Source organism: Amyelois transitella, chromosome 23, assembly GCF_032362555.1.
Source record: "Amyelois transitella isolate CPQ chromosome 23, ilAmyTran1.1, whole genome shotgun sequence".
Lineage (NCBI taxonomy): Eukaryota > Metazoa > Arthropoda > Insecta > Lepidoptera > Pyralidae > Amyelois > Amyelois transitella.
The window spans coordinates 4,518,920-4,773,854 of record NC_083526.1 but is presented as its reverse complement, the minus strand read 5'-3'; the positions used below and the strand labels follow the sequence as shown (position 1 = coordinate 4,773,854).

Here is a 254,935-nt window from a genome sequence, read left to right as displayed (position 1 = left end):
TACCTTATATCTTTAACATATGAATCTTTTTTACTTCGATTGTGATCAAGTGATACCTTTTGTACTTTACAATTCTTTTACTGTTTTGTAGTTTAGAGCTCGCGCATTGTAAATAGTTAGTTAAGGTATTTATTAACTAATTTATTATTAGTGTTTATCAAACATAATTTGTCAGTGTAACATACTTTAATTATAGATTTTGTTTTATCAGTGAGAATTATATTGATTCCGAATAGTAATGAACGTATTTATAATGTTATGTAAAAATGTTACTAAGACGATTTATTGTACTAATATAGTTACCAATGACATTGTAGAAAAAAAAATATATGATATATTAACGACAATATAATGCAATTATACACATGCTTTTATTGTTTATGTTTTTTATTAGCGACCAAATTGGGTACATTATTTACTTTTTTTCATAGAAATTAACTCATAACGGAAATTTTATTAAAATATTTTGATCGAAAAATTTATAACATACTTCATGTAGTTTAGTTTTCAATTATTGTCAGTTTTTCCTTTACTATAAAGTAATCAGTCTTACACATTTAATCTTACTTAGTTTTGTAATTTCGGGTCAGTTAAAATCAAAATACCATGAAAAATTCACTAAGTAGTTTATTTTATGAAGCTTAACTTAAATTCACTACACTATATATATATATTTTAAACTTAAGTAATAAGTTAATTTTAAATAATAAAAAGACTAGGAAAATACAAAATAATTTACAGTTGATAGCATAAATCGTAGTTCATTTGTAGCGGTCCACTTAACTTCAATATTTGCGGTTTTAAGAAAATCGTTCTATCAAGGAACAAGGGGCAAGCAGGTGTGAAATGGGAAATGCTTTAATGTTTTCCAGCCCTCAAAGGTAGCTTCTTCAAATATCAAAAAATATCTGATATTTCATCTCTTTCTTTTTATTTGACCTTCCAATAGAGATAATATCTGGATAGCTTAAGAAATAATATTAAAAAAGTTACGATGTGCGATAATTTATAAGGATGTATGTGAGTTTATTACTCTATCACGTTAAAACTTATATTTTTTACATTTGGACCTTTATACATACATACATAAAATTTTCTCGGAAGGGTAGGTAGATACTACATCTTTCCACTTACCACGATTTTTGCATACTTAATTCGCTTCATCTACATTCATAACTCTCTTCATGCAAGCTCGGAGGGAACTTTTGGGGTTTTTAATTCATGAGCATCCTTAATTAGATCAAGTATTGGACATAAACAATTTACGTCATTAGTATTGTAACTTTTCTTAACGAATTTTTATTAAACTTTGCGTTAATATACCTAAGACATTGAAATTGACATAATAAGTTGAAATCCATAGAGATTTTAAAAGGTCTTATAAGAATTTGATGTGATCCATATGGAAACAGCTCGATAGAAATTTATTATATTCTAACCAAACAATAGTCACAAGACTATGATGTACTGGATAGCTTCATAATTACCACTGAGATTCATAAAAAAATACTGTTTGCTAATAACAAATTAGACTTTCTCGATAGACAATCTGCTTGAGAAAAACAGCTAGCATATTACCTACAATTCTTTTTATTTTCTTCCAGAATAAACGTAAAATTAAGAGTATTTAGGAAGGAAATCATTTCACAAATATATTTATTAAAACTTTTTGGTTTGTATATTTTGATATGTTGGCACATAATCAGTATTTTGCATTTCATAAAAGAAAGTGTGCACAATAATTTTTCCTTAAATTTTAATACACTTTTTGAAAAACCAACTCAAGTTCAATGTACTTAGCTTTCTCAAAAATTAAACGTGATAAGTAGCTTATTAACGTGGAAATGGCAATTAAACGATATGCTTCATAGGCCATAATGAACTCATTTGACCAGTATAAATGTCAACTGTAACTCTGAAAGAAGCCATTATACATACATTAGTTCATACGGTAGTGAGTGTGGAAAAAAAACTAAATTTTGATTTAAAAATTTAAAATTGATACCAAATAACAGTGGATATTGAAAGAAAATAAATAAAAAAGACTAAGTGATTGAAATTTTCAGAAACAAAAGCCTTATCATTAAAAAAAATCTTCTAAAAATAGGCTGATAGTGCAGCCATTGATATAAAATTACAAAAAAAACTTATCGCATTTACTTACATGCTTGCAAATTACGGTCAAAGAGCAATGAAAAAATAGACCTCTTTAAATATATTTTTTTAAATCTATAGCAAATAATGCTTCCATATTCACGCGGTATAATTTTGGACAATACGAATAACTACGGGATAGTAAAGACTGAAACTGTGTTTGGGTTTGGTCCTTCTAGCCAGGATAGATATAAAGAAACGTTTAACAGCAGTGAACCGTTGGAGTGGATTTTCACACATGGAAATTTTGAAACTAGATCTTTGTCAAGTGAGTATTAAATCATAAAAACACTAAGTAGTGCCGTGTGGTTCCCGACACCAATACAAAAAAGAATAGGACCACTCCATCTCTTTTCCATGGATGTCGTAAAAGGCGACTTAGGGATAGGCTTACAAACTTGGAATTCTTTTTTAGGCGATGGGCAAGCAGCCTGTCACTATTTGAATCTCAATTCTATCATTAAGCCAAATAGCTGAACGTGGCCAGTTCAGTCCTTTCAAGACTGTTGGCTCTGTCTACCCCGCAAGGGATATAGACGTGAACATATGTATGTATGTTTGTAAAACACTTAGTTTTGTAAGAGCGTCGGTGGTTGATCCAGTAAGGTTAAAATGCGTGATTCGCATAAAGACACTAGTTCAAATCCCACCTTGGCCATGTACATACCTACCTACATACATAAAATCACGCCTTTTTCCCGGAGGGGTAGGCAGAGACTACATCTTTCGCTTCATCCACATTCATAACTCTTTTCTTGCCGTGTACTAATGACAATTTTCGAAATAATCAGCATTAGTTTGAATACTTACTGAAGGGACTTACGGAACCGATACTTACACTGAGCTATTAAATTTTAAACGCTGTTGGTCGAACAATTGAGTAGATAGCATAAAGCACAGGTTCAATCCTACCGTATCCCATTCCTTTAAGTATTATATTTTTAATATCCCGACTCCAATAGAAAAAAGAATGGGACCACTCCATCTCTTTCCCATGGACGTCGTAAAATGCGACTAAGGGATAGGCTTATAAACTTGGGATTCTTAAGGCGACGGGCTAGCAACCTGCCACTTTATATGAATCTCAATTCTATCAGTAAGCCAAACAGCTGAACGTGGACTATCAGTTATCCCGCAAGGGATACAGACGTGATTATATGGATGGATATAAACTTTTGACCGCCGAAATTAAAGTTTCTTAAACTATTACCTGTTTCCTTAAAGGTGAAACTGAATCAAGATCGTTAAAGAAGAAAGCAGTAAAAACCACAACACCGATTCCACAACAGAGAAGCAAAAAGAAAATTAAATCCAAAACGAAGTCTGCCAAAGGTCACAAAAAGAGAAAAGGAAAGGTAAAGAAATGCATCTATAAGATAATCAAAAGTGCTAAAAAGAAGAATAGAGGTGGGAACAAGATGGGAAAGCACAAGAAGTACATTTTACCACTGATTTTGGGATTATTTGCTGCAAAGAGTTTGTTAATACCAATCGCATTGAAGGCATTAGCGTTTCTGTCAGCTAAAGGTGAGATAATTGTTATGTTTATGATTGCATTTTGGGCTTCATAGTCAACGATTTAGCCATATAATTTGGTCGATACTCTAATTTGTCGTCATATTTGTCTGTCTTTTTGATACATAATATTCAAAAATAAATTAATCATATGTGAATAAAGTAGAATAATATATGTATAGTTCCTACTTTACCACCTAAAGTAAGGCCTACAGATGAATCCGATGGTGGTTTTACTTGACTATTAATATCTGAAAAAAAAATCGGACTCAAAAACACTTACCTTGATTTAACCTTAGAATATCCACTTGTATATAATTGAGTTAATAATGACACAATAAAACTTCAAAATAAAACAATTAGTCCGTGTATAAATAGATATTAAAACATTATTTTTTATAGGTTAAAGTTATACCATTCCAGACAATACACAGTCAACTAAATTCCTAATCAATTTTATTCTTATAGGTCTGATGATGGGTTTCTTCTCAACTGTCATGGCGTCAGTACTAAGTCTCAAAGGCATGTTTGATCACTCACATGGTTACGCTAACAGAAAAGATGACACGAAAACACAAGTGGAAATCATTCAAGTCCCAACAAAAACTGAAGATCAACACGTATATTATGATGACCATATCGATCATTTCAAAAGAGGAGATTTTTTACCTGTAAAAGGAGATTTCATGCATGCGAAAGAAGATTTTCTACCTATAAATCGATTTGAGACTGTTATTAAATAAGTACTGTTACATTTAGTTTGCTCACTATTTATTTGTATTTATTCATGTAACCAAAGAAAGAAATTAAAGCATTTGTATGTTGTTTTCTAAATATAATAAGGCGTGTATTATTTATTAGTATTACGAACCCAGTTTTATGAATTTTCAAAGATTCTACTATCAATTATGTGGGTATTATCAATACTTTCAATTTAGTTGGTACCTACACACCACAGCTACCTACTCAGTTTTGAATCGCTATACCTATTAGTTTATATACGAGTATGTTAAAGGATCCAGTCAGGAAAGTTGTACTCGTAAGTGCTAAAGAAGACTCCATTGTGTCATATCCATTGGATCTTTCTTTAAGACGCAAGATTAAAGTGGCAAAAAGATCAAGTAATGGATTCCCAAGATAGATATATGTAAGTGGACATGAGGTACCTATTTTACTATGAAATCTTTAGTTTGGAGAAAAGAAAGTGATTTCTAAAAGTGTCGTAATATAGGTTGATGTCCGTATGTCATCATCTCCCTACTGTTAGCACCGATTACGTAATGACCTATCTGGATAGGAGCTCTTAGGTTTGCCTCAGACCATAACCCTGAATTGGGTTAGCTAAGTTTAACAAGAGACGACTTATATCTGACCTCCGAAATATTGGCAGGATAATCTAACCCATATTGAAAAAAAAATTGTGTAACACATTCAGTTGATTAAATGTTAAAAATTTACTCACGATGTCTAAGTCTAAAGATTAGTAATTCTTAGACATTTTATTTTGAGCCCATGTCTATCTCAAAATTTAGGCTCATATTATGACCTGTACTTGAATATATATTCACGAATTCCAAAGTATAACATTTCATTAATATAATATAAATGAAACAAAACAGAGGTTTTTCTATTTTAATGATTAGCCAGCTATTTAAACACCACATAATCTATTGAGTACACGAATTTGCATGAACAGTGCGCTGTAACAGATAGTCGGAGGCTATGTCTTTTCGGACCACATTATTCCTATTGAATTATACAACGGTCTTCGTAAAACTGTGCACTGAAGGGATTATCAAGGGCTAGAGTACTTTCTGCTATTTTGTCTCTCACTTTATCTGAAACAGTATAGATTCCCCCCACAACCTTTCTCACTCCTCTTTCAATTGCCATCTTGGGATTGTGCCTGTGAAAAAATGCTTTCATTCTTTTCTGTCTGATCATCATTTTTCTTTTTATTGGGTGAGGCCTACTAAAGACCGACCTCTTCTTCCTAGGGAAAACGCGTCTCTTCTTCTTCCCCATTTTTTTTTGTTTCTTTATGTTCTTCTACAAGTACCAGATAAATATAACACTCACCCAAATTACTTGGCACTCATTTTCGGTTCGTCAATGAAAGGTGTGGAAGGATTATTTTTGTTACAAGAAATTACATTGTGGTTTCTTAAATTTTGTGATGTTAGAGTTTTATGTCAGTTTTTTTTTTCTTCTTTGGCTTTTGTTTATTTGACAAAGAATACATTATGCAGGTTTTAATCGAAACAAAAAAGAAATAGTACTTTCCACTATAGCAATCGGAATAATCTATCCATATTCCATATTATTCATGCGAAAGTCAGTTTATCTGTGTATTAGGTTTTCTAATCTTTACTACTGGACCATTTTTTATTTTGTATGAACTTAGTTATTTATCTGAGACTATAAAAGCTATATTGGAAGAAGAAATGGTAATAATTGAATTTTAATTTGCCAGGAACTCCGAGCAGTATGTCAAATGTATTTATAGAAAAAGGGTAAGGTCTTTTTTTATGATTATCGAGGTAATAATTTAAAAAAAAACCACCACGAAAAATTCAGTGTAATGGGTCAATCCTGTGGTTAGATTTTATTATAATTCAAGATTTCTGAAAATGACCTTGATAATTCACACCATGCATATGATCCGAGTGACGATATTTTCATAAGTGAAGAAAATAATTCACAAGCGCTGAGATTATACGGGAGTCAAATTATGTAAAAAGTGTGTTAAGGAATGACGCAACGGGTCTTCATTAAGGGAATTATGAGATGTATATAATTCAAGGCCAGCCACAATAAGTAAAATACTTAAATATCCAATAGTCTTCATTCAGAGTGAGACTCATTTTATAATTATCTTATAACAATTCAATACATTATTAAAACAATACAGTCAAATAACAATAAGCTCATGTTCATACTAACTAGTTACAATAACATAAAAAAGAGTGTGACTTTAATTTATTTATATAATGTATGTCAACGCATTTGGAACCTGAACGTTATGTAATATCGATTACTTACTCTATTCTCAGATACGTAGAATATGCTAAAATTTCTGATAAATCATACTTATATTCTGAAGAGATTTTTTTTATTGTAAATAATAAATATGCTTCTGGAAATACTTGTTTACTTGAAGTGGATTATGATGCGCTTTTCAATGCAATGATCTATCTTTTTATTTAAGTAATGTTGGATAATGTATTACTATAATAATATATAATAAATAATTATAAGTCTTTTCGAGTACTCTTGACCTGACCTTTTGCCAGTCATTCCCAAAAAAAAATTGGCGTAACTTTAATTTTAAGTGATTCATTAAAAAATTTCTTAGAAAAAAATCACTTTAAGAATGAAATCTGGCGACAAGACAAGGGTCCCCCTACAAGTCTAGTAAATCGATGATTCTCTTAATTTTTTTCGTATACTACATGCAGACCAAATAGAAAGTAAGCCGAAGTTCATTGCCACGACCTTGAGATGCATGCTGCATCTCGGAGAAAGTAGACCTTGATGTTTAATCAGAATCACCATAATTTTAGAATCGAGCATTATTTTAGGCGTCTATGGCCAAACAGTTAAGGTGATCGAATAAAATTCACAGGTTTAAGTTCTACCTCGACAGCGTACAATTTTCTTAGATGATAAAAATTAGCCATGAACTTTAATCATTATAAGGTATAGATTCCATGTTAACCGATGCTTGTTACGGTTAGGAAAAACATGAGGAAACCAGCCCATTCAGATTCATAACTAAATTATGCATATAATCCAATATAGGTCATGTTCTCCTGCAAATGTCTTCTGCTGCTGCGCTGCTACGATAAGACTTGCTTCACGTACTTACAATCTTACCTTCCCAATTCAGGATCATGGTCATATATAAGTTGACGTTGTTGAAGAAAATGCTGCAGTGCAGTTTGTTACCGCTTCTTCCGCACTGACGCTTTTGATGCGGCAGTAAACTTAGTTTCAAGTAATTTATTTGACGTCAACCAATGTTGTGAAACCAAAAGATATGACAAGTGATATGAAGTATACAATAATAATTAATAAAATTTTTGAATTTTGAACTTGAATTTGACCCAGTAATTCTTCGGCAAGTTGACGACGCATTTGGGTCTCCGAATATTATCTTATATAGTGTTAGTGATTAAACATATGTAACTAATAAGTGCATGTATATATGTCGCTTTTTTATTTTTACTTTCATTTTCATTGCATTGTAAAATAAAAAAAAAATGTGCATGTCCTTTAACATACATACTTTATCCTCGAGAAAGTGGTGTCATCTGCCAAATATTTTATGTGGCATGTATGAATGAAGAGGCGTGTGCCAAAATAAACTTTTTAAAAATTTCACATTTGATGTGTGATGCACAAAGTCAGTTTAAAAATAAGCATACATACATACATACATAAAATCACGCCTCTTTCCCGGAGGGGTAGGCAGAGACTACCTCTTTCCACTTGCCACGATCTCTGCATACTAAATATCTCTCAGAAATATAATGCCGGAAATATCTCTCAAGAATATCGCATTATGGTCCTTTATGTCCTGCCACCCATAGACTGGTGAATCTACCTACACACATATCACGTCTTCATCCATTCCGTGGTATATAGAGCTAAATAGTCACAAGAGAAGTAGAGAAAAACAACTGTTCATCAACTACGTGTCCTATCGTGATGAACATGGGTATTCATGAATCTGGTACAATTTTTATTATGATCCTATATGGGTTAGATTCCCATGCAAAGGTGGAGAAACTGAGACGGAAGTCGCTTCGCATAAAAACCCAATCAAAGATTATTTGGTAAAAAGGCTCTCGGCTCGGGTATAGTACGTTCGAGTAGAACGTACCATTCCCGAGAATAAATCATAGAAAAAATGTAGTACATATATACCACATCAATATATTCAAATTTTCGTTTCGTTAACGCCAGGAAAAAAGATATATGTTCGCGTTAATTCCCGTTTGCATATATTAATCTAAAACATATTATAAAAAAAGATAGCTGACTATGTTCTTTTTGTTTCTGAATAAAAGTACTGACTTTAATTTAATTACATATTATTTGTATATAATACATACATACATACATAAACTCACGCCTCTTTCCCGGAGGGGTAGGCAGAGACTACCTCTTTCCACTTGCCACGATCCCTGCATACTTCCTATTTGTATATAATATAATGTTTATTAAGAATAACAATTTTAATACAATAAATGAGAGAGAGTTCCCATCTCTGGAAAACCCAATTTCCATAAGCGCTACCAATTGGAGTTATGTCAATTCCATTGTGTATACTATCGATACAAAATAGTTCTTAAGTCTTTATTATTAAAGCATATTTTTCAACGCCTCATCCTTATTTACTACAGTCTTTCGTTGTATGTTGATAGAACACCGGCTGTTCGTATTCTTCTGAATGTATGAATGAACGTTTAGACTTTATAGTGCGTTCGAGGAATGTTGATACTACTACACAACAGTAACAATAAACAGTTCAAGGTTTTTTTTTTAATACACTATAATTTGCCTAAGTATTATAGTTTCGATAACGTAGGTATCCTTTACCAAAATTTTGGAATTATTGATAACGCAAAAAGATATAATTTAATATTTCTTTCTTATTTTATGGATATAATATGATATTTACATTTTAATTTAAGATGAATAGATTTGAATTAGCACACGTTGAAATCGTAACTATTAATTGTTCTTCAATATTTTTTTAAAATTATGCTTTCCTTTAAGTATTATTCGTATATTAATAAAAAAAAAATCTTTAAAAGTTCTGGTTTGTTTTTTTATATAGTAAAACGTTAATATTAACTCAAAAAATTTAAGTTATCACCAAGAGAACAAACACAATCACAAACCAACCGATATTTTTTTGTATGAAGTAAAATTAAAATAAAGCACGAAGACAAAGTTATAAATTAATTAATAAAAAAATAGAGCATAAAAACATCCTTGTAAACAAAAGTATGTGTACCACAAAAATGTGTAAAAACTGTTCTACATCATACAGACACAGACACAGTTTTTTTCAAAGACAAAGTTTACACAAGTATCAAGATCGTTCGTTGCTACGTTCACGGAACTACCTCTGCCTCAGTTTCAAAACTTCTTACGCGCCCAATATATAAGCGTCGTATCCCTGGCGACCCACACTCGAATCCCGGACACGGACCAAGAAGGATCTATCCCAAATTTAAAAATAAAAAATTCCAATTTTGAAAATGAGAGTGCTGTGTGTAGTTTTGATCGTAGCTGTGGTAGCTTGCGGAGCGGCGCCGGGGGCGAGCACTGAAGAAGAGGGGAGGATCGAGCTGTTTTCAGGGGTGGCCATTGAACGGTAAGTTTTTTTTTTAATATAAAGACATCAGCCGTTTTTTTTTTTGGATAAGTTTAAATGCATTGTAAATGAAAAGTTTATTTATTTACTTCCCTATAGGTTTCCTTCGTAGAGCGAGTGTAAAAATTATAATGACATTTAATAAGTTTATTTCTGGAGTTTAAGCGCGGTTCCGAATGATGTTGATTTTCCGTTACGAGGGTTAAAGTGCACCCCAAGACCTCATAAGGAACCTACATGCCAAATTTCAAGTCTCAGTGGTTTGGGTTGGGCTATACAATCTTCTTTTATATAACATATATAGCAACATAATCAGTATTACACAAACATTACTAAATAACTTCCTTGCTGGTCTCGAAGAGAAGGAAAAACATAGCATGTGCCAGCTGTTTCTCTTCCCATGGAGATTGTAAAAGTCAGTCAAGGAAAAGGTTAGAAAACTTGAGATTATTCGTTTAGGCGATGGGCTAGCAACCTGTCACTATTTAACTCAATTCCATCCTCAAGCCATACAGCTGAATGTGGCTTATAAACTTGGGATTCTTCATTTAGGCGATGGGCTAGCAACCTGTCACTGTTTGAACCTCAATTCTATCATTAAGCCAAACAGCTGAACGTTGCCTATCAGTCTTTTCAAGACTGTTAGCTCTGTCTACCCCGCAAGGGATATAGACGTGTTTTGTGTATGTATGTATATGTATTAATTCTTCAAATAAAACTTAACAATGTGGCTTTTCAATCTTTTCAAGACTTTTCATTCGCGATTATATGTATATATTTATATATGTATTACTGAGAACACATCGGTGTATACCTACTTACCGCCTACTTCTATTTTTGGAAACACCGTTTTACAAAGTAATTGACCAAAACATAAACATAGTTTCCAGTTAACAATATTGAAGTACACATATTTTAAAAATCAACAAAAACTTATGTCCCGTAACTTGTGTTATTATGGTTGTCAACGACCAAAATATTGTGTGGAAAACTGTACATTCAGGCAAGTGGATGTGTTACCATGATCCAATATATTTGTAAATACTTTTGTAAACTCATACTGAATAAACGATATTTGTATTTGTATTGTAATATTGGTATGATTCACCTGTAGGTATGTTTGTGGAGTCGCTTCTTGTGAAAACCTGAATTACGACTCCTTCTGATCCCGACTCCTGGCGTAGTTTATCTCTGGATAATCCAGAGAGGTGAGACAATAACCGGGACTAGAGCCAGAATGACAAATGTCTTACTTTATTTACTTACTCGTCTTCAACTGTGTGCTGCGTCAAACGCTAAATACATATAACATAATCGTAGAGATTATATGAAGTTTTGGTTACTTACAATAGGAGGCTGATTCCTTTATCAGAGGAGAGTGACATATATTTTTTTTTATTGGAAAAGTAACACACATTCGTACATACATTTTAATCACTTCTTTATCCGTTGCGAGGTAGACAGAGCCAATAATCTTAAAAAGGCTGAAAGGCCATGTTCAGCTGTATGGCTTAATGGTGGATTTGAGATTTGTTGGAAAAGAGAATGGGTTTTAATTACGGGATCACATTAATAAAGGTGAAGCTAGGAGAAGTATGCAGGGATGAAAAATGAAAGATGTAAAAAATATGGTAAATGAAAAAAAAATAAGTCTCTGCTCTCCGGGAAAATCTTTTCACCTCAGTGCAGTACAAAAAACAGTATTTGTTTCAATTTCACTTAGTCGCTTAACAGTTACTTAGAAAGTTGTTTACTAAAAAGGGTTTTTGTCCTACGTTAATTCTTACAAGTCACAACAACGCATTAGGCACACTTCACACTAGAAATGAGTTTGTTTTGGTCGCCTTTTTCATCGACGAAAAGTCTATTTTCTTAAAAAAGAAAGTTGAAAGGATTGGCGGATTAGATAATATCTTTGTTTTTTTTAAATAATACGTATATAATAAAAAAAAAAATTTCATCATTTTCCGGGTTCCCCTTCCATGGGAATTTCCAGGAATAAAAGTATAATTTAAGTCTACTGAAGTTTGGTATATATGTATTTCAATGCATAATTTTCCCGAAATCGAGATTTAATGTGTGTTTTCTTTGATACATACCTACATATAATCACATCTATATCTCTTGCAGGACTAAGGCAGAGCCAACAGTCTTGAAAAAACTGTTAATTGAGGTTCAAATATTGACAGGTTGCTAGCCCATCGCCTAAAACAAGAATCCCAAATTTATTATCCTATCCCTTAGTCGCTTTTTACGATATACGTGGGAACGAGATGGAGTGGTCCTATTATTATTATTTTTTTTGGTTCCGGGAACCACACGGCACTCAACTTCTTTGATACATGCGACATAAAAGAAGTACCTACTATTTAATCATGCATAATTGTATCTAGCGAAATCTACATTATTGTATGTACGTACGTACGTACATCTGTCTGATATGAATAATTGTGGTTATGATAATTGTAATAAAAGAAGATTAAAAAGATTAATTAAACAAAGAGTATTAAAACTTTCTTGCTCTTTGTGAGCTTATAAAAGAGTTTAAGCTTAAAGAATTTAGTCAAACAGTGATATTAACGCGACAAACATACAGCCGCATTATGCCGTGTGGTTCCCGGCACCAATAAAAAAAATTGGACCACTCCGTCTCGTTCCCATGGATGTCGTAAAAGGCGACTAAGGGACAGCGTTATAAACTTGGGATGCTTCTTTTTGGCAAAGGGCTAGTAACCTGTCAATATTTGAATCTCAATTCCATCATTCTTTGACTATACATATGTTATGGATTGAGGAATTCAGGGACATGATGCAACTCCCGTCTGATATCAGCAGCCTTTGCAAGGGAATCCTTATCGTAAGCGCATCAGTTGGCATTCAAAATAATGGACATTTATACAAAACTAGCTGTCCTGCCGAACGTTGTTTTGCCATATAAATAATTTTTAAGTAATTTCTTGTTAAAAAAATGATAACGGTGGACAACGCTTATCACTAAGGGGTATGAAAAATAGATGTTGGCCGATTCTCGGACCTACTCAATATGCTCACAAAATTTCATGAGTATCAGCCATGTCGTTTCGGAGGAGTGCCCAAAATAAGTATTCCACGCGGACGAAGTTGCGGGCACTGCTAGTATGTTAACATATTTTTCTTCTTTCCTAAATTCAGTTTATTATTTTTGTTCCAGTGATGCTACCGGTGAAGACAAACTAAATGTGAAATTCGAACCCGGTGAATTAAGGGAAGCGGCTAGAACTTTTGAAGAAGGTATGAAAATTTTGTGATGATTTTTTTTAAATTAAAAATGATTATGGACTATTGAAGACGGAATTTTAAATATATATATCACAAAAAATTGTTAATTTTTTGTGATATATATATTTATATATACTATTCTACAAATGACAAGAAAAGCCACACTACAAAAAAAATGTGACGAAATTATAATGTTGGCCATTATTGATCAAAAACAATATATTTTTACCCAAAAAGATGGCCACCTTTATTTATTTACTTAGTAACAATTTTTTATTGAGATTGTGTATTTATTTTTCCCTAATTCTTTTTGATTTATTTGTCATGCTGTGTTTGCTTGTATCAAATTGACAATGGTCTAATTTTAATTTGTGAAAAGTTGAAGAAACAAAAAAAGTACTCATTTAAAAACCGACTAAATTCAAAAAGCAACTCAAATGAACGCACGAATAGGTACTGAAGCGATCGTCGAAGTGCAATGACCAGAAATGAAAGTCGGCGTAAGACATTGACCTCTTACGTGAGAGCGCGTAACCGTTTCTAGGTCAAGGCCGCGTTGAGTGAGAACAGAACTTCCAACAAGTCGAGATTTTATTTTTAAATTCAAAATTAGAATGTTCTTATTTTTTAAGTACAATTCTAGTACTGTACTATGTTAACTATGGATCCAGTATGGATTAGGTTTGCCTGCAAAGGTTGCGGAGGTCAGATGGGAGTCGCTTCGTGTAAAAACCTGTCTCACACAATACAGGATCCATGGTCAAAAGCATACCCCGGACTCCTCTCTAGAAAGGTAAGGATGCAACCAGGACTAAAGCCAGGAGGAAGACTCATCAATCAATCAACCAGTAGTCATTGCGTGGTTGCGTTCTCACTCCTGGTGGTGCATTTATGATTTTATGATCATATATTGTACTTATTTGAATTAGAATTTGAATCTATTCTTAATTCACTTTTCTAGTAATTTTAAAAATAAAAAACTTGTGAAAATTTTTAGAGTTTACTACTCTAACTGCTAAAATCTATATAAAATCCATTATTTTATGTTTTTTACTAAAAAATTGTTTGACAGTCGTGTCATCCCATTTAAGAATCGACCAAATAAATAAAAGTTTATTCAACTACGTAGTCTAAATACCCCAAAACTATAAAAATCTACATGAGTTACAATTCTTAAATCATAAATTAAATCAATTCTAAAATTTTGTTCTCGTTTCAGCACGAGGCAAAATCAAGAAGTACACTCCACTCCTGGCCGGTATAGGCGTCAAAGTGATTGCCGTATTGGGCATCCTCTTCGGCGGTCTGACTCTGTTGGTCACCAAAGCGCTGGTGGTCGCAAAACTAGCCTTCCTGGCGGCTGCAGCTTTGGGCATCCAGAAATTATTAAGCGGTGGAGGTCTGAACAGTATTAGTGGAAAGGTAAGTGGTTTTATTTGTTGACTAAAATCCCCGTTTGTGGGAAATCTCTTAGTGCTATTCCTTTTTACTTCTGAAAGAAGTATACTATCTTTAGGAAATAAAGAGGATTTTTGCTATCATGGTCATGAGGCTTGAGAGGAAGAATGGGAAATTTCTCCTTGAGGAGAACGTAACTTTATAAGATGCTGAGATGTTGACGTTTTCTGAAAGTTCAGTAAAGCAACATAGTCAAGAAACCTTCATATTTAGGTCATTGGATAAGTAACTAAGATCTAGCAGAAGTTAGATTTCCCAGCAAGATGGCGGAGGTCAGATGAAAGTGGGTCATTTGCGTCCTCACCTCAATGAAAAAAGCACAAAATGCACCTTTGACAATCTCGGATCATGTAAGTCAGGTTTTTACACGAAGCGACTCCCATATGAACTATACCGTTCAGCTTCTTCATCAGAATTCACGATGTACATACATACATACATACATAAGATCACGTCTATATCCCTTGCGGGGTAGACAGAGCCAACAGTCTTGAAAAGACTGAATGGCCACGTTCAGCTATTCACGATGTTTAAGACTTTATTATCTTTGTTCGCAGATTGCTGGCTTCCAATCTTCACCGCAGCAGTGGTCATCACCCACCGCCTCAGCTGGTACCTATCCTTACGCTAGATCTTCCAGCATAGCTCAAGACGCGAACGACTTAGCTTACAAAGCACAAATATCCCCTTAAATATGATACTATCACATGCAAGGGCATTATGCAATCTGACAATATAATTATTCTAAGTTATTGACACAATGGTTGTATACTGAAGTTTTAAGTCACTCTTGGTCGAATGTGGTTTATAGTGGGATGAATCAAATCTAAGTGATCCGACCCCTTATTCACGAACATTGATAAGGTATGTCTTAACTTCTCTCTACCTATCTTGGAGGTTAATCGCAGAGTAAGAGGAACAGTAAAGATAAAATATATTATTATGTCTTATCAACGTTCGTGTATCGACCCCCCGATCACATGTTAGAATGATTATTTAAACTGGTTAGCTTTTGTAAATTTTGAAAAGTCAACTATTTATTTATTTTGTACCTGTGTGTAGTTCAGGATATTCCTATATCTCAAGACTATAGATTCAAGGGTAAGATTTATTATGTTCACTGTACCTTTTTCTAAGTAAAAGTTTTATAGGTAAATTAATGAAAAAGAAAAATCAAATTCCAATGATCTTTTAGATTTGTAGTAAGCGTTAAACTAATAAACTTTTGTATAATTTATAATCAAAATATTTTATTTAAATGGAGTTAATATGCTTTAATTAATTACTTTGATAAATTGTTAATTTAAAAGCTGAATAAAATGGTGCATGATTTTATGTAAAGTACGAATATTATTCCTTATTTTTTATTATTTACTATTTATTGCTCAAAAGAGTCAAACATATTTAAAGTTTACAATATCTCCGATAATTTTGTTGATAAATGCAAGATTCATTTTTATGGGCTGTTTAAATAAACTTATATCTACATAGCAAATTTGTGATGATAGAATTTTTATATGTATTAAATTTGAAAACATAAAATTTTGGGTTTAAACTAAGAATTTTAATTATGTATTTTCTAGATATCCAGCTAAAATTCGTAAACTGAAAATGCGGAAGTTATTCCATAGGCTGCTGTCCTGCATATAAAAAGTTTTAATTTTTTTAATGTATATAATAAACCTAATAATTTTGTGTTAAATTTTATGTAACAATAATTTTATGTAAAGAAAAATAAAATTATAAATTTATTTTGTGTAAGGCTTCCACATTAACTCTGAAATTTGTAAGAGATATTAACGTTTTATTTATTCAAATTAATTTCAGATTATTTTTCATATTAATCGACATAATCATAAGGTACTGTACAATTAAAAGTAACGGATATTGACAGGGTTATATAAAAAAAAACTGGTAAACTAGTTATGTTGTACGGGTTTATTTGTGTCATAAACCAGACATAATATACTATTATTTATAAAAATAAATTATTTTATTTAAGCAAATGAGACTGTATTGATAGCCATAAGTTAGACATTAAAATAAACGTGAAGTTATAACTCATATGTTTCGTTATTCGGAATTTCCTCTCCCTATAATGTTTTCTTTGGCTTTATTCACTTCTTAATATATAAAAGAGACCACTGATTGATTTACATTTCAACAGACAGCTCAAACCAAGATTTTTAATGTAGTGCACTATAAATAAATAAGAGGATTTTTCAAAATTCCCGCGAAAATCTTGTTACCAAACATAAAGTCATAATGTCGCAACAGACTTAAAGTTATCATTGAGTTCCAAGTAAAAATGTAGTTTTATTTTCAGTACTACTAGCGCCATCTATTGAGATACATGGCTAATAAAAAAGCATTACTTTAACTACAGAAATAAATGACATTAATCATTATTATTATATAAGGCAAGGCAACTAAATGTACTAAAATTAAAGATGGGTAATAGAATTGAGATTCAAATAGTGACAGATTTAGCAATCTGTCACTATTTGAATCTTAATTCTATGTGCTAGCGCACATCGCCTATAAAAGGATCCCAAGTTTGTAAGCCTATCCCTGAGTCGCCTTTTACGACATCCATAATAAGCATCTGTAAGCCAAATAGCTGAACGTGGACATTCACTCTTTTCAAGACTGTTGGCTCTGTCTACCCCGCAAGGGATATAGACGTGACCATATGTATGTAAAGATGGTTTAAGTTTTCCTGTAAGGTTGCACAGTCAAGCTCTTTTTCTCTGCCGGCTTGGTCAAACGGGAGTTCGTGTAGGTAAAAACAAAAGGCACCTTTCCAGGAGTGAACGCAATAAGAACTAAGCTACTATATTTAACTAAATTATCATTTATTTTTTGTTATTCATATGGCTTTTTCACAGATTATTAGACTTTAGTATTCATTTTTTATTTCATTATGATATATGGCCAAACGTGGCTTTCGAGTCATGTGACTTTTGCCTCTATCTACCCCGAAGGGAATAAGATCATGGTAAGTAGAAATATGTAGTATACTCCTACCCCTGCGAACCCCTTACGAAACGTGACTTTATTGTATGTTTGGACCTTTAAAATTTGATCTTAACTTAGGTATATCTTAAACCAAGAGTAGGAAAAAAATAATTCAATGAAAAAATGAATATTTTCTAAAAAGTACGTAACTTAGGTAATTTTCGAGTCTGACAAATGTCAGTTGCTTTGCAATTTTCATAAGTGTCAATAAAATAAGTAATTCACTTCAGACTATAAATGTTCATTAAAAAAATATGACTATTATGTTGAAGGATTAATATTTAGTGTTCAACTGTTATTTGGACCGTTATAAGAAAAATATGCAATTACAAACAAAATAAAAAAGAAAACAGAAAATATCAAAAATACTTTCTTTTCATATAAAGATGTTTAAAATAACGACAATAGAAAATCTTAATTTATAATAGCTTCAGTTCTTAAAAATCTAACATACGCTGAAAATCATAACGTTCTAATGCATCGTCTGCTTAGGAACTAGCTGGCGAGCGAACAGACAAACAACTTTTATAGTACTTTTCAACGATTAACACGAGTAATAAACATCATGGAATCTCCACTCACACGTTAACAAATGTGCGTTGTTACGCTGTCTGTACACGCCTTTCACTTACTCATACTGCTTTACAATACTTGGCACAGAGAATGCAGTAGAGTGCTGTTGACTTTATTTAATCCTATTTGATTAAATGTACGTCAAACAATTATATGACTCAAAATAGATAATGTAATTTTACTAGATAACTATTATTTTAATAATTTATTTAAAATTTTAAATCTTTTTTAACTTGGCCTTCCTCTTGTAGGCGTTAGGTCGATAGGGCGATAGGAACCATTTGAATCTCAAATTCATCACAAAGCCATACACCTGAACGTGGCCTTTCAGTCTTTTCAAGACGTGACAATATGTATGTATGTATGTAGAATGTGTGTATTTAAAATTTGTGACAAAAATACAAATGTTGTTGTGTGTTTGATGTGTTTGTGTTTCCCTAATTCTTTATCTCTCAATACTGCGTATTCTCAATATAGACGCGACTAATATTGAGCATGAAGCACGTACCAACTTGATTTGCAAATTATATATTGACCAATCACTAAGCTTTTGATATCTTTTCCTCTTTATCTAGGAACAGAAAAAATGCTTTTTGGCTAAAAAATATAAAGAAATATAGAGCAACTGTCATTGTCTCTGAATTTTAATTCCAACATTAACCTATACAGCTAAACGTCACCTTTGACTATTGTGGCTGTCTATCTCGTATTCGATAAAGATGTTTGTATCATTTAGGAACAATATTATAGAATATCGACTCCACAGTTTTCTGTGTCACACTATTGAACACGCCTAACTTTCTACACCACTACTAGTGGAGATTGTTGTGTGGGTACACTTTCACTTGACTACATTTTTATTATATTTTTTAATCAAATCTCTTATGGTTTTGTTTTCTCGTAATATTTCATAAATTAACTCAAAAACTACTGGACATAGGTATTTTTATGAAATTTATTACATCATTATAAAAAAGTTAAAATGAAAAATACTTAGGTATTAGAAGAATGAAAAATACTTTTTACGCAGGTATATTTTGTTACAGTAAAATAATATATTATATTTATTTTATTCCTGAAAAATGACCATAGAGCAAAAGTCGAGAATAAAATAAAAAAAAAAACTTTGTGAATACATTTTATATTATTCTATTATTCTCCAAGGCAATATTTTTCCTTTCCATAAAATAGTTTATGAAAAATGAATACTGTTAATAAATATACGATAAAATGGATGATAACTTTATTAAGTGAAGTATTTTTTCAAATTTTCCTTATTATTGAACACATTTCAAGTAACTTTCCGTTTTTATGCTTTTAAGAAATCGTTATTTTCAGTTTAATTTACAATATACTAGTAATTTTTTTGGAGTACCTGTAATACAAAAGTTCAAAGCAGCTTGTTTAACTTGAAATATCAAATGTCTTTGAAAATGAATTCTAAGAAAGAATTATCCATTATTATCTAGTTATATACTTGTTAAAATAAGTACTGATGAAAAATATGTTTACTTCTTCCTGCTAACAATAATGTTAACCGGGACTAATCCCGGTAACATCATCGCTTCCCTGGACAGAAACCTGACGTGCGTCTTTTGCAATACTTATTTGCTTAAGCAAAGCATTCGTTTTATTAATAAAACGAAGACCTTAAGGTCTTTCCCATAACCAATATTCCACCCTTTTTCTTATCCCTTACATTCTTACATGTTATTAGATAACATCAAAAACTTTATCTACGATTGCTCTGCCTTTGAGAACCTTAGGGTACTTTATAATTAAAACTACATAAATTATTACTGAACACTCAAAGTTAAAAAAATACGCGTAGCTCCACCTATGTTATGTAAAAAAACTGTTATCCTTGTAATTTTAGAATATTCTTTCATATAAATCTCAAAGAACTTCCCTTTCTTATGAGCGAAACTTCTCAAGGAACATACGAGTGTCAAATTCTAGATTCTGATGCCAGTATATCAAACTGGACTTGTCACTCAATCTGTATTACTATACCTACTTCAATCGTTTTATATATTTAGTACAATTCAATAAATCCAAAATGTAACGGTACATTCATATGTAATATTAAGTAATACAACGCGCGGTACTAAATCACATACACCTCCCAATCCACCTGCGGCGATAAAGTTGAAAAAATGTCTTTCACCAACTCAGGAATTTGGGTCCGCAGCCAGCTTTCTCCAACTTTCTACTCAGCGCCGAGTAAACAGCGCCCTCAATGTGTGCTCGGTAACATATAAACTTATGCATCAAATATGATTGTAAAGGAAACTCGTCTTTATTTAGAAGATAATTGAGATGATAACAAAATTAATTGTGTTTTGGGTGTGAGAAGATACAGGAATTTTGTTTGTCTGGAATAAATATAACATGAACATATTGAAGTTAGGATCAGGTATAGCCTTACGTACTCAGGCCTTGGATAACCCATAACTGAAATAGATGAAGGGAATTAAATATGCAGGGATCATGGTAACTTGAAAGCCTCCTTGCCTTACCCCTCTTGATAAAAAGTGTTACTTTACTTATGTTGGTAAGTATATTGACTAGTTAATAACATAACGAAGATCTTACATGTACTTCTAGATTGTGGTCAAAAAGAGATAGGCTCCACGGTTAGACCCTAAGGATAAACTACTACTACTACTACCTACCTACCACTAGGACGAACATCAGGGTAAGATGATTGAAATAGATACGTATTTAACTAGTTATTTCTTCTTCTACCTAGCCTTTATCACGTCTACTCGGGGTCGGCCCTCCTAATATCGCATTGTTAGGATATATTCTGTCCGCCTTGGGTGGTAATTGGGCGACTTTTTAATTCTTATCTATAAGTCCCATCCACTTGAGTTGAGGCTTTCTTCGTCTCCAATACTTTTCTCGTCATGTGACCAGTTGTTCGGCGCATGGTGTGGCCATATTCTTTATCGTTATAAATTTATTTTTATAAATTTGGCTTTATCCTTTTAGGTGATGGGCTTGCGTGCCAACATCTGAATTTCATTATTTAACATCTGAGGGAGGCGTTTCAGTATTTAAGAAACTGTTTACATTACATATCATCACGTCTATATCCCTTACGGGATAGACAGAACCAAAAGTCTTGAAAAGACCGAAAAGCCACGCTCAGCTGTTTGGCTTTTTGAAAGAATTGAGATTCAAATGGTGACAGGTTGCTAGCCCATCCCAAGAAACTGTTTCTTGATATTATTATGTACATTCCTAATATCAGCTTCCTACGCCCAACAGTTCTAATTGCATGTCTCTCTAGTCTCTCAGTCGGTATAACTTTTATATAATTTAGAAAACTAAAATATGGCCATGCTTTCGCCTTTTAAAATGCAAAATATCCAGTAAATTAACATTTCCCCTAGAATTTCGAGAAATTCTCTATTAGTGCATCCCTATACTGCTTATAGAACCTGCGTAACAAAACCCTAAACCCAACTGTTTGGGTAGTGTCTAGATATGACAAGTCAGTTAGACATTACACTTTACTAATAGCTTTATTTATTGGCACGCACGGGGCAAAGCTCCCGTGGGATATTCCAGAAAAAGTAGCGCCTCTGTAACACCTGAAGGACGATTCTATGTATGTATCAAATTTCATCAGAATCGGTTCATTAGTTTTTGTGTCAATTAATAACAAATAAAAATACAAATCTCTTCATAGCATATGTAAGTATAATATTAAATGGATAGGATAACTGATATGAAAATTAGACGTAGAAATCATTACATAATAATTTTTTTCTTGCAATGCCGGATGCCTCTTTTTGCCTCAAAGTGAAAGTACTCACGAAAGTGGAAAGCGTGTGAAAGCGGCACCAGCACACTGCTTTTGGTAAATGTGCCTTATGTACTTATTAATTTGTTGATGTTGTATAATTGACTTTACATTTGGAAATGACAAATGTATATTTTCTTTATATAAGTGATGAGTAAGGAGATAATAATAATAGAAAGGTTTACACATTATTTTTGTTTTATAAACCGAAAAGTATTGCTTAATAAACACGACAAGTTTTATAAGGCAGAATTAAAATAATACTTATATGTTATTCGTATCCAAAACAAAAATTTTGCAAGATGTGATGGCTTTTTTTATAATTATCGTACTTCTTCTTAAAATTTTCTCTCTTGAAGATTTACAAACATTTTTTTAGATCATATACCTATACTCGTATAATTTTCTTTTTTCAAAATTTTTTTTAATTCCAAATTCACAGTAATTCTCAATATTGAGAAACCGGAGCTACTTGTATAGTCTAATAATTTTAAAATACTCAGTTTTATACTTATCTGTAAACACATATAATTATATATTTTTAATATTTCATTTTGAGTTTTGAAAATTAAATGAATAAAATTACATGAATCAATTCTTTTAAATGGAAAACCTGTAAACGACAAGTTACATTTTTTTACACCTTTTTCTTCAAAATATTTATCTTTAATAAAATACAATAGACAAGATTCTGCAAATCGCTACCAAACAACTGAGAATAACAATAATTAATCAACTTTAAACCGTTTAAAACTAAATCACTAACTTTTAAAACTGAAAAAAAAAAATTTGTACCTACTTAGTTAAATAATTGGAATGCCTCATGTAACAACCATTCAAATACTTTCAGCATTCAAAAACTTTCGTTCGTGACATCAGCCTTGATAATATCCTTTGTAAGGTTATATCACCATTCAAGATGGCGGCGAGAAAGTCGGTCGTTGAACCCGGGTGGCACACTTAGTCGTGCGAGTACCGAGTCAGTTCCGATTCATGTTTATCGAATTAAATCTTATACACATTTTTTTTAAATACATACATACATATAGTTACGTCTATATCCCTTGAGGGATAGACAGAGCCAACAGACCTGAAGTGACTGACAGGCCACGTTCAGCCGTTTGACTTTATGATAGAATTAAGATTCAAATAGTGACAGGTTGCTAGCCCATCGCCTGAAAGAGGAATCCCAAGTTCATAAGCCAATCCCTTAGTCGCTTTTTACAACATCCATGGGAACGAGGTGAAGTGGTTCTATTTTTTTTTTGTTTGTTGGTGTGGTGTGTTATACATATATATGTAATACCATACCGTACTATGTATATAGCTTAAAGTGGCTTTTGAGTCTTTTCGAGATAATAAGCTCTGTCTGCCCCTGTAAGGATGTAAGAGGGACCAAATTCAGGAAGCTGATGAGGATTAGGATCCTATTACGTTACATTATCTTTATTACGGGTAAACAGTGGAAATATGTCTTGCGAGTCCATACATATATGTAGTCACGTCTATATTCCTTATGTAGTAGACAGAGCTAATAGTGTCAAAAAGACTCGCAATACACATAACTCGCATATATTTATGTTGTTTTCTTATATATAACCTAAACTGGAATTGAGAACCTCCTTTCTTCGTTTGGAAAATCACTTTCTTCAATGAAATTCCAATGGCGCGCTGCTTTCCGCGTGTATTTATGTATTTAGGCTGGCGACGACTCGGCATTCCGTATTCTATGTTAGTGTGCCGTGTGGTTCCCGGCACCAATACAAAAAAGAATAGCACCACTCTATCTCTTTCCCGTGGATGTCGTAAAAGGCGACTAAGGGATAGGCTTACTATTCGAATCTCAATTCTATCTTAAAGCCAAATAGCTGAACGTGGCCTATCAGTCCGCTCAGGACTGTTGGCTCTGTCTACCCCGCATGGGACATAGACGTGATTATATGTATGTTAGTGGGACTATACATACATACATACAATCACGTCCATATACCTGCGATATAGTGGGGTCTATATGCGCGGTTATTCCGGTAATACTCCTTTCCGCGACATAGTTTTACATACAAACATACGTACATAGATATAAACACGTCTATTTCCCTTATAGGGTAGAGAGTCATAAGATAGGTCACGTTCAGCTGTTTGGCTTAATGATAGAATTGAGATTCAAATAGTGAAAGGTTGCTAGCCCGTCGTCTAAAAGAAGAATCCCAAGTTTGTGAGTCTATATGATATTCAATTATGAATTAGATATATAGTAAGGAGCGCCATGACATAGTCAGACTTTCTCTTGAGCGCTGTGTTGAGGTATCTTGTGCCGAGCTTGAGGAACACATTGTTATTTGTATTTATAGTCCACCCAACAGTAGTATTATGGATTTCCTGAATGTAATGGAGGAAGTTCTAATAGTAGCGACAAAAAGTAATAAGAAAGTAATTGTTTGCGGTGATTTTAACATTGACATATTAGTTAGCTCCACAGTGACAATACAGTTTCTTAACCTATTTAAATGTTTTAACTTAGATAATGCCTTCTTGGAACCAACCCGCTTCACTGCCACATCTGCTAAATGTATTGATAATGTTTTTAGTGAACAAAAACCAAATAATAAAAATGTATTTAGTAAATTACCCTCTGATCATTGCGGTCAATTAGTTACCTTTTCCACTAAACGTAGTACACGTGATGGATTAATTATGTGCAGACCTATCACAGCCCATAAAATCAATAAATTTACAAGTTCTTTAGAAAATAAAATTTGCGCAGTAACTTACACGGGCAGCGATCCTAATGGTCATTATAATAAGTTATTTACTACCATTTCAGACGCGTACTCTAAAACATTTATACAAAAGAAACGGAAATGCAATAATAACTTTAAATTCAATGAATGGGCTACTGTTGGCATCTACAAAAGTAGAAAGACTTTGTACGATTTATATGCCCAAAAACAGTATCGATTTGAAAGCGGCTTCGTAGACCATGTTAGGAATTATTCAAAAATTTTTAAAAAAGTATGTCTACATGCAAAATCTTTGTTCATTAAAAACAAAATAAGTAATGCTCCTAACAAAACAAAGGAAACCTGGAGTGTTATAAACAAGGAAACTGGTAGAAGTAATTTTAAAGAAAATATTAATGAAATTAAATTTAATGATAGGAAAATTACCTCTACAACAGAAATAGTAAATTTATTTGAACATTTTTTTACAAATATACCGTTGGAATTAACTTCTAATATTGACTCATGCCCTAATGAAGCTGAAATTCTACTTAAAAATAATGTCAGCATTTGCAGTTCCAAATTTAAATTCTTAAATATTGACCCTACTGACATTATTAATACCTTTAAAGAACTTAATCTGAAAAAGTCTGAGGATTATTGGGGTATGTCGGCTGTTGTGATATGTCATATTATAAATATTATAGCTGGGGACTTAGCTTATATATTCAATAATTGTGTTGACCAAGGGATATTTCCAAATTTAATGAAGTATAGTAAACTAATTCCATTATTCAAGAAAGGTGAAAAATCAGATCCTGGTAATTATAGACCAATCTCAATTTTACCAATTTTGAGCAAGGTGTTCGAGAGAATCATGCTTAATCAAATGCAGCGTTACTTTAAGTCTAATAAATTATTTCATAGTCAGCAATACGGCTTTACTGAGGGGAAATGTACAACAGATGCAGGTGTGGCTCTTGTCACTCATATTCTCAATGCATGGGAAGACTCACAGGATGCCATCGGAGTGTTTTGCGATCTGACCAAAGCATTTGATTGCGTAGATCATAGAACTCTTCTGCTCAAGCTCGCTCATTACGGGTTCGATACTGCTGCCGTTGAACTAATTAAATCATATCTTAGTGATAGATTACAGACGGTAGATTTAAATAATACAAAATCGAAAGGAGCGACGGTAAAAATTGGGGTACCGCAAGGTTCCATTTTGGGACCTTTTCTCTTTCTGATATATATCAACGACCTGCCTTGCATGATTGAGAAACAGACTGGCATCGTGTTGTTTGCAGATGATACGTCACTAATTTTTAAAATGAACCGCCGTAGCGAAATCTGTGATGATGTGAATAGCACTTTAGCCGCCATCTCTAACTGGTTTACAATCAACAACTTACTGTTAAATGCAAATAAGACCCAATGCATTAAGTTTACACTTCCCAATGTGCGGCAGGCAAATGTGGATATTAGTATAAGTAGTAAAAGATTAGATTTTGTTGATAGTACTACTTTCTTAGGAATAACATTAGATTCAAATTTGAAATGGCATGCTCACATTTTAAAACTTTCTAAAAGGCTTAGTTCTGCAGCATACGCTATTCGTCGTATTAGGCATTTGACGGATGTGGCAACTGCTAAGCTAGTATATTTTAGTTATTTTCATAGTTTAATGTCATATGGTCTACTGCTTTGGGGATCAGCAGCAGACATACAAACTATTTTCATTTTACAAAAAAGGGCAATTCGATATATCTACGGTCTTAAACAAAGAGATTCCCTTAGAGATTTTTTCAAAAACCTAAATATTTTAACTTTGCCCTCCCAATACATATTCGATAACATCATGCATGTTAGGAAAAACTTAGACTCTTTCAAAAAAGTAGGTGAATGTACTAGTAGATCACTGCGGAACAATTACAAGTTGTCGATCCCAGCACATCGGCTGGCTAAGGTAGGGAAATCATTTCTTATTAATTGTATAAGATTTTATAATAAATTACCAAAAAGTGTTCTTGAAATGAATGATAGAAAATTCAAACAGTATATTAAAGTTGAGCTTTGTAGGAAAGCCTATTACAGCACGGATGATTATATTAATGATAAACATGTGTGGCCCGAGCTGGACATAATGGCCTCTTAAATGCTTGTGTATTTTTGACATGATCTGGACATAATTTGTACAGTATGTACATATTTTATTTTATATTTATTTTATTTGACGAAATATTCGTATTGACATAATCAGTTCTACATTCATACATGTTTTTTAATGTAGACAATGTGCATTCGTCCACGATTTAGATTTAAGAGATCTATATTTGTAAATTGACGTCCTATGAAAATGCTGCAGTGTAGTTTGTTCCGCCGCTTCTTCTACACATGCGCTTTGGAAGCGGTAGTAGTTATAATTAGATTTAAGTTATGTGACGTCAATAAGTGATACCTTGTATCCAATTTTGAAAATAAATCTATTCTATTCTATTCTATTCTAAATAGTGGTCCTATTCTTTTCTTTCTATTGGTGTCGGGAACCACACGGCACATAATATTATGACATACAAAAGACATCAACGCGCTTGTTAAGCAGATAACATATATTTTTTAACTCAACGATTTTGGAGGTCAGATGGGAGTCGCTTCGTGTAAATACCTGATTCGTCGAATAAAGGAGCATAGTAAATAGGTGCACTTCGGTGCCTTTTACGACATCCATGAAAAAGAGATGGAGTCACACAGCCAGTAGTTGTGTAAGAAAAACACAAGCTAGCTCCATCCTACTACCTACTTACATTCATATACATTTTTAAGCAAACTCATCGATTTAGGTTTGACAGTTTTTCATGAGATACTCGTAGCCGTGCCAACCCACCTTGGTTAGTTGGTGGGACATGTAAGTACCTACTACTTACAGATGTAAGAAGTTTACAAAAAAATTAATTAATATTTAATATAATATATATATACGGGACAAATTACCCAGATTGAGTTAGCCTCGAAGTAAGTTCGAAACTTGTGTTACGAGATACTAACTCAACGATACTATATTTTATAATAAATACGTATATAGATAAACATCCAAGACCCAGGCCAATCAGAGAAAGTTCGTTTCTCATCATGCCCTGGCCGGGATTCGAACCCGGGACCTCCGGTGACACAGACAAGCGCACTACCGCTGCGCCACAGAGGCCGTCAATTAATCTTTTTCCAGAACTTCCACGATTTGATCAAAGTACGTTCGCCCTGGCCTTCCCCTTCTAACTCATACGTTTAAGGTCTGTAGTGATTGGTTACATAACTTTCGACGCAGGTGTTCCAACACTTTCTATACTTTCATTTTTTGACCGCTTTGAACTTTCCTTAGCTATGCGATTTTCAACTTTAGATTCATTGAATGGAGTTATTATTTGTACACGCGTTTAAGCCATTCACAATATAATCAATGCGTCGAGATTTTCGAAATGATGCAATCATTTTTTTAAATATTCACTTTATAGTGAAAATAGTGCCGTGTGGTTCCCGGCACCAATAAAAAAATAGAATAGGACCACTCCATCTCGTTCCTATGGATGTCGTAAAAGGCCACTATGGGATAGGTTTATAAACCTGGGATTCTTCTTTTAGGCGATGGGCTAGCAACCTGTCACTATTTGAATCTCAATTCTATCATAAAGCCAAATATCTGAACCTGGCCATTTAGTGTTTTCAAGACTGTTGGCTCTGTCTACCCCGCAAGGGATATAGACGTGACCATATCTATGAATTATTTTCAAATTGGAACATTTTCAATAGGAACAAACAACTTTTTCCACAACTTTCCGAGATTAGTGTATACTAAATACTCGTACATACATAGAAAATAGGGAGAACTTTAGAATATGTAGTGATAACGACTGCAATAAAGCACAACCTTAATTTATAAACCGATCGTGATGAAATGTAGCGTGCAGACAGTTTTTATGATCATCTGTTAAGAAAGGATTTTCCAAAATTCCCATGGGAACGGTATTTTCCCATTACGGAGGCGGAACTTTCTATTCATAAGATACTATAATGTTAGTTTATTTTTTCTTATAAACATAAGTTATCATTTACAGAAAGATTATAACTGAAGTTTCTTACCACAATGAAGCTTACTTTGTTTTACTTCTTTTTAATTTGCGACTGCTAGTGACATCTAGCGACGATCAAGAGTCATGTTTTAATAATTACAACGCCATCTATTGGTATTAAGCATAAACAACGAGATAGCGCAACAAAAGGAAAAAGAAAGTATTAGTAATACCTTCTGCCGCTAGAGTGAACTCTTTCTTTTTTTTAACTACTTTTGAACAAATTAATGAAAAGGTGAAAAAGGTGAAAAACGTCTATGCCATTTGCACTTCAATTCCATAGACATTTTACTTGAAATTAATCTTTAGGATATTCCACTATAAAAATAAAATAAATTAAAAATCTTTATTCACTTCACAGCACAAAGCGTAAAAGGCGACTAAGGGATAGATAGGATAATAAACTTGGGATTCTTCTTTTAGGCGATGAACTAGCAACCTGTCACCTATTTGCGTGGCGTTTCATTCTTTGCGAGACTGTTGCCACTGTCTACCCCATTATAAATAAAGACGTGATTATTAACGTTATAAGTTATAAATAAATAAATATCTGTCTTTACCCCGGTTTACATGTACGAGTATTTTATGCTCCAATAAAATAATTTATTTCAAAAACATCAGGTTTTATGTGTGACACGTGGTACTTTATTTATGTAGCCCACTGTACATTGATACATCATCGGGACTGCTATAGTTGTCCCTTTTCACGTCATAATAAAATGCGAAACGACGATAGTATAGCGAACGTCGTCACATTGATGGTCGATTGACCTTATGACCGACTTTAATGTTGTTTTTTTTTTTAATTTAATAAAACCGCTTTTAAGCACATTTAATCTATGTTTATTTTGGACAAAACCGACGCCATTACGGTAAGTAGTTACGGTAACCGCAAATATCAATCGCTTTCTTTTTTGCACGACAGTCCGTTTGACGCAGTGGTAGGTAGATAGTGTGTTCACGTGAACCATAGGTCACGGGTTCGATCCTCGGTCACGATGAAAAATTAATTACTTCTTCCAGACTATAGTCCCGGTTGCATCCCCACCACTCTGGAGAGAAGCCCAGGGTAAGCCCTTGACCGTAGATCCTGGATTGGGCGAGTCAGGTTTTTACACGAAGCGACTCCCGTCTGACCTCCGCAACCTTTGCAGGGGAACCTAACCTGTATTGGGAAGATGAAAAATGAACTATTACTGATAATAATAATCCGAACTTATATTACAAATACAAAAGTAACTCTGTTTGTTTGTAACGCTTCCACGCGTAAACCACTAAATTGATTTTGATGTTGGTCTTGAGGAACTTGAGGAACCACGCAGACTAAGTCGCGGGCAAAAGCTAGTACCTAGGCTACAAACAATTTAAGACTTGGAATACGGTTAATGTACGGTTACACTAGAATCGTCGTGTATTTTAGATTTTGTACTTACAATAATTATAAAGTAAAAAATAAAATGCATTTTACATTTATCTTGCTACGCGTCTCACGATGAGTTATTTCCATAGAGGGGTAGGCAGAGACTACGTCTTTCCACTACATAACTTTTATATAAAAACTAGGTAAAACCAATAACAGCTGCATGCATATCATCATCTTTCACCTAAATTTTTAAACCGCAAGCACGCGTGTGCTCGTGACTTTTTTTTATATTATTACTGTAGCTTTTATGCTGAACTAATGAAATATCATATAATTCGTCTTTTCCTTGGCTAAAGGATACATACAAATAATCACAGCTATGTACTTTGCGGGGTAGACAGAGTCAATAGTCTTGAAAATACTGATGGACCACGATCAGCTGTTTGGCTTACTGATGGAATTGAGATTCATATAAAGTGACAGGTTGCAAGCCCGTCGCCTAAAAGAAGAGTCACAAGTTTATAAGACTATCCCATAACATAACATAACAAACATATATACATCGCCTTTAACGACATTCATGGGAAAGAGATGGAGTTTAGTCTCAAGGTTTTATGGTAAAATAATATATTATCTATAACTCTGGATATAATTTTCTTCCAAAGAAAAATAAAATACATACACATAGTTAGAAAAGACACGAAGCGAAAGCAATTTACATGTCAATAGTTACCCGTATCAAGTCGAAGCCAGTTTATGCGTAATTTACCTTGTAAAATATTATTACCGTGTCAAAGTTTTCCATTAAATAGTAGACGCGAAAATTTTTCTTTTCTGTTACTATAAAATGACGTGGGTAACAGATGTGACATATGCTATGAGCAATACCTATTAAAATTAACCAAATAAAATTTTGTAGTAACATTGGTTTTCAATAGTTTTCATAAAATAAGAGATCGAATATAAATGGACTTAGTTATGTGACGTCGATAGGTGATCTTTTTGAAAATAAATCTTATTCTATTCTTTATAAATTCTATTTTCAATTATTAATTTTTATAAAAAATAAAAATGTTTACTACACATTATTATGTCTAAACTCTCATTCTACGCTTTACTCTTACATAAGTCTTGTTCCCACAAGAATTGAAATACAATTCCCAAAGTCTAAACTACCTACATATATTTGTACCGAGATTGATCAATATCGGATCAATGATTTAACTGTGAGGAGGTTACAAACATACCTAATATCTTATTTATAATATTAATTGATACTGATGATTTTATTCTGTAACATATATGTTTTACTGTCTCTGTTTATACACCGTTACATGGAAAAAGATAGTGCGTTATTAAATACTGCCGCTATAATTTAACTTAATACTTAACTATGACATGTACTTACACATTTTTTACAACTATTTTCCATAAACTAGTAATGTTTATTTATTGTAGTGTTTATTATAATTATTTTATTTTGTATTTTGTGTAGGTATAAACATATTTATTTATTTAGTTTGACACCACATAAAGTTCTCTGTCAGACCCAATGGTTGACTGGTAGATAATGCTTCTAGCATAAAGTCCGCCAATTGTGCTATACATTTGTATTTTGTGCAAAAAAGTTTAAATTAATATTAATTATACAATACTTTAGTTTAAGTTCTGTTCTTATTTTTATCCTTGAGGTACATAAATATATAAATAAATAAAATATATCCTTTAAGAAGTCAACTAGTTTGTATAAACATTTTTGCTCAAGAAGATTACAGAGGCTCTCTTTGAAGGTACTCACCTAATCATTAGGTATGCGGTTGTATTACCAGACTTCTGAACACATATTATGGGTACGTATAGTGACGACAATGCGTTTGTGTGTTGTGTACTCTACTTATAAATAACTAACCTTGTTTTTCACCGCGAACTAGACCTCGCCTTTTTTACAAAATTGTGAATATTTCAAAAATAACGGCGATATACATAAATAATAAAATATATACGGTCGAATTGACATCCTCCTTTTTTTGAAGGGAGGTCGTTCGTAAAACTGATTTTTTGATTTTCCCTTCGAAAACAAAAAAAAGAAAGGCATTTATTACTATAGTTACTATAGCCGCCTCTTGCAATTTCCCTAGAGAAGACACAAAATAGAAGATATAAATAAAAAGAAATGTAAGTTATTAATTGACCATATTTTAGAAAGATGATTTTTTTTTATTAAAAAAACAAACTCGAAAGAATTTATAAACCGAAATAAAGTAAATTAAAAATAGTTAGAACATAAGAATAACTAGAATTGATACCCCCGTGTTAGTTATATCGGAAATTTTGTTTAGTTATGTCATGTATCATTACTGAGTATCACACTGAAATGAAAACTGCGTACCTTTTGGTAATGTTCTTTCGTTATTTTTACTAATACTCTTACTTATTATCTCCATGTATTATGTTCACTACATACATTTACTTTTGCAGTAATAAAAAAGCTTCCAGCTACCATCACAATGTAGTATAAAACAAAATAGATGAATTTTACAAATGACAGATGTAAAGATGCATCATCGCATTGTAAAAACTTCACCCCTTTACTCAGTTAGATGTGACGAATAAAATTACTGGACTTGTGGCCTATAGTGCATTCCATTGCTCTGTCAGTTGGTATGCACTTTCAACGCTCTCTTGAGAGCCAGCGATGTATGTGTATTGAAAAAGTGATCCGGCGATAGTACATACTTGGTAGTAAAACACATTTCATTCTGAAATGGAGCTGTACAGTTAGCAATTTCACACCCACACAACTTTTATTAGGAAAAAACGCTGTAACAATCAAAAATAAATTTTGATTCATATTTTGTGTTTGTGATTTATAACTGATTTTTAAGGATTTTTATTTTTTTTAAATTTCGAGTTCAATATTTTATTTTATGTTTTGAAAACGCTTAACGCTGATATTATTTCTATCTTGTTGTCTGTTCAAACATATTAGCTTAAAAATTACAGACGGGTTTCAATAATTTACAGTTCAATCATGTAAAGCACGTAAGCAAGCATGTAAGTGACAACTTGTCTTAATGAGAATAAATGTCTTTAAACCTAAAGCACTTACGTAGTGAGGGTGTGATCACACACGGTACAGTTGTATTTTTGAATGAATGAGATGAGACTATATAATAAACGAAGAATTCGAAATTTCCTTTCTTCTGTGAATAAATATAAGGTTATTTTTTTTCTTGAAAATACATACATACATATGGTCACGTCTATATCCCTTGCGGGGTAGACAGAGCCAATGGACTTGAAAAGACTGAATGGCCACGTTCAGCTATTTGGCTTAATGATAGAATTGAGATTCAAATAGAGACAGGTTGCTAACCCATCGCTTAAAAGAAGAATCTCAAGTTTAAGCCTATCCTTTAGTCGCCTTTTACGACACCCATGGGAAAGAGATGGAGTAGTCCTACTCTTTTTTGTATTGGTGCCGGGAACCACACGGCACAAAAGTCTTCACTTCTTGAAAAGTCGATTCTTGAAATAAAAAGAAATACAAACAAAATATTAGCGTCGACGTTCAGACTCTTGGCTCCGTCTACCCCGCAAGGGATATTGATGTGATTTTATGTATGTACAAACTGACTGTCACATGTGTAGGAGGACGAGTGGGTGCGACACTCAGTGAATGTGTGCAATGAAAAGGGAAAACCGTTTTTACCAATTTCTTTTTCTCTCACGTTTTTCTTTAATCTCACTCTCTTTCTAATGGCACATACATTGCTGGAAATCTAAGTGATATAGTAGGAAAATATAGTAGAAACTTTAATACATTCGTCATTACGAACTACTTAATTATACATATCGTTCCCATGATTTCAAGAAAAAAGTATGTTCCTTGAACAATTAATGTTGTATTTCTACTTATTTGCATATTGTTTGTAGCTTTCTTTCACATTAATGGTACATTTCTCCGTAGAATAAGAAAATTGGCTTACAATATAAATGAAAGAGCGTACTTTCTGTAACCAAACCATTTCATTCCCAGAGAAAAAAGCCTGATGTTATTCCTGAAAGCTTAATTTATATTTATGTCAAATAATTAATATAATCAACACTTATTATATAATGTGTTAATATTTTGCTTTTGATCATGATTATCTTTCAGAACCAGATCAGACTCAAAACGGTTAAAATCAAAATTCAAACAATAATATACCATAATGTCATTGCAATTGAGAATAGTTTTTTATGCAAGTCTCCACAACCACATTCATTCTGCTAACGATCCTATGAAAATGTGAATACAAACAAACGTAAAAACGGTAATTTCGAAAATATACAACTGTACTATTATAGATCCTATTACGACAGTAATAAAGACTAAGTTGAAGCTGGAATAAGATTGAATGATGACCATAATAAAGTTGTGAAAACAAAAATCGCAGACCAAGACACGCGCTAGCCTGGAGTAATCATCCGACCACAAAGCACAAAATATAAAAGGGTGTCACCACTATGGATTAACATAGTCTTATAGCTGACTGACCACAGTGGACGCATAGCTTCAAAAATGTACATAAATCTAATTCTCGGGTTATTATCATGTGCCCTTGCTCTGCCAAACCCTGACCCTGAATCTGCATCGAACACAATTTCGAAGATGGATTGCACAAACGGAGTATTCAGTCCAACATGTCTAAAAATTGGAGTAGTGTCTTTATTCGAGAAGCTTAATAACAGAGACGAAGTGATTTTCATACCTGGTGTTAGTCTTATTAAAGACAAAAGTGACTTGAAAACTGGAGCAGTAGCTGATGAATTAGCCAAATCTCTGCCATCGGATTCAGTTGAAAGACTTGATAAGTTTCTGCTTTATCAAGTCGGGACATTTCTGGATACTCATGCAGTGAAATTGAGACTTTTAGATGATGGGGCAGCTGAAGAAGCAAGGAGTATGATTGGCGAAGCCCGAGGGAAGAATCCTTTGTCGATGGGAGGCAAGAAGGGTGGTATGGGGGGATTGATTGCTATGGCTATGATGATGAAAGGTGAGTAATTTTATAGAGCTCGAGGTCATTGTGAATTAACACAAAATTATAATACACGTTTAATAAAGTAATTCGGTTTTATTGTATGAATTTCCTACTAATATTATAAATGCGAAAGTTTGTGAGTATGTCAGTATGGATGATTGTTACTCTTTCACGCAAAATCTACTGAACCGATTACGATGAAATTTGGTATGTGGGTAGCTGAAGACCTAGTTATCCCGGACTCCCCGCGGGAATGATTCCACGCGGACGAAGTCACGGGCGGCCTCTTGTTAGGACATAATTTTCTTACCGGCCTTGCTTTAAGTTAAGCAGAGAAAATATTAAATTTTTCGTTTTTCTACATACAAGAGCTTTTTTTATCTTGTGAATGTTGTGAAATTATTTGGCCAGGTTTCTATGAATATTTTCTATTGCACTAAGCCCCGTAGGGCTTCATTTAGGTACTACGAGTATTCACGTCCTCAGATATAGATCTAGAAAGAGTGTCATTGTGCCCGGAAACCGCACAGCCAATATTTATATTATACAAATTATTTGTATATAAATTTCTATGATATCTAAGTATCTAGTACTATTGTAATAAATTCTGTAGTACTATAAACATTCATAGAATTTTTAATTTTTAATCCCACAAACTAGTGTAAACATTTCTCTATAAATAAAATTATAATCTTAATATAATTTTTATAAAAAAGAAAAACATTTGAGGATCTAGCACGGTATGTTATACCCTGATATCCATTACAAATAAAAGATTTGCCTTGTGCCTCATAATACTGTTGACAATATATTAAACATTTACAGTAATATATTAGTTACTTTGCCATCAAAAAACAGATTATTGTTAGTTCTTAAAACAAATATACCTACATGCCAGGTAATCTTAATAGCAATTCTACGAAACCCCGTTTTCCTGAGTGACTGATAACTAAATTTGTAATACCTTTCAAAATTTGCATGAAAATATAAAATCATTACACTTAAAAGTACAAAAAACATACAAAACTGAAACGAAATCATACACGATTACAATTGCTACAAAAAACGAGGTAAAGAATACCCAATGGCATACATCATATGGCTCAGTTTCCCACGTATTTGTTGCAACTTTTTGCGATCAGTCTTCTATGAAAATATAATTGACATAAGACTCTATGGTGAGACATATAAAAGCTGGGATCTTCAATCACGTTATCAATTGTAACTGTATTTGTTCCAGTACACACGTGTACTTAGTGTATAAAAATGTATAAATTATTGGTTTTTGTGTTAACGGCTTCGGCGTTTGCGCTGCCAAGTCCTGAAATTCGCGATTCGAATAAAAATGAACACACTCTGGAAGTCGCCGCGCGGTCGATGGGAAAGGATTGCAGTAATGGGATATTTAGTCCTACCTGTTTGAAAATCGAAGCTATAGCAATTCTGGACAAACTCAGTGCTAAAGACGAATTAAGGCTTCTTCCAGGAGTAAGCTTAGTGAAGGAAAGTTTAGAGAATAAGAGTAAGACTGAGGAATTCGCTTCTGAACTAGTGAGGTCTTTGAATAAGCCAGAAGATAGATTGGATAAGTACTTGTTGTACAAACTAGGCAATTATTTGGAGAGTCATACAGTGAAATTGAGACTTTTGGATGAAAACTCCACTGAAGAAGCTAGGGCTTTGGTCAGTGAAGCTAGAGGAAAAGGAGGTCTTGGGGGCAAAAAGGGGGGTATCGGAGGACTTTTGGCAATGGGAATGTTATTCAAAGGTATGTCTTTGATATAAATCAGTATAATTCACCAATATATAAGCAAAATACTTTCATTTTCGGAATGAAACGGGACACGTTGAAACAAAAGCCATCAGTTTGTGCAAAATTAAAAAAAAAACCGGCCAAGTGCGAGTCGCACTAGCGCACGAAGGTTTTCGTACCATCATCACGTTTGATACATAAATATTTATTTTTCATATTCACATTTCTACCTGTTTATCAAAATCGAACAAAAAATTTATAAAAAAGCATTACATTTTTTTGTATGAGAGCCCCTTTAATAATCATTAACATTATTGTTATTTAATTATTTATTTTGAATACAAAATTTTAATCATCTACCTACCTATTACTAATATCGATGAATACTGAATCCTCGTCATGGTAAACAAAGTGCCTACACAATGAATACATTATTTCCTTTAAATCTCTAATAAAGAAGAACAAGTTACGAGTTTATCGGAAAGTGTGTTTGTTGATGTGTCTTTCGATAATATCTAGGACTTTAAACAAGGACAGAGGACTTAACCTTTATAAAGTACTGTAGCTATAGGATTTACGGTAGAAAACGAAACAGTATGCAAAAGCTAGTTAGTGATAAGATCTTACAAAAATGCCACACTACCAACCAGAGCATAATAACTACAATTTTTGATGACACACATTTCTATAATGCATACTATGTAAAGCATAAAATGACATACTACGCCCTAATATCTCTATTTTCTACGGGAAGGCGTATTTTTCTTCACAGTTTATTAACACGTGCAAATTGACACTTTTTACTTAGGTACCTACTTATACTGAGCCGTGTGGTTCCTGGTACTTAAGAATAGGTCTGCTCTCTGTCTCTAAAAGAACTTGGGATTCTTCTTGTAGGAAATGGGCTAGGCACCCGTCACTATTTGAATCTCAATTCCATCATCATATAAGCAAGGAATGTAGACGTAATTATATGTATGTATGTACGTATATACTCACTAAATATTACACTATCAGTTCTACTAGTAAACCTAACCTAACCTACTTTTTTATATGATGGGCTACCAACCTGTCACTCACTACATTTATTTATTTATTTCAACTTTAATATACAAAATACAAATGTTAAGCACAATTGGCGGACTTAATCATAATCATTTATTCCTTGAATAATTGATTATGATTATGCTTGAGCTAGCTAACCTGTTATTATTTGAATCTCATTTCCTTCAATAAACCATAAAGCCGGATGTGACCTGTCAGTCTTTACAAGATTGTTAGCTCTGTCTACCCCGTAAGGGAAAGAGACGTAGCTATATTTTTTTAACCCTTTATTTCTTTTCGCAGGCACACTCATGTCCCTAGGTCTTGGCGCATTGGCTCTTCTAGCAGGAAAAGCTCTCATGACTGCCTTGATGTCCCTACTCCTCTCCGCGATCATCGGCATCAAATCATTATCCAGCGGCCAGAAGTCGACGACCTACGAAATCGTATCCAAACCCATCTACAGCCACAGCCATTCACACTCAACCGCTCATGAAGACGTGGGGGGCTACGGCCACTCTGGGTACGGACGGAACTTAAATGCTAGAAGGCGGTAAATTTAATTGATATTGCAATGGACATTTTTTGGTCAGGCAGGAACTTATAGCCCATTCTTTAAAATACTAGGTAGGAAGAATATATTCCTAAAATTAAGTGTGAAATTAATTTATTATGACATCTGTAATTTTGTTTTGTTTTTTCTACAGCCTTATATTATAAAAAAGGAAAAAACAAAATAAATAAATCGCTAAATGTCAATGTAATTGAAAAAAATTTTTTTGAAATTTAAGAAGAATTGATTACACATTTAACACTTTGATCTGCTACACGCTACTTTAAAACTCAAAGTAAAAATTAAAGTGTTGTCGTAAAAATAAAAAGTCATTTACCAGAATGCGAATAAAGTTTCATCAAAGATATAAAATAGTAAAATTTCTCAATAATAATCTTTATAAAATTTAAATACTGATAAAACTAGAAAAGGTGTTGAATGTTATGCTAAAACGTAATTTATTTATTATTTACTTTAATAATTTTGGTTGTGTTGTGTTCATTAAGTATGCATTAAGCTGTTATGGTTAGCGCTATTTATTTATTGCTAATTTGTTAAATTAATTGTTAAAATTCGTGTGTTTTTAAGGGTTTGTTAAACATAAATATATATTTTTTCAGAATGAGGCTGCAAAATAGCATGAAGTTTATTTAAATATTACATATACAATATATACAATTGTTTATAACATTTTATTGCTTCCATCAAATGTAAGCATTTAAATAAAAGAACAAGAAAGTTAACCATATAAATCGATTTAATTATTATTATTATTTCTATAATGGTACAGTCAACCGCACGTCAGCGGCTAGTTCGCATCGAATTTGGGTATCTTGATATGCTTTTGACAGTACCTACTATATATTATGCATCTTATCATACCTCTATATTGAATTTCACTTCTTTTTCTTTAAATTTCAATTGGAAATAAATATTTTAAACATGTATATTATTGTATATATCTAATTGTACTGATTAAAATTATAAACAAAACACTACATGTATTGGTAGATATTATTTATTATATAATTTCACTCGCTTTGGAAATCTCAGTTTAATTGAAAAGTAAATGTATTTTTGTTGATTTTATATATGTATATGTATATTTTGTAACATTTTGAGGAATTTGCACTTAATCAATAAGTAAAATTTTCCTCTTAAATAATAGTTTTCAATAAGTCAACTGTCCATTTCTTCCTTTTAATGCTATTTTGTGTATATGGGTTTAACATAATTATATATCTTACTTATTTAAATTTGTTTTAGTATCATCATCACAATTTGTTTAATTGTTTTATTTTTAATCTCTTTTAAGCTGTTTAAAAAACAGATATAAAATATATAAAAAAAAATATATAACAAACGACGAGATTGGCTTGTATTCAATTATTATAATTTATAATTATTACATTTATTACACATATGATGTAGGTATATTTATCAATTTATTTTTAATGACTATTATAAATATGTATATATTTAATATATATATTATCTTTATATTTATTATTGTTTTATATTTATTTATGTTATGTTGTATTTTTTACTCAGCTTTTTTTTATGTGCAATGTCAGTAACTTTAACTTACAATGTATTATTAACAATTAAAATGTGTTCTTTATGTATTAGGACTGTGGTAAAAAAAGAACTTAATTCAATATAAAAAATAAAATTCTGAAAGAATTTTTTATTCAACATCTGATTTACTATTAGGATAGTTACATACACAATACATTAGGATGTATGAATGGAAGAAAATAGGTATTTCATGGAAAATGTCTCCCTGTTTTTTTTATTTGGTTTTTATTTATTATATTATTATAAAACATAACAAGCGTACAATAAATTAATATGGATCTTAAAAAAATAAGTCGATAGCACCGTAACAAACAAAAATATGTTGTTCAACCCCTAAGAAAAAGAGGCTTTATTAAATGCATGTAAATATGTATCATCAATCAATCAATCATCATTTCCAAAAAAAATTTCCTTATAGTTTTGACCACTGTACATATGTATTTATTGATTTATTTATTGTGTCGAAATAACACAAAACCATTTGTTTACTTATTTATTAGAACTGTACTAAAAAAAAGTTTATAAATTATTATTAAAATTACTTTTATTGTTTTTTTTTTTATCATTATTTTTTTTATTATCTTTCGCCTGCTGTGTTTTCTATTGTCTTCATACTTTTGTTCTTTTGGGGATATTGGGAAATCCTCAAAGTGTTTCCAACTCTTGTCCAACTACGTCGTCCCTATCTCAACCTTCCTCCCTCCGGATGGAAATCATCCATGGGCCATAAATCTTAATTGTAAGCGAACGGGATCAAATTCCCGGAAGTACGGCAAATTTTACTTCTAAAAAAGAGAACTGTATGAATTTTAAAAAAAATCACCTTATTCATGCCGTGTGGTTTCTGCCACTTTAGAATAGAACCACTCCATATCTTCCACATGGAGGTTGTAAAAGGCAACTAAGGGATAGGTTTAGAAACTTGGGATTCCTCTTGTAGGCGATGGTCTAGCGACCTGTCACTATTTGAATCTCAATTCTCTTGGCTCTGTCTACCCTGCAAGTGTTATAGATGTTATTATGCCACTTGACTTGAAACAAGAATAATGTCCCAGGAATATTAATGCCCAATTTCAGCTTTAACGCCTAGTTTTAACGGTTGGCCCATCATTCATTATCACCGAGTAAGCTAATTCCATGATATACATACGAGTATAGTATTATCATAGTGATACCCACTAACATGATATACATATAGTATTATCATAGTGGTAACCTGCACCTACGTCTCCGGCCACTCAAAAAGACAACTCCTGCTAATTCTCGTACATCCAATCACTTTCGGGAAATCCCCTCTTGATGCACCCCTACATAAGGAACATTCATACCAAATTTACATACATACAAAATAATTACGTCTATATTCCTTGCGGGGTAGCTAAGCCAACAGTCTTTTCAAGACTGATAGGCCAAGTTCAGCTGTTTGGCTTAATGATAGAATTGACAAAATTTCAAGTATCTATAGATTCAGTGGATAAGGTTGTACGTTGATAAGTCAGTGAAATAGTTTGGCGGTAGTGCGCTTTTCTGTGACACTTGAGGTCCTGAGTTCGAATCCCGGCCAGGGCATGATGAGAAAAGAAATTTTTCTGAACGGTCTTGGTCTTGAATGTTTATCTATATAAGTATTTATTATATAAATATAGTATCGTTGAGATAGTATCTCGTAACACAAGTCCCGAACGTACTTCGAGGCTGACTCAATATGTGTAATTTGACCCGTGTATATATGTATAGTCACGTCTATATTTCTTGCGGGGTATACAGTGCCAATAGTGACTCACTGACGGATTAAATATATATATTATATATATTAAGTTATCTATACTTATGTCTCTAATGGCTGCAAAACGCTGTCGTCTTTCTGTTTATTTTTATAGATGTCATATGAAACTTTTGCTAGAGCTAAGTTGAGGTAAAACTTTGTACGTAGGTACATAAAATAAAAAACACTGGCAACTTAAAAACGAAAGTAAATTGGAAATATAAAAAAGGTAAGTATATAAGCACTTTCATTCCGAGATTGGCCACAACTCGCTGCCTTCAGATTGTCACACTCTTTTTGTTTTGGATTGGCGTTCCGTGACAAATTTTGTGGACTCCGAACCGTTAAACACCACATTGGGCACCCAAATTGGTTTGGGTTCCACGCTTCAGTTCAAATGTGGAATAAGAATCGAATGTCACCACGAAATGTTTACGTTATTTGTGAGCGTATTTGGAATTGTTTTTGTATATTTTGAGTGCCTTAGCTAGCTAGCATTAGATATAAGAACTTTACATACTAAATATTTTATATTTGCATAGGACCAATTTGATGTAGATATTATTTTGCCCAAATAACACTTGAGCATAATACTCGTAAGCATTATTTATTGTGCCCTTTAATACTAAGGGAGTGACATATTACATTAATTTCTGAAAAATATTTATTGCTTTTAAAACAAATTACAAGACTATTATTGGAAAGAAATTTATTTATTTTTATTCCCGATACTTTAGAATAGGTCCACTCCCACTTTTCCATAATTGTCGTAAGAGGCGACTAAGGGAAAGGGTAATAAACTTGGGCTTATACTTGTAACGATGGGCTAGCAACCTGTCATTATTTGAATCTCAATACTACCATTAAGCCACACAGCTGAGCGTCGCCTTTCAGTCTCTGCGCGACTATTGGCACTGTCTACCCCGCAAGAAATATAGACGTGACTATATGTATGAGAATGAAAAAAAAACTAATGTGTGTAAGTTTGCAGGAGAATTTAACCCGTATTAGTTTATAGTAACACATCCAGTTACCTTAATATGCAGATTTTCTCACAATGTTTTCACTCATCATACAAATCTAGAAAACTAGAGGTATATTATACGGAACACTGCCTTACTATCATTAAGTCTGTCTTGTAATTATTTTATAGCAACATTGTTGAGTGAAAGTATTAATCTAGATATATTTTGTTCTGTACCTATCACAGATAGACGAGAGCAGCATGTATTTTGATAGTTTTTGATTAACCCCCACTGCAAAACGTGAGGTGTTACAAGTTTATGACAAAGCAGCTAGTAAACAAACATACAATAACATAAACTGGTAAAACTCTATGGCCATGATTATAGCATAAGCCATAGAATTATGGTTCAAAGTAATTGTGAGGTTAATTTAAACAAATAACTCTAATTTTGTTTGATATTATTTTGTTTGTTTTTTTTTTTATTGGTGCAACAGATCCAAAGGAAAGGCTAGATGAAGGTGTCTTGAAAATCGGGAACATTCTGGTGAAAGTTCTGGTCAGAAGTTCCCTAAACCCTACTTCCTTAACCAAAGAACTTTTAAGAAGAGAGTTATTAATATGGATGAAGTGATAGAAATATACATGGATAATGTCTCTGCCTACTCCTCCGGGAAAGCGGCTGTACTCGTTTTACCTTTGACCCTTTTTACACCCACTCACAGTAACTACCAACAAAATATCATGTTAAATGTACATAAAAGATTTTGATTTGATTTGATCCGTTGAATCAAAACTGATAATGTCCTTTACAAACAATAAAAACCTATCCTCAAAGATCTTCAAGCCAGATTTAAATTCACAACTACGGCAGTTTTTTAATCAACTAAACTACACAGTTAGTCTAATAGTACATATGTTGACACTGGAAGTATTCCGATCGAGATGCCGAGTCTATTATTTCTAAATTTTTCAATCTTAGTGTCGGTTCGAAAGTTTGTCGCCCGCAACAATGCAGCCAAACCAATTGGCTCTTTTAGTCTTTTTGCCTTTTCTAAGTTTATTATCGTGTTCTTTTTAGATCAAGTTTAGTATAAATAAATTGAGATTCCTTTTGCACAGCCAGTACAGTCTTAACTTCGACCGAAATGCATTCGGAGTGAATATTGGACTTTTATATCACCAGTGCAGTGTTTTAGTGACAAAAATGCATAAAAGAAATGTGTGTGTTGCCCTGTTAGTGATACTGTGTTATGTGCATTCGACCAAAGGACTTATTGATAATGGCAGTCAGCCTAATGATATAACTCCAACTGTGGAAACCAAAAATTCGTCAAGCGAACGAACAGGCAGGCTGTTACATAAGGAATGTACTAATATTCTGAGCTCGAAATGCTTGAAAGTTCACGTGCTGTCCTTTTTAGAAGACTTGAGCTCTCGCGATGAGCTCGGCCTTCTGCCAGGACTAAGTATCATTAAAGAGAACCAGACGTCAACTAATCCAAGTCCAGAAGAAATGGCTGCCGAGTTGTCGAGACAATTCCCTGGAAAGCCTGAAGAAAAATTGAATAGATATCTTTTGTATCGTTTGCAGGATTATTTAGATGGTCATTCTTTGAGATACAAGCTGTTGGATCCTCAAACTACGAAGGAAGCTCTCAATATGGCTAAGGGTGAAAGGGAGTCTGTGGGGAGAAAATCAGGAGGCGGTGGGGGAGGTTTCGGAGGAGGAAAAGGAGGCGGCGGTGCCCTCCTTGCTGCTGCTATGATGATGAAAGGTGAGAAACACAGGAATATTTAGTTTTTTTAGTGTGCGTGTAGTGCGGTACGGACTCTTCTGTTAAATTAAATTGTTAAAAAATAATAAAAATATTTATAAAAAATCGTCTTTCTATGTACTTGTTACATAAATAAGAACATTTAAATTACGTTAACAGCACTTGTAATATTATACTTTTTGCTCAATATAAAGCCCATAATAGAGTACATTACATAACATAAAAAGTTCCATACACAAATGATTTTCCTCCTTAAGGAACATGATTATGATCTAGAAAAAAATCACAATAATATAGCTGTGTAATGTTTTGAGCTGCTTCTCTTTCCGCGCTGATTGTGTTAGTTAATCAAGGGATAGGCTTACGTTAAAACCTGCGTATCCTTTTTTGAATGATGAGCTGCTAGCAACCGGTCACTATATCTGAATCTCATCATTGTGTTACCTAGCTAAACGTTGCCTTTTTACCTTATAACTATTAGCTGCGTTAAAACGGTTAAGTATGTAATTTTCACTGTTAGTTTGTTAGGGCTACTTATCTTCGGAAACAACCGATCATGAAAATAGGCCCCTACATAATCTCCGGGTGTATTTTAGAGGCAAAGCTGTAGCAGGCCACTAGTGGATAAATAAATGTGCTCTTATCACAAAGCACTCTACACTCTGTAGTAACTTCGTACCGCGTTCTAAGTCTCCTACCAAAATTCAAATATGTTTCCTTGTGTAATCACTATTATTTTTTCTCAGGCGCACTAGCAGCTGCTGCCCTGGGTGCGTTGGCTTTACTAGCTGGAAAGGCGTTGATGACTGCATTGATGTCACTATTACTGTCTGCACTGGTCGGTCTGAAAGGAGGCGGAGGACATAAGTCGACAACATACGAGATCATCACCAAGCCAGAAGTGTCTCATCATCATTCCCACAGTCATGAGGAACATCATGAACACGAGCATGGACATCACGGCGGTTATAGAAGAGCGTATGATATGGGTTATAATAGCTACATGCCGTATGACACCACTACTAGTTAAAGCTATGAGTTAGAATCTGTCGCACACTAAATGCAACTCAAGCATTCTCATACAAATATAAATATGACTCCTGATAATGCAGCATGTTAGTGCGATCCATAAGGCATGTGCCAGCTATAGAAATCGCAATAATAATAAATAAACTTGAAACTATAGGAAAGATTATAAAAAGCGGCAAATAAGATGAAAACATTATGGTGACTGATAGATAGACTCAATAGATGGCGTTGGTAAAAAGGCAAGTGTCAATGTCAAGGACGTCAAACATGATTAAGTAGTATGTATTGTGAAAAGCTGCTAATGTCACTTGCCTCAACGCCCTCTAGTGAGAAATATGGTTACCATATTTTTTTTAAATGTTACTTTGAAAATTTTCCTGAACATTTACATAATGTGTCACAGATAAAATGATTTTTTAATTTATTTTAGTTCGTAAGTAATTTATTTTGATTTTATTGAAAATAATTGTCATCGTGTGATGGTTTTAGCATTTGTGGTTCAATGTTCCTTTTTATGTTTATTTATACATAATCTTTTAAGATATTTACTTCTCTAAGTTTATTAAATTTCTACCTTAATATTATTCTCTACATACTGTTATGTTAATTTTCATCATAAATTTATTTATTCTTTTTTTCTTCCCACCGCTAATCCTTTTGTTTATGTACTAATAATGTATATATTTTTTTATTTAATTATTTATTAATAGATTTTATTTAAGTTTGTTACACGAACATTCAGTTCACTGGAGAGGAGCCCGAAGTCCGCCTGACTACTATCCTGTATCTAGTGGTTAATTAGGCTTTTACACTAAGCGACTTCCATTTGTCCTCCAATATTATATTTAAATGTATTATATTATAAACTCAAGTCATTTATTTTGAATTTATTTATTTGGTTTATCCCATATATTTTTATTTATTAAAGTATAACATAATATTTATTTATATAAATAAACTTAATTTTGCAAATATTAATAAATGCACGAATTATTTTTTTTAAACTTCATATATTGACGTGATTTATTTTGTTTATTATTACAAGTATTTTTTATAAGTTTATTCATTTATTTATTTTGTATACATATTATTATAGATAAATTTCTGTATAATTAGATAATGTATGTAAGTTTATAAAAATCTTCTTTATTATTTCATATTCATTTCATCTAGCGGTATTTGTAACTGTGATATTCTATATACATTTATTTATTTCTATTGAACCAAATACATGATGTTTACTTAATATATATATATATTTTGTGAAATAAAAAGAACCAAATAATATATCTATTTGCATTTTTTAATTGTCCTCTTCTTTGTCCTAATGCTCATGGCAGAGGGTCGTGATCCCCCTTTAAAATCAATTTCTCTCTGACCACACTCTTTCATTGTGGTCGGTCTATATCAATGAGGATTTATTTTATCTTATTTGGAAAATATACATATATCTTGTACCAAATCTTATTTACCTAGTTACTTTATTTAGGCCATTTACATGTTTTCGCTGTGTTTCGAGTGTAGCGAAATGCTTAAATCTAAACTAACATTATAAAGCTGAAGAGTTTGTTTGTTTGAACGCGCTAATCTCAAGAACTACTGATTCGAATTAAAAAAATATTTTTGCGTTGTTAAAGGCGACTAAGGAAATAGAGGCATATTCATCTAATGCAAGCTCCCATACTGGCCTGGTAGCGAAAAGACGAGCGTGTGCCTGTTTCTTTTTCCGAGCAAACTGTAAAAGTCAACAAGGGAGAGGCTAATATAGACTTAAGGTATAGGTGATGGGCTAGCAACCTGTCAACTATTTGAATCTCAATTCAATCATTAAGCTATACAGCTGCACGTGGCCTTTCCGTCTTTTCTTCCAGTTATTGTTGTTTATTTGTCTTTCAGACTGTTAACTCTATCTACCCCGTTAGAGATAAAGACGTGATTCACATTAAAACCTCTCTCATCTTACTGTGATTTCCCTAGATTCGCAAACTAACCACAATATTTATGTTTAACTGGATGATTACTAGTTTTCATTCTTTAACCGTGACTTTTAACCTTAAAACCCAATAACATTGAGAAAATAAATAGCAATAACCCAGCGTTTGGCTTTCCATTTGATTCCTGTCTTCCTAAACGTCTGTTCACAAAATGGTTGTAGACAAAGTAATTTTACAACTATTATTTGTATTTCTAATTGACGCTACTGTAATTCCTGTTAAGAATAATAATATAGATAATACAACTGTTGACAGTATAATAATTACTGATGACAGTAAATTAGCTGATATTTTCGATGGAGTATATAGTGATTGCCTTCTTCGTATGTCGTACACATGCTTGCAAAGAAAAACATTAGTATATTTAAACGAATTGAATAAATTAAGGGAAATATCTGTTGTAGGCGATTACGTGAAATTCGGTAAGTGTTATAATTTAATATACCATATAATCACGTCTATATCCCTTGTGGGGTAGACAGAGATAACGGTCTTCTAAAGACTGAAAGGTCACGTTCAGCTGTTTGGCGTAATAATAGAATTAAGATCGAATTAGTGACAAGTTGCTAGCCCATCGCCTTATAAATACTAAGTATGTAAGCCTATCCCTTAGTCGCCTTTAAGTTTTTTATTTATTGATATTTCAAAACAAAAGCTTTTACTAACTTTTTCCTCTTTAATAACTTCCTAGAATCCTTAGCAAAGATTATTTCTATAATTAAGAGAACAATGTAAAATGGTTTTTAGGCGACTTTAAACTGTATTTATATTATTATATTTGGCCCAGAATTGATGGAAAGGCATCTGTGATACAAAGATGAAATCAAGCCTCTTTCCCAAAATCGTTTTAGTAGTGTTAAGGTCCATACGTTACTAAGAAGAATAGTTAAAAATGGGTTTATTTTATACATTTATTTTTCTTTTAGTAAAATTTAGAGCGACTACTTCTGAAAATCAAACAGATGAAGATACAACAGATGAAAATGATTCCGAAAAACTTTCTCTCTTCATAGACCGAGCAGTTGACATGTTTTTTGACAATCATATAATTAAATTCAGTGCTTTAGGGAGAAACATGTCAATCCCTAATTCAGGTAAGTAACCTGTTAATTATAAATAATACAGGTATTAAACGCGCGCGTAACGTAGCATATATGAGTTGCTCGGTGATAACGGATCTTTGTAACATGATTTGTAAGAGATCCCACATAGGGATAAGCCCGCCTTTGTACTGTACTACTGTTCTATATTTGTAATGTACTCCATTAGTGAACAATAAATCATTCACTTACTTAAGTACTTATGATACGAAATGTCGGAGATAAAATAAAGGTACGTTGCGTGCGCGTTTAATACCTGTATTATATATAAATAAATGCAACGCGAATATTTAAAATGAAGTAAACTTCGTCTTGGAATTAGTCCCGCTTACATCTTCACCTTTTTGAAGAGAGGCAACTGAACCTTTTTTTACGGTTAAAGAAGAAATTTATACTCATAAAATAAACTACAAAAATTCACTTACAATGAGAACTTAAAATATATTACATTTACATTTAGTGGACGCGTACAAATTGTTGGTAATTGAGCAATAAAATATATGCACACACTTTTTTAGATCCATGGTTGGTTCAGCTTGATCAGTTTCTTATACGGGTACGATGTGGCTACCGTCAGCCCTTCGCAAACTTTGCAGTCGATAGCAATAAAACTAGTGGGAACTAGTCGCCCCTTCACATCTTGACAAAAGTTGACCATTTTTCAGTTGAGGGTTTCGTTGGACGGAAGAAACGTAAGGGTGGGGGTGGCGGGGGCGGGCACGGTGGCTTTGGACACGATGATGGGGGCAAGAAGAAGATGATGATGATGGCAATGATGTGCATGAAAATGAAGCTAATGATGGTAAGTAAGCTTGTATTTTTTTTATTAATGGTAACTGGTTATTCGATTTTGCTCTAAGTGTAAGCATACCAAAAATCGGAATAACTTCAGCTGTTTATTTATAGATTGTAGATGTTTTATTTGAATCTCAATTGTATCATTAAGCTAAACAGCTATACCTATCTGTCTTTTCAAAACGGTTGGTTCTGTCTATCCCGCAAGAAATATAGACGTGATTATATCTAAATTATATTATATTATTGTATTATAACTGACATTCACAATTCGCAGATGGTGCCGGCCATGATGGGAATGATGGGGATGATGTCATTTAAAGGGATGATGTTCAGCATGATGTCTTTCATGATATCAAAAGTGAGTACATACATATATTAATCCCTTAAGAGCTAAATAAGAACTAACCATATTTTTTTAGATAGGTAGATAGATAATTTATTTATTTGATTTGCTATACACAATTTACAATGTACATATGAAATACAAATTAATAAGGGTGTGAATTGCAACAATACTAATAATTTGATAAATGATAACTAATGAAGAACCATGATTGACTTTTTCGCGGGTAAAACCGCGGAAAATAGAGACAGATAATATTGTTTCTGCCTCATGACGCCTTATTTTTAACCGCCTTCAAAGAAAGATGACTCTTAGTTTGGCTTGTATGTATTTATGTTTGTTTGTATGTTTGTGTGTTTATTCACGAATATCTCGCGTTTCGCTAAACCGATTTTGATACGGTTATCTGAAAAGTGTTTGTTACACTTCAAGGAAGGACTTAAACGACTTCAAAAAAGGATGATATCAATTGGAGGCGGTTCTTTTTTTACCAAAGTTATTTCTTATAATGTTATTAACTTATTAACATATTTCAGATGATGCTGCTCATGAAAATTTTAGAGAAGAAAGGCAGTTTTGGAGGAGGTGGTGGGGGTGGTGACGGTGTAAGTATACAGTTCATACATAACGTCTGCTACCGATGCTATTGCGGTGAGGGAAAAAATCGTGAAGAAACCAGCACATCCTTTGAAATTCTTAGATACTGGGTAAAACAATAAAAATTTCTGATTCATCAAAATCTTTGGTATGATTACTAGCATTTTTTAAACTTTATGTCCTTTTTGGTTAGAAAAGGTTTTTGTTACATACTATACATATGTACCTAAATAGGTGTGTTATACGAAATCAACAGAAAGATGATGATTGAATTTATGAATGTATGAATTACGTGTTCTTACGATACTAATTCAAAGAATTCCTTCTAGGGCTGGGCGGCAGGAGGTGGAGGCGGAGCTTGGATGCCAGCAGGTATAATACCAACTACTTATTAAATTCTTGTAATAAAATAAAATTAAAGCGAGTTTTAAACAAAAGTAACCAACCACTCATTCACCAGCTTCATGATCTTAGTGTAACTATATCTACCATCACGTCTGTAGCGAAGATATAAGGCTCATCAAAGGGATGATCTGCCACCGGGCTCAGTGGCATCCCTGGGGAACCACGGCTCCGACGACATTGAGTCGGATCTGTATTTAAACTTTAATCCGTAACCGCTTTTGCAAAATTTAGTATTTACTTAATTATGACGTTAAGATATGGCTTACCGTCTTTTCCGAATTTGAGGACCATAGAGATCAAACTGATTTACAAGATTTATTTACAGACAGACACCGGAACTGGTGAAGCTGAATAAAGCTAGTAATAAGATAAATTTTAATACAGGTGGACAAGATTATGGCGGTGGAGGAGGCTACGACTCTAATGGACAATGGCAAAGTAGATCTATCATTGATAAGAAAGATAACAAAGAAGAAATTGAAAAAGAACCTATAATTTCTTACGTCATACCTTCAGTAAGATATAACAACATAAATGTTAAAGCAAATGATATTAACGGTGGCAAAATAAAGTCCAGGAAAAAACGAGGTATCTTTGATGCTCTGCAAAATATATATTCATACTGGATAAATCAGATTTTAGGAGCAGGTAATAGAAGGAATTCAAACAATCATAGGTACAAAGTGGTGAATGGTGTGAAATATGTTTATTACCCTAATAAAGTTGCTCAAAAATTCAAAATTCATCAAGATAGCCATAGTAATCCACCAAAAATGATGGATCAATTTAAACCCATTATTATAGCTGATGATTTCAATAAAGGTGAAACAATTGAAGGTGGTGTTGAAAGTAGGATGAATATGAAGAAAATTCATAAAATAAAAGATACAGTTAATGAAACTTTTGATGAAAATCCATGGATGTGACTATATTATGTTATGAAGTTTTACGTTTTGGAAAATATCGTTGTACCGGATTTCAGATCTTTTCTGTTCATATAAAGCATACAATCTGATTTTTTTATCGCTTTGTATAGTTTAAGTTACATTATGTTTAAATATTAATTATGAGTCAGTAAATAAATAAAGGAAAATACATGTTAATCTAGAAAAAGTTAAACTGTTTATATTTCACAACCTTTATAAAAAATCCCATCTACATGTTGCGGGGTAGACAGAACCAACAGTCTAAAGATAGAATGGCCACTTTCAGCAGTCAAGCCTTACTGCTGAAAGTGGCCTTTCTGTCTTTAAACTGAATGAAGGAATTGAGATTAAAATAATGTCATTATTTTAAGGTTGCAAGCTCATTGCCTACAAAAATGGTCCTATTCCAAAGTGCCGGAAACCACAAGACACATCTATTATCTTTTATTATTTAAAATTTTGTAGTCATCATCGACGTTCCTTTCGATTATAACAGGAACTGTTGTTATTTATTTATTTATTTAAACTTCATTGCACAAAATACAAATGTATAGCACAATTAGCGGACTTAATGCTAGAAGCATTATCTACCAGTCAACCATTGGGTCTGACAGAGAACTTTATGTGGGGTCAAACTTAATAAATATATATACAAAATATCAAATAAAATAATTATAATTTACATACATAAAAACTACAATAAATAAACAATATACATAAAAAATAGGTGCAGCGATTACCGAAAAGAGTGAAAAGACTTATAAGTAGGTATTCTAGCGGGAGCAATAATTCGGCTCGACCGCCACCAAAGGGAAGATCTTCCGCCAGGCTAGGTGTGATGCCTGGGCGCTCCGACGATGTTGTGTTGATGTTGTTATATCTCGATAACAGAAACATACAAATTTTCCAAATTCTAATTCGATCCAATCCAACACTAGAGACAGTTTTCAGAAACAACTGTTTCATAAATAAACAAATAACACGATGTTTCCAGCTTATAACCATGATTTTGCATTAATATTTTCCTCTTACTCTATATGAAGTAAATGAATAAAATAGTGTGAGAGCTATGAATGTGGATGAAGGTAAAGAAGTATGCAGAGATCGTGGCAAGTGGAAAGTGTTGCCTCTCCCGACCCCTTCGGAAGAGAAGCGTGATTTTTTTTTGTACATACATATTGAACAGTCGACTTTGAACTTGATTACATAGAGTCACGTCTTGGGGGTGGACAGAGCCAACAGTCTTGAAAAGACTGAAAGGCCACATCCTGGAACTCTGTCTACCCCACAAGGGATATAGCAGTAATTATACGTAAATATGTATGTATTTTTAAAGTCTAGCCTCTTATCTTTAATTCTCAACTATTTATAGGGAAAATATTACAAATGGCAACATTTTCATCGACCTATTGTCCGTAATGGCTATATAAGACGTATCATTAACGCCAAAATCATTAAAGAAAAGTTTTTTTTTTTTCATGATATTACATTGTTTTCATATCGACGTTCGTTATGGCTTTAGACACCATGATAATGAAATACTTCGTAATAATAAGGTAAGAATTTAATTTTACATATTATAATACTAGCTTTAGTCCACCGCTCCGCTCTCGAATACACATACAGTCAAGTCTCAATCCCAATCGGGGTAAACAGGGCGAAAACTCCGAAAAGACTGGAAGGCCACGCTCAGCCACGCGGCCCAATGATAAAATCTAGACTCAAATAGTCGGGTGGCTAGCCCGTCGTCGCCTAAAAGTTATTTTATTCGCCTTTCCCTTGATTGGCTTTTACAGTCTGTATGGAAAGAGAAGCAGCTGGCACGGGCACATCCAATTTTATTTTGTTGGTCGCAGCTTAAATGCTTTGCATGCGCAAATTGTCGTTCATCTCAAATGCTTCGGGCACCATCGTTTTTATGACACCGACTGCAGCAATAGAATTAATCTACCACTTCTGCATTTATTATACATTGAAGGCGAAACCTGTAAAGCAATATATAGATTGAAATCGCTGGACTGTGGAACGGGCACTCACTAAGGACAATGCATATGCGAATGGAGACTACGCTGGGGTTTGAAAAGACGTTAAATATGGGAGGCGACAAAATACTTTCACATTTTAACTTTAAACGCAACTGCAAAATATATATTCCGAAAAGGGAAGAATGGATGGAACCATATTGCCTTATAAGGTTCACAGATAGATCCAAGACCAAACATGACAAGAACAAGCAATCATTTAAGAGCATGGGACAGTATCCAACTGTGTTTCAATCAGAAACATATGAGATAACTGTATGACTCGTAACTGTATGTGTTAAAATAAAACAAATGTATCTATGTTCTATCTGAAAGCCAAGTAGCTCTTGCTGCCCTCAACTCCATCAGGATTGCTACTGATTAACAGACAGAGTTAGCATCAGGGTGAGACTTGTCTGGATGCCTGATCATATTGGAGTTGTGGTACATAAGAGTTTTGACAGGCTACGGAAGAATCAAACAGGACATTTGCGGGGCCCTTCGTAGGACTGTCCTATGGAATAGTTACAACTAAATCAACGAAAATATGAGAACAAAATGCTGATGATAATGAACACAATGAGTGGTCTCAGAATCTAAGGCTATCTTAGGTGTGAATGCTGAATCTGAAAGATCTGTAAGTACAATAAAACATAGACAAGGACCTTAATGGGCCCTGACTGGACACTGAAAGCAGTGGGCATCTAAACAAATTAAAACTTGTCAACAGCCCATCTAACAGGGCATGCGCAGAGTATGAGGAGTCTATGCGAACTTGATGTTTAGTTGCGACACGCTGGTTTGTAAGCGAATGAGGCTCTTCGGATCGGCTTATTCCGAGCTGGAGGACTTCAGGCACTACGCACCAGGTAACATTCTGAAATTCATGCGGTCCTTGTTCAGAGGATCTGATGCGGGTGAATAATGAGTGGGGTTAATACAATACAACTCGAAGTTTCGACCTACTTCCGAAAATCGGATCTCTTACCATTGTACATGATGAGATAAGATGTTCTTATAATATTGCAGTGCCTACGCAGTTTATACTACACGTGGGGATAGATTCTACAGTCATCCGGAGAGACAACATAACTTGAAGTTTTTTACTACAACTATGAATCCAGTGGTAGATTATGCAACGGGCATACAAAGACCAACTCCGGCGCATACTCCAGATTTCCGACTAGAAGAACCAATGCTTGAACCATATGGAACAAAATATATGGAATATCGCCGACCTTATAGGATTTCACCACACCATAAGCAAACATATTATTTTCCACGAAATGTAAGTCATATTTTGAACTTTTTGCAGAAGTGGACTTAAAGTGCTTAATGTCATTATTTGCCAATCGATCTTTAATTTAAATGCGCTTAATTAATTGCGGGGACGGGTCTTGGCAAAAGATCGATTAATGATGTACCCGACATGAACAGAACTTTATTATCCAGGTGATTTCAAGAAACAAAAAATTATAGTGATTTTGATCTCTCAGGTTTGCCATCAGGTGATTTCAGGAAAAAAAATGTGGAATCATATCTTGTTTATTTTGATCATCCAGGTGATTTGCAATTAGGTGATTTCAGGGCATAAAAATGTGGAATTTGATCACCCAGGTGACCAAAGTGGAATAATTCAAAATAAGGTACTTTTGTTTTTTTATTTTTTAGTACGATGCTGATCTTTACGGTTGTTATTGTACCACGGTATACTGGCGGGTTCGACTTCTTGCCGGATGTGCGGTAATCACCACCAGGTAAGGTTACACAATACTCTAAACCTCCGCGATACATGATTAGTAATGTATATTGTATACGAACGCAAGCATACCGTTTTTTTCTGACGTTCCGACCGGGTTACACCGATCGTGGTTACATGATGACTGGTGTACCGGTGTCATGGCTCCGTTGGCGCCGTGGAATCTTCATCCACCGACATCGGCATCATATTAACCCTTAACTACCTAGCATAATTATATTTTTGTCACAAACGTAACAGGGGTCTGTCAGACCTACTCTGGTATTTAACTACTCACCTGAGACAAACGCGCACACTTCTAACCTTGACGAGCCGTTATGCGGTACTCAGGGGCGCAGGGAAAAGGGACAGGAATGACCGAGTCGATACAACACTCCGGCGCAAAAATATTCACAATAATAATATCAACAGGATCTGTGAGACGTATGGTAGGTGGTTAAGGGTTAATTCTTCGCCGAGTGCCGTTACAAACAACATTGACACTGTCACTCAATGTTCGATTTTTAACCGACTGCGCACCAAATGATGCTTTTGTTTTCTCAACAACTGGATTCCATGCTCCAGCCCCATCGTAAACATTTAAAGCCGTCCTCCCGACTGAAGGTTGTCTGTTGACTGAAGGAAAATGTTGGAGATGTATAGAAACTAGCGACCCGCCTCGACCAACATTCTATGCATAAACAAAGTCCGTTCACAACTTTTCGAGATTAGCTTACATAACACAGACAGAAAATTAATTAACTTTTAATATGTAGTGAGGAGTGATAGTTATTAGAATTTGATTGATACAGGCATGTTCTCACAACAGCGACGTCCACGGAACTTATACTTAGCAAGTTTAGACACCGACGTGACTTGCACAACATTTTGGGTGTTTGGTACGACAATAACAGAGACGCTTATAATAGTTCGATGTATTTAACACCGGCTCAGATTCATTACCATCCTTTGGTAAGTACATATATACATACATATAATCACGTCTATATCCCTTGCGGGGTAGACAGAACCAAAAGTTTTGAAGATTAGTGAGTATGTTTTTATTTTTTTAAGTTAGGCGGTTATATTGATCTGGTACCGAGGAAAAATACAGACATAATATAAAAATACAGAATAATCCCGTGCAGACTGTAAAAGTCAATGAAGGAAAAGGCTTATAAACTTGGGATTCTTCTTTTAGGTGAAGGACTAGCAACCTGTCATTATTTGAATCTCATTTCTATCATTGAGCTAAACAGCTGAACGTTTCCTATCAGTCTTTCCAATACTGTTGACTCTGTCTACCCCCAAGGGATATATGTAGATGTAACTATATACGTGATTTTTTATTGTAATAAATGTACAGTACATACACACTTTTATCACTGTTTATTATTATGTGTTTTGTGATTACAGTATACTTTTCCACATAAAGTCAATCGTACTCATCCGTTTCCGGTCATGTTTGATTTATCAGTATGGGCATTAACTCATACGATAGACTTCTGGGGAGGTGGCAAGACATGTGACCGAGGTGGTCCACACAAGTAAGTACTCTCCTAAATCCTCACATATGTATATACTACATCTGGGACTACTCTATCTTCAAGACATTCCTCTTTAGTCGTCGAACTTACTCCGAGGCTAACTCAGTCTTTGTAATATGTCCTGGGCATATTTATTTATTAATAATATAGTACCTGGTTGACCGAGTTTTGCTCGGTCTACCAGAGATGGCGCTGATATTGTTTCATAAAACGCGGTTTTTAAAATGTTTATATATCTTGGGAACCAAGAACTTAGCTTTTTCTCGAACCTAGGACCTTGATAAATCGATTCCTTTAGCCGAAAAGCCCCTAATCTGTAACTTACATGAAAATCGTTGGAGCCGTTTCCGAGATCCTGATTATATATATCTATACAAGAATTATTTATTAATAATATATATTTTTTTTACTCCTGTGCTTCGTTTTGCATAGAGTTAACTCTATAAAATGTACGTTGCATTTTTCTTCCACAATAGATTTGGCTAATTTTTTTTTTCATGATCGGCCGCCTGTTTGACGTTAACCCTTAAACTTAACGTTAAACATACATACATACGGTCACGTCTATAGCCCTTGCGGGGTAGACAGAGCCAACAGTCTTGAAAAGGCTGAATGGCCACGTTCAGCTATTTGGCTTAATGATAGAATTGAGATTTAAATAGTGACAGGTTAGTTTAACGTTAAACTTGTTTGGGATCTTTAATTCGTTGCACAGTTGTAAGTTCTTGTTCCCTTAGTCGCCTATTATACCATCCACGTCCTCTCCGGAGAGATGAGAACACAACTGGTTCTACAACTAGCAGGTTGATGATGGTTTACAACAGACTACGTACTTCTTTTTCAGATGGGATATTAGGCCAGCTACTGCCGGATGGCCAAGCTATTATAATATTATGGGTTTTCAATTTATGAGAGCTTATCAAAGAGTACCAAATGCATTCAACAAGTATACAATACGCCTCGATTCGAGAGACTCTGTTATTCCTTGCCCAAAGGTGAAATGCTTAACGTTAAACATAGTATGACTAAAACAAAAATGCACAACGGCATACTTGGTAGGCTGGAGGAAGCATAATGATAGACTGAGATTACATACATACATACATATGGTCACGTCTATATCCTTAGCGGGGTAGACAGAGCCAACACTCTTGAAAGACTGAATGGCCACGTTCAGCTATTTGGCTTAATGATAGAATTGAGATTCGACAAGTGACAGGTTGCTGGCCCATCGCCTAAAAAAGAATCCCTAGTTAAAAGAAAGCCTATCCCTTAGTCGCCTTTTACGACATCCATGGAAAAAAGATGGAGTGGTCCTATTCTTTTTTGTATTGGTGCCGGGAACCACATGGAATGAGATTCATTTAGTAAAAGGTTGCTAGCCCGAAAACTACAAGATATTCTTAAGTACCGGGAACCAGACGGCTTTAAGTTTAAGGAATGTCTTTGTTAATTTTGCCTTTGACTGAAACGACTTAAACATAGGCTTTCAGTGTTTTCAGACCGTTGGCTCTGACAGGGACATAAATATGATTATAATGCATATTCATGTACATGAAGAGAGTTATGAATGTGGATGAAGCGAAGGAAGTATGCAGAGATCGTGGCAAGTGGAAAGAGGTAGTCTCTGCCTACACCTCCGGGAAAGAGGCGTGATTTTATGTATTTATGTATTCATCTATACTAATATTATAAAGCTGAAGAGTTTGTTTGTTTGAAGGCTCTAATCTCAGGAACTACTGGTGCGAATTGAAAAATTTTTTTTATGTTGTATAGACCATTTATCGAGGAAGGCTTTAGGCTATATAACATCACGCTGCAACTATTAGGAGCGAAGAAATAATGGAAAATGTGAAAAGAACGGGGAAAATTATTCATCCTTGAGGGCTTCAATGATGCCCAAAGTAACTATTCCACGCGGACGAAATCGCAGGCATAGCTAGTGTACTTATAAAATTCCTTTTCCAGACCGAATGGGGTTGGTACCACTGCTGGTCAATAGGGACGATTGCGCCCCTTGGAATGGATCACGGAGCGGCCCTGCATCGCACAACATCCGAATCAGGCCACTATCGATATAACGGGCTGGTAGGAATGAATGTTTTGAACATGAAACTTAGGTCGATTCAGATGTTGGGCTACTTCATAGACCTTAACAACTACCTGGTCTTAGACTTCCTATACGATGCATACAACAATAAATTTGAAGCACAATACTTGGATCAGAGGTTCAAAGTTACGTACGGCCGCGCGCCAATATCAAAATGGCATATATACGAACCTTATAGAAATCCAGTAGATAGATCAAGCACTTTCGAATGCTGTTGGCCTGAAAGATATAGGCACAACAAACCGGGAAAATAGACTATACTTCTTCCCCCTGGCAATAATCCCTACCTTGGTGGAGGAGGAAGGAGGTGGTAGGAGCTTGGGTGCACATTTTCTGCTCGGATCAGGTAAGTCAGGTTTTTACACGAAGTTTTTTCCCATTTGATCACCTCTACCTTTGCAAGGGGAATTTACCCATATTGAATCATGGAAAAAGCTGCACAGCATGTTTCTTAATGCGTACATCGGGATCTTTTCCGAAAAGGTGAGGAATATATAATATATCTCATTTTATGCAAATAAAGAATTGAATTTGAATTTGGATGTAATCGCCAGAAGAAAAAAAAAATTATTCTATGATTCCGTTTTAATGAGGATACTATATGTACTCGTATACCAATACCATACTCGTCTTGAGGAATTATGTTCTGGAAGAGACGCTGTGCCGTGTGGTTCCCAGCACCAATAAAAAAAAAGAATATGACCACTCCATTTCTTTCCCATGGATGTCATAAAAAGCGATTAATGGATAATCTTATGAACTTGCGATTCGTCATTTAGGCGATGGGCTAGCAACCTGTCACTATTTGAACCTCACTTCTATCATAAAGCCAAACAGCTGACCGTGGCCTATCAGTCTTTTCAAGACTGTTGGCTCCATTTACCCCGCAAGGTATATAGACGTGATTATATGTATCTTTGTATGTCTGTCTATCTATCTGAATTTCAATAAGCCGTCAAATTCATATAGCTTGATTCTGATTTTTCACTCTTTTCAAGACCGTTTGCTGTGTCTACCCCGTAAGGGTTAAATATAATAATATTAAAACATCCTTGTTGTTATACTTAAACTTAGGCTGTTAGCCATAACATGTACTAAATGTTATCTCACTTTGTACTTGAAAAAAACACAAATGATGATACTGTGTAACAATTATACAAGATGCAATAAAAATAATACAACATAAAACATTTTGTTTTTGTTCAATTCTATCGGTATCGCTTCGTAGTTATATATGTGGCCGTCCAAGCGAAAAGGGCCCACTGAGCACTTTCTAGTTTCCGAGATATTTGAGATTTTGTGAAAAAAGGTGGAAAATTGGCATTATGCGATTTTAATGGATTTTAATGCAACATGCAATGGGCTACATTTTCGTATAATAATCGTCTGTAAATAACGAACACAACGTGAGAAAATTGCAATTATATGTTTAGTGAAAAGGGACCAGTTATCAACACTCTTTAAATTGAATGATTGAAATTGAATTCTATAATGATAATGAGTTAAATAACAACTAATGTCGATGTTTAACCAACCACAAAGACATCTACTGTCAACAGCGATATTTTATAATAGAGAATTTCCCCGGCATTTTTTTAGGCGAGTAGTAGGGACTTTTACTTAGATAGGTACATTTCGTATTTTAATTAGACGGGAAATCCCCAGAAATGTTCTAACCTTGTAACGGTGTCGCGCCAAATGTCCATAAGTCACGAAAAGCTCCTTACAATTGTTATAATTTACAAACCAGAGCTGATGCAGTTAATTATATAAAACAGTACTCCAATGATAATGGTTTAGTTTTACCTGGCCGTCTACCAGGTCACCGATATAATTCTGATCTAGTAATACTTCCTTGCAGTATGACCAAATTGTACGTTTATAAAACATATTGTGATTCACTAATTTCACTAAATAATATTCCTGTTGGTAGGAGTACTTGGTACGACCTTTGGGAAACATTTTGCCCAAATGTTGTTGTGCAGAAACCGAAAACTGACCTTTGCGCAGTTTGTCAAAAAATGTAACAACATTAGGAAAAATGAACGCTTTGAGTTAAAGTTTTAAATCCAAATAAAGTATATGACCAACTTCCAACAGAAATATTCCCGTCAGGTATGACTATAGAAAGGCAATGGTATTTGTATAACAAAATACGTGAATTTGTCGAAGAAGAATCTAAAGATATTTTGTGTCCCAAACCAATAGTCTTAGACGACATATCCACTCCTAGTCAATGTAGTGTAGTAGAAGGAACAACTACTTCTACTTCTAATACATCATCCAATCAAATTGCTAAGAGTGTTAGAAAAACGCCAACTTGTTCATACTGCAAGGAAGTCGGTCATAGGAATCAAGTAAGAAACGGGTCATATTTTTGTCCAAAGCGCAGGTCAGAAAATATTTGAGATTTAATTCTGACTTTTGAAACCTGTAATAGGTTAATTCTTTTTTTTTGTAATGTGTCGTATTAATGACTTTTAATTCATTAATTTTTATTCTTTTGACGTAAATTTAATCTGTTTTTGTATAATGTCCTACGAGTAGTATATTCTTAATAAATGTGTGTTACAATGTACGCGAAATATAACCTAATTTCGGTCAACTCGACCCATTTTCTAAACTTAACATAACTACCAATTAGTTTTAAGTTTTTATTTTTTTATTCGATAGTGTTGCCATAATAAAAACTAGTCGATTTTATACTTAATATATTTCTCTATTATTATAAATAAGAATCTATGTAACTGACATCTTGATCTCTAGCTATTACAATTTAAAATTTTATTGTATTCAACTGGGCCCTTTTACTAAACTTATTATAAAGTTAGTTTTAAGCTTCTATTTTTTTATTCGATAATGTTTCCATAACATTAACTAATTGATTTTATACTAAACATATTGCTCTATAATAATAAATCATAATCTATGTAACTGACAACTAGATCTTTAGATAATACAGCTTAAACTTTCAATGCCTGTTTCCCAACAATTTGATTTTTGTAAGTGTGAACTTTGAAATTTTTTTTTTCCAATAAATGTTATTATGATTAATTTTTTTTTTATTCCATATGATCAACCAACTATTTAACTATCCAAATATGGCCTTAACTCAATACCACCCAAGTGGTACCTTTATGCTTGGACTGCCACATATAACCTTACCATGTGGACATTCCCGAGAATTTAAGTAATCCCCTCCTAGTACACCCCTAGACTTCTAAACCAAGCCGCCAAGGTTGGCTTGTGCGTTGTTACCTACTATTGGTACCTACTGTTGATACCTACTGTTGATACCTACTGTTGATGCCTACTGTTGATACCTACTGTTGATGCCTACTGTTGTGACTTCTGTTAGTACCTACTGTTGATGCCTACTGTTGATACCTACTGTTGATACCTACTGTTGGTACCTACTGTTGATGCCTACTGTTGATACCTACTGTTGATACCTACTGTTGATACCTATTGTTGATGCCTACTGTTAATACCTACTGTTGATGCCGACTGTTGATACCTACTGTTGTTACTTCCTGTTAATACCTACTGTTGATACCAACTGTTTATACTTCTGTTAATACCTACTGTTGATACCTACTTCAGGCTACTTGTCAAGGGTGACTCGCAGACGACACGACTTTGGCTGACGACGGATAGATTTATTTTACATGATATTACATTAGTCACGTCTATATCCTTTGCGGGGTAGAAAGAGCCAGCAGTCTTGAGAAGACTGAAAAGCTACGTTCTGCTGTATGGCTTTATGATGGAATTGAGATTCCGACGATAGTGTGTGTCGGAGGTTTTACATATATGCTTCAAACCTTAAAATCTTTGCTTGCGCGATTAAGACTCTTCGCTGTTATTGGCTGATAGAGTCACGTGATTGGCTGTTGTTGTCTTGTGGCGTAGAGATGTCGCCACAAAATTCAAAATTTTTATTCATTATTATAGGATACTTCATATCGCTTAATAATTGTCAAAACGTATGGTTTAACAACATTGGTTGACGTCAAATAAATTACTTGAAACTAAGTTTACTGCCGCTTCCAAGGCGTCAGTGCAGAAGAAGCGGTAACAAACTGCACTGCAGCATTTTTTTCAACAACGTCAACTTCACACACAGTACTCCCCTCCAAGACCGGAGGTCTGATGACTTGACCTCGCTGTACAATTTGTGCGAGAGCTTGCAAGTGCCAAGTTGTCTTCGAGTGAGTCGGAAGCAGAGATGCTCTTAGTCTGTATCAGGTCGAGACCGTGTGAGAGCTAAGTCGACTTGTTGGCACCGGTAGATGTCGTGCAGAGCTGCCACGCTGGAGAGAAGAGATGCCGCTGATGATCTTATCCTGGATCTCCAGGCGTGGACTAGGGTAGACGATGCTAGTGAATGCGGATGGAGACAGGACCAGGACGACCTTCGACACACTCTTGTATTTGCCGCGGTCATATTAAGAGTAGGGATCAAAGTAGGTTGACTAAGCTGCAAGGCGCGAATACGAGTATAAATAGGAACATTGAATTCTCATACAGGCTAAGACGACATACCTAAAAAAAATATTTAATACAAAAACATACATACAGGCGTGATTTTATGTATATATGTACATATGTACATACATAAAATCACGCCTGTTTCCCGGAGGGGTAGGCAGAGACTACCTCTTTCCATATGCCACGATCTCTGCATACTCCTTTCGCTTCATCCACATTCATAACTCTCTTCTCGAAACCGCCGAGCTTGCAGGTTTCGAGTACTTTTGACCTGATCCTTTACCAGGACGTCCTTAATTTGATCAAGATACGTTCGTCTAGGTCTTCCCACTCCGACCTTTCCCTCCACACTCTCCTTGTATATCTACTTAGTCAACGTGCTTTCATTCATCCTCTCTACATGACCGAAATAATAATAATACAAAAACGGCCACTTATAATTATGTTTTCATTTAATAAATAAAATAATAAATAATTCACATAAATTACCTACTTTTTATATTAACAATTAACAGTTCGTTTTATAACGAAACAACGCTATTTTGTTATAGTATAGACACATGCTACACGACATTTTAATATAAATATCGCGTAAAAAGCACTCTTTAAATTTGATTAGGGCTATACAAAGCCTTTCAACGCATAAGGAGTCTGTCGCATTCCAAAGACGGTTATAACATGCCACGGTGTAGTGGGCTTACCCTAATTCTTTGTCAATCGTTGACGCACATAGAAACTAAACTGATTTTTCTTTTAATAGACTTAAGTTTATGACAATAAGGGTCAATTTACACCGAAAGTGAAGCAGCTGAAACGGCGCATTCGCTCGCGGTTTTCAAGTTATCCAAGCGATTGTATTATAGACATGGCGATAGTGCCTAAAATTATACGAGTTTGACATTAAAACTGCTCTTCGCTTCGCTTACATCTCGGTGTGAATTGACCATTATTAATCTAGATTCGTATTTTCAGTACACATTTTAGCGGGGAAAATAGAGACCATTCATTTTTGGCACACAACACCCCGTCTGATCAACGTGCGCCACACGTTTTTAACGTACCATTATCTAGAATCTTCTCAATTCATTTTCAGGAGGTTTACATGATTTCATATATATTGTTTTTACTGGTAATTTCCTTTTAAAAGATGTATTCTTTCTTAAATAACGAATAGAAATATGTGTGCTATAGTTTGTTCAGCATCCTAGGTACTACGAAACGTCAAAGATCTATGTTGACATTCACCCTCAGATTCAACTAGAAATTCTGATATGATAAATTTTCTCTTGGAAATGAGAAACAAACTGTAAATCAAACATTCTTATGCATGACTAAGATTGTAGAGAATCAAAAAAAGTATAACGAATTTCATTTTCGAAGCAACCCTTAAATGGATCTGACACAAACATCAATGAATGCGCAATGTAGTTTATAAACAACACTCACATTATTGCAAAAAAAGTATAGTAAATTCATGTCTAGATTTTTTTACTCATTTTTCCTAGACAGTAATACACGTCTTTTACACAAATATATTTTTTTAAAACGTAAAAAAAAAATCATCCATTTAAGGGTCCCTTAAATCATTGTTCTCTGGCTATTTATACGATAACCGACTATTTTTTGTTGTAATCTATATTACAATGAGGGTACAGAATCACACAATCCTTTTGTTCTTGTCCATCACGTGCTGCCTGCACGTACTTATAGTAACGAAGTGCCATTTTGCTATCTGCAGGAGGTAAAAGTTCGCTTGAATCTCTGAAAAAAATATAACAAACAAAAAATATAGAAAAAAAAAATATTTAGGTATTACTGTGGTAAATTTCGGACATACATACAAACCATCACACCTGTTTCCCATTGGGGTAGGCAGAGACTACGGATTTCCACTTGCTACGCTCCTTTATGTGTGGAGAAGAAGTGGAAATGGATAATTATTTCTCACCCAAGCCTCTTTCCTTCGAACTTTTTTAATTAAAGATTGCTTGGCCATCACTCAAAAGAAGAATCCCAAGGTTAACCTAATAATTAAGCATAGCCTCTTCATAAGACGCCTTTAACGTCATGACAAAGAGATGGATTGGTCCTTTTCTCTTTAACATTGGTGCCGGGAACCACACGGCGTACGGTACGGGATAAAGACGTAATTATATGTATATATAGTAAATAGGGTAAAGGGTCATGAAGAGAGTTATGAATGTGAATGAAGCGAAGGAAGTATGCAGAGATCGTGGCAAGTGGAAAGAGGTAGTCTCTGCCTACCCCTCCGGGAAAGAGGCGTGATTTTATGTATGTATGTATGGTATGTATGTATAGTAAATAGCTGAACATGGCCTATCAGTCTTTTCAAGATTGTTGGCTTTGTCTACCCCGCAAGGGATATAGACGTGATTGTATGTATGTATGTATGTTATATGTATATACTCACTTGCTTAGCTCGTTGGAGACTAGATTACTGTAGGGTGCGTGGCTAAAAGGGTCTCGGTACAAAGCGCATACTGCCCTATCCTTGCATCCGGGGTCGTTCGCACCGAGAGTAAGCAATATCTTGTCGACTCGCTCTAACAGATTGCCGTAAAACTTTTCCGCTGATTGAGTCTCCTGAAACAGAAGGGAATTAGTGTTGGGAAGCGTTACGATAAGATTAATACTGGAAATTACTATAAATCCCACACTCTGGGCGTCTTTAGAGTGTAACGCCTTGCTAGCGCCAGCGTAGCGGTATGTGCATCATATTTATTTATTTAAGGTAGATATACACAACTCATTCTCATATAAATATATTAATCTGAACAATGTATTCTCTCGTCCACATTCTATTCTAAGTTTGGATAATTGTGAAGTTGACGTTGTTGAAGAAAATGCTGCAGTGCAGTTTGTTACCGCTACTTCTGCACTGACGCCTTGGAAGCGGCAGTAAACTTAGTTTTAAGTAATTTATTTGACGTCAACCAATGTTGTGAAACCAAACGTGTTGACAATTATTAAGCGATATGAAGTATCCTAAAATAATTAATAAAAATTTCGATTTTTTTTTTTTTCAACCGGTCACCATCGATAACATCTTTCAAATTACATATTATACAAAATAAATTTAATACAAATTAAATAACCACGAGCTAACACGGGGAAATATTGTGGAGGTCTGATGGGAATCGCTTCGTGTTAAAACCCGTCTCACTCAGAGTCAAGGACGTACCCCGAGCTCCTCTCTAGAGGGGTGAGGATGTAACCCTGACTAACGCCACGAGGAAGAAGAGAAAAAGAAGTATACGTACAGGGTCTGTTGCAGCCAAGATCTGTTGCTGGTGTTTCACCAGCTCAGCTTCCGTCTTCACCCTATTTGTCTCAGTCAGTTTCGCGGCAGACACCCTCAGGATCTCGTCCCTGACTGGAGACGGCGGTGCCCTGGCCGCTAGAGAGGCTGCGCGTATCTGAAATTTCCATTGGTATAAAACTTGAGTAGAGATAATTTTGAAAGTTTAATTAAGTGAAAGTGTTGTGAAGTAGAAATTTTTGTTTAAAAAAAAACCTGGCGGTTTTAATGTCTGTTCATCGCTATTTCGTAATACATAAAGAGTAATTTGAAGATAATAATACTGATTGTTCAACAATCTATGTATAATTTTGTGTCCTAAATAAATAAAATAAAAATAATAGTAGGTAGGTACACTTCTTGTAAATGTTCATGTAGCGACACCTAATATCTTAGAAGTACCTTTCTACTTAATTATGGTAAAAGTAAGATTATTTGTCCTTAGTCCTTTTCTATTAAATATAAACCGACCTGTTTTAGAAGATGTATAGTATAAATAGAAGCCTGACTGAATGGCGTTGGGTTATGCCAACATTTATAACATGTTCCATATAGTGTCACATATAGTAATCTAAATAACTTATATAATGAAAGTAATAATCGTAATAAGTTCCTAAATTCAATCGATATGTATATAAGGGTCTCAATTTATAACAAATTCTTAAATTTATCAAATTTTTTTTTTATTATTTTATTTACCAATGCTTCCTTTTCTGCGTCAACAGGATCTTTTGGTTGTTTTTTGTGTCTGTAGTAAGGATTTGGCGGTCCCACCGGCCTGTAAATCGACCGAAATAACATATTATTATTTATCCAAAACTCAAAAAACATTGATAACTATTAATGGAAAATCAACACCTCCGTTATCTATACTAAACCAAGTGAATACTGGTAGATCAGCTGACCGTGGCCTCTCAGTCTTTTGGAGATTTGAGGCTCTGTCTACCCCATAAAATTGGGTATATATAACTAATTTGAAAATGTCAGCCATCTTCGCCTTTATATACATCTTTACTAATATTATAAAGCTGAAGAGTTTGTTTGTTTGAACGCGCTAATCTCAAGAACTACTGGTTCGAATTGAAAAATTATTTTTGTGTTGTATAGACCATTTATCTAGGAAGGCTTTAGGCTATATAACATCACGCTGCAACTATTAGGAGTGAAGAAATAATAGAAAACGTGAAAAAAATGAGGTAAATCATTCATCCTTGAGGGCTTCAATGTCCAAAATAACTATACCACGCGGACTAAGTCGCGGGTACAGCTAGTTTATTAATAGCCTCAGTGGTAAGCAACGCATGAGTAAGGTTTCCCTGAAAAGGTTGCAGAAAAAATATAGGACTTATTTTGGGTAAAAACCTGTGTCACCCAATCCCATATCATATTCTAAGACATACTCGGGCTCCTCTCTAGAGGGGTGAAGATGTAACCAGGATTAACGCTAGTATGATGAATATATGTGGATGAAGCGAAGGAAGTATGCAGAGATCGTGGCAAGTGGAAAGAGGTAGTCTCTGCCTAACCCTCCGGGAAAGAGGCGTGATTTATTGTATGTATGTATGTATGATGAATATTTTTTTTCTTTTAAACGTATGGCAATTATGAAAAACGTGTCTGCAATTTGTCTGGGACCCATGAAAATCTCGACAGACGCTTAAAAGTCATCTATGGTTGTCAAAATTCATGTTTACCTTCCTCCGAGGTGTGAGGTCACTCTTTGTCCTGAAGGAGATACCACAGTTGGGACGACATTGTTACCTGCTGCGTACTCTCCGACATTCATTGAAGGTCCTTGAAAAATAAACCATACTGAGACCTCTTAGCAGTGGTGCTTGTTTATATCGACTTTACTTATGAACTTTAAGGCTAATGGGAAGTATATATTACACATATCATAGCTGTGTGGTCCCCGGCACTTAAGAGTAGGACCACTCCATAACCTGATCTTGTAAAAGGCGACAAAGGGATAGCCTAATTAACTTGGTATTCCTATTAATTGTAGGCGATGAGCTAGCAACCTGTCACTATTTTAATGTCAATGTAGCCATACAGCTGTTGGCTGTGTCTACCCCGCAAATTATATGTATGTATACATATCATCACGTTTACGTTATATACGTTATCGTTTCTTAAGTGCCGGTAATCACACAGTGCAAATTTTCCAGCTAGATGAGAGAGTCTTACTGAAAATACATGGTGCCTAAAGGCTTACCTGGAGGCATGCCAAGACCCCAAGAATTTATGTCGTTCATATCATTCACGTGAGGCTTGAAGCTGGCTATAGCGTTGCGATGTATATCAGATGCTATATACCTGAAAATATAATTCGCACAAATTATTTTACAGGCAACGGGCTATCAACCTGTCACTGTTTGAATCTCAATTCTGTCATTAATGCAAACAGCTGAACGTGGCCGATCGGTCTTTTCGAGAGATATACACGTCTATATCCCTTGCGAGGTAGACAGAGCCAACAGTCTTAAAAAGACTCATAGGCCACGTTCAGCTATTTAGCTTAATGATAGAATTGAAATTCAAATAGTGACAGGTTGCCAGCCTGTTGCCTAAAATAAGAATCCCAAGTTTATAAGCCTATCCCTTAGTCGCCTTTTACGACACCAATGGGAAAGAAATGGAGTGGTCCTATTCTTTTTTCTTATGGTGCCGGAAACCACACGGCACTTTTCGCAATCCTCTTATCATGTTCTAATTTTTTTTTACATTTTTATTAGCAGTATGCAGATAACAAGATTAGTGCGAGGTTGTTTTCAATACAACCATTGGTCAACAAAAAATTTTTCTATGATGACATACATACATATAATCACGTCTATATCCCTTTAGTTGTAGACAGAGCCAAAAGTCTTGAAAAGACCACAAAGACAGAAGAGGCCACGTTTTTATGATGATAATGATAAGATGATATGATACATATAGTAAAAGCTATACTTACTCACTGCCAAGACCAGGCCCCGAGAGTTCCCACTCTTGAGGATAGAAGTCGGAGGTGGAGGGAGGACCCGCCGCGTGAGGTTTGACGACCACTGATGACGAAGCAGGGTATGTGTACCCATGGTGTGATGGCTAGACCATAAGGATAACAAATCATTAAAAAAAACCTAATAAATATGTTGTGAGGAAGAACTAGATTTCGCCTAAGTCCAAAATCTTTTAAGTATTATGAGACATATATATTATCACATATTTATCCCTTACGTGGTAGACAGGGTCAATTTTCTTTAAAAGAATAGAATAGAACTAGGTAGAGATAGAATCTGATTGACATCTTAACAAAAGCTCAAAAATACCTTATGATGATGTGTGATCAAGTGATGGTGATGGTGATACTTCGTCGTGTGATAGTTGTTGTGGTACCACGAGCACAGTTTGAAGATATGACTCAAAGCCGGGAACAGGAACAGAAGGAATTTCAGGAACATCTTCTTCGCCGTCGTGACGCCGAAAATTATCGGAAGAACGAAAACTAGTTTTAGGGCGATCAGTTTCACAACGAGTATAATGCCTATCGCGGCCGTGACTAGTTTGCGTTTCAGCATTTTTTCTGAAAAATATAGATTGCAAAAATAAAAAAAAAATAAAAAAAATCTCGCCTACACTGTTCTTTATACATTTTAGCCATACATACAAACAGCCTCCTTTTGAACTGCTTATAATTGTTCTTTTTTGTTTTTTATCTTGTTTTTCTTGTTGGTGCTATAAACTATCTTATAGATTATCAAAAGCGTTTTATATATATATAACCGTATAATATAAGTTAGAGAAAAAAAGCTGTAACTTACTGATTTTGTGAAAAAACAATCTCCCTTCTTCTTTCTGCTCCCTAGGTTCCAAGTCGATGTGGACTAAAGCACCAGTTTTCGTCAGAGCCCTTGGAGATATTTTCAAAATGGCCCCGTCAAATAGAAATTCAGGCAGTCTCATTTTCATGTCGTGAGTCACCAAAAATTTCAAGCCTTTATCGTATAACGAATCCGTCACTTCTTCCAGTGGTGATTCTGTGAAACAAAATGTTGACAAGGTTAGGTATTGGTGTTGTCCGTGTGGTTCCCGGCACTATAGAATAGGACCACTTAATTTCCTTCACATGGATGTCGTAAAAGGTGACTAAATGAACAGACACAATTCATCAAGCGCTGCATTTACCATGATCCTGAAAAAGTTGCAGACATCAGACTTCATATGAAAACCTGACTTTCCAAATCAAGGATCATAAAATTCACGGTGGCTCAAATTCTATAGATATAAAAACAAATAGACTTGGGATCATGATGAAGTTCATCCAGGTTCTCACATTCTGACGTTTCTATTTACACTCTTTGTACCAAAACAATCAAACCCCTTAAATTAGTGATATCGTTATCAATATCACTCCATACAGGAACACGTAATGATGAGAGACAGTCTAATGATTCATTTTCCATACTCAATACAAGTGAAGTTACTCGTAATGTTCGTAAAAAAACGACTAAAGACCTAGAATTTCCCCGGTAAAAGCGCTGTTTTCTTATGTAATTGTGACTTTCAACCACATTTCCTACGTATTGTTCTTCTTTGGTTCCACGTTCCAATTTTATTTGTATTGATCTTCACTGTTAACTTTCAGTACTAACTTGAAAGTATTAAACTTGAAATTAACAAAAGTGTAGATAGTTTTTCATGTGAACACTTTTTTGGTGGCGTTGTGAATTTTGTAATGATGGGTAAAAAATGTTAAAATCCCGTCAGGACACGTGACCTGTTCAAACATTCGTAAGATGGCGCAGGGCGTTTGAACGACATGTGGGTGTTTCCATGTGGGTGTTTTTTTTCTATACATACATACATAAATATGGTCATGTCTATATCCCTTGAAAGGTAGACAGACAGGCTTGAAAAGACTGAATGACACGTTCAGCTATTTGGCTTAATGATAGAATTGAGATTCTAATAGTGACAGGTTGCTAGCCCATCGCCTAAAAAAGAATCCCAAGTTTGTAAGCCTATCCCTTAGTCGCCTTTTACGACATCCATGGGAAAGAGATGGAGTGGACCTATTCTTTTTTGTATTGGTGCCGGGAACCACACGACACATTTTTTTTCTACATTTGTAATAGCGTTAACTATTTTTTTTCCTAACCTAGGTTCACTGAAGCTTCGGCCAATTAAATGCACGAATGCAATTTCATATCATCGATTTATGTCCATTGCATGTCGCCTAGTAATTTACCGTAATCTTTGCATTTTGGTCGCATGCGCTATGAAGCTGCATTTTTAAATCGTGAATAAATTTACGTCCACGCACATCCGCGCAATAATTAATAAGTAAATTGTTTTGTGACCGTTTTGCACGCGTATCCAAATGTAAATTAAGGGAATTTAAAAAAAAAATAGGGAATGGTTTCTAAGCTTAAGATTCTTTATTTAAGATGAGCCCATCCAGTCACCTGTCACTATCTCTATTCTATCTGTCTATTCCATAAGGGATAATACCTTATGGTTTTTAATTGGTAGTTGTATTTTTCTGTCATGTGTTTCTCGGCACTTCGAAATAAGACCAGCCGACTACATCTCATTTCAGTGGATAACGTCAGAATCAACTTGTACCAAAACCCTCAAAATTAAGTAATTTTTCTCTAACAGATTAGTAAGTACATTAAATAAAACTTGTATAGAGTCAGGAAGTAATAGATATTACGATTATAAGAGATTAATGTCTTAATTTCAAATTCTTTATTGCATATCATAAAGTAGGTACCTACATCAGTTGAATTACAGTTACTGCTTATAAATAGGTACAATATGAACCTTGTTGGGCATCGCAATTATAAAATAATATATCTCAGTTCAGCCTACATACGTGGAATATTATTCTAAAGAGAACCTACAAAGTACTAATAAATAACACTTAATTTACGTTGTTGACTGTACAAAACCCTACATTTACTCTCGTAAAAATATCAAACTTTAATTGGTTAACCTAGGTCGTGGAAAGGGGTTATAGTGAATGCACATTTGAGTTCACCAACCAACTACCATTTCATATTGTTAAAAATATGTTTCGTGGTTTTATGCCATTTAGCCCTTGCGGTTTATGTGACAGCCTACCACAGAGCACTGACGATCGTCGCGCCCACTTCGATACGGCCTTTTGCTCTGTGCTATAGAATGTCACGGGTCGTTAACCTAGTCAGCTGTTAAAAGAGTCTTCTGCGGAAAGGATCTTTTTAACTGCGTTGCATACTCTATGATCCATAGTAAATTTAGTGAATACTGGTAGATCAGCTGACCGTGGCCTTTCAGACTTTTGGAGATTTGTTGCTCTACGCCGTAAGGAAAAAGGGCCTAATAAATTGGGTATATATTTTTAATTTGAAAATGTCAGCCATCTTCGCATTTATATACATCTTTACTATTATTATAAAGCTGAAGAGTTTATTTGTTTGAACGCGGTAATCTCAGGAACTACTCGTTCGAATTGAAAAGTTATTTTTGTGTTGAAAAGACCATTTATCGAGGAAGGCTTAAGGCTATATAATATTATGCTGCAACTTTTAGGAGCTAAGAAGCAATGGAAAATGTGAAAAAAACGGGGAAAATTATTCATCCCTGAGGGCTTCAATGATGGCCAAAATAACTAATCCACGCGGACGAAGTCATGGGCAGAGCTAGTATATAATATAAGGCGAAGGTGACATATATATGTGATACATATATATATTTATACTGTTCAGCATGATCAAAATGCTGGTGACACAATCATATACAAAATGACGCAATCCAATTTAACATTTAAGAACACGTAATAAAGTTCATTGTTATGCATGAAACGACGCAAAATAAGACGTTTTCTAATGAAATGATCATAAAATCTCGTTTCGATTTTCGGTCTTTTTGGCTTTCTACAAATGAATTCCAATGTTTGGATTTTGTATGTCTGTTTGTGTGTTAGCACGTCAGTATGTTTAAACGAAAGTTGAATTGAAAGTGAAGTGATAGCAAGTAAGTGTGAATTTCACAAGGTCACTAGATCGATTCCGGTTCGTCTTACTAAGTTACTAACAAGTACTTTAATGATAGGTGATTTTGAACTTTCGCATTGCAATATATTATTTTTCATTCATGTTTTTAATATAGATTTAATAGATCTATATTTGTAAATTGACGTCCGGTGAAAATGCTGCCGTGTAGTTTGTTCCGCCGCTTCTTGTACACATGCGCCTTGGAAGTGGTAGTAGATATCATTAGATTTAAGTTAAGTGATGTTAATAAGTGATAAAACGATTCTATTCTTCATTCACATATTAAATGAACTTATCGTATTTATTTTAAGGAATAAATGATTATGATTATAATGTAAGCTTGTCGATTTAGGTTCAACATGATCTAGCCTCAAGCATGTAGACAATGTGCCCTCGTCCACGATTTCTTTTACACATGCGCTTTGGAAGCGGTAGTAGATATAATTAGACTCTTAAGTCAAGAGTTAAAATTTTGAAAATATCTATTCTATTGTTGGCATACCCTGATGTACTAAATACTTTCTGCATGCATTTGCACTTTAGCACAATGACGTCCATCAACAAAAATAATTAAAAAAGACAAAGACCAGAAAAGCATCAGTTAATTAGCATTTGTCCAAGAAAGTGGTGAAACTTGACTCGTGAGTGATTTAGGTCCCGTCTCCCATTTTCTAAAGTGAGTTATGTGACAAGAATGCAGAATAGGATGTATGCCTTATTGACTATTGTTTGAAATGCAAATTCGTTTCACCGTGACGAGCACGGTAAGTACCTAGCTGAATGGCCTATATTAAAACCTACCTCTATTGTTTACTTAGATTTTTCTATTGAACTTACTGAAAGAAAATTACATGCTTGAAGTAGATGAAGTTATCTTAATCATAAAGAAAATCTCATCTTTCATCATCCAATATTCATCTCTTCTCTCATGGGTCTACTGGAAGAGATTTCTATTGAAATAAGTAGCACCTTTGTTATAAAATGCTTCTGTATATAATTTAGTTTACATAAATAAATAAATAAAGCCTATCAGGTTAGTTACAGTCTTCTTACTCGTGGAGAATCAGAGATAAGTAAATAATAACTCTTGAATCTTAATCGTTATTCCATCACGGTTAATAATTTTATGACGGAACTATAATGTAAATTAATGAGTATTTTCAGTTTCTATCTGATTAAAGCAGTCTGGAGATGTAAAGCAAAGTATTATTTCTTGCTGGAAGACTTCCTAATATATATATAGGTGAATGTGCATTAAGTAATGACACCTTATGCACATTTGCCAAATTCCGTCAAAGTTCAAACTTAACGACGAATCGTTATCAAGAAGATCTTTCAGTTCTTGTGCCTCAAAACAGATATAATTTTAATTCATAATTTTATTTTATTTCATAATTGTAATTTATTGATATATATTAATATTAATTAATATATATTTATTAATTTATATCCAATTGTTGCGTAAACGTAGGTGCTAGATTAAGGTCTGTACACATTTTAATTGAACCTTTAAATTGAATTTCTTTATTAAAACCCTTTCGGCGTTTTATTGTGATTTTGTTAAAAATCTTACCTGGTTCTTCATCATCCTTTATTTCATTTTCTTCATCAAATGCTCGGTCCTCGTTTACTTGATTCCTCTTACTTCCCGTGAGGTAGATTATGTTGGCTTCTTTAGTGTACTTATTGATATCAACAGCATTTTTCTCAAAACAAACATTCCCGAATTTCACATCACCATTGTAATTCAGTTTGTCGTCCAAGAAAGAATAGAAGTTCTTTTGCAAACAGCTCACTGACGGATTCACTGTACACTTGTTTAATATATCATCCCATAAGGAATTCCCAGTCCTAAACGTTCCATTCTCATAAATATTCCCAAAAAACCTTCCAGTAACAGCATTTAATAGTTTGACTCTTTTGGCTATATCATTGTTAACACTAGATGAATTTTGACTACATTCAATAAATTTTATATTTGCTACTAAAAGTAAAATTACAGCTAATTTACTTATATTTTCTATTTTTTTCAGTCTGTTTGTTATTCTTAAAACTTTTATATCGGGACTATCTTTTCTAGCCATTGTCAGAGCATCACTGTTTGGATTCTTCGAATGTTTTCGTTTAAATAACTTTTCAAAGCACACAAAGGGCATTGGGTATGTCACTATTGTTCACCCGGTGTATTAAATCCATTATTTTCGGGTCATAAATATTAATTTTCGAAAGTCACATGTGTATTGTTTGTGTCATCTCTTCTCCGGAAATAGTAATCTTAGAGGTCTTCAGATCAGTAGCTCATCTGAAACGGAAAGAGAAATTTTATAAGATAACTAGACAGGTAGACGGAAATAATTGTAATTTCAAGAGAATGTACACAACTTATAGACCTGGTAGGTTTCACTTCTGATTTATTAGGATCGAGGTTCCTGACCAGATTAAATTTCAAAACAAGCCTAATGTGTATCAAGCTACTTGCAATGTAATCGTAGGCTTCCGTAATAGTAGTTTTCTTTTAAGATTTAGATCCAGGTTTAATATTGTTTTTCCGTGATCCTGATAACAGGTTACCATTAAAAAACATAAGGTAAATGTCCCATCAGGACTTTCCATGGAAACTATATCAGAATATAATAATAAGGGGAAGAGAGATAGACAAGAATAAAGACCACGTCCTAGACTTACATAAGTCCTAAACTTAACTCTTATTGGATCATCGTAAAAGCTACACTAGATGAATGAACCTAGTCACTTTGCCGCGTTTTACGACATCAATGGAAAAAAATGGAGTGGTCTCGTTCAAAAGTACCTACCAGGAACCACACAATAGATAGGATAATACAATTACAAGAGTTTAAAAGTTTCTTGCAGTCCGTATAAAAAATTTTAGGTTATTATCAACGTAACAAGAAGAATGATTACGTTTAAACATTCATCATCTGATTTTTAACTTACCTGCCTCATTGAGCGTAGCGAATAAAGAAAGCAACGGTGCATTCCTAAAGCCTAGCGTGATAGTATTGCGATATTGAGTAGCATTTTCTCTCATGCTATGCTTACTAATTTGGGTGTTAAGATTACGAAGACTTATTATTATTAAGAGTACACATGTGTATCATGTGTATCATGTGTAGTGAAATGTATTTTTTTAGAGACATTAACTTCCTTTGCCTTTCCGAAAAAGCAGTGGAAAGATATGAGAAAATGGTGGAAAGAAACGTAGAAGATAAATTCTGTACAATTCTGGCGTGGTAGTGAAAAACAAATGTATGTAGCTTCTTGTCCTCCTATGCAAATTGGTAAATATAGTCAATGGGAAACTTTTGCAATTCTTTCAATAAAGTGATGGGCTAGCGACTTGTCATTGTATCTGTTACCACTCTCGTCAGCAGAACGTGTCTCTTGAGTTTTGTGCACCGGAGGATTTTAGTGGGTAGACTGGCACACTCTAGATGCCCGGAGTCCCACACTCTTCCCCGGTCGACCGTAAAAATATTTCTCTTAGACAACAAAAAAAATGGTTGATATTGAGCAAACATCATGAACTAATTTAATTAATGAAAGGTCTATTGAGAACAGTCGAGAATCGAGCTTGACCAGTTTATTTCTACAAATATGGAGCCTTGTCGTTGGCAAGTAATACGTTGATATGGCATTAATATGGTGAGGGCTCTTAAGAGTTCTAATCTATTGAAATCATTAATATTTTATAAGTCAAAAAACTTAGCAAAAGCTTACGTTTTTTTAACCTCAAAGAAGTAAATTAAAGCTAATATACAACAAAATGTAATAGGCGGAGGCTACATTATTTCCAGTTGCAACGATCCCTGCATACTTTTTTCGCTTATTCCACATTCATAACTCTCTTCATGCAAGCTCGTCGGTTTCGGGTACTCTTAACCTGATATTTTGCCAACGTGAAGCGGAGAGTTTATTTTTTTAGGAATTAAAACGTTATTTTTATTGATCGGGAATTAAAAACAATATGTAATCTATTTATGATGAATGCATAAATCGTGTAGCAAACTAACGGAATAATGAGAATCATGCGTTACAATTTTAGCGGAAACGTTTGTTACTTTTCTCACATATGTAAGTGTTGCACTGGTTTACTTGGCATTATATGAAGAAAATTATCAATTGGGATGACACTACAAATGGAAATTCAATTATGCAAAAGGTTTTAATAAATAAAAATTATCAAGGGTTTGAGACTTGACTATTGATAAATTTTGTTAAGTTGATGTTGAGGCTCGATATTAATTCTTTCAGTCTTTTCAAGACTGTTGGCTCTGTCTACCCCGTAAGGGATATAAATAAATAAGTAAATCAAAAACCGAATAAATAAATATATAGGTATTGGATAAATAACACAGATTGAGTAAGCTCGAAGTAAGTACAAGACTTGTGTTACGAGAAACTAACTCAACGATACTATATTTTGTAATAAATATTTATTTAGATAAATAAACAAGATTAATTTGTGTGTAGGTATCTTCGATCGTAATCTTCGATGTAACAAGAAAGGGTCTGCTATCATTTTTGGTCTCAAATTTTATTGAAATAATCCTATTTTCGAAATGTCTGCGGCAAATTTTTTGGACAAAAAAAAACCGTTACTTCTGTCCTTAGCAATAACTAGCCTACTAGTACAAGCATGATTCTTTTACTGAATGTAGAATGAATTTCTTCGTTCATCCAGGACAGGAAATTACATCAAAGCAGGTTAAGCTTCCAACCGGTGCGACCGACACACTTATTTACCACACTTTTCTTAAAATTGTCATATTTAGAAGGGCATTTTCTACATCTTTAGTTTTTTACTCATACGTACATACATATAATCACGTCTACAGCCCTTACGGGTAGTCAGAGCTAACAGTCTTGAAAGTCTGATAGGCCACGTTCAGCTGTTTGACTTTATAATAGAATTGAGATTCATATAGTGACAAGTTTCTAACCCGTCGCCTAAAAAAAGAAGCCCAAGCCCATAAGCCTATCCCTTAGTAGCCTTTCACGGCATCCATGGGAAATGAAGTGGTCCTATTCTTTTTTTCTATTGGTGTCAGGAACCTCACGGCACTAATCTCTTCTTTTTTCGTCGTTACCTTTTCCCACTTTCTACGCGGGGTCGGCACAGTATGTTAGTTTTTTCCAATTACTTCTGTCGATAGCCATCTCACTGGTTACTCCTTTCTCCTCATACTATCCTTTACGCCGTCCATCCATCTCTTTTTCGGTCTTCCACTAGGTATTTCTTAAACCTTTCACGGCACTTATCTCATGGGGCCAAAATTTTTACATAATAATAAAATTAATTATCCGTGTAGGAATGAAAACGTTGTATGTATCTCAAACAAATTACACAGTTACCAAATATTTGTATGTATCTAGGTTCATATTATGGCAAAGCCGCTCTGAATACAAGTTCGGGTACCTACCGGTTTCCAAACTTTCACTGATTTTGTCACATTCTCTCACACACCTTTTTAGTTCCCCTTCATCAAAGCACTGATTGCAATTTCATCTTTTGAATTACAATTCAAAATACACTAATACATCATGTACGTAGGTACATGCAATCATCAAAAACAATCATGATGACTGATATGATGATGTAACAACATGAATAAAAATGATATAACAAAAGAAATTGAAAAATAAACCTGCACATTCAGGCTGATAGATGTGTGACCTTGTCCAAATATGGGTAAGATCCCTTTGCAAAAGTTATGGAGATCGCTTCGTATTAAATCCTGACCTGAAATCCTAGACTCCTCTTCAGTTTCAAAATAGATAACAGAGTATCACACAAAATTAAACTTCATGAACAATTTATAATCAAAGATAGGCTACCACTTAAAAAGCGGAATAAACTACACTTTATTGCATCATTTTTATCTGGGACTAACGTCAAAAAAAGTTAAAATAGGATATAACTGTAATAATTGTAATCTGTTAAATAAAAAGATTTGAAATATTTAAAGTTTGTAAGCATTTTCCTTAATCGACTTTTACAATATGCGCTGGTAAAGAAACAACTGTTACACTCTGTCTTCATAGCTACCAGACCAGCGACCAGCATAGGAAGCTTTGAAAGGGTTCAATAACCCTGTATAAAATCAAATTGACCTTGGTTTTACCTTGGTCATGATCATAACCTTACATGTTACGTAATTTAAAGAGCAATTTAACTGTAACACTTTTTGCAATTAACAATGTTAATGTTGTTTATATTTTTGTCAACGTTTATTACATAACCTGACAAGACTAGGTCTCTATTACTTTTACAGGTACATACAGAGCCAGGTGGGATGCAAGAGAACACGCGGCCCATCACCAACCCGCTAGACTGACCTGATCAATTTTTGCAATTAACAATGTTAATGTTGTTTATATTTTTGTCAACGTTTGTTACATAACCTGACAAGACTAGGTCTCTATTACTTTTACAGGTACATACAGAGCCAGGTGGGATGCAAGAGAACACGCGGCCCATCACCAACCCGCTAGACTGACCTGATCAATTTTTGCAATTAACAATGTTAATGTTGTTTATATTTTTGTCAACGTTTGTTACATAACCTGACAAGACTAGGTCTCTATTACTTTTACAGGTACATACAGAGCCAGGTGGGATGCAAGAGAACACGCGGCCCATCACCAACCCGCTAGACTGACCTGATCAATTTTTGCAATTAACAATGTTAATGTTGTTTATATTTTTGTCAACGTTTGTTACGTAACCTGACAAGACTAAGTCTCTATTACTTTTTAAGGCCCATCACCAACTCGCTGGACTGACCTGATCAAAAAAGCTACTGAGTTTACCATGATCCAGTGTACTCGCATCGTCAGTAACGGGCAGAAATGGGAGCACATCACTGAGAGAACAATCCTCGGGAAAGAATACGACCCGCCGAACACCTCTCCGTGTACCTCGTCTGCACAACCACGACCACTCTGACAAGAGTGTTTGATTAAGAAGACTTTTTAAGGAACATACATTATAGTCACGCCACTATCCAGTAGGGATAGGCAGATACTCTTTTCACCTGCTACAACCCTTGCATACGTCTTTTGCTGCATCTACACGCAAGATGAGAAATATAAGTTTAAGATCTAAGTTAAATTTTAGCATCTTTATAATACTAATTAATACGCAAAACCAAAAACGGTGAAGCTATAGATAAGAACTTCCTTCCCCACGAGAAGAATTGTGGTGTAGCCCAGAATTTACAATTAGTACAATATGAAAACCAAATATTTATGGTAATGTGCTTAAATGCCGTGAAGAAATGTTGCAAGTTCTTTAGTCTGCCGCCATTAAAATGAATCTTTTTTTATTTTTAGATCTTAATTTAATAAAGCATTATTAGTTTCAAAAGAATAGTAGTTTCAGTACATTTATTACTATTCTCTGTTTAAGGGGGAGACTAAGCAATTCGCATTGCTTTCAATTTGACCACGAGCTGCCACCGACACCAATTATAATGGAAAGTGCAAGATTTCTTTACATTTTCATTAATGTTTTAGTACCTACTAATATAAAGTGTATCGTAAGAGAAGGCCTGTGGTTCCGACCGCGTAAAACGGAATAAAATCTTGTCAGCTAATGTCTCTTATTTACACAGGAAACATTGAGAATTAAAACACAAGAAAAAAAAATAACATAGATTCTGCTTATTTCGAAAGAAATCTCTGACAGCGGACCCGAGATAGAAGACATGATGGAAAGGGCGACAGGCGTGAACTCACTCCACTCACACAACTACTTAAAGAAATGCATTATATAAAATATTACAAAATACATATGTAAATACTAAATAATAAATTTTCTTAAAATATATACAATAGATACCAAATTAGCAAAGCTGGGAGAAATATTTTTTTTTAAATTGGAACAGTGATTTAGAGTCACGGTAGGCAATGAGTTCTACAATCTAACAGTATGGAAAGAGGAGTTAGAGAAAAAGGCCGTACGATGATTTGGGAGTTTAAGCATGGTTCTACGATGGTTATACGACCTGCATGGAATATCTCTTCTTTCAGAGGTTAATTTGAGATGTGCATTAATATATGTGAGTCAATAAATCAGACTGTATCACCTTTTTTTACACGTTTCTCTTATATGTATTCTGATAGAAGTCAAATTTCAAAGATAGTGAGAAGTGACAAACTTATTGCCTAAAAGACTCCCTAGTTTATATCCTTTGATTGACTTAAACAATCTGTGACAAAAAGAAGGAACTGACACAGATGTTTTAGAATTTTATTACCGCTTTTTCTGCACTGACGCTTTGGAAGCGGCAGTAAACTTAGTTTTAAGTAATCTATTCGACGGCAACCAAAAGGTATGACAATTATTAAGTGATGTTTTAAATGTGCCATAATTTTTTTTATTACCAGATCATCAAAACGCCAGCCTTGCCAAAAATATAGAAATAAAATGTATATTCATCACAATGATTGGGCAACTTTCACATTTAAACCTTATACTTACCTATCGATAACATTCCTACACACTTTGTCATTAACGCCACCTCCATTCACAATATATCTTCGGCAGTAACACTGGCAAATGCGATTAACTTTTGATTTCAAAATGGCAAGTGAAATGATATGGACCAATGAATTTGAGTTTATAAAATTAAGGAAAGCGAAAGGTTGACGTCACCGCGACAGTTCAATTTTTTCGGAAACATCATTTGTAACAAACTTATACATAATTGGATTATTATTAACAGATTTTTTTTAAATGAGGAGTTTTTAAATTCTTTATGTATTATACGTTTTTTTTAGATTGAAATGAGCCTGTAAGTAACTGTTACCGACGACATAATTTTTGAACGTCTTTTTAATTTTCCATAAATCCATAAGAGTATTGGTTAGCACTCAAACTAATGTACATATAAGTACATAGAAAGAGTTAGATTTGAACATGTGAATCTATAAGCGAACATACAAACATATAGTCACGTCTATATCCCTTGTGGGGTAGACAGAGCCAACAGTCTTGAAAAGACTGATAGACCACGTCCAGCTATTTGGCTCAATGATAGAATTGAGATTAAAATAGTGACAGGTTGCTAGCCCATCGCCTAAAAAAAGAATCCCAAGTTTGTAAGCCTATCCCTTAGTTGTCTTTTATGACATCCATAGGAACGAGATGGAGTGGTCCTATTTCTTTTTTGTATTCGTGCCGGGAACCACACGGCACCATCACAATCTATAAGCATAACACAAAAAAACCGAATGAAGTAAATACAAATTCACAGTATATGAATGTCCGCGCCGATAGGAAACAACTCTGTAAATATACTTTCACCTAGAAAGCAGTTATTAACACATTATGCGATCACACACGTGCGCTCAGAAATCATTAGTATTTGTAATGAGCATACCTACGAATAATGAGGACCAGTTTCGCGACTTGAAATTCTTAAAAAAAACTGACATTAATCCGGGAATATCTTGTCGATCAACGTTTGGAAGTAAAATAAAACCTGCTTGCGAAAGTGACAAGTGAAAATTTTTAAATTAATAACATTAGAACTTTTACCGATTTGATAATTTGTGTGGGTAATTCGTTTTACTGTTGAGGAAATACATTGGGTTTACAGAATAATAATGTCGTGGCTTCTTTCGGAACTGTATGTGAATTATCTACTCTTGACAATTTTGTACAAATAAATAAATCACATGGAAACTTACTTAAGGGCTTATTCAAACTATTTTCCATCTCAAAATACGAATAAACTAAGTATATTAAAAAGATTTTTGTTGAAAAATTAATTTAATAATAACGAAAGAGAGAAATGTTACGTTTTTGTTGTTTTTGCCGTGTGGTTCCCGGCACCAATACAAAAAAGAATAGGACCACTCCATTTCGGGTTAGTAGTCGATTGGCACGAAAATTATTCGCACGATCGTGCGAATCGTCCCCTTTCAATAAAAATATTTTTTTAGTAGGCGATTCGCACGGATGTATTTAAATTTCGTGCGAATCGACCCCTTCAAGAATTAGTAGTATGCGATTCGCACACACCTATTTTTTATCGAAAAGTTTCAAGAAAAAGTACAGTCACGTACAAAATGCTTTCTTTTAATACAGTACACAAACGATTTTTAAGGAAATCAAGGTATTATATTTTACTTTGTATCTATCAGAAAGTGATTTTACATAATTCACAGTTAAAATAACTTAAAACCATAATTATAACCAAGATTACAATTAAAATCACAGTTAGTACAATTTATAATTAAATATTTGGTATTGCATTTTTATAGGTAAAATTAAATTTGTCTTAACTACAAAAATTTCGCAATTATAGGATCACTTAAAAGTTTTTTTTTTATTCTGATGCGGTTTACTTAAAATACATGCCATTTTAAACTGCCTTTTTTTAAAACTCTAATATATCAATTTATTAAATATTACCTCTTAACTAGTATTTTGTGCCTGACTGCGATGCCAATAGAGAATTATTTCATTTTAATATTAATATTCTAGTATATTGTACATGACTGTACTTTTCGATAAAAAATAGGTGTGTGCGAATCGCATACTACTAATTCTTGAAGGGGTCGATTCGCACGAAATTTAAATACATCCGTGCGAATCGCCTACTAAAACAATATTTTTATTGAAAGGGGACGATTCGCACGATCGTGCGAATAATTTTCGTGCCAATCGACTACTAACCCTCCATTTCTTTCCAATGGATGTCGTAAAAGGCGAATTAGGGTTAGGCTTACAAACTTGGGATTCTTTTTTAGGCGATGGGCTAGCAACCTGTCACTATATGAATCTCAATTCTATCATTAAGCCAAATAGCTGAACGTGGCCATTCGGTCTTTTCAAGACTGTTGGCTCTGTCTACCCCGCAAGGGATATAGACGTGACCATATGTATGTATGTATGTTTTTTATATATACCTAATTCCAGATACATTTTCATGTATTCGTATAATGATGATTGAATGCAGGAGAAATCCCATAATATACATTTAAATATACCAGTTGATCAGAGAAAGTTTCGATAGGAAATAAATAAAAGTCATGCAATAAGTTGATGTTTGATGAAGTGAGATATAATCTATCTTGACCCACATCGAAATAATAGTGTTCAAGTACTATTGGGTAAAAAACAATTGATTGGTTGAAATTTAAAAAAAAAAAGTGGAATATAAAAAGAACACCATAAATCAAATTGGGTAAGTATTTTTTTCTATATTTTCCACAATTGTAAAAGTCAGTCAAGGGAGAGGCTCATAAGCGATGGTCTAGTACCTAATCTTTTACTTTTTAAATCTCAATTCCATCATTAAGCCATACTGAACGTGGTCTTCCAGTCATTCCTAGAATATTGGTCCTATCTACTCCGTAATTGTTAAAGACGTGATGCGTATGTTTTTAACCATCACTACACGGCAACCTCGATCAACTGCAAGCATTGGTTACTGTACTTACACTCTCAATCTATTTATAGCCACTTCTAAAGTTTTAAGACCTCTTACATTTCACTTTCATTGGCTCGCCAAGATGTTATTTATAATATTAACTTTATAATGGGTGAGAGCAGACAGAGTATGTCTAAGACATGGGAGAATTCTATAGGTTAATATGTTCTATCGATTATTTTTAGTACAAGTCAGCCAATAAGTCACTTGTCGTGGTCCGTTATTTTTCTTTTATATCAATTGATTGAAACATCAATCAATTTGTGTGTATTTTATTTGTCTATTTGTAAGAAAAAAATGTACTAATAGCTATATAATTTATAAAGATTGAGCACACTCGAAAGTTGAATTTATGTATTGTATATACATATGTCGATAAATAAGTTAGTATAAGTAAATGATAAACTTTTCTTATTCTCGAAGCAATTTTTAGATTATCTTAGTACATAAAACCACCTTTAAGCTCCGACACAGTTACGTTATCTGTAATTAAACTAACTATAATGAAATAGTTTAGATTTGTTTCAAGCTATTATATACAGGCATGTATAATGACTATGTAGATTTAAGAGATCTATGTATATTTGTAAATTGACGTCCAGTGAAAATGCTGCACTTTGTTCCGTCGCTTTTTCTACACACGCGCTTTGGAAGCGGTAGTACCTAGTTATAATTTGATTTAAGTGATGTGACGTCAATAAGTGATTGTAACCAATTATGATAATTCTATTCTATTTATTCATTTTATGTAGTATTTTATTTATTATATGTAGTCTGTGTAAGGTTTGGTTTATTAGTTATACATTAATATCTGTTAGGTATGCTGCCCACCGGATTACACGTTTTACCTTTCACTATCCAAAAGGTCGGTTGTAAGAGATTGCTTAGCTATAAGTTCCCCTTTGCTCAACATATTCTTAATGTGTGTTTCTACTACATAAGTATTTTTCATATAAATAACCGGGGAACGAACGAGAGACCTCAGATATAATGGCAAGACCATTATCACTGTGTACATCGAAAACAGCAAGACATTGTTCTACAAAGTTATTTCTCTTAAAAGCTAACATAAAGATGTTAATAAGATTTTGTGTAAAATGTTTAAGCTATGTCAACATTTGAATAGAAGTGAGCTATTCACACAGATTTTCCACGCGACGAGGAAATTGGAAAATGTGGAATGGAATATGTTTAACTTGTTTACAAACTTTCTGAGACGACAGCGACACATAAACCTACAAATTCTTTTAAAATGCTACGTTGGAAAGTTACTTAATATCTTTACAAACAATGAAACTGCAATACGTAAATTTTGTACATATACATATGGTCACGTCTATATCCCTTGTGGGGTAGACAGAGCCAACAGTCTTGAAAAGACTGATCGGCCACGTTCAGCTACTTGACTTAGTGATAGAATTGAGATCCAAATAGTGACAGGTAGCCCATCGCCTAAAAAAGAATCCCAAGTTTATAAGCCTATTCCTTTTTCGTCTTTTACGACCACGGGAAAGAGATAGAGTGGATCTTTTATTTTTCTATCGGGATAAATCATGTATATTGGGAGTATTATTATAAAACCGTCGCAGATAATACCTGTCTCTTTTTTGACGAAGCGTGTTGCTGATAAGTTTCTGTCGGCATTTGACGAAGCATGTTGCTGATAATGATCTTTTTTTAGGATTTGAAAAATTTTATAAATTATCAAGTTAAATATGACCAATACAAGTATCTCAGTGGAAAAATAGTGAAAGATTGATAGTTAAAGAAAAATTCTAGCGAGTCAAAAATAAATGTATAAAGAACAATTCGATATATATTAATATCGAATTGTTATATTTTGCTATAAAATATAACAATTATTAGTTATTACACTCCCGAAACCGCCTAGCTTGCATGAAGAGAGTTATGAAAGTGGACGAAGCGAAGGAAGTATGCAGAGATCGTGGCAAGTGGAAAGATAGTCTCTGCCTACCCCTCCGTGAAAAAGGCGTGATTTTATGTATGTATCTCGTAAATATAAAAAAGTATTGATTGGACATAGCAGTACTGACTGAACGTCACATTCCAGTCTTTTCGCGATCATTGACACTATCCACCCCGTAGATAATATGAATGACAATAATGTTTAGCAATAAGAACTGTCAATGGGAGAGTCATCATAAGAAGAACATATCTTGAAATAAAACATGTTAGCACAAAATAACGAGCCTAGCAAGTAAATCACAAAGGTACTGATTAAAATGCAAATAACAAAAAAGATACAAGTTTCTCCGTAAAACTGAAAGTGCGATGACCTTGTTAACTCGAGACGAAACATTAGTCAGTGGACCAGCCCCGTGCCATGGCACGTAACGCGCGGCGCCGTTTATATAGCGCGAAAAAACTATCGCTGTCCCGTCCCACGTCATAATGAAAAGCGGAACAGCGATAGTTTCTCGCGCGATGAAAACGGCGGCGAGCGTGCTATGCTGAGGAGCTGAGGGGTTAGTAAACGCGGATTTTATCTAAAAACTCACTTTACCCGCGACTTTTCTCAATAAAAAGGCTTGTTCTTCCTCACGGTCAACACTATCTCTGTACCATATTTCATCAAAATCGGTTGAGTAGTTAAGGAGTGAAAGTGTTTAATATTAAATAGGACACTGATATACTGACATATCAACGCTCTATATTAACCGCTGAGTGAGATTTGATATTTGGCATGTAGGTTTCTCGTAATGTGTACTAAGGACGGATTTGCCAAAATTCCCGCGGGAATAGCAGGAGTTTTTCGATTCACGCGTGTGAAGTCGCAAGCGCACTTTAGTGTTTCTACAACAGAAGATCATTCAAAACAAAATTTCTTGCCAAAAACTTATTATACGTCTATGAATATCGCCCATTTTGAATTCATACATTTTCACTTCAGAAAACCTTGTAAGGCCATGACCGCAGACCTGTTTTAAATTAGTCGGTCGCACGATAATATGGCAACCAGTTCCGACACTGTCGTTTCTTTTATAGCTACAGGTTGCCCGTGACTTCGCTTGATTTTTTTATTGACTGCAAAAAAGATTTAGAAGTTCAATAAATCCTGTTTATACGATTACGACGTAATAATATTATTTGTACATACATATATAGGTACATATAATCACGTCTATATCCATTGCGTAGTAGACAGAGCCAACAGTATTGTAAAGACTGATAGACCACGTTCAGCTATTTGGCTTTAAGATAGAATTGAGATTCATATAGTGACAGGTTGCTAGCCCATCGCCTAAAAGAAGAATCCCATGTTTATAAGCCTATCCCTTAGTCGCCTTTTACGGCATTCATGGTAAAGAGATAGTAGATAAGAGTAGTCCTTTTTTTTATTGGTGCCGGGAACCACACGGCACATTACATAACATATGGGCATACAACGGAAAATAATTTAAAGATAACAGAAATCTCTTTATGTTATCTTTAAATTCAAACACATTACGGGAGTGAAGTTCCGTACAAAAGCTAGTATTTAATATGAAAGTAAGGATGACCGTTTGTCTGTCTGTCTGTAGTTTACGGAAGGGCGCAGTATTTAGCACACTTTCACTGTAGGTGCCGGATTTCGTATGACGTCAATAAGGACGCGGTCAAGAAACGCCTAGGTATTGTTTAGTTTTATTTTTTATTTTTTTTAATCTATACTAATATTATAAAGCTGAAGAGTTTGTTTGTTTGAACGCGCTAATCTCAGGAACTACTTGTTCGAATTGAAAAATTCTTGATTCGTTGAATAGACCATTTATCGAGGAAGTCTTTAGGCTATATGACATCACGCTGCAACTATAAGGAGCAAAGAAATAATGGAAAATGTGAAAAAAACCGGGTAAATTATTCATCCTTGAGGGCTTCCATGATGCCCAAAATAACTATTCCACGCGGACGAAGTTGCGGGCACAGCTAGTATGAAGTAAATCTCTGGCTCTACTTCTAGCATTACTTCAAAGATGAAACCATAATTACGCTGAAAGACATGACTCTCCAACTTAATAAATAATCGTCTTTGCGAGAGTAGGTATTCGCACTATCTACCTCGTAAGGTATAAGGACGTGATTGTATATGTATATAACTAAATAATTGTATTGACGGTCTCAACCGCGTAAGTCGAATAAAGTTCCAATGTGATCACATCCGGAAAAACGTCCTTATACAAAACAGCCGTTTCTCGATTTAGTATGAAGCTTAAATTTCAAAAATTTTGTCAGTAAGTACGACGTCTGTTAGTCACTAAACGAATCAATAATAATTAATGAGTTTTTAAAAATATAAGTCAAAAATAACAATAAATAAATTAAAGATATAGGGTCAAATTATAGATTTGTCTCTCATTAAGATTTTAAGCCCATTATTAGCTGGATGGCTTATAAAAAGATTCATTTACAATTTTGTAGAAAAAAGTAAAAGTAAATCGGTGTTCCATTCAGTTATTTCATATTATATTAGTTGCGTGACATTTTATAACGACGCAAACTATATAATTAATATATGTAGAAAGTTAAATACTTGAAATCGATTGTTTATTTTCACTAGAATTGGTTATTTATTACTTTAATAACTTAAACTGTATTTAAGATTTCATTTCACATTTTAATTGTTACCGAAGTATTTAATTACAACTTAATTAAGTAATTGTAAAAAACAAATGCATAAAGTATGGTTGCGTTATGCGTTAATATCACGTACTAGAGGCCGCCCGCGACTTCGTCCGCATGGTAACCGTATCAATTCCGCGGGAACTCCGGGGCAAGTAGCCTATATGTTATCTGGGTCTTCAGCTACCTACGTACCAAATTTCATCGTAATCGGTTTAGTAGTTTTTGCGTGAAAGAGTAATAAACATCCATACTGACATCCTAACATACTCACAAACTTTCGCATTTATAATATTAGTAGGATAAATCGGACGGTTTAAAAACGGGCAAGTACGAGTGGGATTCGCACACGCAGGGTTCCGTACCATTAATTTTTATCGAAATTATTCTTTATCTTGTTAACTTCTTGTTGGATCATGTTAAAACCAATATTCTAGTGTCGTTTTTATTAAATTAAGGATTAATATTTTTTCGCTGCATGATGCGTGAGGATCTGAGTTTGTAACTAGGATTAATTCCAAGAGGAAGTGGAAGTTTCTGATATCAGGGAACGATCGTTAAGGCATTCCTTTTCCGACATTGGCTTCGTATTTAAATGCCGTGATCCCAAGAATCACGAAGATTAAAAAAAAAACGCGGGCAATTGCCATTAGTATAAAAATCGTGCGGTTTCATTTTCACATACTCCACTTATCCATTCTCCATACAGCAGAATTAATTACTATAAGTATCTACCATCCGTACCTACAAATTATGATAAAAAAAGGTTTTGTTTCTTTCTATTTTTATTAATAAGTAATCAATAAACTCCGATACTAATTTGTTAAAACTTAGTAAACAGATAAAGAAGGCGTTCAGGAGTAACATAATATTACTTTTGAAAATAACTACAATAGCGTAAAACCCAGGCAACACTTAATCTAATAAAGCAGTAAATAAAATAACCAGCATCCGAGTCATGCAACACGATCTAAATTTTTGCTTTCACAAATCTGCAAAAACTTCGGTAAGTTCACTTCTAAAATAAACGAAAACCACAGAAAAAAAACTTAAAAAAAAGAAGAAAAACTAACCTATAAACACTGCAATCTTATCCCTCTTGCCAAAATCACTGACACATTTTCAATGTTTACGTTCGATATACAGGTCACCACATATACAGAAACTAACAAACACAACCACGGTAAAAGGTAATGGTTAACGTACTAAGTTATCTCTGGCCAGGTGGGCGAGATAGCGAGAACGTCTCTCTTTCGCACTGTAGTAGTGATGTGAAATTATCGATGTCGACACTTTCAATTTTGATCGACATGTTAGCCGCTGTATTCTACTTAGGTATGGCGCGAATGGTCATAGCTTATCCTACGAATCTAATGTTCGCAGTGGACTACTGTCATATTATTTTTTTATCTATTTAAAAGTAACCATTAAAATTTAAAAAAAACACTGATGATAAGCAAGTTATCAATCAAATAGTCGAAAATAATAAAAATAGTAATTTGATGGCAAATTACAAAAGAGATTTAGTTTATTAAAATAATAATAGTCCTAATAAAAAAATAATAATTTTCCTTTATATTTTGGTTGACTGGAAGAAATCCCATTGGGGATAAGTCCGCCATTGTACATATTCTTCTAAATCCAATAACTGTTTTGTAATTTGTTTTATTTATTTTTATGTGCAATAAAGAGTTTACAAACAAACAAACAATAGTCTATAAGGTCTATCATCGCAATTTAATCATCATAATATATGTTATTAATCATCAAACCAGTTAGTCAATATCGATGAAAATTTTAAATTTATTTGTAGCTGTATCGATAAAACTGACAAGCGCATCACTATTCACTGTCAAACTCAACCACGTTCGCAAGAGCAAGGTGAAGATCTGGGTCTTTGACCGCGAACATAGGCCCGACTGCATCAACGTTAGTTAACTGGAACGTTAAGGTTAGGTTTAAATTTTAAATAGTGTTTACTAATTCAGTTTGCATTCATATAAACGTTTGATTTTAGTAAAATTATACGAGATCAGAAGAAAAGCTAGTGCTGCTTTTCTTGCCGTATAGATTTTAAAATTCACTGCAGGGGGAACCTATCACTGAATAGAATATTGCTTCAATGATAGATGGAAAATTCAGAGATGGTGACAGGTTGCTACATCTTCACCATAAAATAATCCCAAATTTGTTAAGCTTCTATTTGTTTAATTAACCGAGTGAGTGAGGGTTTACCGTCGATCTTGATGAAGTTTAAAACCTTTATTACTGTTTATAGTTTTTTTAAGTACTTGACCGATATTGTTGACCTACGAAGGCATCAAAAACGGTCTAGTTGTTTTTAAGATATTCAGAAAAGTATTCTCAAAGTTAAAGTTCGCGGCGAACGACTAGTTAATTGCACGCGCCGTGTGGTTTCCGGCACTTCAAAAAAGGACCGCTCCATATATTTTCTATGGTAGTAGTAAAAGGCGACTAAGTATCTTTATACCTTTCAGCCATGTTTACTTAAGGTTTATTTTATAAATATCCCATTGTACCTACTTTATTAAATAAAGTAATGAACTAAACAAAAAAATTCAAGTTTATTTTAATTTGTGCTTTTAACTGTTCTAAGTTGCTGTTACTGAGAATCTTAGGTTAATTGTTTTTTGTCTTTATTTGTCTTCTTTCAATAGGCGTCTCCTTTACGAAAACGACAGTCGATTTTTTAGTTCGTGGACCAACAAAATTATTTAGAATTTTGTAACCGCGAGATGTTAATTCGCAGCGAACAACTGGTACCTAAACACCAAGTTAAATTTAAACCTAAGTTTAAATCCAATGTTTGTGTCATCGGGCCATTTCTTTTCGAAAGCGACAAGACACGGGTGCGGCGGCGGTCATCTTAATCGTTGTATGAATACCGATTACGACTTAAATTTGTGTTTTCAAAACAGGATTGAGCAATTTTGAGAATCTCAACAAAATGACGCGCTTGCATGAAGAGTGTTATGAACATGGATAAAGCGAAAGAAGTACGCAGGGGTCGTGGCAAAAGGATAGTATAGTAGTCAGTGGCTTACCGTTTAGGGAAGGAGGTGTGATTTTATATAAGTAACAGGCACAAGCAGGTACTTTACATTTATCAAAAAGAAACAATAAGACATGTTCAGCTTTAACCATGATCCACACGGGTAAGGTTCCCCTGGAAAGGTCAAAGAGGTCTGACGGGAATCCCTTCGAGTAAAAAACTTGACTTAATCACCTTATACAGCCACCGTACCATGATACGCGGGACGCAATTTTTACCGCCCGAAAACTATCGCTGTCCCGTTCTACGTTTTAATAAAAAAGCGATAGTTTTCGCGCGCTCAAAACGGCGTCGCGCGTGCCATGCTACGAAGGTAAGATCGTAGTCAAAGGGTAATATAAAAATTTATAATCAAGTTCAAAATTTAAAACTACATTCAAATTAGATCCGTGTGGTTCCCGGCACCAATAGAAAAAGAACAGGACCACTCCATCTCTTCATCATGGATGTCGTAAAAGGCGACTAAGGGTTAAGCTTATAAACTTGGGATTAGTCTTTTAGGCGATGGGCTAAGGCTGTCACTATTTGAATCTCAATTCTATCTTAAAACTAAATATCTGAACGTGGCCTATCAGTATTTTTAAGACTGTTGGCTCTGTCTGCCCCGCAAGGGCGCGCAAACGGCTCTACTAACATTCCGGTTCACGAGCCGAATCGTGGGAACGGTGCGTTGCGATCTTACAGTGCATTTTTATTGCCTGCCTGCAAAATCTATATAGTATCCGTTATGTGTAGGTTTAGAAAAACTTTATTCTCATAAGAATACCTAACATAAAATAATTCATTTACTGAGAAAACTGGCTACTTACTTACAAAAATATTAATATAAATATTTAAGGCTTTCAGTTATGTTAACATCAATCAATTGATACCTTATACCCAATTTTGAAAACATAGTGCAACCGGGACTAAAAGCCAGGAAAAAGAAGAGCAATGTCTATGTTAACTCTACTTTATTTCTAAAATTACAAGTAACATCCTTCCAATTAATAAAATAAATTCTTATCCACCGAAAAATGCTTCGCATCTCCATAGCAGTTCTGGTTAAACTATTTTGCAATAAAACTACTAGGTATACCGATCAATGCTTAGTTTCAACATGTTTTTTAAAAACATTTTCAACATTTTCTGAAAACATGTGATTAGGAACCCAGTGGAGTAATGGACTGGCATTCATTCTGTAATGTCTTCCTTATAATTTCTTTGGTAAGTGTATATTTCAAGTACTTATATTAAAACTATTGCCCGCAGTAATATTAGAAATTTTTTTTAGTTATTAGGAAGCATTGAAATCAGAATAATATATTTAAAAAAAACTAACGGTTTTATTAGTCATTCCCTCTGTCTGATATCCATGGAAAGATGGAGGGGATCTATTCTAAAGTGCCAGGAGCCATATGGCACACCAGTAACTTGTAATTCAAAAAAGTGTGATTTACTACAGTCAGAAGCAATAAGATTCTTCTTCCTCCTGGCTATAGTCCCGGTTGTATCCTCACCTCTCTGGAGAGGAGCCTGAGATACGCCTTTGACCATGGATCCTGGATTGGGTCAGTCAGGTTTTTACACGAAGCTACTCCCATCTGAACTCCGCAACTTTAGCAGGTAAACCTAACCCGTATTGGATCCATGGTTACACATCCAGTTACCTGAATGTGCAGGTTTCCTCATGATGTTCTTCCTCACCGTAAGAGCATCAATTAGTATTCAGAAATATTAAGATTACAGAGTAATTTATTATTAAACGGGAACGCTTTCCGGATGGGTACCACTCAAGTACCGCTGCTTAATCGATTTTGGTAGAAAGTAGGTATACCTACTTTTTCCCTCAAAAATAGGTGTAGCCTTGTAAGGTCACAAGGATTTGACCTATTAGTATGCACCACACCTTATAAATATAGACTTTGCACGTGACTTCCGACGATAAAAACAATCATGCAGTTTACTCTTTCTAATTCATTCCAATTGTCCTTATAAATGATACAGTGGTTGTGAGAACTCAAATTGTCAAAAAGAAATGCTTTTGCATATTATAGTTTTTAATACTTACATCGGATGGATCAAATATTTAATACATACATACATACATAAAATCACGCCTCTTTCCCGGAGGGGTAGGCAGAGACTACCTCTTTCCACTTGCCACGATCTCTGATATATATCCTTCGCTTCATCCACATTCATAACTCTCTTCATGCAAGCTCGGCGGTTTCGGGTACTTTTGACCTGACCCTTTACCAGGACGTCCTTAATTTGATCAAGATACGTTCGTCTAGGTCTTCCCACATATTCAAATATTTAATGAATAAATATATGTCAATTGATGTCGATACGAGTAATTATTATGGTGACTTAGTGAAATTATTTCATCAAAATTTTAAATTCCACCTACATTCAATCGAAACCATATCGACACACTAGTTTTACATTATTTTTTTTTTACCAAATTGTTTCCCCTTGAAAGTTCTCATAAAATGTTTTCATAAAATTTCTCTTCAATAATAAATTTTTAACAATTCTTACATCCATTCAAATCAACGCCTAGTATAATTTGGAGTACTGTCACTCGCGCATCGAATATTCAGGCGCGATGGTTTTAACCATTTTGTAGATGTAGAGTAAACGTAGAAAGTTTTACTTAAGTAACTAGTTCAAATAAGTTTTCCTGGTGCCAAAAGAAATTCTGTTATTATGTGAAGAACAAAATCATTCTACCCTATCTGAACATCATGTATTTGTTTAAGATCACGTCTACCCAAAATTTACTACACTGTTTCAGTCGTCACCATTTTGTATTCTCTAATATCCTCGCCCATTATCATTCTTTCACTCCATATAAATCTTTTGGTTATATTTATGCTTATTTTCTTGTTAGATAAATTTATTTTTTGAAGAACTATACCCGCAGAATTTGTTAGTGTCATGCTTCACACAATTTGGTAGATGAAGCTTTCAGCTTACGTTGAGAGAGAAGGTCAGATCGATGATATTACTGATATAGTCATTAATGCAGGTTATTTACAGCATATTTTTTATCTTTATCTTCTGTCCTTTTCAGATGTACCAATATGAAATGATTGACGGAGCTTACAGAAAAAAGAGATCTCATAGTGATAATTTCAAAGTATTGTTAGGTTTGTATAAAATGAACCCCTTGCAGAAATCAAATGTATACAAAAAGTTTTCCGACCAAATTCTATTACCAAGTCGAGTCACAGAGCAAAATACTTCCATGAATTTTGATTCAAATGAAAGCGCAAGAGAAAATCGAACACGTATCGGTATGAATCTTAAGTATATTGAAGATGTCATTCATGCAACAAGCCTACCGGATAGAAAAACGGAAGTTCAGTATTACAGCGTTGAAAACAAAGGCCCGGAATTATTTTCTGATGACATCAAGAGTAATTACATATTTAAAGAAGTCCGTGATCACAATTCAGATCGTTCATCATTTAAAAGCATGTTTGATCATATTAGTAGTTACGAAGTCGAAAGTAGCAATACAAAATTAATACCCGTAAATATGTCTGTTCCAAGAGGAAATAATGGCAATAATAAAAATAATTTCGTTAAATTAAAACATGATGTAACTTCAACAAAAGATAATACAGGCTATTATAAAGCGAGAGATAATATTTTTGAAACTGTTGGTATAAATAAGGACACTAATGATATTGAAGAAGATGCTATTGTAATTATGAGGTAGATTAAGGATTGAATAATTAATACCCGTAACAAGAATTGAAACTTACTTTATACAAAATTTATTTACAAGTAAGAAATAAATAAATAAATAATTTAATAAATTAGTCATTGGTCCTTCGTAATTTAAAGCTTTCTTCCTTTATATTTGTGCGGAGTAGGCGATTTCGTGGGCATCCTCGTATGATCGGGCTTGGTACGGACCATGGGCGTCCCAGGCTGGTGCGTGATGGTCCACGTGGTGCTCAACATGGTGTTGTGGATAGTGAATAACTTCGTAGTTCACGACCTTGGGTTTCGTGAATTTGAAGATAACCATGGCACCTGAAAATTCACGTAAAATTTATTAATCTTCTGGCAGCTTATTATAATAAGAAGAGCTGACCTGGGTTTACACCTAAATTCATTAAGGTTTTTGTACTTGTGCATCAATATACTAACTTTACTAATGCCTACTTTTAAAATTTTATTTTTATATTAACTTACCAGACAGGACAAGAGAGATCAGGCCCAGAGTCAAAGCCTTCCATGTTTTCAGAGCTATTAGAGCAAGTGCCAAAGGAACCAGCACTGATGCTTTGAACTTGAGACCAAGTAAGAAGGGCAGCAAAATTTTCTTGACAAATCCGTGTTCTGTAAAGAAGCATTAAACATTAAATTAATTCCATAATCCATATATATGTATTTCATCATCGATGTAAAATGATCACTTACTAGACTTGATTCTCAAAGGCTTGGGCAGCTTAATCTTCTTCTTTCTGCCTTCAAATTCTTCAACTTCTTGTTCACCGTCCAAAGGCATATTCAACTCCGAGGGAAGATCAGCAAGAAGCGATCTTGGTACATATTCTGAGGCAGCAGTCTTCGTGATCTCTTCTGGAACCTTCACTTTCAGGGCGTGAGTTTGCACGAAACTGTCAACTTGGTCAAACATCTTATATAATGGATCCTTAGCCATTCTGGGATCAACTTCTCCATCATCTTCAAAAACTCCAGTTTTGACGATGCTGAGGTCATCCGTAATCTTGATCTCATCTTCATTTGCCACTTGAGAGATCCACTGCAGGGTCCTGGGTTTCACACATTCCACCGAGTACTGACTAAGGCATTCATTATAAATGTTTTTGACTAAACTAGAAGCCGAGTACGTTTGAGCACTACTGAAGGCAGCTAATGAGAGGATTACTAGGAGTTTGGCCATGTTGCACTTTTTTATTATCACCATTTGTTTTTTTATTCGACGGCAGAGGCGACTGACTGCCGTCCGATGAACGGTCACAATGTATGTCAGGGAAGTTCAGGGCTTGGTTTATATACGAGCATTAATACGTGAGGTGGTGTCAAAATGCGTCGAAGTACTATGTTTGCCGATGTGCGATCGTACGCATGTGGCTCTCTTGATTGTACTTGTAAGTGACATTGTATTGGAAATCTATTACTTTGTAAACACATTGATAAGGTTTACTCCAACATGTCGCTCTACTTTGAGATCTTTTATAATTGTAGGTATACTGCTTAACGAGTTACATAGTTTCTTGTACATTTGTATCTCAAATTTGAACTTGGATCAATTTTCATCGGAAATGAGAAGATCTCCCTAAACAGGTGATCCTTTATCAATCAAAGATATAAATTGAAATAGATAAAATAAAAATAATAGGGTAAAATAGGACTTTTCTTGATCATTCAGTTGATGACCTAAGCAGAATAATAAGACAGGTAAACATATTGCTGTTATATCTTCGTCGGACATCGTTATATCTCCTTTATCCTTCTCTACCTTAAGGTTTACGTCTCTCGATAAGGAATCCAAATGCGATGAGCCATACGCTAACAGTTCATCAATATGAAACCTAGTCCTGAGAACTAAAAATACTACCTACCTATAATAACATAACGCGTGGATTCAAACTTAGAACCTGAAGATTACAGGCCACCACTCAACCTTCAAGTTAAAGTAAATCAAGGTTGTGTAAAAGAAAAAGTAACAAAATAAGATCAGGTACATTCCTTACGTAACGAAAACGTTTCTTATGATTTACATGCAGCCCATAGGTTTAAGTGAAAGATGTCCAGCAAAACGGATGCATGGACGCGTGAGTGGATTTCTAATTAGGTCAACGTGTCCCGTATGCAAGTAGGGTGGATATAGTTGATAATTTGCTGGGACAACCAAATGTCTTTCAATAAATCAGCCAATTTACATACGACTCTTGCGTTACAGAGTTTTATTTATTTTGTGACAGATGACTATAACTGTTGGGCTTAACTAATGCTGAAATTTGGCATTTATGTTTCATACGTAGCCGTCCTATTATTTTTTCTATTGGTGCCGGGAAGCACCAATAGAAAAAATAATAGGACCACTCCATCTCGGTCCCATGGATGACGTAAAAGGCGACTAAAGGATAGGCTTATTAACTTGAGATTCTGATTTTAGGCGATGGGCTAGTAACCTGTCACTATTTGAATCTCAATTCTAACATAAAGCCAAATAGCTGAACATAGCCTATCAGTCATTCCAAGACTGTTGCTGGCTCTGTCTACCTCACCAGGGATATAGACGTGATTATATGTATGTATGTACTTAGCATATGCCAAATCGTATTGCCATTTTATACGTAGTATGAAAAAAAAGATTCTTCGAAGTTCTCGCGGTAATATGGAAATTTTGAGTTAATACAAAGAAACATGCTTTGACGAGCGTAAGTGGTAAAATGGTTAAGGTGTCCGGCTAAAATTCGCAAGTAATGCGTGAGGGGGCTAAAATCTGACTTATTCCATGTACCAATGACTCTTTTCTGGATTACATTCATTAGTTGGAGTGCTAACTCATGCTCATATGGTAAGAGAGAACATGTCGTTAGGATACCTGTACATTCAGGCAACTGAATAAAATCATAATCCAAAATTAGTTGAGTTGTGTTGAATTGACTATGGGATTATTTAAGTTTGCTTGCAAGAGAACGCATCTTGGAAACTATCAGGCAGATTCAAGTCAAACGCACTCAAATTTCGGAAGCATCCACTTAAATTTCAAAATCATGGTCACCCTATTGCTAAATAACATGCTGAATTACATTATGGGAGTGTCTCGTAATTGAATGAACAGCTGATTTATTAACCGAGTGCCAAGAGCGAGTTGGTATTTATGTCAACCTATTTTTTACAAATATAGTCTTTAGTTTAAAATCCTGATTCACCTTATCCAGAATCATGGTCTCGATGAAAGCTTCTCCAGTGAAGATGAAACGGAATTAACGTCAGGAGAAAAAAAAAATAGCCTTTTTACGTTATTAATCCAGTAGTTTTTTACCGGGAATACGCTCCTGTTGAGAATAAAAGGATCTCATGTCAGTAGGGTTTCTATCTCTGTATCTAATAATCTGCATCAAAATCGGTCCCGTTAAGTTTATTAGTTACAATTGTTACAAACGACCAAAATGTTTTACTTTATTAAAACACTAAAGTTATGTAAAAAGTATAACAGTAGTGCGAATCGCTGTGGTTTAGAATTCCAACCCCGTATCACTCTACCCTAACTTGAAGTGAAGTGTTGTACACTTGAAGAGTATATGTGCAAAACCAGGAATGTCACAAAAAATTAAAAAGTTAATTTATTACGGCAACATTATCATTTTCCCGCGTAGTTTGTTACCGCATTCACAAAAAGCGTAAGAAGAAGCATAGTCAGATGTATCCCCAAGTTAAGTCTTAACTTGGGGATCTTCAAGGCAAGAGTGAATAGGCACTAAGTATTTGAGCTTGCGCGCACGACCTTAGGTCTCATCTTGCTTACCACCAGGCGAATTGAGGTCAAACGCACTTAAATCTATTTTAAATAAAAAAAAAGTATCTTTGACAGGGAATAAATTCCTGTGGCAATTCCCAAAACTAAAAGTAAGTAGGCACCTAGCTTATTTAATCGAAGGAGATGTCGTGACCCTTGACGAATAATTATTCTGAATCGAGACTAGACATTAGAGGCTGGTGTACCTACTGAGATACAAGCTCTGCTTAGTTCAGACACCAGTCTCTCACAATCTTAAATAAGTTAAACCGTGAAATTTTTACTATAAGTCTGTGTCATGTTTAGATTGTGGAGAAAAATAAAGAAATTTGAATTTGAATTTGACATTATTCTGAATCGAGACGATAGGACGGCTGGAAGGTCTTATCCATCATCACCATCTTCTTGGTGTAAATCCTGATTGCATCTTTACCTTTCTAAAAAAAGAAGACACCGCGATCTTGCATAAACTAAGTCAGATTTTTATACAAGTTATTACTGACCCCCGTAATTATGAGAACCAAAACCAGCTTAGTTAAACATCCAGTGACCTGAATGTAGATTTCCTCACGATATGATTTTTCTTCCATGCTGGTCTGGTTGTGAAGAAAAAACAAAGTGTATACCAGCTGCTGCTTTTCCCGTGCAGATAGTAAAAGTCAATCAAGGGATAGGCTAATTAACTTGGCATTCTTTTAACGGATAGTCTAGTAACCTATCACTATTTTGATCAATTTGCGTTTCTATTAGGCTAGCAACCTGCCACTTTTTGGATGGTCTTAGATCTAAAGGTTGTTTTTCAGTCCTTCCAACACTGTTGGCAACCTCGTTAGGGATGAAGAAATGACTATCCAATTAAACTCTTTATAGTTTTGAAATCATAATCGCTCGACCACATAAACTTTAGATAGTTATTTCTTTATTCTGGCGTAGTAGTAAGGTATGATATAAATAGGTACCTAGCGCACAAAAGAAGGAAAGCGAGTTTCAAACCTCATTTTTGATGAAAGAAAATCCTAAGTATTAAGAAATGTGCCATGATTTCTTATAACAGGACATCCGTCTATCTATATATAAATGTATCGTACAAATATGTAGACTTAATTGATATAACCTCAAAATGCTGAGTTAATATTCAATCAACGAAGGAAGCGAAATCGTCCTAAATTCTTAAGTCCATCACTCAATTTCATTTCTTTAACAATTGTTGCCAACTATGATTATGATTAGATAATGCTTGATGGAAGGTGTGTGATTCCCGATGTACTGCAGAGGTTGCGGAGATCAAACGGGAAACGCTAAAAGTCAATTCAAATTAATATTTTTTTTTTTTCATTATTATGGGGCATATCAACATCACTTAATAATTGTCATATCTTTTGGTTTTTCACAACATTGGTAAAATAAATTACTTTAAAGTAGGTAAGTTTACTGTCGCTTTCAAAGCATCAATGCAGAAGAAGCGGTAACAAACTTAGAAAAGAAATGTGGACGAGAGAATACATTGTTATGATTAATTGATTTAAACGAAAATTAAATAATAAAAAATAACGTCAATTGAGTTAAATCAAGGAAAAAGGCTAACTAAAAGAAAAGAAAATTAACTTGTGATTCTTCTTCTAAAGAAAAAAAATGTCAGATATTTTTTTTATTGTAAAACTATAGGCCGCCCGCGACTTCGTCCGCATGGAAACCGTATCAATCCCGCGGGAACTCTGAGTTCTCTCTCTGGAAAAAGTAGCCTATGTGTTATTCTGGGTCTTCAGCTACCTAGGTACATACCAAAATTCAAAATCGTAATCGGTTCAGTAGTTTTTGCATGAAAGAGTAACAAACATCCAAACTGACATCCTGACATACTCACAAACCTTCGCATTTATAATATTAGTACGATATTTTTTGTTTTATGTCCAACATTACAGTACCTACTTTTAAACTGATTATTTCTCTCCTCTTTTTTCCTTCTGTCTTATGTAGAAAAACAAAAAATAACTTACTTTGCGACTATACTTCCTACAGTAAGCTTTAATTAGCCATTCAGCTGATGATAGGCCTTCAGTCTTATCGAAACTGTTGACTCTGTCTACCCCTTATGGGATAAAGACGTGAAATGATTATAATGTCTCTGTGTGTAGTAAAAAAGTGAAGAAATTAAAATCAAGAAATGTTAATGTTTCATGAAAAATTAATATGTACCTATATTCAATCCAAAAGAGAAAAAAAAACGATAAAATAAACTTCTACTAAACTTCTACAATAGAATAGAATTTACTTATGATAGTTTCGACGAGGCATGTTATTTCACACTGAAGAAGACCCGACGTATAGTATACACTTAATTATAAATAGTTGAACTGAAAGTTGAAATTTGAAAATTGAAGTTTACTAAAAAAATTAAATACATTTACCTACATTAAATGAACGTTATTTTATGCCACTAACATAGGTACCTATTTCCGAACGAAAAATATCAAAATGACGGTGAACGTCAGCGTCAACTGTCAAGTCTGTTATGTCATGTCATTCACTTTCAGTGACGGTGACGTACATTCACTTGCTCGTTGCTCATCAGATTGAGAAATCTCAAGATAATTATTAAATAAAACTCTTCTATCTTTTTACGGTGACTAACGAACACGTAGGAACTATGATATATTCGTAACATACCTGGAGAGAACCTTTATTTCATATCTATTTATCTGGACTTTGACTTGTAAGTGACAATGGCCAACAACCGTATTCCTTCTGGGCCCAACACGCCTGGGAGTCAACAGACACCCACGCAGCAAGGAATAAAGATATTTATCCAAAGGGACTATTCTGAAGGCACTGCAGTTAAGTTTCAAACACGATTTCCCCCGGAGCTAGAAGACAGGGTAAGTGAAAGTGTTTTTGTTTATTATCTAGGTCCTTGACTCGATTCAACGATCTAGATTTAGCCACGAATTTTCTAAACAGTTTTGCTGTTTATCTCTTTATTTTCGTACAATTAACTCTTAGTAAAGTTTATATGAGTGCATGATGTGATGAAAAGTACAAAACCATAAGGGTCCACACCATTTGATGGAATTACTGGATAGCAACTTTCTTTCACTTTATGTTTCATCCACATTCATAACTCTATCCATACAAGCTCATTAGTTTCAGGTATTCCACATTTTAATATATTTTCCCATCTGCACTCCAAGTTGTCCCACAAAACAGGAGTCTTTATATAATTTTGTTTATTTAATTTTACAGATAGACAGACAATCCTTTGAATACACAATGGAGAAATTAAATGAACATTTCGACATGGCAGAAACTGCTGACTGCAGTACGTACTGTGAAGGATGCCTTGCGTGCCTTACAGCGTACTTCATTTATATTTGCACGGAAACACATTATGAAAAGGTGAGTGGATTTAATAGTATAGTTTTTCTTTTTCTTGTTTCATTAACGCAACTTAGATATTAGTATGAAGGAAGTTTTAGCCAATTAGCAAGGAGAAAACTATTATTTGTTTTGTACAATTTAAGTGGCAGCAGGACTTTTATCAGTACTAATTTTGGATGTCATGAAGTGACATACAGCATCATGCTTTAGTCTTGATCATGTCCTCAATGGAGAAGTGCCTAAGAATCAACCACTAACCTCGATTTAATCAGTAAGATTTTTACACAAAGTTGATCCCATGAGACCTCCGTGATAGGATTTTCATCTTAGCATCATATTGTACTGTTATTGATTCAAAACCCTGAATTATTATACAAATTACAGATAAAATGTTTGGAATCAGCTTAAAAAATGATACATAACATTTTAGGAAGCAGTTTCTTATGGAATTTCTATTGTCTCCCTGCAGCCAGCTTTGCTCGCTGCAGATTCCCATGAGAAAAACTAAAATTTTAATTTCATGCGGGTGCAGTTACTGCCAAATGCTTCTTAGAATATGTTTAGTATCATTTTAAATTGTTAACCTTGGTTTTTTTCTACTGTTTCAGCATTTGCGGAAAGTGTCAAAATTCATAGCAACACAAAACGAAAGGGTATACAATCCAAGAGGGATACACATCACAGATCCAATTTTAAGAGGTTTACGGGTCATAGAGATAACGGTTATAGACGTACCAAATTGCCAGAGCCCCACAGGTAACTCAACAAATACAAATTTGAGGCACACTTGACCACCACACGAGAACAGGGAGTTTTTCATGTAACATACGCGTTATTGGTTCTGAATCATGTTATAATATTGTAAAGAGATTTTGAAAATGGAACAAATCGATAAGGTTTTGTTTTGCCGTCAAATAAAAAAATAATAACAATAAAAAAATAGATGTCTAAATCTCTCATGAAAAAAAAAAATAATATACCTACTAAAACAGTGTTTTATTTTATTTTAAATTAAAAATGACGATAATAGAAAAAACTGTCGATTTGTTCCATTAAATTTATAAACCATTGTACTATACCAATTTGTATACAAATATAAATAAAAAATAGCAATTATTAATGAAATAAAACATCACATGTTTAGTTAATTTTAATAATTGTTTTCTTAACTTAAATTTTAATAAATACCTAACAAGTGAATAAGTAAGTTAAAATGCAAACAATACAGTTCCATTTCAAAAGTAAACTGAATACTCTTTAAAAAGTATAACATGTTTTTCGAACCAATAATTTGTAATCCTCGGATTGCAAGCGCTGGTTTTTAACCAGTTCATGTAAGTTGCACTTGCGCGTCTTGTGTAAGTTGCTCTTACACGATTTTTGTAAGTTTTCTGTAATTATACTTAACTTTTTTAGCAAGTGGTTATTTATTTCCGCCATTTTTTACTCTTGTACCTAGTGGTTTAATGCTGAAAATGTATATTCATATGTGGCAAGTGATTCTATTGTAATAATAATCTCATCCTTTTAAAGAAAAATATGGATGATTTTACATAATTGTAATTTACATGTACCTATTATAAACGTTTTAATAAATCGTTTTTTAAAAGTCTGCGAGTTTTAAACTTGTGTAAATTACAATTATTATGCAATACGAAAAGTTATAACTATGTTTGGGTATTTTTTTTTTTGCTTTAGTTTATTGAAAAGTGTAGTAGCGATTAAATGTCTCGCCTGGGGGGATTCAAAACGCTGTAGGTACTGTAATTTTTTCTGGTGATAAAAAATACGTTATTTTAATACTTTCATCATATAAAGACTTTTTTGCTCTTATTCTAATTAAACAGTGTGACACTCATATTTGTTACTAAATAACAATATAATCGCTACAACACTGTATAATTTTCTCCTCAATGTTTACAATTCATTCTTACACAGAAGTTAAAACGCAGAGTGACTTACAAAACCCTCCTTTCGTCTTATTCGTTGCAAAGGAAGTCAAACAAAATGACTAATTCTTTTAAAATTGAAGTGTCAGCTTTCACACTGGTCAGGTTGTGTAGAAAAACATAGTGTTAATTTAAATTATTTTTTTATTTAAAAAAGAATTAACCTTAGTAAAATAAGCCAGCTGCTTCTCTTCAGATTTTCAAAGGGAAGAGCTTATAAACTCTTGACCTGACCTTTCGCCAGGACGTCCCTGATTTAATCAAGCTATGTTAGTCTTCGTCTTCTCACTCCACGGTCCCCTTTTACACTCCTTATATATTTGCTTATCCTCTCCACATGACCAAACTTTTCTTTGCAACTGGAACACTAAATCGATTTACAATAAACGCTTCGTGTTAATAACTTGTGTGTGAAGAATGTGTATGATTTATAACTAGGTACCTACTTAATTAATGCCGTATGAATGACTGAATCACTTTCCATAGCATGTCGAACTCCCTTTGCCAAATTGTTCTTCCAAACTTGTACGGACATTAGTTAGGTTTAGTAATTGGACAGAATTAACCTTGTGATTCATGTAATTAATATTGTATATTATGGCCCGTAGATATTTAAGTTTGCACATTTGTGGGTAGCTGTTCATGGGTTATTCACGTTTGTTAAAACTAGATTAAAGAATATACATAGGACGATGTATAAAAGTTAGCGTTATTCTCTGTCCTATTAAAAATGGCGGCATATTCTCTGTGATTCCAAATATATAAGTTAGTTAGTAGTTTCGATCCAAATTGACAAGTTCAAGACGAGAAACCCCAATTTGAAAGTTATTTGTGAAAACCTGATATCTGTTGTAAAAGATTTCAATCCAAAAACATCTGACTTGCCCCACTCTTCTGTGTGACTTGCACTATGGAAATAGAATTCTTTAAAAAATTTAACATTTATTCTGATTTTTAACCAATATATCGTAAAGTACATCTTATATACATGATACAATCTCGAAATACATTTAACATACAAAGGTGTATAATTTTCTAAGGCCCATTGTAATCATCTTTTGATACAAAATAGAATGACTCGTCTATCAACTCATCACTGAAATCACTTATTTGGCATATAATTAGTTGATATGGCAATGTTATGAACGGATTCCTGGGAGTTCCCAGTGTGGCCTCCGGGCAAAAACTAGTATAACTAATATTACGTTTTATAAAGTGTATAAACCACCGTTAGATTTTTTATACGAATACCATGATTTTTTTCATCATGATTGTCTTATCAATAAATCCATTTAATTTGAAAACATAAACTTCTAAAACACCTTGTATAAATGCCAGTAATAAATTGGAAAATATCATTGATCGTAGGTATATTCAATCAAACCTCACAATTAATCGCAGCTTAGTTTTTTTCAATAGATGGCTGTATTATATAGACGTCAGTGTTGCCATTGCTCAAATTCAAATTTCACTTATCGATAAAAAACGTATCATTTTGAGCAAAATTGCGGCTTCCAATCCTTATAACACCGCGATCTAGTTGCTTTATCTTAAGGTGAGGTTGTTTTTATTACATTGCATAGATAATGATTGTCTTTGAACAAATATATCACTTGCTAGTTGCTAAAGATTAGTTATTGGTCTTTGGGCCGGCATTTACTTGGAAGATAATGTAGGATACGTTTAAACATATTATTTTTGTATGTCCACTTTTTTTTAATTGTCTGTAGTTTCCATGTTGCATTTTGCTGAGATATTTAATTCAGTAATTTTACTTGATATTATGTTTCTCTAATGAAACAACTGGCCAAGTCATGTAAAATTTGCTTATAACCATAGATGAAACTCTGACTTTAATCAAATTTCATTAAATATGACATCTTTATAATGAATTTGTTGAAATTCATGTAAACTACGGACAGTCACATAATTTTCTGTTATTCTTATTTGATTTATGTATCATTTTTTAACATTATTTTAGTTTGAATTGATAAATAGAGATTGGAGTATATAAACAGCAACATCAGTAGGAAGCGTTAAGAGAATTAATTAATCAATAAAATGAGAAATGTTGCTTTTTACACAACCCAATTATAGATCCGTAAATAGGTTTGGCTTATAAAAATTGACTTCATACTATCGCGTTAAAAATTACTTCCTGCCTACGCCTCCGCTAAAGGGGCGAGATTTGATGTAATTATGAAATTTTTTTTTTTTGAATAAAATTGTAATTAAAAAAAATCAAGCGTTTTTCAGCCTGTATTTTGAATTGACATTTTGCGACTTAGCACTTTATTATGTCCTCTATTGTGCCCTTAGTTGGATGATGTAAAAACGCCTTAGCTTGTGCCGCTGACTGTTGCTGTATAGTAAGATAGATAGGTTCTAATTTCAACGAAATAGCTTTAGGTTAAAATTAAGACTTGTTAAATTATATTAGGTAGTTGAGTGCGATGTGTATTTAACATATTTTTAAAATTTCGTTTAAAATAATTGAAAAGCTATCTCGTTGAAATTAATGATTCCTGAGTGTTACAATAAAAATGTACTGAAAAAGATTTTTGATATATGTATGTAAAGTGTAGATAGAATATAGCCCTTGTAAATATTATGCGCGGGGTTCAAAATAAATTGTCTGAATTCGACTTATACTTAAGTAATAAAACATGCGTTTGATTTGATGCCAATTTGAATCTTAGTTTTGGAAATTTACTGCTCAATTTTGCTTGTAAAATAAAAACCAAATAGAATGTCAAATTTACTTAGTAAATTATAAAAGGTACTATAAAATCTTACTTATATCATTCTCACTTATGTCGTAAAAGGCGACGAAGGGACATATTCCTTATAACTCTTGGGTACATATACATATATATTTACCAAATTTTTTTTATTTGTTTTAACCTTATTGCTTTTTAACTCCTAAGGGCCTTAATAAATTTTTCTAATGTAGATTTTAGTAGAAACGTGGGCAAGTTATCTTCTTTCTCGCTTACTCCATGTGTTTTGCTCAATCCGAAAGAAACCCATTTATTTTTCATATACGTGTGTAGTATTTTCATGGTAGGTATTAAATTATATGTAAAGAACCCTGCGCATATTCCAATTTCAGGTTCTATATTAATTGTTATTAGCTATATGTATGTATTCAGTGTAAGAAACTTACATTTAATATATATATATAAATCAAATGCACAGATTTTGAAAATGGATATTAGGTGTAAATTTTTAATTTTTTTAAATTATTCTGTACGTACTAATGTTTAGTAAATAAGACGAAATAGATTTACTTACTGTAAAATTCAATATGACTCGTATTAAATATTTGAAATTTATATGTTTTTAATCATTCCGATTATTTGGTTTTCGGATCCACTTCCCAAAACGCCCAAATTCTAAAATAGCTTTGCTACAGACACCTCCTAAGATGCGTCGCCGATCTTAGTCTATACAGACTGAGACGAGATGCATAGCGACATTTAAACATAGATGATTTTTTGCTGGCAAACGTTGTCAATGTAAGTACAGTCAACCGCATATAAAATTACCCTGCATGGACTTATATAACTCGGTTATAGTAGAATTAGAGCGTCCGTGGTCGAATCAGTAAGGTGACCGGTTAAAATGCGTAATGCGCAGAAAGGCACAGGTTCAAATCAGGGCCATGTGCCGATGAAGATATATAGATACATTAGTTTGAATACTAACCGATGCTCTTTCGGTGAGGGAATCGTGAGGAAATCTGCACATTCTGGTAACTGGATGTGTAACCATAAATATTACAAAACGAGTTAGGTTTACCTACAAAGGTTGCGGAGGTCAAATGGGAGTCGCTTCGTGTAAAAACCTGACTCACCCAATCTAGGATCCATGGTCGAAGGCATACCTCTGACTCCTCTCCAGTGAGGTGAGGATGCAACCGGGACTAAAGCTAGACCCCGTAGTATGGCATGCGCACGCGACGCGGTTTTAATCGTGCGGACAACTATCGCTGTTTCGCTTTTTTACTATGACGTGAAACGGGGCATATAGTTTTTGGCGCGATAAAAACATCTTTGCGCGTGCCTTGCTACGAGGCCTCGACGACAAAACTTGCTTCCGTGTAATTTTGAGGGTTAAAATGGTGCTTACACTTTCATAAGCACCATTTTAACCCTCAAAATCAAACATCAAACACGTGCCGCCTGAGCGCTTCAATTTAACTTCGCCATTGTTTGTCATGAACAACAACTAGGTAACTTTCACATCATTCAATATTGTTATGAATGTTGCCCGTTTTGAATACTAAAGATTAATTTCCTTTCTGAGGCGTAGACTACTTGACAAGTACCACCTGCATAGTGGAAAGTTGTTTTATAGCTCTGTTTTACCCTTCGCCTTCGCAAAATGGGTTATCAATTTACTTTTTTATTAAAAACGTAGAGTTAAAACTACGTCACGTACTTTCATAATTTTTGTCAATCGGCGTCCATATTTTTTTCTAAATCACTGAATTTGAATTACCGTTCTACGGCTCCATTTGTAAGCCGTCGGGTGTTGTCGAGCTCCAAAGTGACCATGTGCCGTGGGGTTCTCGGCACCAATACTCGTACAAAAAGAATAGGACCATTCCATCTCTTTCCCATGGGTGTCGTAAAAGGCGACAAAGGGATAGGCTTACCAACTTGGGATTCTTTCTAAGGCGATGAGCTAGCAACCTGTCACTATTTGAATCTCAATTCTATCATTACCTAAGCTAAATAGCTGAACGTGGCCATTCAGTCTTTTCAAGACTGTTGGCTCTGTCTACCCCTCAAGGGATAGGTATAGACGAGACCATGTGTATGATGTAAGTAACCATGCATGCTGTCGTGTTGTGCGGTAGAAGAAAAGGATAAGAACAGTAAAAGTAAAGCGGCGCGTTCACTTGGAAAAAACCATCAAAATGGCGCTATATTCTTTTGTGCTATGTTCTAAACAACTACACTCCAAGCCTTGGCTCAGTCAACACAATCTGTGATCACTTCATGACTTCATTACGTACCCTCAAAATGTAATTACACTAAGACACTCATGGCAGCAATTACTTAAAATATAAAACCACAATCGAGTTGCCCTTTACGCTTCTCTTAAATTCATCTCGTCGCATAATTCTTGGTGAGTCGTAAACATAACTTTTTACGGCATCTAATTACATAGGGTTATTGCTTGTGTAGGCTGGTGAGCGGAGTGGCGTAAATCAAGGATCTCTCTACCAAGGCTAATTTCTTTAGTCTAACATCATCAGCATTTAATTCTGATTAAGTTTACAAAGAATTTATTTTAAAGAATACCTATGTCGTGTCGTCGTGATACCTTGATATTTTACTTAATTGTTGAAAAGAGATTCGGCGAACCAGTAATTATTTACCATGACAGTTGTGGGTGCAACTGGGTGCATGTAGTTCATTATATATCAACAGGGATTTAAATTCATTCTAAAACATCAACCTAAAGAAAGTACTAACAATCTTGGGTTACTTCCACAATTAAATCCGCATTCACTTTTCACTTAACACTGTATCTCATATTAATGGGTAACCTCCACTAACCATCATAACAATGTCTCTCCTCCCCCACTATTTTTATCCTTTAAGATATTGAACCGTAGAGGGTCCCAATATTTGCTCACAGACCAACTTGATCTGGTCGTACAACTTATATGAAGAATATTACAAAAAGGTAAGTAATAAAGTAAGCTATCCAGTTCATAAAAGGGGTTGCGTGGGACATATTTTCAGCATATTGTTTTAAATGGGTGAACCTTTGGCAATTTCCACCGAATTGGGTCAACCGCAATTTCGAAGCGGTTACTTCTAGACGAGAAAATTTGTTGAATTTCTTTAGAGAGCTTTTAAATTAAACTTTGGTAGTATTTAATATTATAAAGTAGATATCAATTAAACTTGGGTACATAATATACATATTTTATAGCATGAAGAGAGTTATGCATGTGGATGAAGCGATGGAAGTATGCAGAGATCGTGGCAAGTGGAATGTAGTCTCTGCCTACCCCTCCGGGAAAGAGGCGTGATTTTATGTATGTATAGTATGATCCTAGGTAGGCTTTTCGATTTTGTACTCTATCTGGGGAGTCTGTTAAAAAAAGTTTCTCAATGTGTAATAAAATGCTTTTGGTCACATGGTATTTAGTATATACATAGAAATTAAACAAAAAAAGTCACAAACTATTCTACCGAAACTAAATCGACAGGTAGGTAAGTATAACTATCTTCTCTATTCACACTTATTTTTAAGGTATCTTCTGACTTCATTATCATCCGAACCCAACTTTTTAGATCCCAACCCATTTCCAGAGTCCCAGTTTAGAACAAAACAACTTCATACTTTTGGATGTTGTTAGAGGTTACTGAAGGATCAAATCACTTCCTTACGTAGTGCATCAAATTATCCGAAGCGGGTAGGTAATTAGTAATACTTTACCTATGTAATAACTTCGCTGAATCTTTTTACAGCATGTAGACTGTCGTTACATACTTTTCAGAAGGAGATAAGCTACAAAGGAGACAGAGGGAGAGAGAGAGAGAGTACTGTAATTTACAAAAACTGCCTTCATAAAAACAGCACTGTCGAACTTAACAATAAACAATAAAATGTTTTAAAACGGAATAAGTGCCTACAATAAACGTAAAAATGCAATTTTGAGAGGGATCGTATTTCAGCCCTGACGCCCTTTATAAGGTCATCGGGAATGGAGGAGAGAGGTCGTAAAATTCACATTTATCAAGCAATTGATTGCGGAACAACTTCAAACATAAATTTTAAACATTACAATTCGATTAGAACCCGCGAATGACATAAATTTTTCGTTGATAAAACTTTTTTTTTTCTAAATCACGCAACGCCTATCTATTTTCGGACCAAATTTAAAAACTTAATGTTCAACATATTTAAAAAATGAGAAGTTTTCTGTTCAACTGAATGTTAGTAACGAAAATTGATCATTTGATCAATCATCGGTTATCAGAGGTTGAATGAAGGAAGAGATTACAAATACTTCAGTTACGAAGTTAGGTAAGTGCCAATGTTATATCATTTTTCATTCGTACTCAAAGTTAAATGCCAAACAACACTGTTCTTTTCTTTCAGTGAGGTTTGAGCTTATTTCAAAGCTTAAGAATTCCATTAATTGAATATTTACGTAAACATATTTACTGAAATATCTACGCGCGAATCAAACCATTGGGTCTAGTTTAGAGATCTTTATGTGGTCTAGGGCCACTAAAAGATAAGTTTCCTAAATTCCCGACGGAACGAAAATAAGCCGTGCCGTGTGGTTCCGGGCACCATTAGCAAAAATAATAGGACCACCCCATCTCTTTCCCATGGATGTCGTAAAAGGCGAGGGATATGCTTATAAGCTTGGGATTCTACTTTTAGGCGACAGGCTAACAACCTGTCACTATTTTAATCCCAATTCTATCATTAAACCGAACAGCTAAACGTGGCCTATCAGTCTTTTTGAGACTGATGGCTCTGCCTACGCCGCAAGACGTGATTATATCTATGTATGTATGCAAATAAGCGGGAGTTTTAAATTCGCACGGATCGATCCGCGGCGGTACTCTAGTCATGTAATGAACCTTATCAATCTCTTATGCAAAACAAGGGACTACTCAATTAATTCGCTTCCCAAGTCCCTTTGTGCAGCTAACTAGATTTATACGTGTTATTATTCAGCAGTTGACAGTTCTCGGTTAGCTGGATTCTGAATATACTTATACAGGGTTTGTAGGTACATGTACAGTCGACTCCGAAGAAATTTAATCTCCAATGATTTGTTATCGCACCACCCGTACATACATTCAAGTTTGGTCCAAAGGTTCGACTGGCAGAGAATGCCTTGTGGCATTAAGTCCAACTTTCGTAAATTTCACGTGCATAAAGTTTTGATAAATAAATAAATTTGTACAAAGTGCACAGACTGTTTCTCTGCCTTTGTCAGTACATAGTTTAAGCCGTTTGTACTCTACGAAAAATATATCAACACACACTTTTTTCTCGGTGAAGTAGGCAGAAACTATAACATTATACAGTATCCCTTCATATTTATTTTTATAGGGACTTTTAACCTGATCTTTGGCCAGGATGCTCCCGATTTGATCTAGATCAAATCGGGAATCCTGGCCAAAGATCAGGTTAGGTTAGGCAAAAGCGAACGTACCGAGCGAAGGTACGTTCGCTTAGACTTTTTCCTCTAATGTTTCCATTCACGTACAGGTAAGTTATTAGTATATTCCAATCTCTCTAATCAATTTATCACGGATTGAGGAAAAAAAGAAAAAAACATGTGGATGAATCGAAAGAAGTATGCAGGGATCGTGGCTAATGGAAACATGTGGCCTCTGCCTACCGCTCCCGGAAAAAAGGCGTGATTCACACCTTGTTACTCTAATGACCTGAAAAAGCAACGACATGAAAAAGACTATCACACCCTCGCATTGTCACGAGCGTCCAACAAGTACATATCGCACCCCTAACAATTTCCGGTCCTCCGGCCGTTCCGGTCACTCGTTAGATTGTAAAACAGAGCACTGAACGACTGACAAGGTGACTGATTCTGTGCTCTGTGGATGCTGGCAATAATTTCTTTTTCACACGTGAGTACCGATTTATGTGTTGATATTCTCTACGAGTTGACTGGTAATGAAGAAGTAAAGATTTTAGGTCGTAATCTTTATTAAGCTATCTATCATGTATTTTAGGTCGTAATCTTTATTAAGCTATCTATCATGTATAATCACAGTTTCAGACAGTGAAATATTTATTAAATAAAAAAACAAGCTCGGTCAATTCTCTTTCTCATTTTAGGCAGAAATTAAATCATCCCATTCTCACTTACCCCAAATCTTCATCCACATTCATCAATATTCCTATGAAAACTGATTTCACGTCAATCAAGCTTTTCAATACTTGTTTACATAACAAAAATAATTTCTATATCCCATGCGGGGAAGATAGAGCCAACAATCTTGAAAAGACTGAGAGGCATCGTTCAGCTGTTTGGCTGCTGATAGGATTGAGATTCAAATAGTGAACGGGCCGGGAACCACACGGCACCAAAATTAACTGGTCTCATATAAGGGAAGTGTCCTACTTCGGGACTGAGACTGCATGTTAACACAGATGTAGTGAAAATTGATTGGAAGCCCAATCGGACTGGCATACCTAGTACACGAATTAATTGGAAATCGGATTCGATTGCAGCTATCTATAAATAAACTAACATAGCTTTTAACTATGTAACGAAACTACTTGTATTTTTTTATTTAATGTAAATATAAACGGATTATATAAACGGTCATACAGATTCTTGCCCCAAAATTCTGAAAAGATAATAGCAAATGGATAACCTACCCTTATTACTAATTATTTACTTATTTATGTAAACTTTATTATACAAAATACAAATGTATAGCACAATTACTTATTATATTTTTATTATACATACATAATATCGTGCTTATTTAACCCTTCCGATCCAGACAGAGCCAGCCAGAACGTGGTGTATGAGAAATACTTATAGACCACGTTCAGCTGTTCATCATTAATTTCTAATAAAAAGCTAACTTTTGGTGGTCTGATAACAAAGAAAAAGCTATATATTAGCCGCTTCACTTCCCGCAGAGATCCAGAGAGAGAGAGAGAGAGAGAGAGAGTCAATCATGGGAAAGGCTTATAAACTTTGGATTCTTCTTTTAGGCGATGAACTAGCCTGTCACTAACTTGGTCTTCGTATCTTCTTAACACCATTTAGCTCTGTTCCACATAAAGAAGTGATATTTGTATGTGTATGTAGGTATGTCTAGTTAAACCAATACACAGCCACATATATATTTAAGTCTTACCCCTATCGTAGGGCGCTCTAAATAGACATATTACTTTCTAATTATGGGGGCATATGAACTAAACTATAATAAGCATGACCACCGTAAGCAGATCTTTGGTTAACAAAACGACTTTACTTTTACACGTTACATCCATACCTCACTCTGGAGAGCGTCCAAGGTACGCCTTCTGTCCATTATCCAGTATTGGATAAGTCGCGAAGTGACTCCCATCTGAACTACGTAACCTTTATAAGGGAACCTACCGCATATTGAATTAGAATTTATTAGAATAAAAGCTGCACTAGACGAAAGTGCCTGTTCCCTTACTCACCCTTAACGAAAACATAGGAGTGGCCCTATCAGAGCCACACTATACACGTGTAAGAATAGAATCATGCAAACAATATGTACTTGTAAAACTTTCATCGCCAGTTCTTAGAATTGCGTCTTAATTATATATTACTGTATCAAACTGAAAGATGCCTTAAACGAAGAAAATTTTATCGTTAAACACTTAGAACAAATTGACTTTTACAATTCCAAGAATTGTTAAAAAAAATGGTATGAAAACTCCTACGCAAAATGAGACGTTAAAAGTACTTTCTGAATTCAAGTTGAGTTTGCGATATCAAGTTACGCGCTGACAAAGTTTGCTGAACAAAAAAAAAATATAACCTTTTGGACTTTGAACAATTCTCAGAATTTAAAAAAAAACGTCTAGACATTTTTATTTTATTCGTTACTTATTATTTAATTTAGGATAATTTATTAAATTAAACGCAATAGAAAATATAAGACTTCCGTTAGCAAAAAAGGCCATTCTTTTTTAGGCGTCTTTCAAAGACCGCTGAAGCACAAATGCAAGGACCCTAGGACCCAAAGCGGACACGATATGAAAATAAAAAAAAAACTTAAAAATAGGAGCCTGAATTGAGTCAAGTATGTATTCTATCTACATCTCATTTTGGAGTTACTGAGAAAAGGATGATTGCGAATTAGGTACACGACATGACTTGCTGCTGCTTGAATGTGTAGATTTTCTCGCAATGTTTTATCTCTCCATAAGAGCATAAAACTAATGTAGGTATATAACCTATATAAAGAGTCATATGTACACGACCACAATAGGATTTGATCCTGTTTACGCGGTAGATCACATTTTTTTATCGTAAACCTAAACGTTTGACAGCCGCCGCTCGTTTTAACATTATTATTTTGACTTCTAAAAACAAAATACTCGCATTATTCAAATTTAACAGAGAACTTTCTCAATAAACTGAAACAATCGTTCAGCTATCGGCTATAACTTTTTATCTCGGTTTCTACCGCAAGGGAGTCACAATTTAGAGGCGCCTCGTAAAACCGCTGTCACGGTCTATATATGTATGTTATCCACTCAATTGAATACCTTCAAGCACTTCTTGTAGAAGTAAAATTCAATCAAGAGAATTGAATCGAAAAAAATCTGTTTGAGGCTTGTAACTGCTGTATTTATCGCGTAAAGTGGAGCGTCTGTGGTCGAATGGGTAAGGTAGGTTAAAAGGCGTGTTGCGCATAAAGGCACCGGTTCGAATCCCACCACGGCCATGTACCAATGATTATTTTAGAAGTTATGTACATTAGTTTGAATACTAACCGATGTGTTTACATCGTCAGGAAACTTGCACATTCAAGCAACTGGTTGTGCAACCATTTGATTCAATTCGAGTCGGGTTCCCCTGCAAAGTCGCTTTGTGTAAAAACATGACTCATCCAATTCAGGATTCATGGTCAAAAGCTCCTCTCCAGATTGGTGAGGATGCAACCGGAACTATAGCCAGGAGGAAGAAGATCTATCTCGTCACTACATAGTATAAAACAAAGTCGCTATTTTAGTCTGTTTGTCTGTATGCTTAAATCTTTAAAATTACGCAACGGATTTTGATGCGGTTTTTTGTAACAGGTAGAGTGATTCAAGAGGAAGGCTTTTATGTATAATAACATTTATAATATTGCACCCGTGCGAAACCGGGGCGGGTCGCTAGTTAAGTATATAAACATATATATGTATATGTTTATATACTTAACATATACATATTTATGTTTATATACTTAACATATACATATTTATGTTTATATACTTAACTTAACATATGTCATATTTATTTACATACATACATATAATTACGTCTATATCCCTTGCGGGATAGACAGAGCCAACAGTCTTGAAAAAGACTATAAATAGGTCACGTTCAGCGGTTTGGCATAATTATAGAATTGAGATTCAAATAAGGACAGGTCGCTAACCCAAAGCCTAAAAGAAGAATCCCAAGTTTATAAGCCTATCCCTTAGTCGCCTTTTACGACATCCATGGGAAAGAGATGGAGTGGTCCGTTTCTCTTTTCCGGGAAAAGTTGGCTCTGTCTACCCCGCAAAGGATATAGACGTGATTATATATATTGTGTATGCATGACCATGCATCACTCAATAGTAATAATGAACGTAGAATTAATTATCTCCTGCTCGTTGTTAATTACTCTTATCTAGTGTTGGCTCGAGATAACTGACATAGATATAGTACTATAGAGGTTAGGATACTAGGCAAATATGCAAAGTGGATATTGGATGCCATTCGTAGCCTCTATTGTCTATTGCATTTTCAGCAGATTTAAGGCAAGATATTGCCTAAAAACGATATTGATAATATTGACGATATTTGTCTAAAAATGACGGCCTCTGTGGCGCAGCGGTTGTACGCTTGTCTGTGACACCGGAGGTCCCGGGTTCGAATCCTAGCCAGGTCATGATGAGAATAGAACATTTTCTGATTGGCCTGGGTCTTGGATGTTTATCTATATAAGTATTTATTATAAAATATAGTAACGTTGAGTTAGTATCTCGTAACACAAGTCTCGAACTTACTTCGAGGCTAACTCAATCAGTGTAATTTGTCTCATATATATTTATTATTTATTTTTTAAAAACGGCATAAAATTGATTTTATAGAATTTGGTAAAAGGCAGAAAATTAATCTGAATGACCAAATAGAATATGTGCCGTGTGGTTCCCGGCACTAATGGAAAATATAATGGGAGATGGAGGGTAAAGGCGACTAAGGGATAGACTCATAAACATGGGATACTTCTTTTTGTCGATGGGCTAGCAACCTGTCACTATTTGAATCTCGATTCTATCATTAAGCCAAACAGCTGATCTTGCAGTATATCTAAGAATATTGGCTCTATCTTCCCGGCAAGGGACATTAACGTGATTATATGTATGTTTATATGTACCAAACAGAATACAATAAAATGACAAATCAAAATAAATAGTCGCAAAATTAGATAACGGTTTAATAAATACAATATTATAATATTATACATGAGCTTCTTTTTTCAAAATTCCATAGTTTTAAGCTATACATTTTTTGTTACCAAATACAAATCTTCCTTACTATTTGTAGTCCATCCAGCCAGTGTTCCGCAGGCGGCAGCCTGGGCGGGCGGCGGTAGGGGGAAGGGCGCGGGGGGGTATTCGCCCGGTAAACCTCTGCAAGCAAGCCTTCAGTACACCTCCGATTGTCACAGGGAGGTCACGCACGTCGCGCGTACTCCAATCTCCATAATCGCGTGCCGCAAGGAAAACCATTCCTCAATTAAATCGCGAGTGAAAACCTCTTCGGGTTTAGTGTTTTGATATTACACTCCTGTGACGTCATCGCCGCACCTGAATTGGACTGTTTTCGCACCAGCGCGAGTCGATACGGCCACTGAAATACGATACGTTTGAGGGTTAAAGAGAAAAATTTCAACAGTAAGTACCTACGTCTGTGTTTTTGTTTTTTTTTTTTTTTGTTACTTCGACTTCGCTTCCAGTTTCATGGATTCTGTAGTTAGTGGTACTTGGTACCTTTGATTATTATTATTATTTTTTTTTGTTTTTATTTGGAATATTTTATGAGACATTATTCATATGTTTAGGTAGGTACATACGATACATTGTTAGAAATACAATATTCGATGTAGTTTTTTGTCTCTACGAAGTTACTGAAAGTTATCATGGTCCCTCAAGATCCTATTAAGATATTGTCACTTCTCAGAGAGTAAATTGCTAATATGGCTATTCCTATCAGTGATTTTGAATTTAATGGTGTCGGAAAGAACAACCTGTTCTCAATAAAAAGTAAAGAATATTATTAGTGTGGTTACCGGAAAAAAGAATAGGACCACTCCATCTCTTTCCCATCGATGTCGAAAGCTTATAAATTTGGGATTCTTCTTTTAGGCGATGGACTAGCAACCTGTCACTATTTGAATCTCAATTCTAACATTACCCAAACCGGTGAACCCTATCAGTCTTTCAAGACTGTTGGTTCTGTCTGCCCCGCAAAGGATATAGTCGTGATTATGTGTATGTATGTAAAGAATATTTGAAGGGGAAGACCAATACGAACTTACCTTGATCAAATCGGCGACGTCCTGATGACAGGTCAGTTTATGATCTTAAACCGAGTTTGCATGAAAAGATTGATAAATATGGATGTTGCAAAGGAAGTATGCAAGGGCCCTAGTAACTATCCCTGCGGAGAAGAGGAGTATTACTTATGTAAATAAACAAATATATTGTGTCAAAAAACACCGGTTGTCGTTTTTAATACAATTTTCGTAAAAGTGTTAACGTAATAATTATTCCTTGTAATATGAGTTAATTACTATTGTTAAGTTTTTCCTTGTAAATCCAAATGAGTTGCGTGTCAGAAATGACAAAATGTTAAAATATTCTAATTACCTACATCCATGGCGAGTACATATACTATTTTTTTCAGAGCGCATTCATTTAAGAGGTTAAGGTTTTCACATTGGAGTCTTTAATTAAAAAAATCTTATCGTACTTTGTATTGGTCACCAGATCTTTTTATTTCTGTCCAGTTTTTTATATCGCTTTATCAAAGCCCAAGAAATTTATCAGAAAGTTTTCTGGATATACAGATACTGAATATATTATTGGCTAAGTGTACCAAAAAAATTTGGATTTTTTTTATTAGCAGTTAGCTAAATCTATGTAAAGTTTAAAATAATTTATCCTTATTAAAACAAAGAGGCCATGTGACAGTAGCCAATGATGATTCCTATGTACTTGAACTATATCTTGTATTATTCGGTCTGTTATCAACATTGCTATCTGCTCTCAAATTCTCAATAGTTCCCTATCTGTCTAGTTAAGATAACAGTACATTTGTTGTTTTACATCTATGTACCTCATGTTTGTTTTAGATTACCATTCAATTTACTCGCCTAATCAACTTTGTCATCATTGTTAGCGGTTCCAATCGTGATATTCCTGTTTAGTATTTAGTATCAATATTTATTTATCATTTAAATTAGCATCATCCTCCTAACGTTTGCACATTATATTTTCTTTTTGTTGGAAACACTGCGTCCACATATGATGTAAATTCAATAAGTACATTTGTAACAAATAAATGTTCCAATAGTGTGTCGGTCCGATAGTCTCAGTGGAATAGTTTTGTCACTCGGTAATAATTTAGCACAAAATGTTTATAATGGCATTTAATTCCGATTCCACTGCTATTGGTTTTTTCACATTTAAGATTTTTATTTCGTGATCCACAGATTAAATCACTCCCCGGCAGTATGGGCGCTAATAAATTTTTCAACTTCACTCGTTTTTTTTTTGACAAACATTTTTTTTTTTGTTTTATAATCCATTATTTTATAATACCCATAGAAATTGAAAGAACTTGAAACTACAGGATGTATAGTCGTTTTGGATCGCACGCAATTCTTTAAAATTATCAACTAGTTAAATGTCAAAAATGGGGAGACAACAATCACTTGCGACGTTATATTTAATAGTACTTACCACTTCTAAAGGCATACTCCTAATTCTATAGTAGTAACTAAAATTAACTAATTTACTTTCTTTACAAGTTTAGCCTAGTTGTTCCTAAAACTAACCATCGCATCGTTACGCTCCACTACAATATTGACATTCTCTTGACGTCATGACCGAGCCTACATGATGAGGATAAACAGTACAGGGATTACTAGGGTACGCCGTGTTAACTGCGAGACAAACAAAAATAGGGAGCCACGGAAATCTATATAAGGAAATTAGATTTCTGTGATGGGAGTTCAAAACAAATGTTACGGCTCAAAACTGATGATTGAAAAGTCTTTTGGAGTAAAAAAAAATCGCAAACTTTTTCTTAAGATAACTTGGTTACTTAAAAATGGAAGGGTTATATCACTGTCTCCACTGAGACTTCTTCTTTTGCCTCTTAAAGGGATGGGAAAAGACTTTGTATACCAATTTTTAAGATGTACCTAGACGATTACATTTGAGAAAACCACATCCAAATCGGAATAATAGTTTTCGCGTGATGCGAGTACAAAAATACAGACAGACACACTCTTTTGGCTTCTGTTAGTCATTCATATACATAATGTATAGACGTCAATCTTATACAATTCTTGGCGATATTTGTCAAGTACGTACATCAATTAGTTACAATATAATGTATGGATGGATAGATTAATGCATTATTAACAATCAAATATTAGGTTAATCATACAAAAGATACGTTCATAAAATCACGACTTTATTATTTGCCTGGAATTTTGAGCCGACAGTCTCACAACGAAAGGCTACGTGCAGTTGATTATTAATTGATTTGTTAAATATTTTGTTGCAATTAAGTCAAAGTCCAGCTTTAATTATTTATTTAATATCATCATCATCATAGACAATAACATAAAGTAAATAAAAGTGTAAACTGCTTGTATTTTGTTGACTGAATTTCAACAAAATTCGGGTAAACTGTTGATGTTTGTACTTGCATAAAGGATCCTTTTGTACTGAGTATTGCGTGAATAAACATTTACAATTGCCATTTACCTTCATTGACTATTTACCGTGAATTCATGAGGAAAATGACAAATAAATAAAACACTTTGTGTATAGACGTATTTTTCCGTATACGAAGGTGTAAACATATGGTTTCAATGGTCAAGTCTTTTTACTATGTAGACAATTTGCATTCGTCCACGATTAAGATTTAAGAGATCTATATTTGTAAATAGACGTCCGGCGAAAATGCTGCAGTGTAGTTTTTACCGCCGCTTCTTCTACTCATGCGCTTTGAAACCAGTAATATAGTAAGATTTAAGTGATGTGACATCAATAAGTGATACCTTGTATACAATTTTGTAACTTTTATATTTTATTATATTCTGACCTACATACAAACCTAAATAAAATCATGCCTTTGTCCTGGAGACAGAGACATCAACCCTCATAGTGCTTCGAAGCGTGGGGTCCGCTTTCCTACATTTTCTTTTTCACTTTGTACAGTCTTAAATATTCAGACCATTGTTCACAAAACAACACGTATATCAACTCTAACGACGTCAAGCAGGTTTTTTTCGGCCTGCTTCTTCTACCCGGGCCAGGCGGAAGCAGCATGGCCAGACATTTATTACCCAGGAAGCCTGCAGGCTTCCGCAAAACTTGACTTCTCTTAAGTCAAATCCTGAAAAAAAATCCACATACATACATATGGTCACGTCTATATCTACGAAAAGACTGAATGGCCACGTTCAGCTATTTGGCTTAATGATAGAATTGAGATTCAAATAGTGACAGGTTGCTAGCCCATCGCCTAAAAAAGAACCCCAAGTTTGTTAGCCTATCCCTTAGTCGCCTTTTACGACATCCATGGGAAAGAGATGGAGTGGTCCTATTATTTTTTGTATTGGTGCCGGGAGCCACACGGATGATAATCTAATTTGCAATATACATATATTGTATGCTATATATAGAAAATTAGATATGTATGCTATATAATCAAAACAGCCTAGCTATCTTGAGGCTGAACAACCATGACACGGTGATGATTCAGGTAGCATTTTGGGCCCAGTGTTCATGAAGGTAATTCTCGGTGAGCGTTTCACCCAAATGTGGCAATAGTATTAACACCGAGATAAAGGTGTGATGTAACCGTTTGCGGTTCAGGAAAAACCGCACAGTATGACACAATAGGGTAAATTGAAGAATTTTATCATCAGTTTGAAACGTAATTTGTTCATTGGTCATTTTTCTTCCTGTTTCGTTCCCCTCTTAATCTGTTGTGCCACCACAGACATTGTAATATTTAGAGAAATCAATATTTTAAGTGCTACGTTGTGCAATTTTTGTGAAGTCAAAATATTGAACTCATGTCTGGTCACGTGACCTGATCGAAATTTCGTAATACTGTCACCCGGTGTGAGCATACAAAAAATAAATAAATATAAATAGCTACGAGTATATATGGGACAAATTATACAGATTTAGTTATCCTCAAAGTGAGTTTGAAACTTGTGTTTCGAGATACTAACACAACGATACTATATTTTATAATAGATAAATATATAATTAATAAATATTTGTCAATAAAAGCTTATTTAAAAATGTGTGAAATCACGTGAGCCTTGTATAATGAGTCATTCAGTCACCATTTATAATAGATATTTATTCAGATTCTTAAACTTTCCAGCTGACATTGTAATATTTCAGATGTAATATTTATAGATATAGACATCAAAGCGTTGAATCGAGCGGAAAAGTCTTTCAAGATTAAATTTATCGCGACTCGATAAGATGAGAAGTGACAATGTCATTGATTTTATGCTAAATAGATACTAGCAAGGGTTTTCTTATGGTTGCTATACCAGTACTAATAAATATTGAACTTTTAAGGTTACTGCTCAAAAGAAACTAACAAATTTTAAGCTAATATTGTTTTAAAACTTAATTTTAATAATACCAAATTGAAATAGTTCCTTTATTTTAAACTATATGTAAGGAAGATCAGAGGGTTGTAAAACTGTTAATAACAAAGTATTACCACATAAATAACTGTACCTTTACATTCCCTAAAACAAAACAGGAAAAACGAAGACAAAAACAAAGCAATTTCCCTAAATAGAATTTATAACCACAATATATCTCAAATTGAGATCACATAAACAAAATGCATTTGATGCAATAAATGGACTTCAAAGAAACTTCATAATTGATACAGGTGCTAGCTACCTAATTACTGCAAAATATAGAGATAATTTTCTTATAGCAAATTCGACGAACAGTTTGGCGCAGTGGTTGTTTTCTTGTCACATTCGATTCGGTTCGAACCCACAGTCAGGTCCTAGTAAGGTCAGGTTATAATGGATGTTTATGTATATAAAGTTTTGTAGTAAAGTATAGTATCGTTGAGATTGTATCAGTATATTAAGGCTAGCTCAATCTGCGATCTGTGAGGAAGAAAAGAGAAATAGAACTCCTGGTACCTCAGATGTTTGCTTTAAATTTTACGAAGGTTACTTTTCTTTGGTTTATTTGTAAGGAAAATAAAGTTAAACATAAAAGTCCAGGAACGTCTCTCTAACGTCTCTCTCGTGAATAAAACTAGTAATTTCAGTCAAATATTAAATTCCAATCAAGTATTTAGGAAACTATCGAATATTAAAAAAAATTACTTGTGTAAACAACGGGTAAGATTTCCAGAAATTTTCACGGGAACGGAAATTAACGGCATTTCGTTTTACGCGGCCGGAATCGTAGTCATATACTTACACGTTTGAACATAAAGACATCTATTCATGCAAGTTTGTTCGCGTTACCGCTTTTCAATAACGTCACTTAAATAGAATTTCTAGAATTAGAATCTTGTAAGCTGTTGTGTATGACAGTTACTGAAGTAGATATGTTATATGTTGAATTGTTATACAGGATGTTACAAGAAGGGTTGGATCGCTATAATTAAGTGTGGAACTAAACTTAAACTGATTTCAAACTTTCGCTCGGTGACCACGGATCATTTTAACATGATTTGGAACGTCCGAGATAAAATAAAGGTGCATTACGTGCGTGCGCATGTAATACCTGTAGTACGAGTATTTATAAATGGAAAATGCAACGCGAAAGTCTAAAATCAATTAGAGTCCACTCGATTTGTTGTCTTATTTCTTCTAACATTATCTGTTAGAAGAAATAAGAATATAATTGATATACAAGGAGAGTGTGGAGGGAAAGGTCGGAGTGGGAAGACCTAGACGAACGTATCTTGATCAAATTAAGGACGTCCTGGTAAAGGGTCAGGTCAAAAGTACCCGAAACCGCCGAGCTTGCATGAAGAGAGTTATGAATGTGGATGAAGCGAAGGAAGTATGCAGAGATCGTGGCAAGTGGAAAGAGGTAGTCACTGCCTACCCCTCCGGGAAAGAGGCGTGATTTTATGTATGTATGTATGTATTATCTGTTCCTAGGACAAGTGGGCCAAGAGCGGTGGTCACTTGTTCTGTCCTTAATCCATCAGTATGGCTTCCGATCCGGGCCGCACACGCGTAACTATCGATTTCCGGGGACCCATTATTCTCGGCCTATTGTTGTGTAATGCATAGGGTATCATATTGTTCGGGTATTATCTTGTGCAAATATAAAGATCGAAAAGAAAAAACAGTTGGGGGATTATCCCTAAAATATGTTTTGCAGGTTATATTTCCATAAAAAAAGGATATATTAGGTATTCCTAAAGTTTCATTTCATATGTGTACCAAATTCTGTCAAAATCGGTTTAATTGCAAAATACCCATCTTTTATGTTTATTATAATTGTGGACTAGAAGAAGCTCGCGGCGTCGGTTAATTTACGTTCCCTTGGAAATTACGGGAAATTTTCTTTTAGTACCCACACGTACATTACACTTGAGGAACCTACAAACTTCTAAATTTTTCTTCAATTCAATCTTAAATGAAATATTTCTATTATATCACCATTCACTTTTTTAAAAGATAATATGAAAAAAGTAAAGCTTTTTATATGAAAACATGCCGTTATTGGTATTATTAGCACATAGATCGAAAATTCTGTCTCCAATTTTACGACGTCACTTCGGCACCAACTTGAATAGCTTTTGTGCAGAATTCTAAGGGCCGGCTGTACTAGGATTGTGCGGATAAATTGGATTTTTATTAGCTGTCTGTACATGTGACGTATTGCAGATGTGGAACGTATTCTATTTTGAAAATGCATATGTATTGATGGACAAAAACACACTCAAAACCTACGTCATTTAAGTAATTTGATGGCATTTTACCATCAAGAGCCAAATACAGATATCACATCTTTATTCTATGCGAGGTAGACCGAGCTGACAGCTATTTAATTCTGTAGGAACCTCAAAATTGGATGGACTCTTATGATGACTTAATTATGGACTTACACTAACTACCTTAATATTAAGAAAGAGAGTCGCCTTACAAATCGAAAAAAACAGAGCATGCAATAGAAAATACAGAAGAAAAAGCCAACGAAAAGGGCCTTTAGCTGTTTAGTAAGCCATCGTTGTGTTTCAAGTTGCTCAAACAATGTTTCAATTCCTCCGAGCAGTCGACAGGGGAAACTCTTGAGATTAATTGCTCGCAAAATAACGTGTATCACGTACTAAGATTTTACCCTGGCGAAGTTTCCACCGCTCCTTTTGTCACGGTTTCTCATCTGGAATGAGTAATTAATGTTTCTATGTTGATGAAATGATGAAATCTTATTCTATAAGCGTTAGAAAGAATTAATTGACAACTAATAAATCTGTGATTATACTTAGCAACAAATTAATAAGATCAATCTTATTTTTACGAGTTTTTGGTACTCTTAGCAGCTTTGCTTCGGGGCCTGGCGGTCGCATGGTGTATTAATAAGTTTATGTAATTGTGACAGGTTGTAAGCCCGTCGCCTATGAGATGAAGTTCGATATTATAAGCTTTTCCCTTGATTGATTTTCATAACCTGATTGGGAAAAAGAGCAGGTAACTCACACCTATTTTTGTACCTAATTGGAGCAAAAAAATCCATTTTTTAATTTTTTTCTCTCTATTAGTCGGAAGATTTTACGATCCAATAAAACTTCATTTTCCACCACACAATATGTAATCTTGGAGATATTAAAATGTTGCAATAATGTTCTTCCTTGATAGAAGGATAAAAGGTTCTAAAGAATACAATAGATGACGTTCATGTTATTACGTTATATTGTTGCACAGAGCATAAAAATATCGGCGGCCATATCATTCCGTGATCTGTGGTAACTCGCTTTTTTAAATCTTTGATTATAACTCTAGTGTTGACAGGAAAAACACTTAGGAAATAGGTTTCCTAATGTGTAGGCACATGCATGCGATCCCATGTAAACCTTAGTGAAACCATAATACAATATGGGTAAGGTTGCCCTGCAACTTACTGACTTATTAAATCCAGGATCATGATAAGAAAATTTAGGATGCAACCGGGACAAACGGATTACATCTAATCATTGCGTCTTGCTTCTGCCTGACCAATTTACTAACGCTTTGGCCCCATAGACAGTGACATCTTTTATGTGTATGTCCATAGACGTAGAAAAAATGGCGGACGGAGTGTGACTTAAAAAAAAGTGAAGCATCATAATGGCGGTGTTGTACGCACCTGTGAGTGACAGAAAACTTGCCATTTCGTGAGATAATCTATAACGCATGTGTGACGTAATGGCGGCCGACTGTCACACTTTTTGAGATTTTAAGAGTGTGGCCTGTATACAAGGGCCAGCATACAATTGGTGTTTCATTTTGCCCTATAATAAAACTCCATTTGCCTTTTTTCTACTTTTGTCTGCAAAATCTTTACTGATATTCTGAATTATCGAAATTAATACCACTTTTGCAAAAACAATTGTTATAAAATCGATTTCCCAATCATTGCAGTAAAGTTCACTTCTATAAGCAAAATGAAATCTGACAAAATAATTTTAATGGCCGTTTTATGTTCACAACAAAGTAGGCACCACAGAATTTGGAATATTTATCATTCATATTTATGTGTAAGGTACCTACTGAAAAGTAAAGGTCAGTTCACATAGACAAGACGCAACACAACTTTAACAGCGACTCAACTAGCTAACTCTACAATCTCTAAAAGGTAAATATTTAATGGGTTAGAGATGAAATTTTAACTTTGTATAATTGTTTGAGACATTTTAGAATAACCTACTCAGGTAACTGTGATATGTCACAAAAGTGAGAAGGTAGTAATAAAATAAAACTTAGGTAGCAATTAAAAAAAAAAACTATATAATAATTATTTTGATAAAACATGTGAACGATTGTTAAAATAAAACAAATAACTATAAATCAAGATTGGAACATGTTCCAACTGGTTACCAAAGACCAGCTAGGTATGAACATTAACAGGTAAATTATAACATTGACCCTAAAAATACATTTTTGATAATCGAAAGGACATATTGCAACAAAGTTATAACCACTATATGATTTAATACAAGTTTTTGTAGTATGATAAATCAAATTTCATGTCGCGTCTCGTCTCTGTGTGAACTGACCCTTACAGAGACTGTTTTGTTTCCTCCATAAAACAACTTTGTCACTATGATTTTAACCGCGCAGAATAATTTAAACGCAATTAAGATGTATAACATCTTGTTTTTAATAGGAATAATAGTGCTTGCGTACATTCGCTACTTTTTAAATATGGAAAGTGAACTTACTGCAAGAATATAAAAGTCCTCATTGAGGCGAATGTTCGGAAGAAGATAAATGAGGAAAGTGATTTTATTATCTTCTTTTTTTCATGATTATTTCCCTAAATACCCACTTAATTACAAAAAAGGAAAAGCGTCTCTGAAACATTTGCAGGGGAACCTTAACTCATAACTTACGTACTTTTATTTATGATTTTTCTTCACCGCAAATGCATGGGTTCGAATCAAATTAATAATATTACTCAGAGAAATTATTGTAAAAGTAAGCGCGGTAAGATTTGGCACAGGCCACACGCTCTTTTAAACCGGTATCTTATCTGCTCGACAACAGATTCTCCCTCTAGTTATTCGATGTTGTGTTGTTGCTTTATCTGTAGTTCGGTTCATGTGTATGCGACTGTACGACACAGCACCCGGTCACAATCACAAAAAAAAACCTTTTTACATTTCCCTTAGCGACCAACCCCGTTAGGGACAAAAGCGTGAAAATTACATCAAAATGAATTTTATACATTTCCGAATCACATAATTGAATTCTGTATTAGGTAATGACGTTATATTTTCTTCAAGCTCTTCTCGAAATTCCGATTTGTTATACCCAAACGATACGCCGTTCTGAATATCTCATTTATTTTCATAATTCTAATTCTGTCTGCTCTGAATCCCTTTCGGAGAAACGTGCAGGTATTCAGGTATAATTTTAATTGATATAGGACGTGCTCTTCATTTATTTTATTTATTTATACTTTACATGATAAAAGGAACTGTTTGGCGCAAGGCAGACGAAATGTAACAAAGTATAGGTACTGTAACAGCAGTTAGTCTGTGCTATATAAGTTTATAATGTACTTTTATTATTATTTTAGGCTAGGATTATGAATTTATGTATGTATTCTTTGTGAGTGAATAATATCCTTAAATGTAACTTTGGTTATTTGTGTTGTTAGGTCTAATCTTCGTTAATACTAAACTAAACTGATCATGTAAATGCTTTCACCATATAAAACGTAATCTGCAGCTTACAATATCTATGTACCACGGGTGAAACCGTGGCGGGCCGCTAGTATTTCATAAACTACTCTATCTATTTTTCACAAACATTGCGTGCCTGCACAATTTTCACCATTAATGTATTTATTTATTTGGAAGACCAACAACTTTTTACGAAAAATAACGCCACGTATGTGAAACAAATGGTCAATTTCAGGTCCACACCGATACAAAACACTTATATATTAAAAAAGGAACATTAATAACTAGGCTTATTCCCGGGCCTCCGGTTGCGTGGGAATTTCGATGAAAGTCAAAAGCTTATGTTAATTCGGAAGGTCTTTAAAAAAAATTCTCAACATGCTTCTAAATGTTTTTCAGTCATCATTTGACACGAACGAAAATATATCGAAGTATTCACAAAAGGTGTCCAAGTGATAGAATTACTGTATGTGCCTGTTCTTTTAACCGGGTAACCCCTGAACGATTAAAAGACGCTGTGTTATATATTTCATGTGTCTGTTTGTCTCTATGTGTGTGTCCTTCTGGGGCATCGTAAATGTATATCTACCAAAGGGATGAACCGACTTTTCTATTGTTTAAATGTTTAAATAGTTCCACCTTGTACCTTGTAGTAGTGCGTTATAGAAACAATGCAAGTATGGACATAACTATGAAAAAAGGGAGTTAAATGTCCCATAATTTAAAAACAAATGTCGCTATAACATCTCGGCTCATATTGAAATTGGCCCCGCGTTTGACCCACGTAATGTCGCTGCGTAATTAAATTCCCAAGATTGCGCTGCATCCGACTTGGATGCGAGGGAAATTGCATGCACCTCATTCAATATATGTATATTATTATATTAATGAAAAACATTTTATTTTTAATATTATAACTTATGCATATATGTATATTGACAGCCTTTGTAGCGTAGTGCTGGTGTCGCTTGTCTGTGACACATTAGGTCCCGGGTTAGAGTCCCGGCCAGTGCATGATAAAAATTAACTTTTTTCCGATTATCCTGGGTCTATTTATATATATAAGTATTTATTATGAACTATATCCTTGAGTTAATAATACAAGTTTTTAACATACTTCGAAGTGTAATCTGTCCCACATAGATACGTAGATAAACTCCTTATTGCACCAAAAGAAAAAGAAAATAAAAAAAAAGGTTCTCCACACGTTGGTAAATAAAACGCAACGCAACATTACACTTTCTACACTTTGCATGTTAAATTAATCCTCTAACTTGCAACGTACCATAAAATTGATCATTCATTATTCTGTGGTGATTATATTGCATCCGATCCGAGCACAGAAGAACAAAACACTGAACAAGAGGTAATTCATTAATCTGATAGAATTTATAATGACTGTTCATTGCATTTAATATTCTACCTCATAAGAAATAAGACTTAATAATAAATGTATTTGTTTCCTGCAAAGTCTAAGAACAGTCCAATTATAATCACTTTTATATTCTGCGAAGGCACTTTCAATTTATCATTTCATTACGAATTTGTCATAGTTGCTGGGGTGATATGGGACCAGCTACAGATAATATATTTTTATCGTTGTCAGTTTATCATATACGAGTAAATCCTAAAAGATAAATGGTGGTGCGAGTGATTTGTCGCATTAGTAAGCACTTGTGTAAGTAATGCGCAGTATTAACTTATACATATAACTAGCTATTCCCCGGGGCTTCCCTCCCGTGGGAATTCGGGATAGAAGTGCCATATGTTATTACAGGTTGTATTATGTCCGTAAACTTAATTTTAGTAGTAGTATTATACTAATTCGTAAACTAAAAATTTGTAGGATACATGACCTACAAGAATTAGTAGCACGTTTAATATCCATCGCGACCGTGTACTTATAAATATTTTCAGAGATAATTACCTAAATAGTGTGATTGCTAACTAATGCTTATGGTGAGGAGAATTTTGTTTATAGTCAGTGCTTTTGTTTTTTTATACTAATAGACTTATGTACTCCCATGGGAATCTCAAGAAAAAATATTCACTTCTGAAAGTCTATTCTATCTCTGTCCCAAATTCCGTCATAATCGGTATAGTAGTTGTATATACATATAATACATAAAAATATTGTTTCCTTTATTATATTAGTACGAATTTAGTGAGTTTTCAATCATTTCCCCCGTCCAAAAATAAACTTTCAATTTACTTTTTTCTCTTGTCAAAATGGATCTTATGTCCAGACTTTAATCTCCAACATAAACAATGCAGGGTAAAGTAAGGAGGCTCTCACTAAGTCGACTCGAGAACTGTTGTTCCCCTGGGCGTCCCTAATTGCACTAGTTACCTTTCCCTTGTTTTGCTTAAATGGCCAGATAATTCTTTGTTTTGTTACCGTTTTTTCGTTAAAAAACTGTTTTTTAGCAACATGCTCTTCACTTTAATTTAATGGAATTATTCGTAATGCGCTGTGGTGACCGGCACCGGTACAAAAAATAATGGGACCACTCCATCTCTTTCCCATGGATGTCGTAAAAGGCGACTAAGGGATAGGCTTACAAACTCGGGACTATTTTTTAGGCGATGGGCTAGCAACCTGTCTTTATTTGAATCTTAATTCTATCATTAAGCCAAATAGCTGAGCGTGGTCTATCAGTCTTTTCAAGACTGTTGGCTCTGTCTACCCCACAAGGGATATAGACGTGACCATATGTATGTATGTATGTTATTCGTCATACATACAAACGACACACAGCCCTCAAAGCATGGCACGCTCGACGCCGATTCTATCGCGCTATTAATTATATCGCTGTCTCGCTTCGTTTTATAACGTGAAACAGGACAGCGATAGTTTTTCGCGCGAGAAAAGCTGTGGTGAAGTGAAAGAAAGCGCGTGATTCTGCTTAACTAAATTCAGACGTAATTAATTCAGTGACTTATTCAAGTTATAAGAAACATCCTAAATGCTATTTCACTTATCTAAATTAGTTACTGAATCATTAAAGATGTCTGAATTTAGTCAAAGTGTCTACTTGCCTAAGCGCCCTTCTGACGTCTGTGATTCTGATAACAGGGGAATGTTACCTTGTAATGATAGTTTCACAAAATCTTCTTTCACTGGCGTTAATTACGGTTGTGTCCTAAGCTTTCTGGATAGAAGACCCGGATGCACTAGATCACGATTCTAGATTAAAAAAATCAGGATTTTACACGAAGCAACTCCCGTCTTTGCCTCTGCAACCGTTGCAGGGGAACCTAACCCATATTGGAACATGTTCTTGCATTACATTTTTTTTATTATTCCAATCTCCTCTTGTTACATTCGTTATTGTTCTAGATTGTTTATTCCCTTAGTCGCTTCTGTCGTAACTACAAAAAAACGTAATTTGGTAGCTATTAACTATTACGTAACTTGATGTAACGGCATGATAACCTAAACGAAAAATGCTATGTTATAGGCTCTGTACATTGCAGGCCTAAGTTAATTGATGTGATATAAATAGAGGTTCGAGTTTTCAGTCACCTGGTTACGTTGTTCCAAATGTTTTGTCCAAAAATATATACAATGTATATTGACATCCAATAATGAAAAATTGGTGTACTGTATTGGTCCCATATTGAGTGTTATTATTATGAATGATGATGACAATATTGGTAGACATTTTTATTTAAAAACAAGAGAACGCACGCGGCGTCTCTCGTAATTTTTCGTTCCCGGGGGAATTTTGGAAAATCCTGTCTTGATGCTGCATCCCTAAACTACAGAAGGAATCTATATATTATAAAAAAAAATTATTTTATATATAAATATATATATATATATATATACGGGACAAATTACACTGATTGAGTTAGCCTCGAAGTAAGTTCGAAACTTGTGTTACGAGATACTAACTCAACGATACTATATTTTATAATAAATACTTATATACTTATATAGATAAACATCCAAGACCCAGGACAATCAGAAAAAGATCTTTTCTCATCATGCCTTGACCGGGATTCGAACCCGGGACCTCCGGTGTCACAGACAAGCGTACTACCGCTGAGCCACAGAGACCGCCGACGAACCTTCAAATTGAGAGAGGCTTTCATAAAATTCCCGCGGGAATTAGCGTGAATTTTTCACCCACGCGTGTGAAATCGCGGGCGTACTCTATAGTATAATATCAGTGACATAAGTTCATGACCTCAACCCAAGGTATCTACCGCTGACTGAGGTGATGAGAAGATGTCTCCAATTTACTATAAGTGGGATGCGGCCCTTGTTTCCTGTCGGTCAATGGAGAACAGAGCAAGGAAGGCCGCGCCGATGTCAAGCGGAAAAATATCTGTACTTATACTTATATGTATAAATATACAATTGTTAGATTTTATTTTATTATATGTAAAAGAAAAATACAACGTACGCACGGCTAACAGTACTGAGCGAAGAAAGGTGATTTTGTCAACTTTATTCTTACGGATAAGTAGGTAATCAATATTGTCTGTAACACCGGAGGTCTCGGGTTCGAATCCCGGCACGGGCGTGATGAGAAAAGAACTTTCTTTATAAAAGTATTTTATCTTTAAAAGTATTTATTAAAGAATACAGTATCGTTGTGTTAGTATCTCGTACGTAAGACAAGTTTCAAATCACTTCGAGGCTAACTCAATCTGTGTAATTTGTCCCGTATATATTTATTTTATATATTAATGTACTAAATAAGAAAATTAAAACTTAACGAGACTATACATAACACGCGGACACAGGCAGCTCTTCAGCCTAAGTTAATTTATCTCATCCTTAAAAACTTAATTTATTTAGGTTTCCTTATTTGCGAATGTATTAGATCAGCATTGTTGCATAGCCATTTTATTTATATTATTAAATATGTATCATTTCTATAATAAAACTTGAAATTATAAAGAATACGCGGGCGAGAGCTAGTCAAAAATAATAAAAACCTTCGTTTTCTCCAGCGGACAAGTCATTCGTTCCAAAAATACACAGAATTATCATAAAACCTAGCAAATTTAACATAAAGCTATATTTACCGCTCCGTTGGCTCACAGCAATTAACTCAAACTTAACCTCTATTACCCTTAATTACAGGCGTGTCCCTTCTTCTTTCTCTTGGCTATAGTCCAGGTTATATGCTTACCGTGCCGTGTGGTTCCTGGTACCTGTATAAATAAGAACAGAACAACTCCTTCTCTTTCTGATGAATCGTAAAAGGCTACTAAGGGATAGGTTAATAAACTTGGGGTTCTCCTTTTAGGTGATGAACTAGCAACCTGTCACTATTTGAACTTCTATTATTTACCTGAACGTGGTCGTATCAGTCTTTCTCTTTCTGCCGAACTGCTGCTGGCTCTGTCTACCCTGCAAGGGATATAGACGTGGTTATGTTTACATAAATATATACATGCTTACCTCTCTGAAGTGATTAATAAAGTAATTGACCGATGCCTGTGTTTGAAAGATATTGCCAAAACATTGATATTGAGGATCTATAAAAGACCAATATCTATAGAGAAGCCAAAAGTATGATTTTTTAGAATGTCCGTTCGTAGTTAGTATTCAAACTAACTAAATTCAGACATAGTCATCGGCTCCAGTCCGTTTTAATCGGGCATCATATACCTATAATATATGGTAGTCTCTGCATACCCCTCCGGGAAAGAGGCGTGATTTTATGTATGTATGTATGTATCATATACCTCGGACCTCTGATACCCTTAATTACAAGTCTCCCATCAGGTCATAACTTATTTCTTTTTTAATAGCACCTAGAGCGTCGCATGGCGGGGAATCGATTCGACGGAAAATTGAATTTGCGCTCAGACCTTTCAACGCTTCATATATATTTTGATCATGTCAATCTTGATTCAATCTGTGATACCCATTCTGCCATCTTTTCGTATTAACAATGATTTCGCCGTTTTTAAACATAACTTGTTCACTTATTCATCAAAAACGTGATTACATGTAGTCTGTCTCAAATGTATGTATGTATTTATCAAATAGGCCCAGATGTTTCAAACACATGCAAACGATGACCGAATTAATTTTGTAAAGCCTACGATTTACTTGTTTACTATGTCACACATGAACACATATCGACATACATACATATAATCACGTCTATATGCCTTGCGGGGTAGACAGAGCCAACAGTCTTTTCAAGACTAAAACGCGACGTTCAGCTGTTCTTATTTAAATAGTGACAGGTTGTCGATCCATCGCCTAAAATGAGAATCTCAATTATATTAGCCATTCCCTTAGTCGCCATTTACGACATCCGTATGAAAGATATAAAGTAGTCCTATTCTAAAATGCGAGGAACCATATAGACACATAAAACTTATATCGCAAAGCGGTCAAAGTGAGCGGGTCACTTTCCCCAGTAGCGGTCTTCAAGATGGCGTTACATCAACACAATTGCTTTAATGCCCTGTATCGGTTGCAAGGGGCAGGGGACGGCCACATACTCATATTTAATATGTGACACCGGAGGTCCCGGGTTCGAATCTCGGCCAGGGCTTGATGAGAAACGAACTTTCTCTGATTGGCCTGGGTCTTGGATGTTTATCTTTATAAGTATTTACGAGTATTATAAAAAATTGTACCGTTGAGTTAGTATCTTGTAACACAAGTCGCGAACTTACTTCGAGGCTTACTCAATCTGTGTAATTTGTCCCGTATATATTTATTTAACAAGAATGAATGATAGTTCAGACAATGAAATGAATGATATTCTATTAATTCCTTCTCTCTCCATCTCCATTGTAAAAGTCACTCTAGAAAAGAGACCCGCTAATTTTGACCGCTTTATGTTATAAGTTTTATGTGTCCATGTTCCTGGTACTTTAAAAAAGGACCACTCCATATCTTTCGTACGCGTCGTAAAAGGCGATTAAGGGTAAGCCTAATAAACTTGGGATTCTTCTTGTTGGCGATGGGCTAGCAATCTATTACTATTCGAATCTCAATTATATCATTAAGCCATATAGTTGAATGCGGCTATTCAGTCTTTTCAAAACTATTGACTCTGTCTCGCTTCCCTGCAAGGAATATAGACGTGATTATATGTTTGTATGTTCCTTTTAACTTGAAATTATAACCAAAGTCTACATTTTATGTTGATATTGACTAACCTCTGTCCGCGTCTTCTACCGCGTAGAAAGTACGCTGTGTGCTTTTCCGTACTCCAATAAGTCAAAATTTAATTAAGTTTGGTTCAACAGTTCAAATGTGAAGTGGTAACAATCAAACATACCTTTGCATCTATAACAGGTTTATTAGTAAGGATTTATTTGTAAATATAATTGTGTTTTTAGCTAAACAAGTGCATACTATTTATGTTACTCGTAAATAAAGCATTGCTATAATACGTGCTTAAAATCACGTCTTTTTTCATGAAGGGTTAAGCGCAGACTACATGTTTCCACTTGACACGATCCTTGCATATTTCTTTCGCTTCATCCACATTCATACTATATATTTGTTATTTTTCCAAGATGTAAATATTTTATACCTTGTCAGATATGTATATCTTATCCTTCATTTTCAAGTACATTTGTGTATATCTACATTTTTGTCACGTACGATATTACTCGTTCAATAAACTTTCACACAACCCATTGAGTTTCTGTTGTAGTATCTTCTATGGTTTATTTTCTAGAGATATCGTCACTTACTGTAAAGAGGAAGTGTTTGAATGTTTGTATGTAGGAAGAAATCTATGGAATCACTCAAGAGAAAAAATGATGCAACAAAACAAAGAATGATTCTCTTGCCCTAGTATTATCTCTATATTTCTTTTCTGTTTTCGAATTTAAAACTGCCGAATTTTGGATTTACAAACGAAATTAAAAAAAATCTATGACACAACAGGCCGGACATACATACAAATTCTTTTACGTAAATTAGTTTATACGACTTACTGTTTTTTTTTTTATATTTATTTTCTTTTAAGAAAATTTTTTCCTCAAACTTATCATATCAGTGTGCGAGAGATACTGACAATGTGACGATCGATGTTGGTCGTGTATATTTAGTGCCGAACAGTTTTTTGGAAGTTACACACTGCCTTTACACAATAAACAACAAATTTTCGATTTGGGGAAAAATCGGTCAATATCTTGTCAGGCAGGAGATCCAGAATATAATCGAATCTTTGGTTATGTTTCTGCATATTTTAATAGTTTTAGTGTAATTTTTAAACTTCATTTTATATTATCTTTTTATTTATTTTCGATTGGCAAGAAATTGCTCTGATATATAATTGTGTTTGATTCTGTTGTATTATGACTATCTAGTTAATAACTTAATTCTTCTGTCGAATCAAAAACTTTATAGCTTTTTACTTTGGAACTAACACCCTTGATTCAAGTAGTGCTCTCCATAAATTTCAATTATCAATCCAACAATCACTACAGGTAACTAACAAAGACTTTAACTTCTTTTGATCTTAAATTCACATAAATAAATAATAAAAAATCAACGCACATACGTATTATTTTATCTGGTCTCAAAATGTATCACAGTTTATATCAACTTGTTGACTTATCTCCCGAACCGTGTGTCACGCATACTGGACAACGTACGTTGTACAATCGATTGCAGACGTGGAATATTTAACGTGTGTTTTGGAGACGAGCTTCAAGGATTGCAGTTTGTTTTGCTCTGTGTCCATTACTCCATGGTATGCGGTTTATTTTGCTCTGTGTCAGTGTTCTAAGAAATCGTACAAACGTTCGGAATCTTTACTTTCGTCAGTATCACATCACATAAACTCAACTCACTAGCTCCTAAGTTGGAGTATTATATGTTATAGGATATTAAGTCAGGAATACATACAGTCTTGTCTATGTCCCTTGCAGGGTTGACAGAGCCTACAGTTTTGAAAAGACTGAAATTTCAGGGAAAATGGCAAGTGATGAGTTATAGTCTCTGCCTACCCCTTCGGGAAGAGGCGTAATTTTATGTATTTCTTTTTAATTCTTATAACTGAAATGTTTACGAGGTCCAAATGGTTAACTTAAACATCAACTTTGATGTCTAATGACGTAAAATTTGTACTAATGAATGCCAAATGAGGGTATAAGCGGGGCCCATCATATCATCTTTCAGGGGCGCAAATGACTGTCATTTTGTAGAAATTGCTTTTCATGTCGCAGATGGTATGAATGTAATTTCGCTGGCTATCGTGTTATAGAGTGCTCAGTTTATTAAGTTGTACTACTACTGTGTACGTAAGTGATGGATAGAAGGAGTAATGCCGTGTGGTTCCCGGCACCAATATTTAAAAGATAAGGGCCACTCCATCGCTTTCCTGTGAATTTCGTAAAAGGCGACTAAGGGATAAGCTTATAAAATTGGGATTCTTATTTAAGGCGATGGGCTAGCAACCTGTCACTATTTGAATCTCAATTCTATCATAAAGCCAAACAGCTGAACGTGGCCCATCAGTCTTTTCAACACTGTTGGCTTGTCTACCCCGCTAGGGTGAGACGTGACTATATGAATGAGTTTAATGTCTAACTCTTGAATTTTAAAAAGTAAATATTTAATCAGCGAATTACAGCAGTAGTTAATTATTTGTTGAATCTCTTTGATGTGGTTTTCATTTATTACAACAATATTGAACTTGGCATCAAATACCACTTTCAGTAACTGAATAATTTAGCTGCTAATGGTAATAGTATAAATTATTCTATCTCATTAATGAAGTCTGTATTTAAGTTAATTTCAATTATTATAATGATAACAATTTTTAAACTATACTAATAATGAAACTATCTATTTAAATTGAAGTAAAATTCCTAAACTATAAACTAAAAAAGTATCATTTATGATTAGACCGCTTGTTAGTGTTCCCATTACGCAGGAATTATTATAGTGTTGTGCTAAAAAAGAGCTTGAAATTCGGATCTTTAAACAAATTTTAATATTAAAAATCGCCTTTTCTAAGGGTATTTTCTCTGTACAATTGCCTTTCTATACAATCTTATATGAGTTTACAATTCGACGTAAACTAAATCTAAAATACTAAGATAACTAAAGCAGTATCATTATCCTCTTAAAATATTTTTACTTATTTCGCCTAACTTATTTAACGTTAGTTAGCCACCGTTCCGAGTTTATCCAGTTAGTTTGGCTTAGGGGAAATCCACTTACGAAGGTTCTTTACGTAATAGGGCATATTTATTTAAAGGTCTTACTTTGTTATCTAACTTGTGAGTAACTTCTTGTGTCCAACCTTTTCCCGTTTCATTAGAACGTAATAAAAGATGATATGTGGCGGATTATAAGATTTATTTAACATTGTTTTATTTTTGCGTTATGTGTTTTCTAAGTCAATATTTTAGTTAGAAATGTTAGGAATATAAAAATATCTAATATAAAATCGCTTGAATTAATTTCTTGTTCATGAATGATGCAAGCTTACAGGTTGCAATTGATAAGAACTTATTTCTTTCCCAAACTAAGAAATTATTATAATTTTGAAGGCATTCATTAATCGCAACCTTTCTTTCGTCTTCAGGTAAACAGCCGATATAAATCAAGAAATGTGGAACATCCAAACACAAAGTCACTATAAACCCACCGAGACCTGCAACTGAACCTGCCATGACATCCGAGGAATCCATTGATGTGGTCACCAAAAAGAACGGATCCAAAAAGACAGATGACTGCGCCAACTTCGCGCATGAAGTACAGAAAAACGGCAAAAGAGAAATAACAGCTGATGAACAAAAACAACGGAGGTCACACGATCTCATGCGGTTAATGTACGAAATACCCGAAGATATAAAAAATCCAGAATTCAATGAAAACAACAATATGTTAAAAGAAAACCCACCGATCACTATCGTCGAGATCACAGAACAAAATGGTTGTGAAACTGATTTAGAAAGTGCCAGGCCGTGTGATAATGACGCTTATGTTAAAGTTATAGAAGGGTCTAGTCCTGAAAATTTAGGTAATAAGGTTGTACTTGACGTTTTAGCTACTAATGAACTGATAATGCAATGTTCCGATGAATTCAAAGAGTTTATAGACAGAACATCGCCTGATGATGTGAGTGAAGAGGATTTGGTGGAATTGAAGAAACTTTTGGAGAATAAGCCTAAGATTTTGGAGAAATATGTTCGGGATTGTGCTAGTAGGGAAGAGTTACAAAGGCTACATAGTTTAACATCCGGACCATTGTCTCCGAAGCCTCGGCATGAGGCGAGAAGTACATCTATGACGTCAGACCTAATCCAACTTTGGCTAGCATCGTCTCCCATTAAGGTAAGTAATAATTAGTTTAAGGTCGTGTTTATATTTGCCGTTGGCAATAGGAATACGTGGCTCGTAGATTAATGTGCTGATGATTTTGATACAAATTAAAGCTATGATCTAATTTTGCATGCCTTTATCAGGATTCCATGGGAATAAGCTTAAGTAATAACTTTAAAAATATAAAATTAAAATAAGATTTTTTTTAATGATAAATTTTTATGTTTTTATTTGTAATATATACATACTTATATGTTTATAAATATAGCCAATTACACTTTTGTTAAAGATTCTTTATGTAAAGGTCAACGTTAGAATATCCTCGAAATTATTACACCTAGTCAAAAACTCTATCCATATATTTTATTGACCCACATATTTTGGTTAATTACATTTTCCGTGCCGAAAACCTCCTTCACTGCCCATTTAGACCTCCAGGCATTTCAAATCAGTCAGTCGATCAATCAATTTCCTCTTTTATACATCTCCTTCAGATGTTTTCGTCATTGTATTTACAAAGTTAATATTTACCCGTTATCTTATCGTATAGAGTAACGTTATACTGTTTGTTATCTCGTCACTCTTTATCCGAGATCTATCACAGGATTGATGGAATTAATCAAGTAAATATCATACAAAAGCGCGCGCGTTTTCATTTGATATATGTACATGTATAACATATGTAACTCTTACAAGGCAAATCAAATAGTCATTATAATTGAAACCCCGTTTAACTGGTAGGCCTTCAGAGAGACCTCCGCAGAGACCTTCAGAGAGACCTCCAGAGAGCCCTCCGGAGAGACATCCAGAGATACCTCAAGAAAGACCTCCAGAGATATCACCAGAAAGGTCTCCAGAAATACCTCCACAGATACCTCCAGAGAGAACTCTGGAGCGACATCCCGAGATACCTTCAGAGAGACCTCCAGAGAGGCCTCTTTAGAGACCTCCAGTGGGACTACCAGAGGTACCTCCAGAGATACCTCCAGAGACACCTCTAGGGGCTCAAAAGCCCGCGGACTTCGGGTATTTTATATCCAAAGAAATCGTCAAAACCGATCCAGCGGTTCAGCTGCAAAACAGACAAACGATCACATTTTTTTATATTAGTGTATGGATATATAGATAATGTTTATGTTTTCCATATCGCCCCCATTTTTCCCGTCACTCTTCGGCTATACGTCCATGGAACAAATCCTTTGTCAATTTAGTTGATACGGACAAAAACCGCCTACGATGTGCTATAGATCTTTTGTGATAGGTAATATCGATACCAAACGTATCTTGTTACACATATTTTTACACAACTGAATATTGAAATATTGACAGGTTGCTATTTCATCGCCTTAAAAAGAAATCCATGTTTCCTTTCCTTTGATAAACTCCATGTTGTTCCCAAGTTCATAAAATTACCTTTATTCTGAAAAATTGTACTTAACCATTCATTCATTCGTTAATATAATCACGTCTATACCCCTTGCGGCGTAGACAGAGACAGCAGTCTTGAAAACCGTTTAATGGTTTTATGTGAATTTCAGATTAACGCAGGTGGAGTAGCGTGTAAAAGCTAGTGAAAAATCGTTGAATTTTACAAATTCCGTTTTAGTCGAACATTTACAAAATCAGTTTATCGATAGTAAACTCCCGCCGTATCATTCAATTTTCCACTTGATCGTAGATAAGTTAAAAGCTTTATAGAGTACCTGGTGGCTGAAGCATGACAATGTGATGGCCTAGGATGACGTAGAATATACATTATTTACTATACATACATACATATTTTCACGCATAGCCCTTGCAGGGTAGACAGAGCCAACTGTCTTGAATACACTGAGCGGCTACATTCAACTGTATGGATTCAGCTCTTTTTTTGCCAGAACGTAGAACGTCAATTATATGTCCCTATACAAAAAAAAATATAATTTACAAGCACAACGTTATTTTATAGAAATTACAATACGTCCAAGTAACAAAATTTGGTACGAGATAAAGGATTTAAGAATGTTTTAGAACGTGCTCATATTTAATTAGTCCAAAATTACATTAAACTAGTAAAAATGGTTGCAAAATTACAATTTACTCCTGAAAAAGATCATTTATATTTTGTGTTTACATCAATATAATAATAATCATTCATCAAGTTTATATTCTATTGTCACGAATCAGCTGAGTCATACACTTTATATTTTTTATTGAATATTTTTCAAAGTATTTGAATAGATCCGACTGAAGTCAGGTGTTTGACTTTCAGTTCAAGATGTCGGTCTTTGTCCTACGTTCTTATGTAAAAGCTGTCTTAGAAGTTATATCAGCCCTTCTAAAATAAAGCTGTGTTCATGCTGCAAAATATTTTCTTATTATGTAATACTCTTTTATCAGAACTAGTTAACAGATATCGGTAAGTTTTGTGATCTATAAAGATGATGATGTTATGTGCCGTATGGTTCCCGGTACAAATTAAAAAAAAATAATACGATCACTCCATCTCTTTCCCATGGATGTCGTAAAGGGCGACTAAGGGATATGCTTATAAACATAGGATTCTTCATTTAAGCAATGGGCTAGCAACCTGTCACACAATTCTATCATTAAGCCAAACAGCTGAACGTGGCCATTCATTCTGTTTTTCAAGACTGTTGGCTTTGTCTACCTAGAGACTTAGACGTGACTATATGTATGTATGTATGATCTCATAGAAATTTCAACATCAATTCCCCATTCAGTTGGAAATGTAGTTGGTGATTTCTCCAGGATCAAAGCTCGGGGAGAAAACATTTTCTAATGCAGGTAAGGAACTTTATTACGGAACCTCAAATCTCTACAGCCAACGGTTTGGCTACCATGTATTGTGTCAGTCAGTCGGTCGAGTGCAATAAAATAAAGATTATATACATTCAGATATGAAAATACAAAAAAAAACAATGAATAAGCAAGTAAATAGGTACCTACCTTCTTCCTAATGATTTACACCGCTTCAGTGTACCTCAAACAACCGTGTAGTTAATTTATCAAATGAATATCATTCAAGTTTCCTTATTACCGAACTTTGAAACATTTCTTAACAGTTGCACCGCTACTTTATACTTCCACCATTGTTTTCAAAATAATCAAACTTCAACCAACTTTCCTTTTAGCCCTCGGAATAATTGGCTAAGTGAATTTTTTTGAGCTATCATCTTTATTTTTTTTTTATTTCGAGATAATACTCATGAAGAACTGTTATATTTATACCGTTAATAAATAATTAATTTGACACTCATAATTTGAGTCGCCGTGCGCGTTACGTCATATTCTGGGCAGATTTTTGTACCTGCGTTTTCCTACAAACTACATATTAATTAATAGTACTAAAAAAATGACGTCATGCTACAAAAACTCAAAAAGTTTTTACAAACATACTTACATATAGGCACGTCTATATCCTTTGCGGGGTAGACAGAGCCAATAATCTTGAAAAGACTACGCCAAGATAGGCCACGTTCAGATTTACAAAGATTTTTTTTATGAATGAATCTTCTAATCACTGTAAAAACTGTAAAATGAAATGGTCGAAATAAAAAAATACTTGTTCAGAATTCAGGGTCTACGCAGGCAGGTATTCACGTTATTTTACATTTAGTCGTGTTCAAATACAGATTCACTTTCGAATAAAAAATACGTAAGTAAAAAAAAATTAACTTAGCCAATTGCACGGATTCACAAAATCCTTATTTTGTAGGCAGCAGGGTGGAAAATGATGATGGTGGAAAATCTTTATTTTGTTTGGTAAACGGTACAATTGCGATTTCCTGAAAACCATTCCTGAGTTCCATTAATGGATAAGAAGCTATTATGAATTCAGTCGTTACAATCTTGATACGTTTTTTCAGATTGTAGATATCTCCGGGTTGATCTATCTTTAGCTGTATACCTATAATTTCCGTTTATATATATTTATTTGGCGGACCGCGAAATACTACTATAGATAATGCAACCGAAAACCCGCAGAAGAAAGTCTTTACTTTTCACTTGTAATTATGAATTCCCACAGGTAATAGTAATGTGTTTAGTAGGTAATAGTGTGGTCCCTGGCATCAATAGAAAAAAGAATAGAACCACTCCATCTCTTTCCCCGTGGATGTCGTAAAAGGCGACTAAGGGATAGGCTTATAAACTTGGGATTCTTCTTTTAGGCGACAGGTTAGCAACACGTCACTATTTGAATCTCAATTCTATCATTAAGCCAAATAGCTGAACGTGGCCCCACTCAGTCTTTTCAAAACTGTTGGCTCTGTCTACCAAGTAAGGGATATAGACGTGACCATATGTATGTATGTATGTATGTAGGTAATAGTCGGGTCGGGTTGCGTCGTGTCGCATCGCGTCGTAAGGGCGTTTAAAATACTTCGTACAAAGCAGAGTCCCCAATACCGAGTGTCCATTAGTGAGGGATAAAATTGCGATTTACATTTTCGGATGGCTTTTATACCCGATCCAATTTAGACGAGCCGTTCAAGGTGGACCTTTTTGCTTAGTCATACACGACCCTTGTTCCAGCTTATTTGTATGTAAACATTATTATATTTTTAATGCTTTACATTATTTCTGTAAAGCTTGTTTACACTTCGTTACTCTCTTTTCGTAAGTGGACGTTAAATTACGACCCTGAGTTTGAATCCAAATAGCTCCAGATTTCAACAGTCTTCAGACTGACTTTTACAATCATAATGAGATTCAAATAGTGACAGGATATAGTGACAAAATGCTAGCCTTCGCCTAAAAGAATAATACAAACATACATATGGTCACGTCTATATCCCTTGCGGGGTAGACAGAGCCAACAGTCTTGAAAAGACTGAATGGCCACGTTCAGCTATTTGGCTTAAAAGAATAATCCAAAGTTTATTAGCCGTTCTCATGATTGAATTTTACAATCTGTATAGAAAGAATAGCAGCTGGTTCACACTATGTTTTATCATAGCTACCAGATAGCGTGGAAGCTAAGAATACATACATACATAAAATCACGCCTCTTTCCCGGAGGGGTAGGCTGAGACTACCTCTTTCCACTTGCCACGATCTCTGCATACTTCCTTCGCTTCATCCACATTCATCTCTCTTCATGCAAGCTTGACGTTTTCGGGTACTCTTGACCTGACCCTTTGCCAGGACGTCCTTAATTTGATAAGAAAAACCTAACCTAAGGATATATAACCTTTACAGCTCAAAATTGCTTGCCCTTCTACAACTCCCAGTACTCTAACAAAGCCAACTTTTGCAGTACAAGTTGTTCGTATTATTGTGGTTTCAACTGTTAGATTTCCCTTGGGAACCCGACTGAGCCAGGATATTAGTTTGAAACGTAGAATGGAGTCGAAATAGTTGATTGTTCTGTTTTAAACCTTGACTTTATGATTCAACTATTCAGTGCTGTGGTCACTTTGAGTTCTGCTTCGTAGCAATATTGCAATTTTTAGCTAGGGTTGTCAACTGTTGGCCAGAAACCTGGGAAGGCTCCGCGTTTTTCTAAGGATCTTCGACGAATTTTGTAAACTTTCTCATTTCGATATCGCTTTTGGTACGGTTTGATCCGGTGAGCCCACAGAAATCTTAATATAGGACTAATATTGTTCCGATTCTGTGGGTGCGTCAATTACTAAGCACTGAAAAACAGTGAAACCAACCCTCGTAGATAAACTATCGCTGTTTCGCCTTTTATTATGAAGTGAAACGGGACAGCGATAGATTTTCGCGCGATAAAAACGGTGTCGTACGTTTCATACTATGACTTACCTTTTAACGTAACGTCTCAGATTGGAATACATAGAGTGGCTAATTAACTAATTATCTCTGGCTCGTTAACCTAATTTTAACATAACCTAACCTGCTGCATCTCTCTTTTCCCAATAAAACAGATTAGATTTCCCAATTTAACAGATAGATTCAAATCCCAGCGGGATTTTGACGCTTTGGGTTAAGTAATTGGCTTGGAAACCTCTGTTTCCTTATGCGCAGACACAATACAGATTAACATACATACATACATCAGACTAACCACGTACTATTAAGGTGAAGTTTGGTGGTCACCGGTGCTATATGCAGAGTAACCTCTGCTCCCGAATTTACCAGATTAATATGTCGTATAATTTATACTTCACAGGGTTTACTAAGTCAATAGTCTCAAGTTCTGAGACATAGATAGTAATGGGAGGCTAGGGCATAGCCTTAAAGAGTGCTATAAGTTAGTCAGCCTGACCCTCGGATAGTTGAAGTATGTATGTATATATTACTGTTTAACTAGTTTCTGGTAATAAATATAGGTTAGTAGGTGTTTCATAAGAACAATCTGTGTTATTTTTCCCGTATTGTTTCATTTTTAAAAAGTGTTTTCTCTCGTTTGACTTACGAAGATTTAACTCATAAAAGTTCGCATTCCTTTAAGTTTAACCTAGGATCGTTGCGACAGATATGTAAATATATAGTTACTATGATTAGCAAGACCACTTTATATGCAAAAGAAGCCAACTTTCTTGCAATCTTTCGCAAAAATGCGATTTACATCTGCTCACTTACGAGGCAATGCAAAACGGATCTTACTGGTATGAAATACGGTTCAAATTTGTTGACGCGTAGAGAAAAAAAGCTTGCAAAAGATATTTGAAGGTTTTGGCTATCCGCCATTTAGAGTAAAGGGCGTAGGCAAATAATACTAACAGGTTTGCTTTTTGATCTAGTTTTTCTTTCTTTCTTTGTGTACAGTCGGGGTTTACAAATAAATTTGACCTATCCCTATTCGTTTAAACCAAGGCTGCGAGTTAGCCTGGTTTGTTATTATAACATCTTGTGGTTTTCTCAAAATCAATATAAATAGGTACATAATAAAAGAGTTGGAAAATTAAATCTCTACAACCTAACTTATATTATAAAAGGGAAAGTAAGTTTATTTGTATGTTTTTGTATCTTCTCGCGATATTTACCGAACCAATCTTCTTGAAATTTTGCGTTTATATAATAAGAGCCTGGAGAAAGACTTGGGGCACTTTCTTATGTAGGCGTGGAGCTGAATTCGCGCGGGCAAAGTTGCGGGTAAAATCTAGTTATTGATTTATCATATCCAAATCATAATCATTTATTCCTTGATTAAAGGCTCTGTCTAATTATGATCAATTCCTCAATATGTCAATGTCAAATAAGAATAATAATAAATTTGTCAAATTATAATTGAAAAGATGTAAGAAAGAAAGAAAGTATTCCTATACTAGTAGAGCTTTCGTAGCACTTGCTACAATGCTCTATGCAAAGCTACTGCTACAATGCTCTATGCAAAGCTACGATATCAAGAATTGATTTTTAATCTTGGATTCTTGAATGATTTCTGTTAATAAACAGTCTTGAAAATAATGATAAGCCACGATCAGATGTTTGTCTCACTGAAAAAATATTATCATAAAATTTGCCTTTGCCTTTACTTTCGAGATTGTTGCCTCTAGCTACCCCGTTAGGGATAAAAACGTGATTATATGTACGTAAATAGGCTACTTTTTTTCTGAAAATTCCCACTTGTGCACTATCAGAGATACAGCTATGGAAAAATAAAAAAAAATATACAGCGATAAATAAATAAAGTCAGATTTTATTTATTTTCACCCTCCAACTTCTTAGAAACAGAAGAAAGAGTAATATTTTTTCCAATCCCGTCCCTTTGTAGTATCAGTATTTTCCTTGACTCTTTACGCTGAACAAAGCTAGTTATTTTTGTAAATACTCGGCCTCTTTCTACTGGTAATTGCGTCTTTTGAAAATACAAAGATATTTTTTCCTATTTGAAGATGAAATAAGATTTCCCTTTCGTTATCAATAGGTTTGTCAATTGTGTTTGTATTCACGATTTTAGTTCAAAAGAGTTGATTGTAATGAGTTCCCTTTGGAAGAAATTTTGAATTTATTTACTTTTGTATTCATTATAAGATTAGATCTGTCTATATATAAGGTTTCTTCAGTTAGGTTTTATTCACAATTAGCTATAACCCGTAGCATCACCCGCGTAAATTTTGCGCCATCCGTCAAAACCATCTAACAAAAAAAAACAACGAGTTTAGTACCTATAAAATTATACAGGTTTTTCGTAAATCCCATGGTAACTATAGCATTTACTGGGATAAAAGGCACCCTATGTCCTTCTCCTATCAGTCTTTTTAAGACTGTTGGCTCTGTCTACCCCGCAAGGGATACATACATACATACATACATAAAATCACGCCTCTTTCCCGGAGGGGTAGGCAGAGACTACCTCTTTCCACTTGCCACGATCTCTGCATACTTCTTTCGCTTCGTCCACATTCATAACTCTCTTCATACAAGCTCGGCGGTTTCGGGTACTTTTGACCTGACCCTTTACCAGGACATCCTTAATTTGATCAAGATACGTTCGTCTAGGTCTTCCCACTCCGACCTTTCCCTCCACACTCTCCTTGTATATCTGCTTAGTCAACCTGCTTTCATTCATCCTCTCCACATGACCGAACCATCTTAACATACCCTTTTCTATTCCTGTAACTACATCTTCTTTCACATCACAACATTCCCTTATCACGCTGCTCCTTATCCTGTCACTCCATTTCACACCCATCATACTCCTTAACGCTCTCATTTCCACTGCATTTATTCTGCTTTCATGCTTCTTTTGCCATACCCAACTTTCACTCCCATACATTAATGTCGGGACCAACACGCCCCTGTGCACAGCCAGTCGAGCCTTTTTGGATAGTTTCTGACTGCTCATAAAGGCATGCAAAGCTCCATTCACCATGTTCCCCGCGTTCACTCTCCTTTCAATATCACTATCATACTTGCCATCTGATGTAAACTTTGATCCTAGATATACAAACTCTTTCACTTGCTCCACTTTTTCTCCTCCAATCAAAATATTACATGCTGTCATTTCTTTCTCCATTTCAAAAACCAGTGTTTTAGTTTTACTTACGTTCACTTTCATTCCTTTCTCTTTTAAAGCTTCATGCATACAGTTTACCATCTGCTGTAACTCCTCCGCTGATGACGCCAGTATAACCTGATCGTCGGCATAGAGCAGACATTTGACGAGTAACTCAACCCGCAAGGGATATAGACGTGATTATATGTATGTTAGGCCGCAATAAGGACTAACGCCGCATAATAAAATGCAAAGCATATTTCAATTACAAAAAGGGTTTCATAAAATATAAAGCGACATTCATATTTCGATTAAAAATTCAATAACCAACCGCCTTTACACCCCGCGAGCTCGACCCCCGGCGCGAGGCAATATCTTAGCAAATTGCTTACATATTGCTATTTTACAAACAATATTGGCTTTAGATCGAAAAGGCTTCGAGGGTCTGTTAACCGTTAAAGATATATAAAAGGTTTTCGATTTACTTACACAATTTTTGAGAGAGTATTTGTTTAAGACTAGCTTTTTATGTTATTTTTCAATCGCCTGTTTAGTTTCCTTCCACTCAAAGGTTGACTGGAAGAGATTGCACACACACACACACATGGTCACGTCTATATCCCTTGCGGGGTAGACAGAGCCGAGAGTAAAGAGATTGCATTAGCGATAAGTCCGCCTTTGTATCATCTCTATCTGTTTTGTATGTTTTACTCTTATGGTGTAATAAAGAGTTTTATCTATCTATCTACTTTACTCTCTGAACTGGCCTTTGAGTCTTGTGTCTATCGGCTCTATCTACTCCGTAAAGGACAAAGACGTGATATGTGCGTGTGTACACTCACGAGAGAATTTTGAAGTGTCTGTGGGTCTACGACTTAAAAAAGCGTACCCTTATTGTAATTATAAACAGTCGCGTGAATGTGCTAAGTTCCTTATATTATATTGTACTAACCTCAGTTAGCAAACTATTTTATTTATAAAAATCTTTTTTTAAGACTTTGGCTACAACAGGTAGGTATTCTTGATGCAAAAAGCATTCTCAACCTATATACATACATAACTCAGAAAAGACCCATTGGTAGGATTTGAACCTGTGAACCACGCGTTTTAATTCGGGTACACCTCCGTCGTCATACACATTAGAGCGAATTTCAGCAAAATCCGAGCAAAGTTTGTGCGTTGATAGATGTCAGTCACCTTTGCCCTTTGAAGATTGAAGCGATATATCTGGATTTGCCCAAGTAAATATAAAATAAAAATAGATGCTTAATAGAAAAAGCTCGCGGCTCCATCTGCGTGGAAAGAAAAATCCCGCTAATTAATTTTTCTACGCAAAATCCTTTCTTCATGCCCTTAGACCACATATGGTCCTTGTTGTCTAGGGGCATGAATACAAGCTAAATTTCAAATTGTTTGAGCTATGCATTATTTGGCAGTCAATCAGTCAGTCAGGCGGGTAAAATATTGAACTTAGCTGGGTTCTACATCCAGGAATATCCATCACTCCTATTTTCACCAAAAATATTTTTTTCACATGAGATAGTTGTCAAATTACGATAATTTTGACGCTGCCCTATTAGCACTATTAGTACTACTACCTACTTTTTTTTTTAGGTTTATAAGTACTTTAAGTATTATTTTATCTTTATTTATTTGACGAAATATTCGTATTGAAATAATCAGTTGTACACTCATTCAAGTTTTATTAATGTAGACAATGTGCATTCGTCCACGATTTAGATTTAAGAGATCTAGATCTGTATATTGACGTCCGGTGAAAATGCTGCAGTGTAGTTTGTTCCGCCACTTTACTACACATGCGCTTTGGAAGTAGTAGTAGTTATAATTAGATTTAAGTGATGTGACGTCAATAAGTAGTACCTTGTATCCAATTTTGAAAATAAATCTATTCTATTCTATGTTTTGAGTTCATTTAAAACAGTTAACAAAAAGCACCGAGCACAATTCGGTCAACCAGGTACTTACCTTTAAATGTAGCAAAATAAACTTGGCTATGTTCTTACTCAATAGTTGCTATTTTGTGTTGCTACATTTCTGCCGGGTTTCCCTCATTCAACTTGTTCCTTTCATTGTATCTTTTTGTTTCGCTGGAACAAATCCGCCTTGGATACTCGACTTTGTCTGAAAATGTGATGGATGATTCTAGAAATGTTTTTAGCTTTTACTACAGGTTCTCACCGACTGTTGAATGATGTGGTATTCCTTACTTTCTTGCTTACGGATAGAAATATAAAAAACTTTAGTAATATTTTGTTCCTTTATGTTGGGATTCTTCTCGTAGGCGATCAACTAGTCACTACTTGAATCTCAATTTCGTCATAAAGTCATACAGCTGAACGTGACCTTTCAGTCTTTTCAAGAATGTTTGCTCTGTCTACCGCGCAAAGGATATAGACGTGGATATATATATGGACTAAAGGCCGCCCGCGACTTCGTCCGCATGGAAACCCTATCAATCCCGCGGGAACTCTGGGATAAAAAGTAGCCTATGTGTTATTCTGGGTCTTCAGCTACCTACATACCAAATTTCATGGTAATCGGTTCAGTAGTTTTTGCGTGAAAGAGTAACAAACATCCATACATCCATACAAACTTTCGCCTTTATAATAGTAGTAGGATAGTAGGATGAATCGAAGGCCTGATTTTTATTTATTTTTTTTTTGTTTTTCACTGGTCTTTTCTGTCTCTTGTCTTTTCAAGACTGTTGGCTCTGTCTACCCCGGAAGTTTATTAGCCTTTCCCTTTGATTGACTTTTTCTATCCGCATGGGAAAACAGCTGGCATAATAAATAATAAATGTGACGTCAATAAGTGATACTTTGTATCCAATTTTGAAAAAAATACACTATGAAAGAAAAGAGTTAAGTTATTAATTGTTTTCAAATATCTATTTCTATTGGCTTACATTATTACGAATTTCAGATGTTCAGTATAGATAAGGTATCATTTACGTACCCAGTTTAAACTTGTTTATAGCAGAGTTTTGGCGATGGTAACACACTTACAAACATAAATTGTTGAAAGCACTCTATTTGCATCTATTCGCCAGCCAAGTTGTAACTAAGTTAAACTCTCCGATCTATTCCCATATTGAATATATTGCAAATGGAAACCTATTTATACATATTTTCTAATAGAGATGTTACAATAAATGTATACGGTTCAATCTTATTGTAAGTAAACTATGTTATTTTCATCATTGAGTTTGTGTCGAACTATTTAAAAATATATTTAATCATACTATGAGTGAAACAACAAACAGTAACAAGAAACTGTTTCTGTCTATTTATCCGCATCAAACTGCTGGATCAAATTAAATGAAATGTATGATATTGAATTAAACTTTAAGTTAAATGCGAATCGATCCTTACATAAAATAATCAAACACACACAAGAAATTTTAAACGAGTATTCAAAATATTATTAATGCAGTTTTTTTAAATCGTTCTCATTTTACAATTGTGCTATACATTTGTATTGTGCAATGAAGTGTAAATAAATAACCAATGCTGAACGTGACCCTCCAGCCTTTTCGAGATCGTGGGCTCTGTCCAGTCCACTCGTATTAGAACGTTTTAATATGTTTGTATACTGATTATGTCATTCCATCAATAACGAAGTCAATGATTTGTTTCGACAAACCTTTTCCTTGTCGCCAAGAAAAAAGAATATGAGAAAAATCGGGAATCGCTCGATTCGCTATCGTTTCATGTTAGAATGTGGAACTGCAGAATATAAATAGTGGAGAAGTAAACTCATCTTTCTCTCTTTCTCTTCCGGGTTCGAATCCCGGAACAACATGTATAATTGGCCTGGGTCTTAGATGTATAAGTTATTATTATAAAAATAAATATAATAGTATCGTTGAATTAGTATTTCGTAACACAAGCCTTGAAATTACCTCGAGACTATAACTTAATCTGTGTAATTTGTCCCGTATATATTTATTCATTCTTTCATTACGTCCTTTACTTTTAAGTCCAAAACGAAATTCCAAAAGAAAGAAAACAAAACTATCCAATTTTAGAGTTTTTGTATTTAGAATGACAATAAGTAATACTTAAATGTTATGAAATAATTTGACTTTTTTATAATCTGCTTTCTGTGTTGTTATACTTTTTTGAGATTTCGGAATCAACAAGAAACTGTTTCTGTCTATTTATCCGCATTCTAGCTCAAATATTTGGAGTACTAATTCTTAAACTACTGGATCAAATTAAATGAAATGTATGATATTGAATTAAAATTTAAGTTAAATAGTAAATTAAGTAAACCGCTTCTAGAAAAAAATAATATAGCTGAGCTACTATTTAACTAATTTTTTACATTAAAAGTAAACCCTATCTCGCTTTTGCGATGATAAAAATTAATCTATTTTCAGAACCATTTCTGTTAAGCGCTTTCTTTCTGTTCTTTTAATATTTTGTGATAGAACAACGAAAGTCAATCGTATCACGATTCCGAGACAAAAGTTTTTTACTTCTTTATCTCAGATGGAGAGGACTTTGCGAGTGTTCCCCGAGTTTGTGTAAACAAAGATTTTCCTCCTTTGAAAATACGAAAAAGAACTACGTTTTGTTATTACTCCAAATCTGGCGTTTATTGAGTGCGGTACTGAAAATGGTAATAAAATTCAGGGATTCTTTTGAAATATAACACTTGACTAGGTTCTGCTCGTGATCTCTTTAACGCACTGTGCTTCTCTGCTCAAAGAATGAAAAAAAAATTGGTAATTTTTAACATCGAACTTGGCATATTTCAACTGTTTAAATTCAATTTTAAACACTGACCAGCTGTTGTGTGAATAAAGCTTAAGTTTTAATTAAATAGGGGGTAGTTGATAAAGCACATTGTGATATTACAGTGACAATTTATAATTAACTCAAGTACAAAGTTTTATAAGTAGTTTAGTTTAGTTTTAATTTGAGTCCATTTTAATTATTATTTGTTAAACCTACGTAAATGTTTTATATAAATTGTTAAATACAGTACAAAGTAACTTATGATGCTACAAATTTAAAAAGTTATCTTTTAGCAGACCCTTATATAGTCATACATACATACCATCATGCCTGTTTCTCATTGGGTAAGCTAAGAGACTGCTGATTTCCACAACGATCTCTATACACCTCCGGCTTCGTCCACAATCATAACTCTTTTTATACGTAGTACGTCAGCGACGCCGGTTTCAGCTCAGTTGTGTGTGTCTACGCCCTAACATTTCTCGAATTAAGCCCCTCAATACCGGCACGAATATTAAAAATATTCATATTCATATCGCACCCGGCTGAGTCCATAACGACGAAATTAGTCCCTTCGTTCAGATTGAATTCCAAGTTCCAGGAATTTCGTGCCTTCATTACGTGAGCGACATACTAAAGGATTTTTGTGTTGCCCGCTGCATAGAATTTTTATGTAATAAAAGATTTCCGTGACTTTGACCGCCTGGTAACTTTTTTTTGTTATTAAATTAGAAGCCTATGTTCTTCCTTAGGGTCAACTCTATGTATCAAATATCATCAAAATCAGAACAGTGGTTTTAAGCGTGAAAGCGTAACAGACAGATAGTTACTTTCATAATTCTAATATTAATATTAAACACAACATTATGACTGTGTGCTTCCCGGCACTTAAAATAGAACTTCCCATGGATGTCGATAAAGACGAGTAAGGGAATAGCTATACTTGGGATTATTTTTATAGGCGATGGGCTAGCCATCTAGCAACCTGTCACTATTTGAATCTTAATTCTATCATTTAACATGGTCTTTCAGTGTTTTCAAGACTGTTGGCTCTATCTATCCCGCAAGGTATAAAGACGTGACTATATTTATCTGTGTATGTATCTTAGCTTCTTTCTTATCTGTGGCCCTTTATTTTTCACTAGAGACCCAGTGATGAGCGGAGTGTGGAAAACACTTTTTATTTGAAACAGCAATTTTCCTTAAATGCTTAAGTTCCCAACGGGACAACTTGTTACATATTTTACGACCAGTTGTCAAGGTTATTTAGGTCAATTGAATTGTAAGATCATAAGCTTCTTTGTTGGTATGATAGCAAAGAAAAAATATAGTCCTAGGTTGTTCCCTTACCGCGAATAACTTTATAAACGAGCGATTTTCTCCTTTAAGCCAATCGACTGACAAATCTCTTACAAACAATAGAGATTCTAATAGTGAAATGTTGCTAGCCCATCGCGTGAAACGAATTCCAAGTTAATTAATTTGAACTTTATCTATAAAAAGTGTACAATGATGGACTTGATGCCGTATGGTATTCTCTGCCACTCAAAACTTTGGACCAAACTGAGATATATATATATTTACCTTGATTAACTTTTACGATCTGCAAAGCAAGTAAAGCAGCGTGCGCAGACATTTTTTTTATTCGTTGCAGTTTTAAACCCAAAATCACGTGAAATATTTACGAAGCAATAGAATTCAATCGAAGCGTCGAAAGTCACGCCAAAATCCATTTTGACAGGCCCGATTAACATCCAGGTGAAACACTTCAGATGAGAAATATTCAGTTGGCGGGAAACCTTTATATTGCCTTTTAGAATAGACATTTTAACTGGAGTACGACTTTTTTCATGGCTGTGTAGAAAATAAAAAAGAAAGCAATTCGAAATTCTAATGGTTGTTTTTGCGAATCCAATAACAAGGTATTTATTAAAAAAAAAGGTTTTATTTTTAGTTTATGGGAAAGAAGATCAGTGCCTAAATGTCTTTATAGCTTTAAAAATAATATTTATAAGAAGGAAGGAAGGAACATTTAAAAATTTTCCTCCATTTTTCTAAACGGTATGATGGACATCATCAAACTTTGACATGAAGATGAATTATTTTGGAGTAGGTACCTTTATCTTTTCGGACAAGAAATATTTCCATGATTAGTCCAGTACACTTGTTACATAACATACGATTGATTATATCCTTTTTATGAAGTCTGTTACGTACGAATATTGTAGAAAAATTGTAATAAGTAAGAATCCTACCTTCTTTCTCTTTTGTATAACGGAATAGTCTTATAACTGGCCAGTAGTAAACAAAGAAAAAAATTACTCGTAAACGCGCATTTTGTTCTTTGCTTGAATAAGGAAAAATTAAAAATTGTTTTTTGTTAAAATTATTACAGTTAGACCAAATTGTTTTGCAGCATGCATTAAGTTAAACAAAAGTTCCGTTTTAGTTTATCCGCAGTTATTACAAATTTTTATTTATCTTAATGTTGTTCACGGAGTGCTTCATCAGATAAAAAAGCTATAAAAAGTATATTTTGTTCTGGGAATCCAAGCAATATCTTCAATATCCTATCGCACACGTTCGGCCTATATTTCTGCATCAATTTTTCAGACCACTTTACATACGAAGCGCGTAACATGTTCGGTATATATCTTATTTATTTCCACTTCAATATACTTCTACAATACACAAGGTATTGTGCGATTCTTTATACTTTATGTTCACATCGTTGTATGACTGCCTAATGACTAACTACAGCAGAGGCGGCTAAATGTTTATCCTTCTTCGTTGGAAGTGCTGAATGGGATATCCTGAAATACTCCTGAGAACAGAAAGTAAACGAAACTTTTATTGAACGCGGGTGAAAAAGTAAGTTTTGAACATTTAAACTGCTCATGCAGTATGTATTTATTTTTCCCAGATATTAGTTCAAAATACGAATTAATTTTATCAATTTTGGTAACATGACTTCACTACTTAATGTAGTCTTAATAGACTTATTACATTTATCTATTTACTTACTTTATTATAGAAGTTTTAATACCAATTCTAAGAATCACTGATTTCACGACAACAATTGCACATGACTGACAAAAAGCCTTTATTTTCTTACAAACAATACGATTAACAGAACCTCATTGTCTGCAAATTCCGGTAGGCAGATCAAAGGAACTAGAAAAAAGCGGATCCAACCGGATTTTTCTCGAAAAATGGCGGCGGTATTGTGAAAATGGCGCGCTTTTTACCTTTGACTCTTGTGGTGGATTTACACGGCTGAATGTGTTTTGAGAGACTCACTCCGGTGAATTATTTCACGGGAAAAGGTTTTAACTTAAATGCAGTTGATATGTTGCGTTAGATTTTAAAAGTTTTCAAAAATATTTTTGTCTCTTCCTCCTGGTTTTAGTCCGATTGCATTCTCACCTCTCTGGATAGGATCCCGGGATATGACCACTAAAAATATTTAGATCAAACCTACTTATTTCCATCTTATTTCAGAATTAAATTTAAATAAAGATTTTTTCTACTTTTCTTTATTGTAGAAATCTAATTTCTTCAGAAGCACATTTCTACCAATGACAAGTTTTGGCCTTTTTAAAGGGCTAGAATTTTTGAACTTTATAATGGTCGAGTAACCGTTTCGGATCCTTTACTTTGCCCCTTCACGGGACTTTTTTGGATAACAAAAGTCACTAAATCTTACTTTAGTTTAGATTTAGTGACTTTTCCATTACATTCATGCTTCTCCACAAACACTAAGTAATCACTAATCCGTACTTATAAATCATGAATTGTCTATTATACATTTTGAAAAAATATTACAGCAAACAAAATTACATTTGGGTTCCCGCCAAAAAAGCTTTTTAGGAAATATACAAATATACTTAATCTCCGAACACAGATAATAAATTGCAAAATAATATTTGGTTACAGAGGTCGAGATCCCCAAGCGGATCGGCGACGCAGACGCAGCTAGACGAGGCAGATTTGTTTATGGACCTCATCAAAGATGTCGCCAACGAGTTGGACATAGATGTTCTGTGTCATAAGGTGAGTGACCTTTCTTTTAAATTTAATCTTCAAAATCTAACGGGTGCTTCCATGTCGGTTTGGTAGCTAAGGAAAAACATAGTGGTAATAAAAACAGAGTTTAGAGAAGTGTAAAATTTGTTTTATTTTTTAGTAGGTTTTTACCCGTAGCTTCTAGCTTTCGTAGCTAGCTAGTGAGAATTTAGCGCCTTCTTCTAAAAGCGACGAATTTAAATTTAACGCCATCGAACAATAATGCGACGAAATTAACAACACCTACAAAAGGCAACGAATAAAACGCCACCTAGTTACACTAAGCGACGAATTTAGCGCCACCTACAAATTAATACAGGTTTTTCGCAAATCCCAGGGGAACTATAGTTTTTACTGGGATGAAAGATCCTCCTACCGCATGCCAGGAGGCTATCATTAATTAAAGCATAAATGATGGTCTTCATGTTTATAACTTTATAGAATACAAAACGACACACAACCCTCTTAAACGGGTTACGAGTGCGAATAGACTCGGGTTAATTACATCACTATCATCTTCTGATGCTAGTGGACGATATCCAACCACAGCACAGACAAATCAACATTTAGATCACAAATAATAATAAAAAAAATTACAACAAAATGTAAATGATCTCTTTTTAATATCAATAACGCTTTTATACTAAAGCAGGGGAACGTAACCTAACATCATACTTATTTTTTGGTATTTCTTTGGATTAATTTTATCTTAAACTGCCTTGATCTAGACATTTGGTAATAAAATAGCTTTATTTAGATAAATAATTACAGATTTTTTGAGATGAGGGTTGAAGACTAAAACTTTATTTAGTTTTTTCGTTACATTTGTTTTAATACTACTTTTTTCCGTAACTGTTTTCTCTACGAATATAGATAAGAAAATTTAATTTAAAACCAAAATGCTGACTATTGTAACGAATAAAATCAATAACTATGTACTGGACAGATTTTGTTCATATTTGGCACATAAACAGACAAAAACTTAACCGCAGCGACATAGCCTACTATTTTTGAAATTCCTCTGGAAATATATATATTTATGAAGTCTATTTGCATGTGTGTCCAAGCATAATTGCTTCTCTTTATTAGTGATCTCTCGGGATGTATGGGACAATCTCACGGTGAGCCGGCCGCATATTAAGGAGTTACGAATGTACGTGTTATTTGACATGTAGTGTCATATATGGTCACATTCTGATTGTATTTATGTTCAGTTGTGTTTACTGTATGATTTACAAAGAGTTTTTGAGTTTAAAAAGATTTTTATGTTGGAAGAAGAAAAAACGACTAGAAGAATAGCCGTTTTTTTTTCAATTAACCAACTAGATTGTGATCCTACTTTCTTTAAATTTTATACTTAAAAGATAATTAACATCTTCATGAATTTAAACACAGTTCCTTGGCTGTAGTGGAATTGATAGAGTCTAACAAAAGTTAAGGATTAATCAACACAAATAATTTCAATAGTTTAAAACTTAACTGCAATGAAACTTTAACTTAATCTTAAAAAAATTATTCAACCAAGGCAATCAAAATTTAAACATACCGGAGTTATTTTCTTATAAAAAGTTATACCCAAAAATTCATTAAGTTGTGTAGGCGGGAAAATTTTCATTTTCACCTTAGTACGAGACGATATAAAACTTTTTTCTTCCTGTAATGAAACGAACAAAAAGTAATTAAACGTGTTCATTGCTAATTAATGTTCTGGAAACACCTACAGGGAGAAAAAGTCTGGTGAAAGATCTTGAGGGATGATTCTCATTACAGTGAGCAGTGTTCGTGGCGGACGAGGCACGAATTTGAAACGTAACAAACTTACATTTTGTATGAGGAAAATATAACGATTTTAAATCTACAGTAAATTTTAATCTTTCGATATCGATTTCTAGATTTGTGCATTGTCATTCAGTGACAATGCACAAATCTAGAAATTTTTAATTTGAGTATGTAGGTTTCTATGTTGTCTAAAGGTGCAATAAGAGGATATTCCCGAATATTCCCGCGGGAACGGAAATAACCGTGATTTTACCGGAACCGCGAATGCTAATATGACTTATAATTATATTAGCTTATTTCGTATGAGACATGTCTCTTTCACGAAAATAGACGCAAGTGAAGCCATGGACTTGTTACATCTAAACCTCAGTAAAACAATGTAGGTGTGTAACACGCCTTATAACAAAGTCTATGTACACGTCACTCATATTTAAGCTACACGCTTAGTAAATACAAAATGTATGTGAATCATACTAAACATGAAAGGTAAAGTTTCCTTTTGATCTTGAAATAATGATCTCAACCCCACAAAGTGTAGGTTATATCACACAATGGAAATTGTACGAAAAAAATAGGAATTAAACATTAGTCTTTTTTAAATTCCCAAGAATAAAAATCTCATGTTTTCCTGAATTTCCAATTTCATTCTGTATTTATTAGCACTCAGTTTCATAAAGTCAAAGTCATTAAAAAATTTAAATTAATTTTATTTGGTGTTACTGCCATTGCTTAAAAATAAAGAAAATAAAAACTATTTTACACTAATATCCCAGCAGAAATGGCATCAAAAGGTTTTTCAATTTCTTATCAATAAAAAAAATAAAAAAAATTAAATCGTACAAGCTACAAAAATAAAAAGTAATCGTAAAGTTTTCTATTTCCCGCCACACCAACGCGCTCCGCCTTAAATGTATAGCTTTTTTACGATGAGCAATAAAAACGGAATTTAAATTTATAGTACGAATCAACGGAGGAATGGAGTGAGAAAACAGCAATTGGTTTAAAATCAATTAAAAACAATAAAATTGGAAAAACACTTATAGAAATTCACTTTAATAGCGCATATTTTTAATTTTTTTAAAACAAGACAAGTAAAATTTGGAAACAGTATTTTTTACACGAAAACGATAGGTCAGGTCAAGAATACCCTTAACCGTGTATGAAGTAGGAAGGAAGGAAGGATGTAGTCTCTGCCTTACCCTCCAAGGAAGAGGCGTGATTTTATGTCAGTATACATATTTCTGTAAGTTTTACCCATTAATGTAGAATTAGAACCTTAGAATGATAACCATAGACTGAGGATAAGAATGTATGAGAAAACCCATAGACCACATGAGGAACCCACAGGCCATATGGTTTATTTATTTAAACTTAATTGTACAAAATATTAAATAATAAATTTAAAATAAACATACATTAAAAGAACAATAAATCAACAATATACATAAAATAAATAGCTGCAGCGATTACCGAAATCGTGAAGGCTTATAGGAATTAAAAACCCTCGCTACTCAAAAGAAACCAGTATACCTACCTGCGTTTGAAACTAGAACGTCTTGGAAATGTCCTGGTAGACTCGGAAAGTTAATTGAAGGGCATTATTACGTCAGAAAGACAGTTTTATCTTTTTTAAAATTAAAGAAATTCTGGTGAAGGTATTTTACAATACAATGTGACCTTTTGCCCGTAACAGAATACTTAAAAAATCCTGTGTCACATCTATAATAAATCCGAATAAAACCTGTGTGTATCCGTCCTTAACAAGGTAATAAAAGTAATCCCAGTTTCATCCTCGTTTTACTTTATTACCGCTGTTTCGGAGATTCCACTTAAAATCTTCTTTGTGCGTTCATCCGTGATAATTTGAATGTATGAAAATGTCAAGTTTCCACTGAAACATTCGTAAAGGGAGATTTTTACGTGGGATGCCCAAAATGAACATTGTTTTAGAATTCATTTTATAAGTACAATTAATAATTGAATTTTTTCAATCAGAATGTTTTATCTCTTTCTCTCTTTGGCATGCATTATCTTTGGTGAAATTAAGTCAGGATTTATTCGGTCTGCCCCTACATCTTAGACCTAAAATTTTATGTGGCAATCAAATTTTAAATAAGTAAATATTATTGAATGAAGAAATAAAAATTCATAATTTTATCTTAACGAAAACACGGTACCTATAAGCCTTATATATGTAATAAAAAAAAAGCAGCCGAAAATTAAAAAAATACAAACTAAACAAAGAACTCCTGTCTTCTTATTAATTTCAATGATCACGTGACATCCGCGGCCTCTTAATTAAAATCTGGTTTGGGTCCGCCGCCCAGGAACTTATATGGGCGTTTCCACGTGGAAATCCGGTAAAGAGTTAATCAATTTAAAGACAGTTTGCTAAGAATAGATCAGAATAATTATGAACCTTATGTTCTAGGAAACAGAACCTTTATTCTAAGTGTATCCAGATGCATACATACATAGATATAATCACGTTTTATTCCTTGCGTAATAGACAGAGCCAACAATCTCAAAAAGATTGGAAGGCTACGTTCAGCTGTATGGCTTATTGATGGAATTGAGATTCATATAGTGACTGCTTACTAGATCATCGCCTAAAGGAAGAACCCCAATGTAATAATAGCCTTTCCCCACCCACTTAGAATCTAGACAAAGAAGCAACTGGCACATACTATGTAACATACTACATAATATATGCGTACATATATTTGTAAATTGATGTTCGATGAAAATGCTGCAGTGTAGTTTGTTCCGCTACTTCTTCTGCACATGCGCTTTGGAAGCGATAGTAGATATAAGTGATGTGACGTCAATAAGTGATACCTTGTATCCAATTTTGAAAATAAATCTATTCTATTCTATGTTTTTTCTTTGCTGCCTAGGCTAGTATGGATGCTCAAAATAATAACTGTCAAAATATTTACTTAATATTATTGGAGATATAGACTGGTATTATACATGACCTACAATATACTACGACCGAAACAATAATACCTACAACTAAAGTAATAGTTGGCGCTGAAGTTTCACTGCGGTACTGTGTATTTCATTTACTCGTTGTACGTCTAACTTTTAGATGGCAAAGTAAAATAAAGAGGAAACAGACGTTACTTAATACAATGGGTGGTTTAGAAGCATGCAAGATAACAATTACATAATAAAATTAAAAATAAATTCTAAGTAATCTGTTGTGACAGAATTGGACTCGTGCACAGATTTTTTTTTAATTTTTTCATAAGACATAAACCTACATTACCTAGTACATTACATACATATCGTCACGTCTATATCCCTTGCGGGGTAGACAGAGCCAACAGTCTTGAAAAGACTGAATGGCCACGTTTAGCTAGTTCATTATCTTGTCAAAAAATAGAAACAGGGTTCTTTCAAAACTTGGTAAGTGTAATATGGGAAAAATATAATAATCCTCTTTCCCTGTTTTAAAGTTATATTGTATCACTATCACTTCATAGTATAATACAAAGTCGCTTTGCGCGTCTGTTCCTATGTATGATGTCTGTATGTATGTATGCTTGGATCTTTAAAACTACACAACGTATTATGATGCAGTTTTGTTTTAATAAATAGAGTAATGAGTTTATATGTGTAAATAACATATTTTTATCAACGCTCACCCCAAACCGCTGGGATCAGAGGTTAAATATTTTAGATGAATGTTTTTTTTATGTAGAGAAGGAATTCTTGGAAATTCCCACGGGAACCATAATTCAAGAGATTTTTTTTACTAAGCGCGCGGAGCCTTGTTCGTATTCTGTAACTCAATTAAAATTGTAGCAAATTTAATAAATTGAAGACGTGATAAATGTTTACACTGTATTTTATTTTGTTACTTAAGGAACTGGATAACTACACGCGAAGGCAAGTTACCATCTCAGCCATGTTACAAATGACATAATATTATGTACGAAATGATAAGCCCCATTTGGGGCGTTGCCGCCAAATATATGTATGTTTGTAGACGTATTTTCGTGTTGGATCCAAATATTACCTACTTAGAATAATTTACCATTTATCTTTTTCAGTATTTACATAAAAAGGCGAGGTAGGCATAGACGTACTATGTTAATTTGATCGAACGAGGTAACTGACAATTTTATAAACACAATGCCTACCTAACCTTAAAACTTACATACCTATTTTTCGTTTGTATAAGTAATACTTGCTATTGGGTTAGAAAAAGGACCTTAAGTTCTTTTGGTGGGCGGCATGTTGTCTATTAAACTTATTTATTTTTTTATAATACAAAACGTCAAGGTTGCTATCTTGAAAACAACTTATTTTGATGCCCAAAGGAGGTACAGTTATCTTATTGTTTCCTTTATCTATCATATTATAAAAGAGAGGTATGTCGTTACAAAACATATATACATAGGCACTTACTCGTATTTATATAAGAACTCAAATATATATAATTAGAGTAAAAATCCCATAAATTTTCGTTCCCGCGAGAATTTCGGGTTATCCTCCCCTTGGCCACATAGGGATTTTAAATCCAGCGATTTGGGTTGCGCGTTGATATGTCAGTCAGTCTAATCGGAAGTATAAACTTGGGTTAGATGATATATTTTGATCAAATCTAAATTCTCTTCAGATCCTGGTGAATGTCTGCACGCTCACATCTGCCGACAGAGGGAGCCTGTTCCTCGCAAAAGGGATGCCACCCCACAGATACCTGCAGGCTAAACTCTTCGACGTCACCCGACATACAGGTACATACATTACATATGATTACGACTTTATCCATTTATAAGATATAGAGTAGTTCTATTGTAAAGTGCAGGGAATCAATCGGCGTAGTAAATAGCGACTAAAGCAAAGGCTAATAAACTAAGACTTTAATCTCGTAGACGATGGACTAGTAACCTGTTACTTTTTGAATTTCAATTCCATCAGCAAGATTTTACGTTACGAGGTAGGCAGAGCCAACAGTCTTGAAAAGACAGGTGAACTATGTGAATACTACATGAATCTAGTTAATGACATCGAGGGGCATGAAATCAATAGCCGCCACATCAAAAACTTACCATAGAGGTTATAGTATCGAAATTGTATCTACCGACAGTAGACACACAAAATCGAAATTTGCCAAATTAATCATTATCAATTAAGTCTATGTATAGTTGAAACTTACTCATAAACGTTAATTTGATAACTGCATTTTTTACTATCTCTTAACTATAAGGCATTCTGGTGGTATGTATGGTAATAATTTGTTTTGAGGTCAGAGAAGATTACATACATCACGTCTTCCAAATCCCTCAAATGTTTCCCGGAGGATAAAGCAGATCTACATCTTTTCACTTGCCACCATCCTTACATTCTTCTTTCGCTTCATTCCACATCTGTATTTGTTCATGCAGGCCTGTCGGTTTTGGGGGTCACAGTTTATACAAAACATAAGGAACTTTCGATTCCCTTAAAACTTTAGGTACCGAAATTATAAATTCATTCGATTCCAAGCATGAAAATGTATCATGTCGAATTAGATGGAGAAAAAGTTTTAGATAATTTTTTTTTGGAAATTCTCACGGAAGCGAATCCCTAACTAAAACCAGTAAATAAATTTAAATGGAAATCGCGTGTGGCCATCATTAACCATCCGTTTGATGACATATTGTGTCAGCAATTGAATGGATGATTGAATAAAAACATTACGATATAGCCGTCGCCAACAAACATTGAATAAGTCATGAAATCTTGGACAATGATTGAATTATGATAATGAATTATGATTGCGTTTTGGAAGCGCCATTGTGTTTTGATTGTGATAATTTAAGTCACGTTTTTGTTAGACTTTTATTCTGATGGTATGTACAATTATTAAAATACCCCTGCACAAAATCCTGTTCCCGTGTTAATTTCTCGAATTTTTCCCTCAAAACTTCACTATGCTTCCTATGACGCCGACTGCAGTTAACAGCATATTAACTGCAAATTCGCCTCTATCACCGCATCATAAGTTACATGTAGGGTAACTTATTGTGCGGTAGACTGTACCTAGTGTCTTGACGTTAGTGCCACTTTAGTCTTCATGTCTTTCTCTCTCTGTAAAGGTTCCTCCTGGCCTCCCATGTTCACGATCCTAGAATGAATAAGACAGGTACCTACTAATTTACACCAAACGTCTCCCTTCTGACCTCAGCAACCTTGTCAGATTTCTAGTACAAAAACTAAATCTGTTAAAAAATTAAACCCTGTAAATACCTACTTAGTAACAAAAATGACGTCAAAACTTAGTTCCAGAAAGTGGGTACACAAAAGTTCCCGTGGGTGTCGACCTTAAACAGCACCTACCTATTGACGTGTCGGGGCGTGTCGTGTGACTAATTAAGGCTTCTATTCACTTCTGACACAAGTCGCAGCGACCTCATCATTCAGGCAACTAGATGTTTCACCATGGGCCAATAGGGTTAGATTTCCCTGCAAATGTTGCGGAGGTAGAACGAAGGAGGAGTCGCGTCATGTAATAACATGACTTATTCCAGAATTCTAGTCAAAGGCGCAAAGAGATTTTCCCTTGAGGGATGAGGATGTAACGGGGCTAATTAGCTAGGAGCCTTTCGGCCACATTCGATACCAAATTTCGAAAATTCCCGAAGGCGCCAGAAGAAAGAGAAAAAGGGCTCTAAAATAATTATCCGTTTTAAAATTGCTTGGGAATAATATTCTTTAGTTGTACAGTTCCATTCAAAGTAGGTTGCATTGATAAATCGCAACGTGTATAGAGCCTTTAAAGGTAATCGAAACGTCACGCAAAAATATTTAATTGCTCTAATTAAAAGCCAAACCCAGTAAACCTAATGACATAGGCAGGTGTCGATGTTTTAATTTACTTTTAGCATATTTTAATGGTATTACCTTCTTTTTTCTGTTTATCGTCATAGCGTTCTACATACATACATACATAAAATCACGCCTCTTTCCCGGAGGGGTAGGCAGAGACTACCTCTTTCCACTTGCCACGATCTCTGCATACTTCTTTCGCTTCGTCCACATTCATAACTCATATAATAGCGTTCTTATTGCAAAATATATTTTCAACTGACTGTAAACTTATTTTAACAGCCGAAAGTTGTTTATTAAAGACATTATCATTTTTACAAAAGATACTTGACTCCTGTTATACATTAATGTGCCAATCTTAATTTGGAATAATATAAGACAATTTAAGGGTTACCTTTACAGCTTCAAAGAAAACATTGTTCGGGCGTGGACCTCAGCTCAGAAATGGTCTTCCTGTCATGAGTTGTTCCTAGACTATGTCGTACCTACTATCATGCCTTATAAGTCCTCACACCGACACACTGAAAGATCATTATGAAGCGTCTGCTAATGCTGTATTTATAGCGACATACACAGCATCAATTTGTGAACGTTTATAATGTATATGTCTTAAACTCCCTCCCTCTCTACCCTAGAGGTTAACCGAAATGATAAAAAGATAAAATCATTGTCTTGTTCGTGTATAAAGAGACTGGTCTTTACCAAATGATCCACTAGACTTGACTCGCCAAGAAGAAAAATAAAGGTATACTATGCTTGGCCACCGGAGTTCCGAAACAAATAGATGTACCAATATTTGTTTACGCTCCATCGTACTTAGCCGCATCAATAAAACGGCGATGTAATGATCTACGCACTCCCCTGTTATTACTCTGTAAAACGGTATCATAAATCGACGTAGTTTGCAAAGCATAGATTTATGTGGCTTCCTATTTTCGCCGTGTTTGCGTTCCCCCTGTTGCGAGGGCGTGTTTGTAAAGATAGACGTCCATGAGGAAACGCTAAATCTGTTTGCGCAGTTTTCTAGCGAAATAAGGCAAGTTTTATTTATAGGTGCTGCTACTTGGAAGGCAAATAAGGAGATACTTGCATTTACATGGTACTAACTACTTACCTTTCCTTCATATCCTATAAACGTACATATAATCACATATTTATACCTCGCGGGGTAGACAAAGCCAAGGCTCGAAAATAGTAAAAGGATTAGTCTATAACTATCCCGCAGATTTAACCTATCAACGATGAAAGAATTATCATGATAAGTTCAGTATTCCGAAGATAAGCCGTTGCAAACAAACAAACAATCCAAGTCACAAACTTTTCCTCAGATCATTAAAATCAGTTTGCGCAGTTTTGTAGCGAAATAAGGCAACTTTTATTTTTATAATGTGTTTAGGCAAAATAGAAGATATGTGGTTCTATATGGTACTATAGAATCGTAAATGAGAAACTTAGGTTCTAGGCTAAAAGGCATACATTAAACCATTACTCCATGCAATATAACTTAGACCGTAACAGTTACAATATATTACACCTTAAACAGTTCGTTTTGAATCTTTTTCGCACTACTGTTTTTGACACATATTTTCAGTTTTTTATTAGTAGACAGAACTTATAAGCAGAAGAACTTAGTATTTATTTTTATAATATCAATTCAATCAAAAAGCTATACAGCTGAACGTAGCCTTTCAGTTTTTTTTTCAGAACTGAAATACCACGTTTAGCAACGTAGATACGTAATTATTACGTATTTATATATAATATTAATGAGGTCTGACGGGAATTGCTTCGTGTAAAAACCTAACTTATCAACTCTAGGGTCGTAGTCATGAGCCATAACGGACTTTGCTGTAGTAGGAATTTACATAAATAAAGTAGCTTATACTTCAACTCGGATAATTAACATACTTAATAATTAACATAATCATACGAAATACAATACAACCAGATTATCTTACGATTACTACGAAACTTATCATTATTATTCCTATATTAATGTCGATGGAAGAGTATTTGAATAAATTTCACGGTGACGAAGCCCCGGTCTAAGTATGTAACATACGCAAGCCCTTGCGTATTGTTTCAAAAATGAACGTTTCTTTTCTTTTTTTTTCAGAACTGAATGAGGCATTGAAAACGGCTCGTTCACAAGAGATAAAGATCCCTTTTGGTCGCGGAGTGGCTGGGTTGGCTGCACAGACGAAGAATCCTATTAACATCAAAAACGCATATGCCGATGAAAGGTGAGACTTATTAGCAGAAATGTGATGTATTTTTTTGCTACAACAGCAACTTTGCTATTGAATGTAATGTTGTGGAGAAGTGAAAGTCGGTTTAGGGTAAATTCAGTGACGAATGTGTATGTTTTTACTGGTCTTGGTGTGAACTGACCCTGGTTCAAAGGCTGGTTGGTTGTCTTGCTGACACATAAATCGGTATCGATAGTATAAGACTATCCCACCACCGGTTTCACCACATGGTTTTACCAACCTTCCCTCATATGAGCCGAATCATCGAAGGAGTGTGCTGCTCTCTTATAGCGCACTATTATTGGCTCCTTAAAAAATCTTTAGTGACCCTTTGGTTCAGTATTTTTTACTAAACCAAACCAATTTCTGAGAATAGAGGTTCTCAGAAATTGGGAAAAATACAACAGAAATGCCATATAGCTTATTTGAAACTATAGGAACTTATCGTCGTCTTGCAAAGTTTCGCACTAAAGCTGTGAAATGTCAGAAAACTCAGAATTGAAATTCAATATGAAACCATTATCTCGAATGATTGTGATGACTACCATCAGGTGCTACGACACGTTTACCAGTACTCACCACTTCTATAGACTTAAACTTATTATTCTGATCTTCAAATCATATTAAAGCGAGCTTTAATCTTTTTCAGGTTCAATAAAGAGATTGACGCACGAACAGGATACAAAACGGAACTCATACTATGCATGCCGATATGTAACTACGAGGGTGATGTTGTTGGCGTGGCGCAGATCATTAATAAGACTGACGGTAAATACTGAGTACCTACTATTTTCTTGTAATGTGGTAAATAAATTCCAGAATATAGAATTATCCATTAGCAAATATACACCTCTACATTATTGCATGCCCCGTTATCCGTCAATTCTCTCTAGCCAGCTACCGGTAATCGGTTATTTTTGATTGTCCAAATTGTGTCGGTCTTAGTTATTTTTTGAGCTAACCCCTTGCCTTCAACGGTATCCACATCAACAGTTGTAATTGTTTTTCCTACTTCACTTTTCATTAATTCATTTATTCCATTTATATTTAAAGGTTCAAAAGAATTCTCCCCACACGACGTGGAAGTGTTCCGACGGTACCTCACTTTCTGCGGCATCGGTATCCAAAACGCGCAGTTATTCGAATCCTCCGTACTCGAATACAAGAGGAACCAGATCCTACTGGCACTAGCTAGGAGTATATTTGAGGAGCAGAGCAATCTGGAATGCCTGGTCACGAAGATCATGACCGAAGCTAGAGAGCTGTTGAAATGTGATCGGTGTGCAGTCTTCATTTTGGATACGGATCATTGCGAATCGGTAATTTGAAAGAAAAGTTTACGATGAAGTGGTTGACCATATTTGCTCAACATTAACTATTTTTCATTTACTATAATTTTCCAGCTATAGTAAAGTGTCGAAGTATACCATAGAATTAGGAATAAGATCCGATTTCTGATCAGAGCAATTGTAACCCAAAATTTGAGTAGTAAACTAAACTTCATATACGACTAAATTTCAGAGTCACCTGGAACGCATTCTTCAGCGACCGGGAACGAACACGTCAACAATACCAGCATTACCACCACCAGCCCCTACTCGCTTCAACACACTCTTCGAACTTGGGGCTAAGCAATCGAAGACCACGCTCACGCCTCGACACGATATTAAGTCAACTTTAGCATCTATTGCATTGAAGGTAAGGTCTATAATCCAGACTATGTATGTTATCTCTTTTTATAAGTTTCAGTTTTGGACAAAATGGAAATCCTCTTATTCGCAATTATAAGTCTTTGTTAGCTGCAATATATCTTCACTTCTTAGCAGATACCGGCATTCGTTCGGGCATTTTATCATTGCAAAGCTTTTTTCCCTCCGTTTTTGAAATGCATTATCCGGGTTTAAAAAAGGGATAAGTGGACGGAAGTATGTCGGAAGCAACACCTAAATATAACAACTGAGGATGCAATTGGCAACATGCAAAGATGATATAGTTAGAGCAGTAATTTGACAAATTACAAAAATTATTTCAGGTGGCCCAATCCAACAAAGCGTTGAACATATCCGACGTAGACGAGTGGAGAAGAGAGAACAACATGGAGAGCGATGACCCTGTCAACGATGATGCTGTCAACGTTAGGACAATGCTGTGTATGCCAATTGTCAATGCTAATAAAGATGTTATTGGCGTAGCTCAGCTTATTAATAAGGTATTCTATTATTACTAGGTAACTAATTTTTTCTATCCACAGCGTAATATATGTAATTTCTCTGAACTTTTTAGGAGTGGACACGCAACTATAATTATGTACTGATCTCGTTGTACGAGTAGTTCCACCGATTTCCACTAGATGGTATTGTAATGAATTTACCGATAAGCAATGTTTTTATACTTTCGATTCCGATCACATAATTCCAGTAGTTCGAGGGGTTCGATGATTAAATGCTAATTACCAGTCAGAATTGACACCTATCAAAATTTACCTGAGGTTAACACAAATAGAAATTTAAACCTCACACATGGCAATGTTTCTAGATGAAATTGTCTGAACACTACATGTGATGCTTCGGGACTTATAATAATAGAATGAGGTAGGATTTTATTTTCAGGTAATAGCAAATAAGTTTTTAATTAATAGGATCATAATCAATTGTTGCAGGAAAACGGCTCCCAGTTCACAGAGGGCGACGTATCTATATTCGAAGCGTTCGCCATCTTCTGCGGCCTCGGCATCCACAACACGCAGATGTATGAGAACGCTTGCAAGCTGATGGCCAAACAGAAGGCAAGTACTTTTTGTTTATTTTTATAATAACCGCTTAAATTTTTAAAGGGGTTTCACAGTTTGGCTAGCGTAGCGTCGGGCATCGAACGCCTATGACAACTAATTATTTGTTCCTAAATAAAGATATTTAATAATGTATTATAATGTGGTCGTGGTATTTTCATTTCACCGGCGTTTCCTCATAGTTTTGCTTTTGGTGTAAACAGATTCGAAACAAATATAAATAAGAACGATCATAAATGAGGCACTGCTCTACCTGTATTAATGAAACGACTCTGATGAGTTATGAAATAGTTCTTGCCATTTCCTCGCTCAAATTTAACCTATTTTTATTCACATAATTTAGGTGGCATTAGAGTGTCTCTCATACCACGCCACGGCCTCGGCGGAGGACACTGAGAAACTGAGCCGTGACGTCATACCCTCAGCTGAGACCTACAATCTATACAGCTTTCAATTCCATGGTAAGTTTATGATTTGTCTATGTCATTTGAATAATAATTTGATGATCTGCAGGATCCATCCATGAGCTAACAGTGAAGGAAAATATCGTGAGGAACCCTGCAAATTCAGGCAAATCCAGTTGCCTGAATGTGCAACCATGATCGATCCAATATGGGTCCGGTTTACAAAAGGTTGCGGGGGTGTAAAAACCTAACACACCCAATCCAGGATCCATGGTCTAAGGTATACCCCGGGCTCCTATCCAGAGTGGTAAGGATGCAATTGAGATTAAATCAGGAGAAAGAGATCTGCAGATTTCATCAAATTTAAATTTATGCCCTTTGTTGAAGGTCTTTAATCTCGGTCATGTTTTAAATAAGTGGAACTCTTTTTTCCCTTTTCCAATGAATCTTGTAAGAATGCTATAACTATATGCTAATGTATAGATTACTAAAGAGCGAAATCATTAATTGTATAAGTCAATTATAAAAATTGTGTCAAACATGTACCTAGTGATATAAAATTCAAGATATATTTTTCCGTCATACAAATGCTGACTTTCCTAAGTAAAATATGTTATTAAAATCTATTTCTTCCAGATTTGGAACTGTCAGATGAAGATACTTGTCGGGCGACTTTGAGAATGTTCCTTCAATGTAATCTCGTCGAGAAATTCCACATACCCTACGATGTAAGTTATTTCAGTCTCTTATTGATTACTAGCTGTGCCCGCAACTTCGTCCGCGTGGAACAGTTATTTTGGGCATCATTGAAGCCCTCAAGGATGAATAATTTTCCCCGTTTTTTTCACATTTTGCATTATTTCTTTGCTTCTTATAGTTGCAGCGTAATGTTATATAGCATAAAGCCGTCCTCGATAAATGGCCTATACAACGCATAAAAAAATATTCAATTATAACAAAAAAATTACGAAGTTCCATGCAAACTTGCACCCCGTATTTCATCCCCTTGGGACAGAATTTCAGGATAAAAAGTATCCTATATTCTAATCCAGGTTACTAACTATATCTGTGCCGAATTTCGTTCAGATCCGTTCGGTAGATATTGCGTGATGCGCGTACAAACACTAACAAACTATTGACCCTAAAAAGACCCCCTATAATTTTTTTCTTAAATATCTTTAATGTACAGACACAAGTTCAGTTACTGTTTTATTATATGTATGGATTTTTATCCAAAATCTGCTCTTGAAGACGAGACTATTGCATTCAGTTCTCATAACGGGTCAAGTATAAACGGGTCGGTTTCAAGCATACAATTTACTTATAAAAGCTTAGTAAAACATTGTTGGTACAGTGAAGAATGTAAATTTGCTGAATTTGACTTATTCAAAAATCTACAAATTCCAGGTATTATGCAGATGGATACTAAGCGTGAAGAAGAACTATCGTCCAGTGAAATACCACAACTGGCGCCACGCTCTAAACGTAGCTCAGACCATGTTCGCCATGTTGAAAACGGGGAAAATGGAGAAACTAATGTCAGACTTAGAAATCCTTGGTCTGTTAGTTGCTTGTTTATGCCACGATTTGGACCATAGAGGGACGAATAATGCTTTTCAGACGAAAACGGAAAGTCCTCTGGCGATTTTGTATACGACTTCGACGATGGAACACCACCATTTTGACCAGTGCGTTATGATATTGAACAGCGAAAGTAATAATATATTCCAGGTGACTATGTTGATTATTTGTTACAATTTACCTTTTTACTGGACAAACTTTTATAAAATAAGGGTTCACAGTAGATAAAGTTATAAAAAAATCTATTTATTTCTTGCATTTCATTTTGGAGTTAATTTATAATAAGAGGACATAATTATTTTTGAAAGTATTCTAAAATTCCTTTTAAATTAAAAATTTTATAATATTGTTTCTTAGAATACAATGTTCAAACTCATAACATTATCCGTAGTAGTAGGTATTTTAAATTAATTATAAATGTCACCGGAAAATAATAAGAACAGCAAATTTATAAACTTCTCGTAATAGTCTAAACGAGAGTCGTATTTATTATCTTACGTCCACATATTCGCAAATTAACAAATTTACCGAACTCACGCGTAAAATACAAGTAATGAGCAACAACTAAACGACATTTGCGCTCTGACTGGTTGAATAAGTCACGTGTTCCTTCATCTCTCGTTTAGAATCCTACGAAAGTTTATAAATTTCCTAGGAAGTTTATAAATATACGGTTCTTGTTATTTTTCAGTGATATTATATAACTTTAAAAAATATATATATTTATAATATCGAGAATTTCTTTTTTCATTTTCAGGCGCTTTCCCCTTGTGACTACAAAACAGTTATGCGGGTAGTTGAAACAGCCATACTGTCGACTGACTTGGCCATGTACTTCAAGAAGAAGGATAACTTCATCAAACTCGTCGACAATGGCGAATTTGATTGGCAGAGCTCGGAGAAGAAGGAATGTAAGTTTTCCGTAGTTACAGCAGAAATATACCTACAGACAGCAGCTTTCTCTAGTATCTATTAAAATCCTTCTTTACGTGTATACTAATTCTAAGTCACTCTTTCTTCGAATATTTATCAAATTTCCATTTATCCAAAGTTTTCGACCCAGCCCTCTCTTACCAATCGATGAAATATCTTTTGGCGACTTAATGGATTAAATGAAATAAAGAGCACTCTATACTAAAATATGTTATTACATGACACACCAACAAATAGTACATATACACATATTAATACTATGACGACTAAAAATTGTGATACAAAATCAAGTTAAAACTTGTATTGTAATCTTTGGTTGTCATACTATTAATATTCGCACACTGTGGTGTGTAAAATAAATAAATAATAAATAAATGAATGAATTAATAAATAAACTGAATAAATTTTCTTCCAGTGCTATGCGGCATGATGATGACAGCATGCGACGTGTCGGCGATCGCCAAGCCGTGGGAGATCCAGCATAAAGTGGCCAAACTGGTGGCAGACGAGTTCTTCGACCAGGGAGACCTGGAGAAGCTGCAGCTGAACCAACAACCCATTGCGATGATGGATAGGTAAGAAGCTGCTGGGCAATAAGGGGACAGAAATGTCTTGCTATTTATGTCTTAGGCACTTCGGCCGGTGAAAATGAACCGCAGATCTTAAACTACCTGTCGAACGTCATCCGAATGGACTCTTTTTTCTAAAAGTGGTCTAATTAAAAGTTGCTAAACTGCCTACTTATATTTGAGTAGCAAAAACAAAATTTTTGGTAGTACAACCCAGATTGTGACGAAAGTAATTGAGGCCGAGGCCATGCAAAGATGAGAAAGATAGCATTTTTATAATTTTATTATTCTCTAGTATATATACAGTGATTTCCGCACTTAGGCATTAGATCAACTCAGTCTTGTATAGATGTCGTAAGGAGAGACTATCTTACGAGTATAAATTTTACCTTATGCAAAAACCAAGATCCCAGTCCCAGATTAGAATAGGGCGTCCCAGGTCTGATAGGTGATACTGAATACATGAAACCTAGTGGGCTAATCATGGGCTCACTCCTGGCTCTGCGAAACAATTTGCATCAAATTAAGCGGGTTAAACAACAGGAGCATGACGGAATCGTCTCCAACACTTACATTTTCACTTCCAGGGAGAAAAAAGACGAGTTACCACAAATGCAAGTGAACTTCATCGACACGATCTGCCGGCCACTGTACAAGGTTTTATCTGACACCTTCCCCTGGATCCTACCACTGTACACTGGAACCATGGAGAATAGACAGAAATGGCAGGATTTAGCGGAGAAGGTGGAAATGGGACTAACGTGGATCGATCATGACACTATTGATAAGCCCATAGAGGAATTTACAGGTAAGAATTAAATTAAACACAACAATAATATACTCATATTAGTAATAGGTAACCTTTGAGTTACCAATAACTGGAAACCAAGCCCAAGAATTTTGACGGAGGGTGCATTAATAATACCAAAAAATTAGAGATACACTCTTGCGCTTTTGGCTTTCTGACAGACAAACGCAAAACCGAAACTACTGGTATATAGGGAACTGAAATTTAACATATAATTAACAACCTTCTTTAAAAGATCATATAATAACACTTACTGAAACTGATAAAACGCGAAGTTTAACAGTTAATTTAACTTTGATCTAAGCGAACATTTTGTTCATTAGAGTTCTGATACTATTTTCTATTCATATAAACTAAAACTCCTTTTCCACAGCATTGAACGAGGCTATAAAAGACGTTGAATTCACTGTGACTACCCTCAACTGCAATAAACCTCTGTCTGAGAGTAGCAGCATGGTGATCGCCAAACCTATCAAGCATTCCTTCAGCTCCTTGAGAAGGGGAAAGAGCACTAACTTGACATCAAGGTCGACGAGGAATAAGCTTTCTAGGTAAGAATTCAAATAAATGTGTGTTCTTAACGTGTTGAGTTGCAATCTTCTGCTAAGCTTCGAAATCCGGCATTTTTCTCATGCACTTTGTCTAAACTTTGATATCCTCAATTTTGCATCCATTTCTGAGAGAAAGAGGCAACACTCCTTAATTACACCTTTTAATTATCGGTAACAGACACATAACGCATCTCTTATCATCATCAAGGTAGAGATCTGGTCATGCAGGATATACTATGTAAAAACCATCCGGAACTCTAAGTTTTGAAACGATTATCTCATACAACTATATTTTACATGTGCAAATCAGAATAAATTAACATTATTATCCCATTTTTAACAGTTTGAGGTCTTACTACAACAGACAGATGTAATACTGAAGAGGGTAGCCTCCCTGATGCGGAGGGTGGACGCTAGCTCCAACAGCCTTCTCACTGTTATTGCTGGCAGGGTGGATGGGCCCATACTTAAACACTGGACCAATATCCACTTAAATAAACTACTAACATAGGTTTAAGAACATTGTACTAACATTTGATATGGATTTTATCTGAAATAAACGATTATTATTATTATTATATTTCTCCACTTGGATTTCACGGGTCTATACACCCCGAATTTTTGAGAGGCTTGCGTGGGGATATAAATCCAACACGTAGAGGCCCTTTGGAGAAGTTGATGTTATGTTGTTCTCCTGCCAAAACCCGTTCCCGGGCATATCAATAGACGATATGTCCATGAACAGGTCTCGGCAGGAGGTGGAGCTATTACAAAACAAGGAAAAGGATTATGGGTTATGGAGTTGACGTTTGGATGGATTTAAACTGGGCTATTGCTGGAGAAGTTCGGACACCTGCCATAATCATGAATACGTGACTATTATGTGGCAGGTGGTGACTCGCCACTCACTAAATGGGCCCCTCAAATCAGTCACCATGATTAGCAACAAAGGGGCAACATCGGTGTGGGTGGCTAAGGATGTCGAGAGGTGAGACTGCGGGGCGTGAAATCGTGGTAATCCAGTCAGGCACCCCCGGCGTTAGGACATTTTACACTTCCATCCTTCGAGCGTATAGCTCTCGCGACTCCACTCTGACCGGCCGGTTAAGGCAAGCCAGAGGTAGGGGTCCTGTCCCTCATCGGTTTCCACTCCGACCTTGGCGAAGGAAGATCGGAGGCGAGGAACAGGGGCCTCCCCTGGGAGCTCTCAGGTCCGTGGGGTCGCTACTCCCCAACAGCTCGCCACAAGCTGCCCTGCGGAGACTGATTGCACTGGGAAGGTGACCCAGGGGGCGATGGGGTCGTCACGTCCCGACGCCTTATTATTATTATTATTAATACTACTATGCAAAAAATATTTAACCCCATTAAATTTCTTCCATCAGTAATCCTATCTTACAAATCAACAACAGATGAAATCAAAGTAAAACCGAAGCTTGCTTCAGATCTCTCTACGCGGCTCCAAGCACTCGCGACGAAGCGAGAGAAGTGGAGAAGAAGCCGACGGAAGCGGCTCCAGAGATCAGCAACAACCACAGCACAGCGGAGCCGGCCAAGACGAAGCATAAAGGGAGGCTCTGCCATATGTTGTGACGAAGTTTCAACTGGTAAGTGAACAAGAAGCGGTAGACGTAAAGCTAAATATATAAAAAACAACGGCAAATCTATTCGCGGCTTGATTCTTGTCTAGCTTTTAGGTTGAAGAAGAAAGAAGATAGTCGTTCTGCGTAATCTCGTCTAATTCTACAGAAAAAATAACAGCAAACCTGTCCTTAGATTGGTTCTGTTCTACTTTAGGATTGCGTAGTTCAAAAGACAACCATTCTCGGCAATCTCGCCAAATTACTTAGGTTAGTTAGTTAGAAGATCCTAGGTTCTATTGCAGCAACCAGGAACTCTCATAGATAGTGAAGATGATGATGAAAAAGAAGGAGCCGCCGGCAGCGGCTCCAGAGATAAGCAACAACCACAGCAAAGTGGAAATGGCCAAGACAAAGCATAATGGGAAGCTCTACTTGTGCTGTGATCAAGAAGCGCTCGAAACAATACTAGCTAACAAAGCTAAATTACAAGAACAAACCTTTCGTTTGCCTTTGGCTTGAGACCTCAGAAAGCCAACGAGGTCAGATAACTAAAATGATAAAAAAAGATGTTCATACGGCAGTGGCTATGAAAGTAAAAAAGTGAAACTCATTCAGATGGCATCTCAACATATACATGGTCTGAACTTATTTTGTTGGAAAAGCTGGACCTTTTTCATTGACTTCATATCGTAGGGAATTTCGTGGAAGGATACTTCCAGTTTTTGGATGACAATTTAATTTTTTGTTAGCAGATTTTCTGTTGAATTATAACGCATGTTTATTTTACTTACATGTTTCAAATCACTAATTAACAGAGTTTTTCATTATTTTGAACTAGGAACAGCCAGAACAGCACCGACAGAGCTGAGAAGCTGGACAGAGTGAAGCCGTCCAAATCGATCGACTAGTTGACCAACAGATCCGCGGGAACTGAGGGCATTGACGACATTTCCATCATACGTTCAGATTTCAGTACATGTCATACCATGCCACATACTATATGATGTCACGTCCATAAAATTTTTAGTTGATAATACGATGTTCGTATACTTTGATGTTATTATCATCTATATTATACCTACGTTTTTGAAGATTCAAAATAGATTTTCATTATGGACTTAAAATAGATTTTTATTATTTAGTTACCTGAGAGGTTAATGTATATAATTACCTAAATATTTTTATTTTATTTTATTTCATAGTGGATTAAACCAATAATAGGAATACCACCCATTTACCTAAATCCAAATGTAGTGTAAAAGAAAATAAAACAGTAGAAAACTATATTTTAGATAATACAGATCTTCTAGTCATAACCAATTCTTTTATCAGAAAGTGGGTAAGATCAGTCAGATAGTATTGGACTTCTGTTAAAAAACCGATTATGTTTACAATATTTTATATTTATAATGCATTCCTTGTATTTGAAATATTTTGACTTAAGCTAAGTCCACATGGCAAGTATGGTTCCTGACACTTTTTGGATATTGTTAGAAGTGACTAAAGAACTTCCACTTCTAGTTACACCAGGATACCTGTACCTGTGACTGAAAGTAACCTTACTTACGTTGACAAGACATATTATCTTCCCTCTCTCTCTGTCTAATTCTGAAGATAACAGATAATATACTGAGAGAGAGAAAGAAGGCATATGCCTTAACGATGATCCAATGATTTTTGAGAATTCCAAGTAACTATACAAATAATGCATAATGAAATAATTGATTTTATCATCGCGCATGCTCAGTGCTATTCATCACCGCTGCCTTTTTTAATTGGGATTATAATATTTTTATTTGGTTAACTGACTCCATTAACAACTGTATGATTTAATTTTTTTTATGCGATAAGAAGTTTACATATAAACAAACAAACTGGGTGACTTTTAATGAAATATATTCAAAAATACATAAGTATTCGTCGTCTTAAGCCCTAAGTCGTTTTGGTATTTAGTCGTTCAGTGTACATTTCTACTATTAGATACTTCGTATTAGGTAGTGATATGAGATGTGAAACTTCTTCGTGTTTGATTGGACAAAATTGCGAAACTTACCAAAGAAAAGAATTCATTTATTAACATTTTAATTAAATCAAAAACATTTTTATTCATTAAAATTTTAAACAATTTTAATTAATTTGATGCCGTAAAATTTTAATATAATTATACAATAAATTCATAAGGTAGTTGTTATGTAGCTAATAGCAATATTTAGTAAATTTGAAATTCTAAATGGTATGTGACTTATCTAATTTCAAATAGTCAATTAATCGTAGCCTTATTTTAAATTATTAATTTAATCAAATAAAAAAATATAAGTAAAAATAACAAAAATTTATTTCGCGGTTTTAGATGGGGTCTCCATATCTTCTTCTTTTTAATTCTTTTTTTTTCAAAATAATTTTAAATATATTAAATTTAGACGCAATTTTGTTCAGTCAAAATATTTTTAGAAAAACTAATGTAACGTAGAATTTTAATCTCTTCGTCGTTTTGACGGTACCTACTATGTTTCCTGTGAACTAGTTATATCTAAATGTTTATCTATACGTATTGTTTACATAGACTGTGATCTAGTATTACTTCGCGAGATTCTATTTTAAAACTATCGAAATCTGTCTAAAACAAAAATTTTTTTCTGAAAAACTTTAAAGTTTAAGGTTGGTTTTATGTAGTTTTAATTTTACTGAATTAGTCTGATTATGATTAGGCAGATCTTGGTAACTTTCTTTTTTGATTAAAAATAACATAAATGTGTTAGAATAAATTACATTGTTACTTCTTAAATTATATTTGTGAATTTTTAAAAATTTGCTATAAAATTTTCTTTATTAAATTAAAATTAATTGCATAAAAAATATCAAAAACAAAATAATGAAAAATCTTTACTTTTAAAATAGAATATCGTTCTCTTGGCCTGTGAAATTAAGTACGGGAATACCGTAAATTGTAAGTGTAAGAATAAGGGATTTTCATAAGTTTATTACGACCTCGTTCAATTAAATTAATAATTTATTGCAATTTTATTACATTTATCATCAAGTTGAGAGTATTATGATGCTAGTCGTATCTTTAATGCAATACAGTTACTAAGACGTTATCGTCCATTTGCTTATGAAGCTGTTCTGTGCAATATTAAATTGTTAAAAAATAATTATTTTAATAATTAAGTACTCACAAACCACTTTGTTGTTTAAAACGCTTTAATTCAAAACAAACCAAAGTTATTACGTAACGTTTCGTACAACGATCCAATGTGTTAAGAGTTTATCATGCTTTAATCTGGCATATTATTTTTCGTATTAGTTAAGTGAAATGCTTTATGTTATGATGGATAAAAGGACCCTCCTTTATTTGCGAGAAAAATATATTATAGTGCCTAATATCTGTGTAATATTCTTTGTGTGTTTTCCAATTTTTTGAAGTCGTGTCTTTATTTATTTATTGTATTTTAAATATGATTGTAGGTGTAGACCCTACCACAGGAATTATGTACCATTTTTATTATTATTTATTTCGAAAAAAAAATATATAAGCCTCAGGGCAGTGAGTGTGAAAGGGAAAGAAATGTGCAATTTCGCTGTTGTTATACATAGATATAGATGAAACAGTTTTTCGTTACAAAAGACACGTCAATAATGAATATTTTTATTTATGAAATTTGCTATATTTTGGCAAACTTATTAACTTTATATATACTGGCCATATACGTATGTATTTCTTTTTGTATTACAAATAATAAATTGCTCATATTTATTATAATATATATTATTTTTTTATTTTCACCGAATATTTAAGTTTTAATGCAAGACATTGCTATTGTAACGGAAAATAAAACTTTCAAATACCTAGTTTTCAGATGTTGTGAAAAATAGACTTATAATTAACATAGTATAACTATTATAATGACTGTACTTTTTCAAATAACGATTTATATATTTATGCATCGAGAAAGATTTAATCGAAAATGAGTTTATTTGTATAACTTCGCCTTAACTTTTCTGGTATAATTTTCTATCAAATAACCACTATTTAAAGAATTAACAAAATTGAAAAAAGTAATTTTATCTTAACCACTGGACTAAATATAAATTAATTTATTTTCTTATTTGTAAATCAAATTGGGTTTAAAAAAAATATTAGATACAAAATCCGAGCCGAATTTCTATAATTTCTTTAATTAGATAATTAAGGCGAAGATAGCAGGTATTTGTATTTATTAACTTTACTTTTTATAATTTTAAGAGACTTTAGTTTTGGTAATGACATTTTTGGAAACGAAATAATGACATTTTATAGTATCTTATTTATCTTAAGAATATATTTTGTAATAAATTTTGATCAAAATTTTCAGATATAATCTGAAACATTAAGGAAGTTTTCTCTACCGCGTATTTTATTTTAAATAAACTTTTTAATTTCCTGGGAATTATTTCAACGACTTTTAAGATCTTGATTTCCATCTGTTTTAAATTCATTATAACTCAATCGATTATATTGATGCGGTAGAGAATAAGTAAGTTTTCAATAAATTAAATCTGTAAAATATCTACTATTGAATGTGTTTCGACAAATAAAATATTGTGAATATATTATTTTTTTTTATTCATTATCCTGTTGCAATCTGTATTGGCAGAAATTGTCATACAGTTCAGTACAAAAATTCAGAAATAAATTTAACAGAACGAATATTATAATTATTAGTATAGTTGAATCATATACTTAATCGTAACATTATCTTTTATAATATGTAAACTTCCACAATTTTGTTGAAAACTTTATATGTACTTTTATATTTAACTTACTTTTTAATTTATTTCGACTTTCATAGTAAAATTTGGGATGCAAATATTATTTATGAAAGAATTTTAGCATGTACCTATATTTGTTAGGATGATCTCTAAATTTCCACTGGTAAAGAAAATGATCGAGTCTTTTCGTTCTAGGTAGTCAGACCTTGGAGTATATACCCGTAAAATTGTAGGTATGACATTGTTGAACTTAGAATTAATTAATTCTGGTTGATAGCGAAAAGAAAAAAACAAATATTCAAACATATTATTTATTTATAAAATATACACTAGTAAGTACACAATGGCTGATATTTTAATACAAATATAATTCTTATTTGTATTACAAGAATTAATATTACCTTTCCATAAACATAAAATGGTCTAAGGACTTAATACGAGTATAATTAAGTATTGAGAGTAAGGTAGTTCACTTCACGAATCACATAAAAATATTTTAGCGTTGTTTCAACCAAAAAATGAGAATAATTACTTTCCCATAAATACCAGCACACACATGTATAAGCGCATTTGAAAACAACAACGTTAATTATATAGATCTTAATAATTATCAAATTAAAATTAATCGTGGTGCTACCTTGAGTATGTATCTTGTATCTCGCTTTATTTTATGACTAATAAATAATTTGTCTATGATTCTTATCGTTGTTTTCAAAACGCGATTAGCTGTTTCCGCAGAATAAGGGCTGTCACTGAATCGCCCAAACATTATCAATACTTCCTCTTCTCTATGCTGATGAAGTACCCAGTAGATGGTTTCAGCATCACGTCGAGTTTCAGCTGCAGTTTCGTGTGATCCCCGCTCAGTTTGTAATGCCGCATCACGTGCGCAAGAGTCGTTTTCATTGACATGTAGGCGTAGGATTTACCTGGAAAGGATTTTATATGTTGGAAACTTTGTGCGTTAAATAATATGTATAAATAAATATAACTACATAAACAAACTCACCGATACACATTCTCCTGCCTATGCTGAAACCGGCGAACGCGTTGGGGTTATCAGGTAAAGTCGCGGGGTCGAGCCACCTCTCAGGCTTGAATTTGTCCCCGTCCTCACCCCATATGGGGTGCCGGTGGATCCCGAAGAGGAACATGAAGCAGGTCCTGCCAGCTGCTAGAGTGTAATTTTCTGAAAAAAAAAATGTTTTAAAGACCATTTATTAAGTAAGATTAATTGTGTCACATAACCAAATATTTTAACACCCTAGCTTATATTTATTTTAGACAAATTTATAAAACCAAAAGTTTTATCAATTCAATCTCTCTGCTGTGCTACAATCTCTAATGTATCAGTTCTTTAATATTAGATAATAATATAAACATTTAATATTAATAAGAAACTATTAGTCAAGTAAATAAGAATGGTAAGGTCCTCCTAAAAAGCTAGCTGGTATCCAACAGGAGGTCGCTTTTTGTAAACACCAAATTGGATAGGGTAATGCAGAATCATGGGTAAAATTCATACCCCGAGCTCCTTATCTGAGAGTTTAGGATATAACCGGGATTAACGCTAGGTGGAAGAGGAAATTTCATAGTCTCTGTCACCCCAATGGGAGACAGGCGTGATGGTATGTATGTATATAGAAAGAGGAAATCACAAAGTCACACAACATTTCCAGGAGCCACATAGACTACTTTATAATCGAAAATTACTAATTACTTAGTGAAAACATTCTTTTGCACTAAAGTCAAAACACATAGATTAAAAACAGTACAGAAGCGGCCTTAACAGATTTTTTTCCAAGCACAATTAAAAATTCCCGAGCTACAAATGGTTGTACGCAGTTAAAACTCTTACTCAATTTAACATTACAGTTCAGCCGTCTGGCGACCACTGGCACTATGGTGTACAGCCTCATGCTCTCCTTCAGGACCGCCTCCAGGTACACCAGTTTGGACAGGTCGTGTTTCTCCACGTCTCGGTCCGAATTGCCGAATACGTCGTGTAACCTAAAGAGGTTACATTTTATTATTCACGATTTCGCCCGTGGTACATACGTCATACATAGCCTTTAACATCAGCATGAATAGACCTGAATGTCTAGCATGGCATGCGGGACGCCGTTTTATCACGTGAAAAACTATTGCGTATTGTGGCGACATGTCTACGCCACACGTCACAACAATAAAAAATAAAATCACGCGACGCCATAAGTCAAATACAGCGAAGAACTTAAATCGCGTATACAAAGATTTCACGGATTGGAGCATATATACAATCTCCGACACAACATCGTCGGAGCCGCGGTTCCCCAGGCATAACACCTAGCCTGGCGGAAGATCTTCCCTTTGGTGGCGGTCGAGCCGAATCATCGCTCTCGCACACGTTAAATCTTTATATTATAACGTAAAACGGGATAAGGATAGTTTTCGCGCGATAAAAAAGGTGTCGGGAATGCCGTACTACGGGGACTAAAGTTAAAATTGACTAATCCTTCTTTAAGGAAATTTCCTCGGAAGGGATAGAACTATATTTAAACTTACTCCTCGAATATTCTCTTCTGCACCTCCGGATACGAGCCAATCAGGACTAAGGTGTACATGAGGACGTTAGCGGACGTGTCATGACCCCCAACTATCATGGTGTCTATGTGTTCCCTGATCTCTCTGTCATTGAACACTCCCTTCTCTATGGACAGCTCCAGAAGAAGGTCCATGAACGCCTTGAATTTTAGACCTGAAACAACTGGGTCTGCTTGAAGAGATTTCTTTAAAAACAATCAGAGCCTATGTAGTAAAGTTTCTTGTGATTATCATTCCTATATGTTTTCTCTCACTCTCATCCTGGCATGTTCCCAGTTTTCCCGAGGCTTAATGACAGGTGTCTCTGCCATTAGGATCTGGAGTCCGCTTTCCTACTTCTCTCTTTCACTTCTTCCGGTCTACCGCATCTTCAGTACCCACTTACTATTACTATACACTTACTGCTACTTCAGTGGCCGTTGGCCCACTACCCATATCACCTCTCGCGGCATGATCTTAATGTTTACTGTGTACATAAGGCTATATGATTAAAGCATCGAGTGTAAAAAGGATTTAGTGAAAGATAACATCAATTCATGCTGGCCACTTGCAAATTCTATTTATAGTTTAAATTTTTGTGAACTGTTTAACTTTAAAATTAAAAAGAAATGGTACCTACTCTGCAAGCTTTTGACATAATAAGTTAGTTGTACATCACTTGAACTCAACGAAGAATGTCACTCATATACATCGGACTAATATCTGTGTTTTACTGTACCTGTCAACTTTCCTGTATTTCTCTCAGACAAAATGTTTCCATTCAGCTCCGACTTCCGCCTTTGAAGTACCTGGTTATAAAAATGGGAATAGTATAATATTATTATTTTTTTCCTTGAATAATATGAAAATATTTAGCTTATGAAAAAAAAACCCCCGTTTTTTTCAACAAGTTGGTCTAATCATTAAGCTTGATAAGGAATATGTCTTATCTCTCTCTTCCTCCTTAGTTATCCGGAAATATAGAAAACCAGAGATATAACGTTTGTACACAGGGGAGCTTATCATGGAAACGATGAAGTTTAGAAAATTTTGAAGAAGCCCGCGATCGCAATTTGTAGATATTCTTATGAAAGATAAGGCATGAAAGAGTGATAGAAACTATCAACTGTCCGAACTTTTATCCGCCATTAAAAATTATTTACCTTTCGAAAATAGATCTTCATTTATTGCAATAAGCAGCAGAATGTGAACGACGGCCATTTTCAAACAAACGGATAAATTTGTTCTCGGATACATTTTCAGCGGTATTGTGTGTTTATAGATATTACCCCGATGGATAGAAATAAGAATCTACCAACCGTATTCGACATATTATGCACAATCTTCAAGCACCTATCCTGAGTCCTCTTGACGGCACTGAACTTGAAGATCTGTGGGCTATGAAGCCAGAACTGCTGGAAACGGTCCACCAGGGTCTTGAAGATCTCCTCAGCAGCCACCACATATTGGTTGTTCAGGAGAGTGTGGTCTCCGAAGTCTACACCCAGGGCTGTCACTGGAATTTTTAAATGTCTTTTTTCATGAGAATTTTATAATAAGAGCAGTTGAACGAAGTTTGTAATAAGAGCAGACAGTGCCAATTGCTGATCAATTATTTTGTTATTTTTCTTAATATAAAAACAAATTTTAAGACTAAGTACTTAAAGGTACGCATGTGATATCTGTAAACTGGAAGTTATTTCTCTAAAGCAAAATACATTTGTATAAAAAAAATTATGCTAGAAGTTCGTCACGTAAGAGACACCAAAGCCGAAGCCAATCATCAAAATAAGACAAAACGGGTTGGACACTGTTATCAGACGATCTACTTAAAATCAGAGCAAAACGAACGCAGAAGATATTGAACGCAGGGTTCTTCCAATAAATACATTACATAATAAATACATCTACCAAAAAACTCAATAAAATAAACACTGAGCATGCCGATCTAAAAGACGTTCTACATCGAAAAGATAATAATAATCACAATTTACTCACAGCAAATAGTCTCCAAGGCGTTGTGCTTCGTATAATTCCAGTGGTCAAACGGGCCCTTGCCCACCTGAGCGGCTAAATCATGGACCAGCCTCCGAGCCTGCCTGTTGAACACGTGCAGAAACCCGTCCAGGACTGTCTGGCTGAAGGCTGGGTTCAGGAGTTTGCGATGGTGCTTCCATATGGAAACTATATAATAGACACTTCTGTAGTGAGCTTACAACATTCTTATTATATGCTAACTACAAACTACATGTTTTATCAAAATGTGAATAGAAATGTCCACATCGTAATTTTGTTTCTGGATCGTGCGACTAGAGGGAACGCATCCAGGATAAATGTCAGAAATATGGTGAAGTTGTCAGAAAAAGAGTTTCAAGAAAGATTTGCACATTAATTTTCTGTTTACTGTTCATCTCCCTCTTTCTCGAATCATAGCTAAATAAAGCTGTTGATCTTACTTTACACAAGTCTCTACGTCCAAAAAGACGTGTAGGTTACATCTCACAATAACTGCTTGCCACTTTACATTTTGCACTAACCCATTTGATTGAAATTTGATGCTCAACTCTATAAGGCTTAAATTTTACCTTGAAATCAAGGAAAACATTTGAATATTTAAAATTCCCAATCAAGTTGAAAAGGGCCTTGTCATTTTCATTTCAATATGATATCTTACGTTTTCCAGTAACTAAACCTTCGCCGAGCCACGGTTTAGCGAAGTCATAGAAACCATCCTTCTCAAGGCATGTATTAGCAACGGTCAGAAAATCATCTGGGTCTGTTATAACTGCAATAAAATTTTCAAAGTGATTAATTCTTAGTTCTCCAAATTCAAAGGTTGCCTTTTATGACAATATATTATTAAGTATGTTATCTTGATTACTTTAATTTGGTCAAATTGTGTGACAGACATTATTTTATTTTTGTTTAGAGACTTCTTTCAAAACGTGAATTAGAATTATAATAAAACTATAGGAGAGTCAAAAACAGCATGTGCCGCATTAATAAATGGTAATTTGTAAATCAGCTTTTAAGCTCAAAAAAGACGAGTGATACTTGCTTTGTATGCGATAGATAACAAAAAGTACATATTTAAGCCTGATTGACTTTAAAACAATCTGCGCTAGAAGAGAAGGGACTTTAAAATGTCTCATACCGTAGACTGTCCGAGGGCCAATGGTTGCAGACACCACTCCTCCGATCTCGTAACTCTGATTGGCCAGGTCCGTAACTCCTTTCCATAAATCTGAATCAAAAATGAAAGACTACTTTCAACTGTGTGACTTAATGATGTTATTTAAATTTATTAGCCATTTCCTTAGTCGCCTTTTAACACTTGCTTAGGAAAGATATGGAGTGGTCTTATCGTTAAGTTCCGTGAACAACACTGCACTTATTTTATTCATAAGTATATTTTTTACATTTGGTCTACCCTCTCAGGTATGGTAACATAATGATTCTACGTATGTATGTATGTTTTCTTTACATTGTGGTGAAAAACACTTTTGTGGTCATGGGTGGTCATCAATTTACGCCTTCAAACGCCATCCAATAAAGAAAAAAGTTTAAATTTACGGTTTAGTACAATGTATTACTTACGACTGCTATCACCAATAAGATGCGGTGCGTGTCCAACGATAGGCCAAGCCCCGGGTAACATAGGTGGCTCATTGTCCGTGTCCTGGGCTCTCTGCCGCCACAGGAAGTAGGAGTACACAACACATACCATCCAAAACAATATTAACATAATCATTTTCACAGTTTTTCACTGATCTTCTTAGTAGAAGACAAAGAATGTATTCGATTCACTGTTCAAAAAAAAAATAACTCGTTTTAAAAATAAATATAGCTGGTTCATAAATTCCAGATTTGTTTTTAATCACATATAAAAAAAATACGGTTCTATATTTCAAAGTAGTTTAAGTCTCACACATTTCCACATGATATTATTTTTTCTTTTGTGCCATTTACAAGAATTAATTATGAAAAAAAAATATATTTTAATTTTATGAGTTTAGCACGTCAGTATGGTTCCGCTCACTAAACAAACAAACAAGTTTACACTTTTACACGAAGGACGAGTAAGGATGTTGCCAAACATTGATTTGTTAGCTAAGGAAATACGAATTAGGCGTTAGATAGTCGAGGGGCTTGTAATATAAACAAGAACCGCGTAAATAAATCTTTATAATACTATCTTTCCGTCTGGGCTTCGCCATGGGCCGTGAATGTTTTTTTTAAAGTAACCTACTAATTAACTATAGTCGTACTAAGTTTCATCTTAATCAGTCCGGCTGTTTAGCCGTGTTAGTGTACACACAGAACGACTCGAATTTTTTACTTTTGTAGATCTGGACTATCGTGTAATAGACCGTCGGTGGCCGAGTTTGTACGTTCACGTTCAAATCACAGTTTCGAATCCTACTGCAGACGATCATAGGCGTACCCAAGGACGAAGTAACATAAATTTAAACTAGATTTATAGGTATGTGTCACATTTTAAATCGTAAGTCTTAACTTTTTGAACTGTGCGTTGAGGATTGTCCTTCTAAGTATTAAGAAGATAAAAAAAAAATTACCACTTATAATATTTTTGCCTTGCGTCTTCTAGCTCCTAATCTATAGTTGTGATAAATTTCGTCACTTTACAGGATAATGAAAAGTAGGTCCCGCTAAATACATTCGTCCTACCACGTCGTTTCCTCTATTTGTAAATGCGCGAAACTGCGCGCAAGCAATTAGCAAAGGCAAGGGTAAACGCGAAAGCAGTCGAACGCGCCTTTAACCGACTTTAAAAGGTCAAAAGATCAGGTATTTTTTAAAGAATACATCCTATTCTAAAGTGCTAGAACGACACGGCATGGACCTAAAAGGGCATTCAGAAATTTATGGGAGAAACATGTCTATAAAAATAAATCGGGGACACGTTCTGGTAAAAGGTCAGGTCAAAATTTCCCTAAAACGACGGACTTGCCTGAATACATTGATTAATGTAGATGAAGCAAAAGGACAGGCAGGAATCGTGGCTACTAGAAAGACAAAAGTCTCTGCCTACCCCTCCGGTTAAGAGGCGTAATAAAATTCTAATTACTTAATGCGATTCTTTTAGGGCACGCTAGCAACTAGTCCCATATTCTCAATTCCAATGCTTCAATCTCAATTTCATCGTCAAACCGTGACCGTGGCCTAAGATTTTTCAAGACTGTTAGCTCTGTCTACACCGTAAGAGATATAGACGTGATAAAAGTACGTTTTTACTAAACTGCTTTATTTATTTCATTTAATCAAAGGCTATAATAATGTGCTACATAACAATTTCTTTGGTTTGGAATTTGGATTAGTTCGTGTAATTTCGATATGATTGGATTGATTTTTTATTAAACACTTTTATATTAATTATAGTAATCAGACATCAAAATCACGTGATAATATGCTGTTCTCATTCTCAGCGAAGCGTTAACAGTCACATTTGACGGCACGTGCAGAACATGGGCCAATGATACATAAATCTTCGCGCAATTCTGATTTAATCAACACAGTTTTATAGCACATTTCGTTTTCAAATAAGAAAGGGACATTCAGGGAATGGAGTTCAGGGAAATGGGACTTTAAAAAACTGACTGGACATTCCGGTATCATGACCTAACGAGCCGTGATAATAAATACCTAGTTAAGTTATCAACACAAAAATGTTAATTATAAACTATGGCAATCCATTGATTTAAATATTAAAAGTGAAAGAGATTCATAACATTTTACAATCTTTAATTTTACCAGTTACCTTCAAATTTTAACATTTTCAGAATTTTCATTAAAAAAAAACTAAATATTTACATTGTAATTGTACACAACATCATCCAACGCAACATGATTTAGTCCTCGGAACATTTTACAAACTTCATTCTGTAACAAAAATGTGAGAAATTAATAATTATTCTCATATTATTTCGAAGAGAAAAAGAAAGAAATAAATTTATATACGGGACAAACAACACAGGTTGAGTTAGCCTCGAATCAAGTTCGAGACTTGTGTTACGAGATACTTACTGTACTAACTCGACGTTACTTTATTTGATATTTTAGATTCATATTCCTATAGAAGCGTCATCACTTGACGTTAAAGATTGCGTTAATGATTCATGTTGAAGATGGTGTTGAAAATTGATGTTAAAGATTGATGTTAAAGATTAATGTTAAAGATTGATGTTAAAGATTGATGTTAAAGATTAATGTTAAAGATTGATGTTAAAGATTGAGTTAAAGATTGATGTTGAAAATTGATGTTGAAGATTGATGTTGAAGATTGATGTTGAAGATGGTGTTGAAGATTGATGTTCAAGATTGATGTTAAAGATTGATGTTGAAGATTGATGTTGAAGATTGACGTTGAATGTTATTGTTGAAGATTAACTTTAAAGATTGATATTGAAGATTGACACTAACAGCCTAAATGTTCTGGAGCCCTAGGGCTGCGGCATGCGCGACTATCGCCTCGGCCGCCTGCCTCGTCTCGAGGTGGTCCCGAGCGGCCTCGAACCACCACGCGGCGGCCGCCCGGGACGCGCCCTGCAAGGAGTCCACGTAACGCAACGCTAAGGCCAAGTTGCCGCGTTCTACCCAAAACCTGAAATAACTCTTACATTAATCCTGATATAACTCTTACATTAGTTAGTATTTATGACAAAGATTTCCTTCTAGAAACCCCTATAAGATTACTAAAAAAAAACCCTGTCCTTGTGGGACGATTACGTCCCAGCAGTCCCATTGCGACAAGTCATTCAAGATCAAGTAAAATCCGTTCAGTTGGCTAAAGCGGTGCGCCTTATGATAAATGGCGATGATGCAAAACCAAAGTATTCAGAGATCGTGAATGATTTAGAACTTACTCGTAATTTTATGTCGTAGACGCATAATTTTCCATTTGTCTTCATATACATATCTACAGTATGGATGACTAACCAAAAAAATTGAGACAATTGTACCTAGCTCTTTGCAACAAATCGAACGTATCCAAATCTTTGGAAGGCTCCGGCGGAGGCTTCTCAATCTCTGCGCGAGGGATTCCGGATAACTGAAACAACCAAACCAAATGGTTTCTACCAACGTTTTATGATAATTAATTACATTTTTAATTCAATAATTTTAATAGTCAATAATTTCAAACCTCAATTCTATCATTAATGACAAAATTTGGCTTAAGCCAAACAGCTGAACGTTGCCTATCAGTTTTTCGAGACTGTTGGCTCTATCTACCCCGCAAGAAACATATAGTCGTAACTATATGTATGTATGTTAAATTCAATTGAAATAAGATAAAGGAACTTTGTATGTTAAATTCAATTGAAATAAGATAAAGGAACTTCCTTAATGCTAATTCAATTGTATCAGTTACTGAATTGTTTGAATTTCGTCAAGTACAATACGCGCACTTAAACTTTTTCCGCATTAACATAACCATTAAAATTAACTTCTTTCTCCTGGCATTAGTCCCGGTTATATCCTCCCTACTCTGGAGAGAGTCCGGGGTGCGCCCTTGACCATGAACTCTGGATTGGATGAGACACGTTTTTACACGAAGCGACTGCCATCTGAGCCTTTGAATCATGATAACACATTGCCTGAATGTAGAGGTTTCCTCACGATGTTTTGTTTTCCATTACCAGTATGTACCTTTATTTAAAATTCACTCGAAAACAATTTTAGTTTACCTAACAGTTCCTCGACAATGGTTCCATATAAGGATCCAGATTTTTTACATACATATAATCACGTCTATATCCTTTGCCTGTTAGACAGAGCCAACAGTCTCGAAAAGACCAATAGGCCATGTCCAGCTGTTTGGCTTAATGAAAGAATTGAGCTTAGAGCAATTTGAAGGCTACCTTAACTGTGATACAAGATTACCTTCATAAAAAGAAATAAAGACTGCACGAATGACAGCAAGTAGACCGGCAGCGGCGCTCCGTCCGACTCCACCAGCGCCACCCTCATGGCCACCGTCTCCATCTGACACAAACACCTTCATTTATGTTATTTACCATATCTGATAGTAGTGCCTTGTAGTTTCCGGCATCAATAGAGAAAGTATTAGGACCAAGAATCTGTTTCTCATTCATCATCATCGCTTCAGCCGTAGGACGTCCACTGCTGAATATAGGCCTCTCCCAATGACTTCCACCTCGCTCTGTTGGAAGCGACCTGCATCCAACGTTTCTCCGCGGACTTCACACATCATCATCATCACCAGATCATCGGTCCATCATCTCGCGGGGGGCCGTCCTACGCTGCGCTTTCTGGTAATGTGGGCTGCGCATTGCCACCACAGTTTTCTGACCAGAGCTGCTTTGTAGGTTACTTTCGTTCGTCTACTAATCTCCTCATTCCTGATTCGATCTGGCAGACTACAGCTAAAAAGCTAAATTTTCGTCGAATTTCAATGTTTAATTTGCATACGAAATTACATTGCATTTTCCTAGCAGACATGTCCAAAAATTAAAGTCTATCAGTCGTGGCTACCTGGGTTATTTTTAAGGTGTAGTGGTGGAGTGATAATAAGAATAAAGTATTTACTTGTTTGTATCTAGTTTTGAGAATATTTTCAGGGACGAGTCCGTTCTCCCGTACCGACTGCGGTATCGCTTTCAGTACGGTTTGCATCAGTTTGTCTTCTTTACCTGTCAAATGTTACATTTGCGTTTTATAAAGTTGTTTTTTTTTTTAATTTCAACTGATCAAATAATACAAATACTCTTTCTGTTGGATCTGACGGAATGTCTTCCCTTTGTGGCAGTCTACTCCGAAACTTTGCCAATCCACATCTTTTAACAAACTTTATGGAAACTGATCCAACCATTCATTCAATTATGAATGTTTTTGAATGCTGGTTTAGTAACTCAAAAAAGGGCAGTATTATTAACGGGTAAGATTGTGAAATCATTTAATTTATTTAGGATTTGGACAATAGGACAACATTATTTTGATGAGCTGATCATTCTGCTGAGCATAGCGTTTCAGCCTTTTGAGACTGTATGCACTCTCTACCTCATAAGGAAAAAAAATATTTTTATGTTTCTTCTCCCGTCGTTAGTTCCGGTTACATCCTCACCGGAGAGGAGCCGGGGTGCACCTTCTTCACTTCATCCAGGATTGAATGACCCAGCTTTTTACACGAAGCGACTCACATCGTAACTCCGCAACCTTTGCAGGGGAACCTTACCCGTTTACCAATTAATTGCCTGAATGTTTCCTGACGATGTTTTCACACACCATTTGTGTGTTCTATGTAAATGGTCTAAAGTAGCTAAATGAGATTTTGTACAAGATTTATGTTTTCCAAATAAAATAAAATAAACAATGGTCTTACTAGACGCCCTCTCAATGGCTTTGATCTCTCTGTCCACTTTAACGACAGGGCCTCCTTTCTTGGTCGCAGCCAGGAGTGCCGAGCCCGCCATCCATAACTCTTGAGCCCTTTTCGTCTCGCGTTCTACTCTTAGACGCTCTGGAAACATTTTCATATATGCGTACATCTAATGTTTCCATGTTCTTGTTAGAAATGCATTCATTTATATTTCTAAAGATGGACCTAGAGATGATTTTTCTCGGTGTAGATAGATATCTTTAAAGTACCAGACTAAAAAACCATGATGCCAAAATCCTGCCTATTTAAAATACTAAAACCAAGAAGATGGTGAATATAAAAAATCTACTGTATGAAACTTACCTCTCAGTTTATCTTCGACAAGTTTCAACTTGTTCTCCATTTCTTTGAGTTGAAGCGCGAAATTCTTCATCTCCGAGGCAACTTTTTCAGCCACCATTTTGTTCAAGGTCACTAAGCTCTGTGTTTCAAATAGGTACTTAATTACTTTGACAATAACCAAGACTGACGCTCTTACAGTGAGGGAAATCATCGTGAGGAATCTCCTGAATGAACAGGTTTCCACACGTTTTCCCTCACTGTTGGATATGTCATCATCATCTAATATGGTTCCTGGGCAAAGGCTGCAGAGATCAGACGGGAGTAGCTTCATGTAGAACCCTGCCTTAACCAGGATAATGGTAATAGAACCCCGGGCTCCACGTAACAGAGGTGACGAAAGAACTTGGACTTATTTCAGAATCGTCATGATGGACCGGTGTCCCCGAAAGACCAGCGTCGGAGTCTTGTAAAATGCCCCGACACAAGCTGAGTGGACTTCGGATTAGTGTTACAATTTAGGCAACTGTTAATTTTACTTTGACTAAATACTTTAGTGTAACATACATATTTGTGTGATGCTAATAAACTTTTATTCATTCATTCGTTTAAGAATGTTGATGATATGGACGAGTGTGTACTGTTACTGTTTAGTCCAAAATATGGGCTTATTCACCCAGACATAACTAACAGGTTAGTTCTGTATCACTAGTTTTTAGGGTCCCTACACTTTTGTAGGGACACTAAAAACTCGTTAGGTGAGGGATTTTGTAGGGAGTCATGAAAGAGTGCTCCCATAACTCCCGGAAGGTTGTTAGAGTCGAAACAACACGCCTTACCTCTTTCTCCTTCTGCGCCAGTTTTACTTTAGTAGTTTCTTCATGCTTATCCGCTTGCTTTTTTAACGCATCTTTCAAAGCCTTTGCATTTGCCGTCTGCTGGTCGTAGAGCTGAATAAAAGACGTAAATAAATTCGGGATATTAAATTCTTTCTCTGTCTCAAGTGTCGCGTCAAATGACAGTTCACGACCTGGTATTTGAGCTACTAAAATTACGCGCATAATCTATTTCCCACAATGTGATGTAGTCCATTCCAAAAGTACTTTATTTTGTAAATAACTAGGTTATGGGCTAGCAAGCGATTTGAATCTCAATTCCATCATAAAGCCATACAGCTGAACTTGGCCTTTCAGTCTTTTCAAGCCTGTTGGCTCTGTCCACCCCGTACGGGAAAAAGACGTTATTGTATATAATAAATACCCGTTTAGCAAACTCTCTATCCATTTCCTTTCTCAGTTTATATACACCCGCCGCCACGTTCTTTTCTCTCGCTCTAACCACCTTTTCATTGTCAGCAGGCAATGCTGTGAAATAGCAAAAGAAAATTGATAAAAATAATCAAATATTTTTCTCCTGTTATTCCCCCATAAAGATTTCAAGAATAAAAGAAGAATATGGTCTAAAGGTATATCACAGTTTTTTTTTCTTCGAAAGTGCTATTTCCTTATAATAATTCTTACTATTTCCTTGTAATTTCTTAGGTATACCTACTAATGTTCTTATTAGTATACCTAATAATAAATATTTAAATATAAGAAATATTTTCGTTTTCAAATCGAATACGCTATGCTAAACCGTCAACCGCCGTAGTATGGCACGCGCGACGCCGCCATTATCGCGCATAACACTATCGCGGTCCCGTTTCACGTCATAATAAAAAGCGAAATAGCGATAGTTTATCGCTCGATAAAAACGGCCACGTGCGTGGAATGCTGCGGAGGCTAGTCAAATTAGTTTAATCTATTTGAAAGCTTACTCGAAAACACTTCGCAAAATAAGTGTGAAAGGATATATTATATAATACACTAGCTGTGCCCGCGACTTCGTCCGCGTGGTATAATTATTTAGGACATCATTGAAGCCCTCAAGGATGAATAATGTTTCCCGTTTTTTTTTTACATTTCCCATTATTTCTTTGCTCCTTATAGTTGCAGCGTGATGTTATATAGCCTAAAGTCTTCCTCGATAAATGGTCTATTTAACGCAAAAATAATTTTTCAATTCAAACCAGTAGTTCCTGAGATAAGCGTGTTCAAAGTAACAAACAAACAAACAAATAAACAAACAAAGATGTGGAGGCAAGACCACGTCACTCACTTGCCATTCCGCGGTCCACTCTGTGTTCCATTTGCTCATTCCCTTCTGCTATGGCCGCTTCCAGTTGTTTTAACTAAAATAATAAATAAATTAGGGACTTATCCATGCATTTAACGTATGATTGCGGTAAGAAAAAACATTCCGGCAACTGGATGTATAACCATGACAAGCAATGTCCGCAAAGGTTCAAAAGTAGATGAGAGATCCAAGAGATTTACTCATTTAGGATATATCTTTTAGGGATAAGCATGTAACATCTTCGTCTTCATCGTCACTTACCATCAGGTGAGATGGAAGACTAAGATAAAAGACAAATACCTTATCCAATATTGAATAAAAAAAACATGATCCAATAATTGATAAAGAATCCCTGAAGCGGAAATCAGATGGAAGTCGCTTCGTATAAAAACCTAACTTACCTACTGCAGAATCGTGGTCACAACTTCTCGTAACCGTAAACGGGACTGATTTCACCACCGTCCTACCAACATTCTGGTTTTACAAGCCAACTCACAGGAGTGGGCTACTTTCTATAACAGCGCACTCTTTATTGACTCCCTACATAAATGAATGAATAAAACATACATACATACATATGGTCACGTCTATATGGCTCCTCTGCGGGGTAAACAGAGCCAACAGTCTTGAAAAGACTGAATGGCCACGTTCAGCTATTTGGCTTAATGATAGAATTGAGATTCAAATAGTGACAGGTTGCAAGCCCATCGCCTTAAAAAGAATCCCAAGTTTGTAAGCCTATCCCTTAATCGCCTTTTACGACATCCATGGGAAAGAGATGGAGTGGTCCTATTATTTTTTTATATTAGTGCCGGGAACCACACATGAATAAATAAAACTTCATAAAATTTCTTACGTATCTGTACGTGTGAAACAAGAGGATGTCTGGATCTCCCACCATCTTGGCTGCTGGTTTTGGAGATTTGAAGTCCACACCTGGGACCAGGGTGGCTATCTCCTCGGTGTACGTGAGCACAAACTCTTCCACCTGTGTTATAATATCGATGGAAAGAAAGAAATTATGAATTGGTGCACTAAACAGTGATCCAGTGTCGTTTTATACATACATACATATAGTCAGTCACGTCTATATCCCTTACGGGGTGCACACAGCTAATAATCCCGAAAAGACTGAATGGCCACGTTCAGCTGCTCGGCTTAATGATGGAATTGAGATCCAAATAGTGACAGGTTGCTAGCCCATCGCCTAAAAAATAGGATCGCAATTTTATAAGCCTATCCCTTGGTCGACATCCATGGGAAAGAGATGGAGTGGTCCCATTCTTTTTTGTATTGGTGCCGGGAACCACACGGCACGTCGTTTTATCGGGATCGAATATTTATTGGTTAAGTTCCCACTTCAAAGGTTGAGGAGGTAAGACGGGAATTGTTTTATATAAAAACCTGACTTACTAAATCCGGGATTATGGTCAAGGGCTCCTCCTTTATAGATATTGTAACCGGGACTAGCGTCAAGAGGAAGAAGTAAATACAGTACCGTGTGGTTCCCGACACTATAGGACCATTGAATAATACAGAACTAAAGGGGCTGTAATGACATTTTGGAGATGAGAGCAAACACGGGTGCAGCGTACTGCTCCGATGATTCAACTCGTATAACCGGAAGGTTGGCAGAACTGTGGGTGGTGGTGGAATAGAATCATTTCATCTCTTTTTTATGTTGAAAGAGGCTTCACATAATTATGCACGATTAAGGGAATAAACACTTAATTTAGTACAACAATATTCAATTTAGGTTCTAATACGTAGATTTAAACTCTGTGGCGGTTCATTCGTCTAATTTTTTTTTGTCCTATTTTAGTTACGCATACTATTTTTTGGCATAATTGGTTTTGGCATACTTTTTCAACAGGCATAAATATAGTTTAGACTAATTTATTTTTTGCGTGGAGCAGATATAGTGTAATGCGCTATAAGGCGAGTACTTCTTAGGTTAGGTTATGTTAATAGTGTATGCTTAAAGAAATATGCCTAAAAAGTTATGCCAAATAATATTATGCGTAACAATTATTAGGCTAAACAAACGTATGCCATGTAAAATTATGACACAAAATTTTATGCTAATAGATAGAGAACCACTGTAAATACCCGCGACAAAAGCCCATCCAAAGCCACACTCTTATCGTTCTGCCACTGGTACTCTGCGTCTGCTATCTTTATCTTATCACGGAAGTCGTCTAGAATGACTTGAGTGCAGTCCTTCTCCGCTTTGGTGGCTTTCAACCCGCATTCGAAATAGCGAGTGACTTGCTCTGTAGATATACGAGATCATGACAAAATTGGACAAAACATTTAAAACTATGTACCTTTCTACGTTGCGAGTTGGAGCCTTGAGAATCTTAGTTGGTTATGAAATGGGAAGGTCTAAAAGAATGTATCATGATTAAATTTGAGATGTTTTTGGGAAAGGACAAGAGTATTCTTAATCTAATTAATTTTAGATGAAGCAAAAAATTAAGATCACTTATTTGGTAAGTAGTAGTGCATCACGTTTCATTTTAACATAGATTTCACTTGAGGACCTGGTTTGTAGGATCAGGATCTGAACCGATGGGGTCAGAATTGGGTACCAACAACGAGGAAGTTCATGATCAGGACTGGCACACACGCCAATCTCTGGAAGGCTTTGGACCGTGCTGCCCTCAATCGGGAGACTGATTAGACTGGTACGGGACCATATTTTAAAACAAGCTAGAAATGAGAAAATATTGTGTCACAGAGACGTCGTTGCCTTCAAACGGCAGTCGCTTCCTGTAATTTACTAAGTCAGTCAGTTCTGGGTTCCTCATTATGCGCATCCTCATTATCACAAACGCTAGAAAAAAACACTTTGAAGTGAATTTTCTAACCAAGTTTGACTGTCGTTGCTTCGATATTATCAAAAGAGGTCTGCACAAGATCTTCTCTCTCGGTCTTATACTCGTTCAGCTTGGCCAGGCAGTCTATACTGAAGTCTTTCATTGCTTCTTCCACTTCCTGCAATATTTAGGAAATTATACTTGCTTTGTTTATCCGCGTTCAATCCTTTTTTTACGCCCTATTTAATAATTTAGTCAAAAGGCTGACTGTTCAGTATATGAATCATTTTTAGTGCTAAGTCCTAATTGCTTTTTACAATTTATGAACTGGCGAAAACTAAGCCAATCGTGACCGTTTGTTGAAGTTATCCAAATCGTATCCTACGATCTGTAAAGCGTGTTTGAGGACTAAAAGGCACTGAAGAGTCATCGATACTCTCTAGTTTGGGCACCTCCTCTGAACTGGCCAGTTCTCTTGGTTATAATACGGTGACGTATAGAAACTTGCCACACTTCAATTCGCTTTCATTCAAACCCTTGGCTAAATCCTTTTTGCATATATTAGCTTACCTTATTATAGAAAGCACAAGCATCTCTAGCAGTGATGAGGTTGTGAATGATGGCTTCACTGTACTCCTTCAGGCATCTTTCCACGTCGCAGATGTCCACGCTCCCGGGGGGCGGGACTATATCACAGATCTCGCCATTTTCAGAACCTGGTTGCCATCATAATTTAAAAAAAAAACTATATAAATGTTCGATGTTTTATTTTTTATCGAATTAATGGCTTCCAACTATAGAATGAAACGTCTATTGCCCATTCATCAGAAGCTCATCAACCTACCCAAATTCAGAGCAAAATTACCGCTTTTACCTAGTCATAAAGTTCCATGAAAGGTAACTTGACTTGCGGTTTGGTATTGCATCCTCAGTTGATTCAAAATACACTGATTCAAGTTATTGTAGTGAAATTCTCAAAAGGTAGGAATAGAGGTCGCGTGCACGAAATCGCCGGCAATAGCAAGTAGCATAATTGATATCTTTATTTTACCTGAATCCAAGGCTTTCAGCTCTTCTTCTGTTGGCACAGTTACTAAAATGATAAAACAAATGTAGCTGAGAATAAATTAAGACATAAGAAATATAACACTTTTTTTTAAAGAGCAGAGCAGAGAAAAAGATCTTCTGGTACACGATTACTAGAATCTACCAATTTAAACTAACCCACAGGCTTCCCGTCCAAACTGCACTCCTTCGGCCTCTTATCGTCTACCTTCTTCCCACTTTTAACATCATTAATGAGTTTCATCACAAACTCCTTGTATGTCATGTTCTCTTGGTACAAAACAGCTATGAAGTCGTCAAACCATGGCGCGTTCAGAGATAGCCAATCGCGAACTTGTGGCGATTTCCTGAAATAGATTATCTTTATTTGTTTACATACATACATACATATAATCACGTCTATATCCCTTGCGGGGTAGACAGAGCCTACAGTCTTTTAAAGACTGATAGGCCACGTTTAGCTATTTGGCTTTAAGATAGGATTCAAACATCCATGGGAAAGAGATGGAGTGGTCCTATTCTTTGTTGTATTGGTGCCGGGAACCACACGGCACTTATTTGTTTACTTTTTTCTTTTATGTCCGGCGTCGACGTAGCAGCATGTGCATCATCATACCGCTACCGTGCACAGGTAGGTGCACGCCTCATAGGCTGGACAGCTGATCGTGGCCTTTCAGTCTTTTCAAGACTGTTGGTTGGCTCAGTCTACCCCGCGGCGGCAGAGGGGGGTAGGTTCTGCTGGAATGTATGTGTAGTAGGGGAAGTGTGTAATGCTAGTTTTTTTTGATATATCTACAAACAAACTTACTGGGCGAAAACAGCGAATCCTCCAGTCAGTACCATCAATGCTATCGTACTCCAAAGCAGGCGTTGATCGGGAGGAGGGGGAGGTGGCGGCGGCGGTGGAGGGGGGCAGGTCTCGCGCTCAGCTGGGCTGTACTTCTTGTGGAGAGGGGGAATATGGGTGACGCTGGCTGCTTGGATTTCGATGGGGTGACGGCGGTACTGCGGAAGTAAACTTGGTTACTTTATGTTTATGTGTTTCTTACCCATAGTATACTTATTATTTGTCCTTTTAGTTGAAATGAAGACTTAACAAAATCTTGACAGATTTTATTTTGTTATACTTATAAGAATTCCTTGCCAAATACTGTAAGAGGTGTACTACTACCGTTGTTTTTTTGGCGTAAATAAATAAATAAATGTTTTATCGTGTAAGTGGCCAACCCTGGTGTTACATTTTTCAGACCGCCTAAAGGCATTTGACATGGCTTAACGATCGCCATCTGGACTGCCATTGACTACAAGAAGCAATTTTGGAAATCTAGATTAACGACTTTGCGTACATTAATTATGACAACAGCCCAAAAATCTAAGGGTTCGACATCTTAGCCCGTTTTTTCAACCCTTTTTTTAAAGATTTGAGTGAGCTTGACATCAATCTGCCTGGTGATAAGCAAGATGAGGCCTTAGTAGGTGCATACAAGCTCAAACAGTGCCTATTCAGTCTTGCCTTGAAAATCCTAACCTAATAAAGTGTTATTCTTAACCGCCTTCGAACATTGCTTGATACTATTTTATAGGTTCTATTTCCATTATGGATTTATCTGAACTGCGATAATAAAGCCTGAAAAACAAATTATATCGCTATTTTACGGTAGATATGGTAATAACAGTATCAGCAACCTGAATTTGTCAATTTGTATGGTAAATAATTAATTGCTACTAGACTATGCGATAGGTACTCACCAATATAGTTCTGGCGTTCAGTGCCAAATTTGTTATCCTGAACATATTTTTCTGAATTCACTGTTTACAAACTTGTTTAGCATGCTTATTTTTGAATTATTCTTTGTCATATTGTGACAGATCGTCATGGAGATTTCTTTTTTTATTTAACATGAAAAACTATGGAAAAACCAGCATCATAAATACAGACCGCCAATTGTAAAACAGTAAGTGCCCGTATAACAAAATGTAATACTCAGGTTCAATTATACCGCACAGAGCTATGCACTTTATTTTGATTGCTTACCTATTTCCTTGTGGTGAGGAAAAACATAACAAGAATCTAGCAAAATTAGGAAACTTGGGTATATAGATAACCATGACCTTCAGACGGCAGCTTCGTGTAAAAACTTGAACTACCTTCCATTCTTCGAAAAAATATATATGGGCAAAAAACAAAGCTTATTATTATAAGTAAAGGAATAAAACTAAAACATTGAAATAAAAAACATCTTTTAATTTAAATTACATACGTTTTATTGTTATATTTACATAAATTACTAAAATTAAGAATCGTGGTATTGTTTCGCTGGCACTATAATTTAACATCCAGATAAATGCGAGCATATTATTAAAAAAAAAACAACTAAATTGTCTAGTGTCTGGAAGTTCTACTATTTCGTAGCGATTTTTATCATTTCCTATTTTTTCTTAACCATTTCTGTTTTTCATTTTTTATTAAACAACGGAATTAAAAGTTTAAACAAAAACATATTACAAATAACATATTCAATACCAAAAACATAACCTCAAAATAAATTTAACTTTAACTATAAATTATAAGTAAATTGGACTTTATGTGCGGTAACAAACAGTTCACATTTGCATAATAACAAAAAATAAACTACAGGACTGTAGTCGTGTCCCAAATTATAAGGGCTCATTCAGACGTAAACTTTCGAATCTTGAAAACCGTTAGTATATTTTTTAAACATAACGATAGAAGACAATTTCCCATGTGAACGATTCCTTTATCAAATTCAGAGTAATTTTTCTTCTGACAAATCTATAATTACGAAAATCTAATTTATTACAATTGCAAAACAATTCATTTCATTTCATCTAAATAAATGGTTTAAAAATTAGGAAAAGAAAATTTATTTTATTACTTTTTCGTTTTTCTCTTTAAAAATGTGTTACGTTATATTCATAAATTAAAACTTTTCCCTTTTTTGTGCTTTATGGTAAAGTTAGCTGCAAATTATTTTCTTTAATCATGTACTATTTTATCATACAAATCGGAATAAACGATTCCAATTTCTGTGTAATTTATAATACACTTTATTACTGTGCAATAGAGATAACAAGAAAATTAAATAATTATTTTTTCATAAATTCGGTTTTAGTTTCGTCAGAAAGGAAAATAACTCTTGTGCACAAGCCTTTAGCGTGAAATTTCATATTGCTTTCGAACCAGCGAAGGCGTTAATCGATTGATAGTTTTAATCGACTCACACTTGTCGAATACCACATAACAGGCTAAAATATATAACGTTATATAATCGAAGCTCTTTATTTAGTTAAAAAAAATTAAAACAATGTGGGTTGCACCATTTCACTATAACGATAACTAAACCGTTACACGTAATCATTTCCTCGGTTAAGCAATATAAAAAAAAAACAGCGTTAGAATCAAAACTATAAGCAAACTATAAAATGGTTGTAATTCGTCTCAGCTTATTCGTTCCAACCTTGGGAGGCGATGGTAACCGCTTCTCATCAGAAAAGCCGCATGTTGGTGTCATGTGAATGTTGAGACGTCATTAGTTAATGTAAACCTATAATAACGTGTTTGCACCCGAAAATCTATTTATATTCAATAAATAACGTGTAAATAAAGAGCATCAATTATACTAATCAAGGCGTTACTAACGCGTCACAGTTCGTTTCGGCTATACATGTATGTCCGTGATTTTTCCCAACCTGAAACAAAATAACCCATCTTAATTAAGTGAAATATTTTCATTTTATTACTACAACCAAATAAGAGTTACATTTTTAAGTACAAAAGGTTCAGATAGGAGTCGCTATCTGTAATTGCCTAAAGGTGCGTACAGATTACGTAACAATGTTGTATAACTTACTTAGTGCCGTGTGATTCGACCATCGACGCTCTATTACCTCACGTGGTGCCTGATGCCTCACAACTCACTAGAGATGCAGCAGTTGAATCGGTAAGGTGCCCCCTTACCTATTCGACCACCGACGCTCTATTACCTCACGTGGCGCCTCCACCCAGCCCACTAGAGATGCAGCAGTCGAATCGGTAAGGTGCCCCTTACCGATTCGACTGACGCTCTATTACCTCACGTGGTGCCTGACGCCCCCCAGCCCACTAGAGATGCAGCAGTCGAATCGGTAAGGTGCCATTTACCGATTCGACTGACGCTCTATTACCTCACGTGGTGCCTGACGCCCCCCAGCCCACTAGAGATGCAGCAGTCGAATCGGTAAGGTGCCCCTTACCGATTCGACTGACGCTCTATTACCTCACGTGGTGCCTGACGCCCCCCAGCCCACTAGAGATGCAGCAGTCGAATCGGTAAGGTGCCATTTACCGATTCGACTGACGCTCTATTACCTCACGTGGTGCCTGACGCCCCCCAGCCCACTAGAGATGCAGCAGTCGAATCGGTAAGGTGCCATTTACCGATTCAACTGACGCTCTATTACCTCACGTGGCGCCTCCACCCAGCCCACTAGAGATGCAGCAGTCGAATCGGTAAGGTGCCCCCTTACCTATTCCACCACCGACGCTCTATTACCTCACGTGGTGCCTCCACCCAGCCCACTAGAGATGCAGCAGTCGAATCGGTAAGGTGCCCCCTTACCTATTCCACCACCGACGCTCTATTACCTCACGTGGTGCCTCCACCCAGCCCACTAGAGATGCAGCAGTCGAATCGGTAAGGTGCCCCCTTACCTATTCCACCACCGACGCTCTATTACCTCACGTGGTGCCTCCACCCAGCCCACTAGAGATGCAGCAGTCGAATCGGTAAGGTGCCCCCTTACCTATTCCACCACCGACGCTCTATTACCTCACGTGGTGCCTCCACCCAGCCCACTAGAGATGCAGCAGTCGAATCGGTAAGGTGCCCCCTTACCGATTCGACTGTCGCTCTATTACCTCACGTGGTGCCTCCACCCAGCCCACTAGAGATGCAGCAGTCGAATCGGTAAGGTGCCCCCTTACCGATTCGACTGTCGCTCTATTACCTCACGTGGTGCCTGATGCCCCACAGCGCACTAAAGATGCAGCAGTCGAATCGGTAAGGTGCCCCCTTACCGATTCGACTGACGCTCTATTACCTCACGTGGTGCCTCCACCCAGCCCACTAGAGATGCAGCAGTCGAATCGGTAAGGTGCCCCCTTACCGATTCGACTGTCGCTCTATTACCTCACGCGGTGCCGCCCCCCAGCCCTAGAGGTGCAGCAGCGCCGCGACCGAAGCGTGCGCCATGACCGCCTCGGCCGCCTGCCGCACCTCCAGGTGCCTCCGGGCCGCGGACACCCAGCCGGCGGCCGCCGCCCGCGGGGCGCCCTGCAGCAGGTTCATGTAGCGGACGGCTGACGTCAGGTTCCCGTGGTCCATGTGGTACCTGGTGACGGAGGTAAACAAGAGGAGTTATTTGCGAGGATAAAATTCCATACGAAACAGTTATTGAAATTCGACTCGACCGGACTCACACAATCCATGGTCCATGTCCAAAATCAAAAAATCATAACCAATCATAGTCAAAAAGTATGGTCAAAGACGCACCCTGGGCTCCCCTTAAAAATAAAAGGAACAGCGACCAGAACATACACCAAGAGTATAACGATGTACGATTATACATGTTGAAGCATATCTTTAACCAATAACATACATACATATGGTCACGTCTATATCCCTTGCGGGGTAGACAGAACCAACAGTCTTAAAAAGACTGAATGGCCACGTTCAGCTATTTGGCTTAATGATAGAATTGAGATTCAAATAGCGACAGGTTGCCAACCCATCGCCTAAAAAGAATACCAAGTTTGTAAGCCTATCCCTTAGTCGCCTTTTACAACATCCATGGGAAAGAAATGGAGTGGTCTTGGTATTGGTACCGGGAACCACACGGCACAAACCAAGCAAACTGAAATATTATGGTAGAATCGGCCCCCTTATTCATAAAGGTTATCAAATCCTTTCTTCTCTTTCGTTTTAACACAGCAGATAACATAAAAGATAAAAAGGAAAAATAACATCAAAATTCACGAATAAGCCCTACGGTCCATCTGATGATGACAAAAGGAGGAAATAGTTGAAACCTTACCTCGCCCTCAGGATGATATCGTGGGTGTCTAAGTTGGAAAAATCCACTGGAAGGTTGTCCAGTTCATCTTGAGGGATCTCTGCAAACTGAGACAAAAATACTTATGTATGTAAGTATGTAATATCTTTATTATTCAAAAATTAACACAGTTACAAGAAATAGTACATAGTTATAAAAGAAATAAATAACTTGAAATGGCGGACTTATCCCATGAAGGGATATCTTCCAGTCAACCATATATGTAATAATGTCCTTGTAATAAGGTCGTTATTTTATTGAGTTTTCATACGATTTGATTCCCAATCGATTGAGCTATTCTATTAAAGTGTTAATACTGTAAACGAAAATAAACAATGTCTTACCTTCTGGAAGAGAAGTTTGGACTGCAACCACGAGAGGAAATAGATAGGCAGAGAGGCCCCCTCGCGACCGACTAAGGCTACCTTCATTGCTGTTTTTTCCAACTGAAAAGAAATTATATATAAATATATATATACGGGACAATATATATACGGGACAAATTACACTGATTGAGTTAGCCTCGAAGTAAGTCCGAAACTTGTGTTAACTAACTCAACGATACTATATTTTATAATAAATACTTATATAGATAAACATAAAACATCCAAGACCCAGGACAATCAGAAAAAGTTCTTTTCTCATCATGCCTTGACCGGGATTCGAACCCGGGACCTCCGGTGTCACAGACAAGCGTACTACCGCTGAGCCACAGTGGCCGTCAAATTGTCTCGTTGTCTCATTTTACAATAATAATAGTTAAAAAAAAACTAATCTATGTAATGTCCATGCTTTCATACTAACATAACAAATGTGAAATTATGTTATGCTTTTACGGCTTAACTTCTGAACCAATTCTGGTGAAAATTTGTGTGAATATAATTAATCACATGTATCATCAATAAGGTAAAAAGTAGGCTACTTTTTTTTGAACTCCTGTAAATTTTTTTTTAAAAGTTTTAAAAAGAAGCCGTAATTCATCACAAAAGCTGTTGTTTACAAATCAAAATGAGAATCGCAGTTATTCGTACTGTGTACAAATAAAAAAAAACTATTCTTAAATCAGTAAAAGGCAGTCACTTACCACATCGAATTTGTCTCGTAGAGCTTTCTCCGTGGCCACTCCCTTCTCACGAACCTCATTCGGTATGCCCTTCAGCACCGTTTGTACTAATTTGTCGCCTTTGCCTGCGTAAATAAGATACGCATTTATACTTATTGTAATTTTTAACAAGGTGACATAGACATTGTATCATGTAGACAATATGCATTCGTCCACGACTTAGATTTAAGAGATCTATCACTATTTGGAAATTGACGTCCGATGAAAATGCTGCAGTGTAGTTTGTTCCGCCGCATCTTCTACACATGGTAGCACGCTTTGGAAACGGTGGTAGTTGTAATAGTGGTAGGTGTAAGAACACACCAAGTAGACCCCGTCTTTTTGTGTAGTAGACCCCGTCTTTTTGTGTAGTAGACCCCCTCTTTTTGTGTAGTAGACCCCGTCTTTTTGTGTAGACGACCCCGTCTTTTTGTGTAGTAGACCCCGTCTTTTTGTGTAGTAGACCCCGTCTTTTTGTGTAGTGACCCCGTCTTTTTGTGTAGTAGACCCCGTCTTTTTGTGTAGTAGACCCCGTCTTTTTGCGTAGTAGACCCCGTCTTTTTGTGTAGTAGACCCCGTCTTTTTGCGTAGTAGACCCCGTCTTTTTGTGTAGTAGACCCCGTCTTTTTGCGTAGTAGACCCCGTCTTTTTGCGTAGTAGACCCCGTCTTTTTGCGTAGTAGACCCCGACTTTTTGTGTAGTAGACCCCGTCTTTTTGTGTAGTAGACCCCGTCTTTTTGTGTAGTAGACCCCGTCTTTTTGCGTAGTAGACCCCGTCTTTTTGCGTAGTAGACCCCGTCTTTTTGGGTAGTAGACCCCGTCTTTTTGTGCAGTAGACCCCGTCTTTTTGTGTAGTAGACCCCGTCTTTTTGGGGTCAAGGGCACTCACCAGCGTCCTCCAGCGCCTTGAGCTCGCTGTCCACCTTGGCCTGCGGCTGCGGCCTGCGGGTGGCGGCCAGCAGCGCCTCGCCCGCCGCCCACAGCGACTGCGAGCGGCGGGCTTCCGCTTCCGCCTTCGCGCGCTCTGTAACAAGGGTACATACTATAAGAGATCTATATTTGTAAATTGACGTTCGGTGAAAATGCTGCAGTGTAGTTTGTTACGCCGCTTCTTCTGCATATGACCTTTGGAAGCGGTAGTAGTTATAATTAGATTTAAGTGATGTGACGTCAATAAGTGATACCTTGGATCCAACTTTGAAAATAAATCTATTCTATTCTAATCATCAACGTCAAATAAGAAACTACCAACAGGTTTAAGACTAACCTGTAACACCTGAAAATCTCTTCTTCTACCTAGTTTTAGTCCCAGTTATATCCTCAAAAGTTTTGAAAGGAACCCATGGTATACCTTTGACCATGGATCCTGGATTGGGTGAGTCAGGTTTTTACACGAAGCGACTCCCGTCTGACCTCCGCAACCTTTGCAGGGAAACCTAACCCGTGTTAGGTACCCGATAGATCATGGTTACACATCTAGTTGTCTGAATGTGCAGGTTTGCTAAAGATGTTTTCTCTCACCACAAGAGCATCGGTTAATATTCAAATTACAGTACTTCAAAATAGCCCTTTTTACATGGCCGAGGCGGGATTCGAACCGGTGCCTTTTCGGGTCAGCAAGAGCTATAGAGATATAAAAGCTCACGTTTCAAAGTCTGCTCGATGGCCTTCAGTTTCCCCGCCATGGCGGCTAACTCCTTCTTGAACACAACACGCTCTTTCTCAACTTGTTCGGACACGGAACGGGCGTATTTGGCCATAACCTGAAAATAATCAAAACTCGTAAGGGTTGAATGCCGTGTGGTTTCCGGCACTTTAGAATAGAAACCGTAACCATATCTTTACCATGGATCTTGTAAATGGCGACTAAGGAATAGGCTTATAAACTTGCGATTTCTCTTGTAGGCGATGGGCTAACAATGTGTCTATTGAATATCAATAACATGATTAAGCCATACACCTGAACGTGGTCTTTCAGTATTGTCAAGACTGTTGGCTCTATCTACCCCACAAGGGATATAGACGTGACTATATGTATGTATTTTTGTCAGAGTAAAGAGTATGAAGGGGAATAGTCAGAAAGAGAGCTGTTAATCTTACCTCCTTCTCTTTTCTATTGAGTTTGTCTTGTAGCACCTCTTGTTGAATCTCGACCTGCTTTTTCAATTCTTCCTTCAATTTCCTGTTTGCCTCGGCTTGTACCTCAAGGCTCTGTGAATGGAATATTAAAATGTTATGTAATCTCAATTCCATCATTAAACTAATACAGCTCAACGTGGAATTTCATTTATTCAAGATTATTGGCTCTGTCTACCCCGCAAGGGATATGAGCGTGATTACATTTATGTAAAACATACTATGTCACGTATCGCTAGTCAGTTGTACTGCCTTTTCAATTTGTGTTGGAGAAGCGGCCGAGTACCAAAAGATTGGTGTAAGGCTGTTATCGTGCCACTTTACAAAGGAAAAGGGTCACAGCTGGACTGCAAAAATTATCGTGGTATAAGCCTGCTTAGCGTCGTCGGCAAATTGTATGCTAAGGTATTGATTAATAGAGTCAGGAATGAAACTGATGACAAAATATGGGATGCTCAAGCGGGATTTCGAAAGGGAATGAGATGTACTGATCAGGTCTTTTCCTTGCGGTGCATAGCCGAAAAGTTTTTGGCCAAGAGTCAAAAAGTCTATTGCACATTCGTAGATCTGGAAAAGGCCTATGACAGAGTTGAGAGGAATGAATTGTGGTCAGCACTTTCTATGCATGGGGTGAGCAGTCTCTTAATACGAGCACTGAAATCCTTATATGAGGATTCGAGTGCTTGTGTCAGGATAAACGGAGCGCACACTGAGTGGTTTAAGATTGAGAAAGGCGTTAGGCAAGGATGTGTTGCGTCACCGTGGCTGTTCAACCTATTTATGGATAGCTGTTTGACAGATTTGAAAGAGTCTAAAAGTGGATTAAGGATGAATGAGTTACTCGTCAAATGTCTGCTCTATGCCGACGATCAGGTTATACTGGCGTCATCAGCGGAGGAGTTACAGGAGATGGTAAACTGTATGCATGAAGCTTTAAAAGAGAAAGGAATGAAAGTGAACGTAAGTAAAACTAAAACACTGGTTTTTGAAATGGAGAAAGAAATGACAGCATGTAATATTTTGATTGGAGGAGAAAAAGTGGAGCAAGTGAAAGAGTTTGTATATCTAGGATCAAAGTTTACATCAGATGGCAAGTATGATAGTGATATTGAAAGGAGAGTGAACGCGGGGAACATGGTGAATGGAGCTTTGCATGCCTTTATGAGCAGTCAGAAACTATCCAAAAAGGCTCGACTGGCTGTGCACAGGGGCGTGTTGGTCCCGACATTAATGTATGGGAGTGAAAGTTGGGTATGGCAAAAGAAGCATGAAAGCAGAATAAATGCAGTGGAAATGAGAGCGTTAAGGAGTATGATGGGTGTGAAATTGAGTGACAGGATAAGGAACAGCGTGATAAGGGAATGTTGTGATGTGAAAGAAGATGTAGTTACAGGAATAGAAAAGGGTATGTTAAGATGGTTCGGTCATGTGGAGAGGATGAATGAAAGCAGGTTGACTAAGCAGATATACAAGGAGAGTGTGGAGGGAAAGGTCGGAGTGGGAAGACCTAGACGAACGTATCTTGATCAAATTAAGGACGTCCTGGTAAAGGGTCAGGTCAAAAGTACCCGAAACCGCCGAGCTTGTATGAAGAGAGTTATGAATGTGGACGAAGCGAAAGAAGTATGCAGAGATCGTGGCAAGTGGAAAGAGGTAGTCTCTGCCTACCCCTCCGGGAAAGAGGCGTGATTTTATGTATGTATGTATGTATGTATGTCACGTATCTCGTTTACAACTGAACCATATATATTTACCAATTCTTTATCATCTATTTCTTTCTAACTTTCACCTACATTATTGTCCGATTTGTGTACAAATTGTAAAATATAAATATACAAGTACCCGGTTGACCGAGCTTTGCTCGGTCTACCAAAGATGGCGCTGATATAGTTTCTTAAAACGCGGTTTTTAAAATGTTTATATATCTTGGGAACCGAGCTTTTCTCGAACCTAGGATTACCTTGATAAATCAATTACTTGAGCCGAGAAGCCCCTAATCTGTAACTTTCATGAAAACCGTTGGAACCGTTTCCGAGATCCTGATTATATATATACAAGAATTGCTCGTTTAAATATATTAGATATAAATATATATCTATGCATGTTTTTTTTTTAAGATTGTAAAATAGACCTAAACCTTGGCATGTAGGTTCGTTATGTGACATAGGGGACCAACAAGACTGGATTTTTCGAATTTTAGGAAATCAACGGTATTCAACTCTTCACATATTATAAGTGGACACTCGCATAAAATACAAACATACCTTTTTTTGGAATTCATTCTCTTTTATGTGTCTCTCTTTCTTGATGATATCTTCTACTTTTGCTTCTATGATGGCTTTTTCTTCGTGACCTGCAAGAGTTGAAAAGTTTAAATTTTATTCTATCACAAAATTATAAAGAGCTCTCATTCCCATTGGAATTACCAAAAAGGCCTTATCCTATATTAGAATGTGGGTTTGCAACTATATGCATACCAAATTTCATTCAAATCGGTCCAACGGTTTAGCTGTGAAAGCGGAACAGACAAACAGACTTTCGCATTTATATAATTAGTAAGGGATTAAACCCAAAAGTCTGAGCAATATTAAAAGACGGCCAGAAATTAAAACGGCAGTACATGAAGTAATAATTTTTCCGTGATTATACAGCTATGACCTACATAATATGTATGAACAAAAATATAATTCTTAATCAGATAACAAGCACACATAGAAATTCTTATATATTGTCTATCTTTCTCACACTTATTAAATTTATAATTTCATCCTGCTTTCACAAAGATTAAATGGACTGTAGTTGAGATCGTATATGTATTAAAGGAGCAAGAAACGTTCGTGAAATTATCTTTACTCACATTCAATAGCTCTATTGATCTTCAACTCTCGCACAGTCTCCAATTCAGCTAGCTGGCTTTGCAGATATTGAATCTGAAACCAAATTTCAAGTGTCAATTTCATATTTCAAGTATAGACATGAAATGTAATGTGTAGACAAGAAAGAGATGGAGTGGAACTATTATTTTCAGCAACTGAACATGGCCTTTCGGTCTTTTTTCGTTGGCCCCGTCTACCCCGCAAGGGATATAGACGTGACTATATGTATGTATCAATATTTTGTTAAGTATAAAAGATATGCGTTATAGAAGATGCTTTATTGTTAATCTAGTAACGAATAAAAAAGGTTTATACTTCTTAAGATTTTATGATAGATGTGCTAGCACCCTGACACATAAGCTATAAAAAGGCTTTCATAGTGGCATCGTCCTTCCTTATCCGCGCTTAGTCACTTAATTATTACTAATTTCATTGGAATTTCATCATCAGAAATTAGTAATCATTAAATGACGAGTTACTAATCAATTCGTTTCTTTTAACTTCTCACACTTTTCCTTAGTAAAAAAAAATACTAAATATGTCACTCTGCTATTAAGTGTGCGTAACATACCCTTTTGAGAGCATACAGCAGAAGTAAATCAGTGTCGCCCCTCAGGTCCAATTTCCTAGTGGTTAGGTCGATGCCTGGGAACAGCGATTGCAACTCATCCTTGAACATCGTTCTGGCGGCTTGTACCTAGAAATTAAATTAAAGATTTTATAGAATAGAATAGATTTATTTTCAAAATTGGACACTAGGTATCACTTATTGACGTCACATCACTTAAATCTAATTATAATTACTAACGCTTTCAAAACACAGGTGTAGAAGATGCGGCGAAACAAACTACACTACGCAGCATTTTCACCGGGCGTCAATTTACAAATATAGATCTCTTCAATCTAAACCGTGGACGTATATATAATTGTAGCTCGATATATACATATAAGCAACTCCCGTCTGACCTCCCCAACCTTTGCAGGGGCACCTTATCCGTATCGGATCGATCATGGTTACACATCCAGTTGCCTGAATGTGCAGGTTTCCTCACGATGTTTCTCGCCGTAAAAGGATAGGTTAGTATTCAAACTAATGTACGTATGTGCCTTTTTTCACACACATTTTAACCGGACCTTACCGTGGTGGTGGCGGTGAGATAAAATCCCTGAAAAAATACTCTCTTCTGAAACTAACCTTGTTCCAATACTTGTCAGCAACGACAGACCTCTCGAACTCCGCTTGGTAAGCTTCTTCGGCATTGGCTAAATCGTTTCTGAACTGTTTGATGTAACGTAATGTCTGAGCTATAGACTCGGGGGGCGCTTGAACACCAGATTTGATCAGGCGGTCCAGGGTATCTGAGAAAGATAGAAACATACATACATATGGTCACGTCTATATCCCTTGCGGGGTAGACAGAGCCAACAGTCTTGAAAAGACTGAATGGCCACGTTCAGCTATTTGGCTTAATGATAGAAAGATAGAAAGGTTTGTTAAATAAAAATAATTTGGGTCATACATAAATATAATCACGTCTATATATCCCTTGCAGGGTAGACAATCTTCAAAAGACTGATAGGCCACATTCAGCTTTTAATAGCTTATATAGGCTTAATGATAAAATTGAGACATTCTCTTACGACAACCATGGAATGGTCCTTTCTCAAAGTGTACATTTATATGAAAAAGGCATTGTTGATTAAATTTGATTTTTTTCTTTCTATCTCTTAAGTTCTTTAATAGATATATTATATTCTCTCTTCATATATGCGTATGCCTAGTTATAACCTCCTGGGGTGAGTTGTAGCCTCCTACGGGTCTGGGATCCGCCTATCAGATATTCACACTGATTAAACCCACAAAAAAAAAAGAGATAAATATTGTGTCTTACCCAATGCACACTTGGCCTTAGTAGATCCCTCCCTGGCCTTGGCATAAGCGAGTTTCCGCTCATTCTGAGCACCAGCCAGGACACCAAGAAGCTTTTTATCAAAATCCTCGATCGGAGACTCCATGAACTGAAAAATTTATAATAACGTTATACTTTTCAAGGTGTCAAAAAGCACCATTTTTAGCAACAGGGAATTCACAGCTGAACGTCGTCTCTCACTTCGTGCAAGTTGTTGTTGGCTCTGTCTACCCCATAAGGGATAATAACGTTATTACAGGTTCTATGTTGATATTCATAAGCAAATGTCAAAGTTGTTACTCAGATTCTGAAATTAGGACCTGATTTATTATCTCCTTGCCATTAAATAAAAGCTGGCTAACTTTTATCATTAATTTCACTCACCAACTTAATTTTGTTTTTAAAAATCAAAACATAGGGAAAGCTAATAAACATAGGATTCTTCTTGTAGGCGATGGGCTAGTGCCTTGTCAGTATTCAAATCTCAATTTCAACATTAAGCCATACAGTTAAACATAGCCTTTCAGTCTTTTGGCTCTGTCTACCCTGCAAGGGATATAGACGTGGTTAAGTGTATGTATGTACATAGGTAATAATATTTACCTCATATAGAGCTTTATTATATTGTGCGCAGTGTTTTGTCGCCACTTTATAATTGTCTATGGCTATTTTGGTGTTCTCATGCATTTCCTGCTCCAATTCGATCATATCCTTGGTGATCTTTATTACCGGCGGCTCCACTGGGTCGCACTTCTCAGTTTGGATTAGCGTAGCTGAAAATATTTTAATATAATATAATGATCACTCTTAAATATAGTTTATTCTGAAAATTTCCACATAAATCTCCAAAATCTTATTATAGGATATTATAGAAACTGACTGACTGCCTTATGAATGAATGATTGACTAACATATCAATGGAAAACCCAAATTTTGGTCTAGGGGCACTGAGAGAGGATTTCCCGATATTCCCGCGGGATGGGAAATTATCCGAAACTTTATGTGCAGCGCGGGCAGTGCCGCGGGCGTACTCCAACATAACTTTTTGCCTAAAATTTAATCATTTCTTGAACCAGATAAAATTTAATTTTTGAGTTCCATTTGAAGAAATGAAGATTCCTTTTTGAAATGGTAAGTCACAGAAAATTAGTTGCATAATATAATTTGGATTAAATTCATATGACAATTATTAAGCGATATGACAGATCCTAAAATAATGAATAAAAATTTTTAAATTTTTTAATTCGCAAAAACAAAAACAGCTCATTCATAATCGTCATTCAGAGAAGGGCTACTGAAATTTAAAAAAAAAATGGACTAACCAGATGTTTCAATCTCGGGTGTCTCATATTTCTGCTCTTCTACATACAAAGGTTTAAACGGCGGAGGCGGCACTGTTAGGTAAGACATAATTATGTTATTAGTGCAATGAAGCAATGTTGCCAACATGATATAAAGCACAGATAAACTAGTAACATGTGTATTCCTGCATACAAACTTAAATAATACACTAATTACCATAAATAAGGATACAAGAACTTTTTTATGCCATGGGCTAGCAACCTACCACTATTTAAATCTCAAATCGATAATTCAGCCATTCAGCAGAATGTTGCCTTTCAGTCTTTTCTATCCTTTTTTTAGTATAAGTGGGCTTCAGTTTGTCTGTGCTTTAAAATTAATTGATTGAATGTTATTTTATTAATAAACAAATTGATGTTATCTACATAATTCTTGTTTGATTGTTGTGATAGAAATGTGCTCCTATGATTATGTACAAATTAAAATGAATGAATGAAATAAATTAAAATTATTTTAACGTTAGGAAACTGACACCGTTCTGGACAAAGTTTACATACATTCGTAGTCTTTTCTCTTGAACGCCTCTGCTGCATCCTTGTCCAAATCCTGTTCGGGTCTTGTTTGAAATTGCATGGGAGTGACACCTTCCTGGAAACAAGAATGATCAACAAATAGTAGTATAGTTTGTACAGTGACTGCATATGCAGTATATGTAATTAAAAACCTTAATCTATTCCTTATCTTTGGGCAGAACAATAAATAAATAAGGACATACAAAATTCAGATGCCAATTAGGAATAGAAAGCCCGCCTTTGAAATGAACTACTGTTTTTAATTTGTAATGTGCTCCTTTATTGAACATTTTCTTGCTTACTTACAAATATCACGTCTTTATATGTTATAAGGTAGAAACAAACAACAGTCATAATCACAACACAGGCCATATTAAGTTGGTAGGCTTACTATTGAATTTGAGTTTTGGAATTGAGACGAACTGTTGCCCATGACTTTTACAAATCCATAGACTGTTTGAAGGTAATAGATTTATTTTTTTATTTTTACACATTAATATGTGAATAGAACATGCTGAACATGTTGAACAACTTTTGTTAGTGCTGTGTGGTTTCCAGCACTTAAGAATAGAATCCACTCCAACCACTGTCACAATTTGAATCTCAATTCCAAATGAAGCCATACAGCTGAATGTGGACTTTGTCTTTTCAAGACTGTTGGCTTTGCCTACCTTGCAAGTAATATAAACATGTCTTTATGTATGTATGTATGTATGTATGTATGTATGTAGGACACTGACTGAACAAACCTTCAACACACCGCCCAAACTGCTGGCTCTAGAATTTTGAAATTTGACATATAGGTTCTTCACATGCTCTAGTGTAGTAATGCTGTTCCTATCAGATAATGGCATAGTGCACCTTACCTTGCCAAACATGAAATTGGTGACTGCTGTCACAGCCTTGTTGGCTTGGGCCACAGTAAACTTCCAGTATGTTGTGTTCTCCTGGTACACCACGGCTATGACGTCGTTAGCCCAAGGGGCATTCGATTCTAACCAGTTTCTTGTATCTGGGGAGGACCTGGAAAAAATATTGTAAATATGTTTAACTCAATGATTAAATCAAAATCAAATATTTAAATCAACAAAATTCTCTAACTGCCATATAGATTAAACAAACATAGCTAAGCATTTTGTTTTTGTATGTAATTATTACATTAAGTAAAATTAAAAATTAAAATCTTATTCCATTTGTGTGGCAAGTCCTCTTTCTTATTGAAGAATTCACCTTTGCCCTGAGACAAACAACCAAGCCATCACAGATTATTAAGCTGTATTGTCAATTATTTGTTATTAATTCATCTCCAAAATGAGGTGCTAGAAAGTCTCTGTAAATCTGGACTGAAACAACCTATTTAAGTCCATATTGGCCAACAATAAAAAAGGTAAAGTGGTTATTGATGGAAATCAAAAATAAAAAACATACTTGGCATAGACGACAGCTGCGCCCGTAAGTACCGCCGCACTTATTGTGCCCCATAAGAGCTTTCTAGACTTCGGCGGCACCGGGACCTGATGCTGACATTTCTCGTTGCCGGCATTACGCCGGGGCGCACGCATCACTACAAGGGCGGCGCACGAGCCATCGCCAAGCTGTTTCCTCACCTAAAAGCCATGTAGAATATTTGTAAGTTGTTATTAAAACATATCATGCATCCATAATGAACCTACTGAATTTCGCTCTGACAAATTTGTGGTCATTCGAAATATTTTTTAAGTTTTATAAAATTAAATCACTTGTAAACCATAAAACAGTCATAATGCTAATGGTGTTTATACAGTTTAATTATCAAAACAACAATAAATCAAGAACTGTAATTTCATAATTTTCATTGATGTTTTACGTGAAGGTTGTGAATGTTTGAAACATTTGTAGGTTATTTGGATAAGTGACGTCCGAAGATTGTTATGTAAGGGACAACAATAAAAGGTTTATGTACATAATAATGAAGAGATGAACTTAAAAAAGCGCTTATTTCTCTATATTGTAATTAAAGATATGAATTTCGAGAAAATATGTCAATAAAACCAGCAAAACATAAACCTCCTAATGAGATTTGAAAGAGACCTGTATAAAGTTTAACACAAATAAGTAACAGATTAGAAGGGACTATATAGTAAATATAAACAGGGAAGTAAATACATACCAAAACCAAGTTTGCATAGTTTAAACTGTTTGTAAATTTGTACATTTTCGGGAATGAATCTCTTTCGGTATTTCCACTTGGGCTGTCAAAAATCAGAGACTAAAGAGGCATATTGGCGAACAAAGATTAAAGATAGAGCCATTGTCGACTAGTGCATGAGCTACGCAATCAAGTCGAGATAAAATGCAGAAATAATCGTCTGACAATTCGAGTGATCTGTAACGACATAAATATAATATATAATTATACTACTGATAACATGATTCATAAATATTGTAAATACACCTGTACAAGAAGAATACTTCAAGAAAAATTATTATCGAAGCTCCCTGCTGTCATCTACAGATAGGAATGATTCAATAAAAAAGGATGATTACCTATGGTGCATCACTACAAATGTCATTTTAACTTACCGAATTCATTCATTTATTGGTTCTGTTTGTGAATAATTTGTATTAGGTATAATGTTTCGGACAGCTATTTTTGGTAATATTTTTGTTTGATATTGTCTAACACTTTTACATAATACCAATATGTGATTGTCCTTTTCCTTGTGTGTAATGTTGATGTGACAGCTTGTTTCGAGGTTAACTACCTATGTATTTCTCTTTCAGCTCTCCGAAGTTTACGACCTCTTTCGAGTCCATATTATAATGCAACCAGGATTATTTGCAATGATTTCAAAAATTTCTCTACAAATAGGAACATTTCTTCACCAACCTCATTCTACAACTTGAACATAGCCAAAGGTTCTCTTTTATGTAATAAACAAATATTGTCTATTTCTGATAATATTACTAAAATTCCTGTGAGAACTGTGACAAAATTCAGTCTCAAAAAAGGCAAGAGGAAAACTGTGAAGGCAGTGGTAAAACGTTTCTTCAGATTACACTGGGGTGCTTGGATAAGGCCCAAAGTTGGTAGACAAAAGAGGTTATGGAAGAAATCACCACCTCAAAGAAGGCGACTAAAAGATCATGTATTCTGCAATGCGACCCAAACTACATTACTAGATAAAATGGTTACAAAGTTCTGGAAGCGCCCTAAATATTATGTTGATGATCCATATGCGCCATACCATACTCGTGAAGAATTCACCATAACCAGAAAACGACCAATTGTAAGGAATTGATTACTGTAATACAACCTTAAAACAAGATAATTATAATTTATGTAGAATAAAGTTTGTTTTTGTCATATTGGTTGTTATTATCATGTTGGTTTACCTATATTTATACACATACATACATAAAATCATGTCTATATCCCTTGCGGGATAGACAAACCCAACAGTCAAGACATACCAAATTGTATATATCAAGACTATACGACAAAGAATATCCACCACAGAAAAATTACTTCGATACTTTTCGGTTCTATATTACTATCATTGTGTGTGCAATGTAAGAAAGAAAAGTCTTTATTTGCCGCAAGATGTAACATTACATGTAGAAAACATTGTACACTGCTCAGAAGGATATTTTATGATTTAAAAGATTTTTGTTTCTATAAATATGTAGGTAGCGTAGTGTGACCTCCATGTCTTCAGTCTTTGTGGAAGTAATAACATGTTTTCTAGAGGGTTCTGGTTCCTGTTTTCTCAGGTTGAAAAAAAGGTTTACATAGATTAAGTTAACATAGGTTCCAAATTGTGTACTTGTGAGTTTGCTGTTAGTATTAGCTACATTCCGCTAGCTGTGTTACGGCAGCTGCGAAATGTGGCTATTACTTACTCTAGTGATTAAAGGTCATTTAAAAATCGATAATTGTAATCGGATATATAATTTCTGTAGATTAAACAAATAAAATAGTTTTAATTAAATGCACTGATCTGTAATTATAATGATTAATCGATTAGTATTTGTGATAAAGGATTATGTTTAATACTATCTACCTTCACGTATAGTAGTCCGATTACTCAAGAAACTAGAAGATATCGATTTGATATCGATCAAATGACTCGAGTTGTTACGTAACTAGAATATTTTTGTTTACGTAATTTCTATCAAAAGTGACGTTTGTTATCACTTTGGGTCGCTGTCGCTGCTGTCATCGTTTCATGAAAATGAGTGGAGTGGTTTACCGTGGTTTAGCTTATTTAAAACATCGCAATTTCACAAATGATTCAGTGATAAACTCTCTAAGGACGAGGACAGTTAGATATTTTTCTGTAACACATAAAAATAATATGAAACTTGTACAATTTACATACAATCTGCCGGAAGGTTCCGGTAGTGGCTTGCGAGTAGGATATATTGAAGGAGAAAACGTCGTGGATTTAAATAAAGCAGATTCCAGCTTACCGACCACGCTATTAGGCGTTTTGTCTACTGGATCCCTAGAAAAAGTGAAAAAGTAAGTCACATTTTGGCTCAATTTCGGGGTACGTTTTAGGTGTCAATTAAAAAAACTAAAGCATATAGTTATTATCATTATAGACCTCTTAAATCCAAAGAGACCTTTGTTTAATGCCTTTAAAGTGTATAAAAAATAATCTAATCGTTTCCCTGTCGGATTACCTAATTAAGTTACCAATTGGAATGATTTTTTCACTTACAAAGTAAAATTATAATGGCAGTGTGATTTCAGCAGTGAACATGTTAACCGTACAAACATATAGCTCTTACGGTGAGGGAAAACATCGTTAGGAAACCTGTACATTCAGGGAACTGAATGTGTAACCATGGATCTAATATGGGTTAGGTTTACTTGCAAAAGTTGCGGAGGTCAGGTGGGAGTCGCTTTGTGTAAAAACCTGACCCACCCAATCCAGGATCCATGGTCAAAGGCATACCCCGGGCTCCTCCTCAGAGTGGAGAGGATGCAACCGGGACTAAATCCACGAGGAAGAACATACATACATATAGTTACGTCTATATCCTTAATAATGAGCCTTAGAACGAAGTAGCCTTTATCCAGCACTCTTTAGGGATTAGCCTCTGAATCCAGAAGGAATGTTTAAATATTCATTGCAGCATTTATGTCTAGGTCAATTTATGTTCCCACACTCCATGTATACTTTTTACCAAATAAAAATCTTTATACCTACCTACTACATAGGTACTTCTAAATACACTGTGTAACAAGTACATACACAGAGATGCTACAGAGCTTCGACTCCCGACTTTGTTAAGTTAAAACTTTCGATTTATCCTTCCTTATACCTTCAGGTTCCGACTTCCCATATGGCAACTACCTACATGATTGATTTGTGTGAAGTGAATTATATTTATTTATATCACATCTATGTCCACTATTGGTTTTGTCATAAGAGTTATCCTAAATTATGCTAATTTCTATGGGTTCTCTATTCAGTAAGTAATACAGATTAAGAGGTAGAAGTATTTAGTTGACAAAGGTACAATGAACTATGCTCCTCTCTAACAAAAGTGTTGTTTGTTAGTTCTATTATTTAAAAAATCCTTGAACTTTAAAGAGATCTTCTATATAAGTTAAGAAAAATATATTTTTTTATATGAATTCATGCAAGATTGTTTTTTGTAGTAGGTATCTGACTAATATTCTCTCTCATTGTTTTAAGATGTTTTTCTTGGAATGAATAATTAATGTTTATTGGTATTCCTTATCTGCCACAGCAATTATGTATTAGTGCCTTACATATATGTATATGAAATTGGTGTTTCCTTGTACTGGCCTCTTTAATCACAAATTTCTCCCCTTTGGTTAGGAATTCCAAATTCAAATTTTTACAGCTACTAATGTGTAATGTTTTTGTGTTTCGTTAACTTTTGCCTAGTTGGCAAAAGTGCATAGATAATAGTGGTTCTTACATTCATGAAATAAATATATTATATAAAAAGAAATTTGACTTTTTGTTCCCCCTTTACCAAACGCCAATTTCATATGTTAGGACTTAATATTAAAATGTATTTGTAACTGCCTCCAGTGTTGAAGAAATTTGCTTAGTTATTTGCAGGTCATGGGCAGCACACTGCTTACTTTAGGTAGGGTCTTCTGGTTATATTTTTTTAGGATTTAATACATCAAAGAAACATATAAGTTGTTATTCTTCTTTCAAGAAGTTCCCAATAACATCAATAAACCAAAATTCTCAAAATCAGGCAACTGAATGTATAATCATGAACCAAGCAAGGGTTAAGTTCCCCTGCTAGGACCACAAAGGTCGCCCTTGTCATACCTACTTACTCTAGGATCATGGAAATATGCAGATCACATGATTCTCCATAATATACAACTGGGTCTGACGCCAGCAGGATGATTTTGTTATTTTTTATTCACAGACTAAAATCGAGCAACCCGAAAACGGTACCATTATCATCAGTGACGCTAGCCGCGCCAATAACAGGCATGGATAAGGTGCTTTGCATTGGACTTAACTATAAAGACCACTGCGAGGAACAAAACCTGACACCGCCTCCAGTTCCGATGATCTTCAGCAAGTTCGCCAGCTGCGTGATAGGACCTAACGATGTTTTGAAGCTCAGGACTCAGGTTACCAAGGTAATTGTTGAACTGAACGACTTAACATTACAACGTCATCAATGTAGCTTAGAACTCAGATTACCGAGGTAACTGTTGAATTGATGATTTATTATTTAGTTTCATAGCCAAGTTATCATCCTTCTGACAATTGTACTGGTTGCTTCCTCCTTTAGGCGGAGCCCAGGGTACGCCGTATTTTTATTTTTTTATTATTTTATAAAGAGTGCCCTATTTCCGTAATCCTGTTTATAAGGGAAGGAAAGTTTTCGTATGTATGTTTGTTGTACTAGGTACCTAACTACTTCAGTCGCCTCTTGCGAAGTTCTCGAGAAAGTGAGATAGGTTCTAATTTGATATCTTTTTTGTCGTCACACCAAGATTTTTTTAGCCAATCTAAGATATTCTACGCTTTGAATTATTAATTATTATTCGCTAGCATTATGTAACACAGTTATCTTTAAATACTCATACATATCTTTGCATCTTTGTGTGTATTTACTATCATAACGATAACTTCATTTTTATGTTATCAATGTTCTTTACATAAACATTTTACGTATATTTTTTATCCACATCGAATTTTTCATATACGTTTTTTTCATACACAGTAGGTAAAATAAAAAAACTTATGTGATTTATTCATTGTAGATAGAACTTTATACAATGTATCAATCAGGAGAAAAAAATAAACACGTTTTGTTGGGTTTTATTAAAATTTAATGAAACAGAAACTATTTATTTTACTTGGAAAATAAACAAAGGGATTTATAGATAAATTATTAGTAAACAGCTTCCATTCTTGTTTGGTAACGTAGAAAAAGACATAGTGCCAGCTGCTTCTCTTCCCTTGCAGAGTTTCGGAAGTCAGACGGGAGTCGCTTCGTGTATAAATAGCTGACGGCGGATTTTTTAGTCGGCACTCCTATTTGCATTTCAAAGCCATTGCAGGAGAACCTTACCCTTATTGGATCGTTGTGACATCCTGTTGCCTGAATAAACAGGTTTCCTCACAATGTTTTCCCTCACCGCCAGAGTATCGATTAGCAATGAAAGTAATGTAGGGACATAATTCAGCTTAAAGTAATCGGCCACTATTCTATGTCGCATTTGTACTATTCAACAACGCTTTCTGATAGGCTGATAGCCACAAATATTTTCGCGCCATTCAAAAATTTACTTTTGCGAAGATAAATCAAAGTAAGTTATAAAATTGATAAACTTTATCTCAGCGCAGTGAAAGGGTGCTGGGCCCATAACCGCTTACAAAAAAAAAACACGTTGACATCCCATACTCGAACTAAGTACTTTTTTATTAAACAAGCGGAAGTTACACAGTTAGACACAGATGGCGTTAGATGTACAAACAAATTTTGTTACCAACATACTAACAAACATACAGCTCTAATCATCTACACTAATAAAACTATGTAAATCGTCCGTATGTATAAAGCCGCCTCACTCCGTCCTTCTTATGACGCAAAATGCCATTATATCATTGCGCTCCCACCTACGCTTGACATGAATTACGACCTCAATTTGCTTCAATAATTGACCCCAATTTACCAGAGCTCAGGTCAGAGAGACCTCTGATTCACGACACATTTTTGACCCCTTATATTTAGTACACTATGCAGTTATAGGACATAATGTGATGTTTGAAAAGAAATTGAAATTGTTAGCTCTCTTGCATTCTTCTTGTGTTTTTTACTTGAAAAATATAAAAATGTTATAGTTTTACAAGTTTAAGTTTTGTTTTAAGAATTCAACTGTATATTATGGTATACATTATTTATAGTGATAAGATATTATATGGGAAAAGATTGTGGTTTCCATGTGGCCTCCGGCACTTAAAGAATAGAACCACTCCATAACCTTCCCATGGATGTCGTAATAGGCTTATAAACTTAGGATTATTTTTAAAGCGATGGGTTAATTGTCACTATTTAATCTTGATTCCATTATAAAGCTATAAAATTAAACACCGTTAGGCCATACAGCAGCTCGTGGCCTTTCAGTCCTTTCAAGACTGTTGGCTCTGTCTACCCCGCAAGGTATAAAGACGTAACCGTATGTATGTAAGAGAAGAAATTTGTGACTCTGGTATTCTTCTTGTATTTTCAACCTGAAAAATATTAAACTATTTTAGTTTTACAATTTGGTTTGCGAAGGAAGTATGCAGAGATCGTGGCAAGTGGAAAGAGGTAGTCTCTGCCTACCCCTCCGGGAAAGAGGGGAACATGCTGTGAAGGGGTTCTTTCTTCGGCAGATTAATGATGGGTCATCCTAATTATATATCCTAATTATATATTTTATGTATGTATAATAATATGTATTTATAGTGTATATTATGTATGTATATCTTGTATGTATTTACGTATTTTTTTTTGTAATGTATTTTTGTCAGTATGCATGTGCACTTTATCGCACCACCAACTTAAAGTTTTCTCTGTTTGGTCAACTGGTTGACTGGTAGAGAATGCCAAACGGCATTAAGTCCGCCTTTTGTACATTTTTTGTTTTTGTGCAATAAAGTTTAAATAAATAAATAAATAAATAAATAAAGAGGCGTGATTTTATGTAAGTTGGTTTTAACATTAACCTTTCATATATACTTAAAATATCACATTATGTCGAATTCCGTTATTGTATTTGATTGAAATGCGTTATGAAATTTTTTGCAACTATCAGTTGTGACGTCAGTTTCACTTGTGCTGACCACTTTCTAATCTATTAAAATATTATTCTGAATTCTATCCTATTAACTAATACTACTTAAATTTCACTATTTAAATCTCAATTCCATCATTAAGTCATACAGCTGCATGTGGCCTTACAGTCTTTTGTACTGTTGGCTAAAGACGCGATTATATGTATGTTTGTATGAAATTGAGAAATATAAGACATAAATAATAAAACACACAAATATATAGCCTTTTATTGTGCTGTGTGGTTCCCGGCACCAATACAAAAAAGAATAGAACCACTCCATCTCTCTCTTTTCCATGTATGTCGTGAATGGCTACTAAGGGAAAGGCTTACAAACTTGGGATTCATTATTAGGCGATGGGCTAGCAACCTGTCACTATTTGAATCTCAATTCTATCATTAAGCCAAATAGCTGAACGTGGCCATTCAGACTTTTCAAGACTGTTGGCTCTGTCTACCCCGCTAGGGATATAGACGTGACTATATGTATGTATGTATGTTGATTAAAAAAATACTTATTTGTTCACAGAAAGTGGACTGGGAAGTGGAGCTGGCGGTGGTGATTGGCAAGAAGACCTCTTTCGTGAAGGCAGCTAATGCTTTCGACCACGTGATGGGGTACACGGTGGCTCAGGACATAAGCGCTAGGGACTGGCAGAAGGAGAGGAATGCGGGGCAGTTCTTACTTGGAAAGGTGAGACTATGTTTTTATAAGAAAACATCATCAGGGAACTATTCTAAGAAATTGATTTTTTTAATCTTTATTGCCTAAAAAAATGTACAAAAGGTGGACTTAATTATTAACAGAAAAATTTGAAGTAGTGCGATAAAGTGCACATTTATACTACAAAATATATATAACTAACAAAATACATGCAAGATACATGATATTTCATTTGTTATTTGTATTCATATAACAAAAAATACATATACATACTAACAAGTATAATATAATAACAAATTGGGATGACTTATTGTGGATCCGCCGAAGAAAAAACCCATTCACAGCATGTTTGAACGCCGAGCGACTAGGAGCTCTCCTGATCATTTCATGAAGAGTCTTGAACCTGAAAAGATTTGTCTAAGAAAGTAGACAGGAACAGAGGAGTACGTAATGTGAAAAGTGTGTGTCTAAAGAGCGAAGCGTTGATTGATCTTCTAGTATATTCCTGTATGGCATTTTACTGATACAGCAGTATCAGCCAGCAGTTTTATAGTTCCAACGATATGTTACTATGTAGTCATTCCATACCATAGATTGAGGTAAGATAAAGAGACATGACATCTTCTACGTTCGTGTTTAAAACAATTCTCCGATGGTCGTTTGGCCTACGTGTAGTTCAACGACATAACATATTTTTCATCCTCCGGCGTTCGGCTGACAGAACTTTTCATCTTCAAACCATTCGTCGAGAGAATGAAAAGCCCTGTCGCTCAAAATTCCCACGACGAAAAGATACATACATCACGTCTATTCCCTTACCGGGCAGACAGCAATCAGTGTCGAAAAGACTGAAAGGCCGATAAGATACTTAATATCTCTTCTATCTATCTATCTATATGTTATCACCGATGACTCTATAGAAATTATTCGTTTCAGGCTATGGACACATTCTGCCCCATCGGCCCCTGGATAGTGACCAGTGACGAGATTGGAGACCCCCAGAACTTGAACATAAGATCCTCCATCAACGGGGAGGTCAAACAAAAGAGCAAAACCGACCAGCTGATCCATAAGATACCTGACGTCATTGAACGATTGTCTTCGTAAGTTCCATATTCCTGTTTTTAAACCTTTGTGTGTCGAAGATTTTATGTTAGCCTCACTATTACCCCTCCCGTGTACCTTTCTTGCCATTTCGAAGGTATCATGCGTATATTTTTTGGTCCATTAAGCACCAATATAAAAAAGAATAGAACCACTCCATCTTTTTCCCATGGATGACGTAAAAGGCGACTTAGAAATAGGCTTATAAACTTGGTATTCTTCTTTTAGGCGATGGGCTAGCAACCTGTCACTATTTGAATCTCAATTCTATCATTAAGCCTAACAGCTGAACGTGGCCTATCAGTCTTTCAAGACTGCTAATGAAAAACATGTGATGTGCAGTGTATATTAACTTAGTATGTATTTTTGCCAGGGTAATGACACTATACCCAGGCGATATAATACTAACGGGCACTCCCGGCGGCGTGGGCATGTACAGGAACCCCTCGGAGTACCTCAAACCTGGGGACGTCATCGAGAGTGAGATACAAAACATCGGGGTGCTAACTACTAAAGTTGTAGATGCGAAATAAAACTCAGATATATGTTTATACTAGAATTCACATTATAAATCGTGTTAATTTCCGCTCCCGTGGGAAATTAGGAAAATCCTCTCTCAGTGCACCTTCCCTAGATATAAAAATCTACATGGGTTCATAAGAGATGGTTTTTAACGCCTGCCAAATGTTGAATAACTTTATTGAATTGGATAAAAAAACTTATGATTATGTACATAGTTTCTCTATACAAAAAATAACTACATTAAACTTACTTATTTACTTGTCATAAAATTTGACTCGTGATTAACAGCCTTGCAGTAATAATAATGTTATTTTGTTGTCGATGGTATTTATTTTTGCAAAAATATTTCTTAACCCGTGGTATCACGGTATTATAAAACGAATTAATAAAATCGATGTATAATCGATATAAAATTAAAACATAACATTAGCGAAACAAATTATGTGTGTTAAACTTTTTATACTAAGAAAAGTTCATGAAATTGTAACAAATGTAAATAATCGTTTTTATACAACAAATCAAGTTCATTTAGACTTATATTGTACAGTCCGAATATTTATACTTAGAGAATAAAAAAGGTTATATGTTATATATTGTAAGTTCAATCCGAAGATTTTAATCGGTTTTCCATCTGACTTAAATAAAAGAGGTTTTCAATTCTATTGTATGTTATAATTTTTTTTATGTATATTACATGAATGTTCTGAAATCAAAACTGATTTTGAATTTTCTTATTTGTGTGTGTCATCATTTAAATTTCATTAGAAGAAAAAATTATAAGAACGTTCTTATTAAAAATGGTTAAAGCTTTGTTAAAAAGCAAATATTGTTTATATCTATAGGTTTGTAAAATGCATTTAATCTTGTTGCAATAAACTTGTTTTATATATAAACTCCCTTTATTTAAACTTAAAATGTATTTATTAACTTCACTAAGTATAGACAATAGAAGGTTACTGATTCGAACCTACTGTGGTTATAACTATTCCAAGTTTAATTACCTAATTTAAAATGCGATCGATGCTCTTATTGGTATTCAAAGTCTAGTAGAAATGTATCTGGGAAATGGAAGTGTTTCATATTCAAAAATGTTTTAAGTCTTTCCCGATGCTGCAAAGCGCAAATTCAACTAGACAAGTATCAATTTAAAATGGACGAGCTATACACATCTCAATTCTGAACGCTGATTGGTGAATGGCCCTCACAATTGGACCAATCGGCGTCTTCCGTTCTGGCAGGAAGAGTCGTTTGCGCGCGCGCCGTTCCTTTTCATAGACTATTAAATTTAATTCTATACAAGGGGAGTTTTATTAGGTTAAGTGGGCTATACGGGTTATTGCCAGTATAGAGTGGCCTCTCACGCCGTAATGATAAATGCAATTCATGTGTCAAGATAAAATTGTCATTTGAATACTGATATAATTTGATACCCGCAGATTCTAACTTTGTCTATGCAACGGATATTCATCGTTATGGATATTGTTCGGCCAATTTTGTTGTTGAGATCTATTTTGTGTCTATTGGTCCTATTATGTCGTTGCATTTGTGCATGTGAATGTCCGTCGGCGTGATTGGATTTTGAAATATATTGAAGTACCCTTATAGAGGTCTCCATTCGTCTTGCAATTTGTGCAATAAGTGTCTATATATAGTAGATACTTGCTTCTAACCGCGCCCTGACTCGTGTGAATCTCGTGACTTAGGACGTCTCGATGAAATGCCACGTTTAACACGTATGGATTTATCACGTATTTACAGTTAGTTAGTTCCTATACCTTTCGGCTGATACCCTGTATAATGGGTGGCAGGCTCCTGCCACTAAGTGTTGTTACATCCCAACTTAATACGAGTATATAGAAACGCGAAAATAGGAATTTGCGAAAAATTTTTTGCAGGTGGCGCTAAATTCGCGCGAGCGAAATTGCGGGTAAAAGCTTGTATTCATATTTATCAGGTGTTAGCCGAAGATACCTATTATGTATAACTAAGTAGGCAACTATAGTAAATTCACTCATAAAACGGACTCGGATTATTTAAATGAGTCTTCTCTCTGGAGTGGTGTAGAGTTAACTTAGGGTCTATCCGTTGTTAATAACGAGTAAAAATGGAATAGTTAAAAATAAATAAGTAGTTACCTTTGCGTACTGATACACTGATCGCAAAAAATATTATCAATATCTTGTATCGCGTAGTTATAAAATAGAGCCGCAGAAGAGGTTATGAGTTCATCATATTTTTATCATCATAATAAATTCTGGCTTTAATTAGACTTTTAACATAATTAATGCTAACATAAGATGCCGAAAGAGGAACGGATCTGAAACTGATTTCCGACGGTCACCTTGACCTACGTAGGTATAGTTCGACGAGATAGTTTCGTCTTTTTGCGTTCAGCCGACAGGACTTTTTATCTTTGAATGGTTTATAGGTGAAAAGTCCTGTGGCCCAATTAAGTATTAACAATTTTACCTATTTAATGAGATTTAACTAAAGTTTTGTGCTTATTTATACTAAAACCATACATTTTAATACTGTTGGCCTTGCCGTTACTTTGTTATGGACAGAGACTTAAATATATTTATAATAACTTTATGGTACCTACAAAATACAAATGAATAGCACAAATGGCGGACTTAGGTAATGCTAGAAGCATTATCTACCAGTCAACCACAGGGTCTAGCAGAGAACTTGTGTGGGGAAGAGAATATGTATACCTATATGTAAATTAAAATAAATAAATATTTGGAAAAACAATAATTCTTAGTCACATTTTATAGAAAAACACAGCATGCGACGAAAAACAATGAAAAATTTTAAAATTCTTTATCTTCAGTGCAGTGTCACTAAATACTCATTGATAAGCACTTAAGCAGCAGGAGAAATTATAATACACTCCTGCGGCACTAGTACTTAGGAACAAGATTTAGATTCTTCTTTCTTCTTTGTCCATCTTGCTGTTTCTTCTGTTACCCACAAATTTCCAGCATTTCCCAACGTTTACAGCTTTTTCCCGTCGATTACAAATGTTTCCCAGTTATGTCTAAAGTCCAAAAGAATATAAAAATTATGTTATATAGGTACCTACTTTTTTCCTTCATAAAAGGCAGTGAAAATGATCAACAGTTACGCGGCGTAACTTACGCCTGTAGTCTGGATTCTTATTGAAAGTTTTAGAGCGATGTTGTTTCTAAGATTTTACAAATATATCTAAGTACAGGAGATTAAGAAATACAGCCTTTATCCGTCCACTACTTATTGTGTATCTTGTTGCAAACCAACTAATTTGCATCGTGATCACGAATAGCTATATTGTACCTAAGTTAGGCGACCACTAGATTACCACCACCTTAATAAAGAGTGTAACGAATTAATTTTATTGTTTTGCAACTATCTTTATAGTAAAAGTGACTAAAGAGAAATTCACCAACTTTGTCTTCTTTTCTTATTTTGTCGGTTCCAAATGGAGAATTCTGATGATTGAGACATTATTATGTTCGTCTTATCGAAGTTCGTAACTCTACAGTTCAGATTGCAAAATCAGTGGCCTTTAAAAACTTACTGTTAAGGAGTGGTAAAAATGTTGCCATCAATAAAAAAAATTGTTGTCTGACTCATTTTGAGCGCTTCTGCCCAGTAGCCAGTAGCGAGTCTACAGTTCTAATTACTCAATCAATTGGCCACATCCGCGCATGTAGACGCACGAATATACTCGAAACGGCATCTGACGTATTAAACTAATTTGAAGAGTTGTTAAGTTTGATTTAACCAATCGTACGATTGGTACAGATTTGTAACAATTTGATGACACATGTAGATTTTATTGGTATTCAAAGTCTAGTCAGAAATATGTCTGGGAAATGGTTAAAGTGTTTCATTTACTGTTCGTTGACAGCTCGAGTTATCCTTTAATAATAAGACTATATTATTAAATAAATGATAATATATATGCAACAAAAAATTTTTAAAATTAATTTAATAATTTTTATCTACTTATTTATTTTTAGGGCCGGTCATCGTCTAAATTAACCAACGCGAATTGCACTGCCTATAATTTTGGGCATTTGGTACCTATCTATGAAAAGAAATATTAATGGTAACTATACCTACGTAGTGAAATAACATTCCAAGATGCAATTAATGAGATGCAAAAACACGCGTCGGGTCTGCCTTGAGAATATTCTAAAGACTACGTGCGCGCCCATATGTTGGTGGGATGAATGACCATTCCCGCGTTTTCGGCCGCAACGACACTCTTTATTTGAAAATTCGAATATTACTTTTTTATTGCCAGCAGCAGCTTATATACTAGCCAGTACTTAACACTTGTGCCGAAGTAGGTCGTAACATTTTTATGAGCGTTACCAGAGTAGATTTAATGGTGTTTATTGAAAAAAGAAATTAACATGCCGTGCAGATGATACCTATTTTTTTCGGCCAGGATTCTTATCTCACATAATATTTACTTACTCATATTATTAACTTATATTATCATTTTTTTCGTAAATATATGTGTTGTCCGGTGCGTAAAAATATTTTTATGTAAGTAGTTATTGTATGTTTGTAACGCGATATCTTTCGAACCATTGGGCAGATTTCGATGAAATTAAAAATATATGTAGGATCTGTCAATAGAATTAAATTTTTAGGGGCAACAAAGCCGATTAAGTAGTTTTTAAGATATGGTCTCAGTTCGCGGCAAACAACTAGTGTACCAAGTTCAAAAAGAGTCCTTCAAATATGGCGCAGTCCATCCTATTTCGAGTTAAAAACAAAAGTCGTGCACTGTTTACTTAAGCTGTAAGTTCATCACACTGTCGCTTACCATTATCAGACTATTATATTCCTCATCTTTGAACTCTGCCCTCCATATCTTAGTTGCCACCCCGTCTTAACCGCTTATCTAATAACACTGTAAATAGCATATTTGTTCATTGACAGCTAAAACAACGGTTTGTTCGTTTTCAAGTGTATAATAATATCATTGATGATAATATACAAGTATGGGTTGTTAAGTATTTGCAAAATTATCAGCGAAATGCACCAACTTTGACAAATTCAAAAGTAGGTTATCAATTCCCGAAATTGGGTAAGTGCACGGCAGACCAATAATACCGTTGCCAATTTCTCAGCATGTGAAGTGTCATTTAGATGTTGAGCTTACGCTAAGAATGCAGTCAGGATTACGATACGAACAGAAGAAAAATCTGTTAAAATCGACGCGACAAAGAATAAGCAGACATAACCAGATGTAAACAGTGTCTAATGGGATTAATGAATGTGGAAGTGGAATTCGAACCCATAAACCTTGGAGCGGGTACGCTATTGAGTCGTATACTTTAACCACTCAACCAGGTCGACCCTTAAACAGTCACAATTTTATTATTCATCTTATGTGGCGGTAATAGAGGCTAAATTGCAACAAATTGGGATATTGTCTGACTGTAATTCTGTATATGAGTATAACAGATGTGGACCTAATTGCAAGATCACGACCCTGGGCCGGGGACGTCAACTCATTAAGAAGTGAGTTCGTTATGACTGGATGATGGAAATTGTGTATCGCTGTGGCTTTATTAAGAAACCAGTCACCCGCCCCGGCTTTTCATGGGTATAATCTATACTAATATTAAAAAGCTGAAGAGTTTGTTTGAGCGCGCTAATCTAAGGAACTACTGGTTCGAATTGAGAAATTATTTTTGCGTTGAATAGACCATTTATCGAGGGACGCTTTAGGCTATATAACATTACGCTGCAATTATAAGAAGCACAGAAATAATGGAAAATGTAAAAAAAACGGGTAAAATTATTCATCCTTGAGGCCTTCAATGATGCCCAAAATAACTATTCCACGCGGACGAAGTCGCGAGCACAGCTAGTAATGAATAAAATGTTAAAGTTTGAACACAGGCAGAGAAACGACTTTATAAATAGGTATGTAGTGATGACAATTTATTTGGTGAATTTTCATTCGTTAATATAAAACATAGCAAAAACCAAACGATCAAAAAAGCTTTTATCTAAGACCAATCAGCTGATCAACCAATGTCACAAAAAATTTGTTGTTCACAAAATTTCACGTTTGCTACTTGTTTTAAGGAAACTTACTAAGTATCATTGTCGAAACATGCTGAAATACCTTTGTACGTTTTATAAAGTACAAAGACATAAGTTTCGCTAGACCCCGCGAGTGCATCTACCTACTCCGCTTAGCAAAACCGTGACCAATGTACATAACCACTTTTCGGGACTTTTTATTCAATGCACTCAATATCCGCTGTAATAGTAATGTTAAGTAGGTACAGTCAACCGCATAGCAAGTTATGCAAGAAAACTTTACGACGCAGAAATAAAGACGAATTTGGGTACTTCTAAAATTTCATAAGTTGTTATAAGTATATAAGTAAACTTTACAAAAACTATAACATTTTAATGGAACTTGGATTTTTTTATGAGATTGAATCTAAAGCTGTTTCGATAAGTAAATAATAAGAATATTTTTTATTTCTCATCATAACCACAAATTTAAATGTAACAAAATACTTTATTCACAATTAAAGATGACTAGGAGTAGAAGCTCTAAATGAAACGTCAAAAGCGTACTTTGACCTATCAGTTTATCTTTCTTACTCACACATTTGAACTTAATAAATACCTTTACTACATATTTCTTTACCTACTTTTCTATGCCGCTGACTGTACATAAATACCTAGAGGCTTCTATCACATTTTCTATTGAATGTTAAAAATATATGATTATGGTTACATTGGATGGAAAACAAGCATTAAATATAGTCTAATTACATATAGATGTAATTATGTTCACTTATTTTTACTCGATCAATCCCTGCACATCTACAAAGCGCGGGAATTGATTAAAATCGTTCTATTTTGAGAATGTTTATGCTATTCAGTATCACTAAGTACTTAGTAGTACTGATACCTTTTCTTGGACGATTTTTATACTAAAACTTTATAAAAAAAATTAATACAAGCTTTTTAATATCATAAGCATACTTTTATAAAAAGTATTAACCATACATGTTAGTATTTTGCTCTTTTTTTTTTGAAAATATGACCGTTTATTAAACTAATGAGTGCCCTCCCGAGTACAGTTCATGACAATTAGCAAAGAACACATATGATTCATTTTATGCCCTAAATAGAACGGCGTCATGCATTAAAAGTCGACTGAATGAAACGAACTATTATTATATTTTCCTTAAATTCAATTCTCGATATTTCTACTGGTCGCTTTTATTTATTCACTGTATCATAAATACTACGTATTATCGCGTTTTCTTGATAGGAAAAGGCAATTAGTCTGGAAGCTGACATTTCAATTTAAACCTAATTATTACATGAATATTTTCTTATACCTACGTTGTCAAATAAAAAAAAACTCACCAAATAAAAGCAATCCCATATCCAATCACACATTTTTTTTTAAATAAACCTTTTCGAATTATAACAACACATACGACCGACGCGTTCGTATTTTAAAAACTAAATGACAGATACGACATTCGTCAGCTCCTGCATGCGGGGTCACACTGCCCCCTAACTGAAATTTATTAGGTTTAAATAGTGGTGCCCACATAAACCATTTATTTCATTGAACGCGAGGAGATATGGTGTTTCGGCACGGAGTTACTTCGTACGATAAAATGAGTGTATTCCAAAATGATAACTGTTGAAATAATGATATTTTTGACTAACGCAACTAACATACGGAAGCGTTCGTTCACGTTAGGAATTTGTGAAGCAATTATTAAGATACGCAGTTTTGTTTTTATTGCTAAAGTCAATGTGCCTCTACTGTTAGTACAACTACTTACTTGACCAATCGTCTCTTATTTCATTAGTCAAATACTGGCACTTTTTTCTATTATTTTCAATTATAAACTGAGATGTTCGTAACATTCGAAATTTACATACATTACAATTGTAGAGTTTGGATTTTTTTTAAGCATGGAACTTTCATATACTCCTAGTACCTACTTAGTTTCCTACAATTTCTGAAATACTGTTATGATTGTAAAATTTGGTTTTTATAACCATATACCTAACTAAAATAACTAACTTAACTAGAAATTAAAATACCCAACTAAAAATGCAGGTGAATCAGATGAAATCACGATGAATTGTGTGGAAAGTGGTAAGATGTAGTCTCTGCCTACCCCTCCGGGAAAGAGATTATTTTGAAACCGTAGACAAGTCGTTAACAGAACTAGATAAGCCTACGACATTGTGTAGTGTCCTAGAGGCCACTTTATTTCGCAGAAAATATTTATTTTTAAATTGTTTTTGTCCGAAATTGTAGGTATTATAAATTAATTTATCTGTAAGTACTTAGAATGTAAGCTTGAATATTGTTTTAAATAATTCATTGAGTATATTCAGGCGTTTTATAGTCTGCCTGTATGTGCCATTTATTTTATTTGTCTCATATGCAATAAATATCAATATTATACTAATATTACATATCAATTCCATGCTAATTTAAATCTTATTCTTTACTGAATTATAAAATTCTAATTAAAAGAATCTATACTAATACATATAAAGAGAGTTTTTTTGTAATAATTAATCTTTTAAAGTACTGGCGCGAACTCAATAAACAAACTGCACAAAGGTTTCTACCTTATATAAACCAATATGAAATCTTCATTCTGGAAACTCCAAATTCCGAGTAAATATCTCATAAAAGGTTATTTCTCGTACTGAAAATTATCTTACCAAGCCGCGATATAAATCTTTATATTTTAACAACATTCTTTAATTAAATGACACATAATTCACAATGATCCTAACAAAAGGAATCTTAAAGCGGAACTTCCTTGTTCCATGGTTTCCGGTACTAATGCCGAATTGGATTTAATTCAATTATAACCACAACTAGCTAAAGCCCACAGCTCTACCCGCGTCATACGAAAATTACCATTATTCTCGGTACAAATATTTTTTCTTCTAAAGTCTTCCAGCAGTAGATTTGACTAAAAAAGCTGAAAACAGCTTAATGTTAAAATTAACACTTAGGTAAATGACAATGAAAATAAATCAATAGGATGAAATGATTTTGAAAACAAGCAATTTCACTAAATTTTTCACACGATTTCACATGGGTAAAAATTAAGTAAACTCGTGTGATCTAGGTAGATCTATATCTGTGGGCCATTCAAACCCTCAAAAAATCTATTAATGACACTGGTATCGCATGTTAATACCGATATCTTATTTAATTCGCACGCATTTCGCTTTCTTGAAAAAGTAGACAACCAAGTTTGAGGAAAAACTAAAACCCTCTTTTAATAAATAATGCAAATTTTCCCTGATTAATACACATACATACATACATACATAAAATCACGCCTCTTTCCCGGAGGGGTAGGCAGAGACTACCTCTTTCCACTTGCCACGATCTCTGCATACTTCTTTCGCTTCGTCCACATTCATAACTCTCTTCATACAAGCTCGGCGGTTTCGGGTACTTTTGACCTGACCCTTTACCAGGACGTCCTTAATTTGATCAAGATACGTTCGTCTAGGTCTTCCCACTCCGACCTTTCCCTCCACACTCTCCTTGTATATCTGCTTAGTCAACCTGCTTTCATTCATCCTCTCCACATGACCGAACCATCTTAACATACCCTTTTCTATTCCTGTAACTACATCTTCTTTCACATCACAACATTCCCTTATCACGCTGTTCCTTATCCTGTCACTCAATTTCACACCCATCATACTCCTTAACGCTCTCATTTCCACTGCATTTATTCTGCTTTCATGCTTCTTTTGCCATACCCAACTTTCACTCCCATACATTAATGTCGGGACCAACACGCCCCTGTGCACAGCCAGTCGAGCCTTTTTGGATAGTTTCTGACTGCTCATAAAGGCATGCAAAGCTCCATTCACCATGTTCCCCGCGTTCACTCTCCTTTCAATATCACTATCATACTTGCCATCTGATGTAAACTTTGATCCTAGATATACAAACTCTTTCACTTGCTCCACTTTTTCTCCTCCAATCAAAATATTACATGCTGGCATTTCTTTCTCCATTTCAAAAACCAGTGTTTTAGTTTTACTTACGTTCACTTTCATTCCTTTCTCTTTTAAAGCTTCATGCATACAGTTTACCATCTCCTGTAACTCCTCCGCTGATGACGCCAGTATAACCTGATCGTCGGCATAGAGCAGACATTTGACGAGTAACTCATTCATCCTTAATCCACTTTTAGACTCTTTCAAATCTGTCAAACAGCTATCCATAAATAGGTTGAACAGCCACGGTGACGCAACACATCCTTGCCTAACGCCTTTCTCAATCTTAAACCACTCAGTGTGCGCTCCGTTTATCCTGACACAAGCACTCGAATCCTCATATAAGGATTTCAGTGCTCGTATTAAGAGACTGCTCACCCCATGCATAGAAAGTGCTGACCACAATTCATTCCTCTCAACTCTGTCATAGGCCTTTTCCAGATCTACGAATGTGCAATAGACTTTTTGACTCTTGGCCAAAAACTTTTCGGCTATGCACCGCAAGGAAAAGACCTGATCAGTACATCCCATTCCCTTTCGAAATCCCGCTTGAGCATCCCATATTTTGTCATCAGTTTCATTCCTGACTCTATTAATCAATACCTTAGCATACAATTTGCCGACGACGCTAAGCAGGCTTATACCACGATAATTTTTGCAGTCCAGCTGTGACCCTTTTCCTTTGTAAAGTGGCACGATAACAGCCTTACACCAATCTTTTGGTACTCGGCCGCTTCTCCAACACAAATTGAAAAGGCAGTACAACTGACTAGCTACTACGCCTTTTCCTGCTTTAAGCATCTCGACCGACACTCTATCACACCCAGCAGCCTTTCCCGCTTTCATACTCTTAAGTGCTTCCACAATTTCGAACATTTCAATTTCGCCTTCCATCTCATTCTCTTTTTCTTCGCTATAGCAGAAATCTTTCTTATTTCCTTCCTTTTTTTCAAATAAACTTTCAAAATAGTCCTTCCATATCTTTAGTACACATTCTTCTCCTTTCACAACGCTACCATCCTGGCATCTGATCCTAGTCAGCTCTCTGGTTATAGTATTTCCTCGGGCTGACCTTACGGATTTCCAGAATACTTTCAGATTTGACTGAAAGTCTTCTGATAGCCTTTTATCAAAATCCTCTTTATACTCTTCTTTCTTTCTAATCACAGCTTTCTTAACCAAATCTTTCATTTTCTTATATTCCTTACGTGCTTCATTCACATCTTCATCTATAACCTCTTGCATTCTTAAGTTAGCTTTTGCTGCTAACAAATCCAGCCATGCTTTCTTCTTTAATCGCACAAGTTCTTGCACATCTTTACTCATCCACGCATTTTTGTGATTTTTTCCTTTCCTTCTTCTACTTACACCACACACTTCAACAGCTACTTTCACAATTCTTTCTTTAAATTCCTTCCATCCATCTTCAATATCGCTCATTTCCTCTAAATCTTCAAATTCATCCTTCAGTCTATTAATATACTTCTTACCTACATCCATATCTTGCAAATTTTCTACTTTTACTCTTTCCAAAGCGCTGGTTTGCTCCCTTACCCTGTGCCGCCAGCGATTGAAGATACCCCTTATCCGGGATATCACCAGTAAATGGTCCGAGTCAATGCCAGCACCGCGATATGCACGGGTATCCAGCACTTTGTTCTTCAATCTTTCATCTACAATCACAAAGTCTATCATACTTTTTAAAATACCTTCCACTCTTGTGTAGGTGTGGATCTCTTTATGTTGAAACATTGAGTTCGACACAAAAAGATCCCACTCTAGACAAATTTCTAATACACTTCTTCCATTATCATTCACCTTTTCGTCACCAAACGCACCAAGCACCTTTTCATATCCATCACGCTTTACACCCACCCATCCATTAAAATCACCTAACATAATAATCTTCTCATTTGGCTTGGTAACTTTCAATACTTCTCTTACACTATTCCAGAACTCCTCGTTTTCGCTTTTTGCTGATGTTGTACCCCTCGAACCCACATCCCAAGGTGCATAAACACCTAGAACGAAGATCCGAGTGATTCCAACTTTCAGCCTAATCCATAGAAGACGAGGGCTGACACACTCATACTCATTCACGCACTCAGCCATTCGTGCAGAAAGAATTAGACCGACCCCTTGACAGCCTCGGCTGGTACTGGAAATTCCAGACCAATACGCCGTGTAAGGGCCGTGCTGCGTCGCGTCGCATCCTTTCCGCTTCGTTTCATTCACGCACAACACATCCAAACGTCTTTCATCCATCATCTGGCATACTTCCTCAATCTTATCCTTCATTCCTCCTCTTACATTCATCGTCGCAAAGCGGCTTTCAGCAGATCGCATACCGCTCCCGCCGGGAACGAGACGTGATGGGGTGCGGACACCATCGCCGCCATCTAGGTGCTCTTTCAAAAGATTTGCATCCATGCGATTCCCACGAGACGCTAGGGAAAAATTTTGTCCGCCCCAGCAGAGCCCCGCATGCCAGGGTAAGGCTAGCCATTACCTGGGGGTCGCCCAACCCCATGGCGGAAGTGGCACGCTCGAGACTAGGCTCGCCCCTAGCCATGCATCCATCGGCGCGGCAGACCTTAGATTGGCAGGGATTTACATTAAAGAGGAATCCCAAGTCTATCCCTTAGTCGGCTCTTACGACATCCGTGGGAAAGAGATGGAGTGGTCCTATTCTTTTGTAATGGTGCCGGGAACCACACGGCTTAATTAATAATACTTACTTATAAGTTTGTGTAATAATCTGGATTTTAATAGGTTGAGTTTATTTGAGTTCACAACCGGCTTAATCCCGGGGTGGACCATCAGCTGATCTATTCTTCAGCGATTTAACTCTATTAGGGGCGCAGGCGCAGTAAGTGACCATTTCCTTATTGTCTGTCTGTCCGTCACTTTTGTGTTCATGTAGGAGGTATATCATTTCTCTAAAGGTGTATTACAAATTTCTATTTAATGATAGCGATTTTAAAAATAAATATGGAAACAGCGATCCTAAAGTAGGCACTTTTACATCGCCTACATTTGTTTTATAGATAAAACAGAAAAATAAGAAAAATAATATAACACGAACACTGTTCTTATACCTAGAAAATTCGACAAAATTATCTACAATTCCGCAAAATAATTTTCTCGACATGAAAAGTTGAGTGGTGATATAATTGCTGCTCTTCTTCCTCCGAACCACATTCCCGATTACATCCACCCCTCTCTTAGTGAGGAGCTCGGGGTGCGCTTTAATCCTGATCCTTTGGGTATTTTTTTTTTCCATGACGAACTTTTATCACAATGTCAAGTAGAGAATGTTCGACATCACAATATCACATGTCGGCGTACCTAAAGCAACTCACTTTTGGTTTAATAAAACAAAGAAATTGTAATAAATTGTCAATCATGTATAGAATTGCAAGTAAACGCATATTTGTACATCTTCAAAAATTGGTGACAAAGAAAAAGCGGTGATTTTATTTATCTTGAATGTAAGTAGGAAAAATGCGACATGATAGGAAACATGTCGGATAAAACCTACTTATTATCACGATAAATTTTATCATTGTCGGAATAGTCTTCTATTACCTACTGCTGCTGAAATATATTACCAGGTCAATGTTTTCAGAGCTATGGATTAGAATAAATAGCTTATTCAACGTGATATACTCATCGTTTAATTAATAAAGATTTCAAGTCCATTTCGTAAGGTCACTGGAATCTTGATATAAGTATTTTTGTGTAAAAGTGCAATTTATTATGAATTTAAAGCCATAAGAAAAAAAGCTTAATTATATACTAAACACATTTCATAATTACTTACTTTGCATACAATTATATTATATCTATATTCTTTGTTTTTGAAATTTATTTTCAACTAAAAGATTGATCAAAATTTATTTCGGTGTTACAGAAATTGTCTGTACAAAATTGTTCTGCATATCAATATGTTTTGGATTGATAGGTAAAATTCCTTTTTTTCGTTCACTGCAGAATATACTTACTAATAGGCAAAATATGCTTGTATCAGAAAGTCCAGCTCTTTCTAAACATATAAGTTAGTCACGTCTATATGCGGGATAGACTTATTATCAGTATATTTTATGAAAATCCTCAAAAGTAGCAGCATCTTTCTACGCTTCGTGCCCGTAACAAATAAAACATACTTTTCGAAGTTTCCTTAGTATAATTATTTTTAACAAAGTACTAAGTAGACGAAATTCGACATGATGGTAAATACATGTCGAAAATGACCTACTTAATATCTTGATAAAAAAAAATTAAGCATCAATGTCCGTTGTCTTATTTCACGGTGATTGGAATCGTAACATAATATAAAGTAGGAACTATTCGACATGATATATGTTAACATGTCGGATATAACCTACTTAATAATATGTTAGTTCGCACGCTGAAGATTGGTCCAATTTTTATGTACAATTGAAGTAGGATTCATGCGATATGATGGGATAAAACATATCGGATATAACCTACTTAAAATCGTAATAAAATTTGTAATGTGATGCTGGATAAAAACACGAGCCCTATAGAATAATAAATATAAATAAATAAATATATACGGGACAAATTACACTGATTGAGTTAGCCTCGAAGTAAGTTCGAGACTTGTGTTACGAGATACTAACTCAACGATACTATATTTTATAATAAATACTTATATAGATAAACATCCAAGACCCAGGCCAATCGGAGAAAGTTCGTTTCTCATCATGCCCTGGCCGGGATTCGAACCCGGGACCCCTGGTGTCACAGACAAGCGCGCTACCGCTGCGCCACAGAGGCCGTCAATATAAAAAATTATAGAATAAAAAGAATTTGCGAGGAACGAATAGGCTATTTGACAAAGTTCTAAAAACTATCTTAGGCTATTTATTTGTTTATAAGGAGCCCTGCAAAAATACTTTTCTGCCTTTATTACAGCTATTTCATAAAAAAATCGAAAAAGAAAATGCAATATTCAAATATGCCGCCAAAACGCGACTTTTAGCAACATGGTGGCCATGGCATGCAGTGACGTAAATTTCGTGTAAATATCATACAAAGCTTGTTGGTGTTTCGAAAAGTTTTGATTTTCTCTTGTTTTATTTAACTTGTGCCACGTCATATGTGTGAAAATTATTGAGTTCCTATAAATGTTGTGCAGTGCCTAAATGCACAAATACAACAATAAAATCTCCTACGGAATCGTTTTTTTCTATTTTCTATGGATTTGAATATTCGCAAGAAGTGGTTTCAGATCATAATCTAAGATCAGTGGTTACCAAGATATACTTCATTGATGTTTTCACATTCCTCAGTTCGGCAGCATAGAAATCTGGATTGTCTTTGAAGAAGACGCCAACCATTATTGGGTCCACTTTTGCCAAAAGTGGACCTACCAAAAGTCTTTTGGTAGGTTTCGACTGTCAGCTTTCGCGAAATTGGTTTCCATTATTAAATACCTATGTTATCTGAGTAATCCTGAGCGATCAAACACTTATAAAATCTTGAAAAATAATAGCGAACACTAAGGAACAGTACGATCCACAGTCTGTTTATGGATAATTGACGTCGTAATAGTAATAGCCAATCACGTTCGTTTTTAGTCACGTGACAGCTGCATAAAAAAGCCTAATTTTCTGAGACGGATTTTGTTAAAATAATGCAATATTTTTATCTCGCGTTATTACAAATCGCTCCAAAACAATAATATTAAGACTGATGACATAAAAGAAATGTATATTTTTATTACAGTCAAATAGCCTATTGTCGAGAACAAAACGACATGTGACAAGAAAAAAAAATCGAACCTCCTTTTTTAAAATTCCTTGGCTTAAAACAAAATTAAACACAAAAAAGTGAAAAGTTTAAAAAAACTTACTTTAACTGCTGCCTTAGTATCATCACAAACACTACAAACATTTTCCTTTTTTAAATACCTACCTGCAACAAGTTACCATGTAATTTACATTTCACTTTAAAATATTTAGCACTGACACCGACTAGTACAATAGTCCTCTGACTTTCCAATACTGCATTGATAACCAAAATTCCAAAGTTTATGTACCCTTGGCAAAACAAATATTGTTATCCTAATTTACTAATTACACTTTCAAAGGAGCCAAATAATAAATAGAAAAATATGTTTACCACATCATTGATTACTTGTGACTTTCATAAGTTAATGGTATTGTTTTGATAGCAATTACCATTGGTAATGGGTCATTTTTAAATGACGAAAGATAGCAAACTCTGTGATTGCCTGTTTGACGTAGTAACCTTAGTAGGCCTTCCTCTGATCCACAGGCATCGGGTTCGACCCCGGTCAGGTTTACAAGATGAACGCCTGGGATGCATGACTATTTTTATAAGGTTTTATCCATACATATAGTGAGAATTTTCAGAAGTGTATATACATATAAACATACATATAGTCATGTCTATAGCCCTTGCGGGGAAGACAAAGCCAACAGTCTTGAAAAGATTGAAAGGCCACGTTAAGCTTTATAGCTTCATAATGGAATCGAAATTCGAATAGTGACAGATTGCTAGCCAAATTTTTTTCAATACTTATATTAAAACTAGCTGACCCGCGCAACTTCGTTTGCGTGTATCCCGCTACTTCGACAAATACAGTCAACGCACCAACACATATTGGATACTAATTTTCAATTCACAATAACTTCTCTTTCACTTAACCGCGTTTAAAATATTAAAATGTTTTTTGGTTTCTGTGACTCTTCTTTGATCGCCCCCCCTATCAGTTTTTGGAAAAAATATTTAAGTAATGTACAGATTTTTTTTTGTCTTATATGTATAGATCAAAGTCGTAGTACCTACTTTTTAATATTATTTATTTTTTATGTACCGTTTTTATAGGGACGCTGCCCCCGCCGCCGCGGCCGGCCCGTACCGTGCCGCAATACTAATATCGTGATATCTCCTAAACTATATGTCTAAATAACACACTGTAAACTGCAAAAATAATCTAAATTAAATGCTCGTGATGATGAACTTACTTATTTTGATAAGGATATATGTATTATTGGTTATATCACCAGTTAAACATCACCCAACGAATTAAATGTTTTTTTAATACAGAAAAGTAGTTTTTGTGACTTAAATAAAAAAGCTGGATATATGTCATCGCGGACTTTTTTGTAGAACTAATAAAGACCAATGTTTTTGCTATACATTGTTCTTACTTGTATCCAACGGTATAAGCGGCGCACGCACAAATGCAATCTTCAATTAGATTTTTTTTCTGACTTCTTGGACATAAATCGCTACAACTCAGCTAATATAGTTTCAATGTATTTCAAACAAACCTGTCGGAGAAAATACTCTTTCTATTAGTGAAAACCGCATCAAAATCCGTTGCGTAGTTTTAAAGTTTTATGCATACGAAGGGACTACAAACAAAATGGGCGACTTTGTTTTATACTATGTAGTGAAGTGAAAGAGTAAAGATTTGTATTTCTGCGTTTGTAACGAATTAATCCAAAAACTTATAGACGTGACTATATGTATGTTTATATGTATATACACTTCTGAAAATTCTCGCAGGAGCCTAGCCAGGCAAAAAAGCCATAAAGGCAAAACTGCCTGACTTATAAACGGCCAAACCTTAAAGTCTATTTTAAATTTGGCCTGTTAAGTATGAAATTTAGTTACCCGGAGCCTATTTTTAAAATCGGAATTTAAATTAATTTGACCTCAATCTACCTCATGGCAAGCAATACTGCGGCAAAAGCTCAAACAATGCTTCACTTTTGCCTTGAAAATCCCTAGGTTGTAAGTATCGGGGAACAGCGAGGCGGAGAGAGAATTCCGGATTCCAACCTAAGTTATTTAGCTTGGGAACTTACTTAGAGCGACTGTCGTTTAACCTAGGCTTGTGTTAGATCAGAATCAAACGAAGCCTACATTTCATACATAAACAATACACAATTTTGTCTTGAAAATACTGATGGTCATCACATACATACGTAGACTAGATAGAGCGAGTTTTTTAATAACATAACATAACATATAATCACGTCTTTATCCCTTGCGGGGTAAACAAAGCCAACAGTCTTCAAAAGGCTGAAAGGCCACATTCAGCTGTATGGCTAAATGATAGAATTGAGATTTAAATAGTGACAGTTTGCTAGACCATCGCCTAAAAATCAAAATCCTAAGTAGGTATAGCTTATCTCTTAGTTAGTTTTTAATAATCAGAATAAATGATCTTATACTCTTTCTTTCTTTCTTTCATCTTGGCGTGTTTTCAGTGACACCCTCTACCACTATACTTTAGGTTCTGGGATTCGCCTTACTACATTAAAACTGGCTATCTTACAGATAAGTATAATAATATCCTATAGATAAATTGAAATAAAATATGAGTTTATATATTTATTCATATAATCACGTCTATATCTCTTATAGGGTAGTCAGAGCCAGCAGTCTTGAAAACTGCCCCAAAAGATTATAGGTAGTTAAAATAAAACTAAATAGATTTAAGTACCTTTGAATCATTTATTTGAACCTAGATTGACAAGTCTACAATAATAATTTCGGTGTTACATAAAATAGTTTGTAAGTATAAATAAAAAATAAAAATAATTCTGTTTTGAAAATAATTGAATTTGTTATGTTTTTTTACAAACAAAAAACGTATTTAAGTTAATGACAATTTTACCTAAAATAATCATCTACATGTGTCTACGGCGTAGCGCTTTACCCAAAAAATGTCGTAGCACATCGTAAATTTTCGTAGCGAAGCGACTTATAGTAGCTGTAGCGATTTTTTTTTACAAATATACAAACCTCGTTTCTTCACAATAATAGGTTTTATAGGGTTTACAAGGTTAGAATAACTCTATTCTAACTCTGAAACGGTGTAAAATTTCTAAAAAATTAAGTTGTTAGGCCTTTGGAGGAGGTCTTTGTTCATCAATCTTACATTCATACACTATCACGCCGCTTTCCTAAAGGGCAGATCACATCATTTCACTTGCCACAATCCCCCGCTAACTTCTTAAGAATATGTAGGCAACCGTCTTTATGTACGCCATAGCAACGGTTGCTTGCCATGGTTTGTTAGTTAGGAAAAAATGTTAGAGATTGTATTTATTGTAAAATATTTTTATTTTATGTCCAACAATGTAGTAATTTCAAACTGATTATCTCTCTCCTCTTTTCTCCTTCTGTCTTCTGTAGTGAAAAACGTAACTTTGCGACTATACTTCCTACAAATAATTTCTTGATACTTCGTCGAATAATTTCTTGATACTTCGTCGAATAATCTTCTTTTCTCTTCATTTCGTCGAATATAGTCAAGCGAGTTCATTTTGCGATCGTCAAAACGAGCAAACGACATTCATACTGCCCGTTAGTGACGGTCACAAACCAACTTCGCTTAACAAATCATCAATGGCTTGTTGCTTCTTTTCTTTCTTCACTTCTTTCTTCTGTTAGTTCTTTGGTTATTCTGTTTACACGTATTGAGAGATGCATACAAAATTCAAATTTGACATATAATGAAAGTGAACATGCATTAACTACGATAGTTTGTTTATAATATGTATGTGAAATATATGAGCGAGCTCAACATTATTATTGAATTAAATTGACAAAATGTGATTATTACAATATCTAAACTATACTAAAAGTAAATCTATCTAATTAAAATAAAGTATAATTCTAAACTACAAACTAAAAAAAATATTGTTGAAGTTTGGACCCCTTTTTGTATTTTTTATTTAAATAAAACAAGTTTATCAATTGCCCATCGATGTCGTAAAAGGTGATTAAGAAAATAAGCACATTTATCTAGAGCAAGTCCCTATGGTAGTCTGCTTGTGAAGAACATAATGTGTGCCAACTGCTTTTACTCCCGCGCAGAATGTACTTAATATTCAAACAAGAGAAAGGCTTCTAAACTTGTAACTCTCATTTTAAGCGATGACCTAGCAACCTGTCAGTACATGGATTCCATCACGAAGCCTTCTACGTGATGTATCTTCTTCGTCCTGCCGTTAATACTGGTGACATCCTCACCTCTTTAAAAATAAACTTCGCATTGATAGCTCGGAGTAGGACTTTGCGTTTTTAAACCATGATCCTGATTGATTTGATATTGATTAAGTAAAATTTATACATGAAGCGAATTCCGTCTGACCTCTGTAACCAGTGCCGGAGAACCTTAATAACATAACCCTTTAATACTTGGAGCATAGTTGACGTGGTATAAGTACCTTAGATTTCTATAGTATCTCTTTATATGTAACTAAATAAAAAGAAAAATGTTCTGAAAACTCGCAAGTTTGTTATCTTCGGCTTACTAGGTTCTTGTGAAATATCTTCTATAGCTCATTCATTGCTAGATGACTCAGTAATAAATCTTAATAAATAAATACATATACATATATGGGACAAATTACACAGATTGAGTTAACCTCGAAGTAAGTTCGAAACTTGTGTTACGAGATACTAACTCAACAATACTATATTTTATAATAAAAACTTAGATAGATAAACATCCAATACCCAGATCAAACCCGGAACCTTCGATGTCATAGTCGTAGGTATTAGGTACCGCTGCGCCACAGAGGCCGTCAGATGAACCTACCATTAATCTGATGTTAAGTACCTGTAATAAAGTTAAAATAACAGATACATATGGAATTTAATTTAAATTGCGTCAGGCGGTTGAAGGTTTAAAAGTAAAAACGTCTTTCTTATTATAATAGATTTGAGTGCGTTTGACCTCAATTTGCCTGGTGGTAACCAAGATGAGGCCTAAAAGGTGCACTGAATAGCACCTATTAACTTGTGAACCCTTGTCACGTGTTTATTATTTATTTATGTACACAAAATTATAAACAGCAATTTTTAACACGGAAATTGTACGGGTTGACTGAGAAATCCTCTTTTATAGTGCATCCCCAGACATATAAGGAACGAACATGCTCAATTTCAAACCTCTAGATTCAGCGGATCTCAGACAGTCTACCCTTTTATATAATCACATGATAGATATGACATTCTGTATTCGAACCAGTATTATCATATTTAGGACACTTATATGTATATGCAACATGTACAGTAAAATCGGGGTACCTACCAGACGAACGAAACAAAAGAACAGCTGAATAAACAGACAAAAAATACTCGAGCAAGTCTGTAATGGAATTTTTGTTAAAACTAAGTAAGTATTACGATGACATGCCGTGTGGTCCCTGGTACTATAGAATTGGAACACTCCATCTCTTTACCATAGATGTCGTAAAAGGCGATTGAGGGGTATGCATATAAACTTGGGATTCATCTTTAAGACGATGGACTAGCAACCTGTCACTATTGGAATCTCAATTCTATCATTTAGTCAAACAGTTGAACGTAGCCTATCGCAGTCTTTTCAACACTGTTGGCTCTGTCCACCCTGCAAGAAATATAGTGTGAACGTAAGTATTACCACGATGTTTAAAATTATCCTTATTGTAACATAATTATAGAATGACTTTCTATGGAAATGATTGCTGATTATGGTAATTAGGTCATTAAATTATCGTATTTCGTGTAGGCAATCTGCTAGCCACACAACTATCTAAATCTTACCTCACTCATCCGTACAGATGAACGTGGTCTTTCAGTCGTAGGTCGCGTTCCGATATTTGTCTCTTACTTAGTCCGCTCTTCAGCATCTTCAATGCATTGGCTCATCATGCGAGCTAAACCTGGGAGCTTCATGAAAGGTCTACACTTTGAGTACAATGATACGAAATAGCACGTGGCAACGTAAAAGCTACGAGTAAAAGGGGGCTTATCTCTAAATGAACCTACTAGAAAGGAAGAAATCATTGTTGGTGAAATTCCACTCAACAGGATTTTCTTAGTTTAGAGTGGCATCCGGCTTTAATTTGTTTAGAGGCTTATAGATTCAATGTGGGTTCAATCCAATCCTTGGGTTAAAACTTTCCAATTAGAAAGAATATGGATAGATTATGAAGATTCTATTGGCCTTTAAGCAGAAACGTGAACATACAAAGTTGGGTAAACCTAAGGAAATCTGGTTTGGTGTTGCCATACATGCTGTATGACTTTGAAAACTCAGAAAATAAATAAATAATCTATCTGATACTGAAATCAAACCGCGAGCTGAAGTTTCTGAACACAGCCGAGAACATAAACAAAGCGGGAGATAATTGACAATACAGTTAATTCCACCATTAAAAACTTAATCACCATTACCAACTATTTGTTAAAAAGGAGGGATAGATAGATATACTTTACTAGGAAGACACTTGCCAAAAGACAGGGAATAATAACAAACAATAATCCAACTACAGAAAACTGAAGTTTTTTATATTTTTTTATGGAAGGAGGAATAAAAATAGTAATAAATAACTTACATAATAAGGAAACAGTGTATGTAGATGTGTTTCAGCTAGTGACCGGATAAAACTGAGTCGGGTTGCGCCTGCGGTGCGCCCATGTAGGGCTGTTTGCAGCGCAGCCTTCTGCGCACAGGGCCGGATTTAGATGTTTAATTTTATTTTTAACCTACTTTTAATTTCCACTCAGTAAGAAAAATTTTCGAAGACTCCTGTAACACGATGTTTTGGTTCCCTGGACGGTCGCGAGTAAGACCTAAACCAAAGCGTAGATGGCGGAAAGACATCCTACTTAAATTAATAATTAAAATGCAAAATGTTCTAAGGATGTGTGGATGTGTTTTTATTTACTCTTTCACGCAAAAACTACTAAACGGAATAATAAAAAACTTTCGACAAAAACATTATAACATAGGTAAGTTAAATTTAAGCCGGACGAAGTTACTAGTAACAACTAATGGCTAATATTTTATATTTAAAGATACAATTCGTAAAAGACCACGAGGAAGCCGTTGACCAGCAATCAAACGCACATAGAGAATATTTTTGTTGGCAGCGATAAATGTTTTTAGTAATTTGGAAGGAAACTTAAGATTAATTTTTGATTAATTTTTTTTTTACATCAATGTGGATTAAAACTCGACAGCTTTGTTGAATACAGCCCTGGGCGCATGTGGTTTTCTGTGTATTCAAGTGTCTATATATTTGTTCTAATTTGATGTACGCAACTCGCATCGGAATCAAAAATATAATTTTCTTTTTCGCAACGGATATGTCACCTACTTAAAAGTAAGTAAACGACTTAGAAGACCTACATAGAATGGTTAAAAAAAGTTTCATGGATTGTGTGAAAGAGAGAAAGCTACAATACTTTGGAAACGTTATGAAAATGAAAAGATGCCGTATTTGGCAGCTCATAATGAGAGGCAAAATCTTAAAAGGAAACCTAGAAGGAGAAAAACCTCGTGCCAGAAGAATCAAAGACATTGATTAGTATACTTGAGTTGGGACGCTATTTCGTGTTCCAGTTTCAAAAGCTAGGATAGCTATTATGTCGCCAATTTTCGTCAAGAAGTGGCATTATACATGACGAAAACCGACCTTTAAAACCTTCCTCTGGAATCATTCCAGATAAAAGATATCATGGTTTCCTGTGAAGTTTTTGTTTATTGTTTGTCCTGTCTTACTTATCGAATTTACAGTTTCAAGGAAAGTAGACATAATTTTTCGAGGCAAACGTTAAAAGCTTGAGGATAAGAAATAAGTTACAAACTGTGATACTTTACATTCCTATGTACTTATCATTATCCAAATGATATTGATTTAGGTCACTCGTTAGTAATATTCAAATAATCAATTATTCTTTGCCGATAACAAAAATGTGAACATTTGTTCAAACAATGACTACCGTGCGGCCCAAATTCACAAGGTCCATCTTATGAATATTTTTCAGATTTTTTTTAATTCTTTTCATCCTACTTCAAATCTGAACTTCTTTATCTTTCATGAACTTTTAAATAAACAGTGTTCTGTGGTTTCGAATACATTATCATACAAAAAAATATATACTTAGGTACTTAGGAACTTTTTTAGTATTTTTAGCTTGCATGTAAATTCTAGCTTTTAACACCATTGATTATATTAATTCATTTCATTTATACTATCCCGTCTTAATCCCTTACGGGTCGACAGGGCCAACTTTTTAAACACCGAAACAATTATGGTAATATTTTTTTCTTATACGTCCTGCCTTCCGTCGCCGTTGCGTCCTCTTTGGAAAGGAGCCCGAGCTGCGCCTCTTGTTTCCACAATCTTGGATTGGGTAAGGCAGGTTTTACATGAATCTACTCCCGTCTGACTTCTGCAACCATACTGGGTTATGGTTCCAGTGCCCTGAATTTGCAATGTAGGTAAGTATTCGTCACAAGCCTCCCTCACCGTAAGAGCGTCAGTTAGCAATTAATCTACTGTAGGTACCTACTTACATAACTCTTGGAAAGAGACTTCGTTACATGGCCGCGATAGGATTTAAAACTGTGCTCCTGTGTATCACGCTTATTTACCGAGAACCTAAA

The 254,935-nt window shown here is 35.1% G+C and overlaps 14 protein-coding genes across 23 annotated transcripts; 9 read left to right on the top strand and 5 right to left on the bottom strand.

Moving 5' to 3' along the window:
- Window positions 1-9,887: 9,887 nt before the first annotated feature.
- Window positions 9,888-15,654, top strand: LOC106130654 (uncharacterized). Its single transcript, XM_013329551.2, has 4 exons — window positions 9,888-10,057; window positions 13,248-13,327; window positions 14,535-14,737; window positions 15,331-15,654. The coding sequence occupies exons 1-4, from the start codon at window positions 9,942-9,944 to the stop codon at window positions 15,463-15,465; spliced, it is 534 nt and encodes a 177-aa protein (XP_013185005.1). The 5' UTR covers window positions 9,888-9,941; the 3' UTR covers window positions 15,466-15,654.
- Window positions 15,655-34,949: 19,295 nt separating this feature from the next.
- Window positions 34,950-36,669, top strand: LOC106130653 (uncharacterized). Its single transcript, XM_013329550.1, has 2 exons — window positions 34,950-35,427; window positions 36,653-36,669. Exons 1-2 carry the CDS (start codon window positions 34,950-34,952, stop codon window positions 36,667-36,669), a joined length of 495 nt encoding a protein of 164 aa, XP_013185004.1.
- Window positions 36,670-36,678: 9 nt separating this feature from the next.
- Window positions 36,679-38,766, top strand: LOC106130721 (uncharacterized). Its single transcript, XM_013329624.2, has 2 exons — window positions 36,679-37,180; window positions 38,513-38,766. The coding sequence occupies exons 1-2, from the start codon at window positions 36,679-36,681 to the stop codon at window positions 38,764-38,766; spliced, it is 756 nt and encodes a 251-aa protein (XP_013185078.2).
- Window positions 38,767-44,096: 5,330 nt separating this feature from the next.
- Window positions 44,097-45,877, top strand: LOC106130652 (uncharacterized). The gene is made up of 2 exons (XM_013329549.2): window positions 44,097-44,847; window positions 45,594-45,877. Exons 1-2 carry the CDS (start codon window positions 44,277-44,279, stop codon window positions 45,875-45,877), a joined length of 855 nt encoding a protein of 284 aa, XP_013185003.1. The 5' UTR covers window positions 44,097-44,276.
- Window positions 45,878-45,940: 63 nt separating this feature from the next.
- Window positions 45,941-52,039, top strand: LOC132903234 (uncharacterized). The gene is made up of 7 exons (XM_060950899.1): window positions 45,941-45,962; window positions 48,797-48,964; window positions 49,636-49,772; window positions 50,043-50,126; window positions 50,648-50,716; window positions 51,038-51,080; window positions 51,498-52,039. Exons 1-7 carry the CDS (start codon window positions 45,941-45,943, stop codon window positions 52,037-52,039), a joined length of 1,065 nt encoding a protein of 354 aa, XP_060806882.1.
- Window positions 52,040-64,508: 12,469 nt separating this feature from the next.
- LOC106130651 (uncharacterized) lies at window positions 64,509-131,949 on the bottom strand. 2 transcript variants are annotated; one of them, XM_013329548.2, is made up of 11 exons: window positions 131,791-131,949; window positions 75,861-76,589; window positions 71,069-71,284; window positions 70,577-70,830; window positions 70,222-70,352; window positions 69,481-69,581; window positions 68,960-69,059; window positions 67,965-68,043; window positions 67,228-67,383; window positions 66,378-66,550; window positions 64,509-65,707 (listed from the first exon to the last, which is right to left on the bottom strand). In XM_013329548.2, the coding sequence occupies exons 2-11, from the start codon at window positions 76,441-76,443 to the stop codon at window positions 65,563-65,565; spliced, it is 1,938 nt and encodes a 645-aa protein (XP_013185002.2). In that variant the 5' UTR covers window positions 76,444-76,589; window positions 131,791-131,949; the 3' UTR covers window positions 64,509-65,562. The 2 variants fall into 2 exon arrangements, with proteins under 2 accessions (XP_013185002.2, XP_060807087.1); XM_060951104.1 differs by lacking the exon at window positions 131,791-131,949 and adding an exon at window positions 91,443-91,564.
- On the bottom strand, window positions 97,268-98,415 carry LOC106130707 (uncharacterized). Its single transcript, XM_013329609.2, has 3 exons — window positions 97,862-98,415; window positions 97,634-97,780; window positions 97,268-97,471 (listed from the first exon to the last, which is right to left on the bottom strand). Exons 1-3 carry the CDS (start codon window positions 98,370-98,372, stop codon window positions 97,290-97,292), a joined length of 840 nt encoding a protein of 279 aa, XP_013185063.2. The 5' UTR covers window positions 98,373-98,415; the 3' UTR covers window positions 97,268-97,289.
- LOC106130770 (golgin subfamily A member 7) lies at window positions 103,472-109,596 on the top strand. The gene is made up of 3 exons (XM_013329694.2): window positions 103,472-103,813; window positions 104,178-104,330; window positions 104,921-109,596. The coding sequence occupies exons 1-3, from the start codon at window positions 103,661-103,663 to the stop codon at window positions 105,101-105,103; spliced, it is 489 nt and encodes a 162-aa protein (XP_013185148.1). The 5' UTR covers window positions 103,472-103,660; the 3' UTR covers window positions 105,104-109,596.
- On the top strand, window positions 119,691-181,108 carry LOC106130743 (cGMP-specific 3',5'-cyclic phosphodiesterase). 5 transcript variants are annotated; one of them, XM_013329657.2, is made up of 19 exons: window positions 119,691-119,923; window positions 141,209-141,960; window positions 159,559-159,675; window positions 166,094-166,211; window positions 170,402-170,528; window positions 171,184-171,302; window positions 171,588-171,853; window positions 172,056-172,232; window positions 172,567-172,743; window positions 173,194-173,319; window positions 173,666-173,783; window positions 174,363-174,454; window positions 175,134-175,457; window positions 176,065-176,218; window positions 176,656-176,815; window positions 177,397-177,617; window positions 177,991-178,168; window positions 179,614-179,775; window positions 180,590-181,108. In XM_013329657.2, exons 2-18 carry the CDS (start codon window positions 141,295-141,297, stop codon window positions 179,759-179,761), a joined length of 3,288 nt encoding a protein of 1,095 aa, XP_013185111.2. In that variant the 5' UTR covers window positions 119,691-119,923; window positions 141,209-141,294; the 3' UTR covers window positions 179,762-179,775; window positions 180,590-181,108. The 5 variants fall into 5 exon arrangements, with proteins under 5 accessions (XP_013185111.2, XP_013185112.2, XP_060807086.1 ...); XM_013329658.2 differs by having other exon boundaries at window positions 179,604-179,775; XM_060951103.1 differs by lacking the exon at window positions 119,691-119,923 and adding an exon at window positions 132,333-132,351.
- Window positions 181,109-184,858: 3,750 nt separating this feature from the next.
- On the bottom strand, window positions 184,859-190,813 carry LOC106130650 (cytochrome P450 4C1). The gene is made up of 10 exons (XM_013329546.2): window positions 190,660-190,813; window positions 190,217-190,306; window positions 189,737-189,847; window positions 189,061-189,246; window positions 188,382-188,578; window positions 187,802-187,871; window positions 187,045-187,237; window positions 186,359-186,510; window positions 185,510-185,689; window positions 184,859-185,429 (listed from the first exon to the last, which is right to left on the bottom strand). The coding sequence occupies exons 1-10, from the start codon at window positions 190,811-190,813 to the stop codon at window positions 185,272-185,274; spliced, it is 1,491 nt and encodes a 496-aa protein (XP_013185000.2). The 3' UTR covers window positions 184,859-185,271.
- A 2,693-nt stretch (window positions 190,814-193,506) lies between these two features.
- LOC106130649 (MICOS complex subunit Mic60) lies at window positions 193,507-204,612 on the bottom strand. Its single transcript, XM_060950898.1, has 16 exons — window positions 204,568-204,612; window positions 203,627-203,823; window positions 202,978-203,165; window positions 202,324-202,469; window positions 201,805-201,931; window positions 201,044-201,207; window positions 199,791-199,922; window positions 198,917-198,989; window positions 198,020-198,123; window positions 197,599-197,709; window positions 196,784-196,901; window positions 196,424-196,561; window positions 195,631-195,734; window positions 194,965-195,066; window positions 194,043-194,131; window positions 193,507-193,684 (listed from the first exon to the last, which is right to left on the bottom strand). The coding sequence occupies exons 1-16, from the start codon at window positions 204,610-204,612 to the stop codon at window positions 193,507-193,509; spliced, it is 2,016 nt and encodes a 671-aa protein (XP_060806881.1).
- A 1,532-nt stretch (window positions 204,613-206,144) lies between these two features.
- LOC106130777 (MICOS complex subunit Mic60) lies at window positions 206,145-221,127 on the bottom strand. 5 transcript variants are annotated; one of them, XM_060951019.1, is made up of 20 exons: window positions 220,977-221,127; window positions 220,256-220,434; window positions 219,694-219,850; window positions 218,813-218,903; window positions 218,276-218,347; window positions 217,557-217,726; window positions 216,936-217,062; window positions 216,239-216,402; window positions 215,615-215,740; window positions 215,025-215,097; window positions 214,432-214,520; window positions 212,132-212,242; window positions 211,677-211,794; window positions 210,921-211,055; window positions 210,014-210,117; window positions 209,274-209,375; window positions 208,912-208,997; window positions 208,023-208,209; window positions 206,728-206,746; window positions 206,145-206,529 (listed from the first exon to the last, which is right to left on the bottom strand). In XM_060951019.1, the coding sequence occupies exons 1-18, from the start codon at window positions 221,019-221,021 to the stop codon at window positions 208,032-208,034; spliced, it is 2,127 nt and encodes a 708-aa protein (XP_060807002.1). In that variant the 5' UTR covers window positions 221,022-221,127; the 3' UTR covers window positions 206,145-206,529; window positions 206,728-206,746; window positions 208,023-208,031. The 5 variants fall into 5 exon arrangements, with proteins under 5 accessions (XP_060807002.1, XP_060807004.1, XP_060807003.1 ...); XM_060951021.1 differs by lacking the exon at window positions 206,728-206,746 and adding an exon at window positions 207,826-207,847 and having other exon boundaries at window positions 208,026-208,209; XM_060951020.1 differs by lacking the exon at window positions 206,728-206,746 and having other exon boundaries at window positions 207,985-208,209.
- Window positions 221,128-221,340: 213 nt separating this feature from the next.
- Window positions 221,341-222,175, top strand: LOC106130702 (large ribosomal subunit protein bL35m). The gene is made up of 2 exons (XM_013329603.2): window positions 221,341-221,462; window positions 221,591-222,175. The coding sequence occupies exons 1-2, from the start codon at window positions 221,441-221,443 to the stop codon at window positions 222,106-222,108; spliced, it is 540 nt and encodes a 179-aa protein (XP_013185057.1). The 5' UTR covers window positions 221,341-221,440; the 3' UTR covers window positions 222,109-222,175.
- Window positions 222,176-222,996: 821 nt separating this feature from the next.
- Window positions 222,997-231,329, top strand: LOC106130773 (fumarylacetoacetate hydrolase domain-containing protein 2). Its single transcript, XM_013329698.2, has 5 exons — window positions 222,997-223,331; window positions 225,239-225,458; window positions 228,676-228,840; window positions 229,747-229,913; window positions 230,288-231,329. Exons 1-5 carry the CDS (start codon window positions 223,036-223,038, stop codon window positions 230,445-230,447), a joined length of 1,008 nt encoding a protein of 335 aa, XP_013185152.1. The 5' UTR covers window positions 222,997-223,035; the 3' UTR covers window positions 230,448-231,329.
- Window positions 231,330-254,935: the final 23,606 nt, after the last annotated feature.

Coding starts and splice junctions, on each gene's coding strand:
- LOC106130654 (XM_013329551.2), top strand. CDS start 9,942: ATGAGAGTGCTGTGTGTAGTTTTGATCGTAGCTGTGGTAGCTTGCGGA. Junction 10,058..13,247: donor TCAGGGGTGGCCATTGAACG/GTAAGTTTTTTT, acceptor TTTTTGTTCCAG/TGATGCTACCGGTGAAGACA. Junction 13,328..14,534: donor GGCTAGAACTTTTGAAGAAG/GTATGAAAATTT, acceptor TTCTCGTTTCAG/CACGAGGCAAAATCAAGAAG.
- LOC106130653 (XM_013329550.1), top strand. CDS start 34,950: ATGTACATAAATCTAATTCTCGGGTTATTATCATGTGCCCTTGCTCTG.
- LOC106130721 (XM_013329624.2), top strand. CDS start 36,679: ATGTATAAATTATTGGTTTTTGTGTTAACGGCTTCGGCGTTTGCGCTG. Junction 37,181..38,512: donor AATGGGAATGTTATTCAAAG/GTATGTCTTTGA, acceptor TTCTTTTCGCAG/GCACACTCATGTCCCTAGGT.
- LOC106130652 (XM_013329549.2), top strand. CDS start 44,277: ATGCATAAAAGAAATGTGTGTGTTGCCCTGTTAGTGATACTGTGTTAT. Junction 44,848..45,593: donor TGCTGCTATGATGATGAAAG/GTGAGAAACACA, acceptor ATTTTTTCTCAG/GCGCACTAGCAGCTGCTGCC.
- LOC132903234 (XM_060950899.1), top strand. CDS start 45,941: ATGACTCCTGATAATGCAGCAT. Junction 49,773..50,042: donor TGAAAATGAAGCTAATGATG/GTAAGTAAGCTT, acceptor CACAATTCGCAG/ATGGTGCCGGCCATGATGGG. Junction 50,127..50,647: donor TGTCTTTCATGATATCAAAA/GTGAGTACATAC, acceptor AACATATTTCAG/ATGATGCTGCTCATGAAAAT.
- LOC106130651 (XM_013329548.2), bottom strand. CDS start 76,443: ATGCCCTTTGTGTGCTTTGAAAAGTTATTTAAACGAAAACATTCGAAG. Junction 70,831..71,068: donor ATTGTTTTTTCACAAAATCA/GTAAGTTACAGC, acceptor TATATTTTTCAG/AAAAAATGCTGAAACGCAAA. Junction 69,060..69,480: donor GGGTCTTGGCATGCCTCCAG/GTAAGCCTTTAG, acceptor TTATTTTTCAAG/GACCTTCAATGAATGTCGGA.
- LOC106130707 (XM_013329609.2), bottom strand. CDS start 98,372: ATGGTGATAATAAAAAAGTGCAACATGGCCAAACTCCTAGTAATCCTC. Junction 97,781..97,861: donor GCCTTTGAGAATCAAGTCTA/GTAAGTGATCAT, acceptor GCTTCTTTACAG/AACACGGATTTGTCAAGAAA. Junction 97,472..97,633: donor GATCTCTCTTGTCCTGTCTG/GTAAGTTAATAT, acceptor GTGAATTTTCAG/GTGCCATGGTTATCTTCAAA.
- LOC106130770 (XM_013329694.2), top strand. CDS start 103,661: ATGGCCAACAACCGTATTCCTTCTGGGCCCAACACGCCTGGGAGTCAA. Junction 103,814..104,177: donor CCCCGGAGCTAGAAGACAGG/GTAAGTGAAAGT, acceptor TTAATTTTACAG/ATAGACAGACAATCCTTTGA. Junction 104,331..104,920: donor CGGAAACACATTATGAAAAG/GTGAGTGGATTT, acceptor CTACTGTTTCAG/CATTTGCGGAAAGTGTCAAA.
- LOC106130743 (XM_013329657.2), top strand. CDS start 141,295: ATGACATCCGAGGAATCCATTGATGTGGTCACCAAAAAGAACGGATCC. Junction 141,961..159,558: donor TAGCATCGTCTCCCATTAAG/GTAAGTAATAAT, acceptor ATTTGGTTACAG/AGGTCGAGATCCCCAAGCGG. Junction 171,854..172,055: donor ATACGGATCATTGCGAATCG/GTAATTTGAAAG, acceptor ACTAAATTTCAG/AGTCACCTGGAACGCATTCT.
- LOC106130650 (XM_013329546.2), bottom strand. CDS start 190,813: ATGATTATGTTAATATTGTTTTGGATGGTATGTGTTGTGTACTCCTAC. Junction 185,690..186,358: donor GAACTGTAATGTTAAATTGA/GTAAGAGTTTTA, acceptor TTTTTTTTTCAG/AAAATTACACTCTAGCAGCT. Junction 185,430..185,509: donor AGGCAGGAGAATGTGTATCG/GTGAGTTTGTTT, acceptor AATCCTTTCCAG/GTAAATCCTACGCCTACATG.
- LOC106130649 (XM_060950898.1), bottom strand. CDS start 204,612: ATGTTCAGGATAACAAATTTGGCACTGAACGCCAGAACTATATTG. Junction 195,735..196,423: donor AGCCATTGAGAGGGCGTCTA/GTAAGACCATTG, acceptor AACATTTGACAG/GTAAAGAAGACAAACTGATG. Junction 195,067..195,630: donor TCAAAACTAGATACAAACAA/GTAAATACTTTA, acceptor TGTTTGTGTCAG/ATGGAGACGGTGGCCATGAG.
- LOC106130777 (XM_060951020.1), bottom strand. CDS start 221,021: ATGTACAAATTTACAAACAGTTTAAACTATGCAAACTTGGTTTTG. Junction 217,727..218,275: donor ACCCGAGATTGAAACATCTG/GTTAGTCCATTT, acceptor AAATATTTTCAG/CTACGCTAATCCAAACTGAG. Junction 215,098..215,614: donor TGCTGTATGCTCTCAAAAGG/GTATGTTACGCA, acceptor ATTTGGTTTCAG/ATTCAATATCTGCAAAGCCA.
- LOC106130702 (XM_013329603.2), top strand. CDS start 221,441: ATGTTTCGGACAGCTATTTTTG. Junction 221,463..221,590: donor GTTTCGGACAGCTATTTTTG/GTAATATTTTTG, acceptor TTTCTCTTTCAG/CTCTCCGAAGTTTACGACCT.
- LOC106130773 (XM_013329698.2), top strand. CDS start 223,036: ATGAAAATGAGTGGAGTGGTTTACCGTGGTTTAGCTTATTTAAAACAT. Junction 228,841..229,746: donor GGCAGTTCTTACTTGGAAAG/GTGAGACTATGT, acceptor TATTCGTTTCAG/GCTATGGACACATTCTGCCC. Junction 229,914..230,287: donor GTCATTGAACGATTGTCTTC/GTAAGTTCCATA, acceptor TATTTTTGCCAG/GGTAATGACACTATACCCAG.